Source organism: Haliotis rufescens, unplaced genomic scaffold, assembly GCF_023055435.1.
Source record: "Haliotis rufescens isolate VD_foot unplaced genomic scaffold, xgHalRufe1.0.p SCAF_138, whole genome shotgun sequence".
NCBI lineage: Eukaryota > Metazoa > Mollusca > Gastropoda > Lepetellida > Haliotidae > Haliotis > Haliotis rufescens.
The window spans coordinates 1-268,918 of NW_025963822.1; the positions used below are offsets into that span (position 1 = coordinate 1).

The window sequence follows — 268,918 nt, forward strand, 5'->3', positions numbered from 1 at the left end:
CCACTCACACATATGTAACTCATAACCATCCCTGTGGCTTCTACACGTACTGACAAACATGTGTGGGATTCTTTAGAAGTGACAGACACATTATCATGACATCAGAAATCATTTTATTTATACATAAGCTAAATCGACATTTCTTTCAATTGGCATGTCCAGATTTCTCCAATTTCTGAACATGAACAGCTTTGCTGTGTTCGTTTTCTTTTTTGTGTTAATGACAATTTAACCCGATAAAATATTTCAAGATTTCAATTGAGGAGACTGAATTATTTCATGTTTTTCGCAAAATACGAGTGTGATACATAACATCAAAAGGCAATTGATGTTATAAGCATTATATAGAAATGGTTGGGAGTGAAAGTGAAAATGCAATGCAAGCACAAAAACTTCCGTGGCCAATATGGGGATCGAACCCATGACATCCGCGTTATTAGCACGGCGCTCTAACCAGCTGAGCTAATCGGCCAACTGAGAGAGAGGCTGAGCCAGTTGAACATATATACCCTTGAAAACCCCATTTTAGGCATGCTGTGAAAGTTAAGACGTTTCTTTCAGATAGCGTGGCATAAGGCACCTTGCATGCTGTCTCTCCAGAGACGTGGTTTCCAATCCGACCACTCACACATATGTAACTCATAACCATCCCTGTGGCTTCTACACGTACTGACAAACATGTGTGGGATTCTTTAGAAGTGACAGACACATTATCATGACATCAGAAATCATTTTATTTATACATAAGCTAAATCGACATTTCTTTCAATTGGCATGTCCAGATTTCTCCAATTTCTGAACATGAACAGCTTTGCTGTGTTCGTTTTCTTTTTTGTGTTAATGACAATTTAACCCGATAAAATATTTCAAGATTTCAATTGAGGAGACTGAATTATTTAATGTTTTTCGCAAAATACGAGTGTGATACATAACATCAAAAGGCAATTGATGTTATAAGCATTATATAGAAATGGTTGGGAGTGAAAGTGAAAATGCAATGCAAGCACAAAAACTTCCGTGGCCAATATGGGGATCGAACCCATGACATCCGCGTTATTAGCACGGCGCTCTAACCAGCTGAGCTAATCGGCCAACTGAGAGAGAGGCTGAGCCAGTTGAACATATATACCCTTGAAAACCCCATTTTAGGCATGCTGTGAAAGTTAAGACGTTTCTTTCAGATAGCGTGGCATAAGGCACCTTGCATGCTGTCTCTCCAGAGACGTGGTTTCCAATCCGACCACTCACACATATGTAACTCATAACCATCCCTGTGGCTTCTACACGTACTGACAAACATGTGTGGGATTCTTTAGAAGTGACAGACACATTATCATGACATCAGAAATCATTTTATTTATACATAAGCTAAATCGACATTTCTTTCAATTGGCATGTCCAGATTTCTCCAATTTCTGAACATGAACAGCTTTGCTGTGTTCGTTTTCTTTTTTGTGTTAATGACAATTTAACCCGATAAAATATTTCAAGATTTCAATTGAGGAGACTGAATTATTTCATGTTTTTCGCAAAATACGAGTGTGATACATAACATCAAAAGGCAATTGATGTTATAAGCATTATATAGAAATGGTTGGGAGTGAAAGTGAAAATGCAATGCAAGCACAAAAACTTCCGTGGCCAATATGGGGATCGAACCCATGACATCCGCGTTATTAGCACGGCGCTCTAACCAGCTGAGCTAATCGGCCAACTGAGAGAGAGGCTGAGCCAGTTGAACATATATACCCTTGAAAACCCCATTTTAGGCATGCTGTGAAAGTTAAGACGTTTCTTTCAGATAGCGTGGCATAAGGCACCTTGCATGCTGTCTCTCCAGAGACGTGGTTTCCAATCCGACCACTCACACATATGTAACTCATAACCATCCCTGTGGCTTCTACACGTACTGACAAACATGTGTGGGATTCTTTAGAAGTGACAGACACATTATCATGACATCAGAAATCATTTTATTTATACATAAGCTAAATCGACATTTCTTTCAATTGGCATGTCAAGATTTCTCCAATTTCTGAACATGAACAGCTTTGCTGTGTTCGTTTTCTTTTTTGTGTTAATGACAATTTAACCCGATAAAATATTTCAAGATTTCAATTGAGGAGACTGAATTATTTCATGTTTTTCGCAAAATACGAGAGTGATACATAACATCAAAAGGCAATTGATGTTATAAGCATTATATAGAAATGGTTGGGAGTGAAAGTGAAAATGCAATGCAAGCACAAAAACTTCCGTGGCCAATATGGGTATCGAACCCATGACATCCGCGTTATTAGCACGGCGCTCTAACCAGCTGAGCTAATCGGCCAACTGAGAAAGAGGCTGATCCAATTGAAGATATATACCCTTGAAAACCCCATTTTAGGCATGCTGTGAAAGTTAAGACGTTTCTTTCAGATAGCGTGGCATAAGGCACCTTGCATGCTGTCTCTCCAGAGACGTGGTTTCCAATCCGACCACTCACACATATGTAACTCATAACCATCCCTGTGGCTTCTACACGTACTGACAAACATGTGTGGGATTCTTTAGAAGTGACAGACACATTATCATGACATCAGAAATCATTTTATTTATACATAAGCTAAATCGACATTTCTTTCAATTGGCATGTCCAGATTTCTCCAATTTCTGAACATGAACAGCTTTGCTGTGTTCGTTTTCTTTTTTGTGTTAATGACAATTTAACCAGATAAAATATTTCAAGATTTCAATTGAGGAGACTGAATTATTTCATGTTTTTCGCAAAATACGAGTGTGATACATAACCTCAAAAGGCAATTGATGTTATAAGCATTATATAGAAATGGTTGGGAGTGAAAGTGAAAATGCAATGCAAGCACAAAAACTTCCGTGGCCAATATGGGGATCGAACCCATGACATCCGCGTTATTAGCACGGCGCTCTAACCAGCTGAGCTAATCGGCCAACTGAGAGAGAGGCTGAGCCAATTGAACATATATACCCTTGAAAACCCCATTTTAGGCATGCTGTGAAAGTTAAGACGTTTCTTTCAGATAGCGTGGCATAAGGCACCTTGCATGCTGTCTCTCCAGAGACGTGGTTTCCAATCCGACCACTCACACATATGTAACTCATAACCATCCCTGTGGCTTCTACACGTACTGACAAACATGTGTGGGATTCTTTAGAAGTGACAGACACATTATCATGACATCAGAAATCATTTTATTTATACATAAGCTAAATCGACATTTCTTTCAATTGGCATGTCCAGATTTCTCCAATTTCTGAACATGAACAGCTTTGCTGTGTTCGTTTTCTTTTTTGTGTTAATGACAATTTAACCCGATAAAATATTTCAAGATTTCAATTGAGGAGACTGAATTATTTCATGTTTTTCGCAAAATACGAGTGTGATACATAACATCAAAAGGCAATTGATGTTATAAGCATTATATAGAAATGGTTGGGAGTGAAAGTGAAAATGCAATGCAAGCACAAAAACTTCCGTGGCCAATATGGGTATCGAACCCATGACATCCGCGTTATTAGCACGGCGCTCTAACCAGCTGAGCTAATCGGCCAACTGAGAGAGAGCCTGAGCCAGTTGAACATATATACCCTTGAAAACCCCATTTTAGGCATGCTGTGAAAGTTAAGACGTTTCTTTCAGATAGCGTGGCATAAGGCACCTTGCATGCTGTCTCTCCAGAGACGTGGTTTCCAATCCGACCACTCACACATATGTAACTCATAACCATCCCTGTGGCTTCTACACGTACTGACAAACATGTGTGGGATTCTTTAGAAGTGACAGACACGTTATCATGACATCAGAAATCATTTTATTTATACATAAGCTAAATCGACATTTCTTTCAATTGGCATGTCCAGATTTCTCCAATTTCTGAACATGAACAGCTTTGCTGTGTTCGTTTTCTTTTTTGTGTTAATGACAATTTAACCCGATAAAATATTTCAAGATTTCAATTGAGGAGACTGAATTATTTCATGTTTTTCGCAAAATACGAGTGTGATACATAACCTCAAAAGGCAATTGATGTTATAAGCATTATATAGAAATGGTTGGGAGTGAAAGTGAAAATGCAATGCAAGCACAAAAACTTCCGTGGCCAATATGGGGATCGAACCCATGACATCCGCGTTATTAGCACGGCGCTCTAACCAGCTGAGCTAATCGGCCAACTGAGAGAGAGGCTGAGCCAGTTGAACATATATACCCTTGAAAACCCCATTTTAGGCATGCTGTGAAAGTTAAGACGTTTCTTTCAGATAGCGTGGCATAAGGCACCTTGCATGCTGTCTCTCCAGAGACGTGGTTTCCAATCCGACCACTCACACATATGTAACTCATAACCATCCCTGTGGCTTCTACACGTACTGACAAACATGTGTGGGATTCTTTAGAAGTGACAGACACATTATCATGACATCAGAAATCATTTTATTTATACATAAGCTAAATCGACATTTCTTTCAATTGGCATGTCCAGATTTCTCCAATTTCTGAACATGAACAGCTTTGCTGTGTTCGTTTTCTTTTTTGTGTTAATGACAATTTAACCCGATAAAATATTTCAAGATTTCAGTTGAGGAGACTGAATTATTTCATGTTTTTCGCAAAATACGAGTGTGATACATAACCTCAAAAGGCAATTGATGTTATAAGCATTATATAGAAATGGTTGGGAGTGAAAGTGAAAATGCAATGCAAGCACAAAAACTTCCTTGGCCAATATGGGGATCGAACCCATGACATCCGCGTTATTAGCACGGCGCTCTAACCAGCTGAGCTAATCGGCCAACTGAGAGAGAGGCTGAGCCAGTTGAACATATATACCCTTGAAAACCCCATTTTAGGCATGCTGTGAAAGTTAAGACGTTTCTTTCAGATAGCGTGGCATAAGGCACCTTGCATGCTGTCTCTCCAGAGACGTGGTTTCCAATCCGACCACTCACACATATGTAACTCATAACCATCCCTGTGGCTTCTACACGTACTGACAAACATGTGTGGGATTCTTTAGAAGTGACAGACACATTATCATGACATCAGAAATCATTTTATTTATACATAAGCTAAATCGACATTTCTTTCAATTGGCATGTCCAGATTTCTCCAATTTCTGAACATGAACAGCTTTGCTGTGTTCGTTTTCTTTTTTGTGTTAATGACAATTTAACCCGATAAAATATTTCAAGATTTCAATTGAGGAGACTGAATTATTTCATGTTTTTCGCAAAATACGAGAGTGATACATAACATCAAAAGGCAATTGATGTTATAAGCATTATATAGAAATGGTTGGGAGTGAAAGTGAAAATGCAATGCAAGCACAAAAACTTCCGTGGCCAATATGGGTATCGAACCCATGACATCCGCGTTATTAGCACGGCGCTCTAACCAGCTGAGCTAATCGGCCAACTGAGAAACAGGCTGATCCTATTGAAGATATATACCCTTGAAAACCCCATTTTAGGCATGGTGTGAAAGTTAAGACGTTTCTTTCAGATAGCGTGGCATAAGGCACCTTGCATGCTGTCTCTCCAGAGACGTGGTTTCCAATCCGACCACTCACACATATGTAACTCATAACCATCCCTGTGGCTTCTACACGTACTGACAAACATGTGTGGGATTCTTTAGAAGTGACAGACACATTATCATGACATCAGAAATCATTTTATTTATACATAAGCTAAATCGACATTACTTTCAATTGGCATGTCCAGATTTCTCCAATTTCTGAACATGAACAGCTTTGCTGTGTTCGTTTTCTTTTTTGTGTTAATGACAATTTAACCAGATAAAATATTTCAAGATTTCAATTGAGGAGACTGAATTATTTCATGTTTTTCGCAAAATACGAGTGTGATACATAACATCAAAAGGCAATTGATGTTATAAGCATTATATAGAAATGGTTGGGAGTGAAAGTGAAAATGCAATGCAAGCACAAAAACTTCCGTGGCCAATATGGGGATCGAACCCATGACATCCGCGTTATTAGCACGGCGCTCTAACCAGCTGAGCTAATCGGCCAACTGAGAGAGAGGCTGAGCCAGTTGAACATATATACCCTTGAAAACCCCATTTTAGGCATGCTGTGAAAGTTAAGACGTTTCTTTCAGATAGCGTGGCATAAGGCACCTTGCATGCTGTCTCTCCAGAGACGTGGTTTCCAATCCGACCACTCACACATATGTAACTCATAACCATCCCTGTGGCTTCTACACGTACTGACAAACATGTGTGGGATTCTTTAGAAGTGACAGACACATTATCATGACATCAGAAATCATTTTATTTATACATAAGCTAAATCGACATTTCTTTCAATTGGCATGTCCAGATTTCTCCAATTTCTGAACATGAACAGCTTTGCTGTGTTCGTTTTCTTTTTTGTGTTAATGACAATTTAACCCGATAAAATATTTCAAGATTTCAGTTGAGGAGACTGAATTATTTCATGTTTTTCGCAAAATACGAGTGTGATACATAACCTCAAAAGGCAATTGATGTTATAAGCATTATATAGAAATGGTTGGGAGTGAAAGTGAAAATGCAATGCAAGCACAAAAACTTCCGTGGCCAATATGGGGATCGAACCCATGACATCCGCGTTATTAGCACGGCGCTCTAACCAGCTGAGCTAATCGGCCAACTGAGAGAGAGGCTGAGCCAGTTGAACATATATACCCTTGAAAACCCCATTTTAGGCATGCTGTGAAAGTTAAGACGTTTCTTTCAGATAGCGTGGCATAAGGCACCTTGCATGCTGTCTCTCCAGAGACGTGGTTTCCAATCCGACCACTCACACATATGTAACTCATAACCATCCCTGTGGCTTCTACACGTACTGACAAACATGTGTGGGATTCTTTAGAAGTGACAGACACATTATCATGACATCAGAAATCATTTTATTTATACATAAGCTAAATCGACATTTCTTTCAATTGGCATGTCCAGATTTCTCCAATTTCTGAACATGAACAGCTTTGCTGTGTTCGTTTTCTTTTTTGTGTTAATGACAATTTAACCCGATAAAATATTTCAAGATTTCAATTGAGGAGACTGAATTATTTCATGTTTTTCGCAAAATACGAGTGTGATACATAACATCAAAAGGCAATTGATGTTATAAGCATTATATAGAAATGGTTGGGAGTGAAAGTGAAAATGCAATGCAAGCACAAAAACTTCCGTGGCCAATATGGGTATCGAACCCATGACATCCGCGTTATTAGCACGGCGCTCTAACCAGCTGAGCTAATCGGCCAACTGAGAAACAGGCTGATCCTATTGAAGATATATACCCTTGAAAACCCCATTTTAGGCATGGTGTGAAAGTTAAGACGTTTCTTTCAGATAGCGTGGCATAAGGCACCTTGCATGCTGTCTCTCCAGAGACGTGGTTTCCAATCCGACCACTCACACATATGTAACTCATAACCATCCCTGTGGCTTCTACACGTACTGACAAACATGTGTGGGATTCTTTAGAAGTGACAGACACATTATCATGACATCAGAAATCATTTTATTTATACATAAGCTAAATCGACATTACTTTCAATTGGCATGTCCAGATTTCTCCAATTTCTGAACATGAACAGCTTTGCTGTGTTCGTTTTCTTTTTTGTGTTAATGACAATTTAACCAGATAAAATATTTCAAGATTTCAATTGAGGAGACTGAATTATTTCATGTTTTTCGCAAAATACGAGTGTGATACATAACATCAAAAGGCAATTGATGTTATAAGCATTATATAGAAATGGTTGGGAGTGAAAGTGAAAATGCAATGCAAGCACAAAAACTTCCGTGGCCAATATGGGGATCGAACCCATGACATCCGCGTTATTAGCACGGCGCTCTAACCAGCTGAGCTAATCGGCCAACTGAGAGAGAGGCTGAGCCAATTGAACATATATACCCTTGAAAACCCCATTTTAGGCATGCTGTGAAAGTTAAGACGTTTCTTTCAGATAGCGTGGCATAAGGCACCTTGCATGCTGTCTCTCCAGAGACGTGGTTTCCAATCCGACCACTCACACATATGTAACTCATAACCATCCCTGTGGCTTCTACACGTACTGACAAACATGTGTGGGATTCTTTAGAAGTGACAGACACATTATCATGACATCAGAAATCATTTTATTTATACATAAGCTAAATCGACATTTCTTTCAATTGGCATGTCCAGATTTCTCCAATTTCTGAACATGAACAGCTTTGCTGTGTTCGTTTTCTTTTTTGTGTTAATGACAATTTAACCCGATAAAATATTTCAAGATTTCAATTGAGGAGACTGAATTATTTCATGTTTTTCGCAAAATACGAGTGTGATACATAACATCAAAAGGCAATTGATGTTATAAGCATTATATAGAAATGGTTGGGAGTGAAAGTGAAAATGCAATGCAAGCACAAAAACTTCCGTGGCCAATATGGGGATCGAACCCATGACATCCGCGTTATTAGCACGGCGCTCTAACCAGCTGAGCTAATCGGCCAACTGAGAGAGAGGCTGAGCCAGTTGAACATATATACCCTTGAAAACCCCATTTTAGGCATGCTGTGAAAGTTAAGACGTTTCTTTCAGATAGCGTGGCATAAGGCACCTTGCATGCTGTCCCTCCAGAGACGTGGTTTCCAATCCGACCACTCACACATATGTAACTCATAACCATCCCTGTGGCTTCTACACGTACTGACAAACATGTGTGGGATTCTTTAGAAGTGACAGACACATTATCATGACATCAGAAATCATTTTATTTATACATAAGCTAAATCGACATTTCTTTCAATTGGCATGTCCAGATTTCTCCAATTTCTGAACATGAACAGCTTTGCTGTGTTCGTTTTCTTTTTTGTGTTAATGACAATTTAACCCGATAAAATATTTCAAGATTTCAATTGAGGAGACTGAATTATTTCATGTTTTTCGCAAAATACGAGTGTGATACATAACATCAAAAGGCAATTGATGTTATAAGCATTATATAGAAATGGTTGGGAGTGAAATTGAAAATGCAATGCAAGCACAAAAACTTCCGTGGCCAATATGGGGATCGAACCCATGACATCCGCGTTATTAGCACGGCGCTCTAACCAGCTGAGCTAATCGGCCAACTGAGAGAGAGCCTGAGCCAGTTGAACATATATACCCTTGAAAACCCCATTTTAGGCATGCTGTGAAAGTTAAGACGTTTCTTTCAGATAGCGTGGCATAAGGCACCTTGCATGCTGTCTCTCCAGAGACGTGGTTTCCAATCCGACCACTCACACATATGTAACTCATAACCATCCCTGTGGCTTCTACACGTACTGACAAACATGTGTGGGATTCTTTAGAAGTGACAGACACATTATCATGACATCAGAAATCATTTTATTTATACATAAGCTAAATCGACATTTCTTTCAATTGGCATGTCCAGATTTCTCCAATTTCTGAACATGAACAGCTTTGCTGTGTTCGTTTTCTTTTTTGTGTTAATGACAATTTAACCCGATAAAATATTTCAAGATTTCAATTGAGGAGACTGAATTATTTCATGTTTTTCGCAAAATACGAGTGTGATACATAACATCAAAAGGCAATTGATGTTATAAGCATTATATAGAAATGGTTGGGAGTGAAAGTGAAAATGCAATGCAAGCACAAAAACTTCCGTGGCCAATATGGGGATCGAACCCATGACATCCGCGTTATTAGCACGGCGCTCTAACCAGCTGAGCTAATCGGCCAACTGAGAGAGAGCCTGAGCCAGTTGAACATATATACCCTTGAAAACCCCATTTTAGGCATGCTGTGAAAGTTAAGACGTTTCTTTCAGATAGCGTGGCATAAGGCACCTTGCATGCTGTCTCTCCAGAGACGTGGTTTCCAATCCGACCACTCACACATATGTAACTCATAACCATCCCTGTGGCTTCTACACGTACTGACAAACATGTGTGGGATTCTTTAGAAGTGACAGACACATTATCATGACATCAGAAATCATTTTATTTATACATAAGCTAAATCGACATTTCTTTCAATTGGCATGTCCAGATTTCTCCAATTTCTGAACATGAACAGCTTTGCTGTGTTCGTTTTCTTTTTTGTGTTAATGACAATTTAACCCGATAAAATATTTCAAGATTTCAATTGAGGAGACTGAATTATTTCATGTTTTTCGCAAAATACGATTGTGATACATAACATCAAAAGGCAATTGATGTTATAAGCATTATATAGAAATGGTTGGGAGTGAAAGTGAAAATGCAATGCAAGCACAAAAACTTCCGTGGCCAATATGGGGATCGAACCCATGACATCCGCGTTATTAGCACGGCGCTCTAACCAGCTGAGCTAATCGGCCAACTGAGAGAGAGCCTGAGCCAGTTGAACATATATACCCTTGAAAACCCCATTTTAGGCATGGTGTGAAAGTTAAGACGTTTCTTTCAGATAGCGTGGCATAAGGCACCTTGCATGCTGTCTCTCCAGAGACGTGGTTTCCAATCCGACCACTCACACATATGTAACTCATAACCATCCCTGTGGCTTCTACACGTACTGACAAACATGTGTGGGATTCTTTAGAAGTGACAGACACATTATCATGACATCAGAAATCATTTTATTTATACATAAGCTAAATCGACATTTCTTTCAATTGGCATGTCCAGATTTCTCCAATTTCTGAACATGAACAGCTTTGCTGTGTTCGTCTTCTTTTTTGTGTTAATGACAATTTAACCCGATAAAATATTTCAAGATTTCAATTGAGGAGACTGAATTATTTCATGTTTTTCGCAAAATACGAGTGTGATACATAACATCAAAAGGCAATTGATGTTATAAGCATTATATAGAAATGGTTGGGAGTGAAAGTGAAAATGCAATGCAAGCACAAAAACTTCCGTGGCCAATATGGGGATCGAACCCATGACATCCGCGTTATTAGCACGGCGCTCTAACCAGCTGAGCTAATCGGCCAACTGAGAGAGAGCCTGAGCCAGTTGAACATATATACCCTTGAAAACCCCATTTTAGGCATGCTGTGAAAGTTAAGACGTTTCTTTCAGATAGCGTGGCATAAGGCACCTTGCATGCTGTCTCTCCAGAGACGTGGTTTCCAATCCGACCACTCACACATATGTAACTCATAACCATCCCTGTGGCTTCTACACGTACTGACAAACATGTGTGGGATTCTTTAGAAGTGACAGACACATTATCATGACATCAGAAATCATTTTATTTATACATAAGCTAAATCGACATTTCTTTCAATTGGCATGTCCAGATTTCTCCAATTTCTGAACATGAACAGCTTTGCTGTGTTCGTTTTCTTTTTTGTGTTAATGACAATTTAACCCGATAAAATATTTCAAGATTTCAATTGAGGAGACTGAATTATTTCATGTTTTTCGCAAAATACGAGTGTGATACATAACATCAAAAGGCAATTGATGTTATAAGCATTATATAGAAATGGTTGGGAGTGAAAGTGAAAATGCAATGCAAGCACAAAAACTTCCGTGGCCAATATGGGGATCGAACCCATGACATCCGCGTTATTAGCACGGCGCTCTAACCAGCTGAGCTAATCGGCCAACTGAGAGAGAGCCTGAGCCAGTTGAACATATATACCCTTGAAAACCCCATTTTAGGCATGCTGTGAAAGTTAAGACGTTTCTTTCAGATAGCGTGGCATAAGGCACCTTGCATGCTGTCTCTCCAGAGACGTGGTTTCCAATCCGACCACTCACACATATGTAACTCATAACCATCCCTGTGGCTTCTACACGTACTGACAAACATGTGTGGGATTCTTTAGAAGTGACAGACACATTATCATGACATCAGAAATCATTTTATTTATACATAAGCTAAATCGACATTTCTTTCAATTGGCATGTCCAGATTTCTCCAATTTCTGAACATGAACAGCTTTGCTGTGTTCGTTTTCTTTTTTGTGTTAATGACAATTTAACCCGATAAAATATTTCAAGATTTCAATTGAGGAGACTGAATTATTTCATGTTTTTCGCAAAATACGATTGTGATACATAACATCAAAAGGCAATTGATGTTATAAGCATTATATAGAAATGGTTGGGAGTGAAAGTGAAAATGCAATGCAAGCACAAAAACTTCCGTGGCCAATATGGGGATCGAACCCATGACATCCGCGTTATTAGCACGGCGCTCTAACCAGCTGAGCTAATCGGCCAACTGAGAGAGAGCCTGAGCCAGTTGAACATATATACCCTTGAAAACCCCATTTTAGGCATGCTGTGAAAGTTAAGACGTTTCTTTCAGATAGCGTGGCATAAGGCACCTTGCATGCTGTCTCTCCAGAGACGTGGTTTCCAATCCGACCACTCACACATATGTAACTCATAACCATCCCTGTGGCTTCTACACGTACTGACAAACATGTGTGGGATTCTTTAGAAGTGACAGACACATTATCATGACATCAGAAATCATTTTATTTATACATAAGCTAAATCGACATTTCTTTCAATTGGCATGTCCAGATTTCTCCAATTTCTGAACATGAACAGCTTTGCTGTGTTCGTCTTCTTTTTTGTGTTAATGACAATTTAACCCGATAAAATATTTCAAGATTTCAATTGAGGAGACTGAATTATTTCATGTTTTTCGCAAAATACGAGTGTGATACATAACATCAAAAGGCAATTGATGTTATAAGCATTATATAGAAATGGTTGGGAGTGAAAGTGAAAATGCAATGCAAGCACAAAAACTTCCGTGGCCAATATGGGGATCGAACCCATGACATCCGCGTTATTAGCACGGCGCTCTAACCAGCTGAGCTAATCGGCCAACTGAGAAAGAGGCTGAGCCAATTGAAGATATATACCCTTGAAAACCCCATTTTAGGCATGGTGTGAAAGTTAAGACGTTTTTTTCAGATAGCGTGGCATAAGGCACCTTGCATGCTGTCTCTCCAGAGACGTGGTTTCCAATCTGACCACTCACACATATGTAACTTATAACCATCCCTGTGGCTTCTACACGTACTGACAAACTTGTGTGGGATTCTTTAGAAGTGACAGACACATTATCATGACATCAGAAATCATTTTATTTATACATAAGCTAAATCGACATTTCTTTCAATTGGCATGTCCAGATTTCTCCAATTTCTGAACATGAACAGCTTTGCTGTGTTCGTTTTCTTTTTTGTGTTAATGACAATTTAACCAGATAAAATATTTCAAGATTTCAATTGAGGAGACTGAATTATTTCATGTTTTTCGCAAAATACGAGTTTGATACATAACATCAAAAGGCAATTGATGTTATAAGCATTATATAGAAATGGTTGGGAGTGAAAGTGAAAATGCAATGCAAGCACAAAAACTTCCGTGGCCAATATGGGGATCGAACCCATGACATCCGCGTTATTAGCACGGCGCTCTAACCAGCTGAGCTAATCGGCCAACTGAGAGAGAGGCTGAGCCAGTTGAACATATATACCCTTGAAAACCCCATTTTAGGCATGCTGTGAAAGTTAAGACGTTTCTTTCAGATAGCGTGGCATAAGGCACCTTGCATGCTGTCTCTCCAGAGACGTGGTTTCCAATCCGACCACTCACACATATGTAACTCATAACCATCCCTGTGGCTTCTACACGTACTGACAAACATGTGTGGGATTCTTTAGAAGTGACAGACACATTATCATGACATCAGAAATCATTTTATTTATACATAAGCTAAATCGACATTTCTTTCAATTGGCATGTCCAGATTTCTCCAATTTCTGAACATGAACAGCTTTGCTGTGTTCGTTTTCTTTTTTGTGTTAATGACAATTTAACCAGATAAAATATTTCAAGATTTCAATTGAGGAGACTGAATTATTTCATGTTTTTCGCAAAATACGAGTTTGATACATAACATCAAAAGGCAATTGATGTTATAAGCATTATATAGAAATGGTTGGGAGTGAAAGTGAAAATGCAATGCAAGCACAAAAACTTCCGTGGCCAATATGGGGATCGAACCCATGACATCCGCGTTATTAGCACGGCGCTCTAACCAGCTGAGCTAATCGGCCAACTGAGAGAGAGGCTGAGCCAGTTGAACATATATACCCTTGAAAACCCCATTTTAGGCATGCTGTGAAAGTTAAGACGTTTCTTTCAGATAGCGTGGCATAAGGCACCTTGCATGCTGTCTCTCCAGAGACGTGGTTTCCAATCCGACCACTCACACATATGTAACTCATAACCATCCCTGTGGCTTCTACACGTACTGACAAACATGTGTGGGATTCTTTAGAAGTGACAGACACATTATCATGACATCAGAAATCATTTTATTTATACATAAGCTAAATCGACATTTCTTTCAATTGGCATGTCCAGATTTCTCCAATTTCTGAACATGAACAGCTTTGCTGTGTTCGTTTTCTTTTTTGTGTTAATGACAATTTAACCCGATAAAATATTTCAAGATTTCAATTGAGGAGACTGAATTATTTCATGTTTTTCGCAAAATACGAGTGTGATACATAACATCAAAAGGCAATTGATGTTATAAGCATTATATAGAAATGGTTGGGAGTGAAAGTGAAAATACAATGCAAGCACAAAAACTTCCGTGGCCAATATGGGGATCGAACCCATGACATCCGCGTTATTAGCACGGCGCTCTAACCAGCTGAGCTAATCGGCCAACTGAGAGAGAGGCCGAGCCAATTGAACATATATACCCTTGAAAACCCCATTTTAGGCATGGTGTGAAAGTTAAGACGTTTCTTTCAGATAGCGTGGCATAAGGCACCTTGCATGCTGTCTCTCCAGAGACGTGGTTTCCAATCCGACCACTCACACATATGTAACTCATAACCATCCCTGTGGCTTCTACACGTACTGACAAACAAGTGTGGGATTCTTTAGAAGTGACAGACACATTATCATGACATCAGAAATCATTTTATTTATACATAAGCTAAATCGACATTTCTTTCAATTGGCATGTCCAGATTTCTCCAATTTCTGAACATGAACAGCTTTGCTGTGTTCGTTTTCTTTTTTGTGTTAATGACAATTTAACCCGATAAAATATTTCAAGATTTCAATTGAGGAGACTGAATTATTTCATGTTTTTCGCAAAATACGAGTGTGATACATAACATCAAAAGGCAATTGATGTTATAAGCATTATATAGAAATGATTGGGAGTGAAAGTGAAAATACAATGCAAGCACAAAAACTTCCGTGGCCAATATGGGGATCAAACCCATGACATCCGCGTTATTAGCACGGCGCTCTAACCAGCTGAGCTAATCGGCCAACTGAGAGAGAGCCTGAGCCAGTTGAACATATATACCCTTGAAAACCCCATTTTAGGCATGCTGTGAAAGTTAAGACGTTTCTTTCAGATAGCGTGGCATAAGGCACCTTGCATGCTGTCTCTCCAGAGACGTGGTTTCCAATCCGACCACTCACACATATGTAACTCATAACCATCCCTGTGGCTTCTACACGTACTAACAAACAAGTGTGGGATTCTTTAGAAGTGACAGACACATTATCATGACATCAGAAATCATTTTATTTATACATAAGCTAAATCGACATTTCTTTCAATTGGCATGTCCAGATTTCTCCAATTTCTGAACATGAACAGCTTTGCTGTGTTCGTTTTCTTTTTTGTGTTAATGACAATTTAACCAGATAAAATATTTCAAGATTTCAATTGAGGAGACTGAATTATTTCATGTTTTTCGCAAAATACGAGTGTGATACATAACATCAAAAGGCAATTGATGTTATAAGCATTATATAGAAATGATTGGGAGTGAAAGTGAAAATACAATGCAAGCACAAAAACTTCCGTGGCCAATATGGGGATCGAACCCATGACATCCGCGTTATTAGCACGGCGCTCTAACCAGCTGAGCTAATCGGCCAACTGAGAGAGAGGCTGAGCCAGTTGAACATATATACCCTTGAAAACCCCATTTTAGGCATGCTGTGAAAGTTAAGACGTTTCTTTCAGATAGCGTGGCATAAGGCACCTTGCATGCTGTCTCTCCAGAGACGTGGTTTCCAATCCGACCACTCACACATATGTAACTCATAACCATCCCTGTGGCTTCTACACGTACTGACAAACATGTGTGGGATTCTTTAGAAGTGACAGACACATTATCATGACATCAGAAATCATTTTATTTATACATAAGCTAAATCGACATTTCTTTCAATTGGCATGTCCAGATTTCTCCAATTTCTGAACATGAACAGCTTTGCTGTGTTCGTTTTCTTTTTTGTGTTAATGACAATTTAACCCGATAAAATATTTTAAGATTTCAATTGAGGAGACTGAATTATTTCATGTTTTTCGCAAAATACGAGTGTGATACATAACATCAAAAGGCAATTGATGTTATAAGCATTATATAGAAATGGTTGGGAGTGAAAGTGAAAATGCAATGCAAGCACAAAAACTTCCGTGGCCAATATGGGGATCGAACCCATGACATCCGCGTTATTAGCACGGCGCTCTAACCAGCTGAGCTAATCGGCCAACTTAGAGAGAGGCTGAGCCAGTTGAACATATATACCCTTGAAAACCCCATTTTAGGCATGCTGTGAAAGTTAAGACGTTTCTTTCAGATAGCGTGGCATAAGGCACCTTGCATGCTGTCTCTCCAGAGACGTGGTTTCCAATCCGACCACTCACACATATGTAACTCATAACCATCCCTGTGGCTTCTACACGTACTGACAAACATGTGTGGGATTCTTTAGAAGTGACAGACACATTATCATGACATCAGAAATCATTTTATTTATACATAAGCTAAATCGACATTTCTTTCAATTGGCATGTCCAGATTTCTCCAATTTCTGAACATGAACAGCTTTGCTGTGTTCGTTTTCTTTTTTGTGTTAATGACAATTTAACCCGATAAAATATTTTAAGATTTCAATTGAGGAGACTGAATTATTTCATGTTTTTCGCAAAATACGAGTGTGATACATAACATCAAAAGGCAATTGATGTTATAAGCATTATATAGAAATGGTTGGGAGTGAAAGTGAAAATGCAATGCAAGCACAAAAACTTCCGTGGCCAATATGGGGATCGAACCCATGACATCCGCGTTATTAGCACGGCGCTCTAACCAGCTGAGCTAATCGGCCAACTGAGAGAGAGGCTGAGCCAATTGAACATATATACCCTTGAAAACCCCATTTTAGGCATGCTGTGAAAGTTAAGACGTTTCTTTCAGATAGCGTGGCATAAGGCACCTTGCATGCTGTCTCTCCAGAGACGAGGTTTCCAATCCGACCACTCACACATATGTAACTCATAACCATCCCTGTGGCTTCTACACGTACTGACAAACATGTGTGGGATTCTTTAGAAGTGACAGACACATTATCATGACATCAGAAATCATTTTATTTATACATAAGCTAAATCGACATTTCTTTCAATTGGCATGTCCAGATTTCTCCAATTTCTGAACATGAACAGCTTTGCTGTGTTCGTTTTCTTTTTTGTGTTAATGACAATTTAACCCGATAAAATATTTTAAGATTTCAATTGAGGAGACTGAATTATTTCATGTTTTTCGCAAAATACGAGTGTGATACATAACATCAAAAGGCAATTGATGTTATAAGCATTATATAGAAATGGTTGGGAGTGAAAGTGAAAATGCAATGCAAGCACAAAAACTTCCGTGGCCAATATGGGGATCGAACCCATGACATCCGCGTTATTAGCACGGCGCTCTAACCAGCTGAGCTAATCGGCCAACTGAGAGAGAGGCTGAGCCAATTGAACATATATACCCTTGAAAACCCCATTTTAGGCATGCTGTGAAAGTTAAGACGTTTCTTTCAGATAGCGTGGCATAAGGCACCTTGCATGCTGTCTCTCCAGAGACGAGGTTTCCAATCCGACCACTCACACATATGTAACTCATAACCATCCCTGTGGCTTCTACACGTACTGACAAACATGTGTGGGATTCTTTAGAAGTGACAGACACATTATCATGACATCAGAAATCATTTTATTTATACATAAGCTAAATCGACATTTCTTTCAATTGGCATGTCCAGATTTCTCCAATTTCTGAACATGAACAGCTTTGCTGTGTTCGTTTTCTTTTTTGTGTTAATGACAATTTAACCCGATAAAATATTTTAAGATTTCAATTGAGGAGACTGAATTATTTCATGTTTTTCGCAAAATACGAGTGTGATACATAACATCAAAAGGCAATTGATGTTATAAGCATTATATAGAAATGGTTGGGAGTGAAAGTGAAAATGCAATGCAAGCACAAAAACTTCCGTGGCCAATATGGGGATCGAACCCATGACATCCGCGTTATTAGCACGGCGCTCTAACCAGCTGAGCTAATCGGCCAACTGAGAGAGAGGCTGAGCCAATTGAACATATATACCCTTGAAAACCCCATTTTAGGCATGCTGTGAAAGTTAAGACGTTTCTTTCAGATAGCGTGGCATAAGGCACCTTGCATGCTGTCTCTCCAGAGACGAGGTTTCCAATCCGACCACTCACACATATGTAACTCATAACCATCCCTGTGGCTTCTACACGTACTGACAAACATGTGTGGGATTCTTTAGAAGTGACAGACACATTATCATGACATCAGAAATCATTTTATTTATACATAAGCTAAATCGACATTTCTTTCAATTGGCATGTCCAGATTTCTCCAATTTCTGAACATGAACAGCTTTGCTGTGTTCGTTTTCTTTTTTGTGTTAATGACAATTTAACCAGATAAAATATTTCAAGATTTCAATTGAGGAGACTGAATTATTACATGTTTTTCGCAAAATACGAGTGTGATACATAACATCAAAAGGCAATTGATGTTATAAGCATTATATAGAAATGGTTGGGAGTGAAAGTGAAAATGCAATGCAAGCACAAAAACTTCCGTGGCCAATATGGGGATCGAACCCATGACATCCGCGTTATTAGCACGGCGCTCTAACCAGCTGAGCTAATCGGCCAACTGGGAGAGAGGCTGAGCCAGTTGAACATATATACCCTTGAAAACCCCATTTTAGGCATGCTGTGAAAGTTAAGACGTTTCTTTCAGATAGCGTGGCATAAGGCACCTTGCATGCTGTCTCTCCAGAGACGAGGTTTCCAATCCGACCACTCACACATATGTAACTCATAACCATCCCTGTGGCTTCTACACGTACTGACAAACATGTGTGGGATTCTTTAGAAGTGACAGACACATTATCATGACATCAGAAATCATTTTATTTATACATAAGCTAAATCGACATTTCTTTCAATTGGCATGTCCAGATTTCTCCAATTTCTGAACATGAACAGCTTTGCTGTGTTCGTTTTCTTTTTTGTGTTAATGACAATTTAACCCGATAAAATATTTCAAGATTTCAATTGAGGAGACTGAATTATTTCATGTTTTTCGCAAAATACGAGTGTGATACATAACATCAAAAGGCAATTGATGTTATAAGCATTATATAGAAATGGTTGGGAGTGAAAGTGAAAATGCAATGCAAGCACAAAAACTTCCGTGGCCAATATGGGGATCGAACCCATGACATCCGCGTTATTAGCACGGCGCTCTAACCAGCTGAGCTAATCGGCCAACTGGGAGAGAGGCTGAGCCAGTTGAACATATATACCCTTGAAAACCCCATTTTAGGCATGCTGTGAAAGTTAAGACGTTTCTTTCAGATAGCGTGGCATAAGGCACCTTGCATGCTGTCTCTCCAGAGACGTGGTTTCCAATCCGACCACTCACACATATGTAACTCATAACCATCCCTGTGGCTTCTACACGTACTGACAAACATGTGTGGGATTCTTTAGAAGTGACAGACACATTATCATGACATCAGAAATCATTTTATTTATACATAAGCTAAATCGACATTTCTTTCAATTGGCATGTCCAGATTTCTCCAATTTCTGAACATGAACAGCTTTGCTGTGTTCGTTTTCTTTTTTGTGTTAATGACAATTTAACCCGATAAAATATTTCAAGATTTCAATTGAGGAGACTGAATTATTTCATGTTTTTCGCAAAATACGAGTGTGATACATAACATCAAAAGGCAATTGATGTTATAAGCATTATATAGAAATGGTTGGGAGTGAAAGTGAAAATGCAATGCAAGCACAAAAACTTCCGTGGCCAATATGGGGATCGAACCCATGACATCCGCGTTATTAGCACGGCGCTCTAACCAGCTGAGCTAATCGGCCAACTGAGAGAGAGGCTGAGCCAGTTGAACATATATACCCTTGAAAACCCCATTTTAGGCATGCTGTGAAAGTTAAGACGTTTCTTTCAGATAGCGTGGCATAAGGCACCTTGCATGCTGTCTCTCCAGAGACGTGGTTTCCAATCCGACCACTCACACATATGTAACTCATAACCATCCCTGTGGCTTCTACACGTACTGACAAACATGTGTGGGATTCTTTAGAAGTGACAGACACATTATCATGACATCAGAAATCATTTTATTTATACATAAGCTAAATCGACATTTCTTTCAATTGGCATGTCCAGATTTCTCCAATTTCTGAACATGAACAGCTTTGCTGTGTTCGTTTTCTTTTTTGTGTTAATGACAATTTAACCCGATAAAATATTTCAAGATTTCAATTGAGGAGACTGAATTATTTCATGTTTTTCGCAAAATACGAGTGTGATACATAACATCAAAAGGCAATTGATGTTATAAGCATTATATAGAAATGGTTGGGAGTGAAAGTGAAAATGCAATGCAAGCACAAAAACTTCCGTGGCCAATATGGGGATCGAACCCATGACATCCGCGTTATTAGCACGGCGCTCTAACCAGCTGAGCTAATCGGCCAACTTAGAGAGAGGCTGAGCCAGTTGAACATATATACCCTTGAAAACCCCATTTTAGGCATGCTGTGAAAGTTAAGACGTTTCTTTCAGATAGCGTGGCATAAGGCACCTTGCATGCTGTCTCTCCAGAGACGTGGTTTCCAATCCGACCACTCACACATATGTAACTCATAACCATCCCTGTGGCTTCTACACGTACTGACAAACATGTGTGGGATTCTTTAGAAGTGACAGACACATTATCATGACATCAGAAATCATTTTATTTATACATAAGCTAAATCGACATTTCTTTCAATTGGCATGTCCAGATTTCTCCAATTTCTGAACATGAACAGCTTTGCTGTGTTCGTTTTCTTTTTTGTGTTAATGACAATTTAACCCGATAAAATATTTTAAGATTTCAATTGAGGAGACTGAATTATTTCATGTTTTTCGCAAAATACGAGTGTGATACATAACATCAAAAGGCAATTGATGTTATAAGCATTATATAGAAATGGTTGGGAGTGAAAGTGAAAATGCAATGCAAGCACAAAAACTTCCGTGGCCAATATGGGGATCGAACCCATGACATCCGCGTTATTAGCACGGCGCTCTAACCAGCTGAGCTAATCGGCCAACTGAGAGAGAGGCTGAGCCAATTGAACATATATACCCTTGAAAACCCCATTTTAGGCATGCTGTGAAAGTTAAGACGTTTCTTTCAGATAGCGTGGCATAAGGCACCTTGCATGCTGTCTCTCCAGAGACGAGGTTTCCAATCCGACCACTCACACATATGTAACTCATAACCATCCCTGTGGCTTCTACACGTACTGACAAACATGTGTGGGATTCTTTAGAAGTGACAGACACATTATCATGACATCAGAAATCATTTTATTTATACATAAGCTAAATCGACATTTCTTTCAATTGGCATGTCCAGATTTCTCCAATTTCTGAACATGAACAGCTTTGTTGTGTTCGTTTTCTTTTTTGTGTTAATGACAATTTAACCCGATAAAATATTTTAAGATTTCAATTGAGGAGACTGAATTATTTCATGTTTTTCGCAAAATACGAGTGTGATACATAACATCAAAAGGCAATTGATGTTATAAGCATTATATAGAAATGGTTGGGAGTGAAAGTGAAAATGCAATGCAAGCACAAAAACTTCCGTGGCCAATATGGGGATCGAACCCATGACATCCGCGTTATTAGCACGGCGCTCTAACCAGCTGAGCTAATCGGCCAACTGGGAGAGAGGCTGAGCCAATTGAACATATATACCCTTGAAAACCCCATTTTAGGCATGCTGTGAAAGTTAAGACGTTTCTTTCAGATAGCGTGGCATAAGGCACCTTGCATGCTGTCTCTCCAGAGACGAGGTTTCCAATCCGACCACTCACACATATGTAACTCATAACCATCCCTGTGGCTTCTACACGTACTGACAAACATGTGTGGGATTCTTTAGAAGTGACAGACACATTATCATGACATCAGAAATCATTTTATTTATACATAAGCTAAATCGACATTTCTTTCAATTGGCATGTCCAGATTTCTCCAATTTCTGAACATGAACAGCTTTGCTGTGTTCGTTTTCTTTTTTGTGTTAATGACAATTTAACCAGATAAAATATTTCAAGATTTCAATTGAGGAGACTGAATTATTACATGTTTTTCGCAAAATACGAGTGTGATACATAACATCAAAAGGCAATTGATGTTATAAGCATTATATAGAAATGGTTGGGAGTGAAAGTGAAAATGCAATGCAAGCACAAAAACTTCCGTGGCCAATATGGGGATCGAACCCATGACATCCGCGTTATTAGCACGGCGCTCTAACCAGCTGAGCTAATCGGCCAACTGGGAGAGAGGCTGAGCCAGTTGAACATATATACCCTTGAAAACCCCATTTTAGGCATGCTGTGAAAGTTAAGACGTTTCTTTCAGATAGCGTGGCATAAGGCACCTTGCATGCTGTCTCTCCAGAGACGAGGTTTCCAATCCGACCACTCACACATATGTAACTCATAACCATCCCTGTGGCTTCTACACGTACTGACAAACATGTGTGGGATTCTTTAGAAGTGACAGACACATTATCATGACATCAGAAATCATTTTATTTATACATAAGCTAAATCGACATTTCTTTCAATTGGCATGTCCAGATTTCTCCAATTTCTGAACATGAACAGCTTTGCTGTGTTCGTTTTCTTTTTTGTGTTAATGACAATTTAACCCGATAAAATATTTCAAGATTTCAATTGAGGAGACTGAATTATTTCATGTTTTTCGCAAAATACGAGTGTGATACATAACATCAAAAGGCAATTGATGTTATAAGCATTATATAGAAATGGTTGGGAGTGAAAGTGAAAATGCAATGCAAGCACAAAAACTTCCGTGGCCAATATGGGGATCGAACCCATGACATCCGCGTTATTAGCACGGCGCTCTAACCAGCTGAGCTAATCGGCCAACTGGGAGAGAGGCTGAGCCAGTTGAACATATATACCCTTGAAAACCCCATTTTAGGCATGCTGTGAAAGTTAAGACGTTTCTTTCAGATAGCGTGGCATAAGGCACCTTGCATGCTGTCTCTCCAGAGACGAGGTTTCCAATCCGACCACTCACACATATGTAACTCATAACCATCCCTGTGGCTTCTACACGTACTGACAAACATGTGTGGGATTCTTTAGAAGTGACAGACACATTATCATGACATCAGAAATCATTTTATTTATACATAAGCTAAATCGACATTTCTTTCAATTGGCATGTCCAGATTTCTCCAATTTCTGAACATGAACAGCTTTGCTGTGTTCGTTTTCTTTTTTGTGTTAATGACAATTTAACCCGATAAAATATTTCAAGATTTCAATTGAGGAGACTGAATTATTTCATGTTTTTCGCAAAATACGAGTGTGATACATAACATCAAAAGGCAATTGATGTTATAAGCATTATATAGAAATGGTTGGGAGTGAAAGTGAAAATGCAATGCAAGCACAAAAACTTCCGTGGCCAATATGGGGATCGAACCCATGACATCCGCGTTATTAGCACGGCGCTCTAACCAGCTGAGCTAATCGGCCAACTGAGAGAGAGGCTGAGCCAGTTGAACATATATACCCTTGAAAACCCCATTTTAGGCATGCTGTGAAAGTTAAGACGTTTCTTTCAGATAGCGTGGCATAAGGCACCTTGCATGCTGTCTCTCCAGAGACGTGGTTTCCAATCCGACCACTCACACATATGTAACTCATAACCATCCCTGTGGCTTCTACACGTACTGACAAACATGTGTGGGATTCTTTAGAAGTGACAGACACATTATCATGACATCAGAAATCATTTTATTTATACATAAGCTAAATCGACATTTCTTTCAATTGGCATGTCCAGATTTCTCCAATTTCTGAACATGAACAGCTTTGCTGTGTTCGTTTTCTTTTTTGTGTTAATGACAATTTAACCCGATAAAATATTTCAAGATTTCAATTGAGGAGACTGAATTATTTCATGTTTTTCGCAAAATACGAGTGTGATACATAACATCAAAAGGCAATTGATGTTATAAGCATTATATAGAAATGGTTGGGAGTGAAAGTGAAAATGCAATGCAAGCACAAAAACTTCCGTGGCCAATATGGGGATCGAACCCATGACATCCGCGTTATTAGCACGGGGCTCTAACCAGCTGAGCTAATCGGCCAACTGAGAGAGAGGCTGAGCCAATTGAACATATATACCCTTGAAAACCCCATTTTAGGCATGCTGTGAAAGTTAAGACGTTTCTTTCAGATAGCGTGGCATAAGGCACCTTGCATGCTGTCTCTCCAGAGACGTGGTTTCCAATCCGACCACTCACACATATGTAACTCATAACCATCCCTGTGGCTTCTACACGTACTGACAAACATGTGTGGGATTCTTTAGAAGTGACAGACACATTATCATGACATCAGAAATCATTTTATTTATACATAAGCTAAATCGACATTTCTTTCAATTGGCATGTCCAGATTTCTCCAATTTCTGAACATGAACAGCTTTGCTGTGTTCGTTTTCTTTTTTGTGTTAATGACAATTTAACCAGATAAAATATTTCAAGATTTCAATTGAGGAGACTGAATTATTTCATGTTTTTCGCAAAATACGAGTGTGATACATAACATCAAAAGGCAATTGATGTTATAAGCATTATATAGAAATGGTTGGGAGTGAAAGTGAAAATGCAATGCAAGCACAAAAACTTCCGTGGCCAATATGGGGATCGAACCCATGACATCCGCGTTATTAGCACGGCGCTCTAACCAGCTGAGCTAATCGGCCAACTGAGAGAGAGACTGAGCCAGTTGAACATACATACCCTTGAAAACCCCATTTTAGGCATGCTGTGAAAGTTAAGACGTTTCTTTCAGATAGCGTGGCATAAGGCACCTTGCATGCTGTCTCTCCAGAGACGTGGTTTCCAATCCGACCACTCACACATATGTAACTCATAACCATCCCTGTGGCTTCTACACGTACTGACAAACATGTGTGGGATTCTTTAGAAGTGGCAGACACATTATCATGACAACAGAAATCATTTTATTTATACATAAGCTAAATCGACATTTCTTTCAATTGGCATGTCCAGATTTCTCCAATTTCTGAACATGAACAGCTTTGCTGTGTTCGTTTTCTTTTTTGTGTTAATGACAATTTAACCCGATAAAATATTTCAAGATTTCAATTGAGGAGACTGAATTATTTCATGTTTTTCGCAAAATACGAGTGTGATACATAACATCAAAAGGCAATTGATGTTATAAGCATTATATAGAAATGGTTGGGAGTGAAAGTGAAAATGCAATGCAAGCACAAAAACTTCCGTGGCCAATATGGGGATCGAACCCATGACATCCGCGTTATTAGCACGGCGCTCTAACCAGCTGAGCTAATCGGCCAACTGAGAGAGAGGCTGAGCCAGTTGAACATATATACCCTTGAAAACCCCATTTTAGGCATGCTGTGAAAGTTAAGACGTTTCTTTCAGATAGCGTGGCATAAGGCACCTTGCATGCTGTCTCTCCAGAGACGTGGTTTCCAATCCGACCACTCACACATATGTAACTCATAACCATCCCTGTGGCTTCTACACGTACTGACAAACATGTGTGGGATTCTTTAGAAGTGACAGACACATTATCATGACATCAGAAATCATTTTATTTATACATAAGCTAAATCGACATTTCTTTCAATTGGCATGTCCAGATTTCTCCAATTTCTGAACATGAACAGCTTTGCTGTGTTCGTTTTCTTTTTTTGTGTTAATGACAATTTAACCCGATAAAATATTTCAAGATTTCAATTGAGGAGACTGAATTATTTCATTTTTTTCGCAAAATACGAGTGTGATACATAACATCAAAAGGCAATTGATGTTATAAGCATTATATAGAAATGGTTGGGAGTGAAAGTGAAAATGCAATGCAAGCACAAAAACTTCCGTGGCCAATATGGGGATCGAACCCATGACATCCGCGTTATTAGCACGGCGCTCTAACCAGCTGAGCTAATCGGCCAACTGAGAGAGAGGCTGAGCCAGTTGAACATATATACCCTTGAAAACCCCATTTTAGGCATGCTGTGAAAGTTAAGACGTTTCTTTCAGATAGCGTGGCATAAGGCACCTTGCATGCTGTCTCTCCAGAGACGTGGTTTCCAATCCGACCACTCACACATATGTAACTCATAACCATCCCTGTGGCTTCTACACGTACTGACAAACATGTGTGGGATTCTTTAGAAGTGACAGACACATTATCATGACATCAGAAATCATTTTATTTATACATAAGCTAAATCGACATTTCTTTCAATTGGCATGTCCAGATTTCTCCAATTTCTGAACATGAACAGCTTTGCTGTGTTCGTTTTCTTTTTTGTGTTAATGACAATTTAACCCGATAAAATATTTCAAGATTTCAATTGAGGAGACTGAATTATTTCATGTTTTTCGCAAAATACGAGTGTGATACATAACATCAAAAGGCAATTGATGTTATAAGCATTATATAGAAATGGTTGGGAGTGAAAGTGAAAATGCAATGCAAGCACAAAAACTTCCGTGGCCAATATGGGGATCGAACCCATGACATCCGCGTTATTAGCACGGCGCTCTAACCAGCTGAGCTAATCGGCCAACTGAGAGAGAGGCTGAGCCAGTTGAACATATATACCCTTGAAAACCCCATTTTAGGCATGCTGTGAAAGTTAAGACGTTTCTTTCAGATAGCGTGGCATAAGGCACCTTGCATGCTGTCTCTCCAGAGACGTGGTTTCCAATCCGACCACTCACACATATGTAACTCATAACCATCCCTGTGGCTTCTACACGTACTGACAAACATGTGTGGGATTCTTTAGAAGTGACAGACACATTATCATGACATCAGAAATCATTTTATTTATACATAAGCTAAATCGACATTTCTTTCAATTGGCATGTCCAGAATTCTCCAATTTCTGAACATGAACAGCTTTGCTGTGTTCGTTTTCTTTTTTGTGTTAATGACAATTTAACCCGATAAAATATTTTAAGATTTCAATTGAGGAGACTGAATTATTTCATGTTTTTCGCAAAATACGAGTGTGATACATAACATCAAAAGGCAATTGATGTTATAAGCATTATATAGAAATGGTTGGGAGTGAAAGTGAAAATGCAATGCAAGCACAAAAACTTCCGTGGCCAATATGGGGATCGAACCCATGACATCCGCGTTATTAGCACGGCGCTCTAACCAGCTGAGCTAATCGGCCAACTGAGAGAGAGGCTGAGCCAGTTGAACATATATACCCTTGAAAACCCCATTTTAGGCATGCTGTGAAAGTTAAGACAGCTTTGCTGTGTTCGTTTTCTTTTTTGTGTTAATGACAATTTAACCCGATAAAATATTTCAAGATTTCAATTGAGGAGACTGAATTATTTCATGTTTTTCGCAAAATACGAGTGTGATACATAACATCAAAAGGCAATTGATGTTATAAGCATTATATAGAAATGGTTGGGAGTGAAAGTGAAAATGCAATGCAAGCACAAAAACTTCCGTGGCCAATATGGGGATCGAACCCATGACATCCGCGTTATTAGCACGGCGCTCTAACCAGCTGAGCTAATCGGCCAACTGAGAGAGAGGCTGAGCCAGTTGAACATATATACCCTTGAAAACCCCATTTTAGGCATGCTGTGAAAGTTAAGACGTTTCTTTCAGATAGCGTGGCATAAGGCACCTTGCATGCTGTCTCTCCAGAGACGTGGTTTCCAATCCGACCACTCACACATATGTAACTCATAACCATCCCTGTGGCTTCTACACGTACTGACAAACATGTGTGGGATTCTTTAGAAGTGACAGACACATTATCATGACATCAGAAATCATTTTATTTATACATAAGCTAAATCGACATTTCTTTCAATTGGCATGTCCAGATTTCTCCAATTTCTGAACATGAACAGCTTTGCTGTGTTCGTTTTCTTTTTTGTGTTAATGACAATTTAACCCGATAAAATATTTTAAGATTTCAATTGAGGAGACTGAATTATTTCATGTTTTTCGCAAAATACGAGTGTGATACATAACATCAAAAGGCAATTGATGTTATAAGCATTATATAGAAATGGTTGGGAGTGAAAGTGAAAATGCAATGCAAGCACAAAAACTTCCGTGGCCAATATGGGGATCGAACCCATGACATCCGCGTTATTAGCACGGCGCTCTAACCAGCTGAGCTAATCGGCCAACTGAGAGAGAGGCTGAGCCAGTTGAACATATATACCCTTGAAAACCCCATTTTAGGCATGCTGTGAAAGTTAAGACAGCTTTGCTGTGTTCGTTTTCTTTTTTGTGTTAATGACAATTTAACCCGATAAAATATTTCAAGATTTCAATTGAGGAGACTGAATTATTTCATGTTTTTCGCAAAATACGAGTGTGATACATAACATCAAAAGGCAATTGATGTTATAAGCATTATATAGAAATGGTTGGGAGTGAAAGTGAAAATGCAATGCAAGCACAAAAACTTCCGTGGCCAATATGGGGATCGAACCCATGACATCCGCGTTATTAGCACGGCGCTCTAACCAGCTGAGCTAATCGGCCAACTGAGAGAGAGGCTGAGCCAGTTGAACATATATACCCTTGAAAACCCCATTTTAGGCATGCTGTGAAAGTTAAGACGTTTCTTTCAGATAGCGTGGCATAAGGCACCTTGCATGCTGTCTCTCCAGAGACGTGGTTTCCAATCCGACCACTCACACATATGTAACTCATAACCATCCCTGTGGCTTCTACACGTACTGACAAACATGTGTGGGATTCTTTAGAAGTGACAGACACATTATCATGACATCAGAAATCATTTTATTTATACATAAGCTAAATCGACATTTCTTTCAATTGGCATGTCCAGATTTCTCCAATTTCTGAACATGAACAGCTTTGCTGTGTTCGTTTTCTTTTTTGTGTTAATGACAATTTAACCCGATAAAATATTTCAAGATTTCAATTGAGGAGACTGAATTATTTCATGTTTTTCGCAAAATACGAGTGTGATACATAACATCAAAAGGCAATTGATGTTATAAGCATTATATAGAAATGGTTGGGAGTGAAAGTGAAAATGCAATGCAAGCACAAAAACTTCCATGGCCAATATGGGGATCGAACCCATGACATCCGCGTTATTAGCACGGCGCTCTAACCAGCTGAGCTAATCGGCCAACTGAGAGAGAGGCTGAGCCAGTTGAACATATATACCCTTGAAAACCCCATTTTAGGCATGCTGTGAAAGTTAAGACGTTTCTTTCAGATAGCGTGGCATAAGGCACCTTGCATGCTGTCTCTCCAGAGACGAGGTTTCCAATCCGACCACTCACACATATGTAACTCATAACCATCCCTGTGGCTTCTACACGTACTGACAAACATGTGTGGGATTCTTTAGAAGTGACAGACACATTATCATGACATCAGAAATCATTTTATTTATACATAAGCTAAATCGACATTTCTTTCAATTGGCATGTCCAGATTTCTCCAATTTCTGAACATGAACAGCTTTGCTGTGTTCGTTCTCTTTTTTGTGTTAATGACAATTTAACCAGATAAAATATTTCAAGATTTCAATTGAGGAGACTGAATTATTTCATGTTTTTCGCAAAATACGAGTGTGATACATAACATCAAAAGGAAATTGATGTTATAAGCATTATATAGAAATGGTTGGGAGTGAAAGTGAAAATGCAATGCAAGCACAAAAACTTCCGTGGCCAATATGGGGATCGAACCCCTGACATCCGCGTTATTAGCACGGCGCTCTAACCAGCTGAGCTAATCGGCCAACTGAGAGAGAGGCTGAGCCAGTTGAACATATATACCCTTGAAAACCCCATTTTAGGCATGCTGTGAAAGTTAAGACGTTTCTTTCAGATAGCGTGGCATAAGGCATCTTGCATGCTGTCTCTCCAGAGACGTGGTTTCCAATCCGACCACTCACACATATGTAACTCATAACCATCCCTGTGGCTTCTACACGTACTGACAAACATGTGTGGGATTCTTTAGAAGTGACAGACACATTATCATGACATCAGAAATCATTTTATTTATACATAAGCTAAATCGACATTTCTTTCAATTGGCATGTCCAGATTTCTCCAATTTCTGAACATGAACAGCTTTGCTGTGTTCGTTTTCTTTTTTGTGTTAATGACAATTTAACCCGATAAAATATTTCAAGATTTCAATTGAGGAGACTGAATTATTTCATGTTTTTCGCAAAATACGAGTGTGATACATAACATCAAAAGGCAATTGATGTTATAAGCATTATATAGAAATGGTTGGGAGTGAAAGTGAAAATGCAATGCAAGCACAAAAACTTCCGTGGCCAATATGGGGATCGAACCCATGACATCCGCGTTATTAGCACGGCGCTCTAACCAGCTGAGCTAATCGGCCAACTTAGAGAGAGGCTGAGCCAGTTGAACATATATACCCTTGAAAACCCCATTTTAGGCATGCTGTGAAAGTTAAGACGTTTCTTTCAGATAGCGTGGCATAAGGCACCTTGCATGCTGTCTCTCCAGAGACGTGGTTTCCAATCCGACCACTCACACATATGTAACTCATAACCATCCCTGTGGCTTCTACACGTACTGACAAACATGTGTGGGATTCTTTAGAAGTGACAGACACATTATCATGACATCAGAAATCATTTTATTTATACATAAGCTAAATCGACATTTCTTTCAATTGGCATGTCCAGATTTCTCCAATTTCTGAACATGAACAGCTTTGCTGTGTTCGTTTTCTTTTTTGTGTTAATGACAATTTAACCCGATAAAATATTTTAAGATTTCAATTGAGGAGACTGAATTATTTCATGTTTTTCGCAAAATACGAGTGTGATACATAACATCAAAAGGCAATTGATGTTATAAGCATTATATAGAAATGGTTGGGAGTGAAAGTGAAAATGCAATGCAAGCACAAAAACTTCCGTGGCCAATATGGGGATCGAACCCATGACATCCGCGTTATTAGCACGGCGCTCTAACCAGCTGAGCTAATCGGCCAACTGAGAGAGAGGCTGAGCCAATTGAACATATATACCCTTGAAAACCCCATTTTAGGCATGCTGTGAAAGTTAAGACGTTTCTTTCAGATAGCGTGGCATAAGGCACCTTGCATGCTGTCTCTCCAGAGACGAGGTTTCCAATCCGACCACTCACACATATGTAACTCATAACCATCCCTGTGGCTTCTACACGTACTGACAAACATGTGTGGGATTCTTTAGAAGTGACAGACACATTATCATGACATCAGAAATCATTTTATTTATACATAAGCTAAATCGACATTTCTTTCAATTGGCATGTCCAGATTTCTCCAATTTCTGAACATGAACAGCTTTGTTGTGTTCGTTTTCTTTTTTGTGTTAATGACAATTTAACCCGATAAAATATTTTAAGATTTCAATTGAGGAGACTGAATTATTTCATGTTTTTCGCAAAATACGAGTGTGATACATAACATCAAAAGGCAATTGATGTTATAAGCATTATATAGAAATGGTTGGGAGTGAAAGTGAAAATGCAATGCAAGCACAAAAACTTCCGTGGCCAATATGGGGATCGAACCCATGACATCCGCGTTATTAGCACGGCGCTCTAACCAGCTGAGCTAATCGGCCAACTGGGAGAGAGGCTGAGCCAATTGAACATATATACCCTTGAAAACCCCATTTTAGGCATGCTGTGAAAGTTAAGACGTTTCTTTCAGATAGCGTGGCATAAGGCACCTTGCATGCTGTCTCTCCAGAGACGAGGTTTCCAATCCGACCACTCACACATATGTAACTCATAACCATCCCTGTGGCTTCTACACGTACTGACAAACATGTGTGGGATTCTTTAGAAGTGACAGACACATTATCATGACATCAGAAATCATTTTATTTATACATAAGCTAAATCGACATTTCTTTCAATTGGCATGTCCAGATTTCTCCAATTTCTGAACATGAACAGCTTTGCTGTGTTCGTTTTCTTTTTTGTGTTAATGACAATTTAACCAGATAAAATATTTCAAGATTTCAATTGAGGAGACTGAATTATTACATGTTTTTCGCAAAATACGAGTGTGATACATAACATCAAAAGGCAATTGATGTTATAAGCATTATATAGAAATGGTTGGGAGTGAAAGTGAAAATGCAATGCAAGCACAAAAACTTCCGTGGCCAATATGGGGATCGAACCCATGACATCCGCGTTATTAGCACGGCGCTCTAACCAGCTGAGCTAATCGGCCAACTGGGAGAGAGGCTGAGCCAGTTGAACATATATACCCTTGAAAACCCCATTTTAGGCATGCTGTGAAAGTTAAGACGTTTCTTTCAGATAGCGTGGCATAAGGCACCTTGCATGCTGTCTCTCCAGAGACGAGGTTTCCAATCCGACCACTCACACATATGTAACTCATAACCATCCCTGTGGCTTCTACACGTACTGACAAACATGTGTGGGATTCTTTAGAAGTGACAGACACATTATCATGACATCAGAAATCATTTTATTTATACATAAGCTAAATCGACATTTCTTTCAATTGGCATGTCCAGATTTCTCCAATTTCTGAACATGAACAGCTTTGCTGTGTTCGTTTTCTTTTTTGTGTTAATGACAATTTAACCCGATAAAATATTTCAAGATTTCAATTGAGGAGACTGAATTATTTCATGTTTTTCGCAAAATACGAGTGTGATACATAACATCAAAAGGCAATTGATGTTATAAGCATTATATAGAAATGGTTGGGAGTGAAAGTGAAAATGCAATGCAAGCACAAAAACTTCCGTGGCCAATATGGGGATCGAACCCATGACATCCGCGTTATTAGCACGGCGCTCTAACCAGCTGAGCTAATCGGCCAACTGGGAGAGAGGCTGAGCCAGTTGAACATATATACCCTTGAAAACCCCATTTTAGGCATGCTGTGAAAGTTAAGACGTTTCTTTCAGATAGCGTGGCATAAGGCACCTTGCATGCTGTCTCTCCAGAGACGAGGTTTCCAATCCGACCACTCACACATATGTAACTCATAACCATCCCTGTGGCTTCTACACGTACTGACAAACATGTGTGGGATTCTTTAGAAGTGACAGACACATTATCATGACATCAGAAATCATTTTATTTATACATAAGCTAAATCGACATTTCTTTCAATTGGCATGTCCAGATTTCTCCAATTTCTGAACATGAACAGCTTTGCTGTGTTCGTTTTCTTTTTTGTGTTAATGACAATTTAACCCGATAAAATATTTCAAGATTTCAATTGAGGAGACTGAATTATTTCATGTTTTTCGCAAAATACGAGTGTGATACATAACATCAAAAGGCAATTGATGTTATAAGCATTATATAGAAATGGTTGGGAGTGAAAGTGAAAATGCAATGCAAGCACAAAAACTTCCGTGGCCAATATGGGGATCGAACCCATGACATCCGCGTTATTAGCACGGCGCTCTAACCAGCTGAGCTAATCGGCCAACTGAGAGAGAGGCTGAGCCAGTTGAACATATATACCCTTGAAAACCCCATTTTAGGCATGCTGTGAAAGTTAAGACGTTTCTTTCAGATAGCGTGGCATAAGGCACCTTGCATGCTGTCTCTCCAGAGACGTGGTTTCCAATCCGACCACTCACACATATGTAACTCATAACCATCCCTGTGGCTTCTACACGTACTGACAAACATGTGTGGGATTCTTTAGAAGTGACAGACACATTATCATGACATCAGAAATCATTTTATTTATACATAAGCTAAATCGACATTTCTTTCAATTGGCATGTCCAGATTTCTCCAATTTCTGAACATGAACAGCTTTGCTGTGTTCGTTCTCTTTTTTGTGTTAATGACAATTTAACCAGATAAAATATTTCAAGATTTCAATTGAGGAGACTGAATTATTTCATGTTTTTCGCAAAATACGAGTGTGATACATAACATCAAAAGGAAATTGATGTTATAAGCATTATATAGAAATGGTTGGGAGTGAAAGTGAAAATGCAATGCAAGCACAAAAACTTCCGTGGCCAATATGGGGATCGAACCCCTGACATCCGCGTTATTAGCACGGCGCTCTAACCAGCTGAGCTAATCGGCCAACTGAGAGAGAGGCTGAGCCAGTTGAACATATATACCCTTGAAAACCCCATTTTAGGCATGCTGTGAAAGTTAAGACGTTTCTTTCAGATAGCGTGGCATAAGGCATCTTGCATGCTGTCTCTCCAGAGACGTGGTTTCCAATCCGACCACTCACACATATGTAACTCATAACCATCCCTGTGGCTTCTACACGTACTGACAAACATGTGTGGGATTCTTTAGAAGTGACAGACACATTATCATGACATCAGAAATCATTTTATTTATACATAAGCTAAATCGACATTTCTTTCAATTGGCATGTCCAGATTTCTCCAATTTCTGAACATGAACAGCTTTGCTGTGTTCGTTTTCTTTTTTGTGTTAATGACAATTTAACCCGATAAAATATTTCAAGATTTCAATTGAGGAGACTGAATTATTTCATGTTTTTCGCAAAATACGAGTGTGATACATAACATCAAAAGGCAATTGATGTTATAAGCATTATATAGAAATGGTTGGGAGTGAAAGTGAAAATGCAATGCAAGCACAAAAACTTCCGTGGCCAATATGGGGATCGAACCCATGACATCCGCGTTATTAGCACGGCGCTCTAACCAGCTGAGCTAATCGGCCAACTTAGAGAGAGGCTGAGCCAGTTGAACATATATACCCTTGAAAACCCCATTTTAGGCATGCTGTGAAAGTTAAGACGTTTCTTTCAGATAGCGTGGCATAAGGCACCTTGCATGCTGTCTCTCCAGAGACGTGGTTTCCAATCCGACCACTCACACATATGTAACTCATAACCATGCCTGTGGCTTCTACACGTACTGACAAACATGTGTGGGATTCTTTAGAAGTGACAGACACATTATCATGACATCAGAAATCATTTTATTTATACATAAGCTAAATCGACATTTCTTTCAATTGGCATGTCCAGATTTCTCCAATTTCTGAACATGAACAGCTTTGCTGTGTTCGTTTTCTTTTTTGTGTTAATGACAATTTAACCCGATAAAATATTTCAAGATTTCAATTGAGGAGACTGAATTATTTCATGTTTTTCGCAAAATACGAGTGTGATACATAACATCAAAAGGCAATTGATGTTATAAGCATTATATAGAAATGGTTGGGAGTGAAAGTGAAAATGCAATGCAAGCACAAAAACTTCCGTGGCCAATATGGGGATCGAACCCATGACATCCGCGTTATTAGCACGGCGCTCTAACCAGCTGAGCTAATCGGCCAACTGAGAGAGAGGCTGAGCCAATTGAACATATATACCCTTGAAAACCCCATTTTAGGCATGCTGTGAAAGTTAAGACGTTTCTTTCAGATAGCGTGGCATAAGGCACCTTGCATGCTGTCTCTCCAGAGACGAGGTTTCCAATCCGACCACTCACACATATGTAACTCATAACCATCCCTGTGGCTTCTACACGTACTGACAAACATGTGTGGGATTCTTTAGAAGTGACAGACACATTATCATGACATCAGAAATCATTTTATTTATACATAAGCTAAATCGACATTTCTTTCAATTGGCATGTCCAGATTTCTCCAATTTCTGAACATGAACAGCTTTGTTGTGTTCGTTTTCTTTTTTGTGTTAATGACAATTTAACCCGATAAAATATTTTAAGATTTCAATTGAGGAGACTGAATTATTTCATGTTTTTCGCAAAATACGAGTGTGATACATAACATCAAAAGGCAATTGATGTTATAAGCATTATATAGAAATGGTTGGGAGTGAAAGTGAAAATGCAATGCAAGCACAAAAACTTCCGTGGCCAATATGGGGATCGAACCCATGACATCCGCGTTATTAGCACGGCGCTCTAACCAGCTGAGCTAATCGGCCAACTGGGAGAGAGGCTGAGCCAATTGAACATATATACCCTTGAAAACCCCATTTTAGGCATGCTGTGAAAGTTAAGACGTTTCTTTCAGATAGCGTGGCATAAGGCACCTTGCATGCTGTCTCTCCAGAGACGAGGTTTCCAATCCGACCACTCACACATATGTAACTCATAACCATCCCTGTGGCTTCTACACGTACTGACAAACATGTGTGGGATTCTTTAGAAGTGACAGACACATTATCATGACATCAGAAATCATTTTATTTATACATAAGCTAAATCGACATTTCTTTCAATTGGCATGTCCAGATTTCTCCAATTTCTGAACATGAACAGCTTTGCTGTGTTCGTTTTCTTTTTTGTGTTAATGACAATTTAACCAGATAAAATATTTCAAGATTTCAATTGAGGAGACTGAATTATTACATGTTTTTCGCAAAATACGAGTGTGATACATAACATCAAAAGGCAATTGATGTTATAAGCATTATATAGAAATGGTTGGGAGTGAAAGTGAAAATGCAATGCAAGCACAAAAACTTCCGTGGCCAATATGGGGATCGAACCCATGACATCCGCGTTATTAGCACGGCGCTCTAACCAGCTGAGCTAATCGGCCAACTGGGAGAGAGGCTGAGCCAGTTGAACATATATACCCTTGAAAACCCCATTTTAGGCATGCTGTGAAAGTTAAGACGTTTCTTTCAGATAGCGTGGCATAAGGCACCTTGCATGCTGTCTCTCCAGAGACGAGGTTTCCAATCCGACCACTCACACATATGTAACTCATAACCATCCCTGTGGCTTCTACACGTACTGACAAACATGTGTGGGATTCTTTAGAAGTGACAGACACATTATCATGACATCAGAAATCATTTTATTTATACATAAGCTAAATCGACATTTCTTTCAATTGGCATGTCCAGATTTCTCCAATTTCTGAACATGAACAGCTTTGCTGTGTTCGTTTTCTTTTTTGTGTTAATGACAATTTAACCCGATAAAATATTTCAAGATTTCAATTGAGGAGACTGAATTATTTCATGTTTTTCGCAAAATACGAGTGTGATACATAACATCAAAAGGCAATTGATGTTATAAGCATTATATAGAAATGGTTGGGAGTGAAAGTGAAAATGCAATGCAAGCACAAAAACTTCCGTGGCCAATATGGGGATCGAACCCATGACATCCGCGTTATTAGCACGGCGCTCTAACCAGCTGAGCTAATCGGCCAACTGGGAGAGAGGCTGAGCCAGTTGAACATATATACCCTTGAAAACCCCATTTTAGGCATGCTGTGAAAGTTAAGACGTTTCTTTCAGATAGCGTGGCATAAGGCACCTTGCATGCTGTCTCTCCAGAGACGAGGTTTCCAATCCGACCACTCACACATATGTAACTCATAACCATCCCTGTGGCTTCTACACGTACTGACAAACATGTGTGGGATTCTTTAGAAGTGACAGACACATTATCATGACATCAGAAATCATTTTATTTATACATAAGCTAAATCGACATTTCTTTCAATTGGCATGTCCAGATTTCTCCAATTTCTGAACATGAACAGCTTTGCTGTGTTCGTTTTCTTTTTTGTGTTAATGACAATTTAACCCGATAAAATATTTCAAGATTTCAATTGAGGAGACTGAATTATTTCATGTTTTTCGCAAAATACGAGTGTGATACATAACATCAAAAGGCAATTGATGTTATAAGCATTATATAGAAATGGTTGGGAGTGAAAGTGAAAATGCAATGCAAGCACAAAAACTTCCGTGGCCAATATGGGGATCGAACCCATGACATCCGCGTTATTAGCACGGCGCTCTAACCAGCTGAGCTAATCGGCCAACTGAGAGAGAGGCTGAGCCAGTTGAACATATATACCCTTGAAAACCCCATTTTAGGCATGCTGTGAAAGTTAAGACGTTTCTTTCAGATAGCGTGGCATAAGGCACCTTGCATGCTGTCTCTCCAGAGACGTGGTTTCCAATCCGACCACTCACACATATGTAACTCATAACCATCCCTGTGGCTTCTACACGTACTGACAAACATGTGTGGGATTCTTTAGAAGTGACAGACACATTATCATGACATCAGAAATCATTTTATTTATACATAAGCTAAATCGACATTTCTTTCAATTGGCATGTCCAGATTTCTCCAATTTCTGAACATGAACAGCTTTGCTGTGTTCGTTTTCTTTTTTGTGTTAATGACAATTTAACCCGATAAAATATTTCAAGATTTCAATTGAGGAGACTGAATTATTTCATGTTTTTCGCAAAATACGAGTGTGATACATAACATCAAAAGGCAATTGATGTTATAAGCATTATATAGAAATGGTTGGGAGTGAAAGTGAAAATGCAATGCAAGCACAAAAACTTCCGTGGCCAATATGGGGATCGAACCCATGACATCCGCGTTATTAGCACGGGGCTCTAACCAGCTGAGCTAATCGGCCAACTGAGAGAGAGGCTGAGCCAATTGAACATATATACCCTTGAAAACCCCATTTTAGGCATGCTGTGAAAGTTAAGACGTTTCTTTCAGATAGCGTGGCATAAGGCACCTTGCATGCTGTCTCTCCAGAGACGTGGTTTCCAATCCGACCACTCACACATATGTAACTCATAACCATCCCTGTGGCTTCTACACGTACTGACAAACATGTGTGGGATTCTTTAGAAGTGACAGACACATTATCATGACATCAGAAATCATTTTATTTATACATAAGCTAAATCGACATTTCTTTCAATTGGCATGTCCAGATTTCTCCAATTTCTGAACATGAACAGCTTTGCTGTGTTCGTTTTCTTTTTTGTGTTAATGACAATTTAACCAGATAAAATATTTCAAGATTTCAATTGAGGAGACTGAATTATTTCATGTTTTTCGCAAAATACGAGTGTGATACATAACATCAAAAGGCAATTGATGTTATAAGCATTATATAGAAATGGTTGGGAGTGAAAGTGAAAATGCAATGCAAGCACAAAAACTTCCGTGGCCAATATGGGGATCGAACCCATGACATCCGCGTTATTAGCACGGCGCTCTAACCAGCTGAGCTAATCGGCCAACTGAGAGAGAGACTGAGCCAGTTGAACATATATACCCTTGAAAACCCCATTTTAGGCATGCTGTGAAAGTTAAGACGTTTCTTTCAGATAGCGTGGCATAAGGCACCTTGCATGCTGTCTCTCCAGAGACGTGGTTTCCAATCCGACCACTCACACATATGTAACTCATAACCATCCCTGTGGCTTCTACACGTACTGACAAACATGTGTGGGATTCTTTAGAAGTGGCAGACACATTATCATGACAACAGAAATCATTTTATTTATACATAAGCTAAATCGACATTTCTTTCAATTGGCATGTCCAGATTTCTCCAATTTCTGAACATGAACAGCTTTGCTGTGTTCGTTTTCTTTTTTGTGTTAATGACAATTTAACCCGATAAAATATTTCAAGATTTCAATTGAGGAGACTGAATTATTTCATGTTTTTCGCAAAATACGAGTGTGATACATAACATCAAAAGGCAATTGATGTTATAAGCATTATATAGAAATGGTTGGGAGTGAAAGTGAAAATGCAATGCAAGCACAAAAACTTCCGTGGCCAATATGGGGATCGAACCCATGACATCCGCGTTATTAGCACGGCGCTCTAACCAGCTGAGCTAATCGGCCAACTGAGAGAGAGGCTGAGCCAGTTGAACATATATACCCTTGAAAACCCCATTTTAGGCATGCTGTGAAAGTTAAGACGTTTCTTTCAGATAGCGTGGCATAAGGCACCTTGCATGCTGTCTCTCCAGAGACGTGGTTTCCAATCCGACCACTCACACATATGTAACTCATAACCATCCCTGTGGCTTCTACACGTACTGACAAACATGTGTGGGATTCTTTAGAAGTGACAGACACATTATCATGACATCAGAAATCATTTTATTTATACATAAGCTAAATCGACATTTCTTTCAATTGGCATGTCCAGATTTCTCCAATTTCTGAACATGAACAGCTTTGCTGTGTTCGTTTTCTTTTTTTGTGTTAATGACAATTTAACCCGATAAAATATTTCAAGATTTCAATTGAGGAGACTGAATTATTTCATTTTTTTCGCAAAATACGAGTGTGATACATAACATCAAAAGGCAATTGATGTTATAAGCATTATATAGAAATGGTTGGGAGTGAAAGTGAAAATGCAATGCAAGCACAAAAACTTCCGTGGCCAATATGGGGATCGAACCCATGACATCCGCGTTATTAGCACGGCGCTCTAACCAGCTGAGCTAATCGGCCAACTGAGAGAGAGGCTGAGCCAGTTGAACATATATACCCTTGAAAACCCCATTTTAGGCATGCTGTGAAAGTTAAGACGTTTCTTTCAGATAGCGTGGCATAAGGCACCTTGCATGCTGTCTCTCCAGAGACGTGGTTTCCAATCCGACCACTCACACATATGTAACTCATAACCATCCCTGTGGCTTCTACACGTACTGACAAACATGTGTGGGATTCTTTAGAAGTGACAGACACATTATCATGACATCAGAAATCATTTTATTTATACATAAGCTAAATCGACATTTCTTTCAATTGGCATGTCCAGATTTCTCCAATTTCTGAACATGAACAGCTTTGCTGTGTTCGTTTTCTTTTTTGTGTTAATGACAATTTAACCCGATAAAATATTTCAAGATTTCAATTGAGGAGACTGAATTATTTCATGTTTTTCGCAAAATACGAGTGTGATACATAACATCAAAAGGCAATTGATGTTATAAGCATTATATAGAAATGGTTGGGAGTGAAAGTGAAAATGCAATGCAAGCACAAAAACTTCCGTGGCCAATATGGGGATCGAACCCATGACATCCGCGTTATTAGCACGGCGCTCTAACCAGCTGAGCTAATCGGCCAACTGAGAGAGAGGCTGAGCCAGTTGAACATATATACCCTTGAAAACCCCATTTTAGGCATGCTGTGAAAGTTAAGACGTTTCTTTCAGATAGCGTGGCATAAGGCACCTTGCATGCTGTCTCTCCAGAGACGTGGTTTCCAATCCGACCACTCACACATATGTAACTCATAACCATCCCTGTGGCTTCTACACGTACTGACAAACATGTGTGGGATTCTTTAGAAGTGACAGACACATTATCATGACATCAGAAATCATTTTATTTATACATAAGCTAAATCGACATTTCTTTCAATTGGCATGTCCAGATTTCTCCAATTTCTGAACATGAACAGCTTTGCTGTGTTCGTTTTCTTTTTTGTGTTAATGACAATTTAACCCGATAAAATATTTTAAGATTTCAATTGAGGAGACTGAATTATTTCATGTTTTTCGCAAAATACGAGTGTGATACATAACATCAAAAGGCAATTGATGTTATAAGCATTATATAGAAATGGTTGGGAGTGAAAGTGAAAATGCAATGCAAGCACAAAAACTTCCGTGGCCAATATGGGGATCGAACCCATGACATCCGCGTTATTAGCACGGCGCTCTAACCAGCTGAGCTAATCGGCCAACTGAGAGAGAGGCTGAGCCAGTTGAACATATATACCCTTGAAAACCCCATTTTAGGCATGCTGTGAAAGTTAAGACAGCTTTGCTGTGTTCGTTTTCTTTTTTGTGTTAATGACAATTTAACCCGATAAAATATTTCAAGATTTCAATTGAGGAGACTGAATTATTTCATGTTTTTCGCAAAATACGAGTGTGATACATAACATCAAAAGGCAATTGATGTTATAAGCATTATATAGAAATGGTTGGGAGTGAAAGTGAAAATGCAATGCAAGCACAAAAACTTCCGTGGCCAATATGGGGATCGAACCCATGACATCCGCGTTATTAGCACGGCGCTCTAACCAGCTGAGCTAATCGGCCAACTGAGAGAGAGGCTGAGCCAGTTGAACATATATACCCTTGAAAACCCCATTTTAGGCATGCTGTGAAAGTTAAGACGTTTCTTTCAGATAGCGTGGCATAAGGCACCTTGCATGCTGTCTCTCCAGAGACGTGGTTTCCAATCCGACCACTCACACATATGTAACTCATAACCATCCCTGTGGCTTCTACACGTACTGACAAACATGTGTGGGATTCTTTAGAAGTGACAGACACATTATCATGACATCAGAAATCATTTTATTTATACATAAGCTAAATCGACATTTCTTTCAATTGGCATGTCCAGATTTCTCCAATTTCTGAACATGAACAGCTTTGCTGTGTTCGTTTTCTTTTTTGTGTTAATGACAATTTAACCCGATAAAATATTTTAAGATTTCAATTGAGGAGACTGAATTATTTCATGTTTTTCGCAAAATACGAGTGTGATACATAACATCAAAAGGCAATTGATGTTATAAGCATTATATAGAAATGGTTGGGAGTGAAAGTGAAAATGCAATGCAAGCACAAAAACTTCCGTGGCCAATATGGGGATCGAACCCATGACATCCGCGTTATTAGCACGGCGCTCTAACCAGCTGAGCTAATCGGCCAACTGAGAGAGAGGCTGAGCCAGTTGAACATATATACCCTTGAAAACCCCATTTTAGGCATGCTGTGAAAGTTAAGACAGCTTTGCTGTGTTCGTTTTCTTTTTTGTGTTAATGACAATTTAACCCGATAAAATATTTCAAGATTTCAATTGAGGAGACTGAATTATTTCATGTTTTTCGCAAAATACGAGTGTGATACATAACATCAAAAGGCAATTGATGTTATAAGCATTATATAGAAATGGTTGGGAGTGAAAGTGAAAATGCAATGCAAGCACAAAAACTTCCGTGGCCAATATGGGGATCGAACCCATGACATCCGCGTTATTAGCACGGCGCTCTAACCAGCTGAGCTAATCGGCCAACTGAGAGAGAGGCTGAGCCAGTTGAACATATATACCCTTGAAAACCCCATTTTAGGCATGCTGTGAAAGTTAAGACGTTTCTTTCAGATAGCGTGGCATAAGGCACCTTGCATGCTGTCTCTCCAGAGACGTGGTTTCCAATCCGACCACTCACACATATGTAACTCATAACCATCCCTGTGGCTTCTACACGTACTGACAAACATGTGTGGGATTCTTTAGAAGTGACAGACACATTATCATGACATCAGAAATCATTTTATTTATACATAAGCTAAATCGACATTTCTTTCAATTGGCATGTCCAGATTTCTCCAATTTCTGAACATGAACAGCTTTGCTGTGTTCGTTTTCTTTTTTGTGTTAATGACAATTTAACCCGATAAAATATTTCAAGATTTCAATTGAGGAGACTGAATTATTTCATGTTTTTCGCAAAATACGAGTGTGATACATAACATCAAAAGGAAATTGATGTTATAAGCATTATATAGAAATGGTTGGGAGTGAAAGTGAAAATGCAATGCAAGCACAAAAACTTCCATGGCCAATATGGGGATCGAACCCATGACATCCGCGTTATTAGCACGGCGCTCTAACCAGCTGAGCTAATCGGCCAACTGAGAGAGAGGCTGAGCCAGTTGAACATATATACCCTTGAAAACCCCATTTTAGGCATGCTGTGAAAGTTAAGACGTTTCTTTCAGATAGCGTGGCATAAGGCACCTTGCATGCTGTCTCTCCAGAGACGTGGTTTCCAATCCGACCACTCACACATATGTAACTCATAACCATCCCTGTGGCTTCTACACGTACTGACAAACATGTGTGGGATTCTTTAGAAGTGACAGACACATTATCATGACATCAGAAATCATTTTATTTATACATAAGCTAAATCGACATTTCTTTCAATTGGCATGTCCAGATTTCTCCAATTTCTGAACATGAACAGCTTTGCTGTGTTCGTTCTCTTTTTTGTGTTAATGACAATTTAACCAGATAAAATATTTCAAGATTTCAATTGAGGAGACTGAATTATTTCATGTTTTTCGCAAAATACGAGTGTGATACATAACATCAAAAGGAAATTGATGTTATAAGCATTATATAGAAATGGTTGGGAGTGAAAGTGAAAATGCAATGCAAGCACAAAAACTTCCGTGGCCAATATGGGGATCGAACCCCTGACATCCGCGTTATTAGCACGGCGCTCTAACCAGCTGAGCTAATCGGCCAACTGAGAGAGAGGCTGAGCCAGTTGAACATATATACCCTTGAAAACCCCATTTTAGGCATGCTGTGAAAGTTAAGACGTTTCTTTCAGATAGCGTGGCATAAGGCATCTTGCATGCTGTCTCTCCAGAGACGTGGTTTCCAATCCGACCACTCACACATATGTAACTCATAACCATCCCTGTGGCTTCTACACGTACTGACAAACATGTGTGGGATTCTTTAGAAGTGACAGACACATTATCATGACATCAGAAATCATTTTATTTATACATAAGCTAAATCGACATTTCTTTCAATTGGCATGTCCAGATTTCTCCAATTTCTGAACATGAACAGCTTTGCTGTGTTCGTTTTCTTTTTTGTGTTAATGACAATTTAACCCGATAAAATATTTCAAGATTTCAATTGAGGAGACTGAATTATTTCATGTTTTTCGCAAAATACGAGTGTGATACATAACATCAAAAGGAAATTGATGTTATAAGCATTATATAGAAATGGTTGGGAGTGAAAGTGAAAATGCAATGCAAGCACAAAAACTTCCGTGGCCAATATGGGGATCGAACCCATGACATCCGCGTTATTAGCACGGCGCTCTAACCAGCTGAGCTAATCGGCCAAATGAGAGAGAGGCTGAGCCAGTTGAACATATATACCCTTGAAAACCCCATTTTAGGCATGCTGTGAAAGTTAAGACGTTTCTTTCAGATAGCGTGGCATAAGGCACCTTGCATGCTGTCTCTCCAGAGACGTGGTTTCCAATCCGACCACTCACACATATGTAACTCATAACCATCCCTGTGGCTTCTACACGTACTGACAAACATGTGTGGGATTCTTTAGAAGTGACAGACACATTATCATGACAACAGAAATCATTTTATTTATACATAAGCTAAATCGACATTTCTTTCAATTGGCATGTCCAGATTTCTCCAATTTCTGAACATGAACAGCTTTGCTGTGTTCGTTTTCTTTTTTGTGTTAATGACAATTTAACCCGATAAAATATTTCAAGATTTCAATTGAGGAGACTGAATTATTTCATGTTTTTCGCAAAATACGAGTGTGATACATAACATCAAAAGGCAATTGATGTTATAAGCATTATATAGAAATGGTTGGGAGTGAAAGTGAAAATGCAATGCAAGCACAAAAACTTCCGTGGCCAATATGGGGATCGAACCCATGACATCCGCGTTATTAGCACGGCGCTCTAACCAGCTGAGCTAATCGGCCAACTGAGAGAGAGGCTGAGCCAGTTGAACATATATACCCTTGAAAACCCCATTTTAGGCATGCTGTGAAAGTTAAGACGTTTCTTTCAGATAGCGTGGCATAAGGCACCTTGCATGCTGTCTCTCCAGAGACGTGGTTTCCAATCCGACCACTCACACATATGTAACTCATAACCATCCCTGTGGCTTCTACACGTACTGACAAACATGTGTGGGATTCTTTAGAAGTGACAGACACATTATCATGACATCAGAAATCATTTTATTTATACATAAGCTAAATCGACATTTCTTTCAATTGGCATGTCCAGATTTCTCCAATTTCTGAACATGAACAGCTTTGCTGTGTTCGTTTTCTTTTTCGTGTTAATGACAATTTAACCCGATAAAATATTTCAAGATTTCAATTGAGGAGACTGAATTATTTCATGTTTTTCGCAAAATACGAGTGTGATACATAACATCAAAAGGCAATTGATGTTATAAGCATTATATAGAAATGGTTGGGAGTGAAAGTGAAAATGCAATGCAAGCACAAAAACTTCCGTGGCCAATATGGGGATCGAACCCATGACATCCGCGTTATTAGCACGGCGCTCTAACCAGCTGAGCTAATCGGCCAACTGAGAGAGAGGCTGAGCCAGTTGAACATATATACCCTTGAAAACCCCATTTTAGGCATGCTGTGAAAGTTAAGACGTTTCTTTCAGATAGCGTGGCATAAGGCACCTTGCATGCTGTCTCTCCAGAGACGTGGTTTCCAATCCGACCACTCACACATATGTAACTCATAACCATCCCTGTGGCTTCTACACGTACTGACAAACATGTGTGGGATTCTTTAGAAGTGACAGACACATTATCATGACATCAGAAATCATTTTATTTATACATAAGCTAAATCGACATTTCTTTCAATTGGCATGTCCAGATTTCTCCAATTTCTGAACATGAACAGCTTTGCTGTGTTCGTTTTCTTTTTTGTGTTAATGACAATTTAACCCGATAAAATATTTCAAGATTTCAATTGAGGAGACTGAATTATTTCATGTTTTTCGCAAAATACGAGTGTGATACATAACATCAAAAGGCAATTGATGTTATAAGCATTATATAGAAATGGTTGGGAGTGAAAGTGAAAATGCAATGCAAGCACAAAAACTTCCGTGGCCAATATGGGGATCGAACCCATGACATCCGCGTTATTAGCACGGCGCTCTAACCAGCTGAGCTAATCGGCCAACTGAGAGAGAGGCTGAGCCAGTTGAACATATATACCCTTGAAAACCCCATTTTAGGCATGCTGTGAAAGTTAAGACGTTTCTTTCAGATAGTGTGGCATAAGGCACCTTGCATGCTGTCTCTCCAGAGACGTGGTTTCCAATCCGACCACTCACACATATGTAACTCATAACCATCCCTGTGGCTTCTACACGTACTGACAAACATGTGTGGGATTCTTTAGAAGTGACAGACACATTATCATGACATCAGAAATCATTTTATTTATACATAAGCTAAATCGACATTTCTTTCAATTGGCATGTCCAGATTTCTCCAATTTCTGAACATGAACAGCTTTGCTGTGTTCGTTTTCTTTTTCGTGTTAATGACAATTTAACCCGATAAAATATTTCAAGATTTCAATTGAGGAGACTGAATTATTTCATGTTTTTCGCAAAATACGAGTGTGATACATAACATCAAAAGGCAATTGATGTTATAAGCATTATATAGAAATGGTTGGGAGTGAAAGTGAAAATGCAATGCAAGCACAAAAACTTCCGTGGCCAATATGGGGATCGAACCCATGACATCCGCGTTATTAGCACGGCGCTCTAACCAGCTGAGCTAATCGGCCAACTGAGAGAGAGGCTGAGCCAGTTGAACATATATACCCTTGAAAACCCCATTTTAGGCATGCTGTGAAAGTTAAGACGTTTCTTTCAGATAGCGTGGCATAAGGCACCTTGCATGCTGTCTCTCCAGAGACGTGGTTTCCAATCCGACCACTCACACATATGTTACTCATAACCATCCCTGTGGCTTCTACACGTACTGACAAACATGTGTGGGATTCTTTAGAAGTGACAGACACATTATCATGACATCAGAAATCATTTTATTTATACATAAGCTAAATCGACATTTCTTTCAATTGGCATGTCCAGATTTCTCCAATTTCTGAACATGAACAGCTTTACAGTGTTCGTTTTCTTTTTTGTGTTAATGACAATTTAACCCGATAAAATATTTCAAGATTTCAATTGAGGAGACTGAATTATTTCATGTTTTTCGCAAAATACGAGTGTGATACATAACATCAAAAGGCAATTGATGTTATAAGCATTATATAGAAATGGTTGGGAGTGAAAGTGAAAATGCAATGCAAGCACAAAAACTTCCGTGGCCAATATGGGGATCGAACCCATGACATCCGCGTTATTAGCACGGCGCTCTAACCAGCTGAGCTAATCGGCCAACTGAGAGAGAAGCTGAGCCAGTTGAACATATATACCTTTGAAAACCCCATTTTAGGCATGCTGTGAAAGTTAAGACGTTTCTTTCAGATAGCGTGGCATAAGGCACCTTGCATGCTGTCTCTCCAGAGACGTGGTTTCCAATCCGACCACTCACACATATGTAACTCATAACCATCCCTGTGGCTTCTACACGTACTGACAAACATGTGTGGGATTCTTTAGAAGTGACAGACACATTATCATGACATCAGAAATCATTTTATTTATACATAAGCTAAATCGACATTTCTTTCAATTGGCATGTCCAGATTTCTCCAATTTCTGAACATGAACAGCTTTGCTGTGTTCGTTTTCTTTTTTGTGTTAATGACAATTTAACCCGATAAAATATTTCAAGATTTCAATTGAGGAGACTGAATTATTTCATGTTTTCCGCAAAATACGAGTGTGATACATAACATCAAAAGGCAATTGATGTTATAAGCATTATATAGAAATGGTTGGGAGTGAAAGTGAAAATGCAATGCAAGCACAAAAACTTCCGTGGCCAATATGGGGATCGAACCCATGACATCCGCGTTATTAGCACGGCGCTCTAACCAGCTGAGCTAATCGGCCAACTGAGAGAGAGGCTGAGCCAATTGAACATATATACCCTTGAAAACCCCATTTTAGGCATGCTGTGAAAGTTAAGACGTTTCTTTCAGATAGCGTGGCATAAGGCACCTTGCATGCTGTCTCTCCAGAGACGTGGTTTCCAATCCGACCACTCACACATATGTAACTCATAACCATCCCTGTGGCTTCTACACGTACTGACAAACATGTGTGGGATTCTTTAGAAGTGACAGACACATTATCATGACATCAGAAATCATTTTATTTATACATAAGCTAAATCGACATTTCTTTCAATTGGCATGTCCAGATTTCTCCAATTTCTGAACATGAACAGCTTTGCTGTGTTCGTTTTCTTTTTTGTGTTAATGACAATTTAACCCGATAAATTATTTCAAGATTTCAATTGAGGAGACTGAATTATTTCATTTTTTTCGCAAAATACGAGTGTGATACATAACATCAAAAGGCAATTGATGTTATAAGCATTATATAGAAATGATTGGGAGTGAAAGTGAAAATACAATGCAAGCACAAAAACTTCCGTGGCCAATATGGGGATCGAACCCATGACATCCGCGTTATTAGCACGGCGCTCTAACCAGCTGAGCTAATCGGCCAACTGAGAGAGAGGCTGAGCCAGTTGAACATATATACCCTTGAAAACCCCATTTTAGGCATGCTGTGAAAGTTAAGACGTTTCTTTCAGATAGCGTGGCATAAGGCACCTTGCATGCTGTCTCTCCAGAGACGTGGTTTCCAATCCGACCACTCACACATATGTAACTCATAACCATCCCTGTGGCTTCTACACGTACTGACAAACATGTGTGGGATTCTTTAGAAGTGACAGACACATTATCATGACATCAGAAATCATTTTATTTATACATAAGCTAAATCGACATTTCTTTCAATTGGCATGTCCAGATTTCTCCAATTTCTGAACATGAACAGCTTTGCTGTGTTCGTTTTCTTTTTTGTGTTAATGACAATTTAACCCGATAAAATATTTCAAGATTTCAATTGAGGAGACTGAATTATTTCATGTTTTTCGCAAAATACGAGTGTGATACATAACATCAAAAGGCAATTGATGTTATAAGCATTATATAGAAATGGTTGGGAGTGAAAGTGAAAATGCAATGCAAGCACAAAAACTTCCGTGGCCAATATGGGGATCGAACCCATGACATCCGCGTTATTAGCACGGCGCTCTAACCAGCTGAGCTAATCGGCCAACTGAGAGAGAGGCTGAGCCAATTGAACATATATACCCTTGAAAACCCCATTTTAGGCATGGTGTGAAAGTTAAGACGTTTCTTTCAGATAGCGTGGCATAAGGCACCTTGCATGCTGTCTCTCCAGAGACGTGGTTTCCAATCCGACCACTCACACATATGTAACTCATAACCATCCCTGTGGCTTCTACACGTACTGACAAACATGTGTGGGATTCTTTAGAAGTGACAGACACATTATCATGACATCAGAAATCATTTTATTTATACATAAGCTAAATCGACATTTCTTTCAATTGGCATGTCCAGATTTCTCCAATTTCTGAACATGAACAGCTTTGCTGTGTTCGTTTTCTTTTTTGTGTTAATGACAATTTAACCCGATAAAATATTTCAAGATTTCAATTGAGGAGACTGAATTATTTCATTTTTTTCGCAAAATACGAGTGTGATACATAACATCAAAAGGCAATTGATGTTATAAGCATTATATAGAAATGATTGGGAGTGAAAGTGAAAATACAATGCAAGCACAAAAACTTCCGTGGCCAATATGGGGATCGAACCCATGACATCCGCGTTATTAGCACGGCGCTCTAACCAGCTGAGCTAATCGGCCAACTGAGAGAGAGGCTGAGCCAGTTGAACATATATACCCTTGAAAACCCCATTTTAGGCATGCTGTGAAAGTTAAGACGTTTCTTTCAGATAGCGTGGCATAAGGCACCTTGCATGCTGTCTCTCCAGAGACGTGGTTTCCAATCCGACCACTCACACATATGTAACTCATAACCATCCCTGTGGCTTCTACACGTACTGACAAACATGTGTGGGATTCTTTAGAAGTGACAGACACATTATCATGACATCAGAAATCATTTTATTTATACATAAGCTAAATCGACATTTCTTTCAATTGGCATGTCCAGATTTCTCCAATTTCTGAACATGAACAGCTTTGCTGTGTTCGTTTTCTTTTTTGTGTTAATGACAATTTAACCCGATAAAATATTTCAAGATTTCAATTGAGGAGACTGAATTATTTCATTTTTTTCGCAAAATACGAGTGTGATACATAACATCAAAAGGCAATTGATGTTATAAGCATTATATAGAAATGGTTGGGAGTGAAAGTGAAAATGCAATGCAAGCACAAAAACTTCCGTGGCCAATATGGGGATCGAACCCATGACATCCGCGTTATTAGCACGGCGCTCTAACCAGCTGAGCTAATCGGCCAACTGAGAGAGAGGCTGAGCCAATTGAACATATATACCCTTGAAAACCCCATTTTAGGCATGGTGTGAAAGTTAAGACGTTTCTTTCAGATAGCGTGGCATAAGGCACCTTGCATGCTGTCTCTCCAGAGACGTGGTTTCCAATCCGACCACTCACACATATGTAACTCATAACCATCCCTGTGGCTTCTACACGTACTGACAAACATGTGTGGGATTCTTTAGAAGTGACAGACACATTATCATGACATCAGAAATCATTTTATTTATACATAAGCTAAATCGACATTTCTTTCAATTGGCATGTCCAGATTTCTCCAATTTCTGAACATGAACAGCTTTGCTGTGTTCGTTTTCTTTTTTGTGTTAATGACAATTTAACCCGATAAAATATTTCAAGATTTCAATTGAGGAGACTGAATTATTTCATTTTTTTCGCAAAATACGAGTGTGATACATAACATCAAAAGGCAATTGATGTTATAAGCATTATATAGAAATGATTGGGAGTGAAAGTGAAAATACAATGCAAGCACAAAAACTTCCGTGGCCAATATGGGGATCGAACCCATGACATCCGCGTTATTAGCACGGCGCTCTAACCAGCTGAGCTAATCGGCCAACTGAGAGAGAGGCTGAGCCAGTTGAACATATATACCCTTGAAAACCCCATTTTAGGCATGCTGTGAAAGTTAAGACGTTTCTTTCAGATAGCGTGGCATAAGGCACCTTGCATGCTGTCTCTCCAGAGACGTGGTTTCCAATCCGACCACTCACACATATGTAACTCATAACCATCCCTGTGGCTTCTACACGTACTGACAAACATGTGTGGGATTCTTTAGAAGTGACAGACACATTATCATGACATCAGAAATCATTTTATTTATACATAAGCTAAATCGACATTTCTTTCAATTGGCATGTCCAGATTTCTCCAATTTCTGAACATGAACAGCTTTGCTGTGTTCGTTTTCTTTTTTGTGTTAATGACAATTTAACCCGATAAAATATTTCAAGATTTCAATTGAGGAGACTGAATTATTTCATGTTTTTCGCAAAATACGAGTGTGATACATAACATCAAAAGGCAATTGATGTTATAAGCATTATATAGAAATGGTTGGGAGTGAAAGTGAAAATGCAATGCAAGCACAAAAACTTCCGTGGCCAATATGGGGATCGAACCCATGACATCCGCGTTATTAGCACGGCGCTCTAACCAGCTGAGCTAATCGGCCAACTGAGAGAGAAGCTGAGCCAGTTGAACATATATACCCTTGAAAACCCCATTTTAGGCATGCTGTGAAAGTTAAGACGTTTCTTTCAGATAGCGTGGCATAAGGCACCTTGCATGCTGTCTCTCCAGAGACGTGGTTTCCAATCCGACCACTCACACATATGTAACTCATAACCATCCCTGTGGCTTCTACACGTACTGACAAACATGTGTGGGATTCTTTAGAAGTGACAGACACATTATCATGACATCAGAAATCATTTTATTTATACATAAGCTAAATCGACATTTCTTTCAATTGGCATGTCCAGATTTCTCCAATTTCTGAACATGAACAGCTTTGCTGTGTTCGTTTTCTTTTTTGTGTTAATGACAATTTAACCCGATAAAATATTTCAAGATTTCAATTGAGGAGACTGAATTATTTCATGTTTTTCGCAAAATACGAGTGTGATACATAACATCAAAAGGCAATTGATGTTATAAGCATTATATAGAAATGGTTGGGAGTGAAAGTGAAAATGCAATGCAAGCACAAAAACTTCCGTGGCCAATATGGGGATCGAACCCATGACATCCGCGTTATTAGCACGGCGCTCTAACCAGCTGAGCTAATCGGCCAACTGAGAGAGAGGCTGAGCCAGTTGAACATATATACCCTTGAAAACCCCATTTTAGGCATGCTGTGAAAGTTAAGACGTTTCTTTCAGATAGCGTGGCATAAGGCACCTTGCATGCTGTCTCTCCAGAGACGTGGTTTCCAATCCGACCACTCACACATATGTAACTCATAACCATCCCTGTGGCTTCTACACGTACTGACAAACATGTGTGGGATTCTTTAGAAGTGACAGACACATTATCATGACATCAGAAATCATTTTATTTATACATAAGCTAAATCGACATTTCTTTCAATTGGCATGTCCAGATTTCTCCAATTTCTGAACATGAACAGCTTTGCTGTGTTCGTTTTCTTTTTTGTGTTAATGACAATTTAACCCGATAAAATATTTCAAGATTTCAATTGAGGAGACTGAATTATTTCATGTTTTTCGCAAAATACGAGTGTGATACATAACATCAAAAGGCAATTGATGTTATAAGCATTATATAGAAATGGTTGGGAGTGAAAGTGAAAATGCAATGCAAGCACAAAAACTTCCGTGGCCAATATGGGGATCGAACCCATGACATCCGCGTTATTAGCACGGCGCTCTAACCAGCTGAGCTAATCGGCCAACTGAGAGAGAGGCTGAGCCAATTGAACATATATACCCTTGAAAACCCCATTTTAGGCATGGTGTGAAAGTTAAGACGTTTCTTTCAGATAGCGTGGCATAAGGCACCTTGCATGCTGTCTCTCCAGAGACGTGGTTTCCAATCCGACCACTCACACATATGTAACTCATAACCATCCCTGTGGCTTCTACACGTACTGACAAACATGTGTGGGATTCTTTAGAAGTGACAGACACATTATCATGACATCAGAAATCATTTTATTTATACATAAGCTAAATCGACATTTCTTTCAATTGGCATGTCCAGATTTCTCCAATTTCTGAACATGAACAGCTTTGCTGTGTTCGTTTTCTTTTTTGTGTTAATGACAATTTAACCCGATAAAATATTTCAAGATTTCAATTGAGGAGACTGAATTATTTCATTTTTTTCGCAAAATACGAGTGTGATACATAACATCAAAAGGCAATTGATGTTATAAGCATTATATAGAAATGATTGGGAGTGAAAGTGAAAATACAATGCAAGCACAAAAACTTCCGTGGCCAATATGGGGATCGAACCCATGACATCCGCGTTATTAGCACGGCGCTCTAACCAGCTGAGCTAATCGGCCAACTGAGAGAGAGGCTGAGCCAGTTGAACATATATACCCTTGAAAACCCCATTTTAGGCATGCTGTGAAAGTTAAGACGTTTCTTTCAGATAGCGTGGCATAAGGCACCTTGCATGCTGTCTCTCCAGAGACGTGGTTTCCAATCCGACCACTCACACATATGTAACTCATAACCATCCCTGTGGCTTCTACACGTACTGACAAACATGTGTGGGATTCTTTAGAAGTGACAGACACATTATCATGACATCAGAAATCATTTTATTTATACATAAGCTAAATCGACATTTCTTTCAATTGGCATGTCCAGATTTCTCCAATTTCTGAACATGAACAGCTTTGCTGTGTTCGTTTTCTTTTTTGTGTTAATGACAATTTAACCCGATAAAATATTTCAAGATTTCAATTGAGGAGACTGAATTATTTCATTTTTTTCGCAAAATACGAGTGTGATACATAACATCAAAAGGCAATTGATGTTATAAGCATTATATAGAAATGATTGGGAGTGAAAGTGAAAATACAATGCAAGCACAAAAACTTCCGTGGCCAATATGGGGATCGAACCCATGACATCCGCGTTATTAGCACGGCGCTCTAACCAGCTGAGCTAATCGGCCAACTGAGAGAGAGGCTGAGCCAATTGAACATATATACCCTTGAAAACCCCATTTTAGGCATGCTGTGAAAGTTAAGACGTTTCTTTCAGATAGCGTGGCATAAGGCACCTTGCATGCTGTCTCTCCAGAGACGTGGTTTCCAATCCGACCACTCACACATATGTAACTCATAACCATCCCTGTGGCTTCTACACGTACTGACAAACATGTGTGGGATTCTTTAGAAGTGACAGACACATTATCATGACATCAGAAATCATTTTATTTATACATAAGCTAAATCGACATTTCTTTCAATTGGCATGTCCAGATTTCTCCAATTTCTGAACATGAACAGCTTTGCTGTGTTCGTTTTCTTTTTTGTGTTAATGACAATTTAACCCGATAAAATATTTCAAGATTTCAATTGAGGAGACTGAATTATTTCATGTTTTTCGCAAAATACGAGTGTGATACATAACATCAAAAGGCAATTGATGTTATAAGCATTATATAGAAATGGTTGGGAGTGAAAGTGAAAATGCAATGCAAGCACAAAAACTTCCGTGGCCAATATGGGGATCGAACCCATGACATCCGCGTTATTAGCACGGCGCTCTAACCAGCTGAGCTAATCGGCCAACTGAGAGAGAGGCTGAGCCAATTGAACATATATACCCTTGAAAACCCCATTTTAGGCATGGTGTGAAAGTTAAGACGTTTCTTTCAGATAGCGTGGCATAAGGCACCTTGCATGCTGTCTCTCCAGAGACGTGGTTTCCAATCCGACCACTCACACATATGTAACTCATAACCATCCCTGTGGCTTCTACACGTACTGACAAACATGTGTGGGATTCTTTAGAAGTGACAGACACATTATCATGACATCAGAAATCATTTTATTTATACATAAGCTAAATCGACATTTCTTTCAATTGGCATGTCCAGATTTCTCCAATTTCTGAACATGAACAGCTTTGCTGTGTTCGTTTTCTTTTTTGTGTTAATGACAATTTAACCCGATAAAATATTTCAAGATTTCAATTGAGGAGACTGAATTATTTCATTTTTTTCGCAAAATACGAGTGTGATACATAACATCAAAAGGCAATTGATGTTATAAGCATTATATAGAAATGATTGGGAGTGAAAGTGAAAATACAATGCAAGCACAAAAACTTCCGTGGCCAATATGGGGATCGAACCCATGACATCCGCGTTATTAGCACGGCGCTCTAACCAGCTGAGCTAATCGGCCAACTGAGAGAGAGGCTGAGCCAGTTGAACATATATACCCTTGAAAACCCCATTTTAGGCATGCTGTGAAAGTTAAGACGTTTCTTTCAGATAGCGTGGCATAAGGCACCTTGCATGCTGTCTCTCCAGAGACGTGGTTTCCAATCCGACCACTCACACATATGTAACTCATAACCATCCCTGTGGCTTCTACACGTACTGACAAACATGTGTGGGATTCTTTAGAAGTGACAGACACATTATCATGACATCAGAAATCATTTTATTTATACATAAGCTAAATCGACATTTCTTTCAATTGGCATGTCCAGATTTCTCCAATTTCTGAACATGAACAGCTTTGCTGTGTTCGTTTTCTTTTTTGTGTTAATGACAATTTAACCCGATAAAATATTTCAAGATTTCAATTGAGGAGACTGAATTATTTCATTTTTTTCGCAAAATACGAGTGTGATACATAACATCAAAAGGCAATTGATGTTATAAGCATTATATAGAAATGGTTGGGAGTGAAAGTGAAAATGCAATGCAAGCACAAAAACTTCCGTGGCCAATATGGGGATCGAACCCATGACATCCGCGTTATTAGCACGGCGCTCTAACCAGCTGAGCTAATCGGCCAACTGAGAGAGAGGCTGAGCCAGTTGAACATATATACCCTTGAAAACCCCATTTTAGGCATGGTGTGAAAGTTAAGACGTTTCTTTCAGATAGCGTGGCATAAGGCACCTTGCATGCTGTCTCTCCAGAGACGTGGTTTCCAATCCGACCACTCACACATATGTAACTCATAACCATCCCTGTGGCTTCTACACGTACTGACAAACATGTGTGGGATTCTTTAGAAGTGACAGACACATTATCATGACATCAGAAATCATTTTATTTATACATAAGCTAAATCGACATTTCTTTCAATTGGCATGTCCAGATTTCTCCAATTTCTGAACATGAACAGCTTTGCTGTGTTCGTTTTCTTTTTTGTGTTAATGACAATTTAACCAGATAAAATATTTCAAGATTTCAATTGAGGAGACTGAATTATTTCATGTTTTTCGCAAAATACGAGTGTGATACATAACATCAAAAGGCAATTGATGTTATAAGCATTATATAGAAATGGTTGGGAGTGAAAGTGAAAATGCAATGCAAGCACAAAAACTTCCGTGGCCAATATGGGGATCGAACCCATGACATCCGCGTTATTAGCACGGCGCTCTAACCAGCTGAGCTAATCGGCCAACTGAGAGAGAAGCTGAGCCAGTTGAACATATATACCCTAGAAAACCCCATTTTAGGCATGCTGTGAAAGTTAAGACGTTTCTTTCAGATAGCGTGGCATAAGGCACCTTGCATGCTGTCTCTCCAGAGACGTGGTTTCCAATCCGACCACTCACACATATGTAACTCATAACCATCCCTGTGGCTTCTACACGTACTGACAAACATGTGTGGGATTCTTTAGAAGTGACAGACACATTATCATGACATCAGAAATCATTTTATTTATACATAAGCTAAATCGACATTTCTTTCAATTGGCATGTCCAGATTTCTCCAATTTCTGAACATGAACAGCTTTGCTGTGTTCGTTTTCTTTTTTGTGTTAATGACAATTTAACCCAATAAAATATTTCAAGATTTCAATTGAGGAGACTGAATTATTTCATGTTTTTCGCAAAATACGAGTGTGATACATAACATCAAAAGGCAATTGATGTTATAAGCATTATATAGAAATGGTTGGGAGTGAAAGTGAAAATGCAATGCAAGCACAAAAACTTCCGTGGCCAATATGGGGATCGAACCCATGACATCCGCGTTATTAGCACGGCGCTCTAACCAGCTGAGCTAATCGGCCAACTGAGAGAGAGGCTGAGCCAGTTGAACATATATACCCTTGAAAACCCCATTTTAGGCATGCTGTGAAAGTTAAGACGTTTCTTTCAGATAGCGTGGCATAAGGCACCTTGCATGCTGTCTCTCCAGAGACGTGGTTTCCAATCCGACCACTCACACATATGTAACTCATAACCATCCCTGTGGCTTCTACACGTACTGACAAACATGTGTGGGATTCTTTAGAAGTGACAGACACATTATCATGACATCAGAAATCATTTTATTTATACATAAGCTAAATCGACATTTCTTTCAATTGGCATGTCCAGATTTCTCCAATTTCTGAACATGAACAGCTTTGCTGTGTTCGTTTTCTTTTTTGTGTTAATGACAATTTAACCCGATAAAATATTTCAAGATTTCAATTGAGGAGACTGAATTATTTCATGTTTTTCGCAAAATACGAGTGTGATACATAACATCAAAAGGAAATTGATGTTATAAGCATTATATAGAAATGGTTGGGAGTGAAAGTGAAAATGCAATGCAAGCACAAAAATTTCCGTGGCCAATATGGGGATCGAACCCATGACATCCGCGTTATTAGCACGGCGCTCTAACCAGCTGAGCTAATCGGCCAACTGAGAGAGAGGCTGAGCCAGTTGAACATATATACCCTTGAAAACCCCATTTTAGGCATGCTGTGAAAGTTAAGACGTTTCTTTCAGATAGCGTGGCATAAGGCACCTTGCATGCTGTCTCTCCAGAGACGTGGTTTCCAATCCGACCACTCACACATATGTAACTCATAACCATCCCTGTGGCTTCTACACGTACTGACAAACATGTGTGGGATTCTTTAGAAGTGGCAGACACATTATCATGACAACAGAAATCATTTTATTTATACATAAGCTAAATCGACATTTCTTTCAATTGGCATGTCCAGATTTCTCCAATTTCTGAACATGAACAGCTTTGCTGTGTTCGTTTTCTTTTTTGTGTTAATGACAATTTAACCCGATAAAATATTTCAAGATTTCAATTGAGGAGACTGAATTATTTCATGTTTTTCGCAAAATACGAGTGTGATACATAACATCAAAAGGAAATTGATGTTATAAGCATTATATAGAAATGGTTGGGAGTGAAAGTGAAAATGCAATGCAAGCACAAAAACTTCCGTGGCCAATATGGGGATCGAACCCATGACATCCGCGTTATTAGCACGGCGCTCTAACCAGCTGAGCTAATCGGCCAACTGAGAGAGAGGCTGAGCCAGTTGAACATATATACCCTTGAAAACCCCATTTTAGGCATGCTGTGAAAGTTAAGACGTTTCTTTCAGATAGCGTGGCATAAGGCACCTTGCATGCTGTCTCTCCAGAGACGTGGTTTCCAATCCGACCACTCACACATATGTAACTCATAACCATCCCTGTGGCTTCTACACGTACTGACAAACATGTGTGGGATTCTTTAGAAGTGACAGACACATTATCATGACATCAGAAATCATTTTATTTATACATAAGCTAAATCGACATTTCTTTCAATTGGCATGTCCAGATTTCTCCAATTTCTGAACATGAACAGCTTTGCTGTGTTCGTTTTCTTTTTTGTGTTAATGACAATTTAACCCGATAAAATATTTCAAGATTTCAATTGAGGAGACTGAATTATTTCATTTTTTTCGCAAAATACGAGTGTGATACATAACATCAAAAGGCAATTGATGTTATAAGCATTATATAGAAATGGTTGGGAGTGAAAGTGAAAATGCAATGCAAGCACAAAAACTTCCGTGGCCAATATGGGGATCGAACCCATGACATCCGCGTTATTAGCACGGCGCTCTAACCAGCTGAGCTAATCGGCCAACTGAGAGAGAGGCTGAGCCAGTTGAACATATATACCCTTGAAAACCCCATTTTAGGCATGCTGTGAAAGTTAAGACGTTTCTTTCAGATAGCGTGGCATAAGGCACCTTGCATGCTGTCTCTCCAGAGACGTGGTTTCCAATCCGACCACTCACACATATGTAACTCATAACCATCCCTGTGGCTTCTACACGTACTGACAAACATGTGTGGGATTCTTTAGAAGTGACAGACACATTATCATGACATCAGAAATCATTTTATTTATACATAAGCTAAATCGACATTTCTTTCAATTGGCATGTCCAGATTTCTCCAATTTCTGAACATGAACAGCTTTGCTGTGTTCGTTTTCTTTTTTGTGTTAATGACAATTTAACCCGATAAAATATTTCAAGATTTCAATTGAGGAGACTGAATTATTTCATGTTTTTCGCAAAATACGAGTGTGATACATAACATCAAAAGGCAATTGATGTTATAAGCATTATATAGAAATGGTTGGGAGTGAAAGTGAAAATGCAATGCAAGCACAAAAACTTCCGTGGCCAATATGGGGATCGAACCCATGACATCCGCGTTATTAGCACGGCGCTCTAACCAGCTGAGCTAATCGGCCAACTGAGAGAGAGGCTGAGCCAGTTGAACATATATACCCTTGAAAACCCCATTTTAGGCATGCTGTGAAAGTTAAGACGTTTCTTTCAGATAGCGTGGCATAAGGCACCTTGCATGCTGTCTCTCCAGAGACGTGGTTTCCAATCCGACCACTCACACATATGTAACTCATAACCATCCCTGTGGCTTCTACACGTACTGACAAACATGTGTGGGATTCTTTAGAAGTGACAGACACATTATCATGACATCAGAAATCATTTTATTTATACATAAGCTAAATCGACATTTCTTTCAATTGGCATGTCCAGATTTCTCCAATTTCTGAACATGAACAGCTTTGCTGTGTTCGTTTTCTTTTTTGTGTTAATGACAATTTAACCCGATAAAATATTTCAAGATTTCAATTGAGGAGACTGAATTATTTCATGTTTTTCGCAAAATACGAGTGTGATACATAACATCAAAAGGCAATTGATGTTATAAGCATTATATAGAAATGGTTGGGAGTGAAAGTGAAAATGCAATGCAAGCACAAAAACTTCCGTGGCCAATATGGGGATCGAACCCATGACATCCGCGTTATTAGCACGGCGCTCTAACCAGCTGAGCTAATCGGCCAACTGAGAGAGAGGCTGAGCCAGTTGAACATATATACCCTTGAAAACCCCATTTTAGGCATGGTGTGAAAGTTAAGACGTTTCTTTCAGATAGCGTGGCATAAGGCACCTTGCATGCTGTCTCTCCAGAGACGTGGTTTCCAATCCGACCACTCACACATATGTAACTCATAACCATCCCTGTGGCTTCTACACGTACTGACAAACATGTGTGGGATTCTTTAGAAGTGACAGACACATTATCATGACATCAGAAATCATTTTATTTATACATAAGCTAAATCGACATTTCTTTCAATTGGCATGTCCAGATTTCTCCAATTTCTGAACATGAACAGCTTTGCTGTGTTCGTTTTCTTTTTTGTGTTAATGACAATTTAACCAGATAAAATATTTCAAGATTTCAATTGAGGAGACTGAATTATTTCATGTTTTTCGCAAAATACGAGTGTGATACATAACATCAAAAGGCAATTGATGTTATAAGCATTATATAGAAATGGTTGGGAGTGAAAGTGAAAATGCAATGCAAGCACAAAAACTTCCGTGGCCAATATGGGGATCGAACCCATGACATCCGCGTTATTAGCACGGCGCTCTAACCAGCTGAGCTAATCGGCCAACTGAGAGAGAGGCTGAGCCAGTTGAACATATATACCCTAGAAAACCCCATTTTAGGCATGCTGTGAAAGTTAAGACGTTTCTTTCAGATAGCGTGGCATAAGGCACCTTGCATGCTGTCTCTCCAGAGACGTGGTTTCCAATCCGACCACTCACACATATGTAACTCATAACCATCCCTGTGGCTTCTACACGTACTGACAAACATGTGTGGGATTCTTTAGAAGTGACAGACACATTATCATGACATCAGAAATCATTTTATTTATACATAAGCTAAATCGACATTTCTTTCAATTGGCATGTCCAGATTTCTCCAATTTCTGAACATGAACAGCTTTGCTGTGTTCGTTTTCTTTTTTGTGTTAATGACAATTTAACCCGATAAAATATTTCAAGATTTCAATTGAGGAGACTGAATTATTTCATGTTTTTCGCAAAATACGAGTGTGATACATAACATCAAAAGGAAATTGATGTTATAAGCATTATATAGAAATGGTTGGGAGTGAAAGTGAAAATGCAATGCAAGCACAAAAACTTCCGTGGCCAATATGGGGATCGAACCCATGACATCCGCGTTATTAGCACGGCGCTCTAACCAGCTGAGCTAATCGGCCAACTGAGAGAGAGGCTGAGCCAGTTGAACATATATACCCTTGAAAACCCCATTTTAGGCATGCTGTGAAAGTTAAGACGTTTCTTTCAGATAGCGTGGCATAAGGCACCTTGCATGCTGTCTCTCCAGAGACGTGGTTTCCAATCCGACCACTCACACATATGTAACTCATAACCATTCCTGTGGCTTCTACACGTACTGACAAACATGTGTGGGATTCTTTAGAAGTGACAGACACATTATCATGACATCAGAAATCATTTTATTTATACATAAGCTAAATCGACATTTCTTTCAATTGGCATGTCCAGATTTCTCCAATTTCTGAACATGAACAGCTTTGCTGTGTTCTTTTCTTTTTTGTGTTAATGACAATTTAACCAGATAAAATATTTCAAGATTTCAATTGAGGAGACTGAATTATTTCATGTTTTTCGCAAAATACGAGTGTGATACATAACATCAAAAGGCAATTGATGTTATAAGCATTATATAGAAATGGTTGGGAGTGAAAGTGAAAATGCAATGCAAGCACAAAAACTTCCGTGGCCAATATGGGGATCGAACCCATGACATCCGCGTTATTAGCACGGCGCTCTAACCAGCTGAGCTAATCGGCCAACTGAGAGAGAGGCTGAGCCAGTTGAACATATATACCCTTGAAAACCCCATTTTAGGCATGCTGTGAAAGTTAAGACGTTTCTTTCAGATAGCGTGGCATAAGGCACCTTGCATGCTGTCTCTCCAGAGACGTGGTTTCCAATCCGACCACTCACACATATGTAACTCATAACCATCCCTGTGGCTTCTACACGTACTGACAAACATGTGTGGGATTCTTTAGAAGTGACAGACACATTATCATGACATCAGAAATCATTTTATTTATACATAAGCTAAATCGACATTTCTTTCAATTGGCATGTCCAGATTTCTCCAATTTCTGAACATGAACAGCTTTGCTGTGTTCGTTTTCTTTTTTGTGTTAATGACAATTTAACCCGATAAAATATTTCAAGATTTCAATTGAGGAGACTGAATTATTTCATTTTTTTCGCAAAATACGAGTGTGATACATAACATCAAAAGGCAATTGATGTTATAAGCATTATATAGAAATGGTTGGGAGTGAAAGTGAAAATGCAATGCAAGCACAAAAACTTCCGTGGCCAATATGGGGATCGAACCCATGACATCCGCGTTATTAGCACGGCGCTCTAACCAGCTGAGCTAATCGGCCAACTGAGAGAGAGGCTGAGCCAGTTGAACATATATACCCTTGAAAACCCCATTTTAGGCATGCTGTGAAAGTTAAGACGTTTCTTTCAGATAGCGTGGCATAAGGCACCTTGCATGCTGTCTCTCCAGAGACGTGGTTTCCAATCCGACCACTCACACATATGTAACTCATAACCATCCCTGTGGCTTCTACACGTACTGACAAACATGTGTGGGATTCTTTAGAAGTGACAGACACATTATCATGACATCAGAAATCATTTTATTTATACATAAGCTAAATCGACATTTCTTTCAATTGGCATGTCCAGATTTCTCCAATTTCTGAACATGAACAGCTTTGCTGTGTTCGTTTTCTTTTTTGTGTTAATGACAATTTAACCAGATAAAATATTTCAAGATTTCAATTGAGGAGACTGAATTATTTCATGTTTTTCGCAAAATACGAGTGTGATACATAACATCAAAAGGAAATTGATGTTATAAGCATTATATAGAAATGGTTGGGAGTGAAAGTGAAAATGCAATGCAAGCACAAAAACTTCCGTGGCCAATATGGGGATCGAACCCATGACATCCGCGTTATTAGCACGGCGCTCTAACCAGCTGAGCTAATCGGCCAACTGAGAGAGAGGCTGAGCCAGTTGAACATATATACCCTTGAAAACCCCATTTTAGGCATGGTGTGAAAGTTAAGACGTTTCTTTCAGATAGCGTGGCATAAGGCACCTTGCATGCTGTCTCTCCAGAGACGTGGTTTCCAATCCGACCACTCACACATATGTAACTCATAACCATCCCTGTGGCTTCTACACGTACTGACAAACATGTGTGGGATTCTTTAGAAGTGACAGACACATTATCATGACATCAGAAATCATTTTATTTATACATAAGCTAAATCGACATTTCTTTCAATTGGCATGTCCAGATTTCTCCAATTTCTGAACATGAACAGCTTTGCTGTGTTCGTTTTCTTTTTTGTGTTAATGACAATTTAACCAGATAAAATATTTCAAGATTTCAATTGAGGAGACTGAATTATTTCATGTTTTTCGCAAAATACGAGTGTGATACATAACATCAAAAGGCAATTGATGTTATAAGCATTATATAGAAATGGTTGGGAGTGAAAGTGAAAATGCAATGCAAGCACAAAAACTTCCGTGGCCAATATGGGGATCGAACCCATGACATCCGCGTTATTAGCACGGCGCTCTAACCAGCTGAGCTAATCGGCCAACTGAGAGAGAGGCTGAGCCAGTTGAACATATATACCCTTGAAAACCCCATTTTAGGCATGCTGTGAAAGTTAAGACGTTTCTTTCAGATAGCGTGGCATAAGGCACCTTGCATGCTGTCTCTCCAGAGACGTGGTTTCCAATCCGACCACTCACACATATGTAACTCATAACCATCCCTGTGGCTTCTACACGTACTGACAAACATGTGTGGGATTCTTTAGAAGTGACAGACACATTATCATGACATCAGAAATCATTTTATTTATACATAAGCTAAATCGACATTTCTTTCAATTGGCATGTCCAGATTTCTCCAATTTCTGAACATGAACAGCTTTGCTGTGTTCGTTTTCTTTTTTGTGTTAATGACAATTTAACCAGATAAAATATTTCAAGATTTCAATTGAGGAGACTGAATTATTTCATTTTTTTCGCAAAATACGAGTGTGATACATAACATCAAAAGGCAATTGATGTTATAAGCATTATATAGAAATGGTTGGGAGTGAAAGTGAAAATGCAATGCAAGCACAAAAACTTCCGTGGCCAATATGGGGATCGAACCCATGACATCCGCGTTATTAGCACGGCGCTCTAACCAGCTGAGCTAATCGGCCAACTGAGAGAGAGGCTGAGCCAGTTGAACATATATACCCTTGAAAACCCCATTTTAGGCATGCTGTGAAAGTTAAGACGTTTCTTTCAGATAGCGTGGCATAAGGCACCTTGCATGCTGTCTCTCCAGAGACGTGGTTTCCAATCCGACCACTCACACATATGTAACTCATAACCATCCCTGTGGCTTCTACACGTACTGACAAACATGTGTGGGATTCTTTAGAAGTGACAGACACATTATCATGACATCAGAAATCATTTTATTTATACATAAGCTAAATCGACATTTCTTTCAATTGGCATGTCCAGATTTCTCCAATTTCTGAACATGAACAGCTTTGCTGTGTTCGTTTTCTTTTTTGTGTTAATGACAATTTAACCCGATAAAATATTTCAAGATTTCAATTGAGGAGACTGAATTATTTCATTTTTTTCGCAAAATACGAGTGTGATACATAACATCAAAAGGCAATTGATGTTATAAGCATTATATAGAAATGGTTGGGAGTGAAAGTGAAAATGCAATGCAAGCACAAAAACTTCCGTGGCCAATATGGGGATCGAACCCATGACATCCGCGTTATTAGCACGGCGCTCTAACCAGCTGAGCTAATCGGCCAACTGAGAGAGAGGCTGAGCCAGTTGAACATATATACCCTTGAAAACCCCATTTTAGGCATGGTGTGAAAGTTAAGACGTTTCTTTCAGATAGCGTGGCATAAGGCACCTTGCATGCTGTCTCTCCAGAGACGTGGTTTCCAATCCGACCACTCACACATATGTAACTCATAACCATCCCTGTGGCTTCTACACGTACTGACAAACATGTGTGGGATTCTTTAGAAGTGACAGACACATTATCATGACATCAGAAATCATTTTATTTATACATAAGCTAAATCGACATTTCTTTCAATTGGCATGTCCAGATTTCTCCAATTTCTGAACATGAACAGCTTTGCTGTGTTCGTTTTCTTTTTTGTGTTAATGACAATTTAACCCGATAAAATATTTCAAGATTTCAATTGAGGAGACTGAATTATTTCATGTTTTTCGCAAAATACGAGTGTGATACATAACATCAAAAGGAAATTGATGTTATAAGCATTATATAGAAATGGTTGGGAGTGAAAGTGAAAATGCAATGCAAGCACAAAAACTTCCGTGGCCAATATGGGGATCGAACCCATGACATCCGCGTTATTAGCACGGCGCTCTAACCAGCTGAGCTAATCGGCCAACTGAGAGAGAGGCTGAGCCAGTTGAACATATATACCCTTGAAAACCCCATTTTAGGCATGCTGTGAAAGTTAAGACGTTTCTTTCAGATAGCGTGGCATAAGGCACCTTGCATGCTGTCTCTCCAGAGACGTGGTTTCCAATCCGACCACTCACACATATGTAACTCATAACCATCCCTGTGGCTTCTACACGTACTGACAAACATGTGTGGGATTCTTTAGAAGTGACAGACACATTATCATGACATCAGAAATCATTTTATTTATACATAAGCTAAATCGACATTTCTTTCAATTGGCATGTCCAGATTTCTCCAATTTCTGAACATGAACAGCTTTGCTGTGTTCGTTTTCTTTTTTGTGTTAATGACAATTTAACCCGATAAAATATTTCAAGATTTCAATTGAGGAGACTGAATTATTTCATTTTTTTCGCAAAATACGAGTGTGATACATAACATCAAAAGGCAATTGATGTTATAAGCATTATATAGAAATGGTTGGGAGTGAAAGTGAAAATGCAATGCAAGCACAAAAACTTCCGTGGCCAATATGGGGATCGAACCCATGACATCCGCGTTATTAGCACGGCGCTCTAACCAGCTGAGCTAATCGGCCAACTGAGAGAGAGGCTGAGCCAGTTGAACATATATACCCTTGAAAACCCCATTTTAGGCATGCTGTGAAAGTTAAGACGTTTCTTTCAGATAGCGTGGCATAAGGCACCTTGCATGCTGTCTCTCCAGAGACGTGGTTTCCAATCCGACCACTCACACATATGTAACTCATAACCATCCCTGTGGCTTCTACACGTACTGACAAACATGTGTGGGATTCTTTAGAAGTGACAGACACATTATCATGACATCAGAAATCATTTTATTTATACATAAGCTAAATCGACATTTCTTTCAATTGGCATGTCCAGATTTCTCCAATTTCTGAACATGAACAGCTTTGCTGTGTTCGTTTTCTTTTTTGTGTTAATGACAATTTAACCAGATAAAATATTTCAAGATTTCAATTGAGGAGACTGAATTATTTCATGTTTTTCGCAAAATACGAGTGTGATACATAACATCAAAAGGCAATTGATGTTATAAGCATTATATAGAAATGGTTGGGAGTGAAAGTGAAAATGCAATGCAAGCACAAAAACTTCCGTGGCCAATATTGGGATCGAACCCATGACATCCGCGTTATTAGCACGGCGCTCTAACCAGCTGAGCTAATCGGCCAACTGAGAGAGAGGCTGAGCCAGTTGAACATATATACCCTAGAAAACCCCATTTTAGGCATGCTGTGAAAGTTAAGACGTTTCTTTCAGATAGCGTGGCATAAGGCACCTTGCATGCTGTCTCTCCAGAGACGTGGTTTCCAATCCGACCACTCACACATATGTAACTCATAACCATCCCTGTGGCTTCTACACGTACTGACAAACATGTGTGGGATTCTTTAGAAGTGACAGACACATTATCATGACATCAGAAATCATTTTATTTATACATAAGCTAAATCGACATTTCTTTCAATTGGCATGTCCAGATTTCTCCAATTTCTGAACATGAACAGCTTTGCTGTGTTCGTTTTCTTTTTTGTGTTAATGACAATTTAACCCGATAAAATATTTCAAGATTTCAATTGAGGAGACTGAATTATTTCATGTTTTTCGCAAAATACGAGTGTGATACATAACATCAAAAGGAAATTGATGTTATAAGCATTATATAGAAATGGTTGGGAGTGAAAGTGAAAATGCAATGCAAGCACAAAAACTTCCGTGGCCAATATGGGGATCGAACCCATGACATCCGCGTTATTAGCACGGCGCTCTAACCAGCTGAGCTAATCGGCCAACTGAGAGAGAGGCTGAGCCAGTTGAACATATATACCCTTGAAAACCCCATTTTAGGCATGCTGTGAAAGTTAAGACGTTTCTTTCAGATAGCGTGGCATAAGGCACCTTGCATGCTGTCTCTCCAGAGACGTGGTTTCCAATCCGACCACTCACACATATGTAACTCATAACCATCCCTGTGGCTTCTACACGTACTGACAAACATGTGTGGGATTCTTTAGAAGTGACAGACACATTATCATGACATCAGAAATCATTTTATTTATACATAAGCTAAATCGACATTTCTTTCAATTGGCATGTCCAGATTTCTCCAATTTCTGAACATGAACAGCTTTGCTGTGTTCGTTTTCTTTTTTGTGTTAATGACAATTTAACCCGATAAAATATTTCAAGATTTCAATTGAGGAGACTGAATTATTTCATGTTTTTCGCAAAATACGAGTGTGATACATAACATCAAAAGGCAATTGATGTTATAAGCATTATATAGAAATGGTTGGGAGTGAAAGTGAAAATGCAATGCAAGCACAAAAACTTCCGTGGCCAATATGGGGATCGAACCCATGACATCCGCGTTATTAGCACGGCGCTCTAACCAGCTGAGCTAATCGGCCAACTGAGAGAGAGGCTGAGCCAGTTGAACATATATACCCTTGAAAACCCCATTTTAGGCATGCTGTGAAAGTTAAGACGTTTCTTTCAGATAGCGTGGCATAAGGCACCTTGCATGCTGTCTCTCCAGAGACGTGGTTTCCAATCCGACCACTCACACATATGTAACTCATAACCATCCCTGTGGCTTCTACACGTACTGACAAACATGTGTGGGATTCTTTAGAAGTGACAGACACATTATCATGACATCAGAAATCATTTTATTTATACATAAGCTAAATCGACATTTCTTTCAATTGGCATGTCCAGATTTCTCCAATTTCTGAACATGAACAGCTTTGCTGTGTTCGTTTTCTTTTTTGTGTTAATGACAATTTAACCCGATAAAATATTTCAAGATTTCAATTGAGGAGACTGAATTATTTCATGTTTTTCGCAAAATACGAGTGTGATACATAACATCAAAAGGCAATTGATGTTATAAGCATTATATAGAAATGGTTGGGAGTGAAAGTGAAAATGCAATGCAAGCACAAAAACTTCCGTGGCCAATATGGGGATCGAACCCATGACATCCGCGTTATTAGCACGGCGCTCTAACCAGCTGAGCTAATCGGCCAACTGAGAGAGAGGCTGAGCCAGTTGAACATATATACCCTTGAAAACCCCATTTTAGGCATGCTGTGAAAGTTAAGACGTTTCTTTCAGATAGCGTGGCATAAGGCACCTTGCATGCTGTCTCTCCAGAGACGTGGTTTCCAATCCGACCACTCACACATATGTAACTCATAACCATCCCTGTGGCTTCTACACGTACTGACAAACATGTGTGGGATTCTTTAGAAGTGACAGACACATTATCATGACATCAGAAATCATTTTATTTATACATAAGCTAAATCGACATTTCTTTCAATTGGCATGTCCAGATTTCTCCAATTTCTGAACATGAACAGCTTTGCTGTGTTCGTTCTCTTTTTTGTGTTAATGACAATTTAACCAGATAAAATATTTCAAGATTTCAATTGAGGAGACTGAATTATTTCATGTTTTTCGCAAAATACGAGTGTGATACATAACATCAAAAGGCAATTGATGTTATAAGCATTATATAGAAATGGTTGGGAGTGAAAGTGAAAATGCAATGCAAGCACAAAAACTTCCGTGGCCAATATGGGGATCGAACCCATGACATCCGCGTTATTAGCACGGCGCTCTAACCAGCTGAGCTAATCGGCCAACTGAGAGAGAGGCTGAGCCAGTTGAACATATATACCCTTGAAAACCCCATTTTAGGCATGCTGTGAAAGTTAAGACGTTTCTTTCAGATAGCGTGGCATAAGGCATCTTGCATGCTGTCTCTCCAGAGACGTGGTTTCCAATCCGACCACTCACACATATGTAACTCATAACCATCCCTGTGGCTTCTACACGTACTGACAAACATGTGTGGGATTCTTTAGAAGTGACAGACACATTATCATGACATCAGAAATCATTTTATTTATACATAAGCTAAATCGACATTTCTTTCAATTGGCATGTCCAGATTTCTCCAATTTCTGAACATGAACAGCTTTGCTGTGTTCGTTTTCTTTTTTGTGTTAATGACAATTTAACCAGATAAAATATTTCAAGATTTCAATTGAGGAGACTGAATTATTTCATGTTTTTCGCAAAATACGAGTGTGATACATAACATCAAAAGGCAATTGATGTTATAAGCATTATATAGAAATGGTTGGGAGTGAAAGTGAAAATGCAATGCAAGCACAAAAACTTCCGTGGCCAATATGGGGATCGAACCCATGACATCCGCGTTATTAGCACGGCGCTCTAACCAGCTGAGCTAATCGGCCAACTGAGAGAGAGGCTGAGCCAGTTGAACATATATACCCTTGAAAACCCCATTTTAGGCATGCTGTGAAAGTTAAGACGTTTCTTTCAGATAGCGTGGCATAAGGCACCTTGCATGCTGTCTCTCCAGAGACGTGGTTTCCAATCCGACCACTCACACATATGTAACTCATAACCATCCCTGTGGCTTCTACACGTACTGACAAACATGTGTGGGATTCTTTAGAAGTGACAGACACATTATCATGACAACAGAAATCATTTTATTTATACATAAGCTAAATCGACATTTCTTTCAATTGGCATGTCCAGATTTCTCCAATTTCTGAACATGAACAGCTTTGCTGTGTTCGTTTTCTTTTTTGTGTTAATGACAATTTAACCCGATAAAATATTTCAAGATTTCAATTGAGGAGACTGAATTATTTCATGTTTTTCGCAAAATACGAGTGTGATACATAACATCAAAAGGCAATTGATGTTATAAGCATTATATAGAAATGGTTGGGAGTGAAAGTGAAAATGCAATGCAAGCACAAAAACTTCCGTGGCCAATATGGGGATCGAACCCATGACATCCGCGTTATTAGCACGGCGCTCTAACCAGCTGAGCTAATCGGCCAACTGAGAGAGAGGCTGAGCCAGTTGAACATATATACCCTTGAAAACCCCATTTTAGGCATGCTGTGAAAGTTAAGACGTTTCTTTCAGATAGCGTGGCATAAGGCACCTTGCATGCCGTCTCTCCAGAGACGTGGTTTCCAATCCGACCACTCACACATATGTAACTCATAACCATCCCTGTGGCTTCTACACGTACTGACAAACATGTGTGGGATTCTTTAGAAGTGACAGACACATTATCATGACATCAGAAATCATTTTATTTATACATAAGCTAAATCGACATTTCTTTCAATTGGCATGTCCAGATTTCTCCAATTTCTGAACATGAACAGCTTTGCTGTGTTCGTTTTCTTTTTCGTGTTAATGACAATTTAACCCGATAAAATATTTCAAGATTTCAATTGAGGAGACTGAATTATTTCATGTTTTTCGCAAAATACGAGTGTGATACATAACATCAAAAGGCAATTGATGTTATAAGCATTATATAGAAATGGTTGGGAGTGAAAGTGAAAATGCAATGCAAGCACAAAAACTTCCGTGGCCAATATGGGAATCGAACCCATGACATCCGCGTTATTAGCACGGCGCTCTAACCAGCTGAGCTAATCGGCCAACTGAGAGAGAGGCTGAGCCAGTTGAACATATATACCCTTGAAAACCCCATTTTAGGCATGCTGTGAAAGTTAAGACGTTTCTTTCAGATAGCGTGGCATAAGGCACCTTGCATGCTGTCTCTCCAGAGACGTGGTTTCCAATCCGACCACTCACACATATGTAACTCATAACCATCCCTGTGGCTTCTACACGTACTGACAAACATGTGTGGGATTCTTTAGAAGTGACAGACACATTATCATGACATCAGAAATCATTTTATTTATACATAAGCTAAATCGACATTTCTTTCAATTGGCATGTCCAGATTTCTCCAATTTCTGAACATGAACAGCTTTGCTGTGTTCGTTCTCTTTTTTGTGTTAATGACAATTTAACCAGATAAAATATTTCAAGATTTCAATTGAGGAGACTGAATTATTTCATGTTTTTCGCAAAATACGAGTGTGATACATAACATCAAAAGGCAATTGATGTTATAAGCATTATATAGAAATGGTTGGGAGTGAAAGTGAAAATGCAATGCAAGCACAAAAACTTCCGTGGCCAATATGGGGATCGAACCCATGACATCCGCGTTATTAGCACGGCGCTCTAACCAGCTGAGCTAATCGGCCAACTGAGAGAGAGGCTGAGCCAGTTGAACATATATACCCTTGAAAACCCCATTTTAGGCATGCTGTGAAAGTTAAGACGTTTCTTTCAGATAGCGTGGCATAAGGCATCTTGCATGCTGTCTCTCCAGAGACGTGGTTTCCAATCCGACCACTCACACATATGTAACTCATAACCATCCCTGTGGCTTCTACACGTACTGACAAACATGTGTGGGATTCTTTAGAAGTGACAGACACATTATCATGACATCAGAAATCATTTTATTTATACATAAGCTAAATCGACATTTCTTTCAATTGGCATGTCCAGATTTCTCCAATTTCTGAACATGAACAGCTTTGCTGTGTTCGTTTTCTTTTTTGTGTTAATGACAATTTAACCAGATAAAATATTTCAAGATTTCAATTGAGGAGACTGAATTATTTCATGTTTTTCGCAAAATACGAGTGTGATACATAACATCAAAAGGAAATTGATGTTATAAGCATTATATAGAAATGGTTGGGAGTGAAAGTGAAAATGCAATGCAAGCACAAAAACTTCCGTGGCCAATATGGGGATCGAACCCATGACATCCGCGTTATTAGCACGGCGCTCTAACCAGCTGAGCTAATCGGCCAACTGAGAGAGAGACGCCAGTTGAACATATATACCCTTGAAAACCCCATTTTAGGCATGCTGTGAAAGTTAAGACGTTTCTTTCAGATAGCGTGGCATAAGGCACCTTGCATGCTGTCTCTCCAGAGACGTGGTTTCCAATCCGACCACTCACACATATGTAACTCATAACCATCCCTGTGGCTTCTACACGTACTGACAAACATGTGTGGGATTCTTTAGAAGTGACAGACACATTATCATGACAACAGAAATCATTTTATTTATACATAAGCTAAATCGACATTTCTTTCAATTGGCATGTCCAGATTTCTCCAATTTCTGAACATGAACAGCTTTGCTGTGTTCGTTTTCTTTTTTGTGTTAATGACAATTTAACCCGATAAAATATTTCAAGATTTCAATTGAGGAGACTGAATTATTTCATGTTTTTCGCAAAATACGAGTGTGATACATAACATCAAAAGGCAATTGATGTTATAAGCATTATATAGAAATGGTTGGGAGTGAAAGTGAAAATGCAATGCAAGCACAAAAACTTCCGTGGCCAATATGGGGATCGAACCCATGACATCCGCGTTATTAGCACGGCGCTCTAACCAGCTGAGCTAATCGGCCAACTGAGAGAGAGGCTGAGCCAGTTGAACATATATACCCTTGAAAACCCCATTTTAGGCATGCTGTGAAAGTTAAGACGTTTCTTTCAGATAGCGTGGCATAAGGCACCTTGCATGCCGTCTCTCCAGAGACGTGGTTTCCAATCCGACCACTCACACATATGTAACTCATAACCATCCCTGTGGCTTCTACACGTACTGACAAACATGTGTGGGATTCTTTAGAAGTGACAGACACATTATCATGACATCAGAAATCATTTTATTTATACATAAGCTAAATCGACATTTCTTTCAATTGGCATGTCCAGATTTCTCCAATTTCTGAACATGAACAGCTTTGCTGTGTTCGTTTTCTTTTTCGTGTTAATGACAATTTAACCCGATAAAATATTTCAAGATTTCAATTGAGGAGACTGAATTATTTCATGTTTTTCGCAAAATACGAGTGTGATACATAACATCAAAAGGCAATTGATGTTATAAGCATTATATAGAAATGGTTGGGAGTGAAAGTGAAAATGCAATGCAAGCACAAAAACTTCCGTGGCCAATATGGGGATCGAACCCATGACATCCGCGTTATTAGCACGGCGCTCTAACCAGCTGAGCTAATCGGCCAACTGAGAGAGAGGCTGAGCCAGTTGAACATATATACCCTTGAAAACCCCATTTTAGGCATGCTGTGAAAGTTAAGACGTTTCTTTCAGATAGCGTGGCATAAGGCACCTTGCATGCTGTCTCTCCAGAGACGTGGTTTCCAATCCGACCACTCACACATATGTAACTCATAACCATCCCTGTGGCTTCTACACGTACTGACAAACATGTGTGGGATTCTTTAGAAGTGACAGACACATTATCATGACATCAGAAATCATTTTATTTATACATAAGCTTAATCGACATTTCTTTCAATTGGCATGTCCAGATTTCTCCAATTTCTGAACATGAACAGCTTTGCTGTGTTCGTTTTCTTTTTTGTGTTAATGACAATTTAACCCGATAAAATATTTCAAGATTTCAATTGAGGAGACTGAATTATTTCATGTTTTTCGCAAAATACGAGTGTGATACATAACATCAAAAGGCAATTGATGTTATAAGCATTATATAGAAATGGTTGGGAGTGAAAGTGAAAATGCAATGCAAGCACAAAAACTTCCGTGGCCAATATGGGGATCGAACCCATGACATCCGCGTTATTAGCACGGCGCTCTAACCAGCTGAGCTAATCGGCCAACTGAGAGAGAGGCTGAGCCAGTTGAACATATATACCCTTGAAAACCCCATTTTAGGCATGCTGTGAAAGTTAAGACGTTTCTTTCAGATAGTGTGGCATAAGGCACCTTGCATGCTGTCTCTCCAGAGACGTGGTTTCCAATCCGACCACTCACACATATGTAACTCATAACCATCCCTGTGGCTTCTACACGTACTGACAAACATGTGTGGGATTCTTTAGAAGTGACAGACACATTATCATGACATCAGAAATCATTTTATTTATACATAAGCTAAATCGACATTTCTTTCAATTGGCATGTCCAGATTTCTCCAATTTCTGAACATGAACAGCTTTGCTGTGTTCGTTTTCTTTTTTGTGTTAATGACAATTTAACCCGATAAAATATTTCAAGATTTCAATTGAGGAGACTGAATTATTTCATTTTTTTCGCAAAATACGAGTGTGATACATAACATCAAAAGGCAATTGATGTTATAAGCATTATATAGAAATGGTTGGGAGTGAAAGTGAAAATGCAATGCAAGCACAAAAACTTCCGTGGCCAATATGGGGATCGAACCCATGACATCCGCGTTATTAGCACGGCGCTCTAACCAGCTGAGCTAATCGGCCAACTGAGAGAGAGGCTGAGCCAGTTGAACATATATACCCTTGAAAACCCCATTTTAGGCATGCTGTGAAAGTTAAGACGTTTCTTTCAGATAGCGTGGCATAAGGCACCTTGCATGCCGTCTCTCCAGAGACGTGGTTTCCAATCCGACCACTCACACATATGTAACTCATAACCATCCCTGTGGCTTCTACACGTACTGACAAACATGTGTGGGATTCTTTAGAAGTGACAGACACATTATCATGACATCAGAAATCATTTTATTTATACATAAGCTAAATCGACATTTCTTTCAATTGGCATGTCCAGATTTCTCCAATTTCTGAACATGAACAGCTTTGCTGTGTTCGTTTTCTTTTTCGTGTTAATGACAATTTAACCCGATAAAATATTTCAAGATTTCAATTGAGGAGACTGAATTATTTCATGTTTTTCGCAAAATACGAGTGTGATACATAACATCAAAAGGCAATTGATGTTATAAGCATTATATAGAAATGGTTGGGAGTGAAAGTGAAAATGCAATGCAAGCACAAAAACTTCCGTGGCCAATATGGGGATCGAACCCATGACATCCGCGTTATTAGCACGGCGCTCTAACCAGCTGAGCTAATCGGCCAACTGAGAGAGAGGCTGAGCCAGTTGAACATATATACCCTTGAAAACCCCATTTTAGGCATGCTGTGAAAGTTAAGACGTTTCTTTCAGATAGCGTGGCATAAGGCACCTTGCATGCTGTCTCTCCAGAGACGTGGTTTCCAATCCGACCACTCACACATATGTAACTCATAACCATCCCTGTGGCTTCTACACGTACTGACAAACATGTGTGGGATTCTTTAGAAGTGACAGACACATTATCATGACATCAGAAATCATTTTATTTATACATAAGCTTAATCGACATTTCTTTCAATTGGCATGTCCAGATTTCTCCAATTTCTGAACATGAACAGCTTTGCTGTGTTCGTTTTCTTTTTTGTGTTAATGACAATTTAACCCGATAAAATATTTCAAGATTTCAATTGAGGAGACTGAATTATTTCATGTTTTTCGCAAAATACGAGTGTGATACATAACATCAAAAGGCAATTGATGTTATAAGCATTATATAGAAATGGTTGGGAGTGAAAGTGAAAATGCAATGCAAGCACAAAAACTTCCGTGGCCAATATGGGGATCGAACCCATGACATCCGCGTTATTAGCACGGCGCTCTAACCAGCTGAGCTAATCGGCCAACTGAGAGAGAGGCTGAGCCAGTTGAACATATATACCCTTGAAAACCCCATTTTAGGCATGCTGTGAAAGTTAAGACGTTTCTTTCAGATAGTGTGGCATAAGGCACCTTGCATGCTGTCTCTCCAGAGACGTGGTTTCCAATCCGACCACTCACACATATGTAACTCATAACCATCCCTGTGGCTTCTACACGTACTGACAAACATGTGTGGGATTCTTTAGAAGTGACAGACACATTATCATGACATCAGAAATCATTTTATTTATACATAAGCTAAATCGACATTTCTTTCAATTGGCATGTCCAGATTTCTCCAATTTCTGAACATGAACAGCTTTGCTGTGTTCGTTTTCTTTTTTGTGTTAATGACAATTTAACCCGATAAAATATTTCAAGATTTCAATTGAGGAGACTGAATTATTTCATGTTTTTCGCAAAATACGAGTGTGATACATAACATCAAAAGGCAATTGATGTTATAAGCATTATATAGAAATGGTTGGGAGTGAAAGTGAAAATGCAATGCAAGCACAAAAACTTCCGTGGCCAATATGGGGATCGAACCCATGACATCCGCGTTATTAGCACGGCGCTCTAACCAGCTGAGCTAATCGGCCAACTGAGAGAGAGGCTGAGCCAGTTGAACATATATACCCTTGAAAACCCCATTTTAGGCATGCTGTGAAAGTTAAGACGTTTCTTTCAGATAGCGTGGCATAAGGCATCTTGCATGCTGTCTCTCCAGAGACGTGGTTTCCAATCCGACCACTCACACATATGTAACTCATAACCATCCCTGTGGCTTCTACACGTACTGACAAACATGTGTGGGATTCTTTAGAAGTGACAGACACATTATCATGACAACAGAAATCATTTTATTTATACATAAGCTAAATCGACATTTCTTTCAATTGGCATGTCCAGATTTCTCCAATTTCTGAACATGAACAGCTTTGCTGTGTTCGTTTTCTTTTTCGTGTTAATGACAATTTAACCCGATAAAATATTTCAAGATTTCAATTGAGGAGACTGAATTATTTCATGTTTTTCGCAAAATACGAGTGTGATACATAACATCAAAAGGCAATTGATGTTATAAGCATTATATAGAAATGGTTGGGAGTGAAAGTGAAAATGCAATGCAAGCACAAAAACTTCCGTGGCCAATATGGGGATCGAACCCATGACATCCGCGTTATTAGCACGGCGCTCTAACCAGCTGAGCTAATCGGCCAACTGAGAAAGAGGCTGAGCCAGTTGAACATATATACCCTTGAAAACCCCATTTTAGGCATGCTGTGAAAGTTAAGACGTTTCTTTCAGATAGCGTGGCATAAGGCACCTTGCATGCTGTCTCTCCAGAGACGTGGTTTCCAATCCGACCACTCACACATATGTAACTCATAACCATCCCTGTGGCTTCTACACGTACTGACAAACATGTGTGGGATTCTTTAGAAGTGACAGACACATTATCATGACATCAGAAATCATTTTATTTATACATAAGCTAAATCGACATTTCTTTCAATTGGCATGTCCAGATTTCTCCAATTTCTGAACATGAACAGCTTTGCTGTGTTCGTTTTCTTTTTTGTGTTAATGACAATTTAACCCGATAAAATATTTCAAGATTTCAATTGAGGAGACTGAATTATTTCATCTTTTTCGCAAAATACGAGTGTGATACATAACATCAAAAGGCAATTGATGTTATAAGCATTATATAGAAATGGTTGGGAGTGAAAGTGAAAATGCAATGCAAGCACAAAAACTTCCGTGGCCAATATGGGGATCGAACCCATGACATCCGCGTTATTAGCACGGCGCTCTAACCAGCTGAGCTAATCGGCCAACTGAGAGAGAGGCTGAGCCAGTTGAACATATATACCCTTGAAAACCCCATTTTAGGCATGCTGTGAAAGTTAAGACGTTTCTTTCAGATAGCGTGGCATAAGGCACCTTGCATGCTGTCTCTCCAGAGACGTGGTTTCCAATCCGACCACTCACACATATGTAACTAATAACCATCCCTGTGGCTTCTACACGTACTGACAAACACGTGTGGGATTCTTTAGAAGTGACAGACACATTATCATGACATCAGAAATCATTTTATTTATACATAAGCTAAATCGACATTTCTTTCAATTGGCATGTCCAGATTTCTCCAATTTCTGAACATGAACAGCTTTGCTGTGTTCGTTTTCTTTTTTGTGTTAATGACAATTTAACCCGATAAAATATTTCAAGATTTCAATTGAGGAGACTGAATTATTTCATCTTTTTCGCAAAATACGAGTGTGATACATAACATCAAAAGGCAATTGATGTTATAAGCATTATATAGAAATGGTTGGGAGTGAAAGTGAAAATGCAATGCAAGCACAAAAACTTCCGTGGCCAATATGGGGATCGAACCCATGACATCCGCGTTATTAGCACGGCGCTCTAACCAGCTGAGCTAATCGGCCAACTGTTTTGATCTGTTTGAGTTTTTGTATTTGTTCTAACGCGATCTGCATATGTCAGATTACTATTTGTGGGGGTTATGGCAATTTATTTCACTTGCATATGTTGTTAAAAAGTGCGTTCTGATCTACATACGTTGTAATTATACTGCACCGCTTTTCTCCAACAAGATGTCGAAAAATCATGGTAGATGCGTCTTCTTCAACTGGTTCCAATGTTGTACACACAGTTCGCTGTTCGTTATTTTCTGATTATATAGACAGATGCCCAGTCAACGACTTCCATTTATGGACAAGCCGAATGGTTACGGAAATGGGTGGAGATCATTCGTCACTACTAGCCCAATTCTTCGGCTTTTCCCGGAATAACACGAGTTGATCACAAATCTTTGATCTTATCGTCAGATGTCAGTTTTTAATCTTGCCCCAATTAATGCATTCCCGGAATAATGTTCGTAGATAAATATGGACTGAGAAACCCCGATAACAATTGGCCATGTGTCGGGAGGCAGCGTCCAGAGCTATTTTGGTTTCTTGAAATACCCTGTGCATGTTGACTGGGCGCCAGTCTACCGAAAGTGCCTTAAGCTTGCTGCGCGAATTAAAAGTAGGACCTGTTTAACTACGGATCTCCTTCGAGGAAAATGCGTGTTCTCGCTACAAACTGTAGATATATAGGGATATGAAGTATTATATAAATTTTCTTGAATTAAATCCTTAAGGACGGAAGGTGACTCTTCCCTACAATCCTTGCCTATAAATATTCAACAATTTCGCCCAGATTTCAGTTGGCCGATTAGCTCAGTTGGTTAGAGCGCCGTGCTAATAACGCGGATGTCATGGGTTCGACCCCCATATTGGCCACAAAAGTTTTTGACATTTTCTTATGCATTTATTTTTATAAACATGCCTGTTTATGCTTCATTTCATTTTAGTTTTCATCTACAAATGGGTAATTTATTGGGAACGATACAAAAGCTATTCAATAATACTGATTTTATGGGCCCTATACTTTTACCTGGGCCGTCCGTATTATGTTAAGTGCTTCCCGCCGGTCCTCTACTACCGTCCCGATCGAAAACATTTTATATCAATCCCACACGCCTGAATAGATATAAATTTGGCTCTGAAAACAATGAACGTATTTCCAGTATCATTAAAAATATGATCTTAAGAATATTCAAAAAAGGATAATGACTACCTGATCGATTCTGACGCTGTTGTAATCTCGATATAGATACCGTTGCTTAAAAACAAAAACCACTGCAGCACAATAACGATATCTTAACATTGATCACTGATCAATGTTAAAAGTTAAAGTAGCGTAAAAATATTGTCCTCCTGCTAGTGCCACGTAAATCCATTCTCGATCAAGGTAAGTATTATTGATTTGTGTTTTAGAACTTAGATTGTATTGTCTTTTTTAATATTGGCTAGCATACGGTACAAACACTGGTAGCCAAAGTGATGGCATAAATCCTGCTGGGGAGTCATGCAGGAAGCATAGGTACTGTAAGTCCCCATGATCTCCAGTAAGGTGGTCTAACTTTGGTTATAAGTGGTCTATAGCCTTGTTTTGATTGATAGGACTTAATCTATTGTAGCTATATGTTTTGTAAAAGAAATTATGATCTAGTTTGTTTTATTTAAAACTGTGATATATCTTACTATTTTACTGTCCTTGTCGACAGATATTTTAGATTTAATACCTAGTTCCCATCGCTATATGCCTGAAATATCGCCGATGCGATGTAAAATTTAACTCACACACTCACTCTGATAAATGTTCAATTCTGGACGTCAGAATTTTATCGAAAAATATATTTGTCCCCGAAACTTCTTAAAATAATTAATTGCCCCTAAACTGTCTAAATCGCATAAAGATCAGCGATTATAGCAGATGTCTACATGTACATATGAGATCTTGATATAATATACATTCAAACCTTGTCATTATGTGCTAATAATATTATACATGCCCTAGCTTTACGTTCTTTATTATCATACTTCTAATTGTACTTTAACTAGACTTTCTACTTCTTGTATTGTTTGTTTGTTGTTTAACGCCGCACTCAGCAATATTCCAGTTATATGACGGCGGTCTGTAAAATAATCGAGTCTGGACATGACAATCCAGTGATTGATATCATGAGCATCGATCCACGCAATTGGGATCGATGACATGTATCAACCAAGTCAGCGAGCCTGACCACCCGATCCTGTTAGTCGCCTTTTACGACAAGCATATAGTCGCCTTTTACGGCAAGTATGGGTTGCTGAAGACCTATTCTACCCCGGAATCTTCACGGGTCTTCTACCTCTTGTTATAGCACCACCATTTGGTATACCGTATTCGACGTAATAAGCGCCCAGGGCGCTCTCAAAATTAGAATATTATTTTGGTGAAAAAAAAGTTGAGTTGAAAGATAAATTTCGTGGTTTATACTGACAGCCTGATAATAATTAAGTGTGCATATAACGAGTGCGTATTATACGCGAATAAATAAGTCTTGTGTACATTAATCAATCGGAAGGGGTGCTAATTGGGATTGTTTACTAGCCAATATATTAGCAAATATCGCCGTGGGCGTTTATTAGAGCGGGGCGCTTATTACGTCGAATACGGTATGATATGTGTATCTCTACTGTACACTGTGGCCTTTATGTTGAAGTATACTTAATTATGATTGGATAAAAAAATATTAACTATACGTGATATTGAGGTTGTGTTTCAGTCTGTTTTCATGTTTTGCTTGCGTCTAGAATGGTTAAAAAGTAAATCTGAATTCACAAATATTACCTCCCGAGATGAAGTTATTAGGCTTGTTATAAGAGGGTTAAGCTCTTAAGAATAGGGCTTGGACGGGTAACTTGGACGGGTCGGGTGGGTCCTGACGAGGACTCGGGTATACCCACAGGACTACCCGAACTCGTGGTAAGTCATGTGATACATTGTTTAATGACAAAAAGTATCTAGAACTCTATGGTTACACTATAAGTCACTAATGTTCGCATTTCTTCTGACTATGCACCCATTCCTTCTGACTTTTCATATGGTTGAATAAAGATATAACTTATGTAAACTTCAGTGTATGCACGACAAGATCGTTTTACACATGTATCTTATTACATTTTGCCAGGGCTGTGGTCAAACTTTTCCAAATCAGTTGGTATCTATCTCTAAATATCTACAACGGGTACCCGGGTGGGGTCGGGTAATAGGGTGGTGGGTAGTAAATTTGGACTCTTCCCAGCCCTACTTAAAAAGCTCTTACAAATTGCAAAATTAACACTGTATAATAATAGGGCCAAATAAATATTCTAGTTGCTAAGTTATATAAGCATGGTGAACGACAAAGTACATTCTGGGAGATAAATCTAAAACAATTTTCACATTTATTTTGATACAAGAATGCAAAGCTCAGCAATGTTGGAGCTAAAGTAAAGGGAGACAACCCAAATCCAAAATGGCGGACGAGAAGTGTTCTCACGCCAGGATGCTCCTTCAACTTGCTAGATCTCTTGGCATGATAAAACCGACACCTTGGCTAAAGGTAGGAATGAACATGTAGACTTCACTTCCAAATTGCGTCTTACCTGGACTCACTAGCGAGTTTATAAAAAGCTAGCAGAGGCTTGTTTTGTACTCGTTGACGCCGCTGTCAAAACAACACCATTTGTCCCTGCCCACCTGTAACTGGGTACATCTAATATTATTTTTTAGTAACAGTAACACCAACTTAAAACATTTCATACTTCCATGTTTGTGATAATCGCCCAGCAAAAGAATGGATCATAATATCTTTAACACATGACACAACGGTTTTCCTCAGCTGAAGACATTATTTGCCCAAATGTTTATTCATTTGGCAAAAATACCAATAAACAGGGATAGAAAATTAAATCTCAGTGATCTGTAACAATTTTTCATGAACATTTTTTTTTCAAAATATGTATATATTTATGAAAATGTTTGTTTACCAGTAAATGATCACCCTACTTACACAGTGACACTGTTGCAGGCACTAATTGCAATATCTAGACCTAGACTGGAATGTAGGCCATGTTTATGCCTGGTGTGATATATTGCTACATTAAACTATTATCAACCAGTCCTATACATGCTATGTTAGCAAACCGCCACCGTCTAACTTGTCTTTGCTTAGTGGAGTAGACAGCCTCCGTGGTCTTGTGGTAGAGCATCCGCCCGGAGAGCGGAAGGTCCGGGGTTCGATCCCCGGCTGTGTCATACAAAAAGACGTTAAAAGATGGTACTTGTTGTTACCCTGTCTGGCGCTCGGCATGAGGGGGCTTAAACAAGGACTGGTCTTGTGGTAGAGCATCCGCCCGGAGAGCGGAAGGTCCGGGGTTCGATCCCCGGCTGTGTCATACAAAAAGACGTTAAAAGATGGTACTTGTTGTTACCCTGTCTGGCGCTCGGCATGAGGGGGCTTAAACAAGGACTGGTCGGCTCGGAGTCAGTATACTGTGTCTGAGTGGGGTATTCATGTTAAACTGCGGCATGGTATCTCAGTGAGCTAGCACTATAAATCGGCATCAATCCGGACTAGTACAAACAGCCACACACATACATACACGTGCATGCACGTTGCTATATAAGAGCAATAATCTTGGACGCGACGTTAAACCCAATTTCACCTCACCTTAGTGGAGTATTGTTAATGTTGGTTTATCACGTTTTTGTAGCATATACTTTGGTATACATATTTTCTAAAATTAAAAAATCATTTCAACTGTGCATTGAATGCTGTATTGTATAACTACAGGTAATAAATTATAATTTATATTTGAAGTAGACTTGCTGCTGAACATTGGCCTCTGAGAATGCCTAGATAAATCTGTGGATGTAGTTAGCAAGCCTCAACCAGTCCATAAGTTTGAATGTTTGCCATGTCATAAGGGAAAAGTACTGATGTTGTTCCCATGTTGCAGGTGAGTCGGCTGCTAAACCTGTGCCCAACTTTATCCCGCGGAACTCTGAAGCTGGACCAGCGAGGACAAGATGCAGTCATTGCGCTGGGCGTTTACTTCCTGGAGTCCGGCCTGCAGGTCTGTCTACACCTTCATCTCACTCATGAAATCATAGTGAGTGAGTTGGGTTTAACGCCGCTTTTAACAGTATTACAGTTATATTGCGGCGTGTCAGTTTAATGTGGGAGGAAAGCCGAAAGTGATGCAGGTCTCAGACATTTACCATTTCGGTGAAACCCACGAGCACAGGTATGGTGCTGACAAACCTGGAAACATAATCGGGGCGAACCAGGATTCGAACCCACAATCATAGGTTTCTGGCGTGCCCAAAGGTCGCAACTCTGCACAGCGAATAGTGGCGCCTTAGACGACTGGGCCACCCGTGCCCCCTCACCATCATAGAATCATACAGATTAGAAATGTCATTCTAGAACTCTTTCACAATATGTGTTTATGTCTTATATGAGATATCAACATTTTGTACAGCCCCTTTAAGGATGATGATAAAATGTACAAGCTTGAAACATATTTACCCATATTTTAAAAATAACTCCCTCAATACCATCCAACCTTAGCAATGTCGGACAAGTCCATTTTATGCACAGGTGGATATTTCCTGCAAATTCTCGCAATCCTCATGTCGATCACCTGTACCTTTTCTCCCAATACCGCTTGTCATTTCTCTCCAACTTTTGAATGCAATCGTTCAGCCATCGCATTTTTCTGCATTGCCTAGCTACATCTATGAGGAACAAATCACTGGACACTCCCCTCTCAAAAATAACGTCATCCAATATACAACGCCATCAAGTTGCAAGCAGATGTTCGATTCTCAAAAGAGGACGTCAAGATAGAACAATGTTATATCGTGAAATAAATTACACTTCGTTCTTCAATTGTTCTTTGCAATTTATCCCATAGCTATCTCATATCTACTGATAAAATATTCGCTTCAGTACAAGGACAAGATTCTCCCCTATCTTCTGAGTGTGCTGCAGGGGCTATCCAAGGCCCAGTGGGTGGAGGGACCTCGTGGTCTCAACAAATACAGTAAGTGCTCAGTAGGGCTGTCGAAATTTACTACCTGGGTACCCCCCATAGAGAGTCTTTCTGTTGTAATTGTTTGATCCAGTGAGATTGAGAGTCTCTCTGTTATGATGTTTGATCCAGTGAGATTGAGAGTTTCTCTGTTATAATGTTTGATCCCGAGAGTGAGTGTCTTTCTGTTATGATGTTTCATCCAGAGACTGAGAGTCTTTCTGTTATAATGGTAGATCCAGTTGAAGTATTTCTGTATGTTCTTCAGAGCTGCCAATGCCGGAGTGTTTCAGTTTCTGCCTCAACACCATCCTCAGTGATGTGGCCTTTCGTGATGCAGAACTAAAGAATCAGGTGATACACTTACCCATTGTTGCTTTTTCTTCAGTTTATTCAATATTTAGACACACCCAATGCCAAATGTTCCTCTTAGTGTCATTTTCAGTCGAGTTTAGTGTAATATATTGACTATTATTAGCTGAGCTTACTAGACCAAACAGACTCAGGCTTTGGACTTGTGGCTAAAGTCACAGACTGCAAACTGTTGTGAAGTGAGTTATGAACCTCAAACATCACCAGGGCACCGTTCCACAAAGTGATCTTAGCGCTAAGATGATCGCAACTCCCATACTGTCACATATATTTACGGCAGTCCTAGTGGTAAGATCACTTCGTGGAACGGGCCCCTGGTTGAGAACAGGATCCCTGCATCTACTTGCTGGTCACCAGAGATGACAGAATTGGATTGGGTGGTCGGCCTCTGTGAGTGATTCATTGTGTGTCATCGTGGTCCAATAGTGTGGACGATGCTGTCAGGTCCTAGTTTGCCTGATCTCAGTAGTTTACGGGCCGCTGGGGTACAGCAGAAGCATTGCAGTGGCAGCGTGTAACACAACTCACTTAGTTCCATACATTACAGACCCGTGAAGATCCGGGGTAGAATAGCTCTTCAGCAACCCATGCTTGCCGTAAAAGGCGACTGTGCTTGTCGTAAGAGGCGACTAATGGGATCAGGTGGTCAGGCTCGCTGACTTGGTTGATGCATGTCATCAATCCCAATTGTGTGGATCGATGCTTATGATATCAATCACTGGATTGTCCTGTCCAGACTTGATTATTTACAGACCGCCGTCATATAGCTGGAATATTGCTGAGTGCGGCGTCAAACAACAAAACAACCAACAACCATACATTACATGGAGGATGAAACCTGTAGGCTCTGTCACATGTGTTTTCTCTTACTAATAAATGCCTAGTAGCAGAGCTCCAGATAAGCTTTTGGTGTTGTGGGTATTTTACCCATGCATTTTTAAATCATTGGGTATCAGTGATTCTATCTGGGTATTCAAATTTCTGTTACCCACTAGTTTTTACACATGTGGGTATTTAAGTTAAATATTTAAAAACAATATTCATCTAGTCCCTGCAAACTGGTGTTGTGTGAGTTCGAGAGCTTTAAATGACTAAAAAATACCACGATACTTCCACACAAAAGTGTGACGGCAAATGATCATGATGTAACTGTCATCGTGGAGTTTGGCAAGGTTGACAGGATGCCCGTTTATAATTTCAAAATAAGATGCTGATTTGCTTATCAAATACGCAGGGTTACTTCACAATATTTTGATGATACACACAAGTTTTATTTTTGTACCGTATCTGTAATGTTCGTTGTGTATTTGATACGCTTGGATTTTATTTTACTGCATATTTCTCCATTTCTGATGCGTATTTTACGCAGATACGCAGCTTATCTGGAGCTCTGTAGTAGTGGGATGATACACCAATTCATCATTGGATCGCAATTTTTTACTTCTCGATGAAGTATGCAACAGTCACACAATAAGTAAAAAATATCAATTCTAACCTTAAATGTTAGCTTTAATAACTGTTACAGTAACACTAATTAGTAGTGAAAAGGTATCATCCATTGTGCTATACTTGACAATGGCAACTGTAAATTGTCAGGTGCCAGGTATTTGGACGTCCTGTCTATGAAAAACATGGCTTACGCACAACAGATAAGAGCACATGCAAAAGTTGTGACGTATCGGATCTTGAGCAAGGTATCGCGATACGTATGGGATCACACATTCACACTGTCGCTATCGGAATTTACTACTGTACATAAAGATAAGGGTTGGCAAAGTTGATTCTAGCCGTTGATCTCATAAGAACAGTACATGTCCTAATGTCCTGCAAATTGTCCTTTCTATCAGATTATCTCAACCCAGTTGGATGTGATGGAGGTTCTCACTAAACTGTGTGAAGGAGCATTTGAAATTCCTAAAGGTAAGATAGTGAGGTGTTCTTCATTAGCCATGGCTAATTATCTCATGGCGGCATTAGTGAAAGGACAGAACATCTCTCTATTTCAGATGCTACTTATAATTATGTCCCTGTGAAGATCCTGGTTAGAATTGATCTGGGGGTACGGGTGGCCCAGTCGTCTAAGGCGCCGCGATTCGCTGTGCAGAATTGCGTCCCTTGGGCACGCCAGAAACCTATGATTGTGGGTTTGAGCCCCAGTCCGCCCCGATTATGATTCTAGGTTTGTAAGCACCGTACCCGTGCTCGTGGATATCACCGAAGTGGTAAACGTCTGAGAGCTGCATCACTTCGAGCTTTCCTCCCACATTAAGCTGACACGCCGCGATATAACTGTAATACTCTTAAAAGCAGTGTTAACCCAACTCACTCATTCACTAGAATTGATCTTCAGCAACCCATGCTTGTCGTAAGAGGCGACTAACGGGATCGGGTGGTCAGACTCACCGACTTGATTGATGCTTCATATCTCAATTCCTACATCGATGCTCATGATGTCAATCACTGGAATGTCTTGTCCAGATTCCATTACTTGCAGACCGCCGACTGCTGAAATATTGCTGAATGCAGCTTGAAAAAACAGACAAACAAATCTAATAATTATATTGCAGAGTAAAACTAAGTAAAATATCTATTGAAACTTATTTAAATATACTGCTGGTACTCTACCATGCTCAATTCCTGTAATATAAAGAACAGCTCTTTACAAAGTGGAACAAGATCTTACTTTTCATTGGAAGGACATTAATTGAAAGTGAAGGAAATATTTTTTTCTGCTTTGTGAAGAAGGTGCAAATGCAAATTTTAAAGTTAAATATTTTATCTTACCATGACTCATACTTATTGCTATTCATGTGGAGGACAAAAATGCTGTCCGATGCAGTTCCCTATTTTGACATGTCCCCATATGTTCCCATGTTTTTTCAGGTGAACAATTGACTTGCCTTTGCATGTGTTTGTGATGGGTGACATCTGTTGGGCAGGATGGGCTCACCTATTCTCGAACACCTGGTATCATTATTATTTGATGGTGATTCAAAAACACATGCCCATGATATAGTCGGAATCATACAGTTGACTCTGGTTTATGCAGAGATTTCTATTGGATATGGAAAGGGTTTTGTCGCTTTATTTATTTCTACTCATTTGTTTTAATTACTGTAAATACAACGACCCAATACTGCTTTGAAATTCTTCCTCAGAAACACTAGCTTCATCAATTGTCCCAATACTCATCGGTATGGCACGAGCTGTTGGACGTTCCAGTGATGAAGAGCGTCCTCTCATATCCTACGTCCTCTCCATCAACACGGGGAAGCCCTACCCAGTACAAGAGGACAACAATCCGACATCCAAGCGAGCTTTCAGCACATTTCGGCCAATCCTGCCCAGAACACTCTCGTCTCTTGTGATAAGCTCAGACAGCCCTAGTCCCACCAGCCCCTCCCCAACAAACCTGGACTACGTGGACGGCCATCGGGAGAGGTCTCCGTCGCCTCTGTCTGTTTCCATGAGGGATGGGTTGAACGTAGAGGACAAGGTTGATCCTGCTTCAACATACTTCAACAAAGTGGGATCAAGCTTTACTCGGACGAAACCGTGGGGATTTGAAATTATCCCAGAACAAGATCATTTGCCATTTTCCAGTGCCCATTTGCAGACGCTGGTCAGTGTGGTGAGTATGTTGTAACTTCATCAAGGGAGCCCACCATCCCTGGCCCCAAGTCTGCAGCAAATGTCAGTAAGCATTCCCAAATTGGAAATGAACATTTCCCAATTCATGCTGTTATCATGGTTAGAGTTGTAGCTTATGTCATGGCTTTGTATTTCACTGACAACCGGACCACTATAGATGAAGAGGTTTTAATGCTTAGCTTAACATTATTGCATTGAATGTAATTGTTAAAATTCATTGTTGACATTCCTCTAAATTTATGAAAATTAAAACTGAAAAAAATCCCAATTTTGAACAAATATTTGTTTCGAATCCCAGGTAAATCCCAGGGACTCGTTCCATAAAGCGATCATACTGATAGGATGATTGTAATTCTCATACTGTAACATAGACCGTCGTAGCATTACGAACAGTTTATGGAACAGACTCGGCATCTGTGATGCTAGTACTACAGGTTGATCTGGTGATACTGGATGGTGATGGATGGAGGCCATGTTGAAGTAAATGTGTTTTGTTGACAGGCAAAGCGGCTGCTGGGCAAGGAGGTCTTGAAGAACCTGGACACAATGGTGCACGACGTCCTCACGGACTCCTCACTCAAGGTGTGTGTTTGTTACTGCTGCTGCTGCTGCTACTACTACTACTACTACTCTTCTACTACTACTACTACTAGTCCTACTCCTACTACTACTACTCTACTACTACTACTACTACTCTACTACTACTACTACTACTACTACTCCTACTCCTACTACTACTCCTACTACTCCTACTACTACTCTACTACTACTACTACTACTCTACTACTACTACTACTACTACTACTACTACTACTACTACTCCTCCTACTACTACTACTACTACTACTACTCTACTACTACTACTACTACTGCTTCTGCTGCTACTACTACTCTTCTACTACTACTACTACTACTACTACTACTCTACTACTATTACTACTACTGCTTCTGCGACTTCAACTACTACTACTACTACTCTTCTGCTGCTACTACTACTACTACTACTACTACTACTCTTCTACTACTACTACTACTACTACTACTACTACTACTCTACTACTACTACTACTCCTGCTACTACTACTACTACTACTCCTACTCCTACTCCTACCCCTACTACTTCTACTACTACTACTACTACTACTACTGCTCCTGCTGCTACTACTACTCCTACTACTACTACTACTACTACTACTCTACTACTACTACTACTACTACTGCTTCTGCTACTACTACTACTACTCTTCTACTACTACTCCTACTACTACTCCTACTGCTACTACTACTCTACTACTACTACTGCTTCTGCTGCTACTACTACTACTACTACTACTCTTCTACTCCTACTACTACTACTCTTCTACTCCTACTACTACTACTACTCTACTACTACTACTACTACTTCTACTCCTACTACTACCCCTACTATTCCTACTACTACTACTCTACTACTACTACACTACTACTACTACTACTACTACTACTCCTACTACTACTACTACTACTACTCTACTACTACTACTACTACTGCTTCTGCTGCTACTACTACTCTTCTACTACTACTACTACTACTACTACTACTACTCTACTACTATTACTACTACTTCTTCGGCGACTTCAACTACTACTACTACTACTCTTCTGCTGCTACTACTACTACTACTACTACTACTACTCTTCTACTACTACTACTACTACTACTACTACTACTACTCTACTACTACTACTCCTGCTACTACTACTACTACTCCTACTCCTACTCCTACTCCTACTCCTACTCCTACCCCTACTACTTCTACTACTACTACTACTACTACTACTTCTACTGCTCCTGCTGCTACTACTACTCCTACTACTACTACTACTACTACTCTACTACTACTACTACTACTACTACTACTGCTTCTGCTACTACTACTACTACTCTTCTACTACTACTCCTACTACTACTACTACTCCTACTACTACTACTACCCCTACTACTCCTACTGCTACTACTACTCTACTACTACTACTACTGCTTCTGCTGCTGCTACTACTACTACTACTACTACTACTCTTCTACTCCTACTACTACTACTACTCTACTACTACTACTACTACTACTACTCCTACTACTACCCCTACTATTCCTACTACTACTACTACTACTACTCTACTACTACTACACTACTACTACTACTACTACTACTACTCCTTCTACTCACTACTACTACTTTTACTACTACGTTTCTTACTACTACTACTACTACTGCTACTACTAACATTGGGAGAGTACCAGGGTTTGCTGCCAGGAATACAGCCCTTGTGGCAATCTGGGAAATGCAGAAGGCTGCAGTGTTGGGGAGTTTTCACATTCTCTGAAAAGTTCTGCGTGGGTTCGTCTAGGCAGTGCTTCCTGGGAGAAGTCCCATTCGCTGTCTGGGCAAGGGCCCGGAGTTGATGATGAGCCTAACCAGCCTGACTGCCAGGATCACCCAAACCCTCTTTGCTGAATTATTTATTTTAATCTGTAAATAATAATAATTGATAATAATAATAATGTTTATATAGCCAAATCCACACTCTAGGCATGCTAGTGGACGAAAACTGTTTGTTTCTAACGCTGTAAGGTTGTTCATATTAAATTGTTTGATAGGCATTACTTAGAAGTTGACGGATGACAAGTTAGACACAATTTTATGGCTTTTCACAGTATTAAAGAAGTTGTTATCCATAAAATTGTGCTATGTTGTTCATATTGTCTTCATGTCTATCTTGTTCCTCCTTAGTTGATCAAAAGTATGCTTCATATTATCAACAATGTCTGATGGTAATTTTTTCTAAAAAGATATGATACCTTAGTGTGCCTTGTGCCACTTGTAACTTTTATTTGTGCCATTTGCGTTTCAATAGAAGAAATTACGAAGCCTGATGGTGTAAAACTATGACCACTTTCTCACTCACTCATTTCAGTGTATCAACCTGTCCCGGTTCCCATACAAGTCTTACAGTGAGACCATCACTGTTGTCATCGTCACTCTGCTCCGAGATGTGCTGGAACAGGAAAAAGGTAGATCATTTTACACATAGTGAGGACTCATTGTTAGATGTTGCTATTCAGGGACTCTAGGAATCCTTTGACATTCAGCTTGCCTCTGCTAGAGCTGATGACTGGTTACCGAGGAAGGTAATACCGGGTCAGCGTCTGATGCCGTTGTGCATGTTGTGAACTCATACACATCGTCCCCTGTTGAATTGGAATTAAGACTCCACATCCTTGCTGTCTTCCCGTGGGAGGAAACACTGATTGTAGACCTTGTAAACACGGACTCCGTGATCTTCAGATGACAGTAATTTATTACATTTATGAATGGCACAATGAAACACAATTTGTAGTTTGTGGGTTGGAGTTATGATTGAGCCCTGGAACACCATGGGGATTCCGGTCCGATAAAGTCCCATTGTGCCCCAGTGGCTTGGATCCTTGCTTGTCATTGTGCCCCAGTGACTTGGATCATTACTCATGCTTATAGTCACTGGGTTGCCTTGACCAGACTTGATTATTTCAAGGCAACCTTAATATCACTGAGTCCAAGACAGTGATGCAAGATGATAATGTACCTGCAGATCTGCCGCTGTCCTTCATGAAGGAGATTGAGGATTTCGTGAAGATGTTGTACCAGTCAGGTCAGCATGACCTTGAGAAGAAGCACGCCCATGCCCACAAGGAGCAGGACAAGGTGTGGGACTTCAACCCCTACCAGCTGACGGTCTATAGTAACGCTGCGTGTGTCGACCTGCTCTTCTGGGCCATCAGGGGGGAGTCAGGTAAAGTAATACACAGATTGTGTGAGTTTCTTCTGGGCCATCAAGGGGGAGTCAGGTAAAGTAATACACAGATTGTGTGAGTTTCTTCTGGGCCATCAGGGGGGAGTCAGGTAAAGTAATACACAGATTGTCTGAGTTTCTTCTGGGCTATCGGGGGGAGTGAGGTTCAAGTAATACACAGATTGTGTGAGTTTCTTCTGGGCCATCAGGGGGGAGTCAGGTAAAGTAATACACAGATTGTGTGAGTTTCTTCTGGGCCATCGGGGGGGAGTCAGGTAAAGTAATACACAGATTGTGTGAGTTTCTTCTGGGCCATCAGGGGGGAGTCAGGTAAAGTAATACACAGATTGTGTGAATTTCTTCTGGGCCATCAGTTGAGTCAATTAGAGCAGTTCATGTGACCTGAATTTCAGTTTCCAAACACTATTATAAGATAAGATAAGATGATATGAGATGAGATGAGATAATGTTTTATTACCCATGATGGAATTTGCCTTACCTCAAACAGAGTTCACAGGTGCATAAAATAACAGCAAAAATTACCAAAACAGTTGCTGAGCCCTACTGATGCAGACAGGAGTATGTTAGTTACCATAGTTACCCTTCTAGAACAAACATTCTAGAAACGTCTGTCCTTTGGGCAATTCAAGAACATCCCATGGCATGTTTTACTCACATTCTTATGTCATGCTAGCCATCTCAATGACTGAAAAACTTCAGAGAGTTGAGATACAATAATTATAATGATATCTAGCCAGTGATACAGGTCTCCATCCTATAACTTGGATATTGCTGAGTGCGGCATTGAACAAGAATAAAACTTAGCGCAAGATGAAGAAGGATGTGAATGTGTTTGCAGAGGCGGAGAACCTGTGCATGAAGCTGAGCGAGAAGATCAGTATGAACACCGAGAGGAAGCTGCTGCTGTCTCACACGCCTCTCATCCTGGTGGCACTCGAGGTCAGTCCCTCTGTACTACCGATACTCAATAGTTAGACCACCGACTCTATCATAATACCATAGGGGCGGTGGGTCGGTTAAAGCCTTTGCTTGTCACGCCGAAGACCCGGGTTCCATTCCCCACATGGGTACAATGTGTGAAGCCCATTTCTGGTGTCCCCTGCCGTGGCATTGCTGGAATATTGCTTAAAGCGACGTAAAACCATACTCACAATAATAAGATTTTTTTTGTTCTGATATTGTACTGTATTCCTGTTATACTTTTACTTCAAGAGAAAAAGTCTCATTGCTCCCTCCCTTCATCCTGTGCAGGCTATGGGGCGGTCGGGTAGCCTAGTGGTTAAAGCGTTCGCTCATCACGCCGAAGACCCGGGTTCGATTCCCGACATGGGTACAATGTGTGAAGCCCATTTCTGGTGTCCCCCACCGTGATATTGCTGGAATATTGGTAAAAGCGGCGTAAAACCAAACTCACTCACTCACTCACTGTGCAGGCTATAGGCAAGCTGGCGGTGAAGTTCCCCAACCTGGCCAGCACAATGGTGTCCACGCTGCGAGACTTCCTCGTCAGCCCTTCGCCCATCCTCAGTAAGCTGAACAAGTACGCTTCGGCAGAGAGTGGGTCTGGCAGCATCAAGATCACGGTGACGGATGAGAGCAAGACCGCAGTGACCACGCCCAAGAAGAAACCAGAGAAAAACAAACTGCTAGCCACACTTGAGAACCTTCGCGACAACGCAATACATAACATCTGCAGGTGGGATAATTATGTAAAATGTGTCATTTTCTTTGGGTGTAATCTGCCTGGGATTCATTGTTGGAATGGGTCCTTAGCTACCTATGGTGGTTGTAAGGGGCGACTTAATGGATCTGGTGGTCAGACTTGGTTGTGTCATCATTCCGAGAGTGTGGATTGTTGCTCATAATATCGATCACTGTTTTATCTGGTCCTAACTAGATAATTTAGAGGCCGCATTATACGGATGTAATACTGCTTTAAAAAGCCATCCATTAATTGTCGTCCATATGTGTATCACTTCTAAATGTCTTTCAAAGACTTAAAACAGAAAACAGATTGTAATTTGTAAAAGTGTGAAACTGGGGAAATATTTTCACAGGTATGCCATATGTGACATGTGAAGCAACTTGCATCATTTGGTATATACCAACATGGTTCAAAATAAATATGTTGGCCATATTTCATCTAGTCAAGGGAGGGGCACAGGTGGCGAGGTCATCAAAGGCGCCGCGATTTGCTGTGCAGAGTTGCGTCCCTTGGGCACGCCAGAAACCTACGATGGTTGGTTTGAAAATCCCGGTTCGCCCCGATTATGTTTCTAGGTTTGTCAGCACCATACCCGTGCTCATGGGTTTCACCAAAGTGGTAAACGTCTGAGACCTTCATCACTTCGGGCTTTTCTCCTACATTAAGCTGACATGCCATGATATAACTGGAGTACAGTTAAAAGCAGCGTTAAGCCCAACTCACTCACTCACTCCAATCGAGGGCCCCACTCCACAAAGTGATCTTAGCCCAACAACTGTCGTAATGCTTATACCTTAACATTGACTTACGACAGTCGTAGCGCTACGATTGCTTCGTGAAATAGGGCCCAGTACTGTAACTGGTTATATGGTCAATGAAAGTCGTTAATCAGGGTTTGAAATGAACACAAGTCCGCTCGTCCAAGACAAGTAACATTCAGGATGGACTAGTGCCAGTTCCTTGTAGACCACCACTTTTACCTTTCATCAGATAGCAACTGACTTGATCAGATAATAGTTCAGTAAGGGTGGAAACTGGACTTTTATAGTCAGTTGATGCCCTTGCCTCGGGAAGTTGTCCAACATCAACCTGAGACATTTTCATGTAAGTTAAATTCTCTTCAAACTCAACTCACTCACCCACTCCTACACTGTTCTTCTGTGCACAGGGCCCTGAAGGCCGGCCTCCAAGAGGACCCTGACTGTGTCCAGGCCTTCCTGGCCTCCCTCTCCAACAGGCTGTACCGTGCCGAGATGAGTGACAGGTGGGTGCTGCCTTAGCTGCCAATATCGGCTTGTGGGAAATGGATATCTTTTCACTTAAATTCTTGTATCAGGGATTTATCTGGACCTGCTCAGAGGCTGATATTCAACCCCATGTCTGCAGCATTGTTGGTAAAAATTCTAAAATTGGAACTAAAAAATTCCAAAGAGAAAAAAACAAGATGAGGCTTTAATGCTTAGTTTTTTCATTGAATGGAATGTTAAAGAACCCATAATTTGAGAAAATAAGTTTTAAAAAAATCCCACTCTTGAACCAAATTATTCTTTTGTCCAAATGGTCTGCCAAGGGCACTAGATAAATCCCACCTAAATTGTTTTTTCTTTGAAGGTGTATTTTATTATCAAAGGTGTTGACATAGATTATTTGACCTGTGTTTTTATAATTTTCTGAAGGATATGTTTGATTAATGACTTGAAGAATTACAGTAATTTGTCTGCTAGAATGCATCTGTTTTGCTCTATTCACGTATGTCCTGAGTAGCACCAGGGTGCCGTTGTTCAAGACGACCTCAGCGCTACGACTGTCGTAAGTCAGTTTTGAGGTATGGGAGTTACGATGACCTTAGCGCTAAGATCTCTTTGTACAAAGGCACCCAGGTTGATATGTATGTCTTGCATGAGGATGTTGATTGTTTAGTAGCTGCATTGTATGCATCCTGAATGCATGGAGTCACTATTGTTTGGATATTGTTCATAGCTGCCCTAGGCCTTGTATGATAGTATGCCTCTATACACGTGTCCTGCTAGACCTTACCTCTTGCCAATAATTTATTGATCAGCATGTTTTCCTGAATATAGAATTTTCGTAGGATACCTAAAACTTATGCAAGATAAGGTTTGATTGTCATATTGAGCATGTTGAGTAAGTGAAATCACCACATGTAATAAATATGTTCTCTCTGAAATCATAGGATGGAATAGTCAGGCAAATGATCTAGATCAGTCCTCTTTGGGAATTCCAGTATATTGGCTGGTCAATTTCTGATATGGCTGGACTATTTCTGATGTGGCTGGGCTATTTCTGATATGGCTGGACTATTTCTGATGTGGCTGGGCTATTTCTGATATGGCTGGGCTATGTCTGATATGGCTGGGCGATTTCTGATATGGCTGGACTATTTCTGATGTGGCTGGGCTATTTCTGATATGGCTGGGCTATGTCTGATATGGCTGGGCTATTTCTGATATGGCTGGGCTTTTTTCTGATATGACTGGGCTATTTCTGATGTGACTTGGCTATTTCTGATATGGCTGGGCTATTTCTGATATGGCTGGGCTATTTCTGATATGGCTGGGCTATTTCTGATATTGGGGCACGGATGGCCCAGTCGTCTAAGGCGCCGCGATTCGCTGTGCAGAGTTGCGTCACTTGGGCATGCCAGAAACCTATGATTGTGCGTTCGAATCCTAGTGTGCCCCGATTATGTTTCTAGGTTTGTCAGCACCATACCCATGCTCGTGGGTTACACTGAAGTGGTAAACGTCTGAGACCTGCATCACTTCGGGCTTTCCTCCCACATTAAGCTGACGCGCCGTAATATAACTGGAATACTGGTATCAAAATTACTGATGCAGTGTGTTTATGCAATATTCTTTTACCCTTTCTGTGACCCGGTCATCTAAGCGTGATTGCCTACATGTCTTGTGTATAGAGCGTCTGCCAAGAGAGCGAAAGGTCAGTGGTTCAATCCCCAGTCGCATCATACCAAACAAGGGGCGGTCGGATAGCCTAGTGGTTAAAGCGTTCGCTCGTCACGCCGAAGACCCGGGTTCCATTCCCGACATGGGTACAATGTGTGAAGCCCATTTCTGGTGTCCCCCGCCATGATATTGCTGGAATATTGCTAAAAGCGGCGTAAAACCAAAACTTACTCACTCACTCATACCAAACAATGTTAAAACATGGTACTTCTTGTTACCCTGCCGGGAGCTCAGCATTAAGAGGATAAGTCAAGGACTGGTCGGGTCGGAGTCAGTATGCTGTGTCTGAGTGGGGAATTCATGTTAAACTGCGGCGGTGTCTGAGTCAGCTAACACTATACAAACAGCATTAGTCTGGTCTGTTACAAGCAGCCACACACAGTTGCGTGCACATTGCTATGTAAGTGCAATGACATTTAACCCCATTTCACCTCACAATATCACCTCGTCTTAGGTGCTGCAATTGGCAGTGTTGCTTCCCTTAGTTGAGCCAGGATCCTATGAAAATTGAATCCAAGACTCACCAGACTATGATCATTCAATTGGTTTATAAGCAGTCACTCATTCATTTTCCTAAAATAAATTTAGTTTATTAATTCTGATTGATATATTTCCCCAAAATTTATACCATTATGACACTAGGCAATTGAATTCCAGTCTCTAGTTGATCCCTAACCATGCTTACATACTTTTTACAAGTTTACTATTTTTGTTTGAGGTGCATGCATGGCATGAGGTGTAGATTGGCTGTTTCTGTTGTTTATTCTTCACCGCTATGTTTGTGCCCTATCAGAGCTGTGAGCAAGTCTGCAGAGGTCCGCTGGCAGCAACTGAAAATGGTCTTGAAATTTGTGCGCCCCAGCTCATCTCAAATCAGCCCCAAGGATGTAGACAGGCAATCTCCTGTTAACCTACCTGAACTACTTAGTACAGTGATCATGGCAAATTTGTCTGCATAATTCACATTTACACTGCATTTCAAAACTTTCGCATATTAAAAAATTATATCATTTCCTCTACGAAAAGTGTACAGACACACCATTAAAATGCATATAATTTTTTCAAGCATTAGGCAAGAAGTTTTTTGTGCTCAAGACCATCTCTAAACACATCGGATAAAATTCAAACCCATACGACGATGATTTGATTTTCTCATACACTGATCACCTTATTTTGATTTTTGTGGCCATTTTGCAAAATATTACATAAATTTGAATATGTGTTTTCAAAGTGGTGCAGTGTTTATTTAGATGTGTGTGGAAACGATACCTTGAAGTGCGGTGGCCATTGCGTCAGTGGCAGCTACTTTCATATTTATGATGGATTTCTTTTCTAGCTTTGCGTAACATGCATTAATTGATCAATTATCTTTAGTATTTGGTTTTGGAAAAGATCCACAATTGTTCATGTGTATGAGCAAACAATGCTGAATTTTAATAATCCTTCAATGTAGATAAGTATGATTAAGATAAAAAAGATATATCCATATTAATGTTATTAAGCTATGGAATAAATGCAGGAATTAAATTACCAAATATTTAAATTCAACACTTTTTTAATGTCCTTAACTTTTTGAACTATTTTTGTAATTATTTTCTGATAGCTGCGTTACTTATTAGCTCACCTTAACAGGCAGTTAACCAGAGCTCATTTCATGACGTGTTGCCTGTCAGCTGTTATCTTTCAACAATAGATTGTGAAAGAATTGCAATGCTGAATTTTTCAAAGTTTACGAAAGAAAATCAATGTTTGAAATTTACCGTTGGTCTTGTTTAAGAAAGAAGGTTGGTAATTGCAGCTTCTTTGATGGTTATTCCATCAGCATCATATTTTGGTCTGATGGCGCTGATTATTTTGATGATGGCATCCATTGGTTCCTTTATAAATCAACTGGCAAACATTTGTTAATAACAGTTTCAATAATTGCAGTTTAAATCTTGTCCTACAGAGAGATTCCAAAACGAAGTGATCGCATTTGCATGTAATTATTTAGAAGAAAGTCGTGAAGAGTTCCAATGTTATGTGAAGCATGTACAGATTTGGCATGATCTTGATTTTCTGACACTCCTAATAACATTTTGTGTGATATTGCAGCATCTTGGCACGTGTTGACCTATAACCCTGTATTGTCATTTCTTGCTTTGCCGATCTCATTAAAATCGTAGCTTAGTTTCCGATGCAGCTAAAGATATAAGGACATCCCATAACAAGTCACGTCAGATCACGTGTGGCTAGCCAGATCGGGAACGTGACAATCGGAATGTGTTTTCAGATCATGCAGCCTTGAAAAAGTTAACAGAGGGTATTTCGAAAGACAGTTACCCTCTGTACTACTGATTCCGTCAAAATCATCTATCTCTCACTTCAATGGGATTAACTTTGGAACGGAAGTACTGCCTCTAATCTCGGCCATATATTAGGCATTCCTGAATCTTTCAGTTTACAAATTTTGAATAATATTTTTCAAAACATAGTCTAGAATGGAAGTCCCCAGATTGAAACTTGGCTGCAAAGCTTGAGAAAGCTGCTTTCTGACTGGGTAATGTCGAATTCTGGTTACCTAGTCATTTCATTGGTTGCGGTCAAAGTTCGGGAAAGGTCGTCCTGACATGACCTGTAATGGGATGTCCTCAGATTTTTGGTGTAGCGCTGAGATCTGATTTTAATGACATTGTGTTTTTGCTTGTCTGTTGCGTGTTGGTTTCATGTGGTTGTCTGCTGAATAACTGATATTGTCTTGCTAATTGTTATTTCTACAGCCTGTGGAGACTATGGTTCTAATGACGCATAGAGATGCTAATTGTAGATTTATTCTCATACCACTGTATACTGGAGCTTTATATATGCATATTGTTCGGTGAGATGCACTATGTATACTGAACAAAAATAGTTAGGGATGATAAATATTTGGGGGATATTTTTTGTCGTGAAGACTGAGCACATTGATATATACACCATGAAGATCCACGGTAGAATAGGTCTTCAGTATCCCATGCTTGCCTGGTGGTTAAAGCGTTCGCTCGTCATGCCGAAGACCCGGGTTCGATTCCCGACATGGGTACAATGTGTGAAGTCCATTTCTGGTGTCCCCCGCCGTGATATTGCTGGAATATTGCTAAAAGCGGTGTAAAACCATACTCACTCACTCACCATGCTTGCCGTAAAAGGCGACTAACGGGATCGGGTGGTCAGGCTCGCTGACATGGTTGATGCATGTCATTGTATCCCAAATGCATGGATCGATGCTCATGATGTCAATCACTGGATTGTCTGGTCCAGACACGATTATTTACAGACCGTGTCATATAGCTGGAATATTGCAAAGTGCGGCATTAAACAAGAAACAAACAAACAAACAATCAAACAAACATTGATATATATCGCCAAAATATTCAATCATGATCTCTAACTCTTTTGTTCAGTATAAATGGTTACATTTTGCTTCATAGAATAAGCCTATTGCATAAGTAAATAATTGATAAGCTTGTCATAAAATAAAAATTGGATTCATTTAATGTTCTCTTAGAATATCTATGGCGGTCCATTTTATCTTGATTTGCATTTTTCATAACATGTTTCCTAACCTGAGTTACCGTTAATGTATTCTTAACATTCGTGAATTGGATTTGATCAGTTAACATTGAGTGTTTGGTGTGTGGGGGAAAATATGGTTGGATGGTATATGGTCATATTTGTTACTGCTTTTTTGTTTCCTCAAAAATAATACTATCAAAATTAGTGTGTTTAAAATCAGAATTGTAGCAGATTGTGTTTGATGTATAAACATTGACTCTATTGACTGAACCCGTTGCAACTACTGAAAGTGTAAAATCAAAACAAGTGTTTTATTAATTTTTAACAAACAGATAACCATTTTGATCGTTCACTTTTAAAATATATTTACAAAACCAGCACAGTCATATTAGGTGCCACAATTCACATTGCAGAGTTACATCCCTTAGTCTTGCCAGGATCCTTTGATCCTGGTTTTGAATCCCTGATTGTGATCCTTGTTTTGTCAGCTTTATACCCATGCTTGTGTCACAATGGGCTTTCTTCCAACATTAAGCTGAGACTCTTGTCAAATTCTGTGATAATATGTGGACTATTATTGCTAAGACCAAACCAAAGTCTCAGACAGAGATGTGAGTGGAATACTGTTGAAAGAGGAATAAAACAAAACGCAAAGCAATATGTGTAAAAGGCACTGAGTCCTGGAAGGAAAGCCCGTGAAGATTCCGGGGTAGAATAGGTCTTCAGCAACCCATACTTGCCGTAAAAGGCGACTATACTTGTCGTAAAAGGCGACTAACGGGATCGGGTGGTCAGGCTCGCTGACTTGGTTGATGCATGTCATCGATCCCAATTGCGTGGATCAATGGTCATGATGTCAGTCACTGGATTGTCTGGTCCAGACTCGATTATTTTACAGACTGCTGTCATATAGCTGGAATATTGCTGAGTGCGGTGTTTAACAACAAACAAAGAAATGAGTCCTGGAAGAAGTTGCATGACATGGCATAAAGTGTAGCTGCCCCTTGTCAATCCCTTTGGAGATTTATCTTTACATTTTCAAAGGCCGATATTCAGCCCCAATCCTGCAATGAATGTTAGACAAAATCCATATTTAAGTAAAATATACCCCAATCTCAGGCTGTCCTACCTTTAAACTTAATATTTTATGGCTTTGAATGTGACTTGGTTGGACATTATTGCATTTAATGCAGTGTTAGAGCATCACTAAGTGTAATGTGTATATGAACCTTACAACGTGAAGATCCGGGTTGAAACAGGTCTTCAGCAACCCATGTTTGCTGTAAAAGGCGACTATGCTTGTCTGAAGAGGCAATTAATGAGATCAGGTGGTCAGGATAGCTGACTTTGTACCCGAATGTGTGGGATGGTTCCTCATGTCCTCAATTACTTCTCTTGTCAAGACTTTGTTATTTACAGGCTGCCATCATATAGCTGACATATTGCTGAGTGTGGCTTTAAGCAACAAAGAATTAACAAACACTCTTTCAGGATCAGAATCCTTTTGTAAGAGCCAGCTGTAATAAAGATTGGGGGGGGGGGGGTCTATGAAGTGGCTGAAATGTTGTCCTGGCTGTTGCTTACACCACCCTCTACCACACTCTCTCGCAGTGCTCTGAGAGTCTGTGAGTCTCCAACAGTATTGTTAATGTTATGAACTAAAGATCACAAATCCAATATGAAATTTGTCATTTCCTCTCATTAACAAACTATTTACCATCCTGATTCTTTCAGCTAGTTATAGATTCTGTAGTAATCAACTTTCTAATAACCTGCATTAATTTTCTTGGTAACCATGGTAACACTTTCCTAAAAAAATCCATGAAAAGATGTACATGTAATGCTTATGGTAGCCAAATAATTAACAAAATTGAGTCAGCTGATCTATATAGTATCTGTTTTAATGGTTTTAATCTCTTTCTTCCCTCTGTTGTCTTGTTGATAAACAAATTCTTTTAAGTTTAGCATACCATATACATTTAAGTGTGGTGAATGTCTGTTTTATTTAAAGGAATGTTTTTTAACCAGATGTGGTTCGTTATAACAATGGGAATTGTTGTTTGTTTTTTTGCATGTGCATGTACATGTAACTAACAGGTTCACATGGTTTTCAAAATTTTGTTGATAGTAAACATTATAATTACAATTCTTTAACATGTTTCAAAATCAAATCAAATAATTTTGTTGTATTTCATGTATATCTATTATTCGCTTGGGCATGGTTCATTCAAAAATGCTCTCATGTTAACAGATATTTACAGTTTGATGGTACAGTGCTACTAGTTAGACTGATATGTGCACTGAGCAGTTTAACTCTGTTACTAATGTGTGTGTGTGTGGTACAGGGAGTCGACTCTGATCTCTACCAACACGATCCTGACCCTGGGGCACCTGGCCGTGGGGTTGAAGGACATCCCCAAGACCGTGGAGTCCATCCTCCAGATCTTCCTGCAGCGCTTCTGCTCCCCTCCCTCCCCACTGGATGTGCTCATCGTGGACCAGCTGGGCTGTATGATCATGACGGGATGTGTACGTAGCTGTAATAAAATCTTCCCCCTCTCAAAGGGAGAGGAGACATATTGTTTTTGCTTGGTTCCCTTCTCCCTTGGTGTTGGCATTCTCATCCCTTTCCAAGCCATAACTTGAAAAACTTTCCATGTATTTCAGTGAAACTTGGCATATACATTTCTTTTCAGCTAAACTGGTGCCTTTTGCTATTAAAATTTTTCCATTATTTTTTTTTATGTTTCCATGGAAACAATTTCGACTTAGTCTGTAGTAGTATATTTGGCTGTTATTGTTTTTCGGATTCACAAACACATTTACAGTACCAACTTGAGCTAATGTATAAAAAAACAGACAGGGAGACATGTTTCATGAGAATACATATTCTAGTTACTTTCTGCCTATGTGCTGGTTCTAAGCACCACTGGAGGCAGAGATTCCGGGTCAGAGTTGGTGTTCAGCAACAAATGCTGGTCGTAAGAGACGACTGAATGGATCGGGTCGTCAGGGTCAGTGCCTTGGTTGATAGCATGTCATCGTACCCCAACAGTGTGGATCGTTGCACACAATATCAATCACTAGATGTTTTGGTTGAGATTATTTGTAGACCATAGGCCATATAGCTGGAATATTGCTGAGTGCAGCGTTAAACCACAAACAAGCTGAAGGCGGAGATGCTGTATTTTCTTAAGGATAGTGCAACAGCTGTGTGGCGGTAGTCCCCATAATACCCACTACAATGAGTTTTGATGTTTTTTCCCCAACGCAAAGACATTATCGTGAGCTAGTAACACAAGAAGTACCATGGAATTATTTTCTTTCCAAAGCATTTTTCCGCTTTCATCCATTTCAGATTGCCATTACATTAATAAACAGATTTGCTTTAATTCATTCGTTTTAACCATGCCTAGTGCTTGGTCATGTCCAAATCTTAAAAGTGTAAGAAGGAACAAATCTCATCAGTCATTTTGACGATAATATAACAATATTTCAAAATTTTCCCTCACTTTTAGATTTAGCAATCTCATTTCGCCCAAAGTAGCATTTCATACCTCATTCTTCCAGATCTTGCAATTAGTAAAGAAATGATCATTCTTTTTTTTTTGTTGGTTGTGGCTTGTGGCTGCAGTCGAATGAGTTCAATGAGCATGACAATGAGTGAAGTGTGAGACCCATGACTGTTGCAGTCCGGGATCTACCAGGAGGTGTTGAGTCTGTTCAGCCAGATCAGTGTGGAGAGCAGCTCCCCCTACAGCAGGGACAAGGATGAGAAGCTGAGGGGCTACCGGTGAGTGTTAACATCCTCCCAACACTCTCATACCCAGCAGCATCTCTGTGGATCAGTCTGCCAGAAAATCTGAAATCTGCAACCAATATTTTCTCTTTCAAACCTCAGCTTAAGACTTTTTCTGTTTCAATTTGTTTTGTGATTTATTGCACTATATAAATGCATTTATTATACCCCCGACCTAAAAGGGCAGGGGTATATTGTTATACCAAGGAATTCCGTCCTTCCTTCCATCCATCCTTCTCAGGAAATATTTGTGTGACCTATAACTTGAAAACTACTGCATAGATGCTTTTCAAACTCAGTAAACACTTTTTATACCTCCTGGAGAGGTGCAGTGAAAAGTTTGATTTCAATATTCGGATTGTTTGAAAAAATACAGCTATTTTTCATTATTTACTTAGAATTTTTTTAGGGAAACATTTGTGCGACCTATAATTAGAAAACTACTTCATGTATTCTTTTCAAATTTAGGGAACAATTTCTATACAAAAAGGAGAGATGCAGTGCACATTTTCATTTTGATAAGTGGATTTCATCATCATCATCATCATCATCATTATTGTTGTTAACTACAAACTCAGGACTAGTTTCCGCTTGTCGTCTGGACTAGTGTCTCAGTCAGTGACCAACATATTGTTGATTTGCTGTACGGATTAGCCAGTATGTCGGATATCTGGGACATTGTTCAAATCAGTGTTAAACCCACCTCACTCGTATCTACCAAATGATGCAGTGTTGTATTTCCCGTGTCTCCAGACAGGTGTCTCAGTCGGTGATCAACGCCTTCGCCAACATCGCGGCCAACATCCAGGGTGAGAGTGAGCAGCAAGACTTGCTGGGCCGCCTGCTGGAGCTGTTCGTACAGATGGGGCTGGAGGGCAAGCGGGCCAGCGAGAAGATCTCCGAGACAATGAAGGTAGATACTCAGGCTGAGACTGATAGTTTAAATTTGGACCTTAAATTGATGTTTGCACATCGATCATACTAAAAGCTGAAATTTTCATTACTCACTCACTGTAATGAAATTTGTAACATGTGTAGTTAGTAGTGAGGCTCAAAACATATGTAACATTTTCCACGATATTTGAAATTTTGATCTTTATTTCACCTTTGTGCTAAATTGCCCTACACTGTAAACGTCATCTCCTCAGAAACCACTTAAATAATGCAGCTGAAACTTCACAGGTTGGTTGTTTCCAGCTATGATGACACTCCAATTTGTTCAAGCGCTTCGAATCTGATTTTCAAGATGGCCACCCCGGTAGCCATGTTGAAAAAGCTGTTCATGCCATTTGTAAACACAATGTAATGAAATTTGGTATTTATCTTTGTTGTGGGATTCCACACGTACATTTTGACCATGCTCTTAAATTCTCTCAAATAAATATTAACTCTGTAAATTTCTCCCCTGAAATTGTCAGACTTTGATATATAATTTGTATGTTTCTCCTCATAGTGTATAACAATCATTAGAATTGAGTTAACTATGCAGAGAATATTTGAATACAAACACTGATAGCAACGTTTGTTAAGTGTCTGTCTTTGTGGACATTTTTAACTGTTGACTTCGTGTCCAGGTGAGCTACAGTGCTGTGGCACTATTTTTGATGTTATGACTTTATTGTTCATAAGAGGTAGCAAATCTGTATTCTATGATGTTTATACTGAATTATTTAAGTCTGGATGCCTGAATTGAGTGGTTGTTGTGATTGTGTTTCCAGGCATCAAGCAGTGCTGGGAACCTAGGGGTGTTAATCCCTGTCATAGCTGTGGTGAGTATGCATAGGCTGGCCTCTCCATACAGCAGATGTCACACACTTGCTCCCCCGTGGGGAGTCAGGGTTAGAATAGGTCCCCAGCAACCTGTGTTGGTTGTAGGAGGCTACCAAATGGATCAGGTGATCAGTGTCTTGGTTGATAGCGCGTGGTACCTTGATGGCTCGGATTGTTATGAATCACTGGATTGTCTGGTCCAGACTCTTGATTATTTACATATTTACTGTCATCATGTAGCTGGAATACTGCTGAGTGCTGCATTAAACAAGAAAGAAACAAACAAACAAAGAAGACCTGCATCACTTCAGGCTTTCCTACCACATCAAGCTGACATGCAGTGATATAAGTAAAATAATGAAGAAGCATTAAAACCAAACTCACTCACTCACTCACTCACTCACACATTCTCGAACTCACTCACTCACATTCACTCACACATTCACTCACACATTCACTCACTCACTCACTCACTCACTCACTGTGTTGGGACGTATGCCTGCAAACTTAGCAACAGGATGCTTTTTTCTTACTTTAACTGACCAGTAAAGATGTCTGAGAGTGGATTTCTGTTTCATGATGAACCTTGGGATAACTTTTTCTTTAATAACCTTCTGAAATAGGTTTGCTTTTCAGCACAAGAAACTAGCACTGTGTGACTATCTCAACTTGTTAAGGTTATGAAATGTGGTGTAAAACAATAAACATTCACTCCTGACATGAGAAGCACTTTACTTAACAAGAAAGACCTAATGTTCTTTTCATTATGTATTGTCTTTTTTAGTATTTTACCTAAATTGAAAAACATCACTTGTTTCATTGACATTTCAAAGTGATGTAAATTTCACTTGAGTTTACTTCACTCGGACAAGTACAGTTTCATACATCTATCACAAAATATACAACATTTTTTCTTTAGTTGACAAGAAGACTGCCCCCAATTCGAGACCCCAACCGCCGCCTCCACAAGCTGTTCCAGGACTTCTGGCAGTACTGTGTCGTGATGGGCTTCACCGAGGAGGAGTCAGGTAGGCTGTCACCTCGCGTTGTGGGGCAGTGGGCATCTTCCCCAGGCAACAGAGTTAACTGACTTTAAAAGTCCAGTTTCCACCATCTTCCCGAGGCAAGAGAGTTAACTGACTTTAAAAGTCCAGTTTCCACCATCTTCCCGAGGCAAGAGAGTTAACTCACTTTAAAAGTCCCGTTTCCACCATCTTCCCGAGGCAAGAGAGTTAACTCACTTTAAAAGTCCCGTTTCCACCATCTTCCCGAGGCAAGAGAGTTAACTCACTTTAAAAGTCCCGTTTCCACCATCTTCCCGAGGCAAGAGAGTTAACTCAATATAAAAGATCAGTTTCCACCATCTTCCCGAGGCAAGAGAGTTACCTCACTTTAAAAGATCAGTTTCCACCATCTTCCCGAGGCAAGAGAGTTAACTGACTTTAAAAGTCCTGCTTCCACCGTCTTCCCGAGGCAAGAGAGTTAACTCACTTTAAAAGATCATTTTCCACCATCTTCCCGGGGCAAGAGAGTTAACTCACTATAAAAGATCAGTTTCCACCATCTTCCCGAGGCAAGAGAGTTAACTGACTATAAAAGTCCTGCTTCCACCATCTTCCCGAGGCAAGAGAGTTAACTGACCATGATATTGCTGTTAGGTTGCTCAAGTGCTGTAAGACCATGCTCACTCACTCAACCTGTTGTACACACATATAATCCACTTTACTCTGTGCGGGGCATTAATAGAAACAAGACCCGTGAAGATACGGGGTAGAATAGGTCTTCAGCAACCCATGCTTGTCGTAAGATAGGGTGGTCAGGCTCGCTGACTTGGTTGATGCATGTCATTGTATCCCGATTGTGTAGATTGATGTTCATGATATCAATTACTGGATTATCTGATCCAGGCTTGATTACACACAGACCACCGACATATAGCTGTAATATTGCTTAGTGCGGCGTTAAACAACAAAAAAACAATCAATAAACGAAACAAAAGCATTTGAATTTTGAAGATCTTCTTTTAGGGCCTCGACCAGTATTTTTTAAACTAAAAAATGGGAAAATTCAGCATCCAGATTGAAATATGTTGAAAATAAATATGCTGACTCATGAAGTATACAAACAGGTGGGAGAGTAAGGTGCATGAAAGGTAGATATCCTTGCCACGTACACTTTGATAACTACTGCAGTGGGGTGGTCACACGTTCTACAATCTCATTAAAATCAGATCTTAGTTCTCGCCATTGCTTAACAAAGATCTGAGGACATCCCATTACGGGTCACACCAGAACGACCTTTGATCCGACCAATCAAAGCATCGCTTACCAGATCGTGAAAGTGACAGTCGGAATGTGTTTCCTAATCATGCAACCACGAAAACGTGAACACAGGATATTCCGAACGACAGTTACGGCCCATGCGACTGATTCCGTCAAAATTATCGTCTGTCTCTCGCTTCCTTGGGATAAACATTTGAACGGAGGAGGCTTTGCAAAGTACCCGGGAAGCACTGCCATACAATCTCAACCATATATTAGACATTCCGGAATGTTCGTTTGTTCAGTTTTCAAAATTTTAATTGAGAACTGTGTCAACATATTTTTCAAGCCTAGTCTGAAATGGAAGTCCCCTGGTTGAAACGAGTGCCGTAAGGCTCGAGAAAACTGCTTTGTAATTGGCTGATGTCGACTTCTTGTTAGTCATTTCAGTGGTCAGTCAAAGTTCGCGAAAGGTCGCTCTGACGTGACCCATAATGGGATGTCCTCAGATCTTTGTTCAGCGACAGCGAGAACTTAGATCTGATTTTAATGAGATTGCACGTTCTATGTTCTGTGTGCTCTTGCAGGGTTCTGGCCCCAGGACTGGTACGAGGCGGTGTGCGAGATCTCCACCAAGTCACCGCTGCTGATTGCAAGAGACCATCTCCGTAAGGAGCTGAAGTACAGTGCTGCTCTCCGCAACGATACAGTTGGTCAGGTCAGTTCTCAATTGAATCAGTCGTATTGATAACTTCTTTGAGAGGCATTTTGAAGTTGGAGTATTAAGTAAGGATAAGATATATGGATGAACAACTTCTTTATTACAATTAGGAGTGACGTTTCGGTGTAGGTTCCAACTACGTCATCAAGCAAGTGATGTACAGAGTTTGGTTGATGAGTACCATCAACTCATCAAAGACCCCATTCAGTCATAATCCTTTTTTCTTATACGACTGGCTTCCCTGGTTAATATGTTTACCTTATATCACTCCTATTGTGAACATAACAGGCTTCTCCACTCCAGTGTACTCTACTGTATAAAAACTGCCTCCCACCTGTATATATGCTTGTCAACCATATTCTGCACATCACTTGTCGCTCCTATTTGAAATAAAGAGCTTTTCATCCATATGTCTTATCCTTACTTAATTGTTCTTATTATAGTATGAATACAAAAGAAATGGTAAAACATCTATTCTCCGCCAATATCTGTTTAAGAGGGCATTTAGCTAATGGTCAGAGCATCAGCCCAGAAACTGGCTGGTTCGGAGTCAGTATACTGTGTCTGAGTTGGGTATCCGTGCTAAAATGCTGGATGGTTTCTCAGTAGGCTAGCACTATAAAACTGGCACTATTCAGCGTTAGAAATTGGCACTTGTCCTGTAGTCCTTGCCAAACTGTCCAATAGTTAAGGTATCATAAGGACCAGTAGAAATTTGCCATTTTTAAGGGTTTTGCTATATGTTATCATTGTAAGGACTGGTGGAGTAGACCCGTGAAGATCCGGGGTAGAATACGTCTTCAGCAACCCATGCTTGCCGTAAAAGGCGACTATGCTTATCGTAAAAGGCGACGTGGATCGATGCTCATGATATTAATCACTGGATTGTCTGGTCCAGACCTGATTACTTTATAGACTGCCGTTATATAGCTGGAATATTGCTGAGTGCGGCGTAAAACAACAAACCAACCAACCAACTAGTGGACTAAAACTGTTAGTTTCTACCACTGCTATTCTGGATGTGTACAAGCAGACACACGTGCACACACACGCACCCATGCACCCATGCGCACATGCACAGATACATCACTGTATAAGTGCAGTTATCCTGAGCGTGACACTAAGGCCTGTTTCAAGTTTGTCCATGTAGAAGGCTCCCAACAATAACCGACCCGTGAAGATCCGGGGTAGAATTGGTCTTCAGCAACCCAGGCTTGCCATAAAAGACGACTATGCTTGTCGTAAGAGGCAACTAACAGGATCGGGTGGTCAGGGTCACTGACTTGGTTGATGCATGTCATCGTATCCCAGTTGCATGGATCGCTGCTCCTGATGTCAGTCACTGCCTTGTGTCTTCCTGTAAGTGTGTTGCTTCCTGGAAAAGATGTCATGACAGTTAAGTCTGGTGGCTCCAGAGGCGATGGGGTTGATGAGTTCACATCCCTCTTCTATTCACACACATAACATACCAACCTATCATGTGATTTTGTTTGCTTTGAGAGTTAGGTACTGTGTGAACCCAATCTCATTCAAATCTGATCTTAGTGCTTGATACTGCTACACATAGATCTGAGGACATCCCATTACAGGTCACGCCAGAATGACCAGTGAAATGACCAACAAGAAGTTGACATTAGCGGCACTAGTTTCAAACTAGTACGTTGAAAACTATTTTGACACAATTCTTGATTTAAAATTTGAAAACTGAACAAAAGAAAATTCTAGATTGTCTGATAGATGACTCAGATTGTGTGGTAGTGCTTCCCGTGGGTTAGGGGAAGTCTTTTCCATTTCAAATGTTTATTGGTGTGGTGGGACCGCCTCTTCCCGAGGGCCTGGGTTCAATTCCCCACATGGGTACAATGTGAAAAGCAGCGTAAAACCATTCTTGCTCCTTTCCTCCCTCCCTCCCTCCCTCACTCACTCACTCACTCACTCACTCACGCTCACACTCACACTCACACTCACTCACTCACTCACTCACTCACTCACACACTCACACACTCACTCACTCACTCACTCACTCACTGAATGATTACAAAACACGTCACTTTCTCAATCTGGTAAGCAACGTTTTGATTGGTCGGATGAAAGGTCGTTCTGACATGACCCAAAATGGGATGTCCTCAGATCTTTGTTTAGTGGTGGCTAGAACTAAGATCTGATTTATGAGATGGCATGTGAACCCCTCTTTGTCAAAATCTGGGATCTGCCTCTGAAAGTACCATCAATGTCTGCTTGTATGGAAGTGACACACAGACAGTTGTGTTTGGCTACCTGGCTGACGATGTGATGCTCTGTTCTGCTCCAGGCTGATGTGAATGGGTTTCGGATGAAGATCTGCACAGTCCTGGACAACCCACCAGAAGTGGTGCCCATCATCAACCGACTGAGCTTTGCCCAGCTGACGTACCTCATGTCCGTCTACAAGTTGGAGACACTCAGGTCAGTCCTCAACGGAGATACTCTCGTGTTTGCTTCGTCTTTGCCTTTTCTCTGTACTGGGTACAGGGAGTTATCTAGACCTGTCCAGAGACAGCAGGGGTCGATTTAACTGCTGACCCGTTGGCCCGTGGCTAGTAAAAACTGCCAAGGCCTTGCTAAAACATAAATTAGATGGCCCATCTGGCTTGTCAAATTTTCACCCCTTCTCATCTAAGTTTAATTTTCTTTATTTGGACACTTCTCGTGAATCATGTAATTTTGATGAGAAAATATTTAGGGGGGATGAGGTCATGTGAATGGTTAACTCAAAGAAAGATAAATAATATGTTGATCATCTTGGTAGAATGACAACAAGTTAGTTTGGAGAAGGGCCAGTAACTTTTAAAAGGAGCAAGCCCTGCTGGCTACATACAAATTTGTTGGACATATTCAGCTCCGAGTTGGCAGCAGATGTCAGTATAAACTCCCAAATTAGAATTAAGAATTTCCCAATTTATGTTTATATAGTCGTAACTAATGTTTTGACTTTGTAGAGGCAGGGATTTATCTAGACCTGCTCAGAGTCCGATATTCGATCCCAAGTCTGCAGCAATTGTCTGTGAAAATTCGCAAATGGGAATTAATATGTTCCTTTTTCATATGAATATGACTACAACTAATGTGATGGCTTGGTCATGGTCATTTGTATTACACTGATAACAGGACCCAAAAGGAGGAATAGGCTTATGTTTACAGTATTGTATTGTTGTACGCACTTCCCAGTTCATGTTGTAATAGTCATAACTAATGTTGGTTGAGTTGTCTTAGGTACATATTCCCAGCCTGGAGTCATAGAAATACAAGGTTCCTGTTATAGGTCTTTGAAAGGCATTAGGAAGTGATACACATAAGAAGAGAATTTATGGATGGCAACTTCTTTATTATGAGGAACACAACGTTTCAGAGTACATGCTTACTCCTTCATCAGGTGAATGAATGCCATGAGGCAGAGAGCATAATATATGTACCGTATTCAACGTAATAAGCGCCCAGGGCGCTCTCAAAATTAGAAATAGGGGGCTCTTATTAGAATATTATTTTGGTGGAGAAAAAAACAGAGTTGAAAGATAAATTTCGTGGTTTATGCTGAAGGTCTGAACTGTTTATATACGACAGATATATTTTTCCAGAATTTAATTGCCCATAATTAAGGGTGCATATAACATACGAGTGTGTATTATACACGAATAAATAAGTCTTGAGTACATTGATCAATCGGAAGAGATGCTAATTGGGATTGTTTACTTGCCAACATATTAGCAAATGTCGCCGTGGGCGCTTTTTAGAGCAGGGCGCTTATTACGTCGAATACGGAAATCACCTATCAGTGCCAATCATCTGTTGGCTTCCCTTGTTATTTTCCACCTTTTGTTATTGTATTAATTTTGTTGTCCTTACCTGTACATATATATGCTCTCTGCCTCATGGCATTCATTCACCTGATGAAGGAGTAAGCATATACTCCGAAACGATGTGTTCCTCATGATAAAGAAGCTGACATCCACATATTCTCTTCCCCTGTTGTTATCAAGGTAGACACAATTTTATGGATAACAACTTCTTTAATACTGAAAAAAGCGACGTTTCAGGAAAGATCCTTATACCGTTGTCAAGCAAGACTGCTTTAAAACGGTATAAGATCTATACTGAAATGTATAATAAAATTGTGTCTATCTTGTCATCCGTCAACTATTAAGTAATGCCTATCAAACAGTTTATCCTGTTGTTATAGTTACTACTAATGTGATCTTGTAATCTTATCATTTATTCACTTATAACAGCACCAATAAAGAGGAAACGGCTTTAAAGCTCAGTTTAATATAATTGCATTGAATGGAATGTTAAAATACAATGTTATACTATCTATACTATTTAAAAATTCAAATTTGTATGAAATAACAATTATTTTCCCAGTTTGCCTGCACAATGGCAGTTTGTTTCTATGTAGGTCCGTGGGGTAGAGGGGACCTAAGACCCTTAATTGCAAAGGCCATCATCACCACCTTCATCCTTTTTACCTCTCTCTTCCAGAATTATGCATTCCAATGACCTGTATGCATTCCACGGTCTGTTTGAGTACCTCCAGGACAAGACCCTCTTCAAAGACAAAGACAGTAAGTTTCTGTTACCAGATTATTAAATATACAAGTGATGTGTTTTCTGCCTGTTCCGTGCAACTAAGGCTGATTGGGTGATACCATACTCCTTAGGTTAGGGCTTGCTATCCGTAAAGGTTATAGAGATCAATAATCGCCAACTAATATCGATCAATTATCAAAGTTATCGAATTAAAGAAGTAACTTTAAGCATATGAGCAAGAAGGTCTGAAAAGAAATCAACATTTCACACCACTGGTGAGCAGTGACACATTTATGCATTGATTACTTAGAGGACATTTGACATGAAACAAAAACGGTTGCTTTCTGTCTTCGACAACTGACATTATTGACAATAACAAGTCTGTTTTGGCAAGTTTAAGCTTTATTTCAGCACAATAGTTTATGTGAATGATTATTGATGATTTATTGAACAATTTTATATTGATAATCATTAATATTTCTTCCCATTGACGATAATTCTGATTATCGATCTTTTTAGCCAGCCCTACCTTAGATAGAGATATAGATGTTCATGATTTCATGCACTGGTTTGCCAGATCCAGACTTGGTTATTTACAGGGCACAATGATCCGTGCGATCCGATACGTATCAAGATACCTTGCTCACGATCCAATACGATACTTGCATGTGCTCTTTTCTGGGTGCGTAAGCCATGTTTTTCATAGACAGGATAGCCAAATACCTGGCATGCTGACCATTTTCAGTTGCCAGTGTCAAGTATGGCACATGGGTGAAAATATTAACATTTTCACTACTCACTACTCATTTTACTCGTGATTTGTGCTTGGTGTAACATTTATTAAAGAATTCATTTAAGGTAAGAATCGACACTTTTAACTTAGTGTGCGATTGTGATCGATACTTGTATCAAGAAGTTCAAAATTGCTGGTGTATCGTCCTGCTACTACGACAGATAGTGTTTGACGGTGCTCTGTTTACCAACGTCTTGTTTCAGGCATGTGGCAGTGTATCATGATAGTAGCAGAGAAAGTGTTCGAGAGATTTCTGGATGTCATTGCTGCCAGGGTGAGACCGAAACTTAGTGAATCCACAACTTAGCAGTGGGGATTCTGACTTAGAATACATCCCCAGCAACCTATGCTGGTCGTAAGGGGGACTTCGTGGATTGGGTGGTCAGACTTGGTGACTTGGTTGATGGCGGGTCAACAAACCCCGACAGCGTGGTTCGTTGCTTGTATTCGCTTGTATTTACCCGCCGAAGACCTGGGTTCGATTCCTGACATGGGTACAATGTGTGAAGCCCATTTCTGGTGTCCCCCGCCGTGATATTGCTGGAATATTGCTAAAAGCGGCGTAAAAACCATACTCATTCATTCATTCATTCGTTGCTTGTAATGTCAGTCCCTGGATTGTTGAGTCCACACTCGATTATTTACAGGCTGCCATCATATTGCTGGAACATCACTGAGCACAGCATTATACAGCAAAGAAACACATGTTCAACATCAAAAAAACCTTTTGAATCAAGTTCCAACTGTGCCCACAGTATATTTCCATTGTTGAAAATTTTCACTTTTTGTACAGCAAACACTGAATCACATAAATCCAGTTTTTGCAAGAAATGCATACCTGCATATGCAAATTGAGATAGGGATGCAAGTGTGTGCACCTTCAGTTTTTTGCGCTGTACTCGGACGTTTTATAGACTTCTTTTATGTCGTCGGATTATATGTTTTTGGAAATCATACTATTTTTACAACATGTTCATTCTCACTATAATGAGGGGTGTGGTGTCACACAGACATCGTCAACAGTCAGATGATGGCTTGTATTTAAGATAAATGAGTGAGATGTTCTACAGTTGTTCATGTGATTACTAGAAAACTACGAATGTTTCTTAAGCATCCCCAAAAAACATAACGTACGAACATATTACAACACTATGTTACGAAGTCATTCAGTGATATGTTTTCACCCAAACTAACACTGTCCTGCAGCCTCGGACAGAGGAACGTGAAAGAGAGTTGGACATCCATGCCCAGTTCTTGCTGGTCAAGTTCAACCACATACAGAAGGCCATCCGACGAGTAGCAGACAAGTTCCTCTCCTACCTTGTGGACAGGTGGGTGAAGCTCTCTGTGTGCTGACAAAATCGACACAATTAAACAAAATAGAGTCCTCATATCTCACCAGGGCTTGATGGAAGTGACCTGTGGAAAGAATGATATTCAAAGGACAAGGACCCATATTCCACAAAGCAATCGTAATGCTAAGGTGATCGTAACTCACCATACTTTAACATAGACCAGAGGTCCAGATAACCTTTTGAGCAATTGAGTTTTTACTCTAGGGTTTGTTGTTTAATTGGGTTATTACATTTTTCATTGGGTAACCAATATTTTTTCGCTCATCTATATTGGGGTTTTCCCAAAATTAGTGGACATCTTAAGATTTCAACAAAAGTGAAATAATGTTTTTGATGTATGTAACTGTTCTAAATATATAGGCTTGACTCGAGAAGTAACTTAGCTCTTAACTGTGTTTCGGAAATTAGCTCATTTGTACGCAAGCTGAAAAAGCTTCATTGGGTTTTTACGCGTGCTGTCTTTATAATTTAAGTTTTTCATTTAATGCATGCGTTTCTATACGCCAGCTAATTAAAAGTAATTGGGTTTTGAATAACGCAAATATGCTGCTTATCTGTAGCTCTGTAGACTTTCAGCAGTCATGGAGCTAGATCGCTTTGTGGAACGGGGCCTTCATTGCTCTCCAACAGAATATTATGGTTCTATTTTTTTCAAGGTGAATCATCCTGGACTTCTGTCAGTGTGGAGTAGATTGAAAAAATATGCACCAGCATAGATGTAATTTAGTTCAGCTTTTAGAAAAATAAATAAATTCTGCAGCGTTAGAAATTGGCACTAGTCCTATAGTCCTGGCCAAACTGCCCAATAGTTAAGGTATCATAAGGACTAGTAGACATGTGCCATTTTTAAGGGTTTTGCTATATGTTATCATTATAAGAGCTAGTGGACTAAAAATGTTAGTTTCTACCACTGTTCTGACCTCTGGGTAAATTAAAAAGTATTTTGCATGAAAATATTTTTGTGTTTATGGTGTAAGTACTGTATGATGTGGGGCAAAAAAGCCTTCTGGAGGAGGTACAGTGTGAAGTTTGTTGCAGGTTTCCACATTTACTGTGGAGCGGGACGGTGTTGAGGACGATGCTTGACATCCTTCAGGTGCTGTCCAAGTCTCTCGAGATGGTAAGTATGTATATCAAATATGGGTAATGGATCCGGCCATCTGCCTCAGTGGATTTGTTGAGTGCGTGTCATCGTACCTCAAGGGGGCATGGGTGACCTAGTCGTCTAAGGCGCTGGATTTGCTGTGCAGAGTTGCGTCCCTCGGGCACGCCAGGAACCTATGATTGTGGGTTCACCCCGATTATGTTTCTAGGTTTGTCAACACCATGCCTGTGCTCGTGGGTTTCACCGAAGTGGTAAACATCTGAGACCTGCTTCATTTCAGGCTTTCCTCCCACATTAAGCTGACACGCCGTGATATAACTGGAATACTGTTAAAAGCGGCATTTAACCCAACTCACTCACTCACTCACTTCTGAAGGAAGGCATGTCACTCACTCACTCACTCACTCACTCACTCACTCACTCACTCACTCACTCACTCACTCATACCTCAACAGAGTTAATCATTGCTCATAATATCAGTCACTGGGCAACAAACAAATTGTGGTAATCACCTTACTTCAGTTACACTGTTTTGAGGGCTGTGTTGTACACTGATAGTCTTCTTGCCTCTGATTCAGGACCCCCACCAAGATGCTCCCGAAATGCCCATCCCAAACACCAGGTACAAGCTGAGAGTGATGGACACCATGGTTGACAGAGAGGTATGTACGTCATGGGACGGAGGAGATGGGCAAATCTGGTTGTTTAAACATATTTGTGTGTTTTAACAGATTTTGTACAAGGAATACTTTTCTGGATTGATTACAGCACTCAAATCGGTCAAAAGTCCCATGACCAAGTGGGCACAGGCTGCCGAGCTGTCTTAGGTGCCACAGTTTGCTCTGAAGAGTTGTGTCCCTTCCTTGTGCCAGAAACCTCTGATCATGATCTTGAATTCCAGATTCTCTGATTTGTTTCTTGGTTTGTCAGCACCATATATACCCAACTTTTGGGTAATCTCCAATACCTGTATCACTACAGACTTTGTTCCCAAATTGAGCTGATATGCTGTCATGTAACTAAAATACTGTCAAAGGGACGTTATACCTGTGAAGATCTGGTGTAGAAAAGGTCTTCAGCAACCCATGCTTGCAGTAAAAAACGACTAGCTTGTCGTAAAGTGACTAACAGGATCGAGTGGACAGGCTCGCATGTCATCATAACCCAACTGCGTGGTTCGATGCTCATGATGTCAATCACTGGATTGTCTGGTCCAGCCTCGATTATTTACGGACTGCCATCATATAGGTAGCTGGAATATTGCTGAGTACAGCGTTAAACAACAAACATACAAACAAACAAGGGACATTAAAGCAAACTCACTCACATGGCCAAGACTACCAACTTGCCTGGTATGTGGCTCTAAATGACAAATGTTGTAGACATCTACCAACATATTTCAATCCTAATGAATCAGAGGTCACATGTTGACATTTTCCAGAATCATGCCCATCTTATGTTTGGTTTAATATTTCAGACGACGGTGAAGGATTTCGCAGCTCGCAGTGCCGGCATCCTGCAGGAGTCGATGAAGTGGGCGCCCAACGCAACGCGGTCCCACCTGATCGAGTACCTCCTGCAGCAGGACAACTCCTCGGAGGGGCTGTTCCAGCACAGCGGGCTCGCCCTCGCCACGGAGAGCGTCCTCAACTACGCCGGCTACAACCAGAATGCTGCTCCACTGGGGGTAGGTGGTGGAGGTGTGACATTGTCACAGTGGTGCTGGGCCGATGGGGTAGCCTAGTGGGTTAAGTGTTCGCTTGTCACCCGGGTTCGATTCCTGACATGGGTACAATGTGTGAAACCCATTTCTTGTGTCCCCTGCCGTGACATTGCTGGAATATTGCTAAAAGCAGCGTAAAACAATACTCATTTGTCAGTGTCTTAAAGAAGTTATGGAGGAGGAGCTATATCACTGACTGACTTCCATCACTTTGCAATGGTAAGTGATGACTTGTTTGTTCCCATGGACAGGACCACCTAAATAGAATGTCTGCCCGGAGAGCAGAAGGTCGGTGGTTCAATCCCTTTTTGTGTCATACCAAAAGATGGTACTTGTTGTTTTCCCTGCCTGGCACTTGGCTTTAAGGGAATAAAGCAAGGACAGGTCGTCTTGGAGTCAGTATGCTGTGTATGAGTGGGGTATCCATGTTAAACTGTGGCATGGTATCTCAGTCGGCTAGGACTATAAAACCGGCATTAATCCGGACCAGTTCTATCTGCCAAAAAGACCTTTGCATGCATGTAGCTATATAAGTGTAATAATCTTGAACCCAAAGCAATGTTAAACCCCATTTAACCTCACTTTCTACAGACAGCCACACTGGACCGGCGGCCCACCTGCGTCAACACGGACAGCTCTAACTTCATGGCAAACCTCAGTCTCCGAAGCAGATACCTTGGAGAGGTGAGTTACCTCCCTTTGTTAGATATAATCATCATGAACTGTTGTTAAACATCTCTCAGTCCGAGGCAAGCATGTCCACTAGCTAATACCAAAGCCTAGTTTCTACCCTTCATATCAAGCCAACTTTTCTTGGTTCTACCGTGGTGCCACCTCGAGGTCACGAGACCCCTTGTAATAGAACGTGATATCCAATCAGATATTAGTCACTGGGTTTCTGGTCGATCTGGAAGATTGCTGAGTGTGTTTCTTTAGTGATCTGATATAGAATACTGTTGTGTCTGTGTTGGTGTGTTCACTGCCAGTCTGTCTGTGTCAGTATATGTGTTCACTGCCAGTCTGTCTGTGACAGGTGTCGGGGATGTTGAGCATCAGTGAGAGTGAGGAGGAACTGGCCAAGACACTGTGCAAGAAACTGGAGGCGGCACTGCTGGACTCTAAGTCAGGTGAGTTGGCAGATGCAAGACGCTGTGCAATAAACTGCTGGATTCTAAATCAGGTGAGTTGACAGATGCAAGACGCTGTGCAATAAACTGCTGGATTCTAAGTCAGGTGAGTTGACAGATGCAAGACGCTGTGCAATAAACTGCTGGATTCTAAATCAGGTGAGTTGACAGATGCAAGACACTGTGCAATAAACTGCTGGATTCTAAGTCAGATGAGTTCACAGATGCAAGTGCTGTGCAAGAAACTACAGGCAGCACTGCTAAATTGATGGATCTTACAGGTGTGACATATATCAGCAGGGCATATCGTAACAGTGCATTGTGTTTCTGAAGAGATTTTGCCTGATGGTGATTTTGGCTATTTCTTGTGTTCCAGATGAGGCTTGCAAGCAGGCAATGCTCCGAATCTGTTCACTGCAGATTACTACAAAAAGTGAGTTACTGGTAGGGAGATAAGAGACACTGACAGAGATAAGGAAGTATTCTAGGAATTGAATCACCAGTGGACATCATAAGACACTCAGAAGCATTGTTAGATACCAAGAATAATTGCAGTAACGATGTTGATTCCAGCATCATTGAGCAGGTCTCTGTCTGTAACATCTGTATCTGTAAAGTGTCTCCAAGCTTCACACCCATGGGGATTCCAGGGTAAAAGCAGTCCCCAATCTCATTAAAATCAGACCTGAGTTCTCGCTACCACTAAACAAAGATCTGAAGACATCCCATTAGGGGTCACGTCAGAACGACCTTTCATCCGACCAATGAGAGCGTCGCTTACCAGATCATGAAAGTGACAGTCGGAATGTGATTTCTAATCATACAACCTCGAAAACTTTAACACAGGGTATTCCGAACGATAGTTACAGGTTTAACAACTGAATCCATATAATCTAGACCATCTATTAGCCATTCCAGAATGTTCTTTTGTTTAGGTTTCAAATTTGTAATCGAGAATTTGTCAAAATATGTTTCGAAGCGTAGTCGCCAATTTGAAATTAGTGCCGTAAAGCACGAGAAAGCTGCCTTCTGATTGGTCATTCTATTGGTCTGTCAAAGTTCGCACAAGGTCGGTCTGATGTGACCCGTAATGGGATGTCCTCAGATCTTTGTTTAGCGGTAGCGAGAACTAAGGTCTGATTTTAATGAGATTGAAGTAGTCCCAAGCCACCGATTCTAGTTGTCAGAGGCCCCGAATGGCTCAGACAATCAGGCTTGGTGACTTGGCTTAATGCCTGTCACTGTACCTCGATACCGCCTCCGTGGTCTAGTGGTAGAGCGTCCGCCTGGAGAGCGGGGTTCGATCCCCGGCCGCGTCATACCAAAAGACGTTAAAAGATGGTACTTGTTGTTACCCTGTCTGGCGCTCGGCATAAAGGGGCTAAAACAAGGACTGGTCGGCTCGGAGTCAGTATACTGTGTCTGAGTTGGGTATTCATGTTAAACTGCGGCATGGTATCTCAGTGTGCTAGCACTAGAAATCGGCATCAGTCCGGACTAGTACAAGCAGCCACACACACACACACACACGTGCATGGACGTCGCTATATAAGTGCAATAATCTTGGATGCGACGTTAAACCCCATTTCACCCCACCTCACCTCACCTGTACCTCGATGGGGTGGATCGTTTCTCACAATATAAATCACTGGATTGTCTGGTCCAGACTCTGTTATTCACGGGCTGTCATCGTGTTGCTGGAGTATTGCTGAGTGCAGTGTTTAACAGCTAACAGGATCAGTCTGTCATCCTTATCTATATGTAGATACCCTCATGTTTGTTTCTGCCTCTAGACTTGAGTCGACATCTTCTCCATGCCCTGTGCTGGACACCAGTGCGTCACTTCAAGGAGAAGATAATGGAGATCAGTGTTGCATGCTGGGAGTGGTTGTTGGCTGCCAGATCAAACCTTGCCATAGAGGTAATAATAGTAGTAGTAGAAATAATAGTAATAATAATAATACATTGAACTCAAGAACTCTTCTCTTTCTGTGTTCAAGCTAAAAACTCATCTTCACAGATACTACTCCTGATTTTATAATAATACTACTACTACTAATAATAATAATACCGTATTCGACGTAATAAGCGCCCCGCTCAAATAAGCGCCCACGCGATATTTGCTGATATATGTTGGCTAGTGAACAATCCCAATTAGCACCCCTTCCAATTGATCAATGTACACAAGATTTATTTATTTGTGTATAATACGCACTCATGTGTTATATGCTTCCTTAATTAGGGGCAATTAAATTTTGGAAAAATATATCTGTCGTTATAATACGCACAGTCCTTTCTTTTGTATCATTTCAGGCTGTCAGCATAAACCACGAAATTTACAATCTTTCAACTCTGGTTTTTTTTTCACCAAAATTTTATTCTAATAAGAGCCCTCTATTTCAAGTTTTGAGAGCGCTTATTACGTCAAATACGGTATGTGCATTTGTTAGGCACTATCTTCCATCAACTATGTTGTTTCTCAAAGCACACATGATGAATGTGATAAAATCAAGAGTAGTATTTGTGAAGGAGAAGAGTTTTTAGCTTGAACACAGAACACGTTCAATTGGGATAGGTCCACAAGTGTAGGATCCCAGTGTGTGAAGGTCTCTGTTCGCAGGCTCTGTGATCGCATGTCATCATGCACTGATGACGTTCATCCATGCTCATGCCTTTAATCACATGTTTGTCTGTTCTTAGACTTGATTATTTACCGGCTGATGTAATTTAGATGGAATAATGCTAACTGGCACAAAGCGACGATGAAAATCTTGATCACATAATGTATTCTTGTGTCATTGTATCACATATATGTTTAGGTTGATTATGCAGATACATAGCTGCTGTAGGGAAGTCTGCAGAGCAAAGCAGAATTAATTATCTTACGCTGATGACGAAGTTGCATTATTGTATCAAAAACTGTATTGGTTGATGGGAATGTATATGGCTACATCAATCACTTGTACTCCACAGCAATACCGGTATGTGGATGTATGTTTCAGTTGTTGTGTGAGATGGCCGCTGCTTGGCAGATGAGTATTGACCTGAAACTGGGGATATTTGAGGAGGACACGCCCATTCCCGACCCCCTGGCGCGTCGGGAAGACGAGATCCTGTCGCCCAACCCGCCCTATGTCATGCCGCACCAGATCTGGACGAAGGTGTGTCACTGTCGTCATTTACCTGTAGAAATTGAAATGTAGTTACCGGTAGATTTAGCTGCGATAAATTGAATTTGGAACCCAACACATCTGGAAATCTGGAACATTTTGCACCATGTCATAAGTGCGAGTGGCTAAAAATAGCGTTAACTGCATCTGGAAACTTTGCGACAACCAGTTTATGTGATTACCAAAGATGAATGGTACTTTTGCACATGTTATTTTTTATGACTAGGAAGCGGTGTGATAAAATGTTTTATCATCCAAAACTGGCTCCCACAGGAGATATCACTTGGGTGAGATCAAGCGATATCTACATTGTAGATATTGCTGCAATGAAATTGCATCACAATGCTTTGCAGACCATTGTGACATCACTGGTTACCATGACGTCACAATCAAATGACATCACTAATGGCTCTTCTACTCAAGCTGTTAGCAGTACTTTTTACACTCAAGACACTGCTTATTACTGTCTACAAACTGAAAAAGTTGGAAGAATGATGTTGGATGATAAATAAAATCTCACCCTCTTGTCTTTTTGATATCAAATATATCAACACTCGTTGATATATTTGACATCAAAAGACACTTGGATGAGATTCTCTATAAGCGTCAGTCAGTGTTTTTTAACTATAGATGCATCTGCTGTTGTTGTTGGCAAGGTAGGTTGAAGAAGTGTGTTTATCTAACAGTAGTATAATAAGGCTGGCATATGTCTGGAGTACTCAGTGTTATGTGGAGCAACTTGATCAGATGTGGCAGGTTAGTGAACCTTCCTGATTAGACTATTGACACTGAGTTTAGGTAACAGGTTGCGAGGGATTATGTATTGTGGAAGTGACTAAAAGAAGTATGCCACTTGCAGGTTTTTGCAGTACTTTCCTGCTCCCAAAACCTTCCAGATTTACGGCATATAAACAGTAACGTTTTTTTGTCTATCACAGTTTGTCATCATATATATATACCCTGTGTCACTAAGGTCTTGGGGGTAGAATAGGTCTTCACTAGCCCATGCTTGCCGTAAAAGGCGTCTATGCTAACGGGATCAGGTGGTCAGGCTCGCTGACTTGGTTGATGCATATCACCGATCCCAATTGCTTGGATCGATGCTCATGATGTCAATTACTGTATTGTCTGGTCCAGACTCGATTATTTACAGACCGCTGTCATATAGCTGGCATATTACTGAGTGTGGCATTAAACAACAAACAAACACTAAGGGCTTGCATCCCATGTACACTGGCCTGACATGACAGAAGTACTGCTCAAATCGGTTATTATTGCCAACTGATTGACTCTCTGGTTGTCAGTTTCTAGCGGAGAGACTTGAGATCGCCAAGTACAGCAATGCCTCCCAAGTGGACATCTTCCTGACTCTGCTGAACAAGTCTCTCCCGGTCAGTGTGGGCAAGAAGTCCGGCATCATCTCCAGACACACCGCTGCCATCGGACCCAGAGTTAGGTGAGTTACTTTACAGTTAGGTGAGTCACTTTTCAGTTCGGTGAGTCACTTCATAGTTAGGTGAGTCTCTTCATTGTCAGGTGAGTCACTTTACAGTCAGGTTAGTCACTTTTCAGTTTGGTGAGTCACTTCATAGTTAGGTGAGTCTCTTCATTGTCAGGTGAGTCATTTTTTAGTCAGGTGAGTCACTTTTCAGTCAGGTTGGTCACTTTTCAATCAGGTTGGTCACTTTACGGTTAGGTGAGTCACTTTTCAGTCATGTCAGGTTGGACACTTTACAGTTGGGTGAGTCACTGTACAGTGTGGTGAGTCACTTTACAGTTAGGTGAGTCACTTTTCAGTTATTTTAATCACTTTAGTCAGGTGAGTCACTTCCATTTGGTGAGTCACATTACAGTTAGGTGAGTCACTTTACAGTTAAGTGAATAACTTTACAGTCAGGTGAGTCACTTTACAGTCAGGTTTGTCACTGTAGACTGTACAGTGAGGTGAGTCAGTTTACAGTTAGGTCAGTCTCTTCAATTAGGTGAGTCACACAGTTAGGTGAGCCATTTCACGGTAAGGTGAGTCACTTTGAAGTTACGTGTGTCACTTTACGGTTAGATGAGTCACTTTACAGTTAGGTGAGTCACTTTACAGTTAGGTAAGTCACTTTTCAGTTAGATGAGACACTTTACAGTTAGGTGAGACACTTTACAGTTAGTTGAGTCTATGCCTGGATGCATACCTGGATGTACTGGACATCAGAGTTAGAATACTATGTAAGACTGCATCTGACACAGCATGTATGATGTATTGGGTGTCTGATATGATAAATGACAATTATCACTTTGCCCTTCAGACTTCTGTCAATGGGTCTGTCCCTCCTCCAGGGTGATCTGCTTCCGAACACGTCCGCCAAGAGTGTTCTCAGAGAACGCATCTACGCCTCCACTCTTGACTTCTTTTGGTGAGTCATATCTTCCAAATACTGGTGTCTTAGAGTTAGAGCAATTACTTGCTCATTTGATACGATATTTTAATCGGTTTAAGCCAAGTTGTTTAGACCAAAAATCCAAATGAAAAGATCAATACCCAAAACTGTCACTGAGTATTTTAACAGTTGTTGCTTGTATGTACAAGGTTTATACTTAAATTGGAAGAAATATCATTGCAGACATTTGAAAAAACACAATCCATTCTTTTTTTATATGCTTGTGCGTGAGTGCATGTTCATTATTTATGACAAACCTTAAACAGGTTTAGCATATTGTCTTTTGAAAATAAATATGAAATAAAACCGTTGTATGTGCTAATTAAGCATAGCAAGTTGAGTTTGAATACAAAATATTACGTGCAATGTACATATACTGGCTGACTTGGTTGATGCATGTCATCGTAAACCCAATTGCGTAAATCGATGCTCATGATATCCATCACTGGATTGTCTGGTCCTGGTCGATAATTTACAGACCACTGTCATATAGCTGAAAATATTGCTGAGTGCGGAGTTAAACACCCCCCCCCCCCCCCCCCCCCCACACACACACACACACACACATACAGCAGATTGTGTAGTTATTAATGTTGATGGTCCATGTGTTGGACAGCGGCCCCATCATTTGTCCGTCACAGAAGGGGTCTGACCTGCGGGAGGACATCATCACCCTCATCAAGTTCTTCCAGCTGATTCATGCAGACAAGAAGTATCTCACTTCCAATGTCATGACCTTTGGATGTAAGTTCAACTTGGTGAAACTCATTTATCATACAGAATGACATAACATAGAGGAATAAAATATTATATTGCAAAATGGTTTGTGTTTTCCAGGATTGTAAACTTCTTGATTATTTTAAGGGCACAGGGTGCCGTTGTACGAAGCTACTTTAGTGCTAAGGTGATTGTAACTCACATGTATACGTTGACATAGACTTACGACAGTAGTGGAGCTATGGTTGTTTTGTACAACAGCACCCAGGTGACCAGTCATCTAAGGCATCACTTTACGCTGTTCAGAGCTGTGTCCTTGGTTCTGCCAGACAGTATTGTGGCCATATGGCCTAAAGTACAATTGATACTAACTCATAATATATTGTCACCTGAATATACAGAAATTACATCTTCTTGAATCTGATATTAAAACATGTTTTAATGAAGGCTAAAAATTAAATAGTCTTGGTTCTCAGGCACCGCCTGCATCATCATAAAGTCTGCCTCATGTTTCGTTTTTATTTCCATTTAAAAGAAAAAATAAACAACTTCTAATACTTAAAAACAATGCGATCCAGTATAGCACACAGTTACTTCCCTTTACATGTTCACTGGTTTACTGTGCATCTCGTGTTATGGTCATGGAGGCAATAGGAGTTTGTATGCTTGTTTATGTAGGGAGGCCCTTTCCCAGATTGATGGTACACAACTGTTTATTTGGGTACCTACTAGTTTGAACAAGCAAAAAAAAAGCCACCACCAACCCACCCGATGTTTTCAAAAGTCACTGCCTGAGAGCCAATTCTATTATTTTTTTAAGCCTAAGTAGCGACTGAAAGAATAACATGTTTGTTTTGTGAGTTGATAACAATTATCATCAACATTTCTGATTTACTGTCATTGTTCAAGAAAGGAAGATATGTAGATCTTAACTAGGAATACTTGTTACACTTAATCAGACGTGGAATTCATCTTCAATTTCACCTCTGTCACTATTAACAGCATCAATATTTTTAGATTTATGGCACATATTTACATTAAAATTATGTAATGAAATCTAAAATTTACAAAATCTTATAAATGATTTTTCTGGTAACTAACTTACTACAGTATTATCCAAGAAGACATTAATGATTGAATATGTGTTCTTTAACCAGACGAGGAGTCTGCCAGCACTGCCAACACTCTGACAATCAGCGGCATGGCTACCGACATGAGATCCCAGACCGGAAGCTGGATGAACACCATCAAGAGCGGGTCGTCCACTTACTCCAAGAGATCTGCAAGTATGTAGCATTACACTGTCACCATGGAGATACCTCAGCAATAGCTGAATAAGAAAAAACAATTATGTCAGCAAAAAATATGTGTTCAGTATAAAATCTAAATGCACCATACTCATATGTTAATGTGCAGTGTGCTCAGTGCTCTGTGTTCATCCAAAGCTCACAAGAGTATCCCGTTCCTGGTCATGAGAGTATTATGATGTCCCACACATAGAAATGAAGCCCTTTTTTCATAGACTGGTGCCTGGTGATATTTGTGTTGCATAGTCTTTATGGTTTTATTAAGATTGTTTGACAATTATCGGTGTTTTGCCAACAGCCATGTGAGATCCCCAATCTGTTTAACCCCCGATACCTTTAGATGTGGCAGGACCCGTGAAGATCTGGGGTAGAATAGGTCTTCTGCAACCCATGCTTGCTGTAAAAGACGACAATGCTTGTCGTAAGAGGCGACTAATGGGATCGGGTGGTCAGGCTCGCTGACTTGGTTGATGCATGTCATTGTAACCCAATTGCGTGGATCGATGCTCATGATGTCAATCACTGGATTGCCTGATCCAGACTCGAATATTTACAGACCGCCGTCATTTAGATGGACTATTGCTGAGTGCGGAGTTAAACAACAAACAAACATGTGGCAGGGTGTACTAGTCATAATACATAGATGCCCAGGGCTCCAGATGAACTGCGTAATTGTGTAAAATATGCAAAGTATATCACTATTGCTCAATTAATTTTGAGTTGCTTGCGTACATTACAGTTCTTTATTGGCTGGTTGAATGTACTGGAATATTGCTGAATGCGGCATTAAACAACAAACAAACCAAACCAAACCAAACCAAACATGAAGGCAGCAGATATTCACAAACTTTACTGCAGTAACGGAATAATGCATAAACAAAGCACCATGTTTCGCTGATTGGTAATTAGACATGTTTATCGCTTTTGTGAGTTTAAACGACATGTTACACACTTGCGTCACACAAAAGCATTTCAAGGAGTGTGAAAATACCATATAGACTGGACGAAATGGAGTAAAACTATATTGAAAATTATCAATACCCAATGTGATGTGTGAGTAAATACTTTATGGCTTAATAGCCCATTTCTGGTGTCCCCCGCCGTGATATTGCTGGAATATTGCTAAATGTGGCATAAAACCATACTCACTCACTTACTTATGGCTTAATAAAATATCTGGAGCCCTGGCTTGCCATGGAAAACTCAGAGTCCAGCTCACAGAACCATGAGAGACCACTGACTACCCTATCTCCCCATGTGTATGCCTGCCCTATCTTCTGGTGTATTATGCCCACTTTCTTGCCATTGTTGGAATGACATGAAACTGTCTGTGAAATCCTGAACAATCAATGATATTACATTGATACAGTGTTCCCGCTAGCTTTTGAAACTGCCAGTCCCGGTGGACTGGCAACTGTAAAAATTACCAGTCCTCCCTAATTTTTGTCAGTTCCAACTTTTACATTGTCTTGATTCTTTCGACGACATCAACAATGCCGTGTACGTTCATGGCTGACAAATTCATAATGTCATCTCTGAAGTAACTTTGTGAGATTTACACGTCATTCACTCAAAGTTCAGTCACAATTTTCTCTTTTTCCCCGGAATATTTCACTTTGGTTCGAGACTACTTTACTGATTTCGCTGATGTTTTGTTCAAGAACAAAGATTTATAAGGTGCTTTATTTGCCGGTCCACAGGGACTGATGGTCACTTGAATTACCAGTCCAAGCCTAATTGTACCGGTAAAAAACTGGTAATTACCGGTAAACAGGAACACTGTGATATGACATGTTATTGGCCGCTTTGCCTAAACTTGCCAATTTCTTGGAGCAAAATAATTCTTGCTGCAGGTCAAGATAATCTTGTGTTATTTTTGTATGAAATGTGTAATGTCCTATATATGCATTTTAGGAATTGATTGCAGGAATATTGTCTTGTTCAACATTCATTTTACTGGAGAAGTTTTTAGACATGAAAGATGGACTTATATCTTCGCCGAAAACATTTCCAACTTACAATTCATCTGACAGTACGAACCTATTGTCACCATGAAATGGAATATCAAATTACGAAAAGGCAGGAAGTGATCAAAAGATTTTCATAATTTTTATATTTGCAATACTACAATGCATATTTTGTAATAAATAGCAGTAGCAGTGTGTGTAACTGGAGAAGTCTCCCCCCCCCCCCCTCATACACACACACTTTAAAACAAGAATAGTCAAAGTCTACATCATCCAGTGAAAATTCCTACTTTTATGCATCTTATGCAAATTTTGCTACTAGATCCAAACTTCACCTGTAAACATTTCAAACTCTCAAATGTTCGATTTTTTCTCACAACTGAACGAGTCTGTAATAAATAATGCAAATAATATGTTTGAAAAGACATCAGCAAAATGTCACACAGTTTGGCTGCCAGTTTTCAGAAGAGACAGGTAAATGTACAACTGATCTCAATTAAAATGATGAGAAGACATAAGTCCATCTTAAAGTTGCGCATTTAATGTCATTGTCATTCCTTGTGTTATATATGTATACCTTTCATTTTCTAGATCCATTGTGCGAGGTTGTTGCTTCCTAGACATACATGTTTCCTCACAGCTTTCATCCAATAGAATTATGTCTCCATATCTCTCATTTTCTGATTAGTCGTAGGCGGCCAGCGTCATTCTATTGTGTTTGGTCTTCACGGTCATATAGAAACACGCGCCACCGATCTTGAGTTTTTATATGTCGGCAAGTATTATATTGAGTGCCTGACAACTAGTTGTGTTTGTGTAGACCTATTGTAGTGCATGAAGGGAATGCTGTTGTTCATTATGATGTCAGTCATAATAAGCTTGTCACGTTCATGCTCATACTCACCAGTGTTTTCTGATGTTACTTTTATTTCAGTTATCAGAATTTATTTCCAATGCGTGCAATCAGTTCTTTAACTGTTTGTTTTTTAAATATATGTTTAAATCAAAGAGGAAATAGTGGTACAAGGGATAAAAACAGGAGCAAATTTAGAAAACATGTGGTAATTACCCTGCTCTCAAAGTTTACCATATTGACAATGATTGAACTTGGTGATGAGGAGGGTGGTTGTCCTGAAGATAAGAACTTAAAAAATAGGTGCATTTTAAATGCTCCACACCCTAAAGCATTGTTGCGTGGTTCTTTGGAAAGATTTAATAACAGTTGAAACAAGTCATTTCAGGTTCACAAAGTCAATTTATATGGCTCAAATCTGGTTCACAAATATTTGGATCAACACATGTGGTTTTACATGGTGGCTGACATATTTGATCTATAAAAAGTGGAATTAAATAAAAAATGGATTTAGAATGGAATAGCAAAAACAAGGAATAGCATGAATTAGTAATTGAAGGCAACATAAACAGCTATCACTTTATAACAAGCATTATTTCTCTGGTAAATGGATCTTTCATTCTCAGCTCCCTGGGGTGTGTACAACCCAAGCTTTACCTGCTTGTGGGTTTGAATCCCAGATTGGCCCGATTATGAGCTTTGACCAGTTAGCACCATACACATGCTCATAGGTATCAGGAACGTGATAAATGTCTGGCTTCACTTTTGACTTTCTTCCCTCACTAAGCTTAAGCCCCCATGAAGATCAGGGTTAGGGTTGATTTTCAGCAACCAACGCTTGTTGTAAGAGGTGACTAAGGGGATCGGGTGGTCTGACTTGTTGATTCGGTTGATGTATGTCATCGTATCCAATTACGTAGATCGATCGATCCAGTCAATCACTGGATTGTCTGGTCCAGACTGGACTATTTAAAGACCACTCTCATGTTGCTGAGTGCAGCATTTAAGAACACACAAACAAACACTGGGATTAAGTTTAATGACATAATGAAATACTGGTCAAGTAGTGTTATTCTCCCTCACTCACTCTGTATCATTCTCAATGACATCAGCCTCATATGCTGGTCATGCTAACATGGATGAAGGATGTCATTATCAATAGGCCTCATTTGAATACAATTTTGCAACAGAAAAGGTCCCAAGTACCCCATGCTTGTCCTCAGAACTGTCTTAATCTGGCTGGGTCTGTTAATTACATTGTGTGACCTGGGTCATGTTCCAGAAGCGATCGGGGTCACGGGTGGCCCAGTCATCTAAGGCGCCGCGATTTGCTGTGCAGAGTTGCATCCCCTGTGCACGCCAGAAACCTATGATTGTGGGATCGAATCGTGGTTCGCCCCAATTATGTTTTTAGGTTTGTCAGCACCATGCCTGTGCTCGTTGGTTTCACCGAAGTGGTAAACGTCTGAGACCTGAATCACTTCGGACTTTCTTCCCACATTAAGCTGACACGCCGCGATGTAACTGTAATATTGTTAAAAGTGGCGTTAAACCGAACTCACTCACTCACTCACTCACTCACTCACTCACTCACTCACTCACTCCAAAAGCGATCTTACCACTGAGATGGTCTTATCTGCCATTCATTGACTTATGATAGTCAAAGTGCTATGATTGCTTTAGTTATAATGTGGAGATACTGTGGATCATTGCTCTTGATAGCGCTACGTGCCTAGTTTTAAGCTTCACGCCCTTAACAGATGTGGGTAGATGGACAGACAAAGAACATAGAAAAATAAAATTGTTGTTGCATTACTATGACGACTATGTTACAATTAATGGGGTCACAGAGACCTTAAAGATTCTGCAATAGTATATATGTATCTTGGGACCTTCTAAATCTTTAAGGGGCAGTCGGGTAGCCTAGTGGTTAAAGCATTCCTTCGTCATGCCAAAGACCCGGGTTTGATTCCTGACATGAGTACTATGTGTGAAGCCCATTTCTGGTGTCCCCCGCAATGATATTGCTGGAATATTGCTAAAAGCGGCGTAAAACCATACTACCCCAACACCCTTTTTCTAATAGAACTGGGGAGTACAGAGGTTGGAGTTAGCCACGATGACAATCACCCAGATAGTTCTCCCGAACAGAAAACAACACAATATGAACAAATCATTTACATTTCTGTAATATTTTGAATGGTTATGTATCTTTCTCATTTCCTGTAATCATTAAGCAGTTAAGTTTGTCCTATGATTATTTATTTATGCATTCATTTCTTATTGATGAATGTCTCTGAGTTTTCCTGTGGCTATTGTACTCTGGTGTTACGGTGTTACCAGGTCCACAATGTCAACTTGTGACGTCATCTCTCTCTCGCTCTCTTGCATGAGAACATGCTGAGACAGCTTTCTTGTGTCGCTCAGCTCTCTGCTAGCAGGGATGCAACCAGTCTGCTGGTCCTGGTCCATTTGTTAAAGATATACTGAGGACTAGTAGAATTTCAGGCGTGTTGATTAAAATCCTTATCACCATTCAGACTTATGTCTTCAGCAACCCATGCTTGTCATAAGAGGCGGCTGTGCTTGTCATAAGAGGCGGCTGTGCTTGTTATAAGAGACGGCTGTGCTTGTCATAAGAGGCGGCTGTGCTTGTCATAAGAGGCGGCTGTGCTTGTCATTAGAGACGGCTGTGCTTGTCATAAGAGACGGCTGTGCTTGTCATTAGAGACGGCTGTGCTTGTCATAAGAGGCGGCTGTGCTTGTCATAAGAGGCGGCTGTGCTTGTCATAAGAGACGGCTGTGCTTGTCATAATAGGTGACTGTGCTTGTCATAAGAGGCGGCTGTGCTTGTCATAAGAGGCGGCTGTGCTTGTCATAAGAGGCGACTGTGCTTGTCATAAGAGGCAGCTGTGCTTGTCATAAGAGACAGCTGTGCTTGTCATAATAGGCAACTGTGCTTGTCATAAGAGACGGCTGTGCTTGTCATAAGAGGCGGCTGTGCTTGTCATAAGAGACGACTATGCTTGTCATAAGAGGTGGCTGTGCTTGTCATTAGAGACGGCTGTGCTTGTCATAAGAGACGGCTGTGCTTGTCATAAGAGGCAGCTAACAGGATTTTGATCAGGCTTGCTGGTTGGTGTATGTCATTGTATCCCAGTTGCGTGTGTTGATGCTCATGGTGTCAATCACTGGATTGTCTGGTCCCAACTCGATTATTTTCAGACCGTCATTATATAGCTGGAATATTGCTGAGGGTGGCATTAAACATAAAACAAAAGATTAATGTGTTGGATTAATTTGCATCCCTGCCAAGAACCTGTCTCTGACATTGTTTGCATGGCTCTCTGTGAGCAATGTTATATTTCTGTAAAGGGAAAAGTGCAATGTGAGTTAATATTGTTGATTATGAAATTACTTAAATGTGTTAAGATTATTGTTACATCAACATGATCATGTTTAAATAATGGTACATTGTTAGGATAGTTACATTGAAATATACGGTAATATACAGTGAACCTTGTTAATCCAGATACCATACATTCTAGACAGTTACCATTGGGAGCATCTATATATCAGTAAAAAAATGATTTGTTGAACTTTGGAACTTTGTCCAAACAATTTCATTGGAAATGTGCATTCTGAAGATCTAGGTTAGTTTTTAGTCTTGTTGTAAGTGACGACTAACCAGAAAGGATAGTCAGACTCACTGACTTGGTTGATGCATGTCGTTGCATCCCAATGATTGTCTGGTCCAGACAGGGTTATTTACAGACAGTTGTCGTATAGATAGAATATTGCTGAGTGCAATGTTAAACAACAAACAAGACAAACAAACACTAGAACAGGTAGTCTCTGGATTAATAAAGCTTCACTGTATGAATTCTGCAGGTATCACAACTTGAGAGCATGAGAGACTGTCCTTAGTCTGTTGTTTCAAACCAGAACCAAGGATAGAAATAGGGTGTGTTTAGTGCTAGCCTACTGGTTAAGGTAGTAGCTCACCGTGACATAGACCTGGGTTCAATTCTCCCGATGGATGTGTAAAACCCATTCTTGGTGTCTGCTGTTGTGATACGGTAGGGAAGTGCCCCAGGAGATCTCAGATTTAAAGCATTGATACAGTATCCGAAAGACCAGGAAATACCAATTTGTCATAATGGTAGAAGGCTGTTCTTTAAATCAGAGACAAGACAAGGAGCTGTTTGTGGCACTAGACAGTTCATCCTTGACGATACAGTGCATTATTCCTCCATTTTCCATGACCACCTAGTGTGCTAGTGGACAGAGCATCAGCCCAGAGAGTAGAAGGTTTTGTGGTTTCTCGGCCTGATACCAAAACCTTTTAAAAATGGTACTTGTTATTACCCTGCCTGGCGCTTGGCATTAAAGGGATAAAGTGGGAACTGGTCGTCTTGGAGTCAGTATTCTGTCCTGACTGGGGTGGCGTTCCCCCATCCGCATCTCCATCACCCTTTTTACTAACCTAGCACAGAATTTCTCTCACTTAAAGAGATGTTTGATGTTATTAGTGTCATGCTATTTGATAAAAAAAAATTGCTTTGTCAATCATTTATTTAGTTATGTGGAAGTCAATCTGCCATTGAGTTAAAACTGCAGCTGGCTTCGTGAATCACTGATAGCGATGTAGACATAGAATTTTATAACATTTTTTTATTGTACAAGAGGGTCTATGTTAGTAGTAGGAGACATGATAATAATAAATATTTTCATCTTTATTTCAATTCTTTTCCAGCTGCATTTCAGTATCGGCGGCGGGCCCGTAAAATAAAAAAAAAAAAAGTGTGGCGATTAGGTATTTAGCAATATAGATTAAATTTATAATACACTGGATGATCAAGGATGACTTGTATAATCAAAACCAGCTATCAATGTTCAGAAGAGATGTTCCATTGCGGTACCATTTATCTTTACTTTGGTCACCATAGGCAGGGATCGATTTAACTGCTAGCCCATCGGTCCATGGAAAGGGCTTGCTGAAATGTAAAGTAGATGGCCCATAGGGCTAGTCAATTTCACCCCTTCTCCGTGTTTTTTTGTTTTTTTTATATGGATCATCTCGGTAAAATGACAACCAGCCACCATTTTTTATGTTGTATACAACAGCATCTTTGTTTGCTCATAAATCAACATGAAATGAGCGAAATGGAAGCTCGGAGTGCAGGAAAAACGGTTTTAGGGGTGAGGAGTTCTAACATTTTCAGGGGCGGTCGGGTAGCCTAGTGGTTAAAGCGTTCGCTCGTCACGCTGAAGACCCGGGTTCGATTCCCGACATGGGTACAATGTGTGAAGCCCATTTCTGGTGTCCCCCGTCGTGATATTGCTGGAATATTGCTAAAAGTGGTGTAAAACCATACTCACTCACTCACTCACTCTAACATTTTCAGAGCTCAGCTATGTGGCTACACCTCAAGTTTGGCCACTTCGTGTCCTCCACCATTTCGTTTTATCCAGTTAGATTGGAGAAGGGCCAGTAACTTTTAAAAGAAGCAAGCCCTGCTGGCAACATACAAATTTGTAGTTAAATCTACCGCTGTTAGAATGTGGACAGTCAGACACACAAATATTCACATAGAATATTAACATTCTACTGATGATGCCTTGAATTAGAGCATGTTCTCTGAAGCGTGTGGTGTTTGCATGCTGTCCCCAGTGTAGAACTAACTGACTGACTTCTCCAGTGGAGTCAACTCTGCTTGGTCTGCTAAAGCTTTTGACATGCTGTTCCTGTAACCAACACTAACTGTACTGTTGTCAATAATGAGACTTTGCCATCCTCTGTGGATTCAGGTTCTTGAGTTGTCTGATTGGAGTGACTTATTTCAGCAATCTCATTAAAATCAGATCTTAGTTAGTGTTATTGCTAAACAAAGATCTGAGGACATCCCATTACGGGTCACGTCAGAACGACCTTTCATCTGACCAATTAAAGCGTCGCTTACCAGATCATGAAAGTAACAGTCGGAATGTGTTTTCTAATCATGCAACCTCGAAAACGTTAACACAGGGTATTCCGAACAACAGTTACGGCCTGTATGACTGGTTCCGTCAAAATTATCGTCTATCTCTCGCTTCCATGGTATAAACATTTGAACGGAGGAGGCCTTGCACAGTACGTGGGAAGCACTACCTTACAATCGCAACCATTTCTTAGACAATCCGGAATGTCCGTTTTCAAAATTTTAATCGAGAACTGTGTCAACATATTTCTCAAGTCTGAAATGGAAGTTGCCAGGTTGAAACGAGTGCTGTAAAGCTCGAGAAAGCTGCTTTCTAATTGGCTGATGTCGACTTCTTGTTAGTCGTTTCATTGGTTGGTCAAAGTTTACAAAAGTTCGTTCTGACGTGACCCGTAATGGGATGTCCTCAGATCTTTGTGTAGCGGCAGCGAGAACTCAGATCTGATTTTAATGACATTGCTTTTTTCAGTTGATAATATGCTTAGATGTTTAGGCATTGACGATTGAAATGTTAAATGAGTGATATCCTTCCTTTAGCCATCATTTAAACATGAATAGTAAGTTTACCTAACAAACTTTTATAGACTATCCCAAGCATTGGTGTGATTATTTATTTGCCTATTTCAAAGTTTGTACACAGGCATTGAATATATGCTTATTTTAAAAATAATTATGATGTGTCGGGTAATAAGATTATGTCCATCACATTCTTTGTTTGTGTTTTGGTGTGTGTCTTAAACAACGAGACCCGTTCCACAACATGATCTTAGCACTAAGGTGATCATAATTTCCATACTTTAGCATAGGCTTATAATCGTCGTAGCGCTAAGATCGCTTTGTGGAACAGGGCCCTGATCTGTATGGTCTGTAAATGTTGGTCAGAAATGCTTCCATCATCATTCAGTGTCTTTCAGGGTAGAAAAGTCCTCGTATTGAGTGCCAATGACATGGTTAAAGTCATCATGGCAGGTTAGAATGAACATGCAGAACGGCACACTTCATATCATATTTGGGGCGGTCGGGAAGCCTAGTGGTTAAAGCGTTCACTCGTCACGCCGATGACCCGGGTTCGATTCCCGACAAGGGTACAATGTGTGAAGCCCATTTCTGGTGTCCCCTGCCGTGATATTGCTGGAATATTGCTAAAAGCGGCGTAAAACCATACTCACTCACTCACTCATATCATATTTCTTCATATCATATATATAATACCTATGATGACATTTATTATATAAAGCAAGTAATAAATAGTAAAATGGACAAATACATGGAAACTGCATACCATATAAATGTGCTTATGGAGCTGAATTCTCAATAAAATTTGTCTCCTTGCGAACTAAAGTTCCTAATGGCACACCTAAATGGCTTTACAGGTGCCCTTTGGCACACGTAAATAAAACAAAAACAATTATTTCTGTCAGTTTGGGTGGAACTTAGATATGTTAGATAGTCACAGTAACTAAACTTCCTATAGTATTGCAAATACTGTCATAAGGTGAACAGAATCAGTGTTCCCGCTGGCTTTTGAAAGCACCAGTCCTGGTCGACTGGCAACACTTAAAATTACCAGTCCCCCCTAATTTTTGTCAGTCCCAACTTTCGGCTAATAAATAAACATATGAAAATTACCTGGCTTTAATTCTTTTGACATTATGTTCGATTGCAAAGACGTCATCTCTGAATTAACCTAGTAAGATCTACTCATCATTTACACAAAGTTCAGTCACATTTTATGCCCTTTTTTTTTTTATATTTCTGGATGACGTCGCTACGAATATATACTTAACCTCATACCAAAGCGAAATGTTATTTCCTTGTACTACAAATGGACAACGGGAAACCCTGATGGTAACAGACATCCTGACTTCAATAAAAAAAATACTTATTTGAATATCGCCAGTGTTTTGTTCAACAACAAAAATTCATATGGTACTCTATTAGCCGGTCCACAGGGACTGGCAGTCACATGAATTACCAGTCCATGCCTAATTTTAGCGGTAAGAAACTGGTCAATACCGGTAAACGGGAACACTGAGAATGCCAGCATATATAGGAATCATATCATTTAATCAGGCTTCACAATAGTAACATCACCATTGTGTTCCTTGTTCCACTAAGCTCATCTGTTCCTTGTCATTCACATACCGTATTCAACGTAATAAGCGCCCTGGGCACTCTCAAAATTACAAATAGGGGGCTCTTATTAGAATAAAAATTTGGTGAAAAAATAAAAACAGAGTTGAAAGATTGTAAATTTCGTGGTTTATGCTGACAGCCTGGATGATACAAAAGAAAAGTCTGTGCATATTATACACGACAGATATATGTTTCCAGAAATTAATTGCCCGTAATTCAGGGTGCATATAACACACGAGTGCGTATTATACATGAATAAATAAGTCTTGTGTACATTAATCAATCGGAAGTTATGCTAATTGGGATTGTTCCCTAGACAATATATTGGCAAATATCGCTGTGGGCGCTTATTAGAGCGGGGCGCTTATTACGTCGAATACGGTATATATCATCCATGACGTGGGTGTTTGATTTCATGTAATCTGTGATTGGTCTACATTCATCTCCTATTCATTGTATGTTGCTGTTCCAATGTGCAACTATTTAAATGAGACTCGAGCCAGACAGGGATTTATCTATGCTTTCTCAGAGACCGATATTCGGACTCATATCATAGTCAAGTCAGCAGTAGATTTTGGTAAAAAATCCCAAATTGGAATTAAAGATGTCCCAGTTCAGATTATAATATGTTTTGGCTTTGCAAATGTGACTTGTTTGACATTATAACGTCAGTTTGTCAACATCATAGAATGCACTGCTACAATATACGAACCTTACAGAAATTCCCAATTTTGGACAATTTGTCTTTTAAGAATTCTAATTTGTCTGATGCTGAAAAGATGATTTTGTGAGGGAGTCTGCTCCTGGCTGTAAACCTTACACAAAAGATGTGTAACATTAATTGTAAACATAAGACTGATTTGAAAAATTGACATGCTAAGTTTTGTCCAATAAATACTGTCCAATATGGTGGAACATTCACTTCGGCGTATGTGTTTGCATATTTCCATAACATACTTAACAGTTCTATGGTTATCGGTGACCTTTCAGAATGATCAATGGTGTTTTTGATAAATTACAGAAACATGTGATCATTGATATCCATTATTTAAATTTCAAACCATACCCAAAATAACGCAGTAAATGGTGATTAAATCAAATGTCAAATGTCAACTATTGAATATTTACAATGAACCTAATTTTCAGAGGCCATGTACAGTAAGTTTTCTTTGCCCAAAATGACTGATGTTTCCACAGAACAGAGAACGCCAGGTGGAATTCACAACTGTGAAGTGTCTTCAGACCTTCACGTGTGATGTAGTGTCAGTTTTATTGGACTTCAGGGTTGAAGGACTCATATGTCCCCATGGCATCCATGGAGTTAAAAGCCTAGATAAATCCCACTCACTGTAACGTTTTCTAGGCTACATAATCACCTGGTTACATCTGTCTCAGGTAACTCTCTGTACACATTTCCTACATAATCACTTGGTTACATTTGTCTCAGGTAACTCTCTGTACACATTTCCTACATTATCACCTGGTTACATCTGTCTCGGGTAACTCTCTGTACACGTTTCCTACATAATCACCCGGTGACATCCGTCTCGGGTAACTCTCTGTACACGTTTCCTACATAATCACCTGGTTACATCCGTCTCGGGTAACTCTCTGTACACATTTCCTACATAATCACCTGGTTACACCCGTATTGGGTAACTCTCTGTACACGTTTCTTACATAATCACCTGGTTACATCCGTCTCGGGTAACTCTCTGTACACGTTTCCTACATAATCACCCGGTTACATCCGTCTCGGGTAACTCTCTGTACACATTTCCTACATAATCACCCGGTTACATCCGTCTCGGGTAACTCTCTGTACACGTTTCCTACATAATCACCTGGTTACATCCGTCTCGGGTAACTCTCTGTACACGTTTCCTACATAATCACCCGGTGACATCCGTCTCGGGTAACTCTCTGTACACATTTCCTACATAATCACCCGGTTACATCCGTCTCGGGTAACTCTCTGTACACGTTTCCTACATAATCACCTGGTTACATCCGTCTCGGGTAACTCTCTGTACACATTTCCTACATAATCACCCAGTTACATCCGTCTCGGGTAACTCTCTGTACACATTTCCTACATAATCACCTGGTTACATTTGTCTCAGGTAACTCTCTGTACACATTTCCTACATAATCACCCGGTTACATCCGTCTCGGGTAACTCTCTGTACACGTTTCCTACATAATCACCTGGTTACATCCGTCTCGGGTAACTTTCTGTACACATTTCCTACATAATCACCCGGTTACATCCGTCTCGGGTAACTCTCTGTACACGTTTCTTACATAATCACCTGGTTACATCCGTCTCGGGTAACTCTCTGTACACGTTTCCTACATAATCACCCGGTGACATCCGTCTCGGGTAACTCTCTGTACACGTCTCCTACATAATCACCCGGTGACATCCGTCTCGGGTAACTCTCTGTACACATTTCCTACATAATCACCCGGTGACATCCGTCTCGGGTAACTCTCTGTACACATTTCCTACATAATCACCCGGTTACATCCGTCTCGGGTAACTCTCTGTACACATTTCCTACATAATCATCTGGTTACATCCGTCTCGGGTAACTCTCTGTACACATTTCCTACATAATCACCTGGTGACATCCGTCTCGGGTAACTCTCTGTACACATTTCCTACATAATCACCCGGTTACATCCGTCTCGGGTAACTCTCTGTACACATTTCCTACATAATCACCCGGTTACATCCGTCTCGGGTAACTCTCTGTACACATTTCCTACATAATCACCCGGTGACATCCGTCTCAGGTAACTCTCTGTACACGTTTCCTACATAATCACCTGGTTACATCCGTCTCGGGTGACTCTCTGTACACATTTCCTACATAATCACCTGGTGACATCCGTCTCGGGTGACTCTCTGTACACATTTCCTACATAATCACCCGGTTACATCCGTCTCGGGTAACTCTCTGTACACATTTCCTACATAATCACCCGGTTACATCTGTCTCGGGTAACTCTCTGTACACATTTCCTACATAATCACCCAGTTACATCCGTCTCGGGTAACTCTCTGTACACATTTCCTACATAATCACCCGGTTACATCCGTCTCGGGTAACTCTCTGTACACATTTCCTACATAATCACCTGGTTACATCCGTCTCGGGTAACTCTCTGTACACATTTCCTACATAATCACCCAGTGACATCCGTCTCGGGTAACTCTCTGTACACGTTTCCTACATAATCACCTGGTTACATCCGTCTCGGGTGACTCTCTGTACACATTTCCTACATAATCACCTGGTGACATCCGTCTCGGGTGACTCTCTGTACACATTTCCTACATAATCACCCGGTTACATCCGTCTCGGGTAACTCTCTGTACACATTTCCTACATAATCACCCGGTTACATCTGTCTCGGGTAACTCTCTGTACACATTTCCTACATAATCACCCAGTTACATCCGTCTCGGGTAACTCTCTGTACACATTTCCTACATAATCACCCGGTTACATCCGTCTCGGGTAACTCTCTGTACACATTTCCTACATAATCACCTGGTTACATCCGTCTCGGGTAACTCTCTGTACACATTTCCTACATAATCACCCGGTAACATCCGTCTCGGGTAACTCTCTGTACACATTTCCTACATAATCAGCCGGTAACATCCGTCTCGGGTAACTCTCTGTACACATTTCCTACATAATCACCTGGTTACATCCGTCTCGGGTAACTCTCTGTACACATTTCCTACATAATCACCCGGTTACATCCGTCTCGGGTAACTCTCTGTACACATTTCCTACATAATCACCCGGTTACATCTGTCTCGGGTAACTCTCTGTACACATTTCCTACATAATCACCCGGTTACATCCGTCTCGGGTAACTCTCTGTACACATTTCCTACATAATCACCCGGTTACATCCGTCTCGGGTGACTCTCTGTACACATTTCCTACATAATCACCCGGTGACATCCGTCTCGGGTGACTCTCTGTACACATTTCCTACATAATCACCCGGTGACATCCGTCTCGGGTGACTCTCTGTACACATTTCCTACATAATCACCCGGTGACATCCGTCTCGGGTAACTCTCTGTACACATTTCCTACATAATCACCTGGTTACATCCGTCTCGGGTAACTCTCTGTACACATTTCCTACATAATCACCCGGTTACATCCGTCTCGGGTAACTCTCTGTACACATTTCCTACATAATCACCCGGTTACATCTTTCCTACATAATCACCCGGTTACATCCGTCTCGGGTAACTCTCTGTACACATTTCCTACATAATCACCCGGTTACATCCGTCTCGGGTGACTCTCTGTACACATTTCCTACATAATCACCCGGTGACATCCGTCTCGGGGGGACTCTCTGTACACATTTCCTACATAATCACCCGGTGACATCCGTCTCGGGTGACTCTCTGTACACATTTCCTACATAATCACCCAGTGACATCCGTCTCGGGTAACTCTCTGTACACATTTCCTACATAATCACCTGGTTACATCCGTCTCGGGTAACTCTCTGTACACATTTCCTACATAATCACCTGGTTACATCCGTCTCAGGTAACTCTCTGTACACATTTCCTACATAATCACCTGGTTACATCCGTCTCGGGTAACTCTTTGTACACATTTCCTACATAATCACCTGGTTACATCCGTCTCGGGTAACTCTCTGTACACACTTCCTACATAATCACCTGGTTACATCCGTCTCGGGTAACTCTTTGTACACATTTCCTACATAATCACCTGGTTACATCCGTCTCGGGTAACTCTCTGTACACATTTCCTACATAATCACCTGGTAACATCCGTCTCGGGTAACTCTCTGTACACATTTCCTACATAATCACCTGGTTACATCCGTCTCGGGTAACTCTCTGTACACATTTCCTACATAATCACCCGGTGACATCCGTCTCGGGTAACTCTCTGTACACATTTCCTACATAGTCACCTGGTTACATCTGTCTCGGGTAACTCTCTGTACACGTTTCCTACATAATCACCTGTTTACATCTGTCTCAGGTAACTCTCTGTACACGTTTCCTACATAGTCACCTGGTTACAACTGTCTCAGGTAACTTTATGTCACGTGGGGCGCTCGGGTAGCCTAGTGGTTAAAGCGTTCGCTCGTCACGCTGAAGACCCGGGTTCGATTCCCGACATGGGTACAATGTGTGAAGCCCATTTCTGTTGTCCCCCGCCGTGATATTGCTGATATTTTGCTAAAAGCGGCGTAAAACCATACTCACTCACTCACTCACTCACTCACTCACTCACTCACTCACTCTATGTCACGTGTTCCTCATCATCAGTGGCTTCTGCAACATTTGACAAATTGTCCGTATGGTTGTTTATCCACATGTTTAGAGGCTCCACATTATTTAGTAGTTTTGAAACAGTTGACCTGCAGATCTTGTGTTAATGTTAATTTTATGCAAAGATTGTTATTAATCTGAATGTTTAAGTGTATGTTTTATTGAAATGTATGTTTATTTCAGCCATATTAAGCTGCTATGTCTGTGAAAAAGATGAAAAACTGGATCATTTCCAGCTTCGAGATTGTTGAGATTGGCTTTCACACAATGTTTAAGCTCACTGCAGCTTGAAAAGAAATTTTTAAAATATATATTTATTTTTTATGTTCACGTTTTTCATGAATTGGGAATTCAAGTTATCTTCAACTGACTGATATGAAATAAATGCCTTCTACAATTGATGGTCCGTCATGAAGATCCTGGTTAGAATTGGTCTTTATCTCATGTTTGTCATGAGAGGTGACTAGCCGGATCGGGTGATCAGGCTCGCTGACTTGGTTGATGCATGTCATTGTATCCCAATTGCATAGATTGATGCTCATGATGTCAATCACTGGATTGTCTGGTCCAGACTTTACTATTTACTCACCGCTGTCATATAGCTGGAATATTGCTGAGTGTGGCATTACACAACAAACAAACAAACAAACAAACCACTTATAGTGATGGGACAGTGAGGGGTTAACAGCTGTGTCTGTGTTTGTAGGTGCCCGGAAGAACCATGCAGCCGGTACGAGCCTCGTCAAGGACTACATGAGGAAGAGGAACCTTATTCTGTCCCTTGTGGTATGTCACAAACTGAGATCCCCTGTGGGGATTCTAGGATAGGATTGGTCCACCGTAGGGCTGGGATGGGTAACTCGGGTACCCGGGTCGGGTAGGTACTGAGTAGGACCCGGGTACCCACAGGACTACCCGGACCCTTGGTTAGTCACGTGATTATATTATTTAATGGCAAAAATTATCTAGAACTCTATGGTTACACTATAAGTGATATATGTTCACATTTCTTTCTGACTTTGCGCACATTCCTTCTGACTTTATATGTTTGCATAATGATAAAACATCAGTCAACATCAGTGTATGCATGACCAGATCGGTTTATACGTCTACCCATAATAATAACTTTATTGATAATTTATAACAATAATGGCTCTAGTCGTGGCAACTTCCAAACTTTCGGGAAGTTGTGATCTCTCGGACCGTCATTCAGGCGATGTTTCTGACAGATCACGATCTGAAAAATACTATCATGAAAGTGTATCCCGTGGATAAGCCGACCCCTTTCTACAGAATCTTTTTTCTGGTCCTCAAAATTCGGCTTATACGCGGTCATATACGGTATCTAAATTTAATTTGACAGGAGTACGGTCAAACTATTCCCAATCGGACATGTTTTACCTGTCTCTTGAGACCTACAGCGGGTAGGGTCAGGTTCCAGCCTCATTCCAGCCCTAGTCCCCAGCAACCCATGCTGGTCGTAAGAGGCAACTTATCAGGTTGAGTGGCTCATGAGTGTGTCATCGTACCCTAGTGGTGGATCGTTGCTCATAATATCAATCAGTGGTTTGTCTAGCCCAGAGTCAGTTATTTACAGGCCACTGTCATGTACTTGGAGTGAGTTACAAAATAGAATGTGAGGAATAGATTGTCTTCTGCCTCACATGTATGAAACAAATTGGCCTTGGCGCTTCGAAGATTACACAGTGATTTATTTCTTGTGTGGGCGGTCAGGTAGCCCACTGATTTAAGCATTCGCTCGTCTAACCGAAGACCCAGGTTTGATTCCTGACATGGGTACAATGTGTGAAGCCCATTTCTGGTGTCCCCTGCTGTGATATTGCTGGAATATTGCTAAAAGCAGTGTAAAACCATACTCACTCACTCACTCACTCACTTATTTCTTGTGGCCAAATCATGTCATTTTACAGAGAAAAATGGTAATAGTTGTGAGGAACAAGCAGTCGTTGTGATGGTTATTGAGAACTGATGATGATATGCTGTGTGTTGTGTGTTGTCATCAGCCTTCATACAAGGGAGTATGCACAATTCCCGTAACAGCCACACACCAGGCCTGAACAGAGACAAGCATTTGACCTGACCTGTCACCATTGACAAAACACACGTCAGAGGTCACTTGCTGATGTGTTCACACAATAAGCATACCTGTCAACATAGATTTTCTGATATTGCATAATTTGTTGGGAAAATATAGTTGAATTACGTAATTACGTAAATTATCACAGTTATGATTAATAATTATTATTTCTTGTGGGGTTTGAATATGTTTCATTTTGTTAAGTGTGTTTGTTACTTAAGTGTGTGTGGGTAGGGGGCAGACTTATGTAGGTGATGGGGGCGTCATAATATTTCACTTTTGTAGGCGATAGGAGTGTCATAATTTTATTCGTTTGTAGTGGGAAGAGGGTGTCATAATATTACACTGCTGTAGTGGAAAAGGGGGCAGTGTCTGAAACTCAGCAGAGTAAACTGAGAGCCTTAAGGACCAGCACATATAAAAAATTGTGGGCCCAAGCGTTTTAGCTGAAGCATTTTAACACGCACTCACGCATGCATGTCGCTATGTAAGTGCAATAATCTTGAATGTGACCTCACCTATTGTCATGTACCTGAAGCCTCAGTGACCAATGACTGACCATCTCTGTGACAGTCCAGCACTGTGGATGCCCTCATCACCCACCACAACCCCCTGGAGCTGCCCGAGATGAAGATCCCCGACGAGGAGAAGATCACTGCCTGGAGGATGTCGCCGTTCACGGAGAAACAGTGGCGGGAGACGGCCAGGATAGCGTGGGACATTTCCCCAGCCCTCGCCGTCTTTCTTCCTTCTCGGTAAGTTGACAAGTAAGCACAATATTCTGTTTGTAGTAATGTCTGATAAATGTGTAGCAGGGCTTGGAATCATCCCACAGGTGACATACTTACCATGTCAGCTTGTTGATAGGATTAACCTCTTTGGTCACGTGGACAAGGCATCCGACCTTGGATCGGAAGTTCCTCGGTTTCAAATCTCATCATGGGATTCAAAAATTTTATTGCTGCTACAAAGAGTTAATGCATTTCTAATCAGCAATTTTTTATCTGAGTTATGTAATCAGGCACTAGATTCATAAATCCTGTCACCTGGTGGTTGTCTTGATAGTAATAATTGCACTTGTTCAAATAAGTTTGGCATCCTTTGTGAATGTTTGCACAATCCAAATACTACAGACCCGTGAAGATTCCGGGGTAGAATAGGTCTTCAGCAACCCATGGTTGCCGTAAAGGGTGACTATGCTTGTCGTAAAAGGCGACTAACAGGATCGGGTGGTCAGGCTTGCTGACTTGGTTGATGCATGTCATTGTATCCCAATTGCGTGGATCGATGCTCATGATATTAATCACTGGATTGTCTGGTCCAGACTAAATTATTTACAGACCGCCGTCATATAGCTGGAATATTGCTGAGTGCGGCGTTAAACAACAAACAAACAAAAGGTATTTTTCTAGATCTGTTAGGAGGCTGATATTTGGTTCAAAGCCTGCAACACTTATAAGCAAAAATACCCAAATTGGAATTTCAAATTTTCGAGCTAAATAACAATCTTTTTCCTAAAATTTCCTAGCAAGGACACTATTTTTGGAATCTTGGATAGACTTCTGTTTTAGTGTGTCTAATGTACACCCCTTGTGTGCAGGTTCCGGCAGTCGGAAGCCCTAGTGAAGGAAGTGACCCGCCTGGTACGGACCAACCCTGAAGCTGTATGTCACATCCCAGATGCCCTCAGCTTCCTCGTCACCGCCCAGAGTGTGGAGGCTGATGCGCCTGAGGTAGGCGTCAACATCTCAACTCTGTCCTTACCTTTACCCTGCTGAATTTCTAGCATGCTTCTTAGCCAAATTGTTGGAATAATTTCAACTTGTAAACAGCCTACTTGGTAAAATATTATCGCGACACAATATGTAGCTCATTTTCACGGTCTAGAACACGTAATTAGTGCCATGTGTGAAATTATGAAAGTGTCTCTGTGTAACTGGGCTTATTAGTAACTGCAAGTCTGATCTGCAGCATTAACTTTGAGTTATCAGACAGTCAAAGTCTTTTTTTTTTTAGCTCAATTGACTGAACATCAATTTAGCGTATGTCATGACCTGTTTTATCCGGCATCCGTCATGCTTTATCCGTTCGACCCGTGAAGATCCGGGGTAGAATAAGTCTTCAGCAACTTCAGCAACAACAGGCGACTATGCTTGTCGTAACAGGCGACTAACGGGATCAGGTGGTCAGATTGCTGATTTGGTTGATGCATGTCCTCTTATCCAAATTGTGTGGATTGATGCTCATGATGTCAATCACTGGATCGTCTGGTCCGAACTCGATTTTTCACAGTCCGCCGTCATATAGCTGGAATATTGCTGAGTGAGGCGTTAAACAACAAACAACAACAATTTTATCCGTTCCATTAAACCATTAAACCGATGCAGCTGAAACTCCACATATGATGACACCCCAATTTGTTCAAGAGCTTTGAATCTGTTTGGCAGCCATATTGAACAAATTATTTATGACCACTACAGCCATTTTGTTTAGATATTGCTGGATGATCGATTACTATCGTGTTGAAAAAAGATCATTCCCTCACTGAACACAAGAACTTGTCTGTGGTCCTCAAGCAACTGAAAATGTGTCTTTGGTTCTGCTTTCGTTCAGTAGGTTTTTAATCCCCAGCAACCCATGTTTGTTGTAAGAGGCGACCTTTGGGATTGGGTGGTCAGGCTCGCTGACTTCGTTTACTGCATGTCATCATATCCCAATGGCATGGATCGATGCCCATGATGTCAATCACTGGATTGTCTGGCCCAGTCTCGATTATTTACATAATATAGCTTGGATATTGCTGAGAACGGCCTTAACCACGAATAAACAGTAGGTTTTCAGATATAGACTTTTTTTTAAAAATATTTTTTTTATATTACTCCTTATTTTGGTTTAGCTGTAACCCATGTAAGATTGACAGTGTCTACTGCGTATACTTTCTACTTTAGCCACTAGTCCAGGCTAGTAAGATGTTAGCTTAGCTAATATGCCCATATCTTCAGATATATTAACAGACTACATCTACACAGTGTAAGGCTTAATAAAATAAAAGAACTGGTTCTCAGACAATGTTTTTTGACAATATAGTGCAGGCGGGTGGGTTATTCAAACTAGTATGTAACCAAATAAACAGTTGTGTAACCAAATAAACAGTTGTGTACAATCAACCTGAGAAAGGGCCTTCTATATAAATGTTCCTTGATGAGTAAGATACTGGAATACAGTATTTGACTACTGTTGGACTCAGAATATTTAAGGATTTTTTTTGTTTTATTTTAAATGGAAATAAAAACGAAACGTGGGGCTGACTTTGCGATGATGCGGGCGGTGCCTGAGAACCAAGATTATTTTTTTTTAGCCTTATTGTTTTGTGGTGTTTTGGATTATGTATAATAAAGTATGTCAACCTGTGTTTCAGCTGACTCACATGATGACCTGGGGAATTGTCTCCCCTGTCCTGGCGCTCTCCTACTTCTCCCGGCTGTACCCCCCACATCCCCTCACGGCCCAGTTCGCTGTTAGAGTTCTGCGATCTCACCCATCTGTGAGTGGTCATTATCACATGTTATTTGGATGAATCCTATTGGCTCTCATACTTACTGAAACCACATGTGAATTAAGATCCGGGTTAGAATTGGTTTTCAGCTAACCTATGCTTGTCATAAGAGGCGACTAACGGGATCGGGTGGTCAAGGTCACTGACTTGAAAGATGCATGTCATCATATCCTATTTGCATAGATCGATGCTCATGATGTAAATCACTGGTTTGTCTGGTCCAGACTTGATTATTTACAGATCTCTGTCATATAGCTGGAATATTGCTGAGATATCTCAGTCATATATCCATCAATTTGTATCAGTATGATGCATGTTAGTGTGTTCAGGCGTTACACGCTGTTTTCAGTTTGAAATTTGTGGTATTGAGAATTACCGTATAAGCGCCCCTCTCTAATAAGCGCCAACGGCGATATTTGCTAATATATTGGCAAGTGAACAATCCCAATTCCTTCCGATTGGTCAGTGTAGACAAGACATATTTATTTGTGTATAATACACACTCGTGTGTTATATGCACCCTTAATTATGGGCAATTAAATTCTGGAAAAATATATCTGTCGTGTATGATACGCACAGATTTTTCTTTTGTATCATTACAGGCTGTCGGCATAAACCACGAAATTTACGACCTTTCAACTTTCAACAAAATTTTATTCGAATAAGAGCCCTCTATTTCTAATTTTGAGAGCACCCTGGGTGCTTATTACATTGAATACGGTAAATGTTTGATGAGTGATCCATATATGTCTGCTTTCAGGAAGCCTTGCTGTTCTACATACCACAGATAGTCCAGGCACTCCGATACGACCCGGTAAGACTTGGTGTCAGTAGTGACATTGAACAGGATTAGCCAGGGTTTCTAACAAATAGATGACCCATGAATATTCCGGGGTAGAATAGGTCTTCAGCAACCCATGCTTGTTCAAAAAGGTGACTATGCTTGTCGTAAAAGGCGACTAACGGGATTGGGTGGTCAGGCTCTCAGACTTGGTTGATGCATGTCATCGTATCCCAATTGCGTGGATCGATGCTCATGATGTCAATCACTGGATTGTCTGGTCCAGACGCGATTATTTTACAGACCACCATCATATAGCTGGAATATTGCTGAGTGCGGCGTTAAACAACAAACAAACAAACAAAACAAATAGTCTGTGGCAGGTCTTTGGGGGAAAAAGGCTATAGATCTTGTTGAGGTCTTTTTACAGCGTTAGAAATTGGCACTAGTCCTGTAGTCCTTGCCAAACTGCCCAATAGGTAAGGTATCATAGGGACTAGTAGAAACATGCTATTTTTGTCGTCATAAGGGCTAGTGGTCTAATAATGTTAGTTTCTACCGCTGCTTTTTACATTGCATATATTGCAATAATGTAAAACTTAACATTGCATCATGTTCTTTTCTTGGGCATATTCTCAGTGAAATACAGAAACCATTGAAGTTGTAATATTAGGAAACTTTGTCTTACAAGTTGGTGTTTTTTACTGACAGTTGTTGTTGACAAGAAACCATCTTCCCGAGGCAAGTGAGTTAACTGACTTTAAAAGTCCAGTTTCCACCCTTGCCAAACTAGGCTGAAATTCCTGGGCTCGATCATAGCGCCACCAGTGGATATTACGAGTTATGTCCTTTCTATACCTCTCCTATGGACCAATCAGAACCCCCTCTCGTATCACTTGCACTTTCTTCAAACAAAATTGCGGCGCCCAGTCAAGACGATCTGATCGATAATCAAGATCTATATTGTGATAAAACGGGTCTTACATCACGAAGTGCATCAAATCATGTGAGCACCTTGATGAAAAACATAAAAAGATTTGAAAAATATTTGTTGACAATAAGTTGGCAGTGCACATGCTTTGCAAATCCTGCAATCGACCGAAATCTGCATGACAGTTTACGAACGGGATTTCAATTTCATTGCGCAATTTGATTGGAAAATGCATAGACTTGTTAGTCCAGCCAAAATCTAACTCCATAATACCAGCCTAACTCGGCAAGGGTGGAAACTGGACTTTTATAGTGAGTTAATTCCCTTGCCTCAGGAAGATGATCAGAAAGGAGTGTTATGAATAAGTTGAGGGGCAGTGGGGTAGCCTAAAGGTTAAAGCTTTCTCTCGTCACACCGAAGACCAAGGTTCGATTTCCAAAATGGGTACATTGTGTGAAGCCCATTTCTGGTGTCACCCAATGTGGTATTACTGGAATATTGCTAAAAGTGGCGTAATAAGTTGCTGGTGTGTTTCAGATGGGCTACATGTATGAGTTCATCATGTGGGCCGCCAAGACCTCCCAGCTGTTGGCCCACCAGCTGCTGTGGAACATGAAGACCAATATGTTCATGGACGAGGATTCTACCATCAAGGACGGTATGGAGAAATCTTAGGATCAGTTGTCGTGGATACCTGATGCCATAGCCACAGCTAAACAGTAGTGGAAAATATATCCATTGCGTCTTGGTCATAAAGTTGTGTCAAAATTTGAAGGGTGCCCATGATATAAATATCATTAGAAGCAGATTTTAGTTCTCTCTACCGCTAAACAAAGATCTGAGGATGTCCCATTACAGGTCATGTCAGAACGACCATTCGATTACATTGACCAACCACTGAAATAACTAACACGAAATCGACAGCCAATCAGAAAGCAGCTTTCTTGAGCAATAAGGCACTATTTTCAAACTGACAACTTTGATTTCTAACTATGCTTTGAAAATATTTTGACAAGGTTCTCTATTCAAAATGTTAAACTAAACGAAAGAATATTCTGGAATGTCTTGTAGATGGCTGAGACTGTATGACAGTACTTCCTAATGCAAAGTCTCTTCCATTCAAATGTCTATCTTATTGAAGGGAGAGAAAAATGATGATTTTGTCAGTCAGTCTTAGGAATACCCCGCCTTGCATGATTAGAGAGGAGATATGTTTCTGATATTGTGTATGTAACGTTGGGTACGTTCCCCAACAGAGGAGATCTGTTTCTAACGTTGTGTACGTTCCTCCACAGAGGAGATCTGTTTCTAACGTTGTGTATGTTCCTCCACAGAGGAGATCTGTTTCTAACGTTGTGTACGTTCCTCCCCAGAGGAGATCTGTTTCTAACGTTGTGTATGTTCCTCCACAGAGGAGATCTGTTTCTAACGTTGTGTACGTTCCTCCACAGAGGAGATCTGTTTCTAACGTTGTGTACGTTCCTCCACAGAAGAGATCTGTTTCTAACGTTGTGTACGTTCCTCCACAGAGGAGATCTGTTTCTAACGTTGTGTACGTTCCTCCACAGAAGAGATCTGTTTCTAACGTTGTGTACGTTCGGCCACAGAAGAGATCTGTTTCTAACGTTGTGTACGTTCCTCCACAGAGGAGATCTGTTTCTAACGTTGTGTACGTTCCTCCACAGAGGAGATCTGTTTCTAACGTTGTGTATGTTCCTCCACAGAGGAGATCTGTTTCTAACGTTGTGTACGTTCCTCCACAGAGGAGATCTGTTTCTAACGTTGTGTATGTTCCTCCCCAGAGGAGATCTGTTTCTAACGTTGTGTACGTTCCTCCACACAGGAGATCTGTATCTAACGTTGTATATGTTCCTCCACAGAGGAGATTGGAGACAAGCTGGAGGCCCTGATGACTGAGATCACAAAATCCTTAGCAGGTCCTGCCCTGCAGTTCTATGAGAGGGAGTTCGACTTCTTCGGGAAAATCACAGCCATTTCTGGAGATATTAGGTAGGTGGGACAAACTGCAAACTGAACTCAGCAGAGAAAGATTCATGGTCCTAAGCCAGCATGAAACTTCAGTTTCTGTTTTTAAATGCATGCTTCCAATTTGTATGATTATTACAGACTATTCAAGTGTTGAAATACTCCAGGTGTTTATTCTGAACTTTTAGTTACTGTCATGGTGTTGATACATTTCAGGCCGTATCCCAAAGGTCCAGAGAGAAATGAAGCATGTTTGAAGTGTCTGAGTAAAATCCAGTTGCAGCAAGGTAGGTTGTGGTTTTCAATGCTGGATACTAAAATATAATATTAAAATAAACAGACACAGGTTCATATATACACTTGTATTCACCAGCCAACGGGGGCACGGGTGACCCAGTCGTCTAAGGCACCGCGATTCGCTGTGCAGAGTTGCATCCCTTGGGCACGCCCGAAACCTATGATTGTGGGTTCGAATCCCGGTTCGCCCCGATTATGTTTCTAGGTTTGTCAGCACCATACCCGTGCTCGTGGGTTTCACTGAAGTGGTAAATGTCTGAGACCTGCATCACTTCGGTCTTTCCTCCCACATTAAGCTGACATGCCATGATATAACTGGAATACAGTTAAAAGCGGCGTTAAACCCAACTCACTCACTCACTCACTCACTCACTGCTGTAGGAAGGCATGGCTGTTAAGGGACTGTAAGAGTAGGGGTGGTGGGGCAACCTAGTGGTAAAGCGTTTGCTCGTCACCCCGAAGGCCTGGGTTTGATTCCCAACATGGGTTCAATGTGTGAAGTCCATTTCTTGTTGAAAAATGTTGAAAAACTGTCTCACAGAACTGTCTGTGATGTCATGAACAGTGGAATATCATCTTCAATTATTTGTGACAAATCTTTGATATGTCATGTAGCTATGTGCTTTTTCACAAACAGTGAAAACAGTGAGACAATTGACGTGAACTAGCCAGTTAGCTTAGAGCAAAAATTATAATAGTTAGTAAGAATTACTGAAAGTATTTGCATTGACCTCTGAACCTCTGTGGGGGACACGGGTGGCCCAGTCGTCTAAGGCGCTGCATTTCGCTGGGCAGAGCTGCGTCCCTTGGGCACGCCAGAAACCTATGATTGTGGGTTCGAATCCCGGTACAACCCAGGAGTTTAGATTTTATGAATGTAAACATTGTTCCATCATGCACTTGATAGAACAGGGGTTGTGATTTAGAAAAAGTTTCAGAGTCATATAAGGAAAAGCATATCAAGACAGTAAAAAAAACAGATACCCTATTCGACGTAATATGCACCCCGCTTTAATAAGCGCCCACGGCGATATTTTCTAATATGTTGGCTAGTGAACAATCCTAATTAGCACCCTTCCGACTGATCAATGGACTTATTTATTTGTGTATAACACGCACTCGTGTGTTATATGCACCCTTAATTACGGGTAATTAAATTCTTGAAAACTCTATCTGTCGTGTATAATACACACAGACTTTTCTTTTGTATCATTTCAGGCTGTCAGCATAAACCACGAAATTTACGATCTTTCAACTCTTTCAGCAAATTTATATTCTAATATATTCTAATTCTTATTACGTGGAATACGGTTTTGTTAAATTTTCTGTTTAAAGAGAAACCATATTCCATCATACATAATATATCAGTGTTTGTGTGTGTTATGTTACCATGTGTCAAAGAGCCTCATGCATGATGTAAATTTAACTCCTACAAAGTTACATTAATTACATACAAGTGGTATGGTTATCTGTCAGGGTTGGAAATAATTGGACGGTTTCACTCGTTCACAAAAATGATTGCAATTTACCTAATGGTGAGTGAGTATGGTTTTACGCCGCTTTAAGTAATATTCCAGCAATATCACGGCAGGGGACACCATAATTGGGCTTCACACATTGTACCCATGTCGGGAATCGAACTCAGGTCTTCAGTGTGACGAGCGAACGCTTTAACCACTAGGCTACCCCACCACCCATTTATTAATGGTAAAGGTGGTAGTCCACAAGGACATGTCACTAGTACTTCCTGCATGTTATGAGCCTTGGACTAGTGGCCTACTGTGAATTTCTAACCATGTCTGTAAGTTCTGTGATAAGATGTAGGGTGTTTGTTCCAGGGTGCTACCTACCTTCAAACCCCGAAGCTATCGTCACTGAGATTGACAAGAAATCTGGCACACCCATGCAGAGGTAAGTTAGATATGTGTCAGGACAGGAATATTTGGGTTTTTTTTTGTTTTACCCCGCACCTAGCAATACTCCAGGTATATGACAGGGGTCTGTAAATAAACGAGTCTGGATCAAACAATCCAGTGATTGACATCATGAGCATCCATCTAAGTAATTGGGATACGATGACTTGCACCAACCCCGTCAGTGAGCCATAGCACCCAATCCCATCAGTCGCCTCCTATGACAAGCATGGGTTACAGAGTGCTAATTCTAAACTGGATATTCACAAGGGCGATAGCGCTATACAGCAGATAAGGCACTGCCTCACAAAAAGACTGGTCGACTGGCCTTGCATTTTCTTGTCCTGGAAATGGGTCACTGGTCCTCTATCTATCACGATGTAAATTTAGACCTTGAATAGCACACAGACCTTAAAGATAAGACGTCCACTAGGGAACCCAGCTGCTGTCTAACTGTAACTGGGTTACACCAAGCATGGTCGTTTGTTATGGCAAGCACGGGTTGCCGAAGACCTATTCTAGCCCGGATCTTCAAGGGTCAAGGACAGGAAAAGCCTTGGCTTCATCAGACCCAGAGGGCATGGGAATTAATAGCAGACGACTTATGTCTTTTATGACCATGGGACTGAGTCCCAGTTCAACTTGATTATGTTTCTAGGTTTGTCAGCACCATACCTGTGCTCCTGGGTTTCACTGAAGTGGTAAACATGTGAGAACTGCATCACTTCAGGCTTTGCTCCCACATCAAGCTGACACACCATGATAATACTGAAATACTATCAGTTGGCTTTAAGGCAAACTCACCCACTCACTCCTTGATGTAAGATGCCTGTAAATTTTATGCAGTTGGTGTTGAAGATACGCAATAAAGTTTCCTGATTGTGTTGATGGCGACGCAAGTAAATGCATCTATCATAATAGATAACTCCCACTATATTGTCAGAATGTTGTCGATAGAAATATATGGAGTAAGTACACTATTGCATATAACACAGGACTTCGATGCCACCTATAATTGGACACCATGTACTGATTCTTCGGAAAGTGATGACAAAAAAGATACACCAATACACTGCTTTGGAACAGACAAGGGATCCTCATGATATCATAAGTCTAGAGTATGGGTATGACAACAGGCGTGGCACCGAAATCTCTTTGTTGAATACAGGCCAAACCTGTAACCTACTTCATTGCTCTTTCTTTGACTGTTGTACGTAAAGGAGAACCACTTCTCCTAGGGTTTGTTTGTTTGTTTGTTGTTTAACGCCGCACTCAGCAATATTCCAGCTATATGATGGCGGTCTGTAAATATTGAGTCTGGACCAGACAATCCAGTGATTGATATCATGAGCATCGATCCACGCAATTGGGATCGATGACATACATGTATCAACCAAGTCAGCGAGCCTGACCACCTGATCCCGTTAGTCGCCTTTTACGACAAGCATAGTCGCCTTTTACGGCAAGTATGGGTTGCTGAAGATCTATTCTACCCCGGAATCTTCACCGGTCCCTCTCTTAGGGATTACTTGAGATTGTAAAGGAGGGAACATATCGATGTCAAACCTGTAAAGCAACTCATCACATAGATGACAAGAAAACATCACGATACCTTATGGTGAAACAATACAGTGTGTGACTGTATAAGAGGAATCCGATTAAAGCGTGTGAGAGAAAGACCACGTGCAGCATGGACCAACTGGATTCATGACATGTAAAATTGAAAAACTTTTCATCACCTGCTCGGTGACCCAGTCGGAAAACAGTGGGTTAGAAAACTAAACACAATATGTGAGTTTGCAGGTTCAATTCCTGTCATCCATAGTGAAAACTTTCATTTCTTGTCTTCGATTTTGGAACATTGGACGTTTGAAACACCAAGTACAAATTTATAAGTATAGAAGTATTAGAAGCTCCTCATAGGCGGGTTTACAACGATTGTAACCTTGTTGGACGATTCACAACCAATCATTGTGGGCCCTCATAGGAGGGTTTACAATCAATGTAAACCAGACTACAGGGGATTACATACCGTATTCGACGTAATAAGCACCCAGGGCGCTCTCAAAATTAGAAATAGGGGACTCTTATTAAAATATCATTTTGGTGAGAAAAAAATAGGGTTGAAAGATACATTTTGTGGTTTATGCTGACAGCCTGAAATGTTTATATACAAGAGATACATTTTTCCAGAATTTAATTGCTCATAATTGCATATAACACACGAGTGCGTACATGTATTATACGCGAATAAATAAGTGTTGTGTACATTGATCAATTGGAAGGAGTGCTAATTGGGATTGTTCACTGGCCAATATATTAGCAAATACCGCCGTGGGCGCTTATTAGAGCGGGGCGCTTATTACGTCGAATACGGTATATAAACTATTGCGCTCTATGGGGAATTCAACCATTTAAAAAATACTCATGGCTTACACAAACACGTAGGAGTTTTATGACTACGCTTCCATTTTGTTTCAATGCTGTTGAAATGAACCACTTTTCCCCTGCAGTGCTGCGAAAGCCCCGTACCTGGCCAAATTCAGGGTGAAGAGGTGCGGCATCCATGGCCTGGAGAGACTGGCCCTGGGGGACAACCAGGCCCTTGCCAAGGACTCCGTGGTCCCCGAATACTGGCAGGCCTGCATATTCAAGGTCGGCGATGATGTCAGACAGGTAGGTGGTGTTGGGCTCGATACTTCTAACCTTGATCATGTTGATGTCCTCAAACATTGTGGACGGTTAGTTATATTGCTGTCACCTTTTTCAGATTGCCTCTACAGGCATGTAACTTGCATATTTGCTTTTTTTATATACTTCAGTGTGAAAGACTGAAGTTGAGAAAAGTGATATTTTTATTGCAGTGAACATAACACTTTGACAGAACTATTGTCATACAAGAGTTACATCCCCTTAAATTGTCTCCCTTTATCATAAGTGTTGAAGTGTGACAAACTGTTGACGTGGTTTTTACGTGAGTTCCACATTGACAAGGCAAAATATAGACAGATGGTCATTTATCATGTTTCTCTCATCTCGTGATGGGGGAAAAGGAGATATTTTCATCAATACCCCAACTTGTTGCTGAAACATTGTTCATGCAGTATTAACTCACTCTTTGTACATGTGCCCAAACATCCCCATCTAGAATGATCCGCTCTGTTCCAACATCCCCATCCAGAATGACCATCACCCCCCTCTGTTCCAACATCCCCATCTAGAATGACCCCCTCTGTTCCAACATCCCCATCTAGAATGACCATCACCCCCCTCTGTTCCAACATCCCCATCTAGAATGACCCCCTCTGTTCCAACATCCCCATCTAGAATGACCATCACCCCCCTCTGTTCCAACATCCCAATCTAGAATGACCCCCTCTGTACCAACATCCCCATCTAGAATGACCCCCTCTGTTCCAACATCCCCATCTAGAATGACCATCACCCCCCTCTGTTCCAACATCCCCATCTAGAATGACCCCCTCTGTTCCAACATCCCCATCTAGAATGACCATCACCCCCCTCTGTTCCAACATCCCAATCTAGAATGACCCCCTCTGTTCCAACATCCCCATCTAGAATGACCCCCTCTGTTCCAACATCCCCATCTAGAATGACCATCACCCCCCTCTGTTCCAACATCCCCATCTAGAATGACCCCCTCTGTACCAACATCCCCATCTAGAATGACCCCCTCTGTACCAACATCCCCATCTAGAATGACCCACTGTTCCAACATCCCCATCTAGAATGACCCCCTCTGTTCCAACATCCCCATCTAGAATGACCCCCCCTCTGTTCCAACATCCCCATCTAGAATGACCCCCTCTGTTCCAACATCCCCCATCTAGAATGACCCCCTCTGTTCCAACATCCCCCATCTAGAATGACCCCCTCTGTTCCAACATCCCCATCTAGAATGACCCCCTGTTCCAACATCCCCATCTAGAATGACCCCCTCTGTTCCAACATCCCCATCTAGAATGACCCCCCCTCTGTTCCAACATCCCCATCTAGAATGACCCCCTCTGTACCAACATCCCCATCTAGAATGACCCCCTCTGTACCAACATCCCCATCTAGAATGACCCCCTGTTCCAACATCCCCATCTAGAATGACCCCCTCTGTTCCAACATCCCCATCTAGAATGACCCCCTCTGTTCCAACATCCCCATCTAGAATGACCCCCCCTCTGTTCCAACATCCCCATCTAGAATGACCCCCTCTGTTCCAACATCCCCCATCTAGAATGACCCCCTCTGTTCCAACATCCCCCATCTAGAATGACCCCCTCTGTTCCAACATCCTCATCTAGAATGACCCCCTGTTCCAACATCCCCATCTAGAATGACCCCCTCTGTTCCAACATCCCCATCTAGAATGACCCCCCCTCTGTTCCAACATCCCCATCTAGAATGACCCCCTCTGTTCCAACATCCCCATCTAGAATGACCATGTCAGATGTACCGGGTACCTCTGTTTCAGGACATGCTGGCGCTCCAGGTGATAGGAATGTTCAAGAATATCTTTGAGCTGGCAGGACTCGAACTCTACCTAGCTCCCTACAGGGTTGTTGCCACAGCTCCAGGGGTGAGGAGCTCTCTGTTTCTATGAATATGTATAGGTCAAGGCTAATTTGCAAATTTGTATGATGAGATGAACGATAATATCAACACTGCCCTTGGATGAAGGTTAATCATTATCTGTGTTGTATAACAGTGTGGTGTGAGAAGAATGACTGTTGACCTGTTGGGGTGAAACGATACACCAAGGTCACGATATGATGTGTATCACGATACGCATATTTACTTCAAATCGCATGGAAACTTCTTGACAATAAATATTTCAGAGCAGGTTCAAAAGGAAAAGCAAGCTGTAGACACATGTTTGGAAGGGCTTTTTTTGTAATGACCTTGTAGCAGTAATTACAACACATTTTGCTATATATGACTGACAAAAATGCCAGTGGTCACTAAACGAGTAGTAATTCTTTTTCAGCAAGTGTACATAGAAAAGTGTCTCGTGTATTGTGTCATCACAAGAAAAGTGACCAGGCACCAGTGCCCTGATGTATCGCTTCACCCCTGTTGACCTGTATGACACTGTCTTTATGTTATATTGCAGTGCGGGGTCATCGAGTGTGTGCCGGACAGCAAGTCACGTGACCAGATCGGGAGACAGACCGACATCGGCATGTATGAGTATTTCATAGCCAAGTATGGAGATGAATCTTCACCGGAGTTCCAAGCTGTGAGTTGTTCTATTTCGTAACTCAAACTCATATTTTTCATTTTCTTCTTAATATTAAATTATGTAAGGAATTTTAATCACTTGCATGTCCCCCAGCTATGATAAGGCTAATTGACATAGCAACAAATATCCATGGTTTGTGGGTGTGGCTACTATTCAAAGTCAGCTACTTCCATTCTCTACATCTATTGAAAATTAATGATGGTAACATTTGGATTTAAAATGTCTAGGTCTTTTTTGCCTACAAGTATTATGTGTATCATTGGGTATATATGTAATGAAAATATACTATTAAACTACTCTTGAACATGGAAAAGCAGATTAGATACCGATTCTCTCATCAAGTTGGACTTAAGGCAACAGTCAGATTTGTTCTTTCGAATTTTGGGGGGTTCTGGGGGGTTTGTCATCTTCTTATGACTCTTGTTTAGATGTAGATGCAGTTTTCATACATATATATGTAGCCCAGAATGTGTGTGAGCATATGTGGTAGTAGATGTGTAACCATGACAACCATGTCTCCTACAGGCCCGACATAACTTCGTTGTCAGCATGGCTGCCTACAGCATCGTCAGCTACCTGCTGCAGATCAAGGACAGACACAATGGAAACATCATGCTCAACAGCAAGGGACACATCATCCACATTGGTCAGTCACCATGTTCACATGTTCCTGTGGGATCCTGGGTTAGAATTGGTCCTCAGCAACCTATGCTGGTCGTAAGAGGCGACTGAAAGGAATGGGTGGTCAAGCTCAGTGACTTATACTGGGCTTTATTACCTGATGGAGTGGAACATTGATCACTATATCAATCATTTGATTGTCTGGTCCAGACTTGATTATTTACAGGCCGTCATCATATAGCTGGAATATTGCTGAGTGCTGGCTATATAACAAGCACGCACACACATAATGGCTAACTTGTGCATAGGACCTGTAGGATGGGTTGTGTATTAGTCTTTATTGGAACCTGGAAACTGGACCTATATCAACTGATGTGATTTTTGGACGATTACTGGATTTGCAAGTCCTTACCAATACTAGTTAGTAGGCACTATGTGCCAGCAAAAGCTGAATATGGGTCGAATTGACACACCATGCTCACAGGTTTCACCAAACTGGTAGATGTCTGTGACCTCTGTTTCTTAATCCCATTAAAATCAGATCTTAGTTCTCGCTACTGCTAACCAAAGCCAAAGTGAACACAAAGATCGGATTCCAATGAGATTTGTGTTCCTTTGAGAGTTAAACACACCTCAAGCAGACATGGCTTAAATCAAACACCTGTAAAAACCAACACGCTAACATCTATGCATACTGAACTCAAAATATAATAAGAATTTTTAATTAAATTATTAGAACATGTCAGTTTCCATTTGGGACTGTTTCTGTTTGACTGACCTTAATGCTAGGGGGACATTTTGTTGCAGATTTTGGCTTCATGTTTGAGAGTTCCCCGGGAGGAAACCTCGGCTGGGAGCCGGACATCAAGCTGACCGAGGAGATGCTGATGATCATGGGTGGCACGATGGAGGCGCCGTCCTTCCAGTGGTTCATGGAGCTGTGCGTGCAGGGATACCTTGCTGTCAGGTACGCTGATGTCATTGGAATGGGTGGCCGATTGGCTGTGCAGAGTTATGTCCCTTAGGCGTGCCAGGAATCTGTGATCATGGGTTAAAGATGCCAGATCAACCTGTTAATGTTTTTTAATTGTGAGATCCATGACTGTAATGATTGGTGTTACCAACAGAGGATCCAGCATTGTTAAAAGGGAGGGGTCCTAAAATATCACGATCCTCTCTAAATTCTACTGCCTACAACATACTACATTTGATTTCCAAAGGGTGGGGCCGGACCCCCTCTCTGGATCCACCTTTGGTTTCCAAAGTAATAAATGTCTTTATCATCCAAAGCTCGTCTCCACTCGAGATATCGCTGCAATAAACTTGCATCACGATGCTTTGCAACCGTTGTGACCATCAGTTACCATGACCATCAAATGACATGGCTAATTTTTCTCCTGCTGCAACTGGTTAGCTGTACCTTTTATAGACAGGACACTGCTTATTACTGTTTACATACAGCAGGGGGCACGGATGGCCCAGTCGTTTAAGGCTAGCAGAGTTGCGTCCCTTGGGCACGCCAGAATTGATTGTGGGTTCGAATCCCGGTTCGCCCCGATTATGTTTCTAGGTTTGTCAGCACCATACCCGTGCTCGTGGGTTTCACCGAAGTGCTAAACGTCTGAGACCTGCATCACTTCTGACTTTCCTCCCACATAAAGCTGGCACTCCGCGATATAACTGGAATACTGTTGAAATCGGCGTAAAACCCAACTCACTCACTCACTTACATACAGCAAGCCTCACAGTTTGAAGCTTTTATTGATATTGTGTTGATATATTTGATATCAAAAGACACTCGGGTGAGATCCTTCATAAGACCAACATCACTTTGGACTTCCTCTCACATCATGCAATGATATAACTGAAATACTGTTCAAAGCAGCATTAAACCAAACTCACTCACTCACTCTTTGTTGTCCACATCAGTACAAGCTACATATTGTGAACTTCAGGGTATTATTGGTCTTGAGATAAATATCATCATTTAGAATGATGCTCATGCTTTCAATCACTGGTTTGTATGATCCAAACTTGAGTGACTGTGGTAAAGCTGAGAATTCTGACTGTCAGGAAAGGTTTATTGTATGAGAAACAATATAACATAACTTATTACCTACAAGGGCAAACATATCAGGGTTCATAAAAATCATATGTGCCCTAGGGTTTGTTTCCATCATCCGGATGGTATTGTTGACATCATTTGATTCTTATTGTGACATGAGGTCGGAATGACGTCAAAATAGAAACGTCATGGCTGAAGAATGTTGACATCATTCAAAAAATTTTGGTCAGGCTGCTGTTGCGACTTGCTGTCCTTATAGGTAAACACTTTAATTTGTCTCTGTATATAGACATCTTCGGTAATATATAGAACATTATATGAGTGTTCATCTCATTCTAGGGGGTCGGGTGGCCCAGTCGTCTAAGGCGCCGCAATTCGCTGTGCAGAGTTGCGTCCCTTCGGCATGCCAGAAACCTATGATTGTGGGTTCGAATCCCGGTTCGCCCCGATTATGTTTCTAGGTTTGTCAGCACCATACCTAGGCTCATGGGTTTCACCGAAGTGGTAAACGACTGAGACCTGCATCACTTCGGTCTTTCCTCCCACATTAAGCTGACACGCGTGATATTACTGGAATACTGTTAAAAGCGGCGCTAAACACAACCCACTCACTCACTCACTCATCTCATTCTATGTGTACAACACTCCTGCCTAGATATTCATGTGGTAAACATAGTATGACATGAACACTCAAATAAAATCCTCTATATAATAACATAGCTGACACTGCTCTGTGTCTCCAGGCCCTACCAGGAGGCAATCATCTCCCTGGTGTCCCTCATGCTGGACACGAGGCTGCCGTGTTTCCGCGGACAAACCATCAAGCTGCTCCGGAGCCGCTTTGCCCCACAGGCCAACGAGAGAGAGGCTGCCAACTTCATGCTGAAGATCATCCGAGACTGCACCCTCAACTGGCGTGGTCGCACCTACGACATGCTACAGTACTATCAAAACCAGATTCCGTATTGATTCACTCAGCGTCTCAGAATTTGGAATCCAGCAGTGCAAGACTCTGCTAGACTCTGTGTATACAGTGTATAGATATTTATTGCAGTGTGTGAAGTCCCTCGAAATGTGGATTCTCTCCTGTTGCCTGTTAGGCCATAATGAACTGATTGCTAGATTATGATCCCCACCCGACTCACGACTAACCCCCCCAACAAATTAATTTTATTTGTCCGAGTAAAATGTGTAATCACTTTAACGACATCAGCTGTCAAACGGCCATTTCCATTCGTGACCAACTCGTGTTATTCCGGGACAAGCCGAATAGCGCAAACGGGCATACCTAAAACAATTGTCAACTCGTTGCGTAATGGTTCACATATATTTCCCCATATTATATATATTTCAGATGCACATCGGGACGTGCAGAATTATACAGTATGATTGAACACAATTAACTGTGTCTTGGGTATATTTTTAGATGCAAGACATATGTAAAATCAAAAATTATTTATGAGGGATTATTTGACAAAGAACTCGAAATCATACGCCCATTCTGATTGGTTTGTCATATTTTCGCACATACAGTCATCGATAGGGGGACGAGTCTTCTTGCAGGTAACGGAAAGGGGCGAGTGGTGACGAATGGGCCATTTCATGTTTACAACATGCCATAAAATGGTCTACAACTGTTTGTGTACCTGCCTTTTGTGTGCTTGCTGTCAAGATGGTGTTCACTATTTTGAAAATACGAGTGTGCAAACCATTAAAGACTGGTATGCCTGTCCTTTGCCAGAGTCTTTGACTCTTACGGAAATCTTCAACAAGTTTGCTTGTGGGGATAAATTGAGGATAAATTCATAAACGCACAAGTACAATTTGGGGCAGGGAAAACGAAAATAGGTTTGACACAGGTACATCCGACTGCTATTGTTGAAATCAATGTTTATTTATTATCTTTGTTATTTCAGTCATCTTATGTTCATACCAAGGTGTCCAGTGTTCAATTTGATGACTTTGATAGAGAATTAAAAAATAAAAAATAAAAAACCTCCCTCCCCACTTTTGAAAAAAAAGCGGATAATGATCTAGCAATTAATTTATTGTGGCCTTATGAGAAGATGGCAGTGATCTTTTGTATATTTGTGGCATATCTTAGTGGGCTAGCACTATAGACCGGCATTAGGCTGGACAAGTACAAGCAGACACGCACCTATATGCATGTACATATAAGTTCAATAATCTTGAACGTGACATTAAACTCCAACTCACCTCACTGTCTAGTCTGCAATGTAATCCCTCTGTAAACATGTACATATTTCCTCAAGATGCGGCTGTGATACTGTGTTTTATCAATGTTATATGTTACCATATGAATCATGTTATTGTTGTACTATTCTCCAAGTTCCTATAGCACATAGCTCATTCGTTAGAGAGTACCCCTTTTATCAACCTACAGAATATACAAGAAATGTTATTGCGTTATGTTCTAAGTAACACCATGAATAAAATGAACAAAGTTGAAATGTCAGTGAGCTTGCTTCAGTTCTTAATACTCTTGTAAGAGTTAACCAATTGGGAGGACACTATTGGTATAAATTGTGTTCCATTTCTAAACAATCCAACTTTTCTCTGTTTATGTAACTAAAATTTATGAAATATGTGATAAATTACTGTAACAACAATACATAAATCATAATATAAATGATATATGAACAAATGTAATGATGTCTTCTAATGACAATGTGGCTTAGGTTTTATTGTACAGAAAGGATTAATATATTGAAACAAATATAATATTAAGAAGTTGATCTATAAATGGTGATATTGTATTCATCAATAATATTGATATATTAGATATCAATTCTGATTGGCTGCTGCCTTACCACAGCAGACCATATGATTGGTCAGAACAAGTGGAGCTCTTTGAAGACATTATGTGCTGAGATGCGCAAAGATGGGTTTGTGAATAGAGTTAAGTAGTTCTGGATAGGATTGGACAAAGGGTAAGAACAATCATTCTTTTGTTTTAGCTGTGATATGGAACTATTATCATTTATTTTTTTGGTTTCACATCTTTCTGTTTTATGTACATATGTACAAGACACAATCTATGTCTATAAGCACTAATGTATGATACAATTGTAACAATCATTTCTAAGACAGTTGTATGTTTTCTAATTTTAATAACTTGTTTTGTTATTTTCAACACCATGTGGATCCTTTTGTCCCAAACACCAACATGACCTGGGGAGCAAGCCAAGGTTTTCTCCATCCATTGTTGAAAGTTTGTTAAACTGAGTGTTCCAAGTAAGAATATGCAGCAGTGTGGGCCAAAAAACGTATATACCGTTATACACAGTGTTCAAAATTAGCACAAAAGTCAAGGGGGCTTTGTCATAATTCTAATGTTAAGATTTTTTTAATTTTAGGGGCTCCCTAGTCAAAATACTGTAGAAAACCTCAAGGATTCCAAGACCCCCCTTAGTATTGAACACTTAATATATAATTTATTTTGTCTCATTGTGCTGTCACTCGTTCCGATTCATAAAGGCTCACTTCTGATGTCACTATATATAATGGACTGTACCTTTCAACGTCACTCTATGTAATGGACTGTACAGTTGATGTGAAGTGTACAGTTTGTGTCAGTTTCTGTGTACATGACACCACCAGTACAAGCAATCATGATACAGAAGGACCTTGTTAATCTGGAGCCTGTTAAACTGGACACCCTGTCTGGATTAACAGGGTTTCTGATATTCGTGTTTAACTGGACACTGTTCTCATTGTCAGTCTCCCAATGTACAGGGGTATTAGGGTGGTTGATGTGTCTGCTTGGCACTCCAGAGACACTAGATAAAATGTGCCATGTTTGGTGTCTTTTCCACCCCACCCCCCGCCACACTACCCCCTTTGAGATGTGTGGTTGTGGTGTAACATGCTAACTCTCGTGGAATAGCTGGAATATTGCTGAGTGCGGCGTTAAACCACAAACAAACATTACGGCCCAGTCATCAATGGCACTGCATTTAAGATAAAAAAAACTGGTTTGGATACCCGATTCACCCCGATTATGTTTATAGGTTTGTCAGCACCATACCGTGCTCCTGGATTTGACCGAAGTGGTAAACGTCTGAGACCTGCATCACTTGGGGCTTTCCTCCCACATGAAGTGGACACGCCATGATATAACTGAAATACTATTCAAAGCAGCTTCAACCAAACTCCCTCACTCACCCAATGTAGTGAAATTTTGAATAAGTGAGGGGCACGGGTGGCCCAGTCGTCTAAGGCGCCGCGATTCGCTGTGCAGAGTTGCGTCCCCTGGACACGCCAGAAACCTATGGTTGTGGGTTCGAATCCCGGTTCACCCCGATTATGTTTCTAGGTTTGTCAGCACCATACCCGTGCTCGTGGGTTTCACCGAAGTGGTAAACGTCTAAGACCTGCATCATTTGGGGCTTTCCTCCCACATTAAGCTGACACGCCATGATATAACTGGAATAATGTTAAAAGCGGCGTCAAACCCAACTCACTCACTCACTTGAATAAGTGAGATGAGAAAGTCTGGTCTTACAAAAATAGCAAAGATACTATTTTTCATTTCTTGATTACCTTTCGAGTGCAATATTGATGGGGCATAATAGACAGATAGTGTGTAGAATGTAGTATCTTTATTGAATACAGTGACATGGAGGCAGTCATCAGTGTGCTACTGGTCTCTGCTTGTGTGTAGTTATATAGAAGCATCGACCTGAAATGTTTTCCTGGAAATATGATTTTGTACTACTAGAATAAAATGATCTAAGTATATTCCATTGTGATGTTTTTATTTATGGAGTCTGTTACTTTCTAATTGTCAACACATGGTCGACAACATCCCGTAAAGATCTGGGGAAAAGAATAAGTCTTCAGCAACCCGTGCTTGCTGTGCTTGCTGTAAAAGGAGACTATGCTTGTCGTAAGAGGCGACTATGCTTGTCGTAAGAGGCGACTAACAGGATCTGCATGTCATCGTATCCCAATTGTGTGTATTGATGCTCATGATGTCAATCACTGGGTTTTCAGTCTAGACTCGATTATTTACAGACAGCTGTCATATATCTGGAATATTGCTGAGTGCGGCGTTAAACAACAAATAAACAAACATGGTCTGACAATGAAAGGGATTGTTGTCAGAACAGACAAACTTCGAAACGACCATGGATGTGAAAGTCAAAATGCCTGTAGAAAAAAATCTGACTACTTTTCTCCAACAGTCAATGAACACGTAGTTAGGCCACACATATTTCATTTTTCATTTCACGGGCCTGTAGCACCAACTGAAAAGCAGCCGTTCAAGAAATAAATCAAACATAAAACTATTTATTTTTCTTATGTCTCGCGCTTGTTTTATAGACCCTCCTTTACAATTTAAAATGTTGTATATAAATTCCATGTCTACATCATCAGTATTGATTCATCAGGCCAGCTGCAGTTTTAACTCCACAGCAGAATGTCTTTCATATAAAAAAATAAAAAAAGAAAGAAACAACTGACGCCTATTTTTATTTTTATTTTTTTATTTCGACCAACCTTGTGTGGAAAACCTGGAATACGTCAGTGAAACAAAATTTAAAACGTGTGGCCTTATGCTTTGATGTACTGGAAATACTTTTGAGAGCACCTGTTAGGATTCTCTGTTTGGACTGATCTCCGACAATCTATGCTTGGCACAAGAGGTAACTTAATGGATCAGGTTGTTAGACTCTGTGATTGGTTGATGGTGTGGATCACAATATTAAACGGTGACTATGCTTGTCGACTGACGGGATCAAGTGGTCAGGCTAGCTGACTTGGTTCATGCAGGTCATCGTATCCAAATTGCGTGGATCGATGCTCATGATATTAATCACCGGATTATCTGGTCCAGACTCGATTATTTACAGACCGCCGTCATATAGCTGGAATATTGCAGAGTGCGGCGTTAAACAACAAACCAACCTACAAACCACAATATAAATCACTTGATTGTCTGTGCCATACTGGATTATTTACAGGCAGCTGTAGGGCCACAGGTGGCGCCGTTGACTAAGGGCTTGGGTGGTCAGGCTCGTTGACTTGGTGGATGCATGTCATCGTATCCCAATTGTGTACATCCATGCTTATGTCAATCACTGGATTGTCTGGTCGAAGCTCGATTATTTACAGTAAGTGATTTAAAACTTAATGTCGCATTGGCATTATTTCAGCCATATATCAGCTACAAATGTTTTACAGATTGTCGTCATATGGCTGGAAAATTGTTGCGTGTGGCGTTAAACAACAAACAAACGAACAAACAGTCGTCCGAGGAACCACAATTTGCTGTGAAGAGTTGCGTCCCTTGCGAACCCTGTGATCATGGCAAGTTTAATTTCTTCATGCTACCTTCTGTTTCGGCAGACGTGGTGAACTGTGGGCCCCTAATGTGATGTGACGGTCAGATTACTCCATGAGCAATATAAATTTTTCACAAAATCATAATTATTAATGAATAGTCACGTAAATGATGGTTAGATTGTCCGAATGGTTGTATCCACTATCGTGACCCAATGGACATCCACAGCAGATGTGCTAAACTGGTTTTATGTTGTTGTTGTTGTTGGTTTGTTGTTTAACGCCGCACTCAGCAGTATGCCAGCTATTTGACGGCGGTCTGTAAATAATCGAGTCTGGACCAGACAATCCAGTGATTGATATCATGAGCATCGATCCACGCAATTGGGATCGATGACATGCATCAACCAAGTCAGCGAGCCTGATCACCCGATCCCGTTAGTCGCCTTTTACGACAAGCATAGTCACCTTTCTACGGCAAGCATGGGTTGCTGAAGACTTATTCTAACCCTGATCTTCACGGGTCCTGGTTTATGTACACAGGAGGCCAGTCAACACATGAACTCCTCGCTGTCATATCTGGACTATCAGTGCAATATTCCAGCTGTTGGTGGTGGTCTTTAAAATAAGCAAGTCATGTAGTCCTTGACGAGCTCGTGTCGGCTGCATGGTTCTTCCGGGCACCTACAAACACAGACATAGCTGACAAGGTAGACACAATTTTATGGATAACAACTTCTTTAATACTGTAAAAAGCGACGTTTCGGTATAGATACTTATACTGTTGTGATTATTGCTCCCATCCGCCTACTATGAACTCATCAAGCAATAATCACTTATCCTGTTTATTGGCTTCGTGTCCCTATTGGCTTCCACCTATGTGTTCTCGTGTTGTGACAGCATCATCCCTTTAATGTCACACCTACCAATGTTATCCCACTCATATATGCAATTGTTGTTACTGTTTATCCTCTACTGTTAATTCTCGACCTACTATATATATTCTGTACTATGTCCCCCATTCAGTCTTGCTTGACAACGGTATAAGGATCTATACCGAAACGTCGCTTTTTACAGAATTAAAGAAGTTGTTATCCATAAAATTGTGTCTTCCTTGTCATCCGTCAACTTCTAAGTAATGCCTATCAAACAATTTACAGACACAGCTGTTAAAACCTCACTGTCCCATCACTATCAGTGGTTTGTTTGTTTGTTTGTTTGTTTGTTGTGTAATGCCACACTCAGCAATATTCCAGTTATATTACGGTCTGGACCAGACAGACAATCCAGTCATTGACATCATGAGCATCCATCTAAGTAATTGGAATACGATGACATGACAACCACGTCAGCGAGCCCGAGTACCCGATCCGTTAGTCGCCTCTTACCACAAGTATGGGTTACAGAACGCTAATCCAAAACATGATATTCACAAGGGATTCAGCTATACCGAAATTAAGGCACTGCCTCACGAAAAGACTGGTGGACTCGCCTTTTATTGTCTTGCCCTGGAAATGGGTCACTGGTTCTCTATCTATCACAATGTAGATTTGACCTTGAAGATAAGACGTCCACTGGAAAATCCAGCTGCACTGTAACTCGGTTAAACAGCGATCGACTGTTGACAGAAGAACACAACATTCTAAGAAGCAGCAATGTGGGTTACCTGCCTCCTTCTCCTCCCGACTGTTTGGGGAGGAACGGAACTTTTGAAGAACGCCGACTTTGAGAACTCCCACTTCAGCAGCTCCGATTGGTTTCCCGTGTCCGGCACCATCGCTGCAACATCGGACGCCTACCACGGCCACACAGCGGCTAAAATTACTAAACGGTTAACTTTATATATTTTTTATTTTATAGACACATTCTCACACAAAAGTAGTGTTGAGGTTTTAACATCAGGGGTGATATGCCACCGCACTCTTGTATATCGTGTCAATGATAGGTGAGGTGAGGTGAAATTGGGTTTACGTCGCGTCCAAGATTATTGCACTTATATAGCGACGTGCATGCACGTGTGTGTGTGTGTGTGTGTGTGTGGCTGCTTGTACTAGGCCGGACTGATGCCGATTTATAGTGCTAGCCCACTGAGATACCATGCCGCAGTTTAACATAAATACCCCACTCAGACACAGTATACTGACTCCGAGCCGACCAGTCCTTGTTTTACCCCCTTTATGCCGAGCGCCAGACAGGGTAACAACAAGTACCATCTTTTAACGTCTTTTCGTATGACGCGGCCGGGGATCGAACCCCGGACCTTCCACTCTCCGGGCGGACGCTCTACCACTAGACCACGGAGGCGGTCGTGTCAATGAAAGGAAAATAATAATGTAATCGGAAAATGTGTGGTCATACGTTCTCAATGTGTACCTATTCTTTGATGAAGTGGATAGTGCCTCTGCCCGGAGATCGGAAGATCGGTGGTTAAACCAAAAAACGTGAAATAATGGTGCTTGTTATTACCCTGCCTGGCGCTCGGCATGAAGGGGATAAAAACAAGGACTGTTTTACTCACAGTCAGCATAATAACGTTACATAATAGTACTTGTTATTACCCTGCCTGGCGCTCGGCATGAAGGGGATTAAACAAGGACTGTTCTACACACAGTCAGCATAATAACGTTAAATAATGGTACTTGTTATTACCCTTCCTGGCGCTCGGCATGAAGGGGATAAAACAAGGACTGTTCTACTCAGAGTCAGCATAGTGGGGTATCAATGTTAAACTCCATTTCACCTCACATCATGTCTTTTTGCACATTGTTTTGCAAGATACTCTTATAATTTCAAGAGTTCATGACATTATCACGTTCTTATCCCAGACCTTCCCCCTTTTCAGATATCACGACTACGGCGGACTGGAGCAGTACGTCACTGTCAAGGGAGGTCACCGCTACTACTTCCGGGCACACGTCAAGTTACTCAATTATGCCCCAGGAAAAGATAAACAGACAGTGATCGTAGGACTTGCCGCCAAGGAGAGAAGCTCCGGTGAGATGTCAAGAACAACCCCATAACGCTCAAATTATTACAGCGACGAAAACTCTAGCAGATCTAGAGATCAGGGTTCCGTTCCACAAAGCCGGGCGGTCGGGTAGCCTAGTGGTTAAAGCGTTCGCTCGTCACGCCGAAGACCCGGGTTCGATTCCCGACATGGGTACAATTTGTGAAGCCCATTTCTGGTGTCCCCCGCCGTGATATTACTGGAATATTGCTAAAAGCGGCGTAAAACCATACTCACTCACTCACCACAAAGCCGGCCTGAACTATAGTTCAGGGGCTGTGATCGTTGTACAAAGCGAATCGTTGCATAATAGACCAAGTCTCAACCTCCAAATCTCTGTGCCATGACCACGCAGTACTAATTCGGCGATCTCCCTGTCTCATCATCTGGAGATCAAAACCATGACATGGATGACTAATTCAGATACCCGTGAAGATCCGGGTTATAAAAGGTCTTCAGCAACCAATGTTTGCCGTAAAAGGCGACTATGGTTGTCGTAAGAGGCGTCTAACGGGATCGGGTGATCAGGCTCGCTGACTTGATTGATGCACGAGGTAACCCAATAACGTGGATCGATGCTCATGATGTCAATCACTGGATTTACTAGTCCAGACTCGATTATGTACAGACAGCCGTCATATCGCCCGGATGTTGCTGAGTGTGGCGTTAAACAACATACAAACAAACTAATTCAGAGATCTTTCTCAACTTCAAGATCTCTAAACCATGACATACATCACGAACTAGGGGGCACGGGGGGGGGGGGGGGGGGGGGGAAGTCGTCTAAGGCGTCGCGATTCGCTGTGCAGAGTTGCGTCCCTTGGGCACACCAGAAACCTATGATTGTGGGTTTGAATCCCGGTTCGCCCTGATTATGTTTCTAGGTTTGTCAGCACTATACCCGTGCTCGTGGGTTTCACCGAAGTGGTAAACGTCTGAGACCTGCATCACTTCGGGCTTTCCTCCCACATTAAGCTGACACGCCGTGATATAACTGGAATACTGTTAAAAGCGGCGTTATACCCAACTCACTCACACTCACATCACGAACTCAGAGGTCTGTAATCTCAACATCTAGATCGTAAATCATGATCTCCGCATCTCAACACCTACCATTCTATTTTGGCGACTTCCAGGCAAGACGAACTACCTTACCTTTGGCGTTACACCGTACATGCAGACGAACCAGTGGCATATCATTGGAGGGGACACCAAAATAACGAATGTCGGTATGTATGTGACCCATGAAGATCCGGGGTAGACTAGGTCTTCATCCACCCATGCTTGCCGTGCAAGGCGACCATATTCTTGTAAGAGGCGACTAACGGGACCGGGTGGTCAGGCGCGCTGACTTAAAAGATGCATGTCGTATCCCAATTGCGTAGAGCGATGCTCATGATGTCAATCACTGGATTGTTTGGTCCAGACTCGATTACCAACAGTCCGCCGTCATATAGCTGGAATATTGCTGAGTGTGGCATTAAACAACAAACAAACAAACAAACAATGGCAAGTATGTGCCCTGTACTGTAAACATCGAATAGTCCCCCAGCCAGCTATGCTTGTGTGAAGGCGACTAAATGGATCGGTCATTACTATAGCCTGCCGACACCTTTCATTTTTATCGTTCACAAATTATCGGAAAGGTATGTTGTTTCACACTTCTTCAGCATGGACTTGGATAGAAATATATTTTAAGCTATCGACTCCATGGTCATGTGGATCGCTGTCGCGATTATGAACATATCTGACGTGGAATCATTGATGCGTTCTTCGTGTTTTCGAAGTGTCAATTTGAATCACCCAGTTTAACAAAATGAAATGACAATGTTTGAACGTAAAGCAGACTTATTGTTTGGCAAAATATCTATGGAAAAGTATGAAGATAAAATAATCTTACGACAGGTATGGGGCTATCTTAGATTTACGACAAACTTAAGATATCTCAGGGCTACGATAGTTTCGAAAATAGGCTACGATAGCCTACGATTTCCTTACGATAACTTTCCGATAATTTTAGGACTACGACTCATAGGACTCGTTTCGAAAATCTAGGCCCTTGGGCCACGTTCCACAAAGCAATCGTAGCACTAAGACGATCGTAACTCCCATACTTTAACATAGACTCACAACAGAAGCTATTAATTACAGGCATGCCGTCTAACTGCTGAAATATTGCCGAGTGCGGCGTTAAACAACGAACACAATTACTGAAATTATGGTTAAGCCAAGCTCAACATCCAGGTAAAAATGATTCATTCCCGCAAAAAACCAACACTCGGATGCGTTAGGTTGTGACATGAATGAATATGAGTGATCGCACAGTTCAGAATTTTGGGTCAAGATACACTACCGTCCACGTGTCTGTCTGCTGTATGATATGCGTATATACGTATCCTATAAGCAAAGGCAACCTACATATTAATAGTATTAACATATTTTGACTTTTCACAAATACAGTAAACTACGGTTATAACGAACTCAAACGGACCACTAATTTTAGTTCGCAATAACCGTAGTTCGTTGTAAGCATACATACAGCATATATGGCCGGGGCAAAAAAATATGTTCGTTATATCCGTCAGTTCGTTATAAGCGTGTTCGTTATAAACGTAGTTTACTGTAACCCTTTTAGCACTAACAGTAGCACTGCGTTCCAGTAAGTAAGTTATACCCACATCATTGAATTGAATGATAACAGATATATCTGAGGCCCGTTTGTACATCCGACCTGACGACCAGAGCGTGGACTTCATCGTGGACTACGCCAGTCTACAGGAAGTTCCCCCTCTGTCTGGTTTCCCCGGCGACGCCAACAAGAGGATTGACACTATTCGGAAAGGCGAACTAACCATCAGGTAGATGTAGTACAACAATTTTAAGTCTGAGAACAGGCTTATGTGGAGATACACATCGATAGACAAATGAAATTTGCAATATTCCAGCTAAATGATGGCGGCCTGTAAATAATCGAGCCTGGACCAGACATTCCAGTGGTCGATATTGTTTTGTTTGTTTTTTCTCTAACGCCGCACTCAGCATTATCCAGCTATAGGACGGCGGTCTGTGTTTAATCGAGTCTGGACCAGAAATCCAGTGATTGATATCATGAGCATCCATCCACGCAATTGGATACGATGACATGCATCAACCCGTTAGTCGCCTCTTACGACAAGCATAGTCACCTTTTACGGCAAGCATGGGTTGCTGAAAACCTATTCTACCCCGGATCTTCACGGGTCCTCAAGCGTTCCCCCTCTTCCCGAGGCAAGAGAGTTAACTGACTTTGAAAGTCCAGTTTCCACCCTTGCCGAACTAGGCAGAAATTCCTGGGATCGATGGTAGCGCCACTAGTGGCTACTACGAGTTAGGTCCCTTCTATGCCTCTCCTATTGACCAATCAGATTCCCCCTCTCGTATCAAACAAAATGGCGTCGCCCAATCAAGACGATCTGATCGATAATCAAGATCTGCATTGTGATAAAACGGGTCTTGCATCGTGAAGTGCATCAAATCACGTGAGCACCTTGATGAAAAACATAAAAAGATTTGGAAAATATCTGTTGACAACGAGTTGGCTTTGCAAATGCTTTGCAAATCCTGCAATAGACCGAAATCTGCTGACAGTTTACGAACCGGATTTCGATTTCGGAGCGCGATTTTGATTGGACTATGCATAGATTCGTTAGACCAGCCAAAATGTAACTCCATAATACCAGCCTTGTTCGGCAAGGGTGGAAACTGGACTTTTATGGTCAGTTAACACACTTGCCCCGGGAAGATGAGCGTCCCCGCGCCTGACCATGCGATCCATTTGGTCGCCTCTTTAGACCAACATAGGTTTAGTATTTGGAAAGCAATTCTAAACCGGAATTCCTATGCACGGAGTATATGCTAATGCAACAACTTGGTTTAAACGTAATCACTGAGCGCACATTCCAAGTGATGCTTCGTGCTTCTTGGTTGTCAACACCATGCCCGTGTGCTTGGGTGTCAAGTGGTCAAACTCGTAAGACCCGCATCACTTCGGACTTTCCTCCCACAACCTTTGTTTGTTTTGTTTGTTTGTTGTGACCAGACAATCCAGTGATTCACACCATGAGCATCGATCCACGCAATTGAGATGACTACCCTATTTCGTTAGTCGCCTCTTGCGACAAGCATAGCCGCTTTTTACGGCAAGTATGGGTTGCTGAAGACATATTCTACCCTGGATCTTCACGGGTATCCCCCACACAACAAAACTATAGACATTATTTGTTCATAACGACAGAAGTAATACACACATGAAATATTGTTCCGTTTCCAACAAAGCAAATGTGTCAAAATTAAACACAGAGCGTCAATGCGACTACGCGACATCGTTAACATTTGTCGCGTTTTTGCGCTTTGAATAATATTTGTACAATGCGAAATTTTTCATATATTTGAGGAGACAAATGGTATGTGTAGACAGGCTTCATCCATAGGGTTCGCTTGTACACATGACAATACTCGCACCGCGAGGTCTCGTGGGGGTGGGGTGGGGGGTGGGGGGTGAGAGAGAGTATGCTCGTCGAAGGAATGGAGTACAATGGATCACGTTGTCAGGCTGGACTGATTGCGCGTCGTTAACCTTTTATAATGTTTTCATTCCATGGTTTGCCTGATCCAGACACCAGTACTTACAGGCCGGCGTGATGAAGCATGAATATTGCTGACTGCGGCACAACACAACATACACTTTATTTTTTCCTTTCCCAGGCTGGATGATCACTCAGTGGAACCCAGTGGCCTTAGCGTGGAGGTGAGTCTGAACTCGTCTCAGTTTAGTTCGTATTGTTTTACGCCGCTTTTAGCAATATTCCAGCAATATCAAGGCGTGGGACACCAGAAACGGGTTTCATACATTGTACCCATGTGGGGAATCGAACCCGGGTCTTCGGAGTGACGATCGAATGCTTTAACCACTAGGCTACTCCACCGCCCTCTTCGCAGTTGGACCTGGTGTATCATGAGTGAGTGAGTATGGTTTTACGCCGCTTTTAGCAGTATTTAAGCAATATCACGTCGAAGGACACCAGAAACGGGTTTCATACATTGTACCCATGTGGGGAATCGAAACCGGGTCTTCGGGGGGACGATCGAATGCTTTAACCACTAGGCTACTCCACCGCCCTCTACGCAGTTGGGCCTGGTGTATCATGAGTGAGTGGGTATGGTTTTACGCCACTTTTAGCAATATTCCAGTAATATCACGCGGGGACATCAGAAACACGTCGATCGTTTATGAATCGTATTCAAGCCTTTGGCGTATAGGAATTCTTTAACCACCTGCTAGTACACCGACTCTATAATTAGTGATACCGAATGGATGGAATTCATCTAACTACCTCCAGGATTAGAAGTCGCGAGATGTGATGTGACATTATGTTTGTTTGTTTGATGTTTAACGCCGCGCTCAGCAATATTCCAGCTATATGTCGGCGGTCTGTAAATAATCGGACAAGTGAGGATCTGGGGTAGAATAGGTCTTCAGCAACCCATGCTTGCCGTAAAATGCGACTATGCTTGTCCTAAGAGGCGACTAACAGGATCGGGTGGTCATCCAAATTGCGTGGATCGATGCTCATGATGTAAATCACTGGATTGTCTGGTCCAGACTCAATTATTTACAGACCGTCGTCATATAGCTGGAATATTGCTTGGTGCGGCGTAAAACAACACACACACACCCAAAAATAAAATAAAAAATAAAATAAAAATAAATAAATAAAATGAAAATAATCGAGTTATGGGGTTGCGTAAACATGGGATTACACTTTTTGTGAAGTTGATGAATTCGAGGAAGAACTCAAAACACATAAACACGTAACAGTGTTTCTTCCTGCAACATTTTGTGAAACGGGTGGCCAAGTCGACTAAGGCCACGAAATTCGCTGTACAGAGTTGCAGCCCTTAGTTTCGCAAGAAACCTTTAATTCATGCGAATCCTCTACCTCCATTACATCATTGCAATACATCCTGTATTTTGGCTGCAACCACACTATATGGCGGCTCAACTGGAAACATTCCCCCGTGCGACCTCTTGGTCGGCGGCGTTCTGAAGTTCTTCTGAGCCTTCTTAAACTGGTCGTCCACCAACGATAAGACTGATAGACAGGAGGTAAGTAAGACTTCCACGGAATCCTTCTGCTGCGCAAATTGTATCTCCAACATGCTGTTTGGAAAACCGGAAGCTGGGTCCGGCTGAGGAGTTGTCGGGGTAGTAGGTGTCGTGTTAGACGCCGTGGTCTTGCAAGTCGATGCGTCAGGCAAGGACATGATGGCTTCGACTTTCTTCTCAGCAGCATCATTCCTCTTTAGTGAAGGAGGTAAGCTGTCTTTGAGAGTGGAGTGCAAAACTTGCAACGGGACTCCTCCGTACATAAGTCGTCTCTGCACTTCCGGCAGACATTTTGCGGGTTCCCAGTGACCATGAAACGACGTCGGGGAGGTGACAGACGACGCTGTAACAGTCGAAAAAACACTAATACCAACCCCAGAAAAAAACTCTCGCGTAACCAGCCAGTAGTAATTAAATAACGTTAATACCAACTACTGATATGATACTAGTTAAACAGTGTGGCTACATAACCGAGTGCTGGAGTAAGTTAAAACATAGGAATTGTTGCTAGGGCACACAGGAAAGAAGAGTTGTTTTCCCTCCTTTGCGCATGGAAAAGGTGTGCTATTATGGGAACAACTAGTTGTGTTTAGTTGACAGAGAAGAGGACTTCTGTTGAAAAACGGAAGATTTTGAAACAGTGTGGTTTCAGCCAAAATAAGGCAGTTTGTTAAAAGCGGCGTAATCCCAACTCACTCACTTACAACTGTAACATTTACGATTGCGAAATGTAGCAAGAACGTGCTATATTATATAACCGCTGTAAACTGAAAAGACATCTGTGTGTATATTCCAGGTACAGGAAACGTCAGGCCTGTTCGCCTTCGGGTCAGCTGTGAATGCAGGAGCATTCGTGACCCCCAGCTTTAAAGGGTACCAGGACTACTTCTTCCAGAACTTCAACTGGGCGGTCATTGAAAACGACCTGAAATGGGCAAGCATGGAGAAACAGAGGGTGGGATGATTTTCAAAACTAGATTCTGTTACATAGTTTTAAATCACAAGTCATGTTTCTATAATATAGTCCACGAAAAAATTGTCCAACCGTTCCATAGAAATTAGAAACTATATCTCCTGCCGGTTCGTATTGTTCTCATCATCATCATCATCATCATCATCATCATCATCATCATCATCATCAATATTGTTATTATTACTACTACTACTACTATTATTATTATTATTATTATTATTATTATTATTATTATAGGGCCACATCGACTACAACACTGCAATGAAGGCCATAGATGCTTTGAGGAAACATGGGTATCGTATATTTTTACATATTTATTATAAAGCACACGATTTTAGTTCGTCTGATGTTGTGTCGGGATTGGCTTGGTTTCTAAGCCAGTTGTACAATTTGTGACAACATGGACAATACGGTGACTGAAGTGATGTTTGTTTTTAAACGCCGCACATCAAAATATTCTAGCAATATCACGGCGGGGGACACCAGAGATGGCCTTCACACATTGTACCCATGTCGGGAATCGAACCCGGTCTTCGGCGTGACGAGCGAACGCTTTAACCACTACCCGACCGTCCATGCAAGGTGTCTTTCAGTCAGCGGTCGCTATTATATTCAGGGTCAAAGTTAAAGGTGACAGTATCTTGAATAAATGTTCAATGGTAGTGTAAGTGTATCTACAAGGAGTCTTTCAATCAGCGGTCGCTATTATATTCAGGGTCACAGTTGGAGGTCACAGTAGCTTTAATATATGTTCAATGGTAGTGTAAGCTTATCAACAAGGTGCCTTTCAGTAAGCGATCGCTGTTGTATTCAGGGTCAAAGTTCGAGGACACAATATTTTCTGGGAGTCGAGCTCGCCTGCCTGGGTGGACCACCTGTCCGGACAAGCCCTGCGCCAGGCCATGGAGAAACGCTTGACCGACGTGGTTGGACACTACAAGGGGAAGTAAGTCATCCGGGGTTGGACGCAGCTGTAATGACATATCAGTGTTTACGATGAACATCAATGTAGGTAACCATCATGACAAGCCTACAGTAGAGCCAATGGTAATTCCATCAGCAAATATAATCATCATGAAGCTACTATGATTTGTTTGTTTGTTGTTTAACGCCGCACTCAGCAATATTTCAGCTATATGACGGCGGTCTGTAAATAATCGAGTCTACCCCAGACAATCCAGTGATTGACATCATGAGCATCGATCCACGCAATTGGGATACGATGACATGCATCAACCAAGTCAGCGAGCCTGACCACCCGAATCTGATGGCTGCCTCTTACGACAAGCATACCCCGGACCTTCACGGGTCGAAGCTGTTATGATGGTGCACGCCTATTTATGATGAAACCAAGTACAGTGTCAAACCGTTCAGAGTCAGGTATACGCAATGCTATTGAAACCCAGTACAGTGTAAGACCGTTCAGAGTCAGATGTGCGTCATGCTATTGACACCAAGTACAGTGTAAAACCGCTCAGAGACAGGTATACGTCATGCTATTGAAAACCAGTACAGCGTAAGACCGTTCAGAGACAGACATATGTCATGCTATTGAAACCGCGTACAGTGTAAGACCGTTCAGAGACAGGTATACGTCATGCTATTGACACCCAGTACAGCGTAAAACCGTTCAGAGACAGGCATACGTCATGCTATTAAAACCCAGTACAGTGTGAGACCGTCCAGAGACAGGCATACGTCATGCTATTTGAACCCAATACAGTGTTAACCCGTTCAGAGACAGACATACGTCATGCTGTTGAAACCCAGTACAGCGTAAGACCGTTCAGAGACTGGTATACGCCATGCTATTTGAACCCAATACAGTGTAAAACCGTTCAGAGACAGACATACGTCATGCTATTGAAACCTAGTACAGCGTAAGAGTCAGGTGTACGCCATGCTATTTGAACCAAATACAGTGTAAAACCGTTCAGAGACAGACATACGTCATGCTATTGAAACCTAGTACAGCGTAAGAGTCAGGTGTACGTCATGCTATTGGAATGCAATACAGTGTAAAACCGTTCAGATACAGGCATACGTCATGCTATTGAAACCAAGTACAGTGTAAAACCGCGCAGATACAGGCATATGTCATGCTATTGAAACCCAGTACAGTGTAAGACCGTTCAGAGACAGGCATACGTCATGCTATTGAAACCAAGTAGTGTAAAACCGTTCAGAGACAGGTATACGTCATGCTATTGAAACCCAGTACAGTGTAAAACATTTCATTGGCATTGCCTTCTATCCAAGGTTACTGCACTGGGATGTCGACAATGAGGCTCTGAGCGGCGACACACTCGTCCGCCACTCTGGAGACCGAAATATCACCATGTGGATGTTCAGAGAGGCCCACAAGATCGACCCTAACGTTCAGCTCTTCCTCAACGACCACCAAATTGTTAACTATAACAAACACACTGTGGTAGGTTCACCTACTTACCTCCCACTGCTGTAACCGTATATCAATGCTTCTGCCCTTAAACGTGTTTGATAGTGACTTGTGACTACGGGATCGTGCAACAATATATTTACTTATCGAGTTGGAAACAGGACCGGTAAAAGAAGAGAATATATGGATGTCAAATTCTTTATTATGAGGAACACAGCTAATCACCTATCATCGCCTATGATCTGTTGGCTTCCTTTGCTAGCTTGTACCCTTTGTTATTTTCTACCTTTTGTTATCTTATTCATTTCGTTGTCCTTACCTGTACATACATATGCTTTCTGCCTCATGGCATTCATTCACCTGATGAAGAAGAAAGCATATACTCCGAAGCGTTGTGTTCCTCATAATAAAGAAGTTGACATCCATTTCTTATAAATGGTTGAATTTGAATTTATTATTGTTTCATATCAATTATTTTAAGATGCGAAATTATTTCCACTATTTGGAGTCATATTAGACCGGGGACATTCGAAACGTTGTGTTCCTCATAATAAAGAAGTTGACATCTATAAATTCTCTTCCTTATGTGAATCACTAAATGCCTTCTAAGACCTGATAGGACCGGTAAAGTCAATGGAACTTTGCGTGGTCGAAAATATATATACACATTTTTGAAGGCAAGTATTTTAGGAAGCGAATTAATCTTTATTTTATATAGGATTACGATTTATGGCAGAGTTGTTAATACGGCCTAAAACATGACGTCTTTTGTTTGCGAGATGTTCATTGGTATCGTTTTGTAATTTGAATTCATTATTTGTATGCAAATAATTATCTTTAATTATTTGGATCATTCGTTCTTAATTCGTAACCTTTGACTACTATTGCGTACTTTTGTCCCAAATTTCAACTTAATAATGTTTGACCGAATGGCCACTTATATGCCATACGATGGCAGCCTGTAAAAAACGAGTCTTGACCAGACAATCCTGTGAATCACTTATGTCTTAATCAAATATGGAAGTTGCTTTTGTCTTCTTGTCAATAACCTTGACAAAGTGGTTTGTTGTTTCATGATTGTAAATGTTGTATTTCTGGCTTGTTCTACCTGTCAGGCTTTAGAAGACCAGGCTGTATACTTCAAGGCAGCGGGAGTTCCTGTGGAAGGAATTGGAATACAGAGTCATCTCCACCACCCGATAGACCTGGCGGTGGTCAAGGTAACGTCAGCGATGAAGGTTATAGCGACTCTTGTACTTGTGTGTGTGATAAGAAACAATATGGCCGTGTGTGCAGGTGTCAGCTAAAACAGTGATACATGTAATAACGAACTTTCAGAGGATATTTGCTGTCGCGCTCCTCATCTTCATCCTCCATCACCGTTATCCGCCCCCACACCACCTCTTTTTCCCCCACACACCACCCCCTTTCCTCCCACAAACTCTCGACCCTACCCCCGCCCTTCTCCCACACAAACACCCTTAAAACAGGTAGGCCCATAATCCACATATCCTCCGGTCATCAGCAACCAGTCATACAATATACTAGTATACCACTCAAAAGATACTGAAGTAAAGAACGATTCTTACATATTACTATTGATCTGTCATGACTGATTTACTATAGTCATCTGAAAAATGACCGTTGAAGATCGGGGTTAGAAGAAATCTTCAGCAACCCATGCTTGCCGTAAAAGGCGACTTTGCTTGTCGTAAGAGGCGCCTAACGGTGCGGACGGTCAGGTTCGACGACTTGGTTGATGCATGTCATTGTATCTCAATTGCGTGGATTGATGCTCATGACATCAATCACTGGATTGCCTGGCCCAGAGTCGATTATTTAAAGACCGCCGCCATATAGCGATATTAAACAACAAAGAAGCAAAATATGTGAAAAAACTCAAGTGTGAATTAACTAATTTGACTAGTACATTCGTTACCATTCGTTACTAAGTTACATATATTGCCATATGTTTGTATGTATGACTTAGTAAGGAATACAGGGCACAAGCACACTGTTCCTATAAGACGTCACCTGGTTCTCTAGGCTCGTCTGGACGAGGTGGCCCGGGCTGGACTGCCCATCTGGATCACGGAGCTGACGGTGGAGGGGGTGTCAGAGAAGGACAAGCCACAGATGTTTGACGACCTGCTGCGTCTCTACTTCAGCCACCCGGCAGTCCAGGGGGTCATGCTGTGGGGGTTCTGGAGCCAGAGAATGTCCAGACCTGAGTCAGCTCTGTGTACAGGGTCGGGCTGCACGGTAAGATAGTTCTATTGTAACTACAACACTCGGATGCGTTAGGTTGTGACATGAATGAATATGAGTGATCGCACAGTTCAGAATTTTGGGTCAAGATACACTACCGTCCACGTGTCTGTCTGCTGTATGATATGCGTATATACGTATCCTATAAGCAAAGGCAACCTACATATTAATAGTATTAACATATTTTGACTTTTCACAAATACAGTAAACTACGGTTATAACGAACTCAACGGGACTACTAATTTTAGTTCGTTATAACCGTAGTTCGTTATAAGTACATATACAGCATGACTACAGCAAGTAGTCGGGACCAAAAAGTAAGTTCGTTATATCCGTCAGTTCGTTATAAGCGTGTTCGTTATAACCGTAGTTTACTGTAGTAGATTCCCTGACCCGGGTGGCTGCATCAAATTAAAGACTTCTATTGGACAGGGATATGTCAATCCGGTGCATCGCTGAACCAATAGCATTGATGTCGCGAAATATAGGCGTGCGTGTGAACAAAATATGACCGAATTTTGTACTTTTGTCAGCAACTCTTGGTATCACACTATTTACACATTTCCTTCTGTATTTTCTGCAGGTGAATGACAGCGGCAGACGCGTGAGTCATCTTTTACAAACAGAATGGCGGACGCACGAGACCCACAACATCCGGAAAGGTCAAACAGTCCGCATCCGGGGATTTAAAGGAAACTACAAGTTGCGCGTGAAACACAATGGCCACGTGATCCACGAGGAAAGCTTCTATCTGGGCTACAAGGGGGCGGACCTCAAAGTGTCGCTCACTGGATCCAGTAAGTCTCGAGACCCGTGAAGATTCGGGATAGAATAGGTCTTCAGTAAAAGGCGACAATGCTTGTCGTAAAAGGCGACTAACGGTATCGGGTGGTCAGGCTCGCTGACTTGGTTGATGCAAGTCATCGATCCCAATTGCGTGGATCGATGCTCATGATATCAATCGCTGAATTGTCTGGTCCAGACTCGATTATTTACAGACCGCCCTCATATAGCTGGAATGTTGCTGAGTGCGGCGTTAAACAACACACCAACCAACCAGTAAGTCTCGAGTCATTCCAATCATGACATTTACATATGAATTGTTCAGCTCACCGCGCGGCAAATGATAGAATCACTGTCTGCTTCGCGCTCTGTTGGCGTACGCGATCATCGCCAGTCCTTTACTTGATTGTATACGTTACGTGTTCTATCACCCGTGAATACATACGGCCGCAATGTGGTACAGTGGCGATGTGTGCCTACATCATACTAGTTCTGGTAAGCTAAAGAAATTCGGCCGTTTATATCCCTACTCAGAGCGTAAACTTCGTGATTGCCAGATATTGAAGCAATATGCAGGGCAGATACCTCAAAGCTATGACACTTGTTGACCAATATTGCTGATGTGATCTGAGCTCGGATTGGTCTAAGAACTATGTATGTCCCTCTCGCTGGAACCAAGCCGTGGCTTTATTCGTTTGTTAACAACAGCGACTACACCGCATGGCGGCCGTGTGTATTCACGGGAGATAGAGGTATGTGAGGCCGTGTGTATTCACGGGTGATAGAGGTATTTGAGGCCGTGTGTATTCACGGGTGATAGAGATATGTGAGGCCGTGTGTATTCACGGGTGATAGAGATATGTGAGGCCGTGTGTATTCACGGGTGATAGAGGTATTTGAGGCCGTGTGTATTCACGGGTGATAGAGATATGTGAGGCCGTGTGTATTCACGGGTGATAGAGGTATGTGAGGCCGTGTGTATTCACGGGTGATAGAGGTATTTGAGGCCGTGTGTATTCACGGGTGATAGAGATATGTGAGGCCGTGTGTATTCACGGGTGATAGAGGTATGTGAGGCCGTGTGTATTCACGGGTGATAGAGGTATTTGAGGCCGTGTGTATTCACGGGTGATAGAGATATGTGAGGCCGTGTGTATTCACGGGTGATAGAGGTATTTGAGGCCGTGTGTATTCACGGGTGATAGAGGTATTTGAGGCCGTGTGTATTCACGGGAGATAGAGGTATGTGAGGCCGTGTGTATTCACGGGTGATAGAGGTATTTGAGGCCGTGTGTATTCACGGGTGATAGAGATATGTGAGGCCGTGTGTATTCACGGGTGATAGAGATATGTGAGGCCGTGTGTATTCACGGGTGATAGAGGTATTTGAGGCCGTGTGTATTCACGGGTGATAGAGATATGTGAGGCCGTGTGTATTCACGGGTGATAGAGGTATGTGAGGCCGTGTGTATTCACGGGTGATAGAGGTATTTGAGGCCGTGTGTATTCACGGGTGATAGAGATATGTGAGGCCGTGTGTATTCACGGGTGATAGAGGTATGTGAGGCCGTGTGTATTCACGGGTGATAGAGGTATTTGAGGCCGTGTGTATTCACGGGTGATAGAGATATGTGAGGCCGTGTGTATTCACGGGTGATAGAGGTATGTGAGGTCGTGTGTATTCACGGGTGATAGAGGTATTTGAGGCCGTGTGTATTCATGGGTGATAGAGATATGTGAGGCCGTGTGTATTCACGGGTGATAGAGGTATGTGAGGCCGTGTGTATTCGCGGGTGATAGAGGTATGTGAGGCCGTGTGTATTCATGGGTGATAGAGGTATGTGAGGCCGTGCGTATTCACGACTGATAGAGGTATGTGAGGCCGTGTGTATTCACGGGTGATAGAGGTATGTGAGGCCGTGTGTATTCACGGGTGATAGAGGTATGTGAGGCCGTGTGTATTCGCGGGTGATAGAGGTATGTGAGGCTGTGTGTATTCACGGGTGATAGAGGTGTGTGAGGCCGTGTGTATTCACGGGTGATAGAGGTATGTGAGGCCGTGTGTATTCACGGGTGATAGAGGTATTTGAGGCCGTGTGTATTCACGGGTGATAGAGATATGTGAGGCCGTGTGTATTCACGGGTGATAGAGGTATGTGAGGCTGTGTGTATTCACGGGTGATAGAGGTGTGTGAGGCCGTGTGTATTCACGGGTGATAGAGGTATGTGAGGCCGTGTGTATTCACGGGTGATAGAGGTATGTGAGGCCGTGTGTATTCACGGGTGATAGAGGTATGTGAGGCCGTGTGTATTCGCGGGAGATAGAGGTATGTGAGGCCGTGTGTATTCATGGGTGATAGAGGTATGTGAGGCCGTGTGTATTCACGACTGATAGAGGTATGTGAGGCCGTGTGTATTCACGGGTGATAGAGGTATGTGAGGCCGTGTGTATTCATGGGTGATAGAGGTATGTGAGGCCGTGTGTATTCACGGGTGATAGAGGTATGTGAGGCCGTGTGTATTCATGGGTGATAGAGGTATGTGAGGCCGTGTGTATTCACGGGAGATAGAGGTACGTGAGGCCGTGTGTATTCACGGGTGATAGAGGTATGTGAGGCCGTGTGTATTCATGGGTGATAGAGGTATGTGAGGCCGTGTGTATTCACGGGTGATAGAGGTATGTGAGGCCGTGTGTTTTCATGGGTGATAGAGGTATGTGAGGCCGTGTGTATTCACGGGAGATAGAGGTACGTGAGGCCGTGTGTATTCACGGGTGATAGAGGTATGTGAGGCCGTGTGTATTCATGGGTGATAGAGGTATGTGAGGCCGTGTGTATTCACGGGTGATAGAGGTATGTGAGGCCGTGTGTATTCACGGGTGATAGAGGTATGTGAGGCCGTGTGTATTCACGGGTAACAGAGGTATGTGAGGCTTACATTGTTTTAGTAAAGTACTGATTCTAGTACTTTTTGATCAAAGTGGTACACAAAGTACGTTATTTAGACTTCCGGTTGTCGGATTTCTATTTTTGTGGAAGTCTCGGTGACTGAGTGAATGAGTTAGGTGCCTCACTCTGAGAGTGTGAATTCGAATCCCGGATGGGACTCCAACCAAAAAAGAACATAGAATTTATACTTAACTGAGGAAGTGCAATCCCAAATATAACATGTTACATTTGTCCATGTTCGAAAAGACATTGTGTATTCATGGTGCTCACTGCGCTTCAGACCGCCTCCGTGGTCTAGTGGTAGAGCGTCCGCCCGGAGAGCGGAAGGTCCGGGGTTCGATCCCCGGCCGCGTCATACCAAAAGACGTTAAAAGATGGTACTTGTTGTTACCCTGTCTGGCGTTCGGCATTAAGGGGCTAAAACAAAGGACTGGTCGGCTCGGAGTCAGTATACTGTGTCTGAGTGGGGTATTCATGTTACACTTCGACATGGTATCTCAGTGAGCTAGCGCTATAAATCGGCATCAGTCCGGACTAGTACAAGCAGCCACAAAAACACACACACGTACATGCACGTCGCTAAATAAGTGCAATAATCTTGGACGCGTCGTTAAACCCAATTTCACCTCACCTCACATTGCGCTTCATATGATTGTCGCAAAAGGCGATTGACGGGATCGGGTGGACAGACTCGCTGACTTGGTTGATACATGTCATCGATCCCAATTGCGTGGATCATGACGTCAATCACTGGATTGTCTGGTCCAGACTCGATTATTTACAGACCACCGTCATACAGCTGGAATATTGCTGAGTGCGGCGTTAAACAACAAACCAACCACAATGTGCTTCGTTGTTCATTGCAGATTCCAGCCCACACGTCAGCCAGATTCTGGTGGGGTGAACCACAGCCCGTGCCCCCGAGGGGGAGTTGTACATACTGCTCTGTGTATTTAAGAAATAAACATGGTTACAATGACAAAATGTCAGAGCTGGGATGACCAGCCAAAACCTTTTAGTGTTATTTTTACATAACAAATGTGGCCGAGTGGCCTATGGTGTAGCACTTCCTGTCCCTGTCCGGAGCAACGTGCAGTGGGTTGGAATCTCAGATCAGGATTACCATCCTTAAGTACGCACGCACGCACGCACGCACTCACGCACGCACGCACGCACCGTCGGCACGTACGCACGCGAATATGTGGAAATATAGGCATTGAGCATTGAAAAAATGTGCGTCGCGAACAGGACATCTACAGTAACACTCCTGTGTCAGTGACGCATGTTTGTTTGTTTGTTGTTTAACGACGCACTCCAGTCGATCTACGCAACTGGGATACGATGACATGCATCAACCAAGTCAGCGAGCCTGAAACCCGATCCCATTAGTCGCCTCTTACAAGTTTATCGTCTTTTACGGCAAGCGTGGGTTGCTGAAGACCTATTCTACCCCGGATCTTCACGGGTCTCAAACACCATGTACTCTCACATAGTTTAAAACGGCTTTAAGACAACTTCCTCCCATGCAATATTTGTAGAAACTGAAAACCAGGTCGAAAAGTTACTCTGCGGTTACTCTACTCTCAAGATCGCCAACAACGCGTTTGGATCCCCAAAGAAATGAGTGAGTGAGTGAGTGAGTGAGTGAGTTGGGTTTAACGCCGATTTTAACAGTATTCCGGATAAATATCGCGGCGTGTCAGCTTAATGTCGGAGGAAAGCCCGAAGTGATGAAGGTCTCAGACGTTTACCACTTCGGTGAAACCAACGAGCTCGGGTATGGTGCTGACAAACCTAGAAACATAATCGGGGCGAACTGGGATTCGAACCCACAATCATAGGTTTCTGGCGTGCCCAAGGGACGCAACTCTGCAAAGCGAATCGCGTCGCCTCAGACGACTGGGCCACCCGTGTCCCCCCAAAGAAATGACAGGTATTCGTAAAGCTAATGGTATCATTATGGTTTGTCATAAACAAACACGGCGACTTCTGTCCGCCATAGTATACTACTCAAAAGAAGATAAAGATTTTGTTCATATGACCATAGTTAATCTGTCATGTCGCGTCATAAATTAAATGTAGACATATGAAAAAGTCGGGTGTTCCTTAACTTCTTTCAAGTAGTATATACGTACGCCGAGTTAAGGCTTAGTCTGCCCTGAGACCCAAGAAAATAAATGAAAAAGAAATCCAACACAAGCCAAGAATGATTTGGCAAGTCTAGATTGCTTCAACCCTGACATAAAGCATTGTTTTGAGCTCCACTTGGAATTTATTATTTTATTTTGTAGATAAGTATTGTTGAATATGATAATTTTCTGGGACTAAGTGTTAGTCTAGGTTAAGGCAGTTTAGAAGGTCAAAGCCTCGCGCCTATCTAACGGTAACTGTCAGGTCACGTGTCACGTGTCTCCCTACTGGATAGACTTCATTGACGTGGTTCCAGCAACAATGTGGCTCTTCTGTCTCTTGTTCCTCCCGACTGTTTGGGGAGGAACGGAACTTCTAAAGAACGCCGACTTTGAGAACCCCCACTTCAGCAGCTCCGACTGGAGGGCCATGTCCGGCACCATCGCATCGACGTCCGACGCCTACCACGGCCACACAGCGGCTAAAGTCACTAAAAGGTGGACCCTAATCTTTCATTTTCTGAACATGGCTTTCTGCTTCAAATACACGCAGGAACACTGTCGAGTCCATCTGAGGGAGAAACGACATAATCACACAGCTTGAGCAGACTTGACATTTCTACACCTAAGCAACACTAATACAATGCTATAGCATTAGAATTTAATATGAATTTTCTATCTCTTCCAGCTAAAACGGGGGCAAGGGTGACCCATCCGTGTAAGGCGCCGCAATTCGCTGTGCAGAGTTGCATCCCTTGGGCACGCCAGAAACCTGTGATATTTCGAATCCCGGTTCGCCCCGATTATGTTTCTAGGTTTGTCAGCACCATACCCGTGCACGTGGGTTTCACCGAAGTGGTTAACGTCTGAGACCTGCATCACTTCGGACTTTCCTCCCACATTAAGCTGACACGCCGTGATATAACTGGAATACTGTTAAAAGTGGCGTTAAACAACTCACTCACTCAAGCTAAAACAAAGTGTTGATAGTTTCCATACTGACCCTGAAGCTACTTTTGTCACCTTGTTAATGTTTCCAACCATATTTTTGTGATTGTTACAGCGTTATTTTCTCCATTTTAGCTGTTACATATCAAGCACAAAAACTTTAACGTACCAGATCTTCCTTCCAAATATTAGACCCGTGAAGATTCCGGGGTAGAATAGGTCTTCAGCAACCCATACTTGCCGTAAAAGGTGACTATGCTTGTCGTGAGAGGCGACTAACGGGATCGGGTGGTCAGGCTCGCTGACTTGGTTGATGTATGTCATCGATCCCAATTGCGTGGATCCATGGCCATGATATTAATCACTGGATTGTCTGGTGAAGACTCGATTATTTACAGACCGCCGTCATATAGCTGGAATATTGCTGAGTGCGGCGTTAAACAACAAACCACCCAACCAACCCAAATATTACGTTTCAAATAAGGGGCCGTGGTGTAGTCTAGTAGCGTTCGCTTGTCACACCGAAGATCCGGGTTCTGTCTCCCACCATGAATAAAATCCATTTCTGTTTCCCCCCACCTTAAAATTAGGGGCGCAGAAACATTTCGCTGTATGAACTGGTGACCCGAGCATGCAAACACTTTTAAGACTAGATGTTTAGATGTATTCACCGTTTCAGACACTATGTCCATATTGAATCTTATTAACCGTTTTAATGTTTTTATATCTAATTTTCGTGAACAAAATCTTAACACGTAAGCTCATGACATTACGTTCATACGTGTTATGGGTGAGCATCATCTGTTACCCAATGCAGACTACGTTTCTTGTTAACCATAACTCTCTGTGCAGAATTACGCCCCTTGATCGTGTCTGGATCGGCTGACAGTCGTTTTACCCGTCACTCACTCATTAATGGTAGATAGCTATTAAGAATCTCCTTTTTTCAGAACTCACAGTTACGGCGCACTAGAGCAATACGTCACGGTCAAGAAAGGTCACAGCTACTACTTCCGGGCGCATGTGAAGATACTGAACTATGCGCGAGGAGAAAACACGCAAAGTGTGGCATCAGGGATGGGATTCAAGGAAAGAGGCAGCGGTGACTTAAACGTTTTGCATGATCTAGTTTTCACCCGTAAAAGGTTATACACGTCGACACACGAAAATGTTAATATCAATTACCTATTTCCTTAACAGAGAACGCAAAATGTTTTCTAAGGCCATCTCTGTTATGACCTTGACCTTTACCTTTAGCTGACGTAGCCGTAGTATAGGGCATGTCCCTCGGTTTGTGAACACCTGGTGTTACTATGTTACTTCTACTGTTACAGGCGCTCATGAGCGTAGGTTCTTGAATTTGAAGGTTCCATTTAGTTTCGAGTCTGTTGCCATTGTTGTAATCGTGTCAAGTGCGAACGCACCCCACGCAACCTATCCTTGTAACACCCGACTAAAGACTCGGATATTGGCTGATTGCGTATCATCGTTAACAGCAGGCGTAGATAATTGCTTATGTTATCAGTCATTGTTTTTTTCTGGTCCAGACACGATCTTTTACAGGTCGCCGTTATGTAGCAATGGTGCTAACTGCGGCGTGGCACTGCTTTCAAAACGTCAACTCCGGAGAAAAAAATCAATCTCGATAATCTGCCGGAACAGAATCCATTGGGCGTAAAAGGACTCAATAGGTTTGGTTGTCGTTTATATGAAATGTCTGCACCACAGAAAAACTTGTCTCGATTATCTGCCAGTTCCATTGGACTTGAAAGGCGAAATAGTGATGACAATTATAGGAATGGATAGAAGATAATAGCCAGGCGGCTCCTCCCATAGTGAATGTACTGGTCGGGAGTTAACATTAACCCTTAAACTGCGGGTGACATTGGTCAAGCAGGTCATGCACTCTACATCCGGGAGTCTTTATTCAGGTCAGTAGAACCAAGTAGTTGCCTTGCAGCGGATTAGATGAAAGATGAGCCACCCATCTAAGACTTAAACTAATTAATCTATAAAATAAGAGTTCTTATTTTACTAATTATTTTAAATATTTGACAATATAATCGATAAGGAAGAAATAAGCTTCAGCTGGCAGCACTACAACTCCCTGGCGGAACAAGGGATGGTGGCTGCGTATATCTTCGTCATACACCTGTGGTGTCAACCTGTCTCTACAGCGATCGCATTAAAATGTATCTAGATGACCTAATAAAACACCCAGTAGATTAAATACAAGATATTGGGTAGAATAGGTCTTCAGCAACCCATGCTTGTCGTAAAAGGCGACTATGCTTGTCGTAAAAGGCGACTAACGGGATTGGGTGGTCAGGCTCGCTGACTTGGTTGATGCATTTCATCGATCCCAATTGCGTGGATCAATGCTCATTATATTAATCACCGATGTGCCTGGTCAAGACTCGATTATTTACAGACCGCCGTCATATAGCTGGAATATTGCTGAGTGCGGCGATAAACAACAAACCAACCAACCGACCATCCAGATTAGATACAAATGGCGACTTGAAGATACATCGTAACGCATGTACATCGTATACTAAACGACCTCTTCCTTGTTCTAGTGGATAGATCCCCGGCCGCGTCATGCAAAAAACGTTAAAAGGCGGTGCTTGTTGTTGCCCTGCCTGGCGCTCGGCATTACGGGGATAACACTGTGTCTCGTTGCTATATAAGTACAATCATCTTGAACGCGGGGTTAAACCCCATGTCACCCTACCTTGTATGTTAAACGCGTACTACATGCAGGTGAGGTGAGGTGATATGGGGTTTAACGTCGCGAGCAAGATTGTGTGTGTGTGTGTGTGTGTGTGTGTGTGTGTGTGTGTGTGGCTGCTTGTACTAGTCCGGACTGATGCCGATTTATAGTGCTAGCTCACTGAGATACCATGCTGCAGTTTAACATGAATACCCCACTCAGACACAGTATACTGACTCCGAGCCGACCAGTCCTTGTTTTAGCCCTTAATGCCGAGTGCCAGACAAGGTAACAACAAGTACCATCTTTTAACGTCTTTTGGTATGACTCGGGGCGGACGCTCCACCACTAGACCACGGAGCATTGTACTTCAATCAGTGATGTAATGTATATATGTCATGACACCAGGCAAGATGCACTACCAGGGGTTCGGCGTGACTCCGTTCATACAGACTGGCCAGTGGCACATCATCGGCGGGGATACACTGATCCCGGATGAAGGTAAGATGTAGCTTACCAACTGTATTGTCTTGGTTTTGTCAGATAAAAGACGTATGTTCCAATATGTAAATATTCTGGTGGAGAAACTTTCATCTCAAAAGCCTCAGAGAATGACAAGGTTTTTATTATACCGCCGACGGTAAAGTTCGCTCTGACAATATAAATATTCTAAGGCATTTTTGTGTGTCTAGAACAGAAAGTTGTACAACAATAAATTACCATTTTTGTTTTATCAGCTTACCAAGAAAAAATCAACAATAAGATGATTAAACAAATCCTGTACAATTGATTATTTTATGATTATGATTATTATTTTTCGACCTACCGACCACATATTCCATTATCAAAATTCGCAAACAAAAACTGAAGGCCGACATGACTGTATTGTTTATCATTTATGAATGATAAAAATCAATCAGATTATCCTATTTTATAATGTTATAGATATTACTGATGCGCATGTGTACATCCGACCTGACGACCAGAGCGTGGACTTCATCGTGGACTACGCCAGTCTACAGGAAGTTCCCCCTCTGTCGGGATTCCCCGCCGACGCCAACAAGAGGATTGATACTATTCGGAAAGCTGATATCACGATCAGGTACTACCTTGGTACAGCCAGACCATAAGTTCCGAATCAATACAAACGTGGGATTCGATCCCCTGAAAGGATGAGTGTAGAGTTACTTCATCTATTGACCCCGTACACTTTAAAGTGGTTTTCAGTGACACATCTGCTACATTGGGGGTCAGACTCGGTAACTTGGTTGATTGCGTGTCATCGTATCCTGTTGGCGTGGGACGTTGCTCATTATGTCCATCACTAGTTTGGTCAACACTCGATTATTTACAATCCGCCGTCATATAGCTGGAATAGTGCTGCGTACGGAGTTAAACAACAAAGTATGAAACGTTTTCACAGCTTCATATGTCTAGTCAATATGGTAAATTCAAGTTATTTTTCGTTTCCTGCAGTTAGTGATTTTATATGAACACGTTTACTTTTTCATACGCATGGTACACAGACTTGATGACCATTCAGTAGCCCCAAGCGGTCTAAGTATTGAGGTAAGATGGAACCTCGCTCTTTAGACCTCGCCACCTGAAATAGAATCACGAAATAGAGCGTATATTTTAGCATGCAGCTATCTTCGTTGATTAATAATCACGTTATTTCATGAATCTATTTCAAGTGGGAAGGATTATAGTGATAAATACGGTAAAATTGGTGTTATGTATGGAATACTGTTAGGGGCATTTTCTCGTTATCGCATTCCAACGATTTTGACCTTTGGAAACACGCTAACGGTGCCAAACGTTCGAGAATGCGAGATCGCAAGAATCCGGCTAAATCTCGCGTCCTCGACATTTCAAACATTCATTCAAGGTCAAGATCGCGAGAATGAAAGTCTTAGATCACGAGAATGTCCCTTACAGTATGTCATATTTACTTGCATATGGCAATACCATACCGCTTATGAATTAAATATAACTGCTACTTAATTAATGATATGGAAGACATAAAAGTCGTTCTTGATATAAGGTTAAGTAACACTGCAGTGGAATATGTAAAAAATGATGACAGTTTCAAACAGTTTACAATAGAATTAGAGTTTTCCGACATAGTTTTAAGCTGTGGTGTTTCTGCTGTTTTCTTACTTAACGTCAAGGCATGAGGGTATAACATGTGCGTGACTGGGGTCCCTCTACACAACCTTAACACCATGTTAATCGGAAGTTAAAGCCCAGCTTAAACCGGTACCACGGTTGGTTCGCGCAGCAAGCTCAGCGCTTTCAGCAAGCGGCGACCCAAAACTGCTACAACAGCTGTACCATATCCGGTTGTAATTGTGCATGCATGGCGTACTTAATTACGGATGTAAATAAATATGGAGGCATGTTTTGGGCGGTGATAAGATAACATGAATCTCTTCTGGGGTTAATTTGGCGAGAGTTAATTTATTTTTAAAAAACTGCACGTAGATTACTATTTCTTTTCAATCGATATTGAGAATTAATGAACTGTCGTCCAATCGCAGCCTACAAGAAATCGAACACCGCCTGTCCATTCGTTTGGTAGAGAGGGGCCCAAGTCTAGATATATCTAAAGTTGTGTTGTCGCACAGACCCCTGCTCTTTGGTCTCCACGTCATCTGTTTCACAGACCCAAGAGAATCAGTTAAAAGACGAGTTCAGCGAGAATGAAGCATTGTTCTGGGCTCCATTTATATTTTACTTCTTATTTTTTAGATATATAGTTTCAAATATGATATTTACGGGAATAAATGCTAGTCTAGTCTAGTCTAGTCTAGTCCCTAGAGGCAAGGGTCCCGTTCCACATGGCAATCTTAGCACTACGATTGTCGTAAGTCAATGTTAAAGTATGGTAGTTACGATCGTCTTTGCGCTTCGACTGTCGTAAGTCTATGTTAAAGTACGGGAGTTACGATCGTCGTAGAGCTACGATTGTCGTAAGTCTAAGTTAAAGTATGGTAGTTACGATCGTCTTAGCCCTTCGACTGTCGTAAGTCTATGTTAAAGTACAGGAGTTACGATCGTCTTTGCGCTTCGACTGTCGTAAAAGTCTAATTTAAAGTACAGGAGTTACGATCGTCTTTGCGCTTCGACTGTCGTAAGTCTAATTTAAAGTACAGGAGTTACGATCGTCTTTGCGCTTCGACTGTCGTAAGTCTATGTTAAAGTATGGTAGCTACGATCGTCTTAGCCCTTCGGCTGTCGTAAGTCTAAGTTAAAGTACGGGAATTACGATCGTCGTAGAGCAACGATTGTCGTAAGTCTAAGTTAAAGTATGGTAGTTACGATCGTCTTTGCGCTTCGACTGTCGTATGTTACGATCGTTGTATATTGTCGTAAGTCTATGTTAAAGTATGGGAGTTTAGCGCCTTAGCGCTAAGATCGGTTTGTGGAACGGGGCACAGTTCCATGTGCTTCTTCACTAAATATTTCTGATGATACTGGCAGGTGGTTTTTGAGTGCTTATTTCAACTGTTTAACCACCAAAAACCGAAAAATGTATAATATTTGGATTCTTATACTAATGTTTCAGGCAGAGGAAACCGCCGGTATGTTTGGCTTCGGGGCAGCTATAAATGCATTAGCACTGGTGGACCCGAGCAAGAAGGGCTATCAGGACTTCTTCTACCAGAACTTCAACTGGGCCGTCAATGGAGGCTATCTCAAGTGGAAAACCATGGAACCACACAGAGTGAGCCGACATTGTTATTACTGCATTCCTTTCATTTTGACAACTGTCTGCTTTGAATTTAGCAGTCGTAATTTACTCTCGTTCATTACACTTTTTGACTGAGACAGTTTTGCGCCCAGCTTATAACAATATAGTTGTCCATTTTAGCGTGTCCCGTGCTTATCCATCTCTTTCCATCCTTATCCCATCTCTATTCATCCTTATCCCATTTCTATCCATCCTTATCCCATCTTACCCCGTCTTTATCCCATCTCTATCCATCCTTATCCCATCTTACCCCGTCTTTATCCCATCTCTATCCATCCTTATCCCATCTTACCCCGTCTTTATCCCATCTCTATCCATCCTTATCCCATCTTACCCCGTCTTTATCCATCTCTATTCATCCTTATCCCATCTCTATCCATCCTCATCCCATCTTACCCCGTCTTTATCCCATTTCTATCCATCCTTATCCCATCTTACCCCGTCTTTATCCCATCTCTATCCATCCTTATCCCATCTTACCCCGTCTTTATCCCATTTCTATCCATCCTTATCCCATCTTACCCCGTCTTCATCCCATCTCTATCCATCCTTATCCCATCTTACCCCGTCTTTACCCCACCTCTATCCATCCTTATCCCATCTTACCACGTCTTTATCCCATCTCTATCCATCCTTATCCCATCTTACCCCGTCTTTACCCCACCTCTATCCATCCTTATCCCATCTTACCACGTCTTTATCCCATCTCTATCCATCCTTATCCCATCTTACCCCGTCTTTACCCCACCTCTATCCATCCTTATCCCATCTTACCCCGTCTTTATCCCATCTCTATCCATCTTTATCCCATCCTTATCCTATGAATGGACACGGGTGGGCAAGAAGGTGTCCGATTTCGCTGCGCATAGTTGCACCCCTTAGCCGTGCAGTGATCCGCTGATAGTCAATTCGAACCCTAGTTTCACCTCAATCACAATCCTTGGTCTGTCAGCTACAAGCCTAAGGAGGTGAATAAATGTAAATGTATTCTGGAATAAAATACAATGTCACTGATGCCTCTAGATATATCTGCCTTCTTTATAAAGCAGTGCACTGTTACGGTCACTTCTATATTGTGTTTTATAGGGTCACATTGACTACAACACTGCAATGAAGGCCATAGACGCACTACTGCATCACGGGTACTAATTTCAACTTTAATAATATTACATAGTTCCTTATATTTGCAACGTATAAACCTCTTGCAAGTGCACTTATATTCATACATCTGTCTTTGCGTTGAAGGGGCATGGGTGGCCCAGTCGTCTAAGGCGCCGCGATTCGCTGTGCAGAGTTGTGTCCCTTGGGCACGCCAGAAACCTATGATTGTGGGTTCGAATCCCGGTTCGCCCCGATTATGTTTCTAGGTTTGTCAGCACCATACCCGTGCTCGTGGGTTTCACCGAAGTGGTAAACATCCGAGACCTGCATCACTTCGGGCTTTTCTCCCACATTAAGCTGACACGCCGTGATATAACTGGAATACTGTTAAAAGCGGCGTTAAACCCAACTCACTCACTCACTTTGCGATGAGACTTATTGTTTGAATGAACATTTTATATAACAATATGGAAGTTTGTATGTTTAGCATTTAAGTTAAAGGTCACAATATCTTCAATACATGTTCAATGGCAGTGTAAGTGTATCAACAAGATGTCTTTCAATCACCGGTCGCTGTTGTATTCAGGGTCAAAGTTCGAGGACACAATATCTTCTGGGAGTCGAACTCGCCTGCCTGGGTGGACCATCTGTCCGGACAAGCCCTGCGCCAGGCCATGGAGAAACGCTTGACCGACGTGGTTGGACACTACAAGGGGAAGTAAGTCATCCGGGGTTGGACGCAGCTGTAATGACATATCAGTGTTTATAATGAACATACATGTTCCTGTAGGTAACCATCATGACAGACCTACAGAAGGACTGATAATAATTCCATCAGCAAATATTATCATCACCTTGTAGTTGGAAGCTACTATGATGGTGTACAAAGGATCGTGCCTGTTTATGATGAAACCTACGATCACAGGTATGCAGCTGACTTAACAAGATCATTATTGGGGCGGATGAGGGATTTGGGACCATGTAGGGACCAAACGAACAGTTACTCATCGTAAACATGTTTTTGGCTGACTTTGGATGAACTATATATCTTGTTTGATAACATCTGTGATTTACTTGATTTACATTTGTTAGATGGTGGACAGCAGAAATAATGATATATGTTCATAATTAGGTCTTTGAAAGGCATTTATAAGTGATACACATAAGGAAGAGAATATATGGAAGTCAACTTCTTTATTATGAGGAACACAACGTTTCGGAATATATGCTGACTCCTTCATCAGGTGATGTGTGTGCGTGTGTGTGTTAGTGTGTGTGTTTGCGTGCGTGTGTGTGTTAGCAAGCATTCATCTGTACCAGTTTTCCTTCTAATTACTCTTGAAACAGTAATACTATATATTTCTACATATTCTGTCAATGGTCTCTTACCATTGCAGACCCGTAATCTCCATGAAATGAAGGCAATATATGTCCTGCCACTGAAACCCAGTACAGTGTGAGACCGTTCTGAGACAGGCATACGTCATGCTATTGAAACCCAGTACAGTGTGGGACCGTTCAGAGACAGGCATACGCCATGCTATTGAAACCCAGTACAGTGTGAGACCGTTCAGAGACAGGCATACGTCATGCTATTGAAACCCAGTACAGCGTAAAACATTTCAGAGACAGGCACACGTCATGCTATTGAAACCCAGTACAGCGTAAAACATTTCAGAGACAGGCACACTTCATGCTATTGAAACCCAGTACAGCGTAAAACATTTCAGAGACAGGCATACGTCATGCTATTGAAACCCAGCACAGTGTAAAACATTTCAGAGACAGGCATACGTCATGCTATTGAAACCCAGTACAGCGTAAAACATTTCAGAGACAGGCATTGCCTTCTATCCCAGATTGCAGCACTGGGATGTCGACAATGAGGCTCTGAGCGGAGACACACTCGTCCGCCACTCTGGAGACCGAAATCTCACCATGTGGATGTTCAGAGAGGCCCACAAGATCGACCCGAACGTTCATCTTTTCCTCAACGACCACGAAATTGTTAACTATAACAAACACACTGTGGTAAGGGGTCCTACTTACACCTCCTAGCTGCGGTAACCGTATATATATGTGCTCCTGTCTATAAACGTTTTTGCTATTGACTTGTGGCTACGGGAAGTCCCACAGTGTTTTCCTGATAGATCCCGATCCAAGTCTCAGTCGTACTTTATTTGCTTCAGAATGTGTCGTGATCTAACGAAAATGCAGCATGGTTCATTTCCTAAGACACTCGCCTTTGAAATACGAGTACTTATGTTTTAGATCTTGCAAAAATATATTTACTTATTGAGTTGGAAACAGGGCGGGTAAAGATTGCGCTCAGCAATGCCGGTCAACAATCCGTACCCTCCCGTTGATGCCAACCCGATAAGGCCATGTAAAAATACGTTGTCGAAAATATAAAAATACACTTATTTGAAGGCAAGTATTTTAGGAAGCGAATTGATTTGCAGTTTATATAGGATTACGATCCACGTACACTATAGCATGGTTGTTAATGTGGTATATAACGTCTTTTGTTTGCAAGTTGTTCATTGGTATCGTTTTGTATTTTGAATTCATTATTTGTGAACAGTGAACTTTTTATTTTTTAACCGAATGGTCGCCCATTTGCCACACGACTACGGCCTGTAAGGAATCGAGTCTTGACCAGATAATCCAGTGATAGTGAACCAAAACAGTTTCACGATAGCGCATTTACTCATTTTGTTGAAACGAAAAACGAAATGTTAATTTTGAATTTCGTCTGTTGCGTAAGTGCAGAGATTGTGATGTTTACAAATAAAGAGAAACACTTCAAAAATAAGTTCGTAAAATCAACAAAATCGTGATTTGAGACCTGGCAAATTATGTGACATCGGGAAGGTGGTTTTCCTACTTGATTGAGCTGTAATAGTACTTATTTGTGCGTACAACAAAATCAGAGAGACTAGACCAACGGTAATTAAATTAAAACTAAATATGTCCGGTTTATATGTTTGTGAATCACTTATGACGGGACATTTGTCAAGTATGCAAGTTGCTTTTGTTATCTTATTAAGAACCTTGTAAAAGTGGTTTGTTGTGTCATGATTGTAAATGTTATATTTCTGGCTTTTTCTACCTGTCAGGCTTTAGAAGACCAGGCTGTGTACTTCAAGGCAGCGGGAGTTCCTGTGGGAGGAATAGGAATACAGAGTCACCTCCGCCACCCAATAGACCTGGCGGTGGTCAAGGTAACGTCAGCACTGAAGGTTATAGCGACTCTTGTACTTGTATATGTGCCAAGAAACAATATGGTCGTGTGTGCAGGTGTTGGCTAAAACAGTGATACATTTAATATCGAACTTTCAGAGTACATTTAGCTGTCCACATAGGTGCTCTCCTCCCCACCACTCCTCCTCCTCATCATCATCCATGTCCGTTATCCGCCCAAATACAGCTCCTCCAACACCTCTTTCCCTCCATTCTCACCAGACCCCCCCCCCCCCCCCCCCCCCCCAACACACACACACACACAACTTACAAAAAACAGTTCGGCCCACAATCCACATATCCTCTGATCATCAGTAACCCGCCATACAATATATATTAGTCAAAAGATTCTGAAGTTAGAGAACGCCCGATTCTTTCATACTACTACAGCTGATCTGTGATTTACCGTAGTCACATGAAAAAGGACCCGTAAAATCCGGGTCTTCAGCAACCCATGCTCGTCGTAAGAGGCGACAAACGGGATCGGGTGGTCAGGTTCGCTGCCTTGTTTGATGCATGTCATCGATCCCATTTGCCTGGATATATGCCTATGATGTCAGTCACTGGATTGCCTAGTCCAGAGTCGATTATTTACAGACCGCCGTCATCTAGCGGTGTTAAACAAAAAAGAAACAAAACTCAAGTGTTCATTGACTTATTTTGACTAGTACATTCGTTACTATTCGTTACTAAGCTACATATATTGCCATATGTTTGTGTGTATGACTTAGTAAGGAATACAGGGCACAAGCACACTGTTCCTATAAGACGTCACCTGGTTCTCTAGGCTCGTCTGGACGAGGTGGCCCGGGCTGGACTGCCCATCTGGATCACGGAGCTGACGGTGGAGGGGGTGTCAGAGAAGGACAAGCCACAGATGTTCGACGACCTGCTGCGTCTCTACTTCAGCCACCCGGCAGTCCAGGGGGTCATGCTGTGGGGGTTCTGGAGCAACATAATGTCCAGACCTGAGTCAGCTCTGTGTACAGGGTCGGGCTGCACGGTAATTGTCATATATTTGAGAAGACGACGGCCCTATTAGTCAGAGTGATTGAGTGACTTGCGTTTAAAACTTTGATGAAACCTAAGAGCACGGGTGCATGGTACTGAGTGAGCATTGTTTTACGCCGCTTTTAGCAATATTCCAGCAATACCACGGCGGGGGACATCTAAAATAGGCTTCACACATTGCACCCATGTGGGGAATCGAACCCGGGTCTTCGGCGTGACGGGCGAACACTTTAACCACTAGGCTACCCCACCGCCCGGGTATGGTACTGAGTACTTTGTGATAATTAAGGGTGCAGCTAGGTACATTTAGATCAACACATATGTAATACAGTCAAACACGGCTGTGTCGAAGTTGAAGGGACCTTCGTAAATACTTCGAGTTATCCGAGGTTCGACACAACAGATACATGCTAGATAAAGAAGCAATACGCAGGAACAAAGTTTTACTTCGAGACATCCGTAAGTTCGACACATCAAAGTTCGACTCTACCGTATTTGCCTGTATGAGGAAATGTTCTGAAAGTTTGACCATCCCTTCACATACCCCGAAAGAAATAAAATATTCAGGTATATCTGACAATAATTATTATATGATTTATGGATGCTGACATTTTTCCTCCCTCCGTGATAGCCAAATGAGAGTGGCAAACGTGTCCACCAACTCTTACAAACAGAATGGCGGACGCACGAGAACCACAACATCCAGAAAGGTCAAACAGTCCGCATCCGGGGATTTAAAGGACACTACACGTTGCGCGTGAAGCACAGTGGCCACGTGATCCACGAGGAAAGTTTCTATCTGGGCTACAAGGGGACGGACCTCAAAGTGTCGCTTACTGGATCCAGTAGGTGGATGGTTGCGTTTTCTGTGCAATACTTAAAGCGTGACTTTGCTCAAAGGTCCGTGTTCAGCATGAGCTAAGGCGGTGTATCAGACCCCCGTGGTCCGGGTTAGAATTGGTCTTCAGCAACCCATGCTTGCTGCAAGCGGCGATAATTTGGATCGGGTGGTCAGACCCTCTGACTTGGTCGTCATCGTATCCCAATTGCGTAGATCGATGCTAATACCGTTAGTCACTGGATTGTCGGGTCAAGAATTGATTATTTACAGACGCTATTCCAGCTATATGACGGCGGTCTGTAAATAATCGAGTCCGGACCAGACAATCCAGTGATTAATATCATGAGCATCGATCCACGCAATTGGGATCAATGACATGCATCAACCAAGTCAGCGAGCCTGACTACCCGATCCCGTAAGTAGCCTTTTACGACAAGCATAGTCACCTTTTACGGCAAGCATGGGTTGCTGAAGACCTATTCTACCCGGGAAGCTTCACGGGTATATTCAGCAGTGGGTGAGGTGATGACGTAAATCCTCCTGGGGTATTGTGCAGGAAGCTGAGGCACGTTAAGTCCCCATGATCCAAGGTTTGGTGGCCAAGCTTGGACACTGGTGGCCTATAGTGAGTGAGTGAGTGAGTGAGTTGGGTTTAAGGCCGCTTTTAACAGTATTCCAGTTATGTCCTGGCGTGTCAGCTTAATGTGGGAGGAAAGCCCGAAGTGATGCAGGTCTCAGACGTTTACTACTTCGGTGAAACCCACGAGCACGAGTATGGTGCTGACAAACCTAGAAACATTATCGGGGCGAACTGGGACTAGAACCCACAATTATAGGTTTCTGGCGTGCCCAAGGGACGCAACTCTGCAAAGCGAATAGTGGTGCCTTAGACAACTGGGCACCTGTGCCCCCTGGTGGCCTATTGCCCGTGTTTGAAAATGTATAAAAAATATTGTTATGCCCAAATATGTTTGACAAATTTGTTCTTGCGTATAACTTTTTATTCATAACTCACTTGTGTATATATGAACTAACTTGTTCTCGTCGCAATATGGCTGAAATAATGCCGATGCGACGTTCTAGTGTAACTCGCTCACTCTTGCACCAAAATTGTCGGACATTTAAAATCAGCTTTCCTTCTCAGGCACGAGTCCACATGTGGATCAAATTCTGGTCGGCTGAGGCTGAGGCAGAACAGCATACAGCGTTTGGAAACGCTGTGTATCACTTTTTGTGGCGTAGACCATCAACAAAATATGTTGAATTAAACCTCAAAAACTAAACCACCGTTGTCATTGTCATTTCCAGCAAGTACAATGGTATTGAGTTCACCCTTGGTCCACAATGGGGTCTTCATCACGAAATGGACCCCTTGGTTGGTTGGTTTGTTGTTTTACGCCGCACTCAGCAATATTCCAGCAATATGACGGCGGTCTGTATATAATCCAGTCTGGACCAGACCATCCAGTGTTTGATATCAACCAAGTCAGCGAGCCTGACCATCCGATGCCATTGGTCGCCTTTTACGACAAGCATAGTCGCCTTTTACGACATGGCTTACTGAAGACCTTTTCTAACCCGGTTCTTCGTCCGATTTGTCGCCTCTTGCGACAAGCATAGTCGCCTTATACCGCAAGCATGGGTTGCTGAAGACCTATTCTACTCCGGATCTTCATGGGTAAATGGATCCCTTATTTGTCGTGGGTTCGAATCTCAAATTCGCCCCTAGTGTCAACCAACGTTTATGCCCTTTCCCTTGTTCCTAGATGTCTCTATGAACTGTGTGACATTAAGATGTCGCTCTGTGATGTATCTGAACTAGCGTACACAGGGCGTTATACGCAACTCCCTCACCCACTGGTCTTATGATGCAACTTCTTGTACAGAATGACATGATGCCTCTGTTGTCCCGAAACCCGTGAAGATCCGGGGTAGAATAGGTCTTTGGCAACCCATTCTTGCCGTAAAAGGCGACTATGCTTGTCGTAAGAGGCGACTAGAGGGATCGGGTGGTCAGGCTCGTTGACTTGGTTGATGCATGTCATCGTATCCCAATTGCGTGGATCAATGCTGATGATGTCAATCACGGGATTGTCTGGTCCAGACTCGATCATTTACAGACCGCCGTCATATAGCTGGATGTTGCTGAGTGCGGCGTTAAACAACAAACAAACAAACAAACATCTTACCCCGAAGTTAAGTCTCAGTAAGATACTGACGACAACTCCCTTTGGGATTCCAGGTTAGAATAGGTCCCCATCAACCTATGCTGTCGTAAGAGGCCACCAAAAGGATCAGATAGTATAAAGGCTCTGTGTATTCGTATCCAGAGGGCGTGGATCGTTGCTCATAATACTGATCACCGGATTGTCTTGTCCAGACTCGATTATTAACAGGCCGCGGTCATAAGGCTAGCATATTAATCACTGACGGCGTCATGCGGGCCAGACAATCCATTGACTGACATGCGCATCGATATACGCGATTGAGATACGATGACTTGCATCAACCAAGTCAGCGAGCCTGACTACCCGATCCCGTTAGTCGCCTCTAACAAGTATAGTCGCCTTTTACGACATGGCTCACTGAAGACCTATTCTAACCCGAATCTAGTCACATGTTTAACACAAGAGTGAGTGAGTGAGTTGGGTTTAACGCCGCTTTTAACATTATTCAAGTTATATCACGGCGTGTAAGCTTAATGTGGGAGGAAAGCCCGAAGTGATGCAGGTCTCAGACGTTTACCACTTTGGTGAAACCCACGAGCACGGGTATGGTGCTGACAAACCTAGAAACATAATCGGGGAGGGATTCGAACGCACAATCATAGGTTTCTGGCGTGCCCAAAGGGACGCAACTCTGCACAGCGAATCGCGGCGCCTTAGACGACTGAGCCACCCGTGCCCCCGTTTAACACAAGAAGTGTGCCCACTGCTAGTGGCACAATAGGACAACAATGCAATCTCCGTTCAGCCACATAACAACGTGAACACCGCCCTTTACAAACACAATGGCGCACACATGATACTTAAGACAACAAGACATGTCAGACCGTTCTTAGCAGGAGGTAAAAGGCAATAACTCCATGCGCATGAAACACCATGTCACGTGATACCAGGACCACATCTACAAGACTATCGCAACATGTCGTCAGCATAGGGCCTATATTTCATAACAATTTGTTGTGGAAGAATTGATGTTTCCGTAAAGTGTCCACAAAGAAGACAATATCAGAGTACTGATAACATATTTAATGTTCCTGAAGCCAAGTGAAAACGATTATACTCATGAAGAAAAAATGGTTTGTTGTCAACTATAGGCATGTGCGGACATACACCACTCTAACAGTCTCTTACAGTGAGTGAGTGAGTGAGTGAATCGGGTTTAACGCCGCTTTTAACAGTATTCCAGTTATTACACGGCGTGTCGGCTTAATGTGGGAGGAAAGCCCGAAGTGATGCAGGTCTCAGACATATATGATGCTAGCCAACCTAGAAACATAATCGGGGTGAACCGGGATTCGAACCCACAATTGTAGGTTTCTGGCGTGCCCAACCGAGGCGCCTCAGACGACTGGGCCACCCTCTGATATCGTGCCCCAGCTTACAGTCATGAGACACCCATCTCCATACCACCAGGGGCGGTCGGGTAGCCTAGTGGTTAAAGCGTTCGCTCGTCACGCCGAAGACCCGGGTTCGATTCCCGACATGGGTACAATGTGTGAAGCCCATTTCTGGTGTCCCCCGCCGTGATATTGCTGGAATATTGCTAAAAGCGGCGTAAAACCATACTCACTCACTCCATACCACCAGAGAACCAGTACAAAACAGAAGGTGAAATCAGTGATGACACCAGGTGTTCGTGAGATGTGTGTGTATATATATATATATATATATATATATATATATGTGTGTGTGTGTGTGTGTGTGTGTGTGTGTGTGTGTGTGTGTGTGTGTGTTATATCACGGCGTGTCAGCTTAATCGTGGGAGAAAAGCCCAAAGTGATGCAGGTCTCAGACGTTTACCACTTCGGTGAGACCCACGAGTACAGATATGGTGCCGACAAACCTAGAAACCGGGATTCGAACCCACAATCATAGGTTTCTGATGCGTCCAAGGGACGCAACTCTGCACAGCGAATCGCGGCGCCTTAGACGAGTGGGCCCCCGTTAGCCGACTGAGATTGCATACCGCAGTGTAACATGAATACCCCACTCAGACACAGTATACTTAAAATTGATTTTCATGAGTGAGTGAGTGAGTTTGGGTTTACGCCTCTTTCCAGCAATATCGCGGCGGGGGACACCAGAAATGGACTTTTCACACTGTACCCATGTCAATAATCGAACCCGGGTCTTCGGCCTGAGAAGCTAACGCTTCAACCACTAGGCTACCCGACCGCCGATCTTCAAAAACCCGGACTGCCTCCGTGGTCTAGTGGTAAAGCGTCCGCCCGGTGAGCGGAAGGTCCGGGGTTCGATCCCCGGCCGCGTCATACCAAAAGACGTTAAAAGATGGTACTTGTTGTCTGGTGCTCAGCATTAAGGGGCTAAAACAAGGACTGGTCGGCTCGGAGTCAGTATACTGTGTTTGAGTGGGGTATTCATGTTAAACTGCGGCATGGTATCTCAGTGAGCTAGCACTATAAATCGGCATCAGTCCGGACTAATACAAGCAGCCACACAAACACACACACGTACATGCACGTCGCTATATAAGTGCAATAATCTTGAACGCGACGTTAAACCCCATTTCACCTCACCTCAAAAACCAGTGCTTGTCGTAAGAAGCGACTAACAGGATCGGATGGTCAGGCAGCCTGACTTGGTTGGTCGATGCTCATGATGTCAATCACTGGCTGATCTGGTACAAACTCGACTACTACCGCCTTTGTTTGTATATTGGAGTGCGGCGTTAAATCACAACAAACAAACCAAGCTTCAAGTCCACACGTGAGCCACATTCTAGTCGCTTGAAATGCCAACATAGGCCTCTCGGACGAGGTGTCTATTGCACTACCTAGTTGTAAATAAACAAACAAGATCCCTTTGTAGTATTGCACGTCGTTTACAGTAAACAACAGATTGGTGGGGGTCCGTTGTTTGCGACATTTATTCTTCTAAGCAACAAGTTCCTGACACATCTCCGACCAGGTCAGCCAGCATGTATTGATTTCAGGCGGGCTGTGTCCTTCCCGACATCCTCACACCTCGATGTTTTGGCAGCATCAGATGGTCAATATTGCTTTCTCTGCCATACAAATAGCGTTAAGATTCAGTCTACGGTCTGTACATTGTGGGGCAAAAGCCCGGAACGATCCCAAAGTAAGTTTGTTCAGGTGAATCCCACACGACCAGCCCGGCGCAACGCGGCACAGTTTATAGCTATAAGCAAATTAACCAACGCCCACTGGTATCGAACTCTCAACAAATACAACACTTGGTCGTGGATAAAGCAACGAGCGAAGCTCGGCGCTCATATGACGGAAAGACAGTCGAGCGAGGACTTGATTTTGGATTTACTTTGAACTCTGGGCAAAGGTAGGCGCAATTTGGTTCTTAAGATAACTCGTGACGGCATTCGTCCTTGTCATGAAAATATCTGAGGTCATGAAACCTCAAATTTAATGTATTTTTTGATGTAATGGTTCAAGACATTCGATAACGAACAGTGAGTGAGTGAGTATGGTTTTACGCCACTTTTAGCAATATTCCAGCAATATCACGGCGGGGGACACCAGAAATGGGCTTCACACATTGTACCCATGTCGGGAATCTGACCCGGGTCTTCGGCGTGACGAGCTAACGCTTTAACCACTAGGCTACCTGACCGCCCCCGATAACCAACAAAATAAATCACGAACATCTACACATTCGCATATGTCAAACAGCTATCTACGTTCATCCACAGTGTCAGTTGTGGTAGAAATTGTGGATATACCTGTATGCATGAGTGAGTATAGTTTTACGCCGCTTTTAGCAATATTCCAGCAATATCACGGCGGGGGACACCAGAAATGGGCTTCACATGTCGTGCCTGTGAGGGTTGTATGTATGAACATGCGCCGATGGCCTACATTCTTCAAGAATCATTTAATCAACTCCATTCTTGCTCCTTTTGTTATAGGTTAATTGATAAAAACGTGCATATGTTCTGTGTCAAAAATGTGTATTTAGAAATAGACTAATGATATCATCGTTTTCCCGCTTATTCGTTTTTACATACAGTAAAGTACGGTTATAACGAACTGAAAGGGACTGTTAATTTTAGTTCGTTTTAACCGTAGTCCGTTATAAGCATATATACAGCATAAATACAGCAAATAGTCGGGACCAAAAAAGTAGTTCGTTATATCCGTCAGTTCGTTATAAGCGTGTTCGTTATAACCGTAGTTTACTGAATTGTACTCAGTCGGCTTCAATGGGTAATAGTTTCCAAAGGTAATTTCTTTGAGAGGCATTTAGAAGTTGGAATACTAAGGAAGGAGAGTGAGTGAGTGAATACGGTTTTACGCCGCTTTTAGCAATATTCCAGCAATATCACGGCGGGGGACGCCAGAAATGGGCTTCACACATTGTACCCATGTCGGGAATCGAACCCGGGTCTTCGGCGTGACTAGCGAACGCTTTAACCACTAGGCTACCCGACCGCCCCACTAAGTAAGGAGAAGATTTATGGATGAACAACTTCTTTATTACAATATTACAATTAGGAACGTCGTATCAAACGCATCGTGAACATAACAGACATCTCCGATCCATTGTTACTACATCCCAATTTACTTAGCTGTATAAACACTGCTTCATACCTGTATATATGCTTCTTATCCATACTACAGTAAACTACGTTTATAACGAACATGCTTTTCACGAACTAGCGGATATTACGAACTTAATTTTTTTGGTCCCGGCCATTTGCTGTATAGACGTTGTATACATGCATATAACGAACTACGGTTATAACGAACTAAAACTAGTGGTCCATTTGAGTTCGTTATAACCGTAGTTTACTATATGAACATCACTTGCTTGATACCGGTGTTAGAACCTACACCAAAACGTCACTCCTAATTGTAATAAAGAAGTCGTTCATCCATATATCTTATCCTTACTTTCAAAGGGATGCTTTGTTGCTGCATCCAACAGCAATGCTGTATAATCATTGGATGTATTATCTAACAGTATGTAATGTCTCTCAGCTACAAGTGCTTTCTATAGCGTACGCATCAACATTTTGCGAAGTATCCATCACAGGTATATATAGGAATACCAAGTTGTTTTTTTCATTATAAGTAACCACCCAATAACTCGAACAAAAGGTCGAACCTAATATTCGAACCTCAAATGTCATCCTCCCTGACCATCAAACCCCGCCCCAACCACCCCGCCCCTCGACCCTAGCACCCAGCACCCAGCACCCTAGCACCCCACCACCGCGAACACCGACCCGGACCCCAGACCCCAGCAACCCAGCAACCTGGACCCTAGCACCCCGAACCCCGAACTCCGAACCCCGATCTCAGACCCCAGACCCCAGACCACAGACTCCAGACTCCAGACCACAGACCACAGACCACAGACCCCAGACCACAGACTCCAGACTACAGACCACAGACCACAGACCACCCGGCACGACCCTCTGCTGTTTCACAACTCCTGTTTCACTGAACCCATACTCAACGATTCGCTCGCATTTCTAAAATTTTGATCTAAAAAAATGGAAACAGGTGTGTCCACTTCGTTGACATAATGTATAAAATAAGAGAATCGAAACAATTTCATAACATAATAATTAATGTTCATATTGAGCGTTGCATGTTATCGAGGAGGGACCTGTAACTTTACGAATGAAATACACTGTACTGTTATAAATCCACGTCTCCCAAAGCACCCAAGTGTCTTATCATGTTTGACAACCAGCTCCTCAAAGAAGAGCAATTAGAATTCAGCCCATGGATAAAGCACACACCTTTTATTTGAGCAAAGCAATAATAATATCGCTATGTTGTTTTGGGTAAACAGCGCCTTAACGCGAACAGAGAGCTTACATATGTAACATTCTCCGGGTCACGACAATCTGATCTGTTCGACTGCATAAACATAGCAGAGAGTGACAGTTTTCTCCCGTTTTGTGTTGCTCACGTTTAGAGCTTATGTGTTTCACTGATGACGTTTATTCGCACTAACTGAAATACCACATTTCATAATACATCGAACAAACACTTAAAAATATTCAACCTTTAAGGGCGAAAGGGAAAAAAATCAGTACTGAGTCATTTTGCAGATGCATGTTTAAAAGCATATTTTCCTTTCGAAATAAAATCCTTTTCAACGAGGAACGAATAATCATTGGCGTCTCAAATGTAATAAAAATATACTTTTTTCTTTCAGATGTTATTTGAATAAATCAGCTCTCATTGAAGCCGCGATGAAGCCAATTACGGCGGAGGATATTCGTTATTGCTAGGTAACCAGAGGGTGGAGTTTTACAAGGTGGTGTTTTATGCCCATCCAATAATGTTTATATAGGAAGCGGACGTTCTGTTGAGCCTCTGAAAGATGGATACCTTGTTCTGGTTGGTGGTTGCCAGTGCTACAGGTAAGAATAAGATTTTAAAAACTTGAATAACCTTTAAGAGAGTGCAACTTTGTTTTCGCCTGTGTGTCTATAATTTGATATATTTTAATTTTAACATTATTTTCTGTAGGTTTAAAACATAACCGATGTACATTGTATTCCTCTTTTCAAATACGTGTCTGTAAAATTATCGCCGACGTTTCATCAAATTTTAACCAGAACTTAATTCATGTTTGCATTCTTGTACAGTAAATTAGGGTTATAACGAACTCAAATGGACCACAAGTTTAGGTTCGTTATAACCGCAGTTCGTTATATGCATATATACAACGTCTATACAGCAAATGGCCGGGGCCAAAAATTAAGTTCGTAATATCCGTCAGTTCGTTATAAGCATGTTAGGTATAAACGTAGTTTACTGTATATCTGATGTTTTCTATCATTTGCATTGATTGCTAGAATTATGTAGAACACCATGTCCTTATCAAGAGTTTCCATGTATGATCTTATAGGACTGTTCGATTTCTGGCCATTTAACGTAAAAAAAGGTAACAAAAACAAATGCATTTTCTCTGCATACTGGAATTAGCAGACCGTGATATCAACTGTATTATATTTTGTATTATATATTTTTATGTTAAATAATACTTATCTTATTGCTCGTTTAATGAAAAAGGAGGATATTTGAAGCAATACACAACCATCGGACCCTTAAATTCTATCGAGCCCCTGATACTTAAAGGAGTAGCACAAAAAGAGGTTTCCTCATCTTAAATAACCTTCTCAACTCAACTCGAAAGGGTGCACGGGAATCATGCACGTTGAGACGCCCAACGCTAACACCGTATTCGTGCGTGCGTGATTCCCGTGCACCCTTTCGAGTTGAGTTGATTGGTTCAACTGAGTCATATGGCCCTGTGACGCAGGGGTAGCATTAAGCAGATGGCTGTTTCAATGAATGCTCGTTCCAAAAACGTCGGTACCTTAAATTACCTTCCAGACTATACGTGTATTTGTCACTGTCAAAAAAATGTCGTGTTTTGGAACTATGGAAGTGTGTCATCATGTACAGATACACATGCAGATACAGAATAATACAGATACACCCACTTTGGTGATCCCCGCGGTGATATTGCTAGACTAATACCAAAAGCAGCGTAAAAGCATACTCACTCCCATATGTGTCTATTTGGATAGTCGATGAATATTTAAGGCGTTGTTCGGGTTGGTCGGGTTGCCTAGTGGTTAAAGCGTTCGCTAGTCACGCCGAAGACCCGGGTTCGATTCCCGACATGGGTACAATGTGTGAAGCCCATTTCTGGTGTCCCCCGCCGTGATATTGCTGGAATATTGCTAAACGCGACTTAAAACCATACTCACTCACTCACTCACTTAAGGCGTTGTTCTCTTTTCATGCTTAATTAAGAACTCAGGCCTAATACATTCTATGTGGTTTCAAACCTTAATAATCTCATTGTTGGATCAAATACAAGTTGTCGGTGATCGTCGTCAATATAAATAACAGCTGGGTGTATTGTACACAGTACTGACGTCACTGAGCCAGTCGACGTCATGGGTTCACCTCTGCGACGGCCGGCGGGGGTCGTTCCCTCACCCCGACTACTGCAACCAGTACATCGTGTGCGCCAACGCCAGGATCTACGTCATGAACTGCCCCGTCAGTCTCCACTTCAACGCTGCCCGGGGGTACTGTGACTACCCCAGGAACGCCCGATGCAGGCTCAGCAGGCCAACGACATGTAAGCTTCGAGTGTGTTTATCTATATGAGAATTGTTGACAGATTATAAAGCTAAATTGTGCTGACAGCGCTCTCCACTCACTCATTCACTGACTTAGAATACACGGAGCAAATATTTGAGCCCCTTTACAAACTCCACCTTCACCCACCCGCGAAGATCCGGGACTTCAGCATCCCTTTTGTCGTAAGAGCCGACTAACGGGATCGGGAGATCAGACTCGCTGACTTGGTTGATGCATGTCAAACAAACAAACAAACTACAAATATATATATATATATATATATATATATATATATATATATATATATATCTAACTAAAATATTAAACCCACTCACTCACTGATCGCGTAGTAATCCACCGCTTCCTTTTCAGGTCCGGATCTGATGGTCTGTCCAAACCACGTGATGTACTTCGAGTTCCCTGATTGGTCCAACTGTTCGAGTTTCTACGTGTGCGCAGAAGGCCAATTGGCGAAGAGATCCTGTCCGGGGGGTCTTTTCTATGACTTCATCAACTGGAAATGCACGTACGAGAACGAGGCCACATGCTTCCAGCCCACCAGTTAGACGCCTGCGTTATATCAGAAGTTATAGGATCGGCTGTATAATGTGAACTATTCAAATGCTGCTTGGGAGCTTCTAGTGCGTTTGTTTACTGACTTGAAATGGACTTAAATAGAAATATAAAACGGATTTAGTTGAAATGATTTTCGAAACGTATTGGTGGTCGGGCAAGCATATTTAATTACTCCCCTTTGCCATTGACCTACTGATTTGAATTCGTTACTAAAATTTAGAAAACTTAGACGGGAAGAATCATATTTTTTAATTCCGTTAACCAAGTGATACCACGACGGGGAATCCCCTAACAGCTACTTGTGATTGTGACGATCTTATCGATACCATCTGTTGTATTTTTCAAACTGAAAATAAACCTACAGAAAATACAGATTCTTTAATTGTAATTTAACAGAAAAATAATATGCTCCTCTCCTCCTAGGATTGATCACATTACCTATTGCTATGTCAAATTAGCCTTGCTCCAAGTCTGTACTGAATGATAAATCCATGGGCGTATAGCTACTGTAAGGCTTATGATAAGCAAGTCTATATATGCGGACAGTTCTAATGACACCAGTCTTTTATAGCGACAACTTGTATTAATTTATATAATCATTCTAGAAATTACGATTTTAACTAATTATTATTGCCTAAGAAACTTGTGCAAGTCTAGTTCCAGTAGAAAGTTTGAAGATATACATACATTGTCTTAAATATGAATAGTTACCTATAGACTTAACCACACTAAAATGAAATTGGAACCGATAACGCAGCATGAGGTTTCATTTTAGGAGATAAATCATGTGTGTTTGTTATATAGAAAACTACAGGTAACTAATCAATAACAGAAGGTTTATCACCATTCGATAATAACACAGACAAAACTAACCTCACGCTATGCGTTCAATTCCAAAGTCAATATAGCGCGTTAAATCTACAGGTCAACTAGCTCTACATTGAAAACACTGTTTTTTTTAATCCTAAATAACAACCAAAAATCTCAGAACACACCATGTTTGAATGCAGAACTGTTAATAAGTTTATAGCTATACAAACGGATTATAAAGTTTTTGGTGTTTATGTTTGTATCACCGTCGCGAGAAATAAAACTACTGGCAACGATTCGTATAAAACATCACGAAACATTAAAGACACTATGAAGACTTCCACAGACAGCGGAACCCTGTTAGTTCATTCGTCACCACTCGCCCCTTTCCGTAACCTGCATTCGGCTTGTCCCGGAATAACACGAGTTGGTCACGAATGAATGTTAGTTCGGAAACCACGTCTTCTGGACGATTACCGTTGAGAACGTCCATCAAGATCAAGAGTCGTATACGTATATTCGTTAATCCAGACGCTGGTCAATAAGGAGGACAACTAGATAAACCCAGCTGGCTGAACGGGATTTTATTTCCTTGCTTCTTCTGGTGGAGTGAGTGACTGGGTTGGGTTTTTAACGCCGATTTTAACAGTATTCCAGTTATATCACGGCGTGTCAGCTTAATGTGGGAGAGAAGCCCGAAGTGATGAAGGTCTCGGACGTTTACCACTTCGGTGAAACCAACGAGCACGAGTATGGTGCTGACATACCTAGAAGCATAATCGGGGCGAACCGGGCTTCGAATCCACAATCATAGGTTTCTGGCGTGTCCAAGGGACGCAACTCTGCACAGCGAATCGCGGCGCCTTAGACGACTGGGCCACCCGTGTCCCCTTCTTCTGGTGGAAAAAGACCAGACAAGCCAATGCTACCCTATGGAAGAGTAGGAGTGGTTATAGAGAACAATGATGACACCAGGTGTCTTCGAACAGGTGTCCTGTCCTACGGGTAACATCCATCGTAACACCTGGCCTGGCAACACATTCTACAGTCTCAAAAATCTAAGATGTATTTTGCTTAAACATGCTGCGTAGTGGGATATCAATTGAACTGTCACATTTAACATTGGGCGTTAAGTGAAAACAATAGTTCTTGGCTCTTTCAGACTATTCGCGCAACCAAATATCAATAGTAGAATATCCACTGTCTGACTGATCGCACATCGTGAGTACCTGGACGGGTAACCTGGGCTCAGTTGATGTGCGATCAAAGGTAACATCAAAACATGACACTTTTGTATGGATAGCAACTTTTTTATTCTTGTTCGGCGCTTCGGAGCTACTTCTTGCTCCTTCGTCGAGTGAATGCTCTGTATTTTTGTTGTTGTTGTTGTTGTTTAACGCCGCGCTAAGCAATATTCCAGCTATATGTCGGCGGTCTGTTAATAATCGAGTCTGGACCAGAGAATCTTGTAATTGACATCATGAGCATCGATCCACGCAATTGGGATACAATGACATGCATCAACCAAGTCAGCGAGCCTGACCACCCGATCCCGTTAGTCGCCTCTTACGACAAGCATAGTCGCCTTTTACGGCCAGCATGGGTTGCTGAAGACCTATTCTGTTCCGGAGTACTATATATATATATATATATATATATATATATATATATATATATATATATATATATATATTTTAATGATGTTTACACAACACAACTTGGGATGAAAGTACAAAGATAGCAACATAACGACAAGGCCAATGATAAAGAATGAATGTACAAAGACAGCAACATAATGATGAAGCCGGTGGGAGAGGCTTAAGATATCATTATAACGGCGAAGCAAAATAAATTTGCAACATCAGCCAGTATACGAGAACCATTGCCGAACCGGCAACTTCACGGCAGGCATGACAGAGCGAACACGCATTCATCTCAACAGGGCGCTTTTCCGTGAGCGTTTTTGGAATAATTTGTGGTATTTGTTTCGATAGGACTTTTGCCCTATTTAGTGTTTACACTTACAGTTTACCGCAGCGGAGCAGTGTGTAAGAAAACAGCAATAATGCACCTAATCTGCCCGTGATTAACAGATTGTGTGTTATTCCCGTGACTTAACACCGCCCAGCCACAAACACCTTTATCGACCCTGCAACACTTCCACTTTTGTTGAGTCAAAATTTGCACTGTAATTCTGAGTGTAAAAATACATTACTGCTTTTGAGTGTGCAGCATTGTATGAGTGAATTTCATGTTTACCGTGTGCTAATTGCATTAAGCATATATTATTTTAACCTTCAAGAAGTTGAACAAAAACGCCAAACAGAACTCTGAACGGCTGGCAATACAATCTACAGTTTCCATTGTTTTGGGTATCAGTAAAATAAAGCGACTAAAGCTCTTTCTATAATCGTAATAAATAATTTGTGTTGAAAGCAGAGTCTATTGTACGATTGTATAACAGGTGTTCGTGAAAACCTTCCAACGAGCGCAGCTGTTACAATTTAAGATCATATCATGTCATTATTTAATAATAATAATAAAAATAGTAGTAGTAATAATGATAATGATGATGATGATGATAATAATAATGATGATGATGATAATGATGATGATGATGATGATGATGATGATGATGATGATGATGATAGGGGGATCAGTCAGTTTACTTGATGGGGGGTAGACTTAAAAAACCCTCTCACACAAAACATCATGTCAGACAATAGATTCCATCCTCCCGCTCTTCCCTCAGTCGCTTAATTTTTAAAAGACATAATGGTAGGGTGTGGTTTGATTAATGTGAAGGCTCTTCAGAATAGATAGAATTGTAATGTGCACTTTCGCACGTATCTATTTGTCTGATGATCCTCTTGAGGAGCATGGCGTGACTCATGGTGAAAACTAAGCATTCCACAGTTTTCTTTAAACGAGTCAAGGATGTGGGACATTATCTCAATGTCAATGTTGATTTTGTTGATGGTTCTGTACTGCTGGACGGTACAGAAATGAGTGTCAACCAAGCGAAGTGTATCAAATCGGCCCAGTTTTTCAAGGAGAGGCTATCTGAACGACCACTGCATCGCGTTAATGTGCAGTGTGTTGACTGTGATCAGCAACCATGCAGAGTCCTTCGCTTGAATGAAGTCGGCTTGCCTAAAACGTGAAACAGAAGGCTTTCTGTTTGCTGCTCAGGACCCGTCACTTCCCACTCGAAACCGTCAATGTGTGATTTTGCATCAAAATGTAAATATGAAATGTAGAATACGCAATGAATTTAATAATACTGTCCAACCCATTTCCAGTGGATGCTTGGGCTCAAACACAGTATCTTAAACGACATGATGGAGTGGCTCGATCCTTTTGTCACCTCCTTCGACATGCTTGTGGTTTTGACACAGACGTCCATCCATGGTACGACCCAGAATATGTTGAGGGAAATGATAAATACAAAATTCCTTGGAATAAGCCTCAGACCTATACAGGCAAATAAACCTGATTTTGTCCTTTTCATAGATGCAGTGAAATCATTTATATCATTAAATTTTCTTTCCCTTTTGACACTTATGGATTCAGGAAAACATGGCAAATATGCGCACCTCACTTTCGAAATGTCACGCTTGCATACCAAGTACCAAGTTGTCCGACTCCCCATTGTTCTCGGTGCCTAAGGTTTGGTACCTGCCAATCTGCTGACTGACACTGGGAGAGTACCCGGGTTTGCTACCAGGAATACAGCCCTTCTGACAATTTGGGTAATGCAGAAGGCTGCAGTGTTGGAGTCTTCACGTTTTCCGAAAAGTTCTGTGTGGGTTTGACTAGGCAGCACTTCCTTGGAGAAGTCCCATTCGCTGTCTGGGCTGCGTGTAGAGGGGACAAGGGCCCCGAGCCGATGATGAGCCTAACCAGCCTGACTGTGCCAGGATCACCCAAACCAAAATACTTCTACATGATTTTATTGTTTAAATTTATTTTTTAAGTGAAACGTTTTAAAAAAATTATCAAAATACACAGCTGCTCATATTTGACATTTTATCTACAATATTTCAATATTTTAAACATGGTAGCAGGCATGAGGTTGCAAATTCATTTTTACCCCATTTTCCAGTGAACCAATTTATTTGTTTACCACTATTACCCGGGCACAAATTTTTGTTTCGGGAATGAGTGATGGTTTAATTGACATAATCAAATTTAACAACACTTCTTTCAAATTACAATAACATACCCCCCAAAACGGTATATACTTTTTTTTGCCCCCTGAAGAAGCCTGGTCGAGTTCGTCATCGACTCGAGAGGGTGATATTACGCCGTCGAGAATCGGTTTCACACATTCTTCATCTTGGATGGGATGCTTCCCAAACGCCAGCTCGGATTTCACTGGTTGAAGAGGTTTTCTGTAAAACTGAAAATGTACATTCACGAATATAATGTACCCATCTACTACTACATTAAACAACACGGGGGCACGTAAGACCTATTAACTAAGGCGCCGTAGTTCATTGTGTAGAGTTGCTTCTCCTAGTCTTACCAAGATCCGCTAATCGGGAGGCCGAATTCAAGATACTATTTGTCAGTGCCATACACGTACGGGTTTAACTAATCATTGGTTTAAGATGTTATTTATACACCTTCCTCTTTATAACAACACAGGGTCCAGTCGTCTACAGCGCCATATTTCGCTGTGCAGAGTTGCGTCCCTTACCTATGCAAGGATCCGATCACCGTGGGTTGTAAACAAACGTCTATGACCTGCTTCATTTCGAGCTTTCCTCCCACATGCCAATACAATTACAACGCCTTTTCAAAGCCACGTTGATCAAACTCACCATCTCCCCGTTTTTTACTATAAAAGCAACATACTTCAAAAACTCACTGAATACAAGACCGCCTCCGTGGTCTAGTGGAAGAGCGTCCGCCCGGAAAGCGGAAGGTCCGGGGTTCGATCCCCGGCCGCGTCATACCAAAAGACGTTAAAAGATGGTACTTGTTGTTACCCTGTCTGGCGCTCGGCATTAAGCGCTAAAACAAGGACTGGTCGGCTCGGAGTCAGTATACTGTGTCTGAGTGGGGTATTCATGTTAAACTGCGGCATGGTATCTCAGTGAGATAGCACTATAAATCGGCATCAGTCCGGACTAATACAAGCAGCCACACAAACACATACACATACATGCACGTCGCTATATAAGTGCAATAATCTTGGACGCGACGTTAAACCCCATTTCACCTCACCTCACCTCACTGAATACAAAGTAAATGTTTTGTTTATTCCTATCTTTTCTAAACTAACCTACATTGGAATTCCACTGACCCCCAACAGTTATTTCAGGACAGTAGCATGCTTGTCAAGAGATTTCATGGCTGGAGCTGCGCGGTGGGAACCGCTGGGCACTGTCTTAGGGTTATAGAACCCAGCTGTCCAGCGTCGAGCTAATCCCTGGTAATCTCGGTATGTTTGTTTACGTGGCCGGGAGGGATGTCACATCCATGCAGGTCTGGGAGGGGGATGTTTGTTCCGTATTCAAATATGTCCAATATCGTTGATACTGATGTTATTTAGAGGTGAGGTGGTGAGGTGAAATGGGGTTTAACGTCGCGTCCAAGATTACTGCACTGATATAGCGATGGTATAGTACTGCTTGTACTAGGCCGGACTGATGCCGATTTATAGTGCTAGCTCACTGAGATACTGACTCCGAGCCGACCAGCCCTTAATGCCGAGCGCCAGACAGGGTAACAACAAGTACAATCTTTTAACGTCTTTTGGTATGACGCGGTCGGGGATCGAACCCCGGACCTTCCGCTCTCCGGTCGGACGCTCTACCATTAGACCACGGAGGCGGTCTTGTATTCAGTGAGTTTTTGAAGTATGTTGCTTTTATAGTAAAAAACGGGGAGATGGTGAGTTTGATCAACGTGGCTTTGAAAAGGCGTTGTAATTGTATTGGCATGTGGGAGGAAAGCTCGAAATGAAGCAGGTCATAGACGTTTGTTTACAAGAATCATGATCAGTATCAGTGTCATGAAAAACGGTAACTCATTACCAACTCGTCGTTATATTATTTTCATCATCGTCACAAGGATCAATACGATTATATGGAATGTTATCATCAACATCCTTCTCCTCATTATCATCAACAGCAGCATCAATTTTGTCATAGAAATCATCATAATAGATTGAACAACCTTAGATTTTCAACATCATCATGATCATAAATGTGATCAATATCATCACCAGAATCGATACCATTACCAACTTGTCATAAAAAAACCCATCAGCCTACGCATATTCTTCAATTTCTCTATCATCATCATCATCATCATCATCATCATCATCATCATAGCATCAGCATCGTCACTACAAATCGATACATATACATGTATTACGATCTTTGTTACGGTCAACGTCAGCATCATCACCGCCGTCATCATCATCATCATCATCCACACAGCATCAGCATCGTAAAAAAAATCACGATTTTTGTTACATCAACGTCATTATTTCTATTATATAAAATTGTAATGGAGGAACCTAATATTATTTTTTTCCTTTTACACACCACATTTGTCTTTATATACCCACAAAAGACTAATGATAGACCCGTGGTCTAATGGTAGAGCGTCCGCCCGGAGAGCGGAAAGTCCGGGGTTCGATCCCAAGCCGCGTCATACCAAAAGACGTTAAAAGATGGTACTTGTTGTTACCCTGTCTGGCGATCGGCATTAAGGGACTAAAACAAGGAGTGGTCGGCTCGGAGTCAGTATACTGTGTCTGAGTTGGGTATTCATGTTAAACTGCGGCATGCTATCTCAGTGTGCTAGCACTATAAATCGGCATCAGTCCGGACTAGTACAAGCAGACACACACACACACACACACACACACACACACGTCGCTATATAAGTGCAATAATCTTGGACGCGACGTTAAACCCCATTTCACCTCACCTCATATACCCACCAACGTCCTGCGAGGATGCTATTCTTTATTTAAAATCCGAGACCAAATTATTATTTCCGGTACTTTCTGGAACAAATCCCATGGCCACCCTCCCCGAACATAAAATGGTCGGTCCCTTATCTTCATCATCAACAACATCATCAACAACAACATAGTCAGTAACATCATCGTCAGCAACATATTAATTATGATGCGACCCGTGAAGATCCGGGGTAGAGTAGGTCTTCAGCAGCCCATGCTTGCCGTAAAAGGCGACTATGCTTGTCGTAAGAAACGATTAACGGGATCGGGTGGTCAGGGTCGCTGGTTGATGCATGTCATCGTATCCCAATTGCATGGATCGATGATAGTGATGTGAATCACTGGACTGTCTGGTCTAGACTCGATTATTTACAGACCGCCGTCATATAGTTGGAATATTGCTGAGTGCGACCTTTAACAACAAACAAACAAACAAACAAACAATTATGATACAGATGGTCATACGTGTTCATTAGTTCAACGAATAGGGAAAATAACACACACGATTTTGACACAATTTATAAGCATTAAAGTAAATTAAAAATACAATTATTGTATTTGTTACAAGTGTGGGCATTCTTTCTTCACCTGCGTCGCCGCATAATGTTTAATTGCATCTTAACAGACATTCCACTTCTTTTTGACACAATTTCAGCAAAGGCTTTTGAGCGCCTTTGATATTTCATATTTAGGAGACCAATCCCCGGCGAAGCTGACAAAACATAATGTTTTTTTTTGTTTTAAGTGCAGAGGAATACAAAATAGAACAGATCAAACCGCTACAGAAAACTTCAAGGTTATAGCAACTACAAAGTTAGGCTTGTCATACAATTTGGTTGATTTAACCTCATGAAAGAACTGAAATCAGCTCCGGATATTTGGATACAGATTGAGAAACGTAAAAAATGAAACGGACGTAAAATGACTATTAGCAGGCTTCTGAAGCTGATGTTTTTTGTCTGGCCTGTTTTTAAACTTTGACGTCGAACGATGTTTACATTTCTAAAAATAACACGAATCTGTGATCTGCGCTAATTTGCACTTAATGCATCAGTTCGTGATATGCAAATTCAAAATGTCGTTCAGAAATTCCGATTAGTTTTTTATCAACTTTATATATCATGTATAGTTGGTATTTAACGTAATTTTGAAGCAATATTTTAGTTTATAGGCAATTGATGCATGAAGGGAGGTGGACAACGGAGTTTATATAGATTATTAACCAAGTGTGTTTTCGTAAGGTAAATATGATATGTCGGAATAAAAATTGTTTTGTAGTAGCCTTCTTAATATATGATAGGTGCCGTGCTGTAACATACGATGATAATAATATACGCTATTTATGTTCACTTATATTGCCACATCAAACAGGTGCATGCTCTAAGCGCTACATTATTATTACTGCGGTCAGTGGATCAGCGTGTACTCGATTTCATTCTCAGCTCCCTGGGAAGCATATGATAGTTGCCATGCCGTAACACACGATGATAATAATATACGCTATTTATGTTCACTTATATTGCCACATCAAACAGGTGCATGCTCTAAGCGCTACATTATTATTACTGCGGTCAGTGGATCAGCGTGTACTCGATTTCATTGTCAGCTCCCTGGGAAGTATACAAACCACACAAGGCGCGAGGATGTTAACAGTCACATTAAGATCTCATCCGACCGGGTACCCCTTCACTGCTGGTGAACATAGGCATATTTCGAACAAAGGTTTGCCTATGGAGACACGACGTGTGCTACATATGGTCAGTGTGGGCAGGATCGAAGCCCGAGGAACTTTCAGGGAGTCCAGCTGCTGAACACGTCACCCATCCACCTACTCTCCGCCATCAACGTTTCTTAGCTTGATCGGATTTATGACCTGTACCTGTATTTGAAGAAGATTATTTAGCATCAGTACATCTTTAGACTTAATGTACTTTATTTAACAGTAACGCCTATCGAAGATGACAACATTCAAACGTGTCAGAGTCAATAAAATGTCAATCACCAGCTGATGAACAAATATGCACTGAAGTCACCACCCTCACCTTCGAGAGGCAAGGGAGTTAACTGACTATAAAATGTAGGCAGTTAACTCCCTTGCCTCGGTAAGAGGCATACGCAAAGTTTGTGCCGAAGTGGGAAATCCGCACTGCATGAAGCGCTCATAATATATCAAGAATCACGCATGAGCTGATAGCTTTATTTGAATCGACCAATTCGAAGAAAGTAGATATGTGTTGACAAGGATGAGTGTTAAATACCAATCTCATTTAAATCAGATCTTAGTTCTCGCTATCGCTAAACAAAGATCTTAAGACATCCCATTAAGGGTCACGTCAGAACAACTTTTCATCCGACCTTTCATCCGACCAATCAGAGCGTGGCTTACCAGATCATGAAAGTGACACTCGGAATGTGTTTTCTGATCATGAAACCTCGAAAACGCTAAAACGGGGTATTTCGAACGACAGTTACGACCCGTACGACTGATTCCGTCAAAATTATCGTGTCTCTCGCTTCCGTGGGATAAACATTTGAACGGAGGAGGCTATGTAAAATACCTAGGAAGCACTGCCATACAATCGCAACCATATATTAGACATTCTGGATTGTTCCTTTGTTCCGTTTTCAAAATTTTAATCGAGAACTGTGTCAACATATTTTTACGCGTAGTCTGAAATGGAAGTCGCCAGGTTGAAACGAGTGCCGTAAAGCTCGAGAAAGCTGCTTTCTCATTGGCTGATATCGACTTCTTGTTAGTAGTTTCAGTGGTCGGTCAAAGTTCGCGAGAGGTCGTTCTGACGTGATCCCTAAGTGGATGTCCTCAGATCTTTGTTTAGCGGTAGCGAGAATTTAGATCTGATTATAATGAAATTGTTTTTAATACTTACCGCAAATAAAACAAAAAATCATTGTTGGTTGTGTTTGTATCGGATGCCTTCTATTTTTTTCACAATATCAACTAAACTGCCGGCAAAATATAGTATACTCTTGAAATTTGGTTTCGACGAAAACATTACAAACGTTACCAAAATGTTACCAGGCTGAAAACAGTCGCCGAAACACTGCAAACTTTCAAAACGCAACAAATATATGACCATCAAATAACCGTTTCTTGTTTGTTTCATTTACAGCCACAATCAACTATGGGTGTATAGTTGTTTGTTTACTCGGCAGTTTATCGTTACAATTGGAAGGACCCAAGGTGATCAGGTGGACTCGTGGTCAGTTCGTTACAACAATCGCCCGAGGCGCTGCAATACCCTTTGCAGAGTTGCGTCCCTTGGGTACATCAGAAACTATGATTATGGGTTCGAATCCCGGTTCGTCTCGATTATGTTTCTAGCTTTGTCAGCACCATATCCGTGTTCGTTGGTTTTACCAAAGTAAATGTCTGAAATATGCATCACTTCGGGTTTTCTTCCCACAGTAGGCTGACATGTCGTGATATGACTGGATATGGTTCAAAGCGGCGTTAAACTATACTCATTCACTCCATGCAATAGGTCATTCAAAAAATGTGTCCAAAACACTCGTCATAATATAGCCAAGATGAATTTTATATATATATATATATATATACAAGAATCAGCTATATATATACAAGAATCAGCCAAAGCGAGTTTCAAATAATGGATAACAACACAAAACAACTGCTTCAATGAGGTAAAACTTTTTGTTGTGATACGAAATTAACGATATATGTAACAGACATTCAGTGTTTTCCTTCTTTGAGGGAAATAAATCGTATAAAGAAAGGGAGATAACTGCTATGAAAAAAGTCTCCGGCTATCAAACAAAGATCCTTCTATTGCCTAAGGTCAAAGACGTTCCCATTATACTTTGGGGGGACTCGGGGAGGGGCAGGGCATTTACTGTACATGGCGGTGGAGTTATCATGGCTATCTGAAATCTCAATAACCATCTCCAGCCTAGCACTCAGGTGTCGAAATGATGCGGTTGATTGTGTGATCGTCTCCATCACTTGATCTCGGCTTCCCAGGGCAGACAGTCAGCAGAGGTCCTTAGTGATGTACTTGTTGAACAAAATATTGTAGATTTTAGTTATGTACTTGTTAAAAAAGTCTTGTAGATTTAGTGATCGTCTTGTTGAAAAAGTCTTGTAGATTTACTGATGTACTTGTTGAACAAAGTATTGTAGATTTAGTGATGTACTTGTTGAACAAAGTATTGTAGATTTAGTGATGTACTTGTTGAACAAAGTATTGTAGATTTAGTGATGTACTTTTTGAACAAAATGTTTTAGATTGAATGATGCACTTGTTGAACGAAGTGTTGTAGATTTAGTGATGTACTTGTTGAACAAAGTATTGTAGATTTAGTGATGTACTTGTTGAACAAAGTATTGTAGATTTAGTGGTGTACTTTTTGAACAAAATGTTGTAGATTGAATGATGCACTTGTTGAACGAAGTGTTGTAGATTTACTGATGTACTCGTTGAACAAAGTATTGTAGATTTAGTGATGTACTTTTTGAACAAAATGTTTTAGATTGAATGATGTACTTGTTGAACAAAGTGTTGTAGATTTAGTGATGTACTTGTTGAACAAAATGTTTTAGAATGAACGATGCACTTGTTGAACAAAGTATTGTATGTTTAGTGATGTTCTTGTTGAACAAAGTGTTGTAGATTTAGTGATGTTCTTGTTGAACAAAGTATTGTATGTTTAGTGATGTTCTTGTTGAACAAAGTGTTGTAGATTTAGTGATGTACTTGTTAAAAAAGTCTTGTAAATTTAGTGATGTACTTGTTGAAAAATGTATTGTAGATTTAGTGATGTACTTGTTGAAAAAGTATTGTAGATTTACTGATGTACTCGTTGAACAAAGTATTGTAGATTTAGTGATGTACTTGTTGAACAATGTATTGTAGATTTAGTGATGTCCTTTTTGAACAAAATGTTGTAGATTGAATGATGCACTTGTTGAACGAAGTGTTGTAGATTTAGTGATGTACTTGTTGAACAAAGTATTGTAGATTTAGTGATGTACTTGTTGAACAAAGTATTGTAGATTTAGTGATGTACTTTTTGAACAAAATGTTTTAGATTGAATGATGCACTTGTTGAACGAAGTGTTGTAGATTTAGTGATGTACTTGTTGAACAAAATGTTGTAGAATGAACGATGCACTTGTTGAACAAAGTATTGTAGATTTAGTGATGTACTTGTTGAACAAAATATTGTAGATTTAGTGATGTACTTGTTGAACAAAGTCTTGTAGATTTTAGTTATGTACTTGTTGAACAACGTATTGTAGATTTTGTCATGTACTTGTTGAACAAAGTGTTGTAGATTTAGTGATGTAGTTGTTGAACAAAGTCAATATAGCCGTGTTGTGCTGTAATACTGTCTATCGATTGTACAGAAAGTGCTACCCATTGTTCTGAGTTTAGTTTGGACAATGCGTTACGTTTTAAACAATCCTGGATTACCTGTTCCTACTTCTTACTAAACACTTACCAGCACTTCCCCACAGCATTCTCGCTGCCTCTAGGCGTTCCACATGTCCCCAGACAACAGTCCTCCATTGACAAAATCAATAAAGTCATGATAAATGACTTATCAATAACATCCTCTTATCATACTGTTAACAACATGCTTCAGTCAGGTATAAACATCCGCAAAAACGTATTCCCCAGAGAATGACGTCGATGATCAGTATATTGTGTAATGACATAATACATACATCTATTATTAGGAAGTCACTATGGTGATGTTTAGTACAAAGGCGTCGATTTAAGGTTTTCACAAGCACTGACATGTTAACTGACAAGAAAGTACCCGAAAGAACCGCACATTTACTTGTACAATAAGATAACTACGCAAAGAAATCGACAAAGAACAAATACGAAAGAAGTTGTATTTGTTGACACTCATCATTTGAAGACAGTGCCTGCGCAAAGTATAAATAATAAAAAATCCATTAAACGTCAATCTTTGATTATTCAAAGCGAACTTTATCAACGCGGAGAGTCATGACGTCATCCGCCCCAAACATTCCGTTTGCAGTGACATCATTTGGCTTTACAAACGGCAGAAAATGGCGGCTACGGCAATGTCATTCACATGAAATAAAAGTTGCACCCAGTAAAGTTACAGTTGGAAAGAAATCCAGATCCGGCTGATGATGTAAATGGATTGATATTAACGTTCTGTGAAGTCTGGGTGTGTGTTTGCGTCTACTACGGCTGCTGATGACGGGGATTACCGTTTGAGGCGGCGCGGTTGGATTTCCCGAAGCGATACAAGACAGTGGTGAGATCGATGATTTCTTTTGGTAATCATGTTTGTGACAACAAATATATTATAAAAAGATCAAAATTCATTCTTTATTTGAAAACTTAGATCATGGCATTTGTGGAATGTGCACAATCTAAAAGAAATTGACATATGATGATACCGTCCCTATTTATTTTTAGACATTGTGGAATTCCCCTAAAGTAAACTGAGGGGCAAAAGAAACGCCACCAAATAATTAATTGTCGTCAGTTTTCAACAAATTTGCCAAACAACACAAGCGTCACGTGATTTGCGAGAAAAGTGCACTAAGAAAATGGAAAATGTGCACAAGGTTACCCTATGAAATTCTGGTTTAAAACATGAGCAGGATTGTACTCTCTCATCACATGGAACTGTTTAAAACAACGAGCATGCCTCGACTAACCGCAGAGCAGAGGGAGGGAGTCATCGGTATGTTGCAATTGGGAGCGACGCAGGAGCACGTTGCTAGGATCATGGGCTACTTCAAGTGCACCATCTCCAGAGTTGTCACACGTCACAGGCAAACTGGCAGTACTGCAGACAGGCTATGGTTTTCATTTGCATGGTTGATATAAAAAGAACTTTATGTACTAAGTTAGTATAAGATATATGCATGAACAACTTCTTCATTACAATTAGGAGCGACGTTTCGGTGTAGGTTCTAACACCGTCATCAAGCAAGTGTCGCTCCTAATTGTAAAAAAGAAGTTGTTCATCCATATAGCTTATCCTTACTTAGTAACCCAACTTCAAAATGCCTCTCAAAGAAGTTAAAACTTTATGTACCTTTACAAAACTGAAACACTTCCTACCGTTTGTTAAATGAGTAAACAAAATGTTAGCAAAAGCAATGTCAATCCAAACAAACCGAAGTAAAGTAGGATGAAAAATTCATATGGTCAATTAAGTCGGCATATTTGTTTATTTTGGAAGCATTCCAGAGAATGATTACATAACGCCGTCATATTGCTGGAATATTGCTGAGTGCGGCGTTAAACAACAAACAAACACAGTAACATAAATATCTCGAACCCCATTAACTCGTTTGTGGTTGCACGCAGTGTCACGTGACCCTGTGTAGACTAAACGGGTCACAAATCAGGCAAAGTTAAGCAATGTAAGTTGCGGAGAGAAGGTGGATGGGTGACATGTTTGGCAAGCTTGACTCCTTGCAATGTCTAGGGCTTCGGTCCGCTTAATCAAGATTACCTACGTCTACCAGAACTTAGTGGGTAGGCGGTAGGATGAGATAGTTTGTTCTGTTTGTTTGTTGTTTAACGCCACACTCAGCAATATTCAAGCTATATGACGGCGTTGATGCTCTGTATACTGGGTAATGACACATCTAGCACTTTGAACATGCTTCATTAAGTTGGTGTTTTTTAAATGACACATTATTATAGTATCGTTTAGAATCATGACGATGTATTCTTATAAACTTTTTGTAACTACACTCCATGTGTCTCGAACTACGCGGAACTCGATATCCTTCCAGTGTTCTCGAACATCGAGTAAAAAAGGGTAGTAAGACACCAAACCTAAACCTAAACCTAAATACACAATTTGATGACTGGTGTTACTTTTTGTAAGTAAGGGTTGCTAAAGAATTGTATACCTACAGATTGAGATCACATTTTATTATTTTGCTCATGCTTCAGACTCTTGTCGGTTGTCTCTATTTTTCAGTACTCACACAATACACTCACAATATACTCACAATATACTCACACTATACTCACACAATACATTCACAATATACTCACAATATACTCACACTATACTCACACTATACTCACACTATACTCACACTATACTCACAATATGCTCACTATACTCACAATATGCTCATTATACTCACAATATACTCACACTACACTCACACTATACACACAATATGCTCTTAATATGCTCAATATACTCACAATATACTCACACTATACGCACACTATATTCACAATATGCTCAATATACTCACAATATACTCACAACATGCTCACTGTACCCACAATACACTCATAATGTACTGACAACATACTCACAATATACTCACAATATACTCACAATATACTCACACTATACTCACAATATACTCACAATAGACTCACTATACTCACACTATACTCACAATATACTCACAATAGACTCACTATACTCACAATACACTCACAATATACTCATAACATACTCACTGTACCCACAATATACTCACTATATACTCACACTATACTCACAAAACAGAAAACAACTGGTATAGCGATTATTGGCCGTGCGTGTTTGAGTATCGTTAATACAAACATTAGGAATGCCAATTGTATTATGCGAGCTTTTAGCGAGCCTTTATCGAGCAGAATACATATTTTTTCATTCCTAAAATACGAGACCGCCTCCATGGTCTAGTGGTAGTGTGTCTGCCGGGAGAGAGGAAGGTCGGGGGTTCGATTCCCGGCCACGTCATACCAAAAGACGTCAAAAGATGGTACTTGTTGTTACCTTGACTGGACAAAACAAGAATGGGTCGACACGGAACTGGTCAGTATACTGTGTCTGAGTGGGGTATTCGTGTTAAACTGCGGCATGGTATCTCAGTGGGCTAACACTATGAAATCGGTATGAGTCTTGACTAGTAAAAGCAGTACATTTAAGTGCAATAACCAAGAACAATGCTTCGACAGACGTGCTGTATTGAACTGGCACGTTATTATACGATTTGATCGTAACGCACGGGCTAAGAATTAGTCCTTGGATATGATCTTTGATCAATGCATGGTTGTAATCCGATCAAGGAAAGTAGACTGCCAGTTCGTTTCAGATAATCTTCAGTTGAAACAATAGAGTGACGTTGACCTTTTCTCCGACTACCTTTTAATCTGCGGTAAATACTGGATAAACTCAACAAATCTTCTTAACATTTCTCACGCCTTTTTCAAATGAAGGCAACTCCCGACGTTGACCCTCCTATTAGAAATCATTGATAGCGTTCATGTACACGCCGGCGGTGGAGGAGGCGTTTGTGACCAACTCGTGTTTTATCGGGACAAGACGAATAGCGACTTGTGCCCAATTCGCGGCCATTTTTGCACAAACGGGCATAGCTAAACAGTTGTCAACTCGTGGCGTAATGATTCAGTAATATATCCCAAATATATCCTATATATTCCAGATGCTAGTATAACACATCGGGACTTACAGTCCTTTTACAGGATGAGTGAACATGTTTTACTGTATGTTGGGTATATTTTGAGATGGAAGACATGTAAAACAAAATTTATTCCTGAGGGATTCTTGAAGTCTTAGATGCATTCTGATTGGTTTGTCACTTAATGGTCTGTTAGATCTCTCCGTTGTTTTGTTCGACTTACTATATGCAGATGATCCTGTTTTGCTAGCTTTTAATCATCAAAATATACAAAATATGTTTGATATCTATTCATTTTACTGCAAAAAAATGGAGTTTGCATATCAACACTAGTCAAACAAAAATGATAGTTTTTGGTGGTACAAAAAGAGACAAGAGTAAACCTATATTATTAAATGGCTCACCAATCGAATATGTCACTGATTATAAATATCTTGGAATTCACTTTACAAATAAAAACTCTTTCAAAACTTCTATAAAAACAAATTGTGAATCTGCCACTAAGGCCATGTACTTTGTATTAGGTAAAAGTAAAAATTTAATCTATCCATAAAATGTCAATTATATCTCTTCGAAGCTATGGTAAAACCAATTCTATTATATGTTTGTGAAATCTGGGTTGTGAAAATAGTAAATAAATTGAATCTGTTCACGTTAATTGTTTACGTTAATTACTTTCCATTAAGAAAAGTACACCTTTATACATGATGTATGGACATCTTGGAGGAGTACCTTTAATTAACTCTATCAAATGTCGAATGGTAACGTCTTATCTGGTAAAGAACAAAAGTTATCAAGAATTCTATATCAAATGTTAAAATGAAGTATGTGCAAACAATAGCTGTCTAAAATGGATTAAAATGTTTGGAAAGTATTTTCAATGAAACGGGCTGTATTTTTATTGGTTAAGCCAACAAACAGTCCCTCCTAATGTCCTTAAGTCTATCATGTCGTTGATATTATCTGATATAGCAACTCAAACATGGAATGCAGAGATTACATATTCTTCTAAAGGTGTCACATATTGCATATTTAAAACTGAACTCGTCCTTGAAAAGTGTTTAGTAGTCCTCCCTTTCTGTCGGGCTGTAAAATTCCTTCTGTTTAGAACCTCATGTCACCATTTACCTATTGAACAAGGTAGGTGGCACAAAATCCCTGTCAATGAACGAACGTGTAAACTCTGCGACACGAGCGATGTTGGTGATGAATTCCATTATATTTTTCTTTGTCCTTTTTATAGACACCAACGGAAAATACATGTTCCAAATTCATATGCTAAAAACCCAAATATGTTTAAATTTAAAGAACTTTTTAATTGTAGAAAAATTAATGTTATTAAAAAACTCTGTACACTCTGTAATGTCGTTATGAAAACTGTAAAATCTTCCATGTGAGCCATCCCGCCATCTCATGTATTTACTGTTTGCAAATTTGTTCCTCATATGCCGAGGATCCCGGCCTGAGCGTAAATAAAGTTCTGTTCTGATCGGTCGTATTTTCACACATATCTTTCATCGGTTGATGTAAGGAGAGAGTGCTGACGAAATGCAGTGGAGGCTGTCTTTCTGATACTGTCTGGCAGTGGACCCTAAAGTTCATTATTTGATAAGAATTGTGTTTCTTTGAAACATAGTTACGGCGGCTGTGTAAACTGATGTTTACGTAAATATCTTTCTACACTACGAGGCTTAATGTGGCATAAATTATTTATGTGAGGAAATAAGACTTAGAGAAACATGACAACCTTTTCAAAGAATGTTTTATTTGTATTAGTCGTCATTAGAAAAAAAGAAACAACTTGTTATGTAAACCCCAATACTCCGCTTTGTTCAGTTCCAGAGAACGTGGGAGGTCAATTTCCCTAAGTAAACAGACAATGTATATATACGCATGCATACGCCTTGATATCTACAAACGATGTTAACTGAAGCCACAGACTTTGATGCAAGTTAGATGAAGTGTACACACAGCATACAAAACGCCAACGACAGAGAATAATCAGTATTGAATAGGACCTAAATGGAAAATAGTTAGGGCAGTTATATAAATGCATCACTCATCACATATTGTAAACATTGGCGAAAACATCAACAAAAGCGGCTAGCGAAAGAAAGGTTGGTTGGTTGGTTTGTTGTTTAACGCCGCACTCAGCAATATTCCAGCTATATGACGGAGGTCTGTAAATAATCGAGTCTGGACAAAGACAATCCAGTGATTGACATCATGAGCATCGATCCTCGCAATGTGGGATTGATGACATTCATCAATCAAATCAGCGAGCCTGACAACCCGATCCCGTTAGTCGCCTTTTACGACAAGCATAGTCACCTTTTACGGCAAGCATGGGTTGCTGAAGATCTATTCTAACCGGGATCTTCATGGATCAAACGCCGTTTTGAATAACGTGTTTTGATGACGGCGGGTCAGGTTAATATTTGAGAAAAGACGAGGTTGAAAACATAACGATTTTCAAAACATCATCAACAGCGTATCTAGGATTTGGCCAATGTTCAGCGGATCCTGGCACGGCAAAGGGACGCAACCCTGCACATAAAATTACTGTGCCTTCTGCGTTGAGCGATCTGCATTATACAGTCTTACTTCATGTAAACCCTAACTGCTCTTGATTGCCAAACAATTAAAATTCACCTTAATTCGAAGACGCCTGTGTTATCGTGGTCGCCATAGACAGGTTCTGTTTTTTAATAGTCGAAGGCTGGATTAATGAGGTCCAATGAACTATATATTTAACATTCCACCCAAAATAATAAAGCCAAAATAGAAGACAATGATTACCTGGAACAATAATACAATCAAATAAAACCCGTGGAGATCCTGGTTAGAACTGGTCTTCACCAACCCATGCTGTGGAAATTCAAAGAATGAACCTCCCCGTGAAGAAGCGAGCTGGTCTTCAGTAACCCAAGCTTGGAGACTAACGGGATCGGGTGTCAGGCTCACTGATGCGTGCCACCGTATCCCAACTGCGAAGATCGATGCTCATGTTGTCAATCACTGGATTGTCTTGTCCAGACTTGATTATTTACAGACCGCCGCCTTATAGCTGGAATATTGCTGAGTGCGGCGTTAAACAACACACAAAGGATACAATAAAAGCGGCAAAACATCTAAAATTTCTTCTCAAAGCAAGTAGTTTTACCTCGAGTAGAAACCACATAGTTGAAATAACAACTCTCATTCAGCTCGTGCACCATTTGTTATGCTCTCGGTAGGGATACAAACACCACTGTGCTGAGGAAAATATACGAACACACAAACCCTTCATACCCTACGTGGGAGCACGGGTGGCCCAGTCGTCTAAGGCGCTATGATTCGCTGTGCAGAGTTGAGTCCCTTGGGCACGCCAGAAACCTGTGATTGTGGGTTCCAATCCCGGTTCGCCCCGATTATGTTTCTAGGTTTGTCAGCGCCATACCCGTCTAAGACCTGCATCACTTAGAGCTTTCCTCCCACATTGAGCTGCTGACACGCCGCGATATAACTGGAATACTGTTAAAAAGCGGCGTTAAATCCAACTCACTCACTCACTCATACGCCACGTTCAGTCTCGAGCGTTGTTGAATGAAGGAGTTACGGCTCGTTTAACATTCCAAAATCACGGCAGGGGACACAAGAAACGGGCTTCACACAATGAATATGTTAAACAATATCGAATAAGGTGACGAGTAAACGCATAAACCTATAGAATCCCGGAAGGGACATTGTCGCGTTATCACATTGTCTCCCTCACAAAAACAAACAAAAAGTGTCAAAATTAACCAAAGCGCGACAATGTCCATTCTAGGATTCCATATTAAACACGAGGCAATCATCAAGCGATCCTGTTGTTGGGCACCGGTTGGGAAGGATACGCTCAACTTCGATCTGTCGGCAACATCCACACTACATCAAGGTCGTGGGCATATCCTGATCTGTCGCCAACATCCACACTATATCAAGGTCGTGGGCATATTCTGATCTGTCGCCAACATCCACACTACGTTAGGTCGTGGGCATATCCTGATCTGTCGCCAACATCCATACTACGTCAAGGTCGTGGGCATATCCTGACCTGTCAGCAACATCCACACTACGTGAGGTCGTGGGCATATCCTGGTCCGTCGCCAACATCCACACTACGTCAAGGTCGTGGGCATATCCTGACCTGTCGCCAACATCCACACTACGTGAAGGTCGTGAACATATCCTGATCTGTCAGCAACATCCACACTACGTGAGATCGTGAACATATCCTGATCTGTCAGCAACATCCACACTACGTGAGGGTCGTGAACATATCCTGACCTGTCAGCAACATCCACACTACGTGAAGGTCGTGAACATATCCTGGCCTGTCGGCAACATCCACACTACGTGAAGGTCGTGAACATATCCTGACCTGTCGGCAACATCCACACTACGTGAAGGTCGTGAACATATCCTAACCTGTCGGCAACATCCACACTACGTGAAGGTCGTGGGCATATCCTGATCTGTCGGCAACATCCACACTACGTGAGGTCGTGGGCATATCCTGATCTCTCGGCAACAGCAAAAACAACATTGGCATACGTTTTATAACCAGGGTGGCATTAAAGCTAGTGAATATTGCACAGTGGAAATCCGTTCTGAGAAAAACATGGCATTATAACCAATGGTGTAATCATCACCAGATCTACAAAAGAAGACGAACACAACTCACTTTGAATCCAGTGATGTCCTTCCTTCCTCTACAGACTGGAGAAATATACGTCCATTAGGAAAGTTTTGTCTGCAAAACGAGTTTTGAGATGTTTTAACAAATCAACAGGAAATTCAAGAAGAAATTTGAAAATTCTATTCCAAACTCTATCATAAGGAAAATGATGTTAGTAATGTTGATCTTGAAAATTTATTGAAGGATTATAATGTGCCCAAGCTAGATAAAAAAATTATCATCATCACTAGAAGGCAAACTTGACTATGAAGAACTACTTGCAGCACTGAAATGTTTGAAAAATGATAAAAGCGAGCCCCGGTTCCAATGGTTTTACTGCTGAATTTCTTAAATATTTTTGGTCAGATATCAACAAATTTTTAATCCGATCTATAAATCAGTCATATGATAAAGGTGAATTGTCCATAACTCTAAAAAGGGGACTTATTACTTGCATTCCAAAAGGTAACAAACCAAAAATGTTTTTAAAAAACTGCAGACCTATCTCACTTTTATCAGTTTTTTTACAAAATAGCTTCACTTGCTATCTCCAAAAGAATAAAATCTGTGCTCCATATATTAATTAGCGACGACCAAAAAGGCTTTATGTCTGGTAGGTACGTCGGCGAGATAACGAGATTACTTTATGACCTTATGGAATACACGGAATCAGACCAAATTCCTGGACTACTTCTACTAATCGACTTTGAAAAGGCTTTTGATACAGTTGACTGGTCCTTCATAGATAAGACACTAGCTTTTTTCAATTTTGGACGATCAATATGTTCGTGGTTCATGACATTATATAACGGGATAGAATCCAGTGTTCTTGTAAATGGTTATGGTTCGCCTGTGTTTGATATACAAAGGGGATGTCGTCAGGGTGATCCACTCTCTCCATACATATTTATTCTCTGTGCAGAGATTCTTGCCATAATGATAAAACACAACAACAATATCACAGGGGTAACAATAGACAATGTAGAATTTCTAATCAATCAGTTTGCAGAAGATACAACATGTATTTTAGACGGTTCCGAACAATGCCTCTTTGCTGTGTTTAATGTATTAAACGTCTTTGCCAGATTTTCAGGTCTAAAAGATAACATTGAAAAAACGCGTCTCATATGGATTGGATCCAAAAAACGCTCAAAAATGAAATTATGCTCCCAACTTAATCTCAATTGGGACCAAAGTGACTTTGACCTTCTAGGAATTAAATTTACCCAGGATCTTAATGATATGATTGTAACAAATTATAAAGAAAAGATTAGAATATGTGAACGGTTAATGTCTATTTGGTCAGCCCGGAAACCTTACTCCCCTTGGCAGAAACACGATTTTAAAATCGCTAATTATTCCTAAGCTACATCACTTATTCAGTTCACTACCAAATCCAAACACTGATGTTGTTAATGCATTTCAAAGAAATTGTTTTAAGTTTATCTGGAAGAATAAGCCTGACACAGTTAAGAGAAACCAAATCAGTTGTGAACAAAAGGATGGAGGGTTCAATGCCCCTAACATCAAAGCAACAATCCAGGCTAAAAAAATATCAATGATAAGACGCTTTCTTACTTCGAAATCCAAGTGGAGTTATCTATTTAATCTTAATCTTCCCAAGTTACCGGTAGGTGCAGGCAATCTTTTAGAACATAACTGTAACTACTTAAGAAATAAACTACTACCACTTACCCCTAACAATTACTACAAAGATATTTTGACTGCCTGGTGGGACTTAAACGCTCAACTGGAACACAACGCAAATCATTTACTCGCGGATAATATTTGGTTTAACAGTAATATAATTATGTATTTGGCGTAAGCCCGTCTTTTATAGCACCAGGAATCAAAAGGGGGTACGTTTCATAACCTCCTTGACAAAGATTGAAAATTTCTGTCGTTTGACAACTTTTCAAAATCTTTCGAGATAAAAACGAACTTCTTACTATATAACGGCCTTATCGTTGCCATTAAACACTATTTCAAGGCAAGTAATGTTGAACTAGAAGAATTGAACAAGTTGCAAAATCCAATTATACCCCCATGTGCTTAAATTTACAAATGGATCGAAATGCTTCTACAACTTACTAATTTCAGAAGTCACTACAAAAAATGTACACCGTACGAAATGGGAAAAGAATATTCTAACGGATGACTCAATTGGTAACTGGTCCCAATACAATAGACTGCCTTTTCGATGTACCAGAGACACTAAACTGCAATGGCTCCAATACAAAATACTTCATCATATACTTCCGACTAATGTTTTCTTGTGTAAATTAGGTTATGTTGAAAGTCGAAATTGCAGTTTTTGTTCAGTTGATATCGAGACCCCAATCCATCTTTTTTTGTCCTGTAATATGGTTCAGCAAATCTGGCGTCAACTTGAAGTTTGGCTACTTCAAAAGGCTAACATCCAAATCGAAATTACAAAGAAACATGTGATGATTGGCTTTCCAGAAAAGGGCAATAACCCTCTAAATATCATCTTTTTGATAATAAAAGACCTTATATTTAAAAGTAAGTTAAATAAGAGACTCCCGTCATTTCAAGTCTTTCAGAACGAAATAAGAATCTACTACAACCTTACTAAATGTGCAGCGATTATTGAGTGTGACATTGGCCTATTCTATACATTTTGGTCAACATGCCATCACCTATTTAGATGATTAATCAGCTATGTACTGGAATGTCACATTTTATCAAATAAATGTACAATGATTGAAAAAATAAAAAAAATTATATAAAAAAAGGAAAGTTTTGAATGAATCATTGCATCCAATTAGTCTTGCTTGAACGGGCTTGTTTGGCAGAAATAACACATAGTTGTGTAAAGAAGCTTATTTCTTTATCTGCTAAATATACCGTTATTTGCTGGCACTTAGGGTACCCGGGGTAAACAAATTACCAGGTAGAGGGCGGCAAAAGGCCGCAGGATTGGTCAGTCTCAGTGAGTCATGCTCCTCGAAAAATGCGAGGCACGTGGTCAGAATAGGGTTCGGCAGCTTGACTCCTGGGAAGTTTTTAGGCCCCCGTATAGACTAGATCTAGTTTAGGAGGGGTTTATATCTATACGAGTTGTATTAGTGTCTTGTATTAATCTACTTCGTATATTATCCACACGTAGCTCTCATCTCTTCCCTTCTAAATGCTTATCTTCATGAGTTATTGCTGTTAGTGTTTCGCGAACACCTGGTATCATAACGGATTTTCTGTGATCAGTTCATATCATAATCGCCGCTATTTTGGCTTTTACGCCCAATGGAATGTTTCGATGGATAATCCAGACTTGTTATTATCTAGAGCTAACGTTTTATATTCAATATTTTTTGCATAGAAACATTCTGTCCCTCCTACCCATGTGTTTTACAGACTACTGTATATACACTTGGATGATTGTGGCATGAAAACTAATGTCCTGGAGAGGAGGCGGCACCAGTTGTACCCATGTCAGGAATCGAACCCGGAGTTTCAGCGTGACGAGCAAACGCCAGGGTACCCTATCGCCCGCGAACACCTGGTACCACCACTATTTAATGATACAGTCGGAATCGTAGAATGGGCTCTGCTTTAATATTTCTTCTACGACATTAAACGAATTGATATTAATAATGTTGGTGTATATTTATGGCCATAGTAACCATGGTTTGTATATAAAGACAACGGATTCCTTTTTTAAAGGTCTTCACGTCAGCGAGTGATGGTTGCGAAGATCAATACGTAGTTAAAAAGAATCTGGCAGTCTGGAGTGTTGGTAAAGCAGGTTTGTGAAGAAGCCGGATATGTGGTGGATAAAACAATTGCTCCTACTTCTGGATGTTTTGGAAGTTTTCTGTGGATGTGATTTTAGTATGACCCTGTTCCACTATGCAGGATTAGACAACCATGTATTCAGTGGAAATGAGCTGTCCGACGAAATGTCTTTGAATCGCCTTGATTGTATAGTTGCATGCGGACTGAACCCCCACTGCCGACAGGCTTCCGTGCAGCCTTCAACCAACCGGTGTAAGCTGTACTCCAAGCCTTCTTGGTCGCTGGACGATGCCACCACAGAGGGAGGATGGATCACATATGTCGGTATGTCCAAACACTTTAAAACAGATGTCCTAGTTTAGAAATTCAAAACTGTGCCATGACTCTTGCCATGAAGACCTCAGGTGAAAAGAATATAATTATACACGGAGTGTTATATAGTAAAACTTTATAGTTGCACCATCGTCTACTGTATAATTTTCGTACTGTTGCCTTATCATCTTCTCTGGGTATTATTTCGGTCTGATATTATCTTCTTGGTGTATTATCTTCTTGATATATCATCTTTGTCTTGATATATAATCTTCTTAATGCATCATCTTCTTGATATATTGTCATCTTGATATATTATCTTCTTGATGTTTTATCTTCTTGTTGCATTGTCTTCTTGCTGTATTACCTTCTTGCTGTATTATCTTCTTGGTATATTATCTTCATATTGATGTATAATTTTCTTCTTGGCCTATAATTTTTGTCTTGATGTATTATTTTCGTGATATAATATCTTCATCTTGATATATTATCTTCTTGGTGTACTATCTTCTTGATATGTTATAGTCTTGATGTATTATCTTCTTGATATATTATCTTCATTTTGATGTATTTTTTTCTTGCTGCATTATCTTCTTGGTAAATTATCTTCTTGATGTATTATCGTCTTAATATATTATCTTCTTGATGTATTATCTTCTTGATGTATTATCTTCATGATATATTATCTTCTTCTTGATATATTATCGTCTTGATATATTATCTTCTTGATGTTATATCTTTATCTTGATGTATTTTCGTCTTGGTGTATTATCTTCATATTGATGTATTATCTTCGTGATGTATTATCTTCATCTTGATCTATTATCTTCTTGATGTATTAACTTCTTGACATATTATTATCGTCTTGATATATTATCTCCTTGGCGTATTATCTTCTTGATATAGGATCTTCATATTGATGTATAATTTTCTTCTTTGCTTATAATTTTCGTCTTGATGTTTTATCTTCGTGATGTATTATCTTCATCTTGATATATTATCTTCTTGGTGTATTATCTTCTTGATATATTATAGTCTTGATGTATTATATTCTTGATCTTTTATCTTCTTTATGTATTATCTGTTTGATGTATTATCTTCTTGATATAGTATCTTCTTGATATATTATCTTCTTGATATATTATCGTCTTGATGCATAATCCTCTTCATGTATTTTCCTCTTCATGTATTTTCCTCTTCATATATTATCTTCATTTTTATGCATTTTCTTTTTGCTGCATTATCTTCTTCGTTTATTATCTTCTTGGTGTATTATCGTCTTGATATCTTTCTTCTTGATGTATTATCTTCATATTGATGTATAATATCTTCTTGCCCTATTATTTTCGTCTTGATGTATTATCTTCTTGATGTAGTATTTCATATTGATGTATAACCTTCTTCTTGGCTTATATTTTTCGTCTTGATGTATTATCTTCGTGATGTATTATCTTTATCTTGATATATTATCATCTTGATGTACTATCTTCTTGGTGTATTATCTTCTTGGTATATCATAGCCTTGATGTATTATATTTTTGATATATTATCTTCTTTATGTATTATTTGTTTGATGCATTATCTTCTTGATATATTATTTTCTTGATATATTATCGTCTTGATGTATAATCCTCTTGATGTTTTATCCTCTTGACATATTATCTTTATCTTGATGTATTATCTTCTTGATGTATTATCTTCTTGATATATTATCTTCATTTTGATGTATTTTCTTCTTGATGTACTATCTACATATTGATATATAATCTTCTTATTGGCCCATTATTTTCGTCTTGATGTATTATCTTCGTGATGTATTATCTTCATCTTGATATATTATCTTCTGGATATATTATGTTCTGGATATATTATCGTCTTGATGTATTATCTTCGTGATGTATTATATTCACCTTGATGTATTATCTTCTCCATGTATTATCTTCTTGATGTATCTTCATCTAACTATATTATCTTCTTCTTGGCCCATTATTTTTGTCTTGATGCATTATCTTCATATTGATGTATTATCTTCTTGATGTATTTTCTTCTTGATTTATTATCTTTATATTGATGTTTAATCTTCTTCTTGGCCTATTATTTTCATCTTGATGCTTTATCTCTTCGTGATGTATTATCTTCTTCTTGGCGTATTATCTTCTTGTTGTATTATCTTTTTCTTGACGTATTATCTTCGTCTTGGTTTATTATCTTCTTCTTGATTATTATCTTCATTTTGATGCATTATTTTCTCGATGTATTATCTTCTTGATGTATTATCTTTATTCTGTTTAGTATCTACTTCTTGGCGTATAATCTTTTTGATGTATTATCTTCTTCTTGGCGTATTATCTTTGTCTTGGTTTATTATCTTTTCCTTGGCGTATTATGTTCGTCTTGCTGTATTATATTTTTCTTGATGTATTATCTTCTTGATATATTATCTTCATCTTGATGTATTTTCTTCTTAATGTATTATCTTCTTGATGTACTATCATCTTCTTTCTCTAGTATCTTCTTGATATATTATCTTCTTGGTGTTTTATCTTCTTCCTGTTTAGTATTTTCTTCTTGACGCATCATCTTCTTCCTGATGTATTATCTTCTTCTTGGCCTACTATCTTCGTCTTGGTTTATTATCTTCTTCTTGGCGTATTATCTTTTTCTTGACGTATTATCTTTTACTTGACGTATTATCTTCGTCTTGGTGTATCATCTTCTTTTAAGTATTATCTTCCTACGTGATGTATTATCTTCTTCCTGGTGTATATCTTCTTCTCACGGCCCGTTCTTTCCTCTACTGTATGTTTAACAGCTGACTGTTCTCTGAACGTGTCGATGGTGATGTCACCCCTCTGTCGGGATGGAACGTCGTTCTTGTACCCCGGAGTCCAACAGGAGTGCCTGGCCAATGGACGGTGGAATCGTCTTGGGGTTCGGAACTGCGTCCATACATTTGAGCATGACGCAGTGGGTATTCTGATCATTCGCATGTGTCTTGCATCTATCAGGACAGCCATTGATTCGATATGGTCATCTGCTATTTGTAAACGTAACGAATAAAAAAAAATAAAAAAAATAAAAATAAACAAACAAAAAACGTAACGAATATAAGTGGGCCTTATGAAATGATTCAGGAAAACGAATCCGACTTCAGTTCAGTGATTTTCGTTATACATCGGCCTAATATCTTAGTAATATCTTTGAAAAACGATTTCAAGTTTGCAACGTTTACAACGGCTGTTGTCACGAACGTTTCACAAACATACGATTCCTGGGTAACTTAGCTATGGAAATTCAAAGAATGAACCTCCCCTGAAGATGCGGGTTACAAGTGGTCTTTAGCAACTAATGGGATCGGGTGGTCAGGCTCCCTGAATTTGTCAATGCATGTTATCGTATGCAAGTTGCGTAGATCAATTCTCATGATGCCAGTCACTGGATTGTCTGATCCAGACTCTATCATTTGAAGACCGCCGTCATACAGTTGGAATATCAAACTACAAACAAACAAAAGAACAAAGCAAAAATTCCGCCGCAGTATTGCTGCAATATTGCTAATCGCGGCCTGAAACCATATTCACTATTTGAGTTTACAGGGACGTCTCTATCGACCACGGGGCTGTCGGGTAGCCTTCTGGTTAAAGCGTCCGGTTGTCACGCTGAAGACCCGGGTTCGATTCCCGACATGGGTACAATGTGTGAAGTCCATTTATGTTGTCCCCCGCCGTGATATTGATAGAATATTGCTAAAAGCGGCGTTAAACCATACTCACTCACTCTAGCGACCAAATATTTCGTTCCAGGTGGCTGATACACACACAGTCCACTTCCACTCCCAGATGCACGCAGGAATGACCCTGACGGTCCTCGGAGTATTCGACGGTGTCGCCAGGTATTCATTCTCCTTAATCATTAATTTTTCTTTAGCCTGTATCACTTTACCTCAGAGACGTGAAGATCCGGAATAGAATAGGTCTTCAGCAACCCATGCTTGCCGTAAAAGGCGAATATGCTTGTCGTAAGAGGCGACTAACGGGATCGGGATGCTCATGATGGCAATGGCTGGTGTGTCTGATCCAGACTCGATTATTTACAAACCTCCGTCATATAGCTGGAATGTTGCTGAGTACAAATAACAAACACACAAATAACAACAACAACATGCTGTACAAAACACTGCCACTTGCACATAAAATTGCTATATACCTTTGTCATACAATCAGTATGACAAACGAAACACCACCATATGCATAGAAGCACAAACTTAGATATTCGTTCAAGGTAGCAATCCTGTAGTTACATCTAACAGTTCATAATATTATGCCTGTACAAGTTTTGTAACTAGCGCATGCGCAGGGGGTTTATTCATGCCATATGCTATGGAAAATAACAGAATAAACTACCTGATGATCCTGTCTCATTGAAACCAACTTGTAGACCAGAACGAAACATACTATAATATATGAGATTTAATGTTCGGAGTACACAGGTGGCTCAGACGCCGCAATTCCCTATCCAGAGTTGCGTCCCTTGAACATGCCAGAAACCTGTGCTCGTAGGTTCGAATCCCGGTTCGCCCCGATTATGATTCTAGGTTTGTCAGCACCATACCCGTGCTCGACTGTTTCTCCAGTCTGAGACCTGTATCACTCTGGCTTTCCTCCCAAATTCATCTGACACGCTGTGATAAAACTGGAATACTGTTTAAAGAGGCTTATCGTAAGAGGCGACTAACGGGATCGGGTGGGCAGGCTCGCTGACTTGGTTGATGCATGTCATCGTATCCCAATTTCGTAGATCGATGCTCATGATGTCAAATACTTTATTGTCTGGTCCAGACTCGATTATTTACTAACCGTCGTCATAAAGTTGGAATATTGCTGAGTGTGGTTTTAATAAGAAACAAATCAAAGCGGCGTTAAACACAACTGACTCACTCACTTAAAATATAGATCATATCAATTTGCATAAAACAGAGCAAAGCATAAACCATTATATATCACAAACTGTTTCATTGTTTCAGTGCTGAGTTCAGTCTGTTTTACAACGGGGATATCCGGTCTCTTGTAATGACGGCAAGATTCTTTTGTTCGTGCACAGTTTTCAACACTTACGGTACATTTTGGGAAGCGGAGGAATACATCCGGGATGAATTCCCGTTTGTGGCAAATCAACAGTTTAATCTTACAATCCAAATAACGGACACCACGTTTGAGGTAAGCAGACAGTTAATTGCATTGTGATGTACATTCGTTTGTTTGTTTGTTGTTTTACGCCGCACTCAGCAATATTCCAGCTATATCACGGCGGTCTGTAAATAATCAAGTCTGGATCAGACAATACAGTGATGAGCATCGATCCACGCAATTGGGATCGATGACATGCATCAACCAATTCAGCGAGCTTACCACCCGATCCCGTTAGTCGCCTCTTACAAGCATATTGTCGCCTCTTACGGGAAGCATGGGTTGCTGAAGACCTGTTCTAACCCGGATCTTCACGGGTCTCGTTATGTACAGATGTCATCTATATTGATCTACTGATTTACAGATTCCAATTATTTCGATTTAAGATAAGACGTCCAAGATATCAACCACTGTGTATTAAAAAGTGTTTTAAAAGTTTTAAATCCATTTATATTTTTTTTTAAAAACAGACGTATTCTTGACTGTTGACTAAGCACAAGCATAGGTCATATTTTTGTATTTCTTACTTACTTACTTATATTAGGAGATTTTACGTGCGCTTTCCGACTGAAGCGTATTTCGCACACGGGGTTGTATTTCTCTCCCCAGTTCATTAAATAGTGATTAGTGTTTTACATAAGTACCAACGTTAACGACCTCCAACAACAGCTGTTATTGTTTGTGTGATTATGGTGATCTCAGGAATATGTCTTCAGCGCTGTCCATCAGCAGCCATGTTATTGGAAATAGGTGATGTGTAATATATTTTCAATGGAAAATCAAACGTATGATAAAATCAACTGAGAGGTACAGTTTCTTTTGATCCTTAGTTAATGTATATGGTATATTCTCAATATATAAATCATTGATATTATAAGCCATAATATCTAACATGTAGTCAAATTGTTTGTTATTTTCCGGCACTGATCATGACTGGCACATCATTCCACTTGTTTCATTGGGGAACGGACTCGTGAAGATCCGGGGTAGAATAAGTCTTCAGCAACTCAAGCTTGTCGTAAAAGGTGACTGTGCTTGACGTAAGAGGCGACTAACGGGATCGGGTAGTCAGGCTCGCTGACTTGGTTGATGCATGTCATCGTATTCCAATTTCTCGGGATTCTCGTGATGTCATCCACTGGGTTGTCTGATCCAGACTCGATTATTTACAGTTCCGCCATATAGCTGGAATATTGCTGCCTGCAGCGTTAAACATCAAACAAACATCATGATGGAACGTCCATATAATTTTCTCAGTCAAGTTTAATTCATGTTGAAATGTAATGTATAAGGAAAATGGTTCCAATACAGTGTTAAAGAAAATCAAACCTTAGTGTACATGTTCTTTGAGTGCAAAATTGTAAAATGTATCTGGAACAAACTTACAAGACGGATCAAAGACAAAACTGGTATAGAAATAGAATTTTCAAAACTGACCATTTTATAAGGATATCAGCCAAAACGAAATGATGTATTAAATCATATTATAAATATAACAACAAACAAACAAACAAACAATATTGCAGCGAGGCTATACATGCAATGCAATTTGTTTCTGATTTAAGAAAGTCCTTTCACGACCTTGTGTCTGAACCGTGACTGGAATCGTCCCACTCTTTTGTGACCTCCACGAGGTGATATGACCGAAATACTGTTCATAGCGGTGTTCAATCCAGCTCACTCACGCAAACGTTTTATTCTATGTGTGTTAATATTACCTGTGTCTTCTCATCTCAGATCTTTGTGGATGAGGCTCACTTCAAGTCCTTCACACAGAGAAAAGCCCTGCCTCCAACCACAAGGCTGATGATCGAACGTGTTGACGCCGTTAATGAAGTCATTATAAGCACATAGACAGTTTATGCAAAACTACCCATCTACAAATTACTTTTTACAAACTGTTGCAGGAATGTGTGATGGTTAAATAGAGATAATCAAATTTAACAGTTCTTTTCAATTACATGAAACGCCTCATCTTCCCGAGGCAAGGTGTCCACTAGCCTGTATCAAAGCCTAGTTTCTAGACTTTGATACAAATCGGCTTTCGTAAAGGTTCTTGCCTCGGGAAGATGAAAACAACTCATTATATTATACAGGAAGTTGACACTAAAGACAGGAGGCCCTGTACCTGCCGTTGACATCAAAGACATGCGTCCATTATATCTGACGTTGACATAAAAAAACTTGCGTCCATTATATCTGACGTTGACATAAAAAAACATGCGTACATTATATCTGACGTTGACATCAAAGACATGCGTCCATTATATCTGACGTTGACATCAAAGAAATGAGTTCATTATACCTGACTTTGACATGATGCCATATGTGCATTTAAGATTCTACATCGTACACTTTTTGTGTATATACTAGATGCTTTATCGTACATGTTGTGTAGACACACACACACACACGCGCGCGCGAACGCACGCACGCACGCACGCACGCACGCACGCACGCGTCGCAATATGGGTTACACCCCATTTCACCTCCTCACCTCACCCCAAGTCCAAGACGTCATGAAGTAACCCGTGAACATCCGGGGCAGAATAGGTCTATTATATCTGGCGTTGACATAAGAAAAAAACATGCGCCATTATATCTGACGTTGACATCAAATACATGCGCCCATTATATCTGACGTTGACATAAAAAACATGCGTCCTTTATATCAGACGTTGACTTCAAAGACATGCGTCTATTATATCTGGCGTTGACATAAAAAAAACATGCTTCTTTTATATCTGGCGTTGACATAAAAAATTTGCGTCCTTTATATCTGGCGTTGACATAAAAAGCATGCGTCCTTTATATCTGGCGTTGACATAAAAAGCATGCGTCCTTTATATCAGACGTTGACTTCAACGACATGCGTCTATTATATCTGGCGTTGACATAAAAAAAAACATGCGTCTTTTATATCTGGCGTTGACATAAAAAATTTGCGTCCTTTATATCTGGCGTTGACATAAAAAGCATGCGTCCTTTATATCTGGCGTTGACATAAAAAGCATGCGTCCTTTATATCTGGCGTTGACATAGAAATGCATGCGTCCTTTATATCTGACGTGTCACATAAAAAGCATGGGTCCTTTATATCTGGCGTTGACATAGAAAGCATGCGTCCTTTATATCTGGCGTTGACATAGAAATGCATGCGTCCTTTATATCTGACGTTGACATAAAAAAAACATGCGCCGAGTATATCTGACTTTGACATCAAAGACATGCGTCCATTATATCTGACGTTGACATCAAAGACATGAGTTCATTATACTTGACTTTGACGTGATGCCATATGTGCAGTCAAGATTCTATATCGTACACTTTTTGTGTATACACTAGATGCTTTATCGTACATGTTTTGTACACCCACACACGCACGCACACAGGCACGCACGCGTCGAAATATGGGTTACACCCAATTGTCACCTCCTCACCTCACCCCAAGTCCAAGACGTCATGAAGTGACCCGTTTAATAGGTCTTCTAACGGTCGACTAACGGGATCGGGTGGTCATGCTCGGCGTTAAACAACAAACAAACAAACAAACAAACAAACTAGTAAGTGATTTGCTTCTGAAGCAGATCTCGCAAGTTCCAAGCATCCACAATAGCTTTGGGCACTCTTCAGGAGCCCTTGGAATGAGTAGAAAGAGCACATACCCAACCGAGTTATACACACTGTGTCCAATAGGTACAGATATGTATATGTGACTGTGTAAAGTCAGAAAGCGTGCTGGCCTGCTACCTTGACCACTCTGTCAACACAGTGTTTGTTTCACAGCTGCAGGGGGATAGAAATAACACCATCGCTGTGAAGACGTGACTCAACAACTCTCTCCCCAGGGTCCTATTGACCCCGGGGGTTAGCGGACTCACACGAAATAACTCGAGATTTGATGCGAACTGAAAGAACAATGAGACTTGATCTAAAAGACACAGGGCATGCTTGACAGGAACCGCAACAATGTGCATGCCGGTTATTGTTGGTTCATGTTGGTGCTTTTTTGTCTTTGAGTATCTGACGTCATATGATCCCTGGAATATCAACCATTAAAGTCTTGAAAACCATGCCTTATGTAATAGCGTTTCGTGGTTTTATTTATGACGATATTTGTTTGTCCTCTTTGGTATTGAGACTTTGTTCTTCATACAAACATCCTTGTGTGCTATTTAGGGCTTGTACTTCATTTTATATATTTATCCATTTTATGCTGTGGAACATTAATAAATATCCAAGAGATATAGATTCAAAAATGTTTTGTTTTGATGTGAAAATAATGTCCTTTTCATGTCTATTTATCAAAACAGGGGGGCACGGGTGGCCCAGTCGTCTAAGGCGCCGCGATTCACTTTGCAGAGTTGCGTCCCTTGGGCACACCAGAAACCTATGATTGTGGGTTCGAATCCCAGTTTGCCCCAATTATGTTTCTGGATTTGTCAGCACCGTACCCGTTCTCGTGGGTTTCACCGAAGTGGTAAACGTCTGCGACCTGCATCACTTCGGGCTTTTCTCCCACATTAAGCTGACGCCTTAGGCGACTGGGCCTCCTTATATGTTGACGAGCCGACTGAAGAATTTTAAATGGGCAGTCTTTAAATTCAACCGTGACATAGCTTGAAGGTGACTGACTGCGAACATTTACACAATCACTCAACACATGCTTTGTAATGTGGATTCAAAATGTATCCTTTTTTTCATGGACGTCTATCTTGTAATGTTTGTTTGTTTTTTAACGCCACACTCAGCAATATTCCAGCGGCGGTCTGTAAATAATCGGACCCATGAAAATCCGGGGTAAAATAGGTCTTCAGCAACCCATACTTGCCGTAACAGGTGACTGTGCTCTCGTAAGAGAGACTAACGGGATCGGGTGGTCAGGTTCGTTGACTTGGTTGATGCATGTCATCGTACCCCAATTGCGTGGATCGATGCTCGTGATATCAGTCACTGGATTATCTTGTCCAGACTTGATTATTTACAAACTGCCGTCATGTAGCTGGAATATTGCTGAGTGTGGCGTTTAAACGCAAACAAACAAACAACTGTAAATAATCGAGCCTGGACCAAGCAGTCCGGTTAATGTTAGTGTGAACCACAACCCACCCAGTCGGGGTTCGATGTCACCGAGGCTGGCAACTCCATCTGTTTGAAATGTGAAATGAGTTTTACGTCAGATCAATCATAAGTATTTACCTTATATAACATTTGTCGTATGGTGTATTTTAGTGTGAGGGTTCTAGGTGACAGATTCAAGTTACACAAATACCTCTATATAAGAGGTGAAGTGAAATGGGGTGAGTGGGTATGGTTTACGCCGCTTTTAGCAATATTCCATGCTTAGAAGCAATGATCATAATTAGAGCGATTCTGGGATTCGAATACACACTCATATACTCCTGGCACAGCTCCTGGACTTGGCCGATTACAACCCTGGTCGTCAGAGTGTTAGAGTTTTACTATGCCTGAGTTGTCTGACCATGCATGGGTGGTTTCAATCTCATTAAAAGCAGATCTTAGTTCTAGCTTCCGCTAAACAAAGATCTGAGGACATACCATTACGGGTCACGTCCGACCGACCTTGCGCGAACTTTGACCGACCAATGGAATGACCAATCAGAAGGCAGCTTTCTCGTGCTTTACGGCACTAATTTCAAATAGGCGACTACGCTTCGAAACATATTTTGACAAATTCTCGATTACAAATTTGAAATCTGAACAAAACAACATTCTGGAATGACTAATGGGCTAGATTGTATGGATTCAGTTTTCAAGGTTGTATGATTAGAAATCACTTTCTGACTGTCACTTTCATAATCTGGTAAGCGACGCTCTGATTGGTCGGATTTAAGTTCGTTCTTACGTGACCCCTAATGGGATGTCTTCAGATCTTTGTTCAGCGATAGCGGAACTAAGGTCTGATTTTAATTAGATTGGGGTGATTTCTACATGGCTCATTGTAAACTGTGTAGTCACATAGCCGTGTAGCTACATTAGGCGTGTGGTGATAAGTGTTTCATAATATTTGTTGACAACCTTTTTACTCAAGTGCTGAGATAGATACAAATGAGGTAATACAATATTAATGTCTTTTGGTGCACCCTGTCAACGGTTAAATGACTTGATCAACATTCTTGCTTTGTCTGACCAGCAAAGTCACTCATCCCTGACTGTGCCTGGGTTGTCTAAACCTGGCAACATAATTTTGATCAAAGTTTTGATACGCTTTCTACTAAAGTAAATTTCGTTTCCTATGCAAATTCTGTCGATACATTATTCAGCAACCCAAGGGACGTAACTCGTGTTCGAACTTCCGGTTGCTATCGATCGGTATTCGACAGTTGTTTACAATGTTTGCTGTGAACTGTCTTTCTTCGTTAATTGATTAAAGATTTAGTGAGTACTGAATCTAAAGGTAGGGATAAACAGCTGATACAGTAAGTGACTGTACAAGAAATACCTGTGAGCGACAGATCGCGCTTTGAGTTTTTTATGAGGGGCGATTTGATTTTTTTGGCGTGAATCGCGCAATCGCGCGATCTGGGTTGGACACTGCAGTGTAATACGGTCACGTTGTTGGCGTTCAGAAAATCGCCAGTGACTCGAGCTGTATGAGGGGTGGCGTTGTCCTGTTGAAACAGCGTCCGTGGGTGTCATTGCAGGAAAGGCAGTACCACAGGCCGCAAAACCTCATCAATGTAACGACGTGCAGTGAGATTTCCGTCGATGATGAGCAAATCTGTCTTCTGGTCCCCGCAAAAAGCACCCCAGACCGGGACACTACCACCTGCATAAGGCTCCACTTCTTGGACGCAACAACGTGCCGTCCCTTCACCACGTTCAGACTTGAAAAACTAGCACCTACTCTCGTCGCTGAAGAGCACTCTTCGCCAATGTCTCTGCTGCCACTGCTGTACAGACCTGGCCCATCTCAGTCTGTGACGTCGGTGTAGAAATGTTAACGTCATGCCCTTGAAAGGGCGATAGGCACGGAGACCATACAGGAGTCGTCGTCTAGCAACTGTCCTTCTGCTGACTGGATGTCCAAGGCTGTTTGCGGATGATTACGTCACAGTTAGGAATCTGGACATTAGGTGAAGCACCCGTAAATACCGGTCTTCCCGTGAGGTCGTGACCTTGGGTCTTCCACTCCTCGGCCTGTCTGCAGTACTGCCAGTGTGCCTGTGACGTGTGACAACTCTGGAGATGGTGCACTTGTAGCGGCCCATGATCCTAGCAACGTGCTCCTGCGTCGCTCCCATTTGCAACAGACCGATGACTCTTTCCCTCTGCTCTGCGGTTAGTCGAGGCATGCTCGTTGTTTTAAACGGTTTCATGAGATGAGAGAGTACAATCCTGCTCATGTTTTATACCAGAATTTCATACGGGTAACCTTGTGCACATGTTGCATTTTCTTAGTGCACTTTTCTCGCAAATCACGTGACGCTTGTGCTGTTTGGCAATTTTGTTGAAAACTGACGATCATTATATATTTGGTGGCGTTTCTTTTGCCCCTCAGTTTACTTTAGGGGAATTCCTCAATGTCTAAAAATATATAGGGACGGTATCATCATATGTCAATTTCTTTTAGATTGTGCACATTCCACAAAAACTAATGTCATGATCTAAGTTTTCAAATAAAGAATGAATTTTAATCTTTTTATAATATCTTTGTTGTCACAAACATGATTACCAAAAGAAATCATCGATCTCACCACTGTCTTGTATCGCTTCGGGAAATCCAACCGCGCCGCCTCAAACGGTAATCCCCGTCATCAGCAGCCGTAGTAGACTCAAACACACACCCAAAGTTCACAGAACGTTAATATCAATCCATTTACATCATCAGCCGGATCTGGATTTCTTTCCAACTCTAACTTTATTTGGTGCAACTTTTATTTCATGTGAATGACTTTGCCGTAGCCGCCATTTACTGCCGTTTGTAAAGCCAAATGATGTCACTGCAAACGGAATGTTTGGGACGGATGACGTCATGACTCTCAACGTTGGTTTAGTTCGCTTTGAATAATCAAAGTGTGACGTTTAAATGCAACTTTAATCCTAAAATAAACCATGCTTCGTTCGTCTTTGTTCTTTGGCGATAGGGGGGCACGGGTGGCCCAGTCGTCTTAAGGCGCCGCGATTCGCTGTGCAGAGTTGCGTCCCTGGACACGCCAGAAACCTATGATTGTGGGTTCGAATCCCGGTTCGCCCCGATTATGTTTCTAGGTTTGTCAGCACCATACCCGTGCTCGTGGGTTTCACCGAAGTGGTAAACGTCTGAGACCTGCATCACTTCGGGCTTTCCTCCCACATTAAGCTGACACGCCGCGATATAACTGGAATACTGTTAAAAGCGGCGTTAAACCCAACTCACTCACTCACTCACTGTTTGGCGATTTTTCTGCGTAGTTATCTTATTGTACACGTTAATGTGTGGTTCGTTCAGGTACTTTCTTGTCAGTTCACATGTCAGTGCTTGTGAAAACTTTAAATCGACGCCTTTGTACTAAACATCACCATAGTGACCTCCTAACAATTGATGGATGTATTATGTCATAACACAATGTACTGATCATCGACGTCATTCTCTGGGAAATACCTGGCTGAAGCCTATTGTTAACCATATAATAAGAGGATGTTATCGATAAGTCATTTATCATGACTTTATGGATTTTGTCAATGGAGGACTGTTGTCTGGGGACATGTGGAACGCCTAGAGGCAGCGAGAATGCTGTGGGGAAGTGCTGGTAAGTGTTTAGTAAGAAGTAGGAACAGGTAATCCAGGATTGTTTAAAACGTAACGCATTGTCCAAACTAAACTCAGAACAATGGGTAGCACTTTCTGTACAATCGATAGACAGTATTACAGCACAACACGGCTATATTGACTTTGTTCAACAACTACATCACTAAATCTACAACACTTTGTTCAACAAGTACATGACAAAATCTACAATACGTTGTTCAACAAGTACATAACTAAAATCTACAAGACTTTGTTCAACAAGTACATCACTAAATCTACAATATTTTGTTCAACAAGTACATCACTAAATCTACAATACTTTGTTCAACAAGTGCATCGTTCATTCTACAACATTTTGTTCAACAAGTACATCACTAAATCTACAACACTTCGTTCAACAAGTGCATCATTCAATCTAAAACATTTTGTTCAAAAAGTACATCACTAAATCTACAATACTTTGTTCAACAAGTACATCACTAAATCTACAATACTTTGTTCAACAAGTACATCACTAAATCTACAACACTTCGTTCAACAAGTGCATCATTCAATCTACAACATTTTGTTCAAAAAGGACATCACTAAATCTACAATACATTGTTCAACAAGTACATCACTAAATCTACAATACTTTGTTCAACGAGTACATCAGTAAATCTACAATACTTTTTCAACAAGTACATCACTAAATCTACAATACATTTTTCAACAAGTACATCACTAAATTTACAAGACTTTTTTAACAAGTACATCACTAAATCTACAACACTTTGTTCAACAAGAACATCACTAAACATACAATACTTTGTTCAACAAGAACATCACTAAATCTACAACACTTCGTTCAACAAGTGCATCATTCAATCTAAAACATTTTGTTCAAAAAGTACATCACTAAATCTACAATACTTTGTTCAACAAGTACATCACTAAATCTACAATACTTTGTTCAACAAGTACATCACTAAATCTACAATACTTTGTTCAACAAGTACATCAGTAAATCTACAAGACTTTTTCAACAAGTACATCAGTAAATCTACAAGACTTTTTTAACAAGTACATCAGTAAATCTACAAGACTTTTTCAACAAGTACATCACTAAATCTACAAGACTTTTTCAACAAGTACATCAGTAAATCTACAAGACTTTTTCAACAAGTACATCACTAAATCTACAAGACTTTTTTAACAAGAACATAACTTAAATCTACAATATTTTGTTCAACAAGTACATCACTAAGGACCTCTGCTGACTGTCTGCCCTGGGAAGCCGAGATCAAGTGATGGAGACGATCACACAATCAACCGCATCATTTCGACACCTGAGTGCTAGGCTGGAGATGGTTATTGAGATTTCAGATAGCCATGATAACTCCACCGCCATGTACAGTAAATGCCCTGCCCCTCCCCGAGTCCCCCCAAAGTATAATGGGAACGTCTTTGACCTTAGGCAATAGAAGGATCTTTGTTTGATAGCCGGAGACTTTTTTCATAGCAGTTATCTCCCTTTCTTTATACGATTTATTTCCCTCAAAGAAGGAAAACACTGAATGTCTGTTACATATATCGTTAATTTCGTATCACAACAAAAAGTTTTACCTCATTGAAGCAGTTGTTTTGTGTTGTTATCCATTATTTGAAACTCGATTTGGCTGATTCTTGTATATATATAGCTGATTCTTGTATATATATATATATATATATATATATATATATAAAATTCATCTTGGCTATATTATGACGAGTGTTTTGGACACATTTTTTGAATGACCTATTGCATGGAGTGAATGAGTATAGTTTAACGCCGCTTTGAACCATATCCAGTCATATCACGACATGTCAGCCTACTGTGGGAAGAAAACCCCGAAGTGATGCATATTTCAGACATTTACTTTGGTAAAACCAACGAACACGGATATGGTGCTGACAAAGCTAGAAACATAATCGAGACGAACCGGGATTCGAACCCATAATCATAGTTTCTGATGTACCCAAGGGACGCAACTCTGCAAAGGGTATTGCGGCGCCTCGGGCGATTGTTGTAACGAACTGACCACGAGTCCACCTGATCACCTTGGGTCCTTCCAATTGTAACGATAAACTGCCAAGTAAACAAACAACTATACACCCATAGTTGATTGTGGCTGTAAATGAAACAAACAAGAAACGGTTATTTGATGGTCATATATTTGTTGCGTTTTGAAAGTTTGCAGTGTTTCGGCGACTGTTTTCAGCCTGGTAACATTTTGGTAACGTTTGTAATGTTTTCGTCGAAACCAAATTTCAAGAGTATACTATATTTTGCCGGCAGTTTAGTTGATATTGTGAAAAAAATAGAAGGCATCCGATACAAACACAACCAACAATGATTTTTTGTTTTATTTGCGGTAAGTATTAAAAACAATTTCATTATAATCAGATCTAAATTCTCGCTACCGCTAAACAAAGATCTGAGGACATCCACTTAGGGATCACGTCAGAACGACCTCTCGCGAACTTTGACCGACCACTGAAACTACTAACAAGAAGTCGATATCAGCCAATGAGAAAGCAGCTTTCTCGAGCTTTACGGCACTCGTTTCAACCTGGCGACTTCCATTTCAAACTACGCGTAAAAATATTTTGACACAGTTCTCGATTAAAATTTTGAAAACTGAATAAACAAACATTCCGGAATGTCTAATATATGGTTGAGATTGTATGGCAGTGCTTCCAACGTACTGTACAACGCCTCCTCCGTTCTAATGTTTATCCCGCGGAAGCGAGAGACAGACGATAATTTTGACAGAATCAATCATACGGGCCGTAACTGTCGTTCGGAATACCCCGTTTTAACATTTTTGAGGTTTCATGATCAGAATACACATTCCGACTGTCACTTTCATGATCTGGTTAGCGAAGCTTTGATTGGTCGGATGCAAGGTCGTTCAGACGTGACCCGTAATGGGATGTCCTCAGATCTTTGTTTCGCGATAACGAGAACTAAGATCTGATTTTAATGAGATTGGTATTTAACACACATCCTTGTCAACACATATGAACTTTCTTCGAATTGATCGATTCAAATAATGCCATCAGCTCATGCGTGATTCTTGATATATTATGAGCGCTTCATGCAGTGCAGATTTACCACTTCGACACAAACTTTGCGTGTGCCTCTTCCGGAGGCAAGGGAGTTAACTGCCTACATTTAACTCTTCAGTTAACTCCCTTGCCTCGGGAAGACGAGGGTGGTGACTTCAGTGCATATTTGTTCATCAGCTGGTGACTGACATTTAATTGACTCTGACACGTTTGAATTCTGTCATCATAGATAGGCGTTACTGTTAAATAAAAGTCATTTCAACAAATAGTCTAAAGATGTATTGACGCTAAATAATCTTCTTCAGACACATTGACAGTGCAACGTTTCGTGGTGTAGTGGGTCGAGCAAGAACTGTAGTGAGTAAGTGAGTGAGTTTGGTTTAACGCCGCTTTTTAACAATATTCCAGTTATATCGCGGCGTGTCAGCTTAATGTGGGAGGAAAGCCCGAAGTGATGCAGGTCTCAGACGTTTACCACTTCGGTGAAACCCACGAGCACGGGTATGGTGCTGACAAACCTACAACCATAATTGGGGCGAACCGGGATTCGAACCCACAATCATAGGTTTCTGGCGTGTCCAAGGGACGCAACTCTGCACAGCGAATCGCGGCGCCTTAGACGACTGGGCCACCCGTGCCCCCAGCAAGAACTGTAAATAACCGTCTAAATTCAACATATGTTTGAGATTGTGGATATATATTTTAATCAAATTCATTTCAACGTCTTGGTGTTTTTCGAAAACAGTTACAGAATTGCATCGGCAATCACAGAAAGGTGAGGTTAAATTGGGTTTAACGTCTCGTCCAAGATTACTGCACTTATATAACGACATGCATGCAAGTTTTGTGTGTGTAGCTGCTTGTAGTAGTCCGGACTGATGCCGATTTATAGTACTAGCTCACTGAGATACCATGCCGCAGTTTAACATGAATACCCCACTCAGACAGAGTACACTGACTCCGAGCCGAGCAGTCCTTGTTTTAGCCCCTTAATGCCGAGCGCCAGACAGAGTAACAACAAGTACCATCATTTAACGTCATTTGGTATGACGGCGACGCTCTACCACAAGACCACGGAGGCGGTCAATCACAGAATGAAGTATAACATGTACAAAGCTGATGAGGTCAGCTCAGAGACGCTTTTCCGACACTATGATCAATGTCGTAGAACCGTTCGCTACAATGTCTTCGTGTTGAGTCTAAATGATAAGACGCTAGAAATAAATGTCCAATTAAATAACATGGTATTTGTTACTGAAACTCGATTTCCACATGGTCCGTGTGGATACAGCATGTGTTCGGAGAGCGGAAGGTCCGGGGTTCGATCCCCAGCCGCGTCATTCCAAAAAGACGGGAAAATGAGTGAGTGAGTTTTTAGCAATATTTTAGCAATATTTTAGCAATATTTTAGCAATATTCCGGCAATATCACGGTTGGAAAGACGTGAAAAGAAAGTACTTGTTGTTACCCTGTCTCGCGCTCGGCATTAAAGGGCCAAAACAAGGACTGGTCGGCTCGGCTCGGGGTCTATATAGTGTCTGAGTGGGGTATTCATGTTAAACTGCGGGTATTTAAGAGAACCATCCTCGATTATCCGAAAAAAAGATATTTCAACAAATGTGAAAATTCTCCATGGAATAAATCGTTATCCCGAGGATGAAACTGGCGTGAAATCTATGGGATACATGTAAATGCAGCTGGAGCGCCATTTTGAAATTTTGACCTTCAAACTACGCCCGAAACTGGAGTGCAAAAAGTTACTCTAAAGTTAGATATGCCAGGCTCAACCCTTTCTGATATCCCCTCGGGCTTGCCAAACAGTGTGACAAATTGTCGTAAAAGGCGACTAACGAGATCGGGTGGTCAGAGTCGCTGACTTGGTTGATACATGTCATCGTATCCCAATTGCGTGGATCGATGCTCATGATGTCAATCACTGGATTGTGTGGTCCAGACTCGATTATTTTACAGACCGCCGTCATTTAGCTGGAATATTGCTGCTGAGTGCAGCGTTAAACAAAGAAACAAACAAAACAAACAACAATCACATTAAAATCAGATCTTAGTTTTCGCTACCGCTAAACAAAGATCTGAGGACATCCCATTACGGGTCACCTCCGACCGACCTTGCGAGAACTTTGACCGACCAATGGAATGACCAATCAGAAGGGAGCTTTCTTGTGCTTGACGGCACCAATTTCAAATTGGCAACTACGCTTCGAAACTTATTTTGACAAATTCTCGATTACAAATTTGAAACCTGAACAAAAGAACATTCTTGAATGGCTAATAGACGATCAAGATTGTATGGATTCAGTCGTTAAACCCTTAAGTATCGTTCGGAATACCCCGTGTTATGCATTTCGAGGTAGAAATCACATTCCGACTGTCACTTTCATAATCAGGTAAGCGACGCTCTGATTGGTCGGATGAAAGGTTGTTCTGACGCGACCCCTTATGGGATGTCTTCAGATCTTTGTTCAGCGGCAGTGAGAATTAAGGTCTGATTTTAATGAGATTCAACAAACAAAAGATATACATGTAGGTCTCTTGATGTCCGAGAGCTTATATAAACAAATATAATGGCTGCAAATCACTTGGCGCAAAATAGAAATGTGGTGGCGCGTGATCAAGTGTGAAGGTACAGGTCATGAATGCGACCAAGCTTAGCAGCGTTGATGGCGGAGAGTAGGTGGATGGGTGACGTGTTCAGCAGCTGGACCCCCTGAAAGTTCGTCGGGCTTCGGTCCTGCCCACACGGAGCATATGTAGCACACGTCGTGTCTCCTTAGGCAAGCCTTTGTTCGAAATATGCCTATGTTGACCAGCAGTGAAGGGGTACCCGGTCGGATGAGATCTTAATGTGACTGTTAACATCCTCGCGCCTTGTGTGGTTTGTATTCTTCCCAGGGAGCTGAGAATGAAATCGAGTACACGCTGATCCACTGACCGCAGTAATAATAATGTAGCGCTTAGAGCATGCTCCTGTTTGGTGTGGCAATATAAGTGAATATGAATAGCGTGTATTATTATCATCGTGTGTCACGGCATGGTAACTATCATATACTTCCCAGGGAGCTGAGAATGAAATCGAGTACACGCTGATCAAATGACCGCAGTAATAATAATGTAGCGCTTAGAGCATGCTCCTGTTTGGTGTGGCAATATAAGTGAATATAAATAGCGTATATTATTATCATCGTGTGTCACGGCATGGTAACTATCATATACTTCCCAGGGAGCTGAGAATGAAATCGAGTACACGCTGATCAAATGACCGCAGTAATAATAATGTAGCGCTTAGAGCATGCTCTTGTTTGGTGTGGCAATATAAGTGAATATAAATAGCGTATATTATTATCATCGTGTGTCACGGCATGGTATAACTATCATATATTAAGAATATAAAAGGCTACTACAAAATAATTTTTATTCCGACATATCATATTTACCTTACGAAAACACACTTGGCTAATAATCTTTATAAACTCCGGGGCAACATAAAGTATACACTTGAAAATCGGATTTTACCAAAACTTTGCAAACGTTATCAAAACGTTTTTAGGCTGAAATCAGTCAAGAAACACGCGAACTTCAGACCTAAAAGACAACTATGCTACCCGTATCAAATACACCACCATCGAATAACCATTTCTTGTTTCTTTCATTTTAACCACCATCAAACATGGGTGACTATACTTTCTTTTAAGCCCGTGAAGATCCGGGTTAGAATAGGTCTTCAGCAACCCATACTTGCTGTAAAATGCAACCATGTTTGTCGTAAGAGGCGACCATCGGGATCGGGTGGTCAGGCTCGCTGACTTGGTTCACGCATGTCATCTTATCCCAATTGAGTGGGTCGATGCTCATGATATTAATCACTGGAATGTCTAGTCAAGACTCGATTATTTACAGACCGCCGTCATATGACTTGAATATTGCTGAGTGCACGTTAAACAACAAACTAACCAAACCAATAACAAATAAAAATGAAGCTTCTGAAAGGGATGTCTGCAAATTATTCAAGAGTTACGTCCCATATAGGCATTGGCAACATGGTGAGGTGAACGGGGGTATTACGCCGCGTTGCACTGGTTATAGCGAGGTAGATGTGTGTGTACTGTTTCGATGTTTGTACTAGTCCGCGGGTTACATAGAGCTAGCACACTGAGATACCATGCCGCAGTTTAACATGACACTCTTTTCTACATGTAATAGACTGTTCTTACTGTGATTGACCGCCTCCGTGGTCTAGTGGTACAGGGTCCGCATGGGGAGCGGAAGGTCCGGGGTTCGACCCCGGCCGCGTCATACTAAAATACGTAAAAAGATGGTACTTGTTGTTACCCTGTCTGGCGCTCGGCATTAAGGGGCTTAAAAAGGGACTGCTCGGCTCGGAGTTAGTATACTGTATCCGAGTGGGGCATTCATGTTATACAGCGTATCTCAGTGAGCTAGCACTATAAATCGGCATCGACTAGTACAAGCAGCCACACAAACACACACACATGTGCATGCACGTCGATATATAAGTGCAATAATCTTGGACGCGACGTTAAACCCAATTTAACCTCAGCTCACATTTCTGTGATAGCCGAAGCAATTCTGTAACTGTTTACGAAAAACACCAAGACGTTGAAATGAATTTGATTAAAATATATATCCACAATCTCAAACATATGTTGAATTTAGACGGTTATTTACAGTTCTTGCTCGACCCACTACACCACGAAACGTTGCACTATCAATGTGTCTGAAGAAGATTATTTAACATCAATACATCTTTAGGCTATTTGTTGAAATGACTTTTATTCAACAGTAACGCCTATCTATGATGACAGAATTCAAACGTGTCAGAGTCAATTAAATGTCAGTCACCAGCTGATGAACAAATATGCACTGAAGTCACCACCCTCGTCTTCCCGAGGCAAGGGAGTTAACTGACTATAAAATGTAGGCAGTTAACTCCCTTGCCTCCGGAAGAGGCATACGCCAAGTTTGTGTCGAAGTTGGAAATCCGCACTGCATGAAGCGCTCATAATATATCAAGAATCACGCATGAGCTGATGGCATTATTTGAATCGATCAATTCGAAGAAAGTAGATATGTGTTGACAAGGATGTGTCTTAAATACCAATCTCAATAAAATCAGATCTTAGTTCTCGCTATCGCTAATCAAAGATCTTAGGACATCCCATTACGGGTCACGTCAGAACGACCTTTCATCCGACCTTTCATCCGCCCTTTCATCCGACCAATCAAAGCGTCGCTTACCAGATCATGAAAGTGACAGTCGGAATGTGTTTTCTGATCATGCAACCTCGAAAACGTTAAAACGGAATATTCGGAACGACAGTTACGGCCGGCCCGTACGACTGATTCCGTCAAAATTATCGTCTATCTCTCGCTTCCATGGGATAAACATTAGAACGGAGGAGGCGTTGCACAGTTACGTTGGAAGCACTGCCATACAATCGCAACCATATATTAGACATTCCGGATTGTTCGTTTGTTCAGTTTTAAAAATTTTAATCGAGAACTGTGTCAACATATTTTTACGCGTAGTATGAAATGGAAGTTGCCAGGTTGAAACGAGTGCCGTAAAGCTCGAGAAAGCTGCTTTCTCATTGGCTGATATCGACTTCTTGTTATTCGTTTCAGTGGTCGGTCAAAGTTCGCGAAAGGTCGTTCTGACGTGACCCGTAATTGGATGTCCTCAGATCTTTGTTTAGCGGCAGCGAGAACATAGATATGAGTTTAATGAGATTAGTTTTAATACTTACCGCAAATCATTGTTTGGTTCTTTTTCAGTGTTGGTTGTGTTAGTATCGGGTGCCTTCTATTTTTCCACAATATTAACTAAACTGCCGGCAAAATATAGTATACACTTGAAATTTGGATTTGACGAAAACATTACAAACGTTATCAAAATGTTACCAGGCTGAAAACAGTCGCCGAAACGCATCTCTGATACCCGACTCAAATACATCACCATCAAATAACCGTTTCTTGTTTGTTTCATTTACAGCCACAATCAAATATGGGTGTATAGTTGTTTTTTTACTCGGCAGTTTATCGTTACAATTGGAATTTTAAGTTCCCCAGGTGATCAGGTGGACTCACGGTCAGTTCGTTATAACAATTGTCTGCGGCGCTGCAATACGCTTTGCAGAGTTGCGTCCCTTGTGTACATCAGAAACTATGATTGTGGGTTCGAATCCCGGTTCGTCTCGATTATGTTTCTAGCTTTGTCAGCACCATATCCGTGCTCGTGGGTTTTACCAAAGTAAATGTCTGAAATATGCATCACTTCGGGTTTTCTTCCCACAGAAGGCTGACACGTCGTGATATGACTGGATATGGTTCAAAGCGGCGTTAAACTATACTCATTCACTCCATGCAATAGGTCTGACATCAAAAACATATGTCCAAAACACTCGTCATAATATCACCAAGATGAATTATATATATGTACACGAATCAGCCAAATCGAGTTTCAGTTAATGGATATCAACACAAAACAACTGCTTCGATGAAGTAAACATTTTTGTTGTGATACGAAATTAACGATTTATGTAACAGACATTCAGTGTTTTCCTTCTTTGAGGGAAATAAAGCTATAATGGAAGGGAGATAACTGCTATGAAAAAAAGTCTCCGGCTATCAAACAATGATCCTTCTATTGCATTAGGTCAAAGACGTTCGCAGCATACTTTGGGGGGTCTCGGGGAGGGGCAGGGCATTAACTGTACATGACGGTGGAGTTATCATGGCTATCTGAAATCTCAATAACCATCTCCAGCCTAGCACTCAGGTGTCGAAATGATGCGGTTGATTGTGTGATCGTCTCCATCACTTGATCTCGGCTTCCCAGGGCAGACAGTCAGCACAGGTCCGGCTTTGATGCATAGAATAAGGCGTTCAACAATCGGGACATGAAACAACGAACCTGGCATCCTTCTGTTCCGATTTCAACAAACTCGTCAAACATGCATGGGAACTCCACCACTGTAACAATCTCTGCATTTATGAAAACATAAATGTTATAATCACCGTCTGTGTTTTGGTGAATAAGGTTGAATTGCTTAAAGAAATTCTTTTCTTGAACTCAGTGAAGAGAATTGTTATTATTTCTCACCTTCCTTCGCATTGAATCTGTATTGCCTCTGCAAACGAGGGTTCCGTCATTAAATCTTCTAAGCATCCAATGCATTCAATAAAAGGATGGACTCACGTAAAGTGAAAGGAATACAATCCAACCAACACTCACGAAGTAATCATTTTCGCACACGGGGTACATTATTTATTTGAATAGAATGAAAGACACAATTTAAAAACGACCGTTGTACTCATGTAGGGAATCGAACCCGGGTCTTCGGTGTGATGAGCGGACGCTTTAACCACTGGACTACCCGACCACCCCTCTCATATAAGAAATAAACGATTCGTGGTCCTTGTGATTTATTCTCTCTGCAGTGTTTCATTGTACGATAAACAACTCCAACTTGTCGTTTATTTCTTAAATAACATTTTTGTTAAAAAAATAGCGAAAACATCCTGGAATAGTGAGTGAGTGAGTATGGTTTTACGTCGCTTTTAGCAATATTCAAGCAATATCACGGCGGGGGACACCAGAAATGGGCTTGACACATTGTACCCATGTCGGGAATCGAACCCGGGTCTTCGGCGTGACGAGCGAAGGCTTTAACCACTAGGCCACCCGACCGCCCCTCCTGGAATAGACACATATATATCAACAATAGAGAATGTTTTAATCGATTTGTATCTGTGTAAAGATTTATTGATGACATCAGTGTGTTGGGTGCACACAGGAGACCCAGGGGTATCAGCCTGTTTTGTCTCGTTTTTAAACAGGTAAACTTTAGCAATTAGACAACCCAGGCACAGTCAGGGATGAGTGACTTTGCTGGTCAGACAAAGCAAGAATGTTGATCAAGTCATTTAACCGTTGACAGGGTGCACCAAAAGACATTAATATTTTATTACCTCATTTGTTTATCTATCTCAGGACATGAGTAAAAAGGTTGTCAACAAATATTATAAAACACTTATCACCACAAATGTAGCTACACGGGTCTGTGACTACACGGTTTACAATGTGCCATGTAGAAACCACCCATGCATGGTCAGACAACTCAGGCATAGTAAAACTCTAACACTCAGACGACCAGGGTTGTAACCTGCCAAGTCCAGGAGCTGTGCCAGTAGTATATGAGTGTGGATTCGAATCCCAGAATCGCTCCAATTATGATCATTGCTTCTAAGCACCCCCCATCCCCCATTTCTGGTGTCCCCTGCCTTGGTATTGCTGGAATATTGCTAAAAGCGGCGTAAAACCATACTCACTCACCCCATTTCACCTCACCTCTTTTATAGAGGTATTTATTTAATCGAAACTGTCAACTAGAGTACTGATACACGATACGACAAATGTTATATAAGGTAAATACTTATGATTGATCTGACGTAAAACTCATTTCTTATCGACATGGTTTCATTTAAAAATATATTATTTTTGAGTCAACATACATTTCAAGATACAACAAACAACGGTGACATTGATATTTGTAATGTTTTGGCAAAAAAGGCGAAACATTATTTCTTGACATGCTACACTTTCACAGCAAGGCAATTACAATTTCCGTCGTTTATGGCGGAAGTTGGTTTGTTTGGAGACCAGGGACGAGAAATGCCCGTTTCACATCCTCAGCTACTTGCCTGGGACAACAAACATCGTTGTTTAAAGATGACATAACTGTATGCGAAATTATATTTTTGGAAGAACAAACTGACAGCCCTAATTTCTCAGTTGTGTTAAAAGCGTTAATATTCATCCGCCCCAAACCAGTGTTAAGTCGTGCCCTCCTCCGGGGGATGTTTTAACTTAAAAGATGTTTTTAGAAAAAGAAAATGCGAACTTGTGACCAATACGTTTTATTTCCCTTCTACGTCTGATCATTTGCAGGGCGGTCGGGTAGCCCAGTGGTTAAAGCGTTCGCTTGTCACGCCGAAGACCCGGGTTCGATTCCCGACATGGGTACAATGTGTTAAGCCCATTCCTGGTGCCCAGTTTCATCGTATTCTTTGTTTCTGCCAAATCGAATCAGTTTCATTTGCGATGCTTCTTCATTCTAATATTTGGGGGCACGGGTGGCCCAGTCGTCTAAGACGCCGCGATTCGCTGTGCAGATTTGCGTACCTTGGGCACACCAGAAACCTATGATTGTGGGTTCGAGTCCCGAGTCGCCCCGATTATGTTTCTAGGTTTGTCACCACCATACCCGTGCTCGATGGTTTCACCGAAGTGGTAAACGTCTGAGACCTGCATCACTTTGGGCTTTCATCCCACAATAAACTGACACGCCGCGATATGACTGGAATACTGTTGAAAGCGGCGTGAAACTCACTCACTCACTCACTCACTCACTCACTCACTCACTCACTCACTCACTCACTCACACCTGATCATTTGCTTTGTGGATGAGTCCATTGCAAGAATAGAGTTTGATATTTGATGGATCAAACAATAAAACACATTCCGTTTGTAAAGGGCTTTGCATTTCTTACGTCTTTCGATGGAAAACTTCACTGTTATTGAAATACAAAAGAAACTGTGACGTTCTGGGTT

The 268,918-nt window shown here is 40.8% G+C and overlaps 4 protein-coding genes and 132 non-coding genes across 138 annotated transcripts; 5 read left to right on the forward strand and 131 right to left on the reverse strand.

Annotated features, from left to right (window-relative positions):
• Window positions 1-398: 398 nt before the first annotated feature.
• Window positions 399-472, reverse strand: Trnai-aau. The gene has a single exon. It is a non-coding gene; the product is annotated as a tRNA-Ile (tRNA).
• A 546-nt stretch (window positions 473-1,018) lies between these two features.
• Trnai-aau lies at window positions 1,019-1,092 on the reverse strand. The gene has a single exon. It is a non-coding gene; the product is annotated as a tRNA-Ile (tRNA).
• A 546-nt stretch (window positions 1,093-1,638) lies between these two features.
• Window positions 1,639-1,712, reverse strand: Trnai-aau. Its single transcript has one exon. It is a non-coding gene; the product is annotated as a tRNA-Ile (tRNA).
• A 546-nt stretch (window positions 1,713-2,258) lies between these two features.
• Trnai-aau lies at window positions 2,259-2,332 on the reverse strand. The gene has a single exon. It is a non-coding gene; the product is annotated as a tRNA-Ile (tRNA).
• Window positions 2,333-2,878: 546 nt separating this feature from the next.
• Trnai-aau lies at window positions 2,879-2,952 on the reverse strand. The gene has a single exon. It is a non-coding gene; the product is annotated as a tRNA-Ile (tRNA).
• Window positions 2,953-3,498: 546 nt separating this feature from the next.
• Window positions 3,499-3,572, reverse strand: Trnai-aau. Its single transcript has one exon. It is a non-coding gene; the product is annotated as a tRNA-Ile (tRNA).
• A 546-nt stretch (window positions 3,573-4,118) lies between these two features.
• Window positions 4,119-4,192, reverse strand: Trnai-aau. The gene has a single exon. It is a non-coding gene; the product is annotated as a tRNA-Ile (tRNA).
• A 546-nt stretch (window positions 4,193-4,738) lies between these two features.
• Window positions 4,739-4,812, reverse strand: Trnai-aau. The gene has a single exon. It is a non-coding gene; the product is annotated as a tRNA-Ile (tRNA).
• Window positions 4,813-5,358: 546 nt separating this feature from the next.
• On the reverse strand, window positions 5,359-5,432 carry Trnai-aau. The gene has a single exon. It is a non-coding gene; the product is annotated as a tRNA-Ile (tRNA).
• Window positions 5,433-5,978: 546 nt separating this feature from the next.
• On the reverse strand, window positions 5,979-6,052 carry Trnai-aau. Its single transcript has one exon. It is a non-coding gene; the product is annotated as a tRNA-Ile (tRNA).
• A 546-nt stretch (window positions 6,053-6,598) lies between these two features.
• On the reverse strand, window positions 6,599-6,672 carry Trnai-aau. Its single transcript has one exon. It is a non-coding gene; the product is annotated as a tRNA-Ile (tRNA).
• A 546-nt stretch (window positions 6,673-7,218) lies between these two features.
• Window positions 7,219-7,292, reverse strand: Trnai-aau. The gene has a single exon. It is a non-coding gene; the product is annotated as a tRNA-Ile (tRNA).
• A 546-nt stretch (window positions 7,293-7,838) lies between these two features.
• Trnai-aau lies at window positions 7,839-7,912 on the reverse strand. The gene has a single exon. It is a non-coding gene; the product is annotated as a tRNA-Ile (tRNA).
• A 546-nt stretch (window positions 7,913-8,458) lies between these two features.
• On the reverse strand, window positions 8,459-8,532 carry Trnai-aau. The gene has a single exon. It is a non-coding gene; the product is annotated as a tRNA-Ile (tRNA).
• A 546-nt stretch (window positions 8,533-9,078) lies between these two features.
• Trnai-aau lies at window positions 9,079-9,152 on the reverse strand. Its single transcript has one exon. It is a non-coding gene; the product is annotated as a tRNA-Ile (tRNA).
• Window positions 9,153-9,698: 546 nt separating this feature from the next.
• Window positions 9,699-9,772, reverse strand: Trnai-aau. Its single transcript has one exon. It is a non-coding gene; the product is annotated as a tRNA-Ile (tRNA).
• A 546-nt stretch (window positions 9,773-10,318) lies between these two features.
• On the reverse strand, window positions 10,319-10,392 carry Trnai-aau. Its single transcript has one exon. It is a non-coding gene; the product is annotated as a tRNA-Ile (tRNA).
• Window positions 10,393-10,938: 546 nt separating this feature from the next.
• Window positions 10,939-11,012, reverse strand: Trnai-aau. Its single transcript has one exon. It is a non-coding gene; the product is annotated as a tRNA-Ile (tRNA).
• A 546-nt stretch (window positions 11,013-11,558) lies between these two features.
• On the reverse strand, window positions 11,559-11,632 carry Trnai-aau. Its single transcript has one exon. It is a non-coding gene; the product is annotated as a tRNA-Ile (tRNA).
• Window positions 11,633-12,178: 546 nt separating this feature from the next.
• On the reverse strand, window positions 12,179-12,252 carry Trnai-aau. The gene has a single exon. It is a non-coding gene; the product is annotated as a tRNA-Ile (tRNA).
• A 546-nt stretch (window positions 12,253-12,798) lies between these two features.
• Trnai-aau lies at window positions 12,799-12,872 on the reverse strand. Its single transcript has one exon. It is a non-coding gene; the product is annotated as a tRNA-Ile (tRNA).
• A 546-nt stretch (window positions 12,873-13,418) lies between these two features.
• Trnai-aau lies at window positions 13,419-13,492 on the reverse strand. Its single transcript has one exon. It is a non-coding gene; the product is annotated as a tRNA-Ile (tRNA).
• Window positions 13,493-14,038: 546 nt separating this feature from the next.
• Trnai-aau lies at window positions 14,039-14,112 on the reverse strand. Its single transcript has one exon. It is a non-coding gene; the product is annotated as a tRNA-Ile (tRNA).
• Window positions 14,113-14,658: 546 nt separating this feature from the next.
• Window positions 14,659-14,732, reverse strand: Trnai-aau. Its single transcript has one exon. It is a non-coding gene; the product is annotated as a tRNA-Ile (tRNA).
• Window positions 14,733-15,278: 546 nt separating this feature from the next.
• Window positions 15,279-15,352, reverse strand: Trnai-aau. Its single transcript has one exon. It is a non-coding gene; the product is annotated as a tRNA-Ile (tRNA).
• A 546-nt stretch (window positions 15,353-15,898) lies between these two features.
• Window positions 15,899-15,972, reverse strand: Trnai-aau. The gene has a single exon. It is a non-coding gene; the product is annotated as a tRNA-Ile (tRNA).
• A 546-nt stretch (window positions 15,973-16,518) lies between these two features.
• Window positions 16,519-16,592, reverse strand: Trnai-aau. Its single transcript has one exon. It is a non-coding gene; the product is annotated as a tRNA-Ile (tRNA).
• A 546-nt stretch (window positions 16,593-17,138) lies between these two features.
• Trnai-aau lies at window positions 17,139-17,212 on the reverse strand. The gene has a single exon. It is a non-coding gene; the product is annotated as a tRNA-Ile (tRNA).
• Window positions 17,213-17,758: 546 nt separating this feature from the next.
• On the reverse strand, window positions 17,759-17,832 carry Trnai-aau. Its single transcript has one exon. It is a non-coding gene; the product is annotated as a tRNA-Ile (tRNA).
• Window positions 17,833-18,378: 546 nt separating this feature from the next.
• Window positions 18,379-18,452, reverse strand: Trnai-aau. The gene has a single exon. It is a non-coding gene; the product is annotated as a tRNA-Ile (tRNA).
• A 546-nt stretch (window positions 18,453-18,998) lies between these two features.
• Window positions 18,999-19,072, reverse strand: Trnai-aau. Its single transcript has one exon. It is a non-coding gene; the product is annotated as a tRNA-Ile (tRNA).
• Window positions 19,073-19,618: 546 nt separating this feature from the next.
• Trnai-aau lies at window positions 19,619-19,692 on the reverse strand. Its single transcript has one exon. It is a non-coding gene; the product is annotated as a tRNA-Ile (tRNA).
• A 546-nt stretch (window positions 19,693-20,238) lies between these two features.
• Trnai-aau lies at window positions 20,239-20,312 on the reverse strand. Its single transcript has one exon. It is a non-coding gene; the product is annotated as a tRNA-Ile (tRNA).
• Window positions 20,313-20,858: 546 nt separating this feature from the next.
• On the reverse strand, window positions 20,859-20,932 carry Trnai-aau. Its single transcript has one exon. It is a non-coding gene; the product is annotated as a tRNA-Ile (tRNA).
• Window positions 20,933-21,478: 546 nt separating this feature from the next.
• Trnai-aau lies at window positions 21,479-21,552 on the reverse strand. Its single transcript has one exon. It is a non-coding gene; the product is annotated as a tRNA-Ile (tRNA).
• A 546-nt stretch (window positions 21,553-22,098) lies between these two features.
• Trnai-aau lies at window positions 22,099-22,172 on the reverse strand. Its single transcript has one exon. It is a non-coding gene; the product is annotated as a tRNA-Ile (tRNA).
• A 546-nt stretch (window positions 22,173-22,718) lies between these two features.
• Window positions 22,719-22,792, reverse strand: Trnai-aau. The gene has a single exon. It is a non-coding gene; the product is annotated as a tRNA-Ile (tRNA).
• A 546-nt stretch (window positions 22,793-23,338) lies between these two features.
• Window positions 23,339-23,412, reverse strand: Trnai-aau. The gene has a single exon. It is a non-coding gene; the product is annotated as a tRNA-Ile (tRNA).
• A 546-nt stretch (window positions 23,413-23,958) lies between these two features.
• Trnai-aau lies at window positions 23,959-24,032 on the reverse strand. Its single transcript has one exon. It is a non-coding gene; the product is annotated as a tRNA-Ile (tRNA).
• Window positions 24,033-24,578: 546 nt separating this feature from the next.
• Window positions 24,579-24,652, reverse strand: Trnai-aau. The gene has a single exon. It is a non-coding gene; the product is annotated as a tRNA-Ile (tRNA).
• Window positions 24,653-25,198: 546 nt separating this feature from the next.
• Trnai-aau lies at window positions 25,199-25,272 on the reverse strand. The gene has a single exon. It is a non-coding gene; the product is annotated as a tRNA-Ile (tRNA).
• A 546-nt stretch (window positions 25,273-25,818) lies between these two features.
• Window positions 25,819-25,892, reverse strand: Trnai-aau. The gene has a single exon. It is a non-coding gene; the product is annotated as a tRNA-Ile (tRNA).
• Window positions 25,893-26,439: 547 nt separating this feature from the next.
• Window positions 26,440-26,513, reverse strand: Trnai-aau. Its single transcript has one exon. It is a non-coding gene; the product is annotated as a tRNA-Ile (tRNA).
• A 546-nt stretch (window positions 26,514-27,059) lies between these two features.
• Trnai-aau lies at window positions 27,060-27,133 on the reverse strand. The gene has a single exon. It is a non-coding gene; the product is annotated as a tRNA-Ile (tRNA).
• Window positions 27,134-27,679: 546 nt separating this feature from the next.
• Trnai-aau lies at window positions 27,680-27,753 on the reverse strand. The gene has a single exon. It is a non-coding gene; the product is annotated as a tRNA-Ile (tRNA).
• Window positions 27,754-28,042: 289 nt separating this feature from the next.
• Window positions 28,043-28,116, reverse strand: Trnai-aau. The gene has a single exon. It is a non-coding gene; the product is annotated as a tRNA-Ile (tRNA).
• Window positions 28,117-28,662: 546 nt separating this feature from the next.
• Trnai-aau lies at window positions 28,663-28,736 on the reverse strand. Its single transcript has one exon. It is a non-coding gene; the product is annotated as a tRNA-Ile (tRNA).
• Window positions 28,737-29,025: 289 nt separating this feature from the next.
• On the reverse strand, window positions 29,026-29,099 carry Trnai-aau. Its single transcript has one exon. It is a non-coding gene; the product is annotated as a tRNA-Ile (tRNA).
• Window positions 29,100-29,645: 546 nt separating this feature from the next.
• Window positions 29,646-29,719, reverse strand: Trnai-aau. Its single transcript has one exon. It is a non-coding gene; the product is annotated as a tRNA-Ile (tRNA).
• A 546-nt stretch (window positions 29,720-30,265) lies between these two features.
• Window positions 30,266-30,339, reverse strand: Trnai-aau. Its single transcript has one exon. It is a non-coding gene; the product is annotated as a tRNA-Ile (tRNA).
• A 546-nt stretch (window positions 30,340-30,885) lies between these two features.
• On the reverse strand, window positions 30,886-30,959 carry Trnai-aau. Its single transcript has one exon. It is a non-coding gene; the product is annotated as a tRNA-Ile (tRNA).
• Window positions 30,960-31,505: 546 nt separating this feature from the next.
• On the reverse strand, window positions 31,506-31,579 carry Trnai-aau. The gene has a single exon. It is a non-coding gene; the product is annotated as a tRNA-Ile (tRNA).
• Window positions 31,580-32,125: 546 nt separating this feature from the next.
• Window positions 32,126-32,199, reverse strand: Trnai-aau. The gene has a single exon. It is a non-coding gene; the product is annotated as a tRNA-Ile (tRNA).
• Window positions 32,200-32,745: 546 nt separating this feature from the next.
• Window positions 32,746-32,819, reverse strand: Trnai-aau. Its single transcript has one exon. It is a non-coding gene; the product is annotated as a tRNA-Ile (tRNA).
• A 546-nt stretch (window positions 32,820-33,365) lies between these two features.
• Window positions 33,366-33,439, reverse strand: Trnai-aau. The gene has a single exon. It is a non-coding gene; the product is annotated as a tRNA-Ile (tRNA).
• A 546-nt stretch (window positions 33,440-33,985) lies between these two features.
• Trnai-aau lies at window positions 33,986-34,059 on the reverse strand. Its single transcript has one exon. It is a non-coding gene; the product is annotated as a tRNA-Ile (tRNA).
• A 546-nt stretch (window positions 34,060-34,605) lies between these two features.
• Trnai-aau lies at window positions 34,606-34,679 on the reverse strand. Its single transcript has one exon. It is a non-coding gene; the product is annotated as a tRNA-Ile (tRNA).
• A 546-nt stretch (window positions 34,680-35,225) lies between these two features.
• Window positions 35,226-35,299, reverse strand: Trnai-aau. Its single transcript has one exon. It is a non-coding gene; the product is annotated as a tRNA-Ile (tRNA).
• A 546-nt stretch (window positions 35,300-35,845) lies between these two features.
• Trnai-aau lies at window positions 35,846-35,919 on the reverse strand. Its single transcript has one exon. It is a non-coding gene; the product is annotated as a tRNA-Ile (tRNA).
• Window positions 35,920-36,465: 546 nt separating this feature from the next.
• Window positions 36,466-36,539, reverse strand: Trnai-aau. Its single transcript has one exon. It is a non-coding gene; the product is annotated as a tRNA-Ile (tRNA).
• A 546-nt stretch (window positions 36,540-37,085) lies between these two features.
• Trnai-aau lies at window positions 37,086-37,159 on the reverse strand. Its single transcript has one exon. It is a non-coding gene; the product is annotated as a tRNA-Ile (tRNA).
• Window positions 37,160-37,705: 546 nt separating this feature from the next.
• On the reverse strand, window positions 37,706-37,779 carry Trnai-aau. The gene has a single exon. It is a non-coding gene; the product is annotated as a tRNA-Ile (tRNA).
• A 546-nt stretch (window positions 37,780-38,325) lies between these two features.
• On the reverse strand, window positions 38,326-38,399 carry Trnai-aau. Its single transcript has one exon. It is a non-coding gene; the product is annotated as a tRNA-Ile (tRNA).
• A 546-nt stretch (window positions 38,400-38,945) lies between these two features.
• Trnai-aau lies at window positions 38,946-39,019 on the reverse strand. Its single transcript has one exon. It is a non-coding gene; the product is annotated as a tRNA-Ile (tRNA).
• A 546-nt stretch (window positions 39,020-39,565) lies between these two features.
• Trnai-aau lies at window positions 39,566-39,639 on the reverse strand. Its single transcript has one exon. It is a non-coding gene; the product is annotated as a tRNA-Ile (tRNA).
• A 546-nt stretch (window positions 39,640-40,185) lies between these two features.
• Window positions 40,186-40,259, reverse strand: Trnai-aau. Its single transcript has one exon. It is a non-coding gene; the product is annotated as a tRNA-Ile (tRNA).
• Window positions 40,260-40,806: 547 nt separating this feature from the next.
• Trnai-aau lies at window positions 40,807-40,880 on the reverse strand. The gene has a single exon. It is a non-coding gene; the product is annotated as a tRNA-Ile (tRNA).
• A 546-nt stretch (window positions 40,881-41,426) lies between these two features.
• On the reverse strand, window positions 41,427-41,500 carry Trnai-aau. Its single transcript has one exon. It is a non-coding gene; the product is annotated as a tRNA-Ile (tRNA).
• A 546-nt stretch (window positions 41,501-42,046) lies between these two features.
• Window positions 42,047-42,120, reverse strand: Trnai-aau. Its single transcript has one exon. It is a non-coding gene; the product is annotated as a tRNA-Ile (tRNA).
• Window positions 42,121-42,409: 289 nt separating this feature from the next.
• On the reverse strand, window positions 42,410-42,483 carry Trnai-aau. The gene has a single exon. It is a non-coding gene; the product is annotated as a tRNA-Ile (tRNA).
• Window positions 42,484-43,029: 546 nt separating this feature from the next.
• Trnai-aau lies at window positions 43,030-43,103 on the reverse strand. Its single transcript has one exon. It is a non-coding gene; the product is annotated as a tRNA-Ile (tRNA).
• A 289-nt stretch (window positions 43,104-43,392) lies between these two features.
• On the reverse strand, window positions 43,393-43,466 carry Trnai-aau. Its single transcript has one exon. It is a non-coding gene; the product is annotated as a tRNA-Ile (tRNA).
• Window positions 43,467-44,012: 546 nt separating this feature from the next.
• Trnai-aau lies at window positions 44,013-44,086 on the reverse strand. The gene has a single exon. It is a non-coding gene; the product is annotated as a tRNA-Ile (tRNA).
• Window positions 44,087-44,632: 546 nt separating this feature from the next.
• Window positions 44,633-44,706, reverse strand: Trnai-aau. The gene has a single exon. It is a non-coding gene; the product is annotated as a tRNA-Ile (tRNA).
• Window positions 44,707-45,252: 546 nt separating this feature from the next.
• Trnai-aau lies at window positions 45,253-45,326 on the reverse strand. The gene has a single exon. It is a non-coding gene; the product is annotated as a tRNA-Ile (tRNA).
• A 546-nt stretch (window positions 45,327-45,872) lies between these two features.
• On the reverse strand, window positions 45,873-45,946 carry Trnai-aau. The gene has a single exon. It is a non-coding gene; the product is annotated as a tRNA-Ile (tRNA).
• A 546-nt stretch (window positions 45,947-46,492) lies between these two features.
• Trnai-aau lies at window positions 46,493-46,566 on the reverse strand. The gene has a single exon. It is a non-coding gene; the product is annotated as a tRNA-Ile (tRNA).
• Window positions 46,567-47,112: 546 nt separating this feature from the next.
• Trnai-aau lies at window positions 47,113-47,186 on the reverse strand. Its single transcript has one exon. It is a non-coding gene; the product is annotated as a tRNA-Ile (tRNA).
• Window positions 47,187-47,732: 546 nt separating this feature from the next.
• On the reverse strand, window positions 47,733-47,806 carry Trnai-aau. Its single transcript has one exon. It is a non-coding gene; the product is annotated as a tRNA-Ile (tRNA).
• A 546-nt stretch (window positions 47,807-48,352) lies between these two features.
• Trnai-aau lies at window positions 48,353-48,426 on the reverse strand. Its single transcript has one exon. It is a non-coding gene; the product is annotated as a tRNA-Ile (tRNA).
• A 546-nt stretch (window positions 48,427-48,972) lies between these two features.
• On the reverse strand, window positions 48,973-49,046 carry Trnai-aau. The gene has a single exon. It is a non-coding gene; the product is annotated as a tRNA-Ile (tRNA).
• A 546-nt stretch (window positions 49,047-49,592) lies between these two features.
• Trnai-aau lies at window positions 49,593-49,666 on the reverse strand. The gene has a single exon. It is a non-coding gene; the product is annotated as a tRNA-Ile (tRNA).
• A 546-nt stretch (window positions 49,667-50,212) lies between these two features.
• Trnai-aau lies at window positions 50,213-50,286 on the reverse strand. The gene has a single exon. It is a non-coding gene; the product is annotated as a tRNA-Ile (tRNA).
• Window positions 50,287-50,832: 546 nt separating this feature from the next.
• Window positions 50,833-50,906, reverse strand: Trnai-aau. Its single transcript has one exon. It is a non-coding gene; the product is annotated as a tRNA-Ile (tRNA).
• Window positions 50,907-51,452: 546 nt separating this feature from the next.
• Window positions 51,453-51,526, reverse strand: Trnai-aau. The gene has a single exon. It is a non-coding gene; the product is annotated as a tRNA-Ile (tRNA).
• Window positions 51,527-52,072: 546 nt separating this feature from the next.
• Window positions 52,073-52,146, reverse strand: Trnai-aau. The gene has a single exon. It is a non-coding gene; the product is annotated as a tRNA-Ile (tRNA).
• A 546-nt stretch (window positions 52,147-52,692) lies between these two features.
• On the reverse strand, window positions 52,693-52,766 carry Trnai-aau. Its single transcript has one exon. It is a non-coding gene; the product is annotated as a tRNA-Ile (tRNA).
• Window positions 52,767-53,312: 546 nt separating this feature from the next.
• Window positions 53,313-53,386, reverse strand: Trnai-aau. Its single transcript has one exon. It is a non-coding gene; the product is annotated as a tRNA-Ile (tRNA).
• A 546-nt stretch (window positions 53,387-53,932) lies between these two features.
• Trnai-aau lies at window positions 53,933-54,006 on the reverse strand. Its single transcript has one exon. It is a non-coding gene; the product is annotated as a tRNA-Ile (tRNA).
• Window positions 54,007-54,552: 546 nt separating this feature from the next.
• On the reverse strand, window positions 54,553-54,626 carry Trnai-aau. The gene has a single exon. It is a non-coding gene; the product is annotated as a tRNA-Ile (tRNA).
• A 546-nt stretch (window positions 54,627-55,172) lies between these two features.
• On the reverse strand, window positions 55,173-55,246 carry Trnai-aau. The gene has a single exon. It is a non-coding gene; the product is annotated as a tRNA-Ile (tRNA).
• Window positions 55,247-55,792: 546 nt separating this feature from the next.
• Window positions 55,793-55,866, reverse strand: Trnai-aau. Its single transcript has one exon. It is a non-coding gene; the product is annotated as a tRNA-Ile (tRNA).
• A 546-nt stretch (window positions 55,867-56,412) lies between these two features.
• Trnai-aau lies at window positions 56,413-56,486 on the reverse strand. Its single transcript has one exon. It is a non-coding gene; the product is annotated as a tRNA-Ile (tRNA).
• Window positions 56,487-57,032: 546 nt separating this feature from the next.
• Trnai-aau lies at window positions 57,033-57,106 on the reverse strand. The gene has a single exon. It is a non-coding gene; the product is annotated as a tRNA-Ile (tRNA).
• Window positions 57,107-57,652: 546 nt separating this feature from the next.
• Window positions 57,653-57,726, reverse strand: Trnai-aau. Its single transcript has one exon. It is a non-coding gene; the product is annotated as a tRNA-Ile (tRNA).
• Window positions 57,727-58,272: 546 nt separating this feature from the next.
• Trnai-aau lies at window positions 58,273-58,346 on the reverse strand. The gene has a single exon. It is a non-coding gene; the product is annotated as a tRNA-Ile (tRNA).
• Window positions 58,347-58,892: 546 nt separating this feature from the next.
• Trnai-aau lies at window positions 58,893-58,966 on the reverse strand. Its single transcript has one exon. It is a non-coding gene; the product is annotated as a tRNA-Ile (tRNA).
• Window positions 58,967-59,512: 546 nt separating this feature from the next.
• Window positions 59,513-59,586, reverse strand: Trnai-aau. Its single transcript has one exon. It is a non-coding gene; the product is annotated as a tRNA-Ile (tRNA).
• Window positions 59,587-60,132: 546 nt separating this feature from the next.
• On the reverse strand, window positions 60,133-60,206 carry Trnai-aau. The gene has a single exon. It is a non-coding gene; the product is annotated as a tRNA-Ile (tRNA).
• Window positions 60,207-60,752: 546 nt separating this feature from the next.
• Trnai-aau lies at window positions 60,753-60,826 on the reverse strand. Its single transcript has one exon. It is a non-coding gene; the product is annotated as a tRNA-Ile (tRNA).
• Window positions 60,827-61,372: 546 nt separating this feature from the next.
• On the reverse strand, window positions 61,373-61,446 carry Trnai-aau. Its single transcript has one exon. It is a non-coding gene; the product is annotated as a tRNA-Ile (tRNA).
• A 546-nt stretch (window positions 61,447-61,992) lies between these two features.
• On the reverse strand, window positions 61,993-62,066 carry Trnai-aau. Its single transcript has one exon. It is a non-coding gene; the product is annotated as a tRNA-Ile (tRNA).
• A 546-nt stretch (window positions 62,067-62,612) lies between these two features.
• Trnai-aau lies at window positions 62,613-62,686 on the reverse strand. The gene has a single exon. It is a non-coding gene; the product is annotated as a tRNA-Ile (tRNA).
• Window positions 62,687-63,231: 545 nt separating this feature from the next.
• Window positions 63,232-63,305, reverse strand: Trnai-aau. Its single transcript has one exon. It is a non-coding gene; the product is annotated as a tRNA-Ile (tRNA).
• A 546-nt stretch (window positions 63,306-63,851) lies between these two features.
• Trnai-aau lies at window positions 63,852-63,925 on the reverse strand. Its single transcript has one exon. It is a non-coding gene; the product is annotated as a tRNA-Ile (tRNA).
• Window positions 63,926-64,471: 546 nt separating this feature from the next.
• Trnai-aau lies at window positions 64,472-64,545 on the reverse strand. The gene has a single exon. It is a non-coding gene; the product is annotated as a tRNA-Ile (tRNA).
• Window positions 64,546-65,091: 546 nt separating this feature from the next.
• Trnai-aau lies at window positions 65,092-65,165 on the reverse strand. Its single transcript has one exon. It is a non-coding gene; the product is annotated as a tRNA-Ile (tRNA).
• Window positions 65,166-65,711: 546 nt separating this feature from the next.
• On the reverse strand, window positions 65,712-65,785 carry Trnai-aau. The gene has a single exon. It is a non-coding gene; the product is annotated as a tRNA-Ile (tRNA).
• A 546-nt stretch (window positions 65,786-66,331) lies between these two features.
• On the reverse strand, window positions 66,332-66,405 carry Trnai-aau. The gene has a single exon. It is a non-coding gene; the product is annotated as a tRNA-Ile (tRNA).
• A 546-nt stretch (window positions 66,406-66,951) lies between these two features.
• Trnai-aau lies at window positions 66,952-67,025 on the reverse strand. Its single transcript has one exon. It is a non-coding gene; the product is annotated as a tRNA-Ile (tRNA).
• Window positions 67,026-67,571: 546 nt separating this feature from the next.
• Window positions 67,572-67,645, reverse strand: Trnai-aau. The gene has a single exon. It is a non-coding gene; the product is annotated as a tRNA-Ile (tRNA).
• A 546-nt stretch (window positions 67,646-68,191) lies between these two features.
• On the reverse strand, window positions 68,192-68,265 carry Trnai-aau. Its single transcript has one exon. It is a non-coding gene; the product is annotated as a tRNA-Ile (tRNA).
• Window positions 68,266-68,811: 546 nt separating this feature from the next.
• Trnai-aau lies at window positions 68,812-68,885 on the reverse strand. The gene has a single exon. It is a non-coding gene; the product is annotated as a tRNA-Ile (tRNA).
• Window positions 68,886-69,431: 546 nt separating this feature from the next.
• Window positions 69,432-69,505, reverse strand: Trnai-aau. The gene has a single exon. It is a non-coding gene; the product is annotated as a tRNA-Ile (tRNA).
• A 546-nt stretch (window positions 69,506-70,051) lies between these two features.
• On the reverse strand, window positions 70,052-70,125 carry Trnai-aau. The gene has a single exon. It is a non-coding gene; the product is annotated as a tRNA-Ile (tRNA).
• Window positions 70,126-70,671: 546 nt separating this feature from the next.
• Trnai-aau lies at window positions 70,672-70,745 on the reverse strand. The gene has a single exon. It is a non-coding gene; the product is annotated as a tRNA-Ile (tRNA).
• Window positions 70,746-71,291: 546 nt separating this feature from the next.
• On the reverse strand, window positions 71,292-71,365 carry Trnai-aau. Its single transcript has one exon. It is a non-coding gene; the product is annotated as a tRNA-Ile (tRNA).
• Window positions 71,366-71,911: 546 nt separating this feature from the next.
• On the reverse strand, window positions 71,912-71,985 carry Trnai-aau. The gene has a single exon. It is a non-coding gene; the product is annotated as a tRNA-Ile (tRNA).
• A 546-nt stretch (window positions 71,986-72,531) lies between these two features.
• On the reverse strand, window positions 72,532-72,605 carry Trnai-aau. Its single transcript has one exon. It is a non-coding gene; the product is annotated as a tRNA-Ile (tRNA).
• Window positions 72,606-73,151: 546 nt separating this feature from the next.
• Window positions 73,152-73,225, reverse strand: Trnai-aau. The gene has a single exon. It is a non-coding gene; the product is annotated as a tRNA-Ile (tRNA).
• Window positions 73,226-73,771: 546 nt separating this feature from the next.
• Window positions 73,772-73,845, reverse strand: Trnai-aau. Its single transcript has one exon. It is a non-coding gene; the product is annotated as a tRNA-Ile (tRNA).
• A 543-nt stretch (window positions 73,846-74,388) lies between these two features.
• Window positions 74,389-74,462, reverse strand: Trnai-aau. The gene has a single exon. It is a non-coding gene; the product is annotated as a tRNA-Ile (tRNA).
• A 546-nt stretch (window positions 74,463-75,008) lies between these two features.
• Window positions 75,009-75,082, reverse strand: Trnai-aau. The gene has a single exon. It is a non-coding gene; the product is annotated as a tRNA-Ile (tRNA).
• A 546-nt stretch (window positions 75,083-75,628) lies between these two features.
• Trnai-aau lies at window positions 75,629-75,702 on the reverse strand. The gene has a single exon. It is a non-coding gene; the product is annotated as a tRNA-Ile (tRNA).
• Window positions 75,703-76,248: 546 nt separating this feature from the next.
• On the reverse strand, window positions 76,249-76,322 carry Trnai-aau. Its single transcript has one exon. It is a non-coding gene; the product is annotated as a tRNA-Ile (tRNA).
• Window positions 76,323-76,868: 546 nt separating this feature from the next.
• Trnai-aau lies at window positions 76,869-76,942 on the reverse strand. Its single transcript has one exon. It is a non-coding gene; the product is annotated as a tRNA-Ile (tRNA).
• Window positions 76,943-77,488: 546 nt separating this feature from the next.
• Trnai-aau lies at window positions 77,489-77,562 on the reverse strand. The gene has a single exon. It is a non-coding gene; the product is annotated as a tRNA-Ile (tRNA).
• Window positions 77,563-78,108: 546 nt separating this feature from the next.
• Window positions 78,109-78,182, reverse strand: Trnai-aau. Its single transcript has one exon. It is a non-coding gene; the product is annotated as a tRNA-Ile (tRNA).
• A 546-nt stretch (window positions 78,183-78,728) lies between these two features.
• On the reverse strand, window positions 78,729-78,802 carry Trnai-aau. Its single transcript has one exon. It is a non-coding gene; the product is annotated as a tRNA-Ile (tRNA).
• A 546-nt stretch (window positions 78,803-79,348) lies between these two features.
• On the reverse strand, window positions 79,349-79,422 carry Trnai-aau. Its single transcript has one exon. It is a non-coding gene; the product is annotated as a tRNA-Ile (tRNA).
• Window positions 79,423-79,968: 546 nt separating this feature from the next.
• Trnai-aau lies at window positions 79,969-80,042 on the reverse strand. The gene has a single exon. It is a non-coding gene; the product is annotated as a tRNA-Ile (tRNA).
• Window positions 80,043-80,829: 787 nt separating this feature from the next.
• Window positions 80,830-80,903, forward strand: Trnai-aau. Its single transcript has one exon. It is a non-coding gene; the product is annotated as a tRNA-Ile (tRNA).
• A 2,597-nt stretch (window positions 80,904-83,500) lies between these two features.
• Window positions 83,501-166,135, forward strand: LOC124137851 (phosphatidylinositol 4-kinase alpha-like). Of its 3 annotated transcripts, XM_046504326.2 has the most exons (51): window positions 83,501-83,593; window positions 84,993-85,109; window positions 85,988-86,081; window positions 86,338-86,423; window positions 88,289-88,361; window positions 89,600-90,072; window positions 90,594-90,674; window positions 93,048-93,144; window positions 93,702-93,902; window positions 94,762-94,862; window positions 95,357-95,619; window positions 96,797-96,892; window positions 99,406-99,507; window positions 104,492-104,675; window positions 105,839-105,939; window positions 106,699-106,858; window positions 107,664-107,714; window positions 108,635-108,743; window positions 110,564-110,694; window positions 113,009-113,142; window positions 115,213-115,295; window positions 116,257-116,327; window positions 117,260-117,384; window positions 118,447-118,528; window positions 119,092-119,175; window positions 119,991-120,200; window positions 120,828-120,920; window positions 121,270-121,363; window positions 121,740-121,796; window positions 123,157-123,284; window positions 124,366-124,524; window positions 125,838-125,989; window positions 126,831-126,938; window positions 127,579-127,706; window positions 128,837-128,965; window positions 131,642-131,728; window positions 145,986-146,065; window positions 147,951-148,132; window positions 148,978-149,110; window positions 150,796-150,921; window positions 151,694-151,747; window positions 153,183-153,303; window positions 154,526-154,655; window positions 154,848-154,918; window positions 156,767-156,839; window positions 159,355-159,517; window positions 161,328-161,432; window positions 161,967-162,092; window positions 162,621-162,741; window positions 163,524-163,683; window positions 165,525-166,135. In XM_046504326.2, the coding sequence occupies exons 1-51, from the start codon at window positions 83,507-83,509 to the stop codon at window positions 165,748-165,750; spliced, it is 6,402 nt and encodes a 2,133-aa protein (XP_046360282.2). In that variant the 5' UTR covers window positions 83,501-83,506; the 3' UTR covers window positions 165,751-166,135. The 3 variants fall into 3 exon arrangements, with proteins under 3 accessions (XP_046360282.2, XP_046360283.2, XP_046360284.2); XM_046504327.2 differs by lacking the exon at window positions 131,642-131,728; XM_046504328.2 differs by lacking the exon at window positions 99,406-99,507.
• A 6,515-nt stretch (window positions 166,136-172,650) lies between these two features.
• On the forward strand, window positions 172,651-190,620 carry LOC124137849 (endo-1,4-beta-xylanase 1-like). The gene is made up of 13 exons (XM_046504323.2): window positions 172,651-172,918; window positions 173,930-174,081; window positions 175,231-175,323; window positions 176,796-176,952; window positions 178,838-178,880; window positions 181,036-181,194; window positions 181,450-181,505; window positions 182,027-182,158; window positions 183,472-183,643; window positions 184,726-184,830; window positions 185,657-185,872; window positions 186,462-186,675; window positions 190,476-190,620. Exons 1-13 carry the CDS (start codon window positions 172,743-172,745, stop codon window positions 190,511-190,513), a joined length of 1,713 nt encoding a protein of 570 aa, XP_046360279.2. The 5' UTR covers window positions 172,651-172,742; the 3' UTR covers window positions 190,514-190,620.
• Window positions 190,621-191,997: 1,377 nt separating this feature from the next.
• LOC124137850 (endo-1,4-beta-xylanase 1-like) lies at window positions 191,998-206,632 on the forward strand. The gene is made up of 13 exons (XM_046504325.2): window positions 191,998-192,236; window positions 193,637-193,788; window positions 195,808-195,900; window positions 196,345-196,501; window positions 196,926-196,968; window positions 198,968-199,126; window positions 200,240-200,295; window positions 200,841-200,972; window positions 202,114-202,285; window positions 203,374-203,478; window positions 204,285-204,500; window positions 205,140-205,353; window positions 206,494-206,632. Exons 1-13 carry the CDS (start codon window positions 192,061-192,063, stop codon window positions 206,529-206,531), a joined length of 1,713 nt encoding a protein of 570 aa, XP_046360281.2. The 5' UTR covers window positions 191,998-192,060; the 3' UTR covers window positions 206,532-206,632.
• A 4,010-nt stretch (window positions 206,633-210,642) lies between these two features.
• On the forward strand, window positions 210,643-216,634 carry LOC124137894 (peritrophin-1-like). The gene is made up of 4 exons (XM_046504370.2): window positions 210,643-210,889; window positions 213,740-213,947; window positions 215,471-215,686; window positions 216,061-216,634. Exons 2-4 carry the CDS (start codon window positions 213,908-213,910, stop codon window positions 216,252-216,254), a joined length of 450 nt encoding a protein of 149 aa, XP_046360326.2. The 5' UTR covers window positions 210,643-210,889; window positions 213,740-213,907; the 3' UTR covers window positions 216,255-216,634.
• The last annotated feature ends 52,284 nt before the right edge of the window (window positions 216,635-268,918 follow it).

What these genes read in the sequence shown, in the direction of transcription:
- LOC124137894 (XM_046504370.2), top strand. Translation starts at nt 213,908, where the DNA reads ATGGATACCTTGTTCTGGTTGGTGGTTGCCAGTGCTACAG. An exon ending in GGTGGTTGCCAGTGCTACAG is followed by an intron (nt 213,948 to 215,470) that starts GTAAGAATAAGA and finishes TATTGTACACAG; the next exon opens with TACTGACGTCACTGAGCCAG. An exon ending in GCTCAGCAGGCCAACGACAT is followed by an intron (nt 215,687 to 216,060) that starts GTAAGCTTCGAG and finishes CTTCCTTTTCAG; the next exon opens with GTCCGGATCTGATGGTCTGT.
- LOC124137849 (XM_046504323.2), top strand. Translation starts at nt 172,743, where the DNA reads ATGTGGGTTACCTGCCTCCTTCTCCTCCCGACTGTTTGGGGAGGAACG. An exon ending in GCGGCTAAAATTACTAAACG is followed by an intron (nt 172,919 to 173,929) that starts GTTAACTTTATA and finishes CCCCCTTTTCAG; the next exon opens with ATATCACGACTACGGCGGAC. An exon ending in AAAGGCGAACTAACCATCAG is followed by an intron (nt 176,953 to 178,837) that starts GTAGATGTAGTA and finishes TTCCTTTCCCAG; the next exon opens with GCTGGATGATCACTCAGTGG.
- LOC124137850 (XM_046504325.2), top strand. Translation starts at nt 192,061, where the DNA reads ATGTGGCTCTTCTGTCTCTTGTTCCTCCCGACTGTTTGGGGAGGAACG. An exon ending in GTACAGGGTCGGGCTGCACG is followed by an intron (nt 204,501 to 205,139) that starts GTAATTGTCATA and finishes CCTCCGTGATAG; the next exon opens with CCAAATGAGAGTGGCAAACG. An exon ending in AGTGTCGCTTACTGGATCCA is followed by an intron (nt 205,354 to 206,493) that starts GTAGGTGGATGG and finishes TTTCCTTCTCAG; the next exon opens with GCACGAGTCCACATGTGGAT.
- LOC124137851 (XM_046504326.2), top strand. Translation starts at nt 83,507, where the DNA reads ATGGCGGACGAGAAGTGTTCTCACGCCAGGATGCTCCTTCAACTTGCT. An exon ending in TAAAATCCAGTTGCAGCAAG is followed by an intron (nt 154,919 to 156,766) that starts GTAGGTTGTGGT and finishes TGTTTGTTCCAG; the next exon opens with GGTGCTACCTACCTTCAAAC. An exon ending in CTTCACCGGAGTTCCAAGCT is followed by an intron (nt 162,093 to 162,620) that starts GTGAGTTGTTCT and finishes TGTCTCCTACAG; the next exon opens with GCCCGACATAACTTCGTTGT.